Below are 248,790 nucleotides of genomic sequence, written 5' to 3'. Positions count from 1 at the left end.
ATTCTCACTTTGGCGCCCACTGGAAGGATATGGTTGTGGATGAGCTAATTGCTTGCACTATTGGAAATCAAAATGAAGTGGTCCAACATTGCACTGGAATTGCAGCGTTGGCAGTTGGACATCCAGCTAAACAAGAAGACAGTTTTGATGAGTAGTAGGGCCATCTCCGTTTGTTCATAAATCAGATTCTAAAGATGGTGGAACACCCAATTATATTCAGAGTTTTCTATAGAAACTTATAATTCGAGTACTGTTTCATCAAGATCAAGTGCCTACAAATGAAATTCCTCTGGAAACCAATGGACTATATGAAGATAATTTTTTCTAGAGAACTTAGTTAGACTATCCGCTGACTCCAAGTTGGATATAATTTGGAAAATGGAACTCTTCGACTGGACCTGAAGTAAGTCATGAAGCTTGAGGGTCCAGGTATATGAATGAACTGTGAATCTTAGACAGCAAATCTGATAAAACACCCGGCTACAGTGATTTGATTCATGATTCAAATACATCTATTCCGTAAACTTGGAAATTTAATAAATAGTTAAATTCGGAATTAAAAATTATGGAAAATAAGCTGTTCGATTTTCATACGGTCTAAGAAGAAAAATATCTAAATAAAAAGTCCAAATAAAATAAAATAAATAATAATTGAAATTAAGGTTAGAATAGAAAAAAGAATGATCCATATCAAATATAGTATTAAAAAAATCAAATATCTAAATAAAAAGTCCATGATAATAATAATAATAAACTAATTTTTTACTAAGATAATAAATTAAGAAGCAACATGTAGCTCAAGGTCATCGAAACAAGTAAGCAGTAGGCAAACATATTTTGATTTTGGTTGAAATACTTACACATGACATACGATTTTGTCAATTGATTAAAACGTATACGAATCAAATTAATACATGTATATGATTTGGGTACAAGTATAAAGCATAAACAATTTTCTCTTTCACAAACATAATTTTTATCTCTTTTTTTAATTTTTGAGTTTTGTAACTAAATGTCACTACCATTATAAAAAACTAAAAGACTAATTTTTAATCAAATATTATCATGATAAAATATTACAACGAGGCTAGACATGTTATTAGTGTGGGCCATTTACTAGTTAACCCTTATTTGCAATCCCACTGACTACTTAAACACTGGGGGGAAAAATCTAGTTGCTATTTCTGACTCGCCGCCTTGGTCGTGAGCCCGTACCCGAACGGGAACAGCTGGTCGTAGCGCTTGTCGCCATAGTTCATCGGCAGCTGGTCCATCGACTTGAACCACGTCCGCGGCAGCTTCCCGGTAAACCCGTAGTCGCCGAACAGCACACCAGCGACGCCCTGGCCCTCCGTGCCCGGCAGCCAAGCGGCGACGAGCGCGTCCATGTAGGGGTGCACCACGAGCGGCCGTCCCGACACGATGAGCACCACGCACTTGACGAGCCCGCACACGTCCTTGATCACCTTCGGCCCCGGGTCCGGGATGGTCAGGTTCTGGTTGTCGCCGGCCGTCTCGGCGTAGGGCGGCTCGCCGACCGCCACCACCGCGTAGTCGTACTCCCCGGCGTTCTTGGCGATGGAGTCCTTGTCCGGGTGCTCCGTGTAGTCCACCGTCGTGTTCTTGTCCACCGCCAACTTGGTGGCCTCGAGAACGTGGTGCCTGCGCGTCACTACCGCAAAACAGAGTGCTAGTACATTATAAAACGTGTGCTTTTCTATTGTTTTGCACGGCCCGCCCGCCATGCACGATGCACCGACGCGTCTGACAGTGGACGAAATCCCATGAAAACGAGAACCGGTGATGTTGTTGCCGCTCTCCCCTTGCCAGGTGCCGGCCCAGCCGCCGCACTGGTAGCCAAGGTTGTGGGAGTGGCTGCCAGCGACGAGGATCTTCGTGGCCTTCTTCTGCAGCGGCAGCATTGGCTTCTGCCCCTTCTTGCTGTTCTTGAGCAGCACGAGCGACTTGCGGACGGCCTCCCGCGCGACCACCCGATGCTCCTGCGCGCCGAGCTCCTTAGCGAGGCGTGGGTCGGGGAGCGGGTCCTCGAAGAGGCCCATGGCGAACTTGACCCGGAGGATGCGGCTGACGGCTTCCTTGATGCGGTCCAGCTTGATTTGGCCGCGCTTGACCTGCGACGTCAGGTCGGCGACGAACTCCGGGTAGTCGTACGGGACCATCACCATGTCGATGCCGGCGTGGATCGTCTCCTAGAGTTAGTGGTAGTAGTGCTGGTGCGGCGGCGTCGTGATCCGGTCCACAGCCTGCCAGTTGGTGATCACAAAGCCCTGTATAACAACAATGTACACACATGCAGGTCACAATCTGAAACTTTTTAACATGTCTAGTGAAAGAAGGCAGCACTACTTAAAAAAAAAATATCAGTACCGGTTAAAAAATAGTTTAATTACTGATTTTTTAATCGGCATTTCTTACTCGATACTGATACTCGACTAGTATTAGTACCGGTTGACCATCCAACACAATTGTTATTTTCACAGAATAAAAAAAAATTGGCGGTGGAGCGACATCCGAGCCGGCTTAGATGCCGCTCCCCGCCGCTAGTGCCGCCACCGCCAAGCTCCCTTTCTTCCTCACTACCCTCCTACGCGCCTCCCCGTCCCCCTTCTTCCTAGCCGATCGAGCTCAAACCCACCACACCAAGCACCACATACACAAGCAAGAGACATTGCAGCTCAAAAATCAAAATAAAACCCCCAAACCCCATAACTTCTCCTGCTCCTCCCCCTCCGGCTCCAAGCTTATCAGCATGTTGGCGATCACCTTCAGCGTGAACTGACGAACAAGAAACCAAAATTTCAATTAAAATCTGAAAAAAAAAATCTTGTACAAGATTTCAAGAAATGACATATGCTTACAGATGAGACCTCTTCTAGCACCAGGACTCTCCTACCGAGCCATGTGTCCAGCGTCTAGATGGCAAGCTTGTTGATGAAATCGAAGTACTCCTTGAGCATGCCAATGGAGAGCGGCTCCCCGATGAGCTGTCGTAGCTTCTCGTGCTCCTCTCCATTGGTAGTGAGCAGGCTTGTCGGCCCCAACACGTGCTTGCCAGTGTAGAATAGGTTCAGGCTCACTATACTGTCCTTCCTGGACAGCAGGATCTGGGCCACGACACTCACTCAGGCCAGGAGGCCAGAGACTCCAGGTTCAACTCGGAAAGTTAACAGGAGGCCAGAGACTCCAGGTTCAACTCGGATTCTTCGGATTTTGGAGTCTTTGGGTGAACCTCTGGGTGGATGTCCTCGGGTATTTTTGGTTAGGATCACCCGGAACCTTCAGGTTGAACTTGGACCCACCGGGTTCCAGAGTCTCTGGGTGAACCTCCGGGTGGGGTCATCGAGTATTTTTGGTTAGGATCACCCGGAACCTCCGGGTTGATCTCAGACTCTCTGGGTTCTGGAGTCTTCGGGTGAACCTCCGGGTTCCGACAAAATACATGCTTTGCGACGTCTTTTTGACTGATTCAACTTACATGTTAAATCTAATCTACATAAACATACATATACACTATACAAATGATTCTAGATTCAACTTGCATCATAAACCCTAACTATTTTTTAGCACAATTTATCAGTGTTTTCACTGGGACTATCCGGGTTCTACCCGGACTATTCGGGTTCTCCAGAGAGGTTGATTTGAGAGGAAAAACTCGGTCGATTTGATTTGTGAGCCTCTACAAACCAAAGAGAAATATGTTTGAGATAGTTTATGGAGTCTAGAACTCACTCACCAACCTAGCAACACGATTCCTAGCACAAAACTCATATGAATCATCTCTTTTTGCTCCAAAGCTCAATAACTTGATAACTTCGCAAACTTAGCTCTAAACTCGAAATCAACCCACCAAAATGTGCATCCTTGCCATGAGAGCCTAGTAGACTCACCCAAGATACTTTTTCCAAGATTGGTGATTGTCGATGGAAGGTGGAAAAGCTCGAAAAGAGGAAGAATACCAGTACTCCTTGTGCTTCAACCAAGAACACTAAAAGATATCAAAACCGGCTCGAATCTGCCGAGAAAACAAAAATAAATTGGATGGATGAGGAGCTTAGGATCTAAGGATCGCATTAGTAACATATGTATACCTCAATTTCTTCTCTTGTGGTGGGATTTTGGGGAGAAGGAGAGAGTGCTTGAGAGAGGGAGGGGCTCCTTTGGCTTGGCCGGTTCGAGAGGAGAGGGAGCTCGGGTCGGAGAGAGAGAGAGAGAGAGAGAGAGAGAGAGAGCAGGTGGGTTGCTGCCCAAGAGAGTGAGGGGTGGTTGGCCCACCGGGTGAGGCCCACGTATTAGAGAATAAGTCCGTTTCAACCGCAATTTTTTTTTTCTCTCCCGAATTTCCTTCTCTCATCCAATTGGCTTAAAAACAAGCAATCTAATGCTCCAAAACAAAATTACTTAAAATTAAACCTAATGCTTATAAGCATGATTATGCTTAATTACATAATTACGACTTTGAGACGTGACAACATTGTAGCCCTCTACACGAATCCCACCCTCTGCCCCATGTGCCGCTCGCGCCGAGGCTCTCCACATGAACCGCACCCTTTGCACCACGCGCCACTCGCGCTGAGGCCTTCCTCAACTCCTTGTTGTCACCACTCCCTCGCCGCCGCCATGCCCCCCGGGCCTTCTCAACTCCTTGTTGACGTCACGCCCCTGCCCATCCTCAACTCCTCGTCGCCTCGCTACCACACTCCCACCACTATTGCCGTTTAGTGTCTTGTTGCAACCACCGTCGAGTGCCTCGCCGCAACTGCTGCATGGAGATCATGGGCCTACCTATGTCTTCCTATATGCCACAACAACGGTCAATTTGTGCTCATTTTGCAAGTACAAAGAGATACATGCTCTCCTTGTTGTACTTCTTCTTTTTGCTTCCTTTGCTGCTGCTCTCAGCTCTCAAAACCTCTAATTGACATTGGAGCTACTTTGCCGGGAAATGGGAGGTCGACGAGCAGGAGGAGGGAGGGGTCGCCACTGAGCTGGAAGTATTCGTTCCTCCCTAGCTTACTGCCGTGCAACCCTCGCTCATTCTACTAAACGGTAGGTGGCACCATTTCCTCTCTACTTCTAACTTCCTTTGGATATGTCAATGCCAGTTGTGTTGGAGGATTCAAATATCAGTTGTACAAACGATTTTTTTGCCTTAAATAGGTTAGATCGAATCATTTCCAACGGTTCACAGATAAGAACTCATAGATTGATGTTAGATCATATTTAGCGCGAATATGATCTTTCTGAGTAATGATATTTATCAATGCAGCTTGCACAATTATCTAAGAAGAAGTAATACGTGGACACTAGGTAATCTAAAGCGAACTATTGTATTGGTGTTTATTTATCATTTATTATGACAATTTTATGCCAAATTAAGCAAATTAGGAGTAACCAATATTTTTTCTACAATAAAACCATAGTAATTTTAAATTTATCCGTGCAATTTGCACGGGTAATTTTGCTAGTCAGCAGAAAAGGTCGGGTTAGGGGCGGGCTGTGGAACTAGCATGCAGTTGCATGCCCGTTGGGTTTGGCACCGGTGCGGCGTGTTCGCCTGCTTGGGTTTGGCCGAGCAGCTCGCGTATTGTTTCACCTGAAATCCAGCAATCTCGTTCGTTTAACTGTTACCTTTTCTCATCGGACGAACGGCTCTTGGAAGCTGGACGGGATCGAGGCAGCGTTTGGTCTTCACGTACGTCGCTGGCCAGTCGAGAAAATCGCGTGATGGATTTGATTTGCACGGCGCATTAGGGCCGGAGCATTAGGGCAATATCCGGCCAGGATAGATGACCGTAATTTAGCACGTCTTCGTATCATGACCCTGCAATCGAATAGGCCGGCAATGGTGGATAGGGCTGGGCTGGGAGAAATTTGCGAAGTATCCATTTTGATACGCTTCGATTTTTGGAAAAAGTCAATTTGACTGACTACATGTGGTTTGATGCTTCGGCGACATAACCCTTGAAGGAGAAATGTTTATATTACCTGACAACTTTGCAAAACTAGGTTACATAACCCCAGAGGTTCAGAGTGGTGGTTTTGTTTATGTGATATTTTATATTGGTAGTTTTGTTGACGTGGCACTTTACCAGTGCGGGGCCAATCGAGTCAGGGATTCGAGTAGCTAGTGAGAAAGAGATGCAATGGTTTGGGTCTTTAGTCCCATCTCAGCATCCTAAAGTGGCAAACGACCGCTCTAAACCGCCTTAGGGGTTATTTAACCTGATTCTGCAAACTCATGGGGCTACACATGGCTCTAAACAAGGCTATGTGGTCCGAGCACCAAACCTCGAGGTGCCAAATGGACATTTTCCTTGATCTTTTCATATATGCTTTATGGCCTTGTTTATGTACTACTCCCATATCGTCGTTGAGACCAAGCCAGTAAAGATTGGAAGGTATATGGACTAATCACGTGTTTACTGTCTGGCCTTGTTTATGTACTACTCCTATATCGTTGTTGTGACTACTAGATTATTCCCTCCCGCCGCCATCTTCCACGTGCAATGTCTACATGATCCGTATCTCAATCCATCTTGTATGAACGACATTTGAGATCGATAAAGATTTAGAGGCTTCAGGGCACATCTTGTGTTTAGTTCTGTGTTCTTTTCCATATTACAACATCAAATAATGGGTTCATTCAATATTTCGCAGTCCCATTGCAACATTTTAGTTGCAAATGTACATTGTAAGTGTATATGTTACGTTGCTCACTTTTCATAGGCTTCAACAACCTGTTTTATCCCTTTTTCACGGTTGACGGCTCGCCTCTTCCCTTCGCTTTTCTGCCACCATTTTGAGTATTGGGGAGGTTTTTTTTTCTGGGCTCGGGGATGCCCAGGGCGGTAGGCAGCCGACGGTGGTGTGCGATGTAGCATGGTGGCGGAGACGCTGCCGGCTGCAGGAGACAGTACCCGGCTATGCAGGTGGCAAAGTGATGGTCCTGGGACACTTGGTTAGCGCGATGGCGGAAGCGGTCGTAGATCCAACGGCGGAAGCGCCCCCGAGACAAGAGGAGTGCCGGGAGGGGGGAGGAGCGCGACGGGCGTGGAGAAGAAAAAAGGGACACGACCTTATGTTTTCAGTCACCTCACATATAGAACGTCCCTAAGATGCTAGTACTTGGGAACGACGCAAGAGCAAAGCAAGATTGTCACCTGACTATTACTACTGAAAAGATCCTTTCATATGTTCTAGTTCTAGGCGAAATACAACTTAGAATCTGATATAGGTATTGAAATCTGACTTGAATTCTAGAAGTCTGAAAATTTAGACATAGGTGTCAGGTTACACTGACCCATACCGCTCAAACTATACAAACATTCGCATTGATCTAACATCCGGGGTTGTACACGCATAAGCAGACGCCACTACAACACTTCTGGCTTTACCAGGCGTTTCAAAACGCCTTCAAAAGCAAGAAAAACGCCACCGAAGCCTTTTGAAGGCATTTTAGAAAACGCTGGTCATAGTCTGGACGCAAAAGGTGTTTGGTGGCGTTTTAGAAAACGCCTTTAATATGCGTAACAAAGGCGTTGTCAGATTGCCTGCAAATATTATTGAAGGCTGCCTTGTAAGCTTTTCAAGGGCGTTTTCAGAACACCATCAAATATTTATGAAGGCACTTTTGAGAGAAGCCTTCAAACCTTAGTCATCAAGGGCAGAGCTAGCTAGCAATAACAAAATCACCCGAAATCAGTTATAGAATCAACCAAAATCACATCCGAAACATCCAAACATAATATTTCAAAATGCATAGTTCGATTTCAATATTAGTAGGTGAACACAATCAATAGACTAGAATCAATTAATGTCCATCTGCAAATAATGTTCCACGTCCATTGTTGACTCCTGAGAAATAGCATGCTGAATGCTTGCTTGGACAGACATTACCTCTCACGGAATCTGCTACACATATCCTAGTGCAGAAACTAAGCTTTGCACATCTAAACTTCAAAGAAAAGTGAAAACAGAGAGAGATGCTTGCAGCACAGAAACATGAGGCTATATCCTGCAAAATATAATTCAAGATCTATAAGAACGATGCAAAGTAGAAGAATACACTAAATACTATAGTATTTGGAAATAAAATACTGCATCTGATTAGAGCACTTGGAATCAACCCACTTGATCACCATAAGTACCTTAGCTCAGGTAGGTCATGAAATAATCAATCATAAAAATGTATTGCTTCGGCTAGGGTACAGTCCATGTGAAAGAATCTAAGCATTGACATCTGAAGGCCTGAAACAAAGTAGTACAAAATTAGAATGCGCTAATCTTTGGCTTTCTGTTAAAACCAGAGAGTTAAAACTAGTTCTGCTCGTTGTTTTTGACATTCACTTTAGTTATAATTAGAACTCTTGGTATTTACAGGCACTAATAGTTACAGGCTCAAAATTATAAATCTCACTCATTGGCAATAAGCATTGCCAAATTTTGATTATGAAGTGCAAAACTTTTAACTTCACTGAAGATCAATTTATCGAAGACACCAGTTTATATGGCAATCCACATGCAGACTACCCTAATAACAAATACAGGAACAGATTGGATAAGTGACGCATCAATCTACTAAGGGCGACATCAAACCTACATGCACCATGAACTTACTGCACAACACAGAATTTTGTGATTTCACTGAGAACACCTTTCGCATTGGTCTCTAACATAGTTGTTATGGCGGTAAGGTGAAGCGTCTTACCACCTTCACACCTTTAAGGCGAGTATGGCGTGTGGCGAGGCGACGCCATACTCACGTGAATGTAGAAGGACAACTTTTTAAACAAGAACATTGAATGGCGTACATTGATCAATATTCCAAAGAATACAGGGAAAATAAGAGACTTGCGCCACAGCTCCACTTGGCCCACTGCCCCTCTCAAGCCCAAAGCCCATCTATGCACCTCTCCCTCCCCTTTTGCACCCTAATCCTATGCAGCCGCCACTCCCTTCCTTGTTCACTCTCTCTAGTTTCCCTTCCTCTCTCCCGATCCCTTTCTCCGCGGCGGATGGTGGGGGCTGGGGAGGTGGCGGATGGTCCAGGAGCAGAGGAGGCAACGGCGGCGGACAGTCCTGGAGCAAAGGAGGTGAGGAGGTGACGGCGGTGGGGTTAGGTTTTCTTCAGCTCCTCGTGCGCTACAGAAGGCATTTGCAGCTAGGACACTACTGGATCCTTTAAAGGATGATCCAGGAAGAGTTTCATAAAAGAAAATTGTTAAGTATTTTAGCAGTCATCTAAGGAGGTAAACTGAATTAGCAGTCAACAGTACTCACAGCGCTTTAATTGGGTTATGAACCAACCTGACAATGAAACAGATAGCTGTTCAAATGCATCTGAGATTTAGCACCAGATAGACTGTACCAATTAGAGTTCAGCTTACAAGTGAATAGTAGCGAAATCTCACCCGGACAATCTAACAAACACCATGTGTGCACAATAAACTGAACCAAATTTAACCAGGCCACGCACAACAATTCTCGCAAACTAAGACATAAGGCATCCCGTACAGTTGCAGGTACTCATGTAACTCAACTAATGAAGCAATCGCACCATAGCACGGTCGCCACACGCACAAATCCAATCACAAGTGAGAGACAAAGGGTGCGAAAACGAGAACTACGACGACGAGCTGGTCCAGAGGAGGCAAGGTCAGCAGGGACAGGAGCCGCTGGATGGGATTACCTCGAGGTTATGAGACCTCTCGCCGCCGTGACCGGTCGCCGCGGCGCGCTCTACATTGGAGCCCTTGCGCTCGCTCGCAACCGTGGCACGCTCCACATCGGGGCCATCGCCCAGCTCACGGTTGGGGAGAGGAGCTCCGCGGTGGCGGCGCAGCGGAGGGTCTCGGTGGTAGCGCCGCGGCGGCGGAGCTCGGCGACAGCGGCGCCGTGGAGGAGTTCGGAGACGGCAGCGCGGGAGAGGAACTTGGCGGTGGCGCGGCGGAGGAGCTCGGCGACAGCTGCGCGGGAGAGGAAATCCGCGGCGGCACGGCGGAGGTGGAGCTCGCGAACCTAGCAGCCATCGAACTGCGTTTATCTTTTTTTGTTTCCTCCTGAGGTGGATCGGTGTTGTTTATTAACGGGAGAGGAAGACAGGTGGGAGGGTTATTTACGAAACAATAGAAAGAGCAGGGTCTTACTTGCATATGTAACTTAGATGTGAAGGCCTTTTTCCAGGAACGCCTACTTTAGAGTAGTTTCAAATAAGGTGTTTTTGCAAAACACCCCCATGTAATGCAAAACACCCCCATGTAATAGCATTATACGGCATTTTGCTTGTCGCCTTAGGAGCTATATTATTTTAAGGCGTTTTTTATAATACGCCATTATATATTTATTTATATAAGTGCGTCTCCAGTAATACATCGGTTAGCTATGAGACTGTATGCATCAGATTTTTTGTCTACCTGAGTACTGAGAAGAGATATAGACTTAGACTACTAACTAGTAGATCGATAGTTTACTTGCAGTATATTACATATGGGTATATATTAATTTTATAAACAATATTACATTTAAACTATTGGAGATGCTGTTTATAATATTATCTATTAGTGATATGTACTACATTTATAGATAACAACTATCTATATTGTTGTAGATGCTTTAAAGTGTTTTGCAAGAATTTCTTCAAATAAGAGGTAATTAAGGCGTTTCCTTAAAACGCCTTTGATTTCCTGTCATCCTGTAGTGCACGCTTGAACAATCATATCATCTCGTCGGCTTTGGACGCCACGGGATTGGACATCATGGGGTACCCATGGTTCCCATGCACCGACTGCTCGTAAGTCTCGCCGTCGCCCCACACCGCGTACGCGTCCTCCCCGTGTATCGCGTCGTCGCCGGCCGCCAGCTGCTCCTCGCTGAGCCGGAGCGGCACGAGCATCCCGACGACCAGGCACACCGCGCTCGTCGCGGCGACATTGAGCGCCACGACGAAGGCGATCCCGGCCAACTGCATGCCCACCTGCCGGAGCCCCGCGCCGGCGCGGCCGTCCTTGATCGCGTACACGAGGCCGACGTACCGGGGGTCGTCGCCGAAGAAGAGGCGGCTGAGCCGCGGCTCCGCCAGGACCCCCGTCAGGACGCCGCCGAGGCTGCCAGCCACGCCGTGCGTGTGGAGCACGGCGAGCGTGTCGTCGACGCGTTTCAGGAAGCGGCTCCGCTTGTGCAGCACCATCATGGTGCACCACGGCACGCTTCCGGAGATGGCGCCCATGAGCATGGCCGCCCAGACCTGCACCAGTCCCGCGGCGGGGGTGATGCACACGAGGCCGGTGATCATGCCCTGGACAGCGCCGATGACGGAGGGGCGGCCAAAGACGAAGCAGTCGAGGCAGAGCCAGACCAGGAGGCTGGTGGCCGTGCAGAGGTGCGTGTTCACGACGGCGACCGACGCGTCGATGTTGGCGGCGTACGGAGCACCGCCGTTGAACCCCGTCCACCCCATCCATAGCAGCCCCGCGCCGGCGAGCGTCAGTAGGATATTGTTCGGTGGGAACGCCTCCCTGTCCTTCGCCGTCCTCGGGCCGACCTGGCCATATATAACCGCGTCCGGCGGTCCGGCCTCAGATAAGCTTTGATCATCCCATGCATGTGCATGGCGTGCAGGTGTGAACATATACGCATGGTAAGTAGGGGAGGTACGTACCCAGTATGCGGCGGTGAAGCCGGCGACGCCGGAGGAGAGGTGGATGACGTATCCGCCGGCGAAGTCCATGACGCCGGCCTTGAAGAGGAACCCTTTGGGGCTCCAGATGCTGAACGCGCCGATCGTGTAGGAGAAGGTGAGCCAGAGCGGCACGAAGAGCATCCACGCCCGGAAGCTGACGCGGCCGAGGAGCGAGCCGGCAACGAGGATGAGCGTGATGGCGGCGAAGACGAACTGGAAGAAGAGGAGAGTGGCGGCCGGGTAAGCCCCGGCGAAGCCCTGCTCGGTGAGGAAGGCCTGGTCGAGCGCGGCGAGGTCGGGGCGGCCAACGCAGGGGAGGAGGCGGTCGCCGAAGGACATGCGGAAAGCCCATACGCACCAGCAAACGAAGGTGGCGGCGAAGGCGTAGAGCGCCATGAAGGCCGAGTTGACGGCCCACTTCTTCTTGACGATGCTGCCGTAGAGGATCACCAGCCCCGGCACGCTCTGCAGCCCCACCAGCGTCGCCGCCGCCAGCTGCCACGCGTTGTCGCCCGTGTCCAGCCACTCCGGCGCCGCCTCCGTCGCCATCTCGACGGCCGGCGAGGTAACGCGATCACGCGAGTTTAGTGCGCGCGCGTCGCGTCCACGAGGATGAAGAGAAATGAAGAGACGCCAGGTGGGAAGGGCGAGGGGTGTAGTATATAGGAATGGAGGGGAGAAAAGGTCTGCGTGGGAGAAGCGGGAGATGTGCAAATTCTTCAGATACTTTGAACGACGAGATTCTGATATGTGCCTGCTGAATCCGTCCGCGATTTCGGCTGGTTGTCACTGCTGCAGTGACACCACACCACAATTAGCGCCCGATCTGTTGTTCAAGGCCGGCGATTTTTGCTTCCCGGCTGTGCATGACCGTGTGTGAGATAACGAATTGGCAGATGGAATTGTGTCAAGTGTAACCTGAAGCCGGGATTTTATCATAAGAAATTATTTGTTTTTTAAAGGTTAAGCATGACTGAAGATGCAATTAACTTCGTCTGAACTCTCAAGGTTGTCCTGTATGCAGATGGCGGAGTGTCTTATGAAAGATCAGCAGAAAAATATTTTGTTCCCATTCCTTCCATAGTATCACAAAAGATTACCAGTTTGGCTTCATGGATGCCATCCAGTTCAGCAGTTATACTCACCAGGATTGAGTCAACAACATTTATAGGTACGTGCCATATGTAGACAACATGTAAGCTTCCATTACAAAGGTCACAAGGGCCGAATCTAGGTAACATCCTCTTTTTAAAGCTGGAGAGTTCGATGTAAATGCACAATTCAAACAAATATCAGCACATGGCACATAAAAAAACAAACATCAGAAACGATAAGCATCCCAAATTCCACTAGTTGAGTTTCCGATTTCTCAATTGGAGTAACAGTTTTGGAAGAAGCACAGGCATCAATGACGATTAAGAATCCACACCGAGGCAATAGAATGTCACTATCACATATAATCAATTTAACATCGATACTAAAAAGAATGGGGGCTCTACTAAAATCCCAAAATCTGAGCTCCAACTATACACCAAATCTCACATGACTCACTGAAAAGCCCCCCGCCCCAAGGAAAAAGGACAAGACAATGGTGAAACACACCATTAATTTCCACACTCTGTCCATACAAGCAAGGGAAGGTGCTTGCTCAAGGATTTCCAATAGAGGAAGGTCTTCCACAACCAGCTCAAGCAACAACAGCAGGACCCTATTTCAGAAAGAAGAAAAGTAAAAAATAAAGAGGAATTCGAATTGGAGTATGAAAAGGAAAGAACATTATAACTCGATAAGATTCATAAATGGAGCACACTGGTTGAATTCATATTTCTGAGGGATGCATATCAATTGGCAAAGGATGGGGACTTTGCAAAGAAGCTAATTTATTCTTGAAATCACATGACTTCTTTCTTGCTTCGTGGTAATACCCCTTAGGATTATCCAAAAGGTAGCGAAGGCAGCAGCTTCATAATTCACAAATCTGTCTCATATGACATATATGTATGTCATAGATAGCGTGGATATCTAAAACTCCATAGACAAACTGTTCCAGCACTCTCCATCCTGTTAGTTCCTCTTTGACCTTTCTTGTTTGTTATCAGGGTCACGATTTTATTAACCGAGGTTTGTTTTATTAGGAGCTTATGAAATGGCAATCCCTTTGTGATTGTGATCAAGGATCAGGACTGAGTCTACAGGTAAATATGCTATTTTGTTGACCATGTCCAGGCAAAGAGAACATCCACTAGTGGAAACAAACTGTGCTGTACACCATACGTGTAAATTAATGATTGCTTATCTATCAAAGTTATACATGTGCTATGGAATCTGAAGTTTTTGGGCATGCTTCAGTGCAATGTAACTAGAGCTCTTTTTGTCATACTTTGGGATTTGTTTGTCGTACTTTGGAATTTGGACTACAATTAAAAGGAAAAAAGTGCAGATTGCATCTCTCTAGATTTGTTGCATGACGTTAATAGCACCGCTTAACTTTCGATTATGAATTTACCAAGTAGGTAGCAACAGTAAAAAAATACCAGTTGTCACTTACTTTCGCTGTTAGATTTGACACGGCTACTTGGAATTTTTCTCTGGTTCTTGAGCCAGCTACATGACCAGCCTTGGCAACCTTGCTAAAAGCACCATTCAGCCAGCTTGTTCCAGCAGATACATACCTGCAGGTAGGGGGAATAATAGAAGAGGTTAGTAATACAAGACATAAGAAACCCATGTAGATGAAGGAGGCCATTAAGTACTTCAGAAGGTCTAAGTTGTAATGAAGGTACAGAATTTCACTGAGGTATTTTAGTTCATCGTAAGCCATATATCCAAATTAATTATTTGAGCATAACAGAAGCATGGATGAGAAGAGACCTGTTGGTTTTCACAGCAGAGCCTGTATCATTTAGCTTGCGCTCTGCAGCCAGCAAAGCAGCCATTGTTTTGTCAGAAACATGTAACCTTTGGTCCACAGATTTCACCTTTTCATTTACAACTGATACCCCATTGTTTATCTTCTCCGAAAGGCGAACACGCTTATCAAAGGAACTGATCCTTGCTGATGCATTAACCCTCAATTGATGTTTCTCGTCAAATGCTTTAGCCTTGTTCACAGCATCTTGTCTCATCGCTGAACCCCTTGCGATCACACTAGTAATGACATCATGGGCCTTGCTGACATAGACATGGCCATTGGGACTGGCATTGGCCTATGTGGAAGGACAAGAAACATTTTAGTTAGTGACAACAGCCAAACATAATCTACCTTGCACTGCAATAACATATATGCAGATAGGTTCCTATTGTTCTTGCCATGGGGGATGGGTATGGTGTAGGTGTTGCACGGCAATCACTATCAGTAGAAAAACAACAAGGTGTCGCACTTAGTCACTGTCTCATCTCTAACATCCACCTCTTACAAGGTGACCCCTACGTTAACTTTTGGTCACTCTGAGGCTCTTGATCTAACTACGCAGTGAGAAGAAAACTAAAAATGCACTGAGATTAAAAGGTACCTCTGTGGAGTGCTCCAAATCTGCAGTAGGAGCTGAACTTGTACTAGTCACCTCATTGACCACAAGCTGCTGCATGATTTTCAAAATGGATATCTCTATCAAAAAGAAGGATCAATATAGATCAATCTCATTTGTGTAACATAAATTAGCTTTAATGGTGTACCTGTTCGGTAACAGGGATGTAGATGTAATCTTCAGCAGGGGTTATATTTACGACTCGATCCACAATTGTTGCTCCCTGAAAAAGGCAAAATAGGGGATATTGTTTCATGGTAGCATTAACGAAAAACCTTATTCAATGTTTCTTCTTTTGCAATGCTGCAGATCTATCTGGGTCACATGGTGAGATGCAAAACAGAGTGAAGAAGACACAGAGCTGGACACAGATTCACTGGACCATCAGCCGCACAATGTATTTCGTTCTGAAAACATACAAACTGGAAGAGCCTTCTCTATTGCAGCAAGGGTTATTACAACTTATAGATAGTAATGTTACTACTGATGCACATTTTCTGACTTGTATGCATGCTGCACATAAAGAAATAACTGGCACGCATATTTCTTACATGGCAAGATAGAATCACAAAGTCAAAGAATCACAGTAGCAACCCTATAAGATACGCTGCTCACTTCTGTCAGTCAAAGCAGGAATCAAAATACTCAACATATATTTTTTTTTCTCTTTGTTAATTCCTCCATGGTCAATAGCCTCCTTAAGATTTTACAAACGACTCATGATGGTGCTGAGGGTCGTTCCATTATTTGATTGCCAGTGCAAGAAGCACATGACTTATGGTCAAAGAAGTTTAAACAGCCAAATTGTAGTATATATTTTAGTCAAAAAAACCATTCAAGAAAGAATTCAGCATGTGCAGGGATCCTCAGATTCTGTGACAAAAGTCCAACACAAACAAGGCCAGAGTGAATAACCTGCATGGAAAATTTTATATTTCTTCCTAATTGATATATATGCCAAAAGGCCGTGCCGATTTATATGCAATTTACCACATGAACCAAAACACCTTTAGATTTTATTTTTTTTCAGTCGCTACCAGGGTTCACAAATTCGTCGAAAACCGCTCGAATTCGCGGTTTTCGACGAATTCGGTCCGCACCGCATTCAGAATGCGACCGCATTTTGGTCTGATTCAGATTCAAAATTAAAAAAATCGAAAATTTGACAAAATTCGTCCGGTTTCTACCGAATTCGTACTGATATTCGCGAATTTCAGAGAATTCGCTGGCCACCGCATTTCGGTGGCCGAACGAATTCGTGAACCCTGGTCGCTACACGCTATGATATTGAATTAGTGATAGCAACCGATATGAAGTTTGGCTGACTGGGCCACCTGCATAACCCAAAACACAACAGAGACATACACCTACTTCACTATTCACAATGGCACATCATTCGCAATACCAATTTTAAAAATACCACAACCAAATAACAAAAGAAAGTCCCCTCTACGTATGAAACCAGTTGATGCATGAGGCCATACCGACAGGAGAAGCGCAATTTCGAGGGCCTTGGGATCTTTGAACGTCACGTAGGCCGTCCTCCCCGTTGCCACCCCGTCACTGCAACCAAAAACCAGAGCCCAAAATCACAATGCAGTCAAACCGGGCGAGAAAAAGAATATCGCAACAGCAGTTATCGAACGAGCAAGCAAAGAAATCAAGGAGCTCTCACAATCTGATGTCGACGTGCTCGATTTCGCCGGAGAAGGAGAAGAACTCGCGCACCTCCCGCTCCGTCGCCAGATCTGAGATGTTCCGCACCCGCACCGTCCTCACCGCCCTCTTCATGCGAAAGGAACCGCCACACCGTCAAAACCCGTCACCAACACCACCCCCCTCCAATCCCCAACACCAGCCGCCACCACCGCCAGCAAGAAAACCAAGAAACGCTCACCTCCATGGCGCGGCGCCGAGAAAGAACTCAGAAGAAGCGGTCAAAGAAACCAGCCGCGAATTCGGGCCGCGCTAGAGAATCCGCAGCGGGAGCAGAGAAACGCGGTGGCTGGGTGGCACAGGGCTCGGGGGCGCTCCGCGCTCGGGCGATCCGCAACGGCTTAGTCCGGTTGGTTGCCCGTCGCCGCCGCGGTTTGCTGCTGCTGCTACTTTTCTTGAGCCGTTCGCTGCCTCGGTGGCCGAGGAAAATTAATAATAATAACGAAAACGAACCAACTCTTCCTTCCTACTCACCAAAAATACCCCTTTTGCCCTCATCACCAGCCGTGCCATGGCTCAGGGCCAAAGGTTGGTTCGGAGGCTACCGAAGAGCATCGAGGGCCAGAATAGTAATTATGCGGTGGGGTCTTACTTGCGAGACATGCTGGCTGCTGAGTTTGCTTCACGACGGCGCCATCTCTACTGACCTGTAAAACTATTTTTTATTTTCTAAAGTATTAAAAATAATAATCAAGCTGCTAAAATATGTCTACGATATAAAACACGAATTAATTTACATGTCATCTTTCTTACTCTTCTTACATCTAATAAATCTCTAAAATTTAAATAATTTATCCACTTTTACTATCCAAATTCATCCTCGGTCCTTCTCATTTTATTATCGATATGTGAGTCGTTTTATAGATTTTTTCTTTTTTAATCTCACCTGAAATCAAATTTTGACATCTCTTGATATATTAATTTAACATGCTCTATGACGTATCTACAATTTTATACGTTAAATTTTTATTTAATATTATCATGTTTAATATTTAGGTTTTTATTGTAATTTATGGAATCCTAGCTAGCGCTAAGAAATGACACGGCAGCGACTGGTAGTCCAGCCAATCAGCGCAGGTGAAACCGCACCCTGACGAGCGCGTGGGGCCGTTGATTTGATTTGGTGCCGCGTCATGAGCGACGGGAATTAGGCGGTTAGGCCCACGGGCCAGCTCGGACGGGGATTAGGCGGCTAGGCATCGGTCGCTTTCTGCTCCCCACCAGTGACAAGAGGTTGCATGGATCATGGTGCATGTGGGGTGGGACCTCCCTTTGGCTCCACTCTCACTGGTAGGTGGTCCCAGGTACCAAGCGCCAACTACTACTACCTTTCGGCCTTTCCAACCAACCGGCCTCCGACCATATTTCATTCATTTTCTTCATCTTTAATAACCATATTTATTTTGTTCTTCTTATTATTCTCGTACTTTTTATTTTTCTTCATCTTTAACAATTATATTTCATTCATTTTTTTCTGATTCTTCTTTTTATTTTTATGTTTTTTATTTTTTTCTCATCTTTAACGTTTCCTTCAAAGAGATTTGTAAAAGTAAAAAAGAGATAATCTCAGGATATATGAAATAAGAGAGATAATTTTTCTGAAAGAAAATCATTATAACACTGAAATGAACGAAAATTCTTTCAAAGGACTTGCGAAAGAAAGTCAGATGGTCTAACCTTTTGCTTCTCGTATCTGACTTGCAGTAATGCTATGTTCTCTTATCACTCAACTACCCAATGCAAAGCTAAAAAACACCACACAGTATGCGTGTGGAATTTACATTAGTTGTCTTACAAAAATTAGAAATATTATTTATAAAACCGGGATGAGAAGTTTATGGTGCCTGAGAGGTACTTGGTACATCGCTTCTAAAACATGATATTAGCTCATAACTAAATCTTTTAATTGATACTGAATCCACTATTTTATGTATCGGTCCTAAGTACCTTTTAATAGATACTTTTCATTTCTGATAATTGGATTTGAACAAATAAATGGCTATTGTGACACATCTCAATTGGGATACATGTGTAAAATAGAGAAAATGTAGTTCGCATAGTTTAAATGTTCTCAACTTTTAATAAATACAAGGCCTTGTGAGGGCAAAAATCCAAAAATAAGTAATATATAGCATCGCATTTGTTAAAATAGATAACATATCGGCGTATTTACAAATTTAGCATTTGTATTCAGTACTTCGTTCACTGAAAACCAAATTACAATACGTGAGGCGTCGAAAAAGGTGGACTTGACTGCCGAAAATGACCTGTAGGTGCCAAATACGATGCATAGTATTATATTCGGCATCTTAGGTGCCGAAAATAGCATGTTCTTATCGTGTCTTGTGTCTTGTCACCGCTCCCGCGTGTTGTTGTTGTTGTTGTGCTTTGTAGCATAAGCGCTGTTGTCCCTGTGCATTTGTAGCCTACGGATGCTACCGTGTTTTGTTATATAATGACAGCGGGCTTCAGTTGAGGACAACAGCGCGAGAAGAGAGGAGAGAAACAGCAGCACGAGGAGAGGAGAAGCAGCGTAAGGTGAAGAGGAGTAGCAGCGTGAGGAGAGGAGAAGCAGCGCGAGGCGAGGAGCAGCAGCAGCGCCAGGCGAGGAGGAGCAGCAGCGTAAGTTAACGTAAGTACTTAGATTATATATTTAATTAATACTTAGATTAATAATAGTAATTAGATTAAGTAGATTGTTTAATCCGTTCAATTACATTTAATTATATTAATTTGATACATTAGAGTACTTAGATTATTTGCTTAATTTGATTATATAAATTAGAGTATCTATATAAATTACTCAGAGTTATTAGAGTTATATAATTAATTAGTTTATTCATTTAATTTGATTAATTCACTTAGTTTGATTAATTAGCTTAATCGTTTAGGTTTAGAGTAACCGTAGAAGATAGTGTGCAACAGCAGCAAAGATGCATGCTGGTGGGCCCCATATGGCTATGGGCGCCTCCCCTTCTGGTGGCACTTTGTGCAAGTGGTTGCATAGCGTGATGGCCTAGTGCATGCATGCTCTGTGTAATTAGGGTGTCGATGCAATAAGAGAGAAGAGAGGAAAAAAAGAAAAAGAATGAAGAAAAAAAAGAATTTTAAAAAGATTAAAAAAACTTTGTCTGGACAAAAAGATTTGATTAAAATAAATTGTCAAATTGAAATTTTGCAAAGTGAATTCTAAAAAAAACATTAATACTTATTAAATATTTAATCACAATAGTTGTATATTAATATTTAGCTAATATTTATTAAATATTAATAATTCATTTAATTCAATATTAATGATTTAATTAGCATTGTTAATTTACTAACATTTGAATAATTAGTTGTGTATTGTATATACATCTAAGTAGTTATTTTATTATATGTACGTTTGTTTAGCAGATACGGTATGACTTTTCATATTTATTGTGGAGAGCGTCCCGCAGTTTTGCACGGTATGCTCGTAACAATTCAGAACTATCAGCACATAGAGAATCCGGTTGAACTACCTACTGACCTAGATAGTCTGAAATCACATGGAGGAGAACTTTGAAATGATGGTGTACATAAATATAGTGTCACAATTGATGTAAGGTGATGCAGTGACTAGTATAGAAGGATCAGGGCAGCATGTGATGCATGAAGAGGAGAGAGGGCGTGTCGGTGAGGGCAGTTCTGGTAGAGAGAGAGCTAGAGTGAACCCTTCTGAGGTAGATGTAGGATGCATGGACAATGAAGCCGGTGGTAGCGGGGATGAAGAAGCTGCTAACAACGATGATCTGGTACCAACGATTCAGTAATTTCGTGGTGTTGGGTTGCTGGATTATACCGTCATTGAGTATAACACCTTATCTAACTGGGGATACCAAAATAGTGATATCCAGATCGGATAACATTTTTGTAACAGGGGGAGGTCATCCACTTTATTAGCAATTATACTGTAATGACAAGAAGATATCACAACTATGCCCGATCTAACCCTACGAAGAGTATGCTGATCAGTAGACACTCCTCACATACATGCACCAAAGAGGTTGTTAGGAATGTGAGTCACACCATTGATGCGAGGTTCATAGCTCAACTCCTCATCACCCTTGTTGGCACGAACATATGTTTGTCGCCAAAATCGATTCTGGGGGAGGTGCAAACTAAGACGAGTATGCTGATCAATTATCATACCATGTGGTGAGTAAAGCAGAAGGCGTTGAAGATGTTATTTGAAAGCTTCGAAGAGTCTTACAATCATGCTCCAAGGTTACTGCAGAAGATTACCATGACGAATGCAGGGACTCAGTGGGCCATGGTGGATGAGCCGATCAAGCTAGAGTATGAGTCATACAGCAACACTGACCGATACCTCATTAGGTTATTCTGGTTATTTGGACAACATCGAAACTTTCAAATATTACAGACCGGTTGTATGTGTGGATACCACATTTCTGAGTGACAAGTATCATGGTACCTGTCACGGCCCAGAGTTTCTAAACACGTAATTAAGTGCTAATGAGCATCATTAGCATCATTTGTTTTCGTTTTGAGCCATATAGACTTGCAGTGTAGATTAAACCGAGTTTAATTGAACTGGGTTTAACTGATGCGTTGTGAAGCATCTCCTAAAATTTCTATGGAACCTAGGGCTGGTGATAATTTTAGAAATTAGTAGATGCCAGGAGTAGAATATAAATGAATTTTCCCAAATTTTTGGGGATTGTTTTAAAGGCATAAAAATCAACACAAGTTAGAAAAGCTTGCCTCTTTGGAGAATTTTGATTTGAAATTGGTGCAAGCTTTTTGAGTCAGACAAGTTCAAATGGGTTCCTTATGAGTTTTAGTTTCAAGAGAAATTTGTTTTGCAAATTTTGGACTTTGGGAAGGCATTCAAATGGATGGCTAAAGTGGTGGGGATATTTTGCATTGACAGCACTGTTCACGGCCCCACCTATCATCCTTTTCGTCCAGACACCGCCTCTGCTCCCCCTTCTCCCGCTCTCATAGAGCAATGCGGCGCCGCCATCCTTGACTTCGGTGGCCATCTCCACGTTGCCGGCCAAAAGATCAGCCCCAGGCCTTATCCCCCTCCTTCGCCCTCTGCTTTATATCTCTCTCTCCCTCCCTTGCTCTTCCTGTCGCCCAGCACATCGCAGAGCAGAGCAGCGTTGCGCCGCGCCGCCGGCCAAATCCGACGCGCCAACAGCAAACTCCCTCGAGCTCGAGCCACGAGAAGCGCTAAGGAGGATCGTCGAAGCCTCTCCAACAAATTTCCGCGCGAATCCCCTCCCCTCTCGGTCGAATTTGGCGAGCTCATGCCGTCTTCCTCGGCGCCGGTGGCCTCCTTCCGCACCTCACCGTCGAGCTACCTCATTGCTGCTTCTTCGGCCAATTGAAGCGCTCGGTGAGCTTTCAGTTCCACTTTTGAGTCTTGTGCGCGCGCTGGATTCCGTTTGGCCCGTCGCTGGCGCGCCTTCCGCCGTGCAGCCGCGCGCCGCCGCCTCCCCGCGCGTGCCGTCGTCGAGCTCGTCGGCCGGCAAGCGCGCCGTTAGGTCCACGTGCTTGCGTAGATCGCGTAGGGTGCTCGGTCAGGATTATTGCGCCGCCGTTCGCCGTCGGCGAGTCAAAGCCGTGCTGCCGCCGTGAAGTTCCGCTGTCCGCCGCCGCTAACCATTCTCCGGCCGTCGCCGGTGACCGCGTATGCCTCAAATGGATCCGCGCGCACGTGCTGGAGCTGCAGCTGTCCCTCCCGGTCGCCTGGTCTGCGCCGTTCGCCGCCGGCGGGCACGACCCGAGCCCCGGCCGGCCGCGCTGCGCAGTGTCCCGGGCGCGAGTCAATTTTGATTCGGGTCAAAATACGCCGGCCCCACTGTCAGTCACAGCGGCTGGCCGAACCCGAGTGGAAAAAGGTTTAGGATATTTAAGTATTCGGAAAAATCGAAAAATGCGAAATTGGGTATTTGTTGAACTAATAAATCGGCTGAAACGTTGTAAAATGCATAAGAAATGGAATATGGCTCCAAAAATTGTAAAACAAATTTTGTTAGCTTTATATGCTCATATTCTACATGTTAAAATTGTTAGTGACTATGAAATATGTGCTGGAATTTCCTTAGTTAATGTAATGTGCTTAAAGCCTCATTAATTCATAACTAAATGTTGGTAACTCCAAAATTGATGAAATCAATTTTTTTTAAAATCTTGTTGATTTATTCCCTGTTTAATAAAAATAAGTACCTTCATTTTAGCACAGTTAACATTCTAGATTGATTTAAGCCTTGGTTATGCTTTAATTAATCCGAGGATAATTGAATGGTTAACCCTAATCTCAATTAGGAAATCCTTAAGGCTTTTAACTCATGGCATAAGTGCATTGCATCTCCACTGTTGTCTTACAGTGAAGCATCTTTCATTGTGTGTCATTCATATTCATTACATTGCACGCGTGATTCTTTTAGGGAACTTCGACCCGGCGAGCGAAGCGAACGAGTCTGTCCCCGGAGGTTCCCGCAGTGGTGATCGTGACTCGGGTAGCGGTGAGCAGCAGCTAGGCCAGCAAGGCAAGCATCTATCATATTGCACCATGTCAATTGGAAATCTAATATGTTATCTACGCTTATGTATACATTGCATGTGTCGGGTACCGAGTTGGGTAGAACCTATGCCGATGCATTCTCCCATTTCGGTCACGTGTCATGTGTTATTCCTTGGAGCCTAGTGGTGTCGACGCGGTCTAATTTTAGTTCGCTATGCTTAGTGGTACTTAGGCTTTCCGGTAGAAGTCGACGACGGCGTCCACCGTTGTCGCGAGCCTAGGGCTTGTTACTTGTTCACACTTGTGGTTGTGTTGATGATGAGTCGGTTGGTGAGTGGTGAGTTGAGACGAGGTGTGGGCGGTGTTAGGGGTGTCATCTGCTCACGAGGAGTCCTCAAGCAATTCGGGGAGGGAACCCGGACACCGTAGACCGCTTGTACTGGTTAAGCACCGACCGTCGGTGTAGTCGGCTTTAGCACTTACCTTACTCACCACATGCTGATATAATGGTAGGCGAGCTGATTACCTTCGCAGACGTGGTCATGTGGGCCTCGTCATAGACGGTGTGAGTCCGGTTGAGTCCGGACTTTTAGCGGTATTGGTTTGCTCGTGGAGTAGTTCTAATACCGCCGCTCCGAGCTATGGTTGATCCACATGGTTGGGCCTGGTTGGGAAAGGTTATCACGGGTACCCCCTTGTGTGCATCTTAGCGGGTGGCACAAGCCGTATGGTCCCTGTGTCGTGTGGGTCCAGGAGTATCCCCCTGCAGGGTGTATAATCAGTTCGAACTGCCGCGCTCTCAGTCATGAGCATTGCTATCGCTTATCTCCACCGAGCGACCACGTTTTGGTCGTAGAGTTTCGATGTGGGTTGTGGCATGGTTGGATTGGGGTTGTTTGGTCGGTATGTGGTTGGTGGTTTGGTGGGAGTGGTTTGCTTTTATACACTTGTTGTTCATATATCTGTTCTGATCAGTTGGTTGGCAGGGTTTGAGTCGGTGGTTGGTTAAGTCAGTTGTTTACACCTAGAGTCTAGGTTGCTTACCGCTTAATGAACTTAAACATGTCTTAATCCTTGCTACAGCTTTGAATGCATGATCCTTGGAGTCGAGAATATATATACTCATACTGTGTAAGACTTGCTAGTACCTTCGTACTAAGGGGTGCTGCCCTTAAGTTGCTTTCAGGTTCGCAGGTTGGCGAGGAAGAGGCAGTGTTCGGCTACTTTGTCCCTGCCGATCAGGGTGGTGGGCAGGAGTAGCACCTTCTACTCCGAACTCTGGCGCTTTTGGTATGGAGCCTAAGGGCATACGGCTCCATACTCTTTTGTTGTATAGATTTATCTTCCGTTGTATAGTTGTTGTTGTTCCTCTTTTGTTGTAAATTGTGGAAGCAGTTGCTTGTTTAAGTATTTTAATACAGCTTAATTACTTGCTCTCTATTAAACTGTGTTGTGATATTTGAGTTGGAAGGCATGTGTTCCGATCCTGGGCACAAAACACGTGCCGGGACTACCGGAATGGTATTCTGGTTAATCGTCGAGGTTGTGATTATGAATAATGATCCTCCTGATGATTAATTAGAATACTATTTGGGCGGTTCCTCACAGTACCCTTATGACAACGATAGTGACGGATGCAAATAATCAGATCATTTCTCTCACCTTTGCAATGGTTGAGAGTGAGAACAATGATAGCTGGTTGTGGTTTCTCACCTTGGTGAGGACACGTGTCGTGGGAAATAGAGAATGAGTTCGCATCATCTCAGACCGCAACAATGACCTTCTGCATGTGTTGGACTCTACATGATAGCACAAACAATTCCATTGCGTGACCTGATGTGGAGGGAAGATAGTGCATGCGACACTTGGTCACGAACCTATACATAAGGTACCGCAGCAAGTCTCTTGTAAAGATATTCAAAGGGTTGTGTCTTCAGAACCAGCAGATGAAATTCAATGAGATACAGAGAAAATTAAATGAGACCACTCATAAGATGATGGCAGAGCAGGAAGCATAAAAGGACCATCTACAGACGCAAATAGTTGGGGTTAAACTATCATTAGCCGTTTACGTGCTACATTTAACCAGTGGATAGCGGGAAAACCGGTGGAGCATTGGGCCCTAATCCACGACATTGACGGTGTCAGGTTTGCATATAGAATTTTAATGGTCGTATTTTACCCTTTCTTATGCAAATAGGCCTTTTAAAATTATTGTATCACATGTTAAGTACACCATCATAACAATGAACATAGCAGAGTCGTTCAACAATGCCCTAAAGAGAGTTCAGAGCCTCCCGTTGTGTGCCATCATTGAGCTCACATTCTATAGAACGGTAGACTACTTTCAAGATCATGGTAATGCTGCTATGAAGTGCAGCACGTGATTCCCACATAAGGTGGAGGCAATCATATCTAAAAAGAGGAACAATGCACACTTTCATCGAACGAGGATCTACGACCTGACCAACAATGAATTCGGGGTCATGTGTCACCGTATGTATGTTTCAGGGTATAACAGAGGGGACATCGTGCAACAATATCAACTTAGGCCTCACGAGGTAAAGTGCACATGCAATAAGCCAAAATTGCATCGTATCCCATGCTCGTATGTCTTAGCTACTTGCAAGGATATGGACGGCAACGGCGAATCATAGTACATATCACTGTACTTCACGATCGATGCATTAAGGAGCACATGGCTATCAAAGATGTGATCCTTCAACATCGGAAGGAGCCACAAAGCGTTCGAGGGGCCTAAGTGGATATCTTATTGCCGAGCACGAGCATGAATCCTGAAAGGCCTAGATCTGCGAGGCTGCAAAGTGACATGGATGAAACAGATGCTATTGACGGACTACGTAAGTGCAAACTTTGCAAACAACCTGACTATGACAGGAGGACTTGCCCGACCCGGTAGTAAACTATCATGCCACTATCAAATTGTACTGTATTAGAGTTTTGCAATTCAATTTGTTCTTTGAAATTATTCGCAGACATGGTTTGTATTCTATGTTGTTATTCACCTATTAGTTGTACTACAGCACATGAATGTCTTTCGTGAAATATATTGGCGGTAACATACTCAATGGTCTGCACTTGTTGAACCACCGTTCCCGCGAGACGACTTTTCTTTCTCTGCCTCCCACCTCGCAAAGTCCTCACCCATTTTCTTCAACCTCTCTGTAACATCTTGAGTTTAAACATGTTAATTAATTACAAATTTCACTCTAAATTAAATTTTTTATGATTAATTAGGCTAACTAAGATTAAGGAAATAAGTATATAAATATATATATACCAGTATATATACATTCATATATATTAAGTGTACTAAATTGAATAGGTGTTCCAAAGTGCACGAGAAACAATTTCAAAATAAAATTAGTTCATATGCATTGTTTGAGATCTTTATATTTCTTTCTATGGAGATTTAAAATCAAATGTCTCTCAATTTCAAATCTACTCTTAGATTCTATTCAGCTCAAATCCAATTCTAATTCAAATCCTTTGATTCAAATCATCTTCAGAATCTCAAGATCCAAGTCCAAATCATAGTTCAAATATGTTCAAATATTGATCCTATTCCAAGGTCAAAACTAAATTCAAATACTACATTTGAATTTATTCCAAACTTCCTCCTCATTTTTCCTTTTCTTTTCCTTCTTTTCTTCCATTTCTCCCCGGGCCGGATTTCCTCCTCTCCCTCTCTTTCCCAGCCCATCCAGCTGGCCAAGCCTTCTTCTTCTTTCCTTCCCCTCTCCTTCTTTCCCGCGTTGGGCCGCCATAGCGCCCCTCGGCCCAACTCGCCACATGTTGGTTAGTTGGCCCATGTGCGCGTCCGCACGAGCGTGGCCAACCACGTGTCGCCCATCCAGCCGCGCCCATCATGCCTCTCCTCTTTCTCCTCCCCCTCCACCTGACCGCGTCGCCTGCCGCCGTTTTCCCCTCTCTGGGAAATATCCCCACGCGCCCCGACCAGCCTCCGCTTCTCCTGCTCTCTCCTTTCCCTCTCACTCTCTCTCTGCCCATGCTCGCGCGACCATGCCGCCCTACTTTCACACCCCGCCCGCGCGTGGATGGCACAAAGTGCCCACGCCACGGGAAACACGGTAGGCGCCGCCCCACCGCCTCGCCGCTATGCTGTCCATCAACGTCCGCCTGATGTCACGTGCTCACTACCTCACTGCTCCCTCTTCCTCTATAAAAAATGCAGCTCAGCCCCTCTCCTTCCTTTTTCTTATTTTCATCGCCACCACCGCCATTGCATTCCACTGTAGCTCACCGTCGCCGATCCACCATCCACAAGCCATCGAGGAGCTCCAGGGCTGCGCCGCCGTCCTAGTGCCACTCTCCGTTGGCCGAAAGCCAATGGGAGACCGTTCGAGCTGGAGCCGAGCAGAACTGCCACCACCCCTTCGATGAGTTGTCATCCGCCGCCCTACCCATCGTCGTCTCCGAGCGTGGTGAGCACTTCGAACCCCTAGCGCTCCCTCCTAGGTAGCTGGTAGCCGCTCCAGTACCTCCTTTTCATGTAGCTATGCGCTGCCATCCTTAAGTCCTTCCTCCGCCATGTTGTGGTCGCCGCTGGAGTGTGCTGTGTGCTCTGTGTTGTGGCCGACCATCCTGCCGTGATGCTTAGAGGCCTCGGGCCCCATTTCTTTGCAGGTTGGCACTTCTTAGTGCAAAGGAGGTGCTGCCCATTTTGCCCACGTCGCTGCCCCCTCTTCGGCCATATAGTGTTGCTCCCGTCATCGGTCACCGTCGATAAGCCTCCCATTGTATCTGTCGTAGCGTGTAGAAGCCCAGGATCCGCTCGTCGTAGTGAAACCCTGGCAAAATCCCAACTCCGGCGAGTTCTCCAGCATTGCACTGCCGTAAATAGCTCACGGTCGCCTGTTTTTCCCTTCCTCCGCCGCTCTGCCCCAGCCGGAGGCGAAGGCAGGGATGAAGAGTGGTCATAGAAGTCACGTTCATACCCTAGATGCTTGTGGCTTGGGTCCTTGCTTTTTGCTATGTTTTTGTTGGCCGTTCGGTCAGGTTTGTAATATACAGTATGGGTTGTAACCTTGTGTCCTCTATAACCTTAATACTTACGTACTGAGTTTGTATGTGATACTACAACTGTTATATTATATGTATCAGCTACTTGATCTAGAGACTTATACGGGTGGCACAAGAGATCTTGGGTTGGGGTCTTACTAGAGTGATATCAGAACCATGTTTGGCTATAGGACGTGACCTTAGGATAGCATTGCTTGTGTTTGTTTATTTTTCCAAAAACTATGTTATCAAAATTGCTTTTGTACTTACCAAATGTCTTGTTACCTTTATAAACTTGTTATACTAGTTCTAAGCTATCCCTTTTTCCCCTCAGCAGATGGAAGACCAGGACTGAAACATAGTGCGATGTCTACAAGTGAAGGACTTTTCCAAGTTATTGTGGGAAGTTTGTTGTCACCTGGGATATACTTGACGCCCAAAGTACATCGAGCTTGAGTACGACGAGAATGGATCCCAGAAGTGCCAAGTTTTGCTGCAGATCTTCAACTGTCCGAGATACCCCAGCTGGCGATCGTGGCACGTCAGTACCATTGGAGTACAATACCCTGACACGTACCAGTTGGTAGCCTACGAAGCACTTCAGCACCTGTGCGGGAGACGTGTCAGGGAGGTGGCACACACTCCCATGAGGCACTTCCTAACTGCCGCTAGCCAGCGAGCTGCTTGGTGTGCACGCCTAACTGCCATGGAGGATGCAGAACAGAAGGAAGAGGAGGACAACACCACTGTGGTCATCATAGCTCAGTACCTCCATGCCTTGGAGCACATGCACAATGAGACCTATCAGCTATTCTAGGTTAGTCGCTAGAGGGCAGAGGAGAAAGACACAGGAGAGAGCTCTTTGTGTGATGCTGCATCAGATCAGGGTCCAGGCCGCAGTCGCCGAAAACACTACGGTAAGGAACCGTGAAGGATGGCAGAGGGTGGTAAGGGCACATTACAGGGATCTTAACAAACAGAATGCCATGAATGGCTCCCGAGTCGAACCCAGCACATCGTCCTTTCACGTGTACCCCTCCTACCAGTACATATACCCCTCGCCAGTTTCAGCAGCTAGTGGAGGATTAGTACCCACCGAGCCGATTCAGGATGGAGATATGGTGATACTCACCGACAACTCGAAGGAGGAGGACCCTAGCGAGCGCGAGCTCATTAGTGACCACGTAGTGATAACATCGTCAACGGGATCTTTGACCCCACTTCCAACCGACACCAGCAGGGACCCTCTCACCTACTGAGTTAGCCGCTGGCAACGCTACTGATAGGTCCGCAGATGATGTATGAGGATGACACATCGCGGCTAGTTAGCAGTAGGAGTAGATCCTTTTGTAGCTTTTGTTGTAGATAACCTTGTAGTCAGATGCTCTATAAGCATGCTTTGTCGTTGGTAGAACGAAAACTTTTATACTAGTGGCATAGCAAAGATAGTCTTAGGTTTGTTTAATACATGTTGTTGGTACTTGTGTTTGGTGTTAATTCTTGTTGCCTCTTGATTGCGTGATTGGAAAGGATTGTCCTTGCTTCTATCTTGCTTGTCCTCATCTTATAGCTGCATCTCAGCTCTTGCTTCCTCTCTTGTCTACATAGAACAAGTGGAATCATCTAGGCAATCGTGCATTCAGCAACGTGAGTGGGACCTCATCATCATGTCCCCCGAAGGTGGATCTGAAATGGGGAGTGCAATGAGATCCCGAGGAAGGGCCGCTACGGGCCAAGATAGAGGCAGAGGAAGAAACAAGGTCGTCAACTCTCAACCCAGTCAGGAAGTCCACCAAAGCCGTCGCAGTAGTCAAAGAACCCTATTGCCCCCACCACCGGAAAATGATCTGGTGGTGGTGATGGCCAACCAAACCCGTCTACTAGAGACCATAACACAAGCAGAAAACAATAACCGAGGTTATGGACCTCAGAACAAGATGTCAGAGTTCATGAGGATCAAACCTCCAACTTATGACAGTACCGAAGACCCCTTAGAGGCTGATGACTGGATAAGGGCCATCACCAGAAAGCTCAAAATCATCAACTGTTAGGGTCAAGAAATGGTGAATCTAGCAATCGATTAACTTACTGGATCAGCAGCAGAATGGTGGGAGAATTACTGTGAGGCATCAGTAGATGTCGATACCATCACTTGGGAGGAATTCTGTGAAGAGTTTTGGAAGTGCCATGTGTTGGAAAGGATCATAGAATAAAAGGCTGACGAATTCCGTAACCTAAAGTAAGGATCAATGATAGTAAACCAATACATCCAGAAATTCATCCGTCTTTCCCGCTATGCCCCGAAAGACGTGTCAACAGACAAGAAGAAGCATGATCGTCTGAAGAAAAGACTGCAACTCAACTTGTATGTCTAACTCGTACCTATCATCTACCCTGAATTCAACACTCTGATGAACAGGACCATCCTTCTAGAACAGGCATGTGCCACTATAGAGGCAGAAAGGAAAAGAAGGTTCTCTAATCAGAAGTAGCAGGACAGTAGGTCCCAGGGGACCAGTCTCAACCACCGGCAAAGATCCCAATATCAACAACAACAGACTATGCAATATCAGACTTCAGGATCCACATCCTGTATAGCAGCATCACCTCCCCGTAATTCCAATGCATGGCAATCCTAGTAGAGCAGCACCCTAATGCCAATAGTTACGCATAGAACATGCTACATCGGCAATCATCTAGGTCACTACATGAAAGATTGCCCCAGTGCCAACAAGAACAATGCCCCAGCTCATTTAGCCTCCAGAGCCCCAACAGCAGGAGCCTGATGAGGAGGGAATTAGTCGACCGGATAGTCACGGAACTATGGACAAGGCCGTGTGAACCACATTGACGTGCATGAAGCCCAGGAAGCACCGGAAGTCATACTTGGTGAGTTCTCCATCAACTCAACCCTTGCAACAGTCTTATTTGATTCTAGAACTTCACATTCGTTTATTTCTTCAAAGTTTGCTACATTTCATAAGTTGCCAATTTTGGTTCTTAAGAAAATCTTAAGCTAGTTTGATCCCCTGCGGGAAATATCTTATGTCGTCTAGGATGTCCCCGGGTTAAACTCCGTTTAAGTGGGGTAGAGTTCCTAGCAAATCTAGTTATCCTGAATTCAAATGGAATAGATGTCATCCTTGGAATGGATTTATTAACCAAGCATGAAGGCAATTTAGCTTGTGCTAGTAAAGAGTTACCCTGGTCAATCATAAAAGAATCAAAGTAAAATTTAAGCCTAAAGGACCCAAGTCTGACCCAATGGCATGCAACTTATCTACCCAGTCAATAGAGGGTGTGCCAGTGATATATGAATACTCAGATGTATTTCCAAAGGAATTATTTGGTATGCCACCAGACCGTGATATAGAGTTCATTATAGATCTCTTACCTGGAATAGCCCCGATTGCTAAGAGACCTTATATGATAGAAAACAATGAACTGGAGTTATTGAAGGAGCAGATTTGAGAATTGCAAGCCAGTGGTTTCATAAGACCTAGTTCTTCACCTTAAGGGATCACCAGTTCTGTTTGTAGAAAAGAAAGATGAAAGTCAAAAGATGTGTGTTGATTACCATTCCTTGAATGAGATAACCATCAAGAACAAATATTCACTACCAAGAATTGATGATCTGTTCGATCAGTTAAGAGGAGCCAAATACTTCTCTAAAATAGATTTGAGATCCGGATACTACCAGTTGAAGATTAGGACAAGTGACATCTAGAAGACCACCTTTGTAATAAGGTATGGATTGTATGAGTTTATAGTCATGTCATTTGGATTGAACAATGCCTCGGTATACTTTATGAATCTAAATCTGAATCTAATGAACAAGGTGTTCATGGAAGAACTGGAGGTGGTATTTCTTAGACATGTTCTAATAGCTGAATGTGTATTAGTGGACCCTTCAAAAGTTGAAGCAGTGATTGATTGGATTCAACCAATCAATATCACAAAAATCAGAAGTTTCCTTGGACTGGTGGGTTATTACTGCAAGTTTATTGAAGGATTTTTAAAATTGGCTAAGCCAATGACTAAGCTTCTCCAGAAAGATACCAAGTTTGAGTGGGATGAAGCCTGTGAAGAGAGTCTTTAAGAACTCAAGAAGAGACTGACTACAACTCCAATGTTGAAATTGACAGATATTCAGAATGACTTTATGAATTTGTGGTCTATTGTGATGCCTCACGCCAGGGTTTAGGCTGTGTACTGATGCAGGATAACAAGGTTGTGGCTTATGCATCTAGGCAACTGAAGCCATATGAAGAAAACTACCCAACTCGTGACTTGAAGTTAGCAGCAGTGGTACATGCACTTAAGATATGGAGAAACTATCTTCTTGGAAGCAAGTGTGAAATCTATATGGATCATAAGAGCCTGAAGTGTATTTTCACCCAGTCAGAGTTGAATCTTAGGCAATGAAGATTGATAGAATTGATAAAGGATTATAACCTAAGTATCCAGTATCACCCACGCAAGGCTAATGTTGCGACTGACGCTCTGAGCAGGAAAGTTTACAGCCATAACCTACGAGTATAGGAGTTAGGGCCAGAGCTCCTTGCAGAAATGCAATATTTGAATCTGTACATAACACAAGGGCAAGTTCACACTCTTGTGTTACATCCTACACTGGAGGATAAAATCCGTGAGACCTAGTTAGAAGATGAAGAGATTCTAGAGGTCTAGAAGAATCTCGGGTTAAATAAGGCACCCGGGTTTAGGATAGATCCGTAAGGAATTGTATGGTACAAGGATTAGTTATGTGTACCAGATCAGGAAGATCTTAGGGAGTTCATCATGGATAAAGCCCATAACTCCCCCTATTCCATTCATCCTGGATGTACCAAGACGTACACAGATTTGAGGATCAAATACTAGTGGACAGGAATGAAGGTTGACAGAGTAGGGTTTGTCGCTCGATGTGACACCTGTCAAATGGTCAAAGCAGAGCACCAAAGGCCAGCAGAATTGCTACAACCATTACAGGTCCCAACTTGGAAGTGAGATGAAATTAGTTTGGATTTCATAGTCTGGTTACCCAGAACTTAGAAGGGTAATAACTCTATATAGATTATAGTGGATCGTATGACTAAAGTAGTCCACTTCATACCTGTTAAAACAAGGTATAGTGGAGACAAGCTGGCAGACTTCTATATCAACCATATTCTGACACTATACAGAATTCCTAGCAGGATCGTCTCTGATCGAGGACCCCAGTTCACATCGAGGTTTTGAAAAAGTCTACACACTGCCTTACAAACTACACTGGATTTTAGTTCTGCTTACTACTCACAGACTGATGGTCAGACAAAAAGAGTAAACCAGATCTTGGAAGATCTTCTGAGAGCTTGTGTGATAACCTACAGAAAAGACTGAGAGAAAAGTCTATCATTTACAGAGTTCTTATAAAACAATGACTTACAAGCTAGTCTAAAGATATCGTCTTTTGAGACATTGTATGGAAGTAAATGTAGAACACTCTTACTATGGTTAGAAGTAGGAGAACGTATACTCTTTGGACCTACGTTAATAAAAGACATAGAAAAAAGAGTTGGTAAGGTCAAAGAAAATCTAGGAGCAGCTCAAAGCAGACATAAAGGTTATGTAAATAACCGGAGGAGAGACTTGACCTTCGAAGTTGAAGACTGTGTCTAAATGCGGAACTGTTCTCAAGTTATTTTGGAGGAGCACCAACTATCCACATTCCTGTGAGTTTCTGTGTTTACCGGAATCATCTCACATCTTGAATAAATTGTTCTTTTGCCACCTTCCATAACTGTGATACATCTGCACTGATCTTATATTTATCTTATTCTCTTGAATGTCAATTCAGGGAATCACACATCCGGTGAGAGCACATTTTATGGAAGATATATAGAGAGGTCAGGCTACAAGTTGACCTCAAGCAATCAACTTGATGATTACGGCCAAGATAAAGTCTGGAAAACTCAGAGGCAGCTATTGCCTCTAAAAAGGAAAAATCAAATCACCACACTTGTTGAGGTACTTTTTCTCTACAGAGGTCAACGATGTGTAATTCTTGCTCGACATTCTTCGGATATTGTTAATGTACTATGCAGGATGGCCAGGAAAATTCTAGCTTTGAGGAATATGGTTCTAGGACAAGCGATTCTCTGGCGAATTGGAGTCCTGATTGCATAGGGTTCAACCTTATAGAGGCTGTTCTATGCCACATATGTCGCAAAGAGGGGCCTGGTGCTGTTTTAGTTTTCATGACTGGATGGGACAATATTAGTTGCTTGAAGGATCAACTAAAAGCACATCCATTGTTAGGTTATCCAAATAGGGTTTTACTGCTTGCATGCCATGGTTCCATAGCTACTTCTGAACAGGTACTTGATCTAATCTGACATATCGCGGTGAGGTTGTTTATACAATTCCAATTATTTCACTAAATCCGACATCAGATGTATTGCCTAAATGCATCTCATACGCAGCATATTCATCTCGTTTATTAGTAGTTTGATCTTCATTTTCCTCAGCATCCCGTCTGTGTTTCACATCTATATTTGTATCTTGTTGGTCACAGGGACTAATTTTTGAGAAGGTACCTCCTAACATTCGGAAGGTCGTCCTTGCGACAAACATGACAAAAGCCAGTATTACAATAAATGATATCGTTTTTGTTGTGGATTGTGGTAAAGCAAAGGAAACCACGTATGATGCTCTAAACAATACTCCCTGCTTACTCCCCTCATGGATTTCAAAAGCTTCTGCCCGTCAGGTATATGCTTACCTTCAATTTGCTGCATCATCTTTCATCAGTAAATCTTTTCTTTGACACAAATCTTTGGTAAAATGGCATGTATTTAGGCTCACCCTCATCGACTAACTACTCTATTCTTTGACTTAATCTTTGCTTACATTCTGTATGTGGTATTGGTGGACTCTTGTCTCCTTTTGTATTGTTTTGCCTGTACGAGGGCATGCCTTCAATTTTAGGCTTCTGTTCAATTAAAATCTCAACTTAAGAACTTTGCCCCATTGGTTATCATCAAGACTGAACGACCTATTTACTCAGCTCTGGCGTCTGGGATTATTTTTGTTTTCTTAATTACAATAATCCTTATCAAGCACCCCCATGTGCCTCTTTCTTTCACAAACCTGTCTTGAGTCAAGGCATCCTTTTGTTCTGCTTCAGTAGCCAACATAAATTTGTCACTGGTTACAATTAAAAGGACTAACAAAGTAACAATTGAGAAAATTTCCAACAACAAATCAAATTTGGATATAACCTCTATATTCAGATATGATCACAGGCAATACTCATGTTTACGGTTTACCAATCATCCCTCGTTGCGAGTTGTGATGATTCTCAATTTCTCATAGTTTCCCCATTATCTTAATGCAGAGGAAGGGCAGAGCTGGTCGTGTGCAACCTGGAGAATGCTATCATCTCTACCCTAGATGTGTGTATGACACATTTGCAGATTATCAGCTTCCAGAGCTTCTTAGGACTCCTTTGAATTCACTATGGTTGCAGATAAAAAGTTTGCAAGTTGGCAGCATTGGGGAGTTCCTATCAGCTGCCCTACAGCCTCCAGAACCACTAGCTGTACGCGTTTAAATCGTACTTCGACATATCCATATGCCCTTTCCTCTTTGCCTTTGTGTCTGTTGGATTTAGTGGCACATTGATTGACTTTTATTTTGGGCATGTACACAGCATATAATGAATTATCGTTTTAAGTAGGTAGTAAAGGATCCTTCTTTCAACTTTCAATCTTTTCCACTTATGTGGCTGGCCACTTGATAAATATGTAGGTCCAAAATGCAGTGGAATTCCTGAAGATGATTGGAGCATTAGACGGAAATGAGAACCTTACTGATCTAGGTATGTCTTGTATGTTTCTTCCCTGCTAACACTGAAGAAACATTTTAGCACTAAGACTTATAAATATTATCTTAATTGAACTTTGTAGGACGATACCTTTCCATGCTTCCAGTTGATCCTAAATTGGGGAAGATGCTTATAATGGGCGCAGTTTTTTGCTGCATTGATCCTGTCCTTACTGTGGTCGCTGGATTGAGTGTTCGGGATCCTTTCCTGTTGCCACAAGACAAGAAGGATGTATGCCTTTAATCTCCACTGTTAGACTATATATATAGTTACTAATATTGATAGCAAATTGAATCTTTCTTCCGAAATAAACTTTTATGAGAAAAGTACGGAATATTTAATAGATCAATCCATGTGGTAGTTATAGGTTGTGCATTGACTGTTTTTCATTGTGCAAGAAGCTTATTTTCATGCAGATAAGAAGGCTTGGCTTGATATTTGTATTTTGTATATTAGTTGGCAGGGACTGCGAAATCAAGATTCTCAGCGAAGGATTATAGTGATCATATGGCCCTTGTTAGGGCTTATGAAGGATGGAAGGATGCAGAGAGAGAAAGGTCTGCTTATGAATACTGTTGGAGAAATTTTCTTTCTGCTCAAACACTACAAGCCATCCACTCTCTTCGGAAGCAATTCAGCTATATTTTGAAGGATGCTGGTTTGATAGACTCCGATGCAAATACAAGTAATAATTTGAGCCATAATCAATCATTGATCCGTGCTATCATATGCTCCAGGCTTTTTCCTGGCATAGCATCTGTTGTGGTAAACTGCTGCTGTACTCTGTAATTTCTATTGTACCAAGAAAAAGACTTGGTTGTTCAATTCAATTTTTTATCTTTCCTTTGCAGCATCGAGAAAACTCCATGTCCTTCAAGACCATGGATGATGGTCCAGTTCTTCTTTATGCTGTAAGTGCATACCAGAATGCTACCTGTAGTGCTTTATTTAGTAGCGCATTTTGAATGCATCGCAATCTCTGTTACTTTATGCTATTGTATTTAAGGGGGGCAGCATATCTACTTATCTAGGGTGCCACGTTCATATATTCATATATAACCAAAGTGGTACTGATTTCTGAGTATTCTGACATTACTCTTGATTCAGAATTCAGTGAATGCAACGTACCAGACCATCCCTTATCCATGGCTTGTCTTTGGTGAGAAGGTGAAGGTGAACGCTGTCTTCATCCGTGATTCAACTGGCGTATCAGACTCCATACTGATCTTATTTGGTGGTGCTGTCACAAAAGGAAGCATGTTGTATTGTCTTTTTTTAATCGATTATTTTCCATGTAGTTTTGTGTTTCTGTTACTATTCTGTATGCCTTTTAACTCGTATGTTATATGCTGGGCACTTGAAGATGCTCGATGGCTACGTTGATCTCTTTATGGATCCCAGCCTGTCTGAATGCTACCTGCAACTCAAAGAAGAACCTAATAAACTTATACAACAGAAGGTGAGTCATGCAGTCAATTAAGTTAACAATTCAAAGGAATTTTGGAGATTTTCATTAGACATTTCCATTGTTAGGTTAACAGATCGCAAGTAGAAAACTTGCCAGTAAGTAGCGAAACTGAAAGTAGTTGAACACGGTCTGTGCTTATTTTCTGCTAGCCTTGTACATGTATCTATTGTGTTTTTGATCCGATAATGTTTTGAGCTCCAGCTTGAAGACCCAAGCTTTGACATCCACAAGGAAGGCAAATACAATCCTATTCGCCGCGCAAGAGGTCGCCGGCGGCGACCTATGCGAAGGAAGGTTCGTGTTCGGCCGCGAGACAAGCAGGGCCAGGCTCCGCAGCAACGACGATGACGGCAAGAGCAACATCATCAAGGACGGGATGAACCCGAAGAGCCTGCTGCGGACGCTGCTGATGCGGGCCGGGCACACCCCGCCCAAGTACAAGACGAAGCGCCTCAAGACGAACGAGTTTAGGGCCATGGTGGAGTTCAAGGGGATGCAGTTCGTCGGGAAGCCGAAGCGGAACAAGCAGCTCGCAGAGCGGGACGCGGCGGTCGAGGCGCTCGGGTGGCTGACGCAGACGCCCGGCGTGAAGCCGCAGGACGAGGACGATGGCTCGCCGCTTGACCTGACTGATAACATGCTGAAGCTGCTCACGAGACCGAGGCGGCATTTGAAGAACAATTCTAGGAAACGATGATTTTTGGTAAAGATTTGGAGTAGATAGGTCACACAAATCCCTGATGGTTTAGTTGCTGGGCCATCATTTGTTGTGAAACAAAACCGTGAGGCTCGTGTCGAAGACAAAGGTGTGATTGGTTTGCTGCACGGGTTATTTGTCTTTCATGGTCGTATATGTAAGTTTATTTGTATCTGTGACTGAGTTGAGTTTTTTTTAATTTGAATTTGAGGTTGTATGAATGGATATAAAAGTTAAAATTATGATTAGTTATTCGTATAAAGGTGATTTTGTAATATTAATCTATGGATCTAACTATATAAGTCTATATTCATTGGATAAATGTGTGGAGGTAAATTTAGGTATAAGGGTACATTTGTATCTGTAATGATGCACAATCAAACTTTTCTTATTAAGATTATACCCATTCCCTAGTGTAGAATCCACCTATGACGGTAACCAATCAGCCTCGAAAGGGAACAAGAGAAAACAATCGCCTGAGTAGGCTTCGCGCAGCCGCAAGCTAGCCCAGAATGCGCGGTGCTCTCCTCTCGTCCCGTCACCGTGTGCCGCATGCCGGAACCGGAGCTGATCGCGGTCCGTTTTGCTGTCGTCGTGGTGTCGTCTCAGCTCTCAAAAGGGTCCATCCGAGACGCGTCATTCGTGTCGAGATTGATGGCTCGCAGCGGTCGCTTTCCCCCCCTCCAATTCGCAGGGAGGCGCCGGTTGGTGTGGTGTGGTTTAGTATTCTACTCTCAGCGTCATTGAACAGCATGGGCGAGTTGTTTGCATCGAGGAGGAATCGTAATACAACTTGTCAATCCACTCTTCATCCTATCCTAGCCACGTAGTCCTTCTAGAACCGAAGAGGCTACTGAGAATTGCGAGAAGGGCACTGGCCAGGCCGGTTGAACGACAAGGCATCAGCCATTGGCTTCTGCAAATTTTGTGCGATTTCATGCGAAATTTCTACATCCCAAACTTTGATCTTTTTTTTTTTACTATGTGTCAGTTTCTCTCATTCGCTATCGTAAATTTCAAAAATACAATTTTCTATATTCTTACCAGTGATGAAGAATCAAATACATTTTCTATGTTCCTGTCCCCTCAAAAAATAATTCTACGAAATCTAATCTCATGTATTCAAGATCTAAACCTAATTCAAAGCGTGATGTGTGATAATTTACTTTTTTTCTTGTTCATTACCTATGACTTCTTTTGTCTTCATTATAAGTTTTATAATACTTTATATCATATATTAGGCTATGAATTAAACACATACTCCAAACACATAAGACTAAGTTTGGCAAAAATCTAAAAGTAGACAGCATACACGATCGTATTTATCAAAATAGACAACACGCCATCGTATTTATAATTCTAGCATGCGTATTCGACATCTCATTTATCAAAAACTATTTTTGGTATATGAGGTGCCGAATATGAGCCGACCCCACTATTTTTGACACACGAGGTACCAAATATAATAATGTGGAGCTATATTCGGCATCTCATATGCTGAAAATCTAGTGTATTCAGCACACGAGGTGCCGGCATCTCGTGTGCCAAATATGTTCGGTATTGCAATGCGGTCGTATCATGTCGCCTCGTTGTCGCGTCACATCACGTCAGTGGGTCAGTTTGATACTGTCGGTGTTTTCGACATGATCGGTTTGGGTGGTGCTGGATTTTATGCTAATTGTATCGCGTGCTGCCCTCTATAAAGTGAGGAGTGAGGAGGAGTAGCAAATGCAAGGAGCAGCTGAGCTCAGGCGAGGAGCTCGGGAGAGGAAGAACTACAACACGAGAAGATGATGAGTAGCAGCGCGAGATCAATTATAGTAAATGTTTAGATTATATAGGTAATTAGTATTTAGATTAGTAATAGTAATTAGAATAAGTAGATTATTTAATCCATTTAATTATATTTGATAAATTATATCAAGTTGATAAATTAGAATATATATATATTATATATGTAATTAATACTTAGATTAGTAATAATTTTTAGAGTAAGTAGATATAATATATGGTACTAACGTCATATATATGTTTATGTAATATACTATATGATATTGATATCATTGTTATTTACATAATAGTTGTTATCTTACGTTATTTTTTATTGAACGTGAAGCTTGAAATCATTGCCATATATCACGGTCGTCTTCTCGAACTTTTTCAGTTGCAGTACAATGAGAACTATAGGGGAGAATGATTTTCACAAGGCAGCAAGTACAACGGTTATATGTGCTTTTGCATTGCCACAATAATTAGTTAGTTACTCAGTATATGTATTGGATGCCTTTACAGTTGGTTCCGTTGCGTGCCAAGAGTGTGCACACGATTAAGGAGTTAAACCATCGATTCTACAAGTCACCTGCACGGGTAGAACTACTATTGTTCGCTCTCATGATGGTCAGAGCTGCCATGGCGGGTGGTAGCAGGACACCTCTTCTGTCGATTAAGATGTCATTACTCATAGCTCTTATGGACCGGTGACATCTTGAGATGCACATGTTCCACTTTTCTTTTAGCTAGATGGTCGTAACATTGAGAGACGTGACCTCTACTATTCAACTAGAAAATGACGAGGTCGATGAGGACGATTATTTCATGTCACCAATGCCTTAACGTTCCAATAACAACACAGGAGAAAATTCAAGGGATACTGAAAGAAGACATTTACGCACCACATCAACATGGCGTATAGCCAATAAGAAAATAGGACATGTTCCTACCGTGATAGTTCGGGATAACAACGATGTCGGAGGATGAACTCCTGTCGCAGGGATCCCGAGAGACCCCTTTTTAGAGATTCGGCCGGAGGGATGATCCTGAGCGAGCTTGTTTGGGAAATAAGCGGGAAACGGAAATAAATGCGGTGGCTGGTGGGAGATGATCGTCCTAGTGCGAGAAAGATGGGTGCACCGGGGTTTAGACAGGTTCGGGCCGCACGGGGGCGTAACACCCTACTCCTGTGTGAGTGCTATATCTATCCTCGAAGGGAATTCTTCAAGGATGTATCTGGTTACAAGAGAGAGCAGCTTACAGAGAGCTTGAGGCTCTCGTGTTCTAGCTTGGCTTGAATTGGTTCGAGCGTCTACGTCCTCTTTCTTTTTCCACCCTTTTACGTGTTCTCCATCCTTTCCTTTTATAGGCGCGCCGACCTCGACATATCCTAAATGGGAAAGAGGGGGTGCGAGTGCCAAGGTGCCACGGAGAAAGGCGTCATCATTCCTTCTTGGCGAAGTGACAGGGGCGGTGGAAAAATGCGGCGCGCATCCGACCACCCGCCACTGTGGAAGCCCTCGGGCGCCAAAAGGGGGCCCACCGGGCAGCCTCAGAGGTGCCCGGTGCGCCCACCCTGTCTTGTCTTTCTGCCAGGGCAGGGTGGCAGGCGGAGCGCTTCGATTCTGGCAACGTTATCCCGAGGCACTCGAATGAAACGGGACGGGACCCGTGCATTTAATGGACCCACGCCCCCCTGCCAGTGCATGGCAGGGTCTGACACTGGGGCGTGGGCAGCTGAGAATGTCAGGATGTCAGGATGTCAGGCCGCGCGTGCCTATCAAATGCGGCATTGGGCCTTTGACTGGCTGACCCCCCGACGATGGGACCCTGCGGGTCGTCGGACGGTCTTGCGCGAACCTTCGGGGAACCGAGTCCTCGGGGGCTGCCACGTGCAGCCCCGAGCACTTCGGTGGGACCTTCGGGGAACCGAGTCCTCGGGGGTTGCCACGTGCAGCCCCGAGCACTCTCTCCCGAGTACTTGGGTGAGACCTTCGGGGCACCGAGTCCTCGGGGGCTGCCACGTGCATCCCCGAGCACTCTCTCCCGAGTACTTGGATGAGACCTTCGGGGCACCGAGTCCTCGGGGGCTGCCACGTGCAGCCCCGAGCACTCTCTCCCGAGTACTTGGGTGAGACCTTCGGGGAACCGAGTCCTCGGGGGCTGCCACGTGCAGCCCCGAGCACTCTCTCCCGAGCACTTCGGTGAGACCTTCGGGGAACCGAGTCCTCGGGGGCTGCCACGTGTAGCCCCGAGCACTTCCTTCCCGGTATTTGGACTCTACGGATCATCGGGGAACCGGGGTGCTCGGGAACCTAGAGGCTACGGCCCCGAGCACCTTCCCCCGGGACTTAGTTTCTTCTTATCCAGCAGGGTGGATCTCGCGGGATGGTGACATGTGGCGGATGGCCGGCCCGATCTCGGGATTCAGGGACCCCTGGTTCCCAATACACCGACAAACGAGGTCAATGATTTCATACCACAATGACCTCTCCCTCCGAGACCTCCATATCTAGAGGACACTGATGACCTGAAGATGATGGTGGATTTGCTTCTACCCATCCTCACAATTTTCAATCATCACCTCGAAGACGACAACTATCTTACATTGATAGCATGGACTAGAACAACCGGTATTCTTTTGCTAGTTTACGTCATCACTTTTCACCGTCATTTTGAGATGATATAGGTAATCAACAGCTATGCATTATAAATCTTGAGATCAATGATACAGTGGGGAATATTCCTACTACTACATTTTAAATTATGCATGTTTAAATATAGCTAAGTGTTAAGGCTGCTCATAGCCTTTGAGACTACATAATGAATTAGGAATTTTAAAATATATATTTAAATTAGTAAATAATTTCTAATTTTATCGAAAGTTGGTAATTGCTAACATTAATGTGCTTAGACTCAAACTATAACATATGTTCATATCCATGTTTTGACTCAGCCTTTAGACAAGACAAACACACGTATTGTAATAGCAATTATCATATAAGCACACGTGTTGTAAGAGCAGTTACCACAAAAGTACACGTGTTGTAAGAATTTGTAAGAGCAGTTACCATACAAGCACACGTGTTTTAGAATAATTACCACGTAAACACATGGGTTGTAAAAAATTGTAAAAGCAGTTACCACACAAACACGACCGTACAACAATCTCGGGCATATTCGGCACACGAGATACCGAATATGATACTATGTACTATATTTGGCACCTCATGTGTCGGATACACTTAATTTTCGGTATCTTATGTGTCAAAAATGGTGGGGCCAACTCATATTCGACAACTCGTGTATTGAAAAATAATTTTTGATAAATAAAATACCGAATACGTATATTAAAATTATAAATATAATAATATGTTATCTATTTTGATAAAAATAGTCGTGTATATTATCTATATTGAATTTTCGCCGACTAAGTTTTCGTAGGATTATTTTCACCTTACCATTCAAGGCCTGAACCGACGTTTCCATCTTGCCCCTTGCCCATTTTCCGGAGTCATGCAACAGTTTTGACCAGCTCGAAGCCTCGAACCAGAACAACACGAAGCCCTCTGTCCTCGAACCCAACCGTCCCGCCGCCGCACGTCACCGCCACGCCGGCAGCCACCTGCCCCGCCTGCCTCGCTTCCGCCCGCCGGCTACCGCGCCTCCGCCTCCGCCTCCGCCTCCGCCTCGCGTCGCCCCCGTCCCCCGAACTTTTCAGCGAGGGCAACCGCCGCAGCCGCCACGTCGCCGAGCTACACGGCGAGGCTGCCGTCCCCGCCGCCTGTCCCCAAGATACGCCACACGGATTGCTTTCGCTCATTCCAGAGGCGGAGAATACCACCCCGAACGCTCCGGGGGCTGATTGTGGGGCCGGCCGGCCGGCGATGTCGTCGAGCAGGTTTTCGCCGGTGCTGCAGGCATCGGATCTCAATGACTTCATCGCCCCCTCGCAGGATTGCATCATCTCCCTCAACAAGAACACCTCCTCCTCCCGCCGCCTCCAGGTACTGCCAATACGCACCGCTGCCACCGCCAGGTTTCGTTATTACCTAGTCTTCGTGTCCGGAGCGAGCCATCCGCCCGAGTACAGTTGGAGTTCGCGCAGCATACTTGTCTTAAACTCTGCGACGGTGATGTGTGCCATCAGTCTTCCCAGTAGGTTTCAGTAGTGCTGTCGAGCAGCAGCAGGGCGTGCGCTGCAGGCATGGTTAAAACGTAGGAGGGAAAAAAAAGGAGGAAAGGGAAATGAATTGATTTCCTCTTCTGATGTTTGGTTGTGTGCGATAAGAGCTGACGGACGAAAATAGTGTTAGCTCCAGTTGAGCTCTTAATCAATATTATTTTCTTTTCATTTTTTTTTTATTTTAGAGTGATAATTGTAGCATCAGGTTACTTCAGTGGAGAGGACCAACGTTGTCTGACTTGTTGTTGTTTCAGTGGAGAGGAAGCAAATTATGGTCTGTAACGAGTGAACATAGCATCTTCAGATGATCAGAAGTACTCATGCAAATTATGCTCGTATAGTCTTCTCCATCAACGAGAGCTCCTAATACTTCGATCCTAAAGTCACTGAAGGACCACCCTAACACCTTTTTTTTGGTCCCAAAACTCGTGTACAACCAACCAAGCTGAAAGATCAATATCTGCTATTAGGTGATCTGTATGATGCATAACATTGACGACATGGTCTCAGTTGATTAAGTCGTGGTTCTAAGAAATTTCCTTTTTTTTCTTTTTTACTTTTCCTCAGAATTAGTCAGTGAAAATGCTGTACCAGTGTTTAGTCTCTCAAATGAAGTAGACCTTCAGCTTTTTGCCATAGCCTGTGACTTTAAGTGCTAAGTACACTGCTGTGTATATTTTTACTAATATATTAGCTCCACATCGGCCATTGGAACTTCATAAATCAATTGTTATGTACTGCTTCTAATCCTCGTCTACTGCCCTTCTGCAAATGATTCTCTGTATTCCTTACACTATTGCTTTGCAGATCAAACAAAAGGAAACTGCAGTGAGCACAAAACCTCCAGAGGAAGCTGTCAAGATTTCACTAAAAGACTGTCTGGCATGCAGGTTTTTACTTTTTTTTACTCTTCAACTCAATCCTGAAATAAGTAACCTGCTCAAGTCCAAAGAATGCTTACTGTTACGTTTTTTCTTAGTGGCTGCATAACATCAGCAGAGACTGTTATGCTCGAGAAGCAAAGCTTGGGTGACTTCATTACTCGAATAAACTCCGATAAAGCTGTTATTGTATCTGTGTCTCCCCAGTCAAGAGCATCACTAGCTGCATTCTTCGGTCTTACTCAATCACAGGTAACACATGGGCTTCCCATATACATTCCTAGTCAGTAGCATCACCCTGGCAGATGTGTTCTTACAAATATTTCCCTAAGTCATTTTTTCCAAAACTATTGCACACAAGTCTTACCACTCGAGATGAATGAGAATGTTGCATTGGAATTACGATAACTAAAGCTGAATGTTACTCCTTTTACTCCAGGTTCTCAGAAAACTGACTGCTTTGTTCAAGTCAATGGGTGTAAAGGCCGTATACGACACAAGTTCTAGTCGAGATCTGGCCCTTGTTGAAGCATGCAATGAATTTGTTTCACGTTATCAGAAAAATCAATCATCCAGAGAAGCTGGATCCAATCTTCCCATGCTTTCATCTGCATGCCCTGGTAAAAATGTTGTTGGGGAATGTAACATATAAATACTAATACAATGTAGTTTGGGTATCAATAATGCTGACATGCTGTAGTGTATTATTTAAAAAAGTAATGCTCTAGTGTTGCATAATACTGATGGTTTGCTACTAATTTCTTCTACATTTCTTTTAGGAATAAGTGCAAGGATCAGTATGCAAAATATGTGAATCTCAACCTCTTCCGCTTGCAGGTTGGATATGCTATGCTGAAAAGACTCTTGGTTCATATATCCTACCTTATATATCATCTGTAAAGAGCCCTCAACAAGCGATTGGTGCAGCCATTAAGCACCATATGGCTGAAAAACTGAGTCTCAAGTGAGTGTTTTGCCTTAGCTATAGTCTTGATATTGAAGTATTATCTTCAAATCCTTTTTACAGCCACTTAGCTGTGACACTTTTTTAAGGCCAAAGGAGGGTGTATTAGGTTGGAACCTAATTTTCATTTCTTTTGTTTGAGTAATTCAACGTCCTCCGTTTGCTAAGATCAGTGATTATTTTGAAACAATAACCGGTCTCTATGTACTATTTCTTTCTAGTATTTCGACTTTCAATTGTAACTTTATTTTGATTATGTAGGCCATATGATGTCTATCATGTTACAGTCATGCCCTGTTATGATAAGAAGCTAGAAGCTGTCCGGGATGATTTCATATTCTCAGTGGATAATAACGAAGTTACAGAGGTGGATTCGGTACTGACAACTGGTGAATTGTTAGACTTGATACAGGTTGTTAATTTAGTTCTTATTCTTGCCTTGTAAGATGGAATTGAAAAACTATTGAGACACTCAGTATGACTTGCGTGTTTGTGCAGTCCAAATCTATCGAATTCAAGACACTAGAGGAATCTTCCTTGGACAGATTGTAAGTCCTTTCATATGCTTGGTGTTTCGTTCTGTGCCTATGCGCATCAAATGTCTAATCAAATGCAATATATCATTAAAAGTTAGCCATAATCTGTTTGTCTGCTACTTCTACCTAGGAATTTAATACTCTTAATTTTAGCCACTTGCTGAGAAAATAAATCCATGGAATAATCATATACTATCTGTATATTACCATAATATACAATAGGTGCTTTATCTGTTATTCTGTTCTGATATATTTGCTTCAATGTATCCCAGACTAACAAATGTTGATGAGGAAGGCCATCTATACGGGGTTTCTGGAGGCTCTGGAGGTTATGCAGAAACAGTCTTTCACCATGCAGCACGTGCACTCTACAAGAGAGAAATAGAAGGTCCTCTTGATTTCAGAATCTTGCGAAATTCAGATTTCCGTGAAATTACATTGGAGGTAAATTCATTCCCATGATGAGTTGCTGAAAGCCATTGTCTCGATTACCTACCTAGAGTGAACCTAGCCACCTGGGATAGATGTGTATATAACATTTAACAAATGCTGCTTGTGCTAGCAGGTGGAGGGCAAACCTGTTTTGAAGTTTGCACTTTGTTATGGATTCAGAAACCTGCAGAACATCGTTAGGAAGATTAAGATGGGAAAATGTGAATACCACTTTATTGAAGTTATGGCATGTCCTTCAGGTACTTCATTATGATATGTCCTTGCATGTTGCTTTTAAATTTCAATAACCGAATTCTGAAATGTAGGATCTAGATCTTCAATGATGCACTGTTTACCACTCTGCAGGTTGTCTGAATGGGGGAGGTCAAATAAAGCCTGTACAAGGCCAAACTGCCAAGGAACTTATCCAACTACTGGAGAGTGTGTACACGCAAGATGTAAGCTCCTAGCTGTAATGCTACATTTCATGTAGTTTATTAGGGAACTTGCTTGTCTATGTGGTGTGTCTTTGTCTTAACCTTAAACTCATCCAGATTCACGTTAGATACATTCAAACTTTTGAGTCGATGTACCTAGTTATCGCTTGAAACTTTAATATTCATATAAGAATACATGGTCTATTTGTGATTCTGTTGTATTCTCTTCTATACTTGTAGCTTAGAAATTGTACTTCTATTTGCTTTGAGTTTCTTCTGTGTTTGATGTTGCTACCAAGTGTGCTACTCATACTGTATTATTCCATGTTATTTATTGTCCTTCTCCAGTTTATTGTCAAGATTTTATCCTTGACTAGAAAATAGATTATAACTGCTGAATGTTTTCCTAGCTGTCATTTGACAAGAATCCTGCAAGAATAGTTGTTTTATGTTAATTATATGCATTTCCACTAATTGTAAATCTTGTGTACCAGGTATCAATATCGGACCCCTTTGATAACCCTATTGTGAAAAGACTATACGACGAATGGCTGGGGCAACCTGGTTCAGATAACGCAAAGAGGTATTTGCACACGGATTATCACCCAATGGTGAAAAGTGTGGCCTCGCAGTTACAGAACTGGTGATAGTGGCTCGTTGTTGCACTCGGAATACCTATGGCCTTCAAGAGCCAAGAGGGACTTGCACAAGTTATCATGGTGTCCTGTCCATGCTAAGGATATTGATCACCCAGAAAATACAAACATCGTCAACTTTTTTTTTTTTTTGCTTAAGAGCAAATGAATTTTGTTAGGCTATAGGTTTTCACCTGCTTTCTTGGTAATGCTGTCTGCTACCTCAGGGAAAGAACAGTTACTATTAAATTGTATTGTTTAAACATGCACAAAATAGGTCTCGACGACCTTTTTCTTGTTTGGTTCAATTCTTTTTTTTTTTTCAAGAGTTTTGTTGATAATAATGTTTTACATTCTTGAGCAACTGGACTATGCGCAAGTAGGGCGTCGCTTACATAATTGTTCTGTTTCTATTTACAATAGGATTCCTTCATATTGTTATATGTAGGTCAGTGGTTTATTTTGTTTTAGTCATATCGTGGAATCATTTCTGAAGACCAGGTCGTGTACATCAACAAAAGTTTTCAATGCCGTGGCTCGCGTTGACCTTTAGGAGCTAAGATTATCATACAGCTTGAGCTTGGTTGGGTTGCGCCGTTGACATATGATGGTGAAGACATCAAATTGAACTTCGCAAACAAGAGTAGAAAATAGAACACATGCGGAGGACAAAACGAGCTGTTCTTGTGCCAAATCTGTTAATTTTCCGGAAACTCAAATGCGCTAGGATATGAACTAGCATAAATGATGAAAGTGTGATGTCGAACTGAATTGAAAAAGTTTGGAATTGGGTACGGTACAAAGATCGCACACTATCAAGGAAAAAAGATGTCACTGATACATGTGTGATGCATTTTCGGTCAGCAGATTCTACAAAGATTCAGGAGTCGATGCAGACTGGATCATGTCGGGGAGCTTCTCGAGCAGGTACGTGAACAATCCGCCGAGCAAGAATAGGAACACGAACGCGAGCGCGATCTTGGCGACATAGACGGAAGTGCTCTTCAGGGTCTCCCTGTCGAGTGAATCCGTGGCAGTCTGGGCGTCACCCCGTTTCTGCAACAATCCACGCAAGGATTAATCTCTCTATGCATGCTCATCGGTTCTTGATTCTTAAGAAAAATCCAAACTTTTTGTCCGAGAGAGAAGAATGCAGTGGTGAAACATACCATGTCAGGGTGCGGCGTCTCATGGATCCCGGGCACGTCCTGCGCGGTTACGGTCTGCAGCCGCCAGCCGCGGCCGTAGTCGGCGAGGGGCGCGGCGGGGCCGAAGCTGATTGGCTCCTCTCCGTCCCTGACGGCCTCGACGTGCAGCGCCGGCGGGGCCCCGGGCTCGAGCTTGCGGTTGATGGCGTGCAGCGCGTAGCGGGCGGTCGTCCCCGCCGCGAACCGCCGGACCTTGCCGGAGCTCCTGCACGTCACCTCCAAGAACTGCCGACAAGCACAGGAACCGTCAATACTCTTCGCTCGCTGTCAATCGCTTGGTCGGAGAAAGAATCGTAAGCTGCTAGGCAGATGGAAGAGATTGGTGGGGCTAAGTAGCGCATAAAGAATGCGGATTTACCGGCGGCGGGGGAGGAGGGTCGCCGGCGCCGTCCTTGCCAGCCTGCTCCGCGCCGTCAGGCTGCTGACCCCGCTGCTCCATCTGTGCGCGCGCTCTCGTCCCGTCTCGGTAGCTGCCCCCCTCCTCGGATTTGTGACGGAGGCGGTGTCGTTCGGGCTCTGACTTCCATCCTTTTTGAGGGGTGGTGTTGTGAGGGGGCGCCTGCGACTGGGCGCGCGGCCGGCCCAAACGATGTTACACCTCCGCGCTGCCACGCGTGATTTTGGTCCGTCTCTTTCGCCTATTCAGCGGCGACACGGAGCCCACAACTCTACAAGCTCGCGTGATGGCATGAACATCTTCAATGATATTGTTGAGACTAAACAACATACGATCACTTTGGTGTTAACTATAAGACTTATTTCTATTAAAAAGTGATATCCCTTCATTAGATATGTCCTTTCATCCTGTCTATTCAATATATATAAATATGTAAACATCTTCATCAATCAATAACAAGAATTACTCTTTATTCTCTACTTCTTTGTCTCTTTACAATTACTCGTAATACATTATTAGCCACATTGATCCACACTGAACACAAGAACTTGGAGGCATTCGTGCCTCTCCATATGACACTTCGACTATGCAATCACTGATTATCAATAGAGAACATCGATTCATCCTTCTTCATCGGCGATGCTGGATACAATAGGAGAAGTATTACCACGGCAGTAGTGGCAGCCCTCTCCATTTCTAACACCGCTGACTCCGAAGTGGCATTACATCGACTAATAACACACTGATTCGGCGGACAAACAAATCAGACAGCCGCAACAGCAGAAGGAGCAAAAGTAAGTTGATGACATCCATGATCCATCTTACCTCTCTGTGATGCTCAACTTCAAGGTGATGGCCGAATGACCGCTCAGCCTTCGGCCATCCATGGAAACTGCCCGAACAACGACCGGCCGCACAACCACACAAGGTGGCGGCAACCCAGGAGGCGCCCCTTGGGGGCACAAAGCCGTGAAACCGACAGTGGTTTCTCCCACCGTGGCGACCCTTCAGGCTAGATGAGAGGCAGCGGTGGCGGCCGTGGGCATCCCCTCCGATGGCACCTAAGCGCACCCGTGCGCATGCATGCATGGGGAAATGGGCTTTCAGGCTTCTTCGTGCGCACACAAGAGGGAGGGGGTGGAGCACCCCCATGATCGGTGACCCCATTAGCAAAGGCTACAGACGCAGCTCATGGCGCAGCTTCATGGTGGTCCTTGGCGGCGGTGCTCAAAGTGGCATGGCGATGCACCCGCTTCGGCGCCGCACTCCCATGGTTGTGACACAAACTCGGCTGCATAGTGTGACGACTTCGGGACGACTTCTCGGTGGCCGCCACATCTAAGGCGACGACGACCGTCATCATGACGCGATGACGCACCCGTAAATGGTGCCACACTTCACGATGGCTCTCCGGCGATGGCTCTCCGGCGATGGCCCACATCGCGGCACAGCGACACTCCCGCATCGTAACCGCTCACCATGGCAGCGCGGCCTTCATTCCAGTGGACGCAGCTGCTCCGCGTGGCATCTGGCTGTGGCCACTGATGAATACAAGGTGGCGATGCACTACCTTCCTGGCAGTGGTGGCCCTATGCGCAGCGACTGCTCATACTCTTGCCAACCGGAGGCCTCCACGTGATGGCGCGTCAGCACGACGGCGCTCGAGCGCTCCATGACGGTGCAGTGCGCGGTGGCTGCACTGTGTGCGTACAGCAAACCCTAACCGCCGAACCTATTATACGACGTGGGGAGGAGCATGCCTGGCCGAGCCTTAGGCTGCTTGGCCTTGCGCGCAAAGAGAAAAAAAAATCCCCTCCCTGTCGTGGATTTGGGCTGAAACAATGAAAGGGCTTCAACCTAAATTTGTTTTAGGCCCAAACGAAAGAAAAAAATTTAGTGGTTGGCTATTTCCATTTAGGTCCCCTAGGTCCCAATAAATAGTCTATATAAATAGTATTATGCGTATTATTTATGTTATAGTCCATGTAATTATTTATAATTATACCCGTTTATGTACTTTTATGAATAAGCATTTCTATATCCAATGAATACTAGATTTGCAACATGTTCAATGTATTTGTGTCCACGTATTGCCAAAAATATGTCTTTACCTTTTCATACTTTTAAATTCTTGCAATTTGCTTAAATTTAATACTTTCTGCACTCCTATTTTGATTTAAGCCCACAAATTGCTTCATAAAAGCACAAAGCATTTAATTCAAAGAGTACTTTCATGCAAAATTTTAAGTGATTACTTAAATTTAATATTTGTAAAATACAAGATAATGAAACAATGACATCTACGGTAAATTTATAGATTATCCACCATTACTGTGAGGTCTATATTTTGTCATCTTAACTTAATGATTACCTTCAATGTATCCTTCCAAATATTTTACTTAACATAATACAAGATAATAGGAACATAGACATATACTGACAAATATCAGATTATGCCTCATACTATTGTAAGATCTACACCATATTTGGTGAATATCTTCGACATGTTAGCTGCATAATTTGAGATCTACACTTAGTAATTCAAGTCTCAACTTGATTTTACAAATATTTTGCATCATTATTACAATATTACTATGATGATTTTTAATTTACCAACAGTAAATTAATCAAATCTATTATCAAATTCATATAGAATAAAATGACCAGCAAGAGTTCGATGAACTCGCGCTTAATGGTCACAATTATCTACCATAGCCAAATGATATCAAGGTTAGTCTTACATCTCGCGGCATAGTAGCGGCACCCTAATCCTCCTCAAGAGAAAGATCCACCACTACCAGATCAAGTTAAATACAAAGCATTATACATAATAAGACATCATATACATTTGGATATCAAATCTGAGTATCTGATGAAAGATAATTCAAGCACTTTATGGCTTACTCTCGAAGCAAGATATGGACAACAGAAGACAGTCATTATGCCAGATGAAAGTTATGAATGGTCGTATTTCCAACTCAGGATTTCAAATCCATCAGAGATTATAACCATGTTGTTCATAAAATATGTTTAAAATTGTATTTTTTTCAAAAAAGAACCTACATATACTGAAAAGATAGAGAACACTTGTGCCTTGTGGAGTAGATTTCTACAAGAATCAATTCGATGGAGGAGAAAATATGCCTTATGGACAGTTGCATCACAAACTCTAAATTACAGGGAACCAAAATATTTTTAAACTTTTACTAAAAGATGAGGAAATATTTTGACAATCACTGGACATGATGCAGTGATTGTTGGCTCTGGTGAGGCCATAATTACCCTCCCTATAGGTACTAAACTCATAATTGATAGAGATATCTGTCAAAATGGTTTTCATATCGAAACTCATGATGACAACAAAAGAGAAATTTCTCCTCTTAGTCAACAGATATGGCAAGCTTTCATATACACCATCTATATTGTACTATACATATATTAAACCCATATTACATATAAAATAATTTTTCTATCTTGAATAAATTAAGACTTAGCATGATTGTCTTGGTCACTCTACCTTAGAGATGATGAGAAAAAATATTAACATATTGGTCACAATATCAATTCCCAAAATCTTCATATTTGTGTGCATCACATATATCACATAAAATTTAATTTTAAGATCTTCTTACCTTAAAATTCATAATACACGACCTATTTTCTTGAACGCATTCAAGAACATAAATGTGGCTCTATTTAGTAAATTTATGGACAATCTAGATACTTTATAATGCTAATTGATACATTTTAAAAATAGTCTTGCGCGTATCCCTTATACATAAGGCACTACACTTTTTTCAAACTCATTGCTTAAATAATTAAAATTAAAGCAAATTATCTTAGACGCAGCCATTCACATAGATAATATCGTTCTTTAACATGCATTCAATTATTGTTTAGTTTTGGACACTATTACATTAAGTACCATATGTGCACATTCATAATGGCCTATCTGAATCTTTCATAAAAGAATAAAATCATTTGCATGACTAACCATAGAATTATAATTTGTCAATATCTTATTGGTGACATGCGACTTTACATACTGTATTATTAAACCAAGTTCATCCAACTACAATCATGTGGCTCCCTCCGTTGCAGTTAGTACGTGGAAATTTGGTCTTAGCCAAGTATTTTTCATCTGCGAATCAGTTACATTCTGCACGTACTAATATCACCACCCTATAGCATACATCAAAGAGAATTAAGGATCTATATAAGGTATAATTATCCATCAATCATATAATACCTTGCATCCTTCACAGGGGATATATTCATCGCCGGTATGCTTATAACATTTTAAGGACAATTCCTAGCATTATGGGGAGATTAATACTACAAAAAATGTGAGAAATCATAAGAAAATATCATACACGTTCATATTCAATCTTCACATCCACGTAACAGAGATCTGAACTCTTATTTAGAATATCTTGTATTTGCAACATATTGTAAATAATGTCAGATGCATTTACTCATCATAAATGTGTCATTAAATCTAATTCCTGCTATTAATGTGCCAGAAAGAGTTGAGGTACTTAATAAAACCACTCAACTCCTAAATCAAAATAAGAGGGGGAGAAGTATGGTCACAAAAGGATACAACTTCGTACCAGCATTCTCAGAAATAGGGGAGAACATCCTCCAAGATAATAAATGCAAATTAACATCAAGTTGATAGAAAACTTATGGATATTAACTATCCAAACACCTATGGATGTTCAACATCCAAATACCCAGCACATATATGTACACAGATTCAGACGTTGGGTCATGAAAACACACTAACTATTGTTTTGGGAAATACATGGAGTTAAACAGGATAATATTTTCACAAACTATATTGATTCCATAAAATCAATCAATACCAAAGACTGCAAATTATCAACATATATTTCTCCTCGAAATGGTTGTACACATTCAATTGGATTTAGACCAAAAGTCCTAAGCAGAGTGCTTCGACACTCAACTTGGTCAAATCAAAGATGGTAATTTAAGGAGAATTATTTTCGCTCACTAACACAATATCTTCCCTACGGAAACAAAATGGATTATCATTTTCTAAGGTGGTGAAATAGCGAGATTTGTAGCACAAGGGTTCACACAGAGACCTGACATCAATTACGATGCTATATACATGGTATGTGTAGAAATTATGTTCTTATATTCAATATCATTGACATATAAAATGAACTAGAAAGATTTAGACACGTAAGTCCCTAATAGATTTCGTTTTCTGAATCTAAATATAAATCATAATATATATTATGTACAGCTTAAAGTCACTTTATGACCTCAAACAGTTAAATTGATTGTGGTACAACTGACTAAATGAGTTTCTTTCACATAAGGGTTACTTCAACTATAATGATTGCATATGTATGTTCATAATGAAATCCCAATTAGATTTTGTATTATTTCCAAACCACACACGATAAAATATGTAATCATCTTAAGATGTAATTTGAGATTAATGATTTGGGTAAAACCAAATTTCGCTTGAGTCTACAACTTAAAGCATATTCCTTCAGGAATATTTATCCATCAGTCTACCAATATCCAAATGACATTAGACAGTCATATCTATCAAAATACTTATAGTTATTCAATCCCTAAATATAAATCAAGATCCATTCATATCTTGGGTTGACAATGAAAAGATATTGAAACTAAAGTTCTATATCTTAGTGCCATCAAAGTGCTCATATATCTTGCAAATCGTAACAGGTCTGATATTGCATTTGCATATAACTTACTAGATTAAATAGCACAGCTCTAACAATACCATTAGGTGGGAGTCAAAGATAATATCTGCAGATATCTTTATGGCATCAAAGATCTGAATATGATCATAGTGGGATATTCTGACATTGGCTATATAATTGATCCCTATAACTCCATATCACAGACTGATTTCATAGTAATATAGCATTCTTATAGGAGTCATCAAAACAGATTCCAGAGGCTACTTCCACATATCATTTAGAAACATCGTATATATGTGTATCGCTTCGTAGAATGATCAACCACATAAAACTCATATGGTATTGGTTTCATTGAATCATCAACTATTATCTACAAAGATAATGCTATTTGTGTTGCTCAGATACAAACGAGTTACATAAAGAGCAATATCACTAAGTATATTACCCTTAAATTGTTTTATGCTCATAGGTTACAACAATGTGAAGAGATAAATATATTACAAATTAAATATTGTGATAGCCTCATAGATTTATTTACAAAGTCTTTACCAACTTTGGAATTCCAATATATTCATAGTATTGGCATGCGACGACTTCGATATTTGCAAGGTTCAGGGGAAGTCTTCTCTTGAATTTTAACCTATTCATACATCATATTGCACTCTTTTTCCTATATCACTTTTACCTACGAGGTTTCCTCATAAAAGGTTTTAATGATGCAATATATACACAAGAATATATGTCATATTACCTATTTTCCCTATCGGGGTTTTTTAAGGAATACATCGAAAACATATTGATCTATAGATCATACATATTGTTCTCTAAACTCACCTATAGGTTTTTACTTTTCAAGGTTTCCTCATATGAGTTTACAATGAGATAATAATCAATATATGATGTATCATTTTTCTCTTATTTTTTCATTGGGTTTTAAAGGAGTTTTAATGTCATATCAATATATTATTTTTTCCTCATATTTTTCCATAGGGTTTTAGAGGAGTTTTTAACTGGAATAATTGATCAAGGGGGAGTGTTGAGAATAAATAGCATGTGATCAATTAGATATCAACTACAAGAGTTGTGTCTATTGGGAAGATGTGTCTCCCTATTTGATATGTCCTCTCATCATATCTATTCAACTGGTATAAATATGTAAACATTCTCATCAATCAATAATAAGAATTACTCTCAATTCTCTACTTCTTTGTCTCTCAACAATTACTTGTAATAAATATTACCTATAAGAGCTATTCATGTCACGTATAGATAACACAATAGACTACCACTCCAATAAGCTAACTATAACTTAATCTTTAAATTTAATTAGAGTTCACATGTAATAGAGTGTATTAAAGTCTGCGTGAGTCTTAAAGAGCGTTATAAACTAACTATTAGTTAGTAGCTAGCTTATCTCTCTCTTCATTTATTCTCTTCTCCACTTAGGTAAAAATCTGACTCCACTTACACAAAAATCTAACGTTACCTACTTATAACAAGCTGACTTGGATTTTTAGAGAAAGCCTCGTGTTTGTGCCCATTGGATATGCGCTACCTCGGTAAGGAGATCTGAAGATGTTCAAGATGGATGAGGTTCGCCGTTCATGGCGGGCGGAGCCTTCTCACACTCACAGCACTAGGGCATCTAGCGAACTCTAGCTGGTGGTCACCCCAAGTACCACAACAAGCACATGGGCATACTTGCTTCGTTCTATGAACTCCTTACACTGCAGAGAACTGGTAACTGTTAGAGAGGAAAAAAGTTTATAAACTGTATTAGTATTGAATAGTTCAAAGGGGTACATATAGTATAAGAGAAGATTCTAGACACACCTTAAACCCTAGAAAATAGGAAATGACTATAATACCCTTAACACCCCCTCAAATGCAAGGCATATGCAATTGCGTTGCATTTGAAAAGTGTATTACACTAAACACCAGACTTAGACACATTAAAACACTAGATAAACATCCATAGGCCGAGGCTCCACCATTGCTGTAGCTTGCAAATCTTGAAAACGTTATCAAACTGAAGAGGTGTGCAGAGAAGCACAAAGGTAGAGAGTTGTGATGATAAATGACAAGGAAAAGCCTTTAATCAAGAGTTGCAACAGAGGTGACAAAGAGTAGCAACAGATTGGTCACGCATAAGTTTGGACGAGTGCCGCTCAAATTCGAACAGGTCTGGACCAAACAATCCGCGAAGCTACAAGCAACAGTTAGGGGTTGTAGAAGGACTGAGAAGGCAAAGCCGCATCAACAACGACGAGAAGTGATTAGCCGAAAGCATGGCCAACCATAAAAAGAAATGTGCAATCGACGATCGACAAAGATTTTATAGACTTACATGGCACGGACGACTCAAGGAGAGCGCAACAGACTTGGATGGACACAACATCAACGTGATTCTAATGCTAGGTAGAACACTAGCAGCAGCAAGATACTAGCAAGCAACAACAACAACGTCGACAAAAGATAGCTAGTAGATACTAGCAGACTGAACCGAAAGAAAAGGCCCAGCACCACAATGACAACAACACCGCCAGCAAGCATATGGCCCAATCAGAGGTGGATCAATGCCAATGGAACCATATCACAAACATGACTCATCCCCACTGCTCCACGTGAAGCAAAGGTCCAGCACCGACACAATCTGACAAGCAAGCACCGACGATGACGCAGATCGAGCACTGCGATGCCATGCCAAGTGAGAGAGCCCTAGAGCTTGTGGAGGCTCTCCCGTGTGAGAGTCTTCGTCATCGACTTGAGTCTTTTTCACCATACCATCCGTTGAGCCTATTGAGACCTGCCCTTAGTCGGACCTACACCTCATGTGCCACCGTTCTTGTGGATCTGGGCCGCCGTCGTGCGCCTCCCGAGTCATCACCTCAAGATCCAACTATCCTCCCCCCTCTTCCACAAGGAGTAAGACCTAGGGATGACAAATCTGGCGCTGGCAAAGGTGCGGCATCGCTCAGTGGTCTTTGGAGCAGAGGAAGACAAAGAAGATGGTGTTGACAGGGAACTAGGCCGATTTGGCCAGGTAGCGAGCAAATCCGCGCACTAAAGGTGAAGAGGCAGCTGATCTGGTCGAAAAGAGGCTTGCCAACCACGACACGAGGTGAAGAGGTGCTTGCGCGGGAGTGGGTTGACGTCGGCAAATTTGCTCGACAAAAGCTTGTGCTGGCTACTGATGCTTGATGAAGACACCATGAGTGACAAGACTAGCTGTTATAGATAATGCTTAACCGATGACAAGCTAGAATTGGGTTTAAGGTTCAGGTTCCCACCCCTGGAGTGGAGCTCACTCCTCCCAAGGGCAATGCAACAGAAGACGACGAGAGCTAACTTGGATAGAAGGCTTAAAGCCCTGTTACCGTGTTGAAGAGAAAGAGTCCATAAAATGTATTAGTATTGAACAGCCCCAAAAGGATATATGTAGTAAAAGAAGACTATAGATACACCGCAAACCCTAGAAATCAAGAAACGACTATAATACCCTTAACAGTAACAATACTGTACATGTACTGTGTGCAGAAACGCACGCACACGTTCAGGACGACAAAGAAATACATTACAGATGCAATTCTGTAAAATTCAACATGCTAAAACAGTATAGATATATCAGGCGCGCCCAAAAGGCATCCCTAGCTGTTTGTCAGATGGTGCCCACCAGAAAATTCCAGGCCAGGTCCACAGAGAACAAGGTAAAAATGATCTCGGTTCCCCGTTGTTCACTCCTAAATGACTTAAACAAAATTGCAGATTCTAATTTTACAAAAGAATATGTTCTCAGGAAAAAGGGCCATGGTCTCTGCAACCCCAACAAATCTAACCTTGTCCAACCAAGCCCGTACAACAAATATTTGGCCCAGTCTTCTTTTCCCTGGGTAGCTATCCTAACATATTTCAAACCTAAGAAGTAAGAAACACTCAATTCCCACTCATGGAACACATCTCAACCGGAAACAAGTCTTACAATTTAACTTGTGAAATTAAATGCATCTCACTTCTTAGAAGGGGTAGCATTTGCCTTATTTGTATTTGCTTGAGGATCGTCCACGATCTTGGATGAAGAAACACCATCTATGGCAATGTTCCCCAACACTACAGCCATCGCATCTCTTTCTTCATTCTCTTTCCTTTGCTTCTCCGAAACACCGTCAACTGAATTCTGTGCCGAGTCCGGCAGCGTTTTAGGCTGCCGTCGAAGGGGACCAGCATCAAGCCATGGATGTTGAAGCAATTGAGCAGCTGTAGGGCGCTTTTCAGGAACAAAATCAAGTATTGGAACAAGGAAATCCGCCATGTCATTTGCGTTTCTTTCAGTAAATTCGTACTTCTCCATAAGCACTTTGCCAAGAGGCCAGAACCGCAAGCGTCGGATGTGCCTCAAATCACCATACCGATTGAAGAACTCACGCGAGTACCGACCACCCAAGGCAATCTAGGAAAAAACATTGTTTTTGTGGTATATCAAAATTAAGAACATCAGCAACGTTAGCTTAAAAACTATGGGAACTGAAAGTTGAAACCTCCTTTACCTTTCGAGGCATCATTCCTAGTAGCTCCATCATCAGCGCAAGGTGATCCTGCATTAAGTAGAACTGCTCAGAATATACTTCCTTTGGGAAGGGAATAAGATCATTTCATCAGAAAAATGTAATACTGCAGTCTAGGGCTGCAAAAAATAACTGAAAACTATCATATTTCTTACTCTCCCATCTTTTTTCACACAATACCTCCTAAAAGGGTACATGCTTGGCATCTGGACAGAGTACCACGCGCACACACAAAATACTGTTCAAAAAAAGAAATCTTGCTATAGAGATTTTAAATAGCTCAAGAAAGTAGAGTAATTCATCAGTTGATCCCCAACAAATATGCAGAGACCAATCAACTAGAATAAACTACATAATAAAGGGTTCAAGCTCAACCCAAACAAATCAAAATTTCATCTTGCATCATTAGATGTGGTCCAATACCATATACCACATATAAGTCAAAACGATTTGTTATTTATGTAAGTCAAAATTCTTGTTACCAGGACACAAGCAATGCCAAAAAAAATCTCTTTCGACCCAGTCAAGGTCAGCAATAACAGAGTCAAGAGGTAGCAATAACACATTGCATTGTTGGCAGCAGTTGCAAAAAGGAAATAACAGTTTCTAGCTCTATCACCTTAGTATCTAGACTTAGCTTAATCTTCTTTTGTAGTCTGTTTTTCAGACTTCATTTTCTTGTACAAAAGTGATTTGGATATGGAAGTTATCACTTCCTCAAAAATATCTATCGCAAATGCATCCTTCATGATGGATAGAATCAGAATCAGATAAATCCAATGCTATAAAGTGGTTAACCCAAAAACAACAGTGCATCAATATAGTCTCGCATTTGCTTCTTCCATAAATGGGACATAAAGTAGCCACATTTTCAAAGACTAAGTAGTATGCACTGAAGGTAGACATCAACAGTTCAAAAGTGCAGTAGAATATTATGTAAAAGAAAACTTATGTGGGTGCGGGTGCCATCCCAATATTGACAAGCTGTGTAGACATCACAGTTGTCACTCCTGAATAAACAAATATAAGCTACTCCTTCCATTCTACTTTATTCGACGTTTTAGATTTGTGTGCACATTGTAGGGAAAAGCAAAAGATGACTATTACCCCCCCCCCCCCCCCAAAAAAACCCTTGAAGTATCCTTTGCTAACTCATTAAATTCATTGTCTCCTATTGTGACCAACTAACAAAGAGAGGATCTTTGTGTTGGGTAATCCACAGATTGAATTAGTGGTGGTGATGCGAAGTGACAAAAAACTGTGCCGTTACAAACATAACCAAGGAAAAGGATATGTACATGAAAGAGAATTGTCCAGGTGTCTCCAGATAAACATGGCAAATACAGGACAACATTGAAAACATCATGGGTTTACTATACAGGAAAAGAGCTATAGTAGAACCAATTGGTTTCATAATTAAAGACATCACAAAAAGACATTGCATTTCTTTTCCAGATTCAGATTTCATTATCGTAGTTTAAGCATGACACATAGATTAAATTCATTGTCTCCTATTGGTTTCATAGTTATGAGATTTCAGCATAAGTATATTACATGCAGTGCAAGCTTCATCATGGAAAGCTTTCTTGTGTTTATTGACAACCACCTTCCGTTTAAGTTAAAGCGGGGAGGGAGGGGGCTTGTTACCATGTGTAATTTTGTTCAAATACAACTCTATGAAAAGTATGAAAATAGTTCAAATCAGGGCAATGAAAACAAATAGATATACCTCATCTCTGTCAAAATTGTCACCACTATGCGGATCAAATAGCACATCCCCTGTGGCAAGCTCAAAGCAGATGCATGCAAAGGACCACAAGTCAGCAGATGTAGAATATTTGGAGCCAAGTATAACCTCAGGACATCTGTATTGCCTTGTTTGAATGTCGCTTGTGAACTGCTTATATGTCCAACACGCGTTTCCAAAGTCTACCAGCTTGCACTTTAGGTCAGCCTCCATTGCCATCTTCTTCTTAGCCCCTTTGCTACCTCGTCTATCTCCTCCTGCTGCCCGCTTCTTAGCTCCATCCTGGCCAGGACTGCCCTCATTTCTCGTACTCAGGTCTCCTCTGTCGTCTGACCCATCTGTATCAGCAGATGCCACTGCACCACTGCCTTCTGAAGTTGCAGCAGCTGCACGCTTGGCTTTCCTCCGGATCTTCTTCTTCTGGTTCCTGGTGATACCACCATTAGTTGATGGTGCAGGTGCCTTTGGAGTTGGCTCATCTGTCTTTGCAGCAGGAAGAACCAAGGGCACACCTGACTTCCAGGGGTCCTTTGAGGGGTCAATAGTGGACACAAGCAATATATTCTCAGGTTTAAGGTCAGTGTGAATAATCGAAAGTGTGCGGTGAAGATAGTCAAGGCCAATAAGCACATGGCGGCATATCTCTTTGACCATTGGAAGCGGGATTCCACGATAATTCGTGTACTTTATCAGGGTCAGCAAGTTATCACCAAGAAACTCAAAAACCATGCACACATGGCTCCCGTTAGGACCCGAGTGCTTGAAGTGGTCAAGAAGCTTAACAACACATCGGGAATCATCGGGGTCACCATCAGCAATCTGCTTCAAGATCTTGATCTCATCCATGGCTGCCTCTGTGTAGTGCTGTGCGCTCTTCTGCACCTTCAGTGCCACATATCGCTGCACATAGAAACAAGAAATTCAGAAACATTAAATAAATGCAGCCTGAATCTCTAGACAACAGCAGAGATTTAAAAAATCGATTATTTCGTCTAGGACAACTGGAATCGCGAATAGAGCAGTACTTGTTATTTAGTAACAACGAATTTATCCATTCTAGCATCATCTACGGCAAAAGAACGAACAGTAAGTTGGCAAAGGCAAAACCGCCTCGAGACGATAGATAAACCGGCAAACCACATCCAGATCGACCTTTCTCGCAAACTACCGCGAACCATGGAATTCATAAGAAATTTCGAGACATGGGGGTCAGGCACGCACGGAGTGGGCGGTGTCCCAGGCGAGCCAGACGGTGGAGAAGTGGCCCCATCCGAGCTTGGACTGCACGACGTAGGCGCCCTGCTTGAAGGAGTCCCCGACGCGGACGGCGTGGTACCCGCCGCGGCGGTAGTCCTCCGTGCCCTCGTCCTCCGACGTGTAGTCGCTGCTCTCCGTCCCCGCCTCCTCCTCCTCCTCCCCCCTCCCCCTTCCTCCCGCGCCCGCATCCATCGCCGCCGCGGACGCCTCCTCCTCCTCCATCCGCCGGCTCGACGCCGGCGCCTCCGCCATCGCGGGGGAGCCCCGGATCTGGGCGGTGGCGCGCGGAAGCTAGGGTTTTGGCGCTGCTTCGCGGTGGCGCTCACCCGTCTCGCGCTCCCCGCTGCCTTTGCCTCCACTGCGCCTCGAGCGCCGTTTTATTACTTTCCGCGGGGCGAACGCTGCGTAGAATACCAACATATTATTGTTAGCATTTTTAATCGACCAACTAATCCTTAGTTTTGATACGACAACCTACCTAATGTGTTCCGTGAATATGCACTGATTCTCAACATTACGCACCTACCTGTCGTGTTAATAAAAGGGCAATTATGTTATGGTTTTCGTGACTACGGATGTAGAGTAACTATTCTCTTTCCTTCCTACTTCTCATTCATTAAAAAAAATGTTGAGAAATTTTTATTGGCTATGAAACTGTAGGAGCCTTAGCCCTAGATTTATAAAAAAAAATTATGAGATATTTCATCGAAAGATCACTACGAGATTCTGATTCATATCGTTTTTACATAATCTAACGGTTGACATATACTATTAAGAAGAAAAAACACACGTGGTATATATAAGAATCGATCTTTCTGTGAAACAAGTCTAAGTAGAATTTCCTTTCTATATTCACGCTGCATGATTTTACTGTGACTACGGTTTGTTAGTCCAAGTGTGTAGCTGATAAGCTATTATCTAACTTGTGTAGTTCTTCTCAGGATTATCATGTCGAAACTTCCTCAGAATATCACGGCATGATTCACAGAAACCGGGGCTTAAGTGGTTGGAACCGAAAAGCGACCGAACCGGGGCTTAAGTGGTTGGAGGATGGCTGTTCTTGAAGCATTATTCGCTGTTTGTCCTATGCATGCCGGATTTTGTTTTTCTTTAAAGAAAAAGAGTGGATCTGTAAAACAAATGCTACGAGGGATAATGCGGTCTTAGTTCAAGTCTAGATTCATGCTCCGTTGTCCTGGACATGTATTCCGTTATGTCAGAGTAATATGGAATATGGGGTTACTCCCATTTTGAGAAACTAAAAGGATTGATACTCTAATTTAAATTAGCAACTACACATATATTTACACACTTGAAATCAATAATTAGGCATCTAGGTACATAAGTTAAATATTAGACGTCTAAATATAGAAGATAAATAATAAAAAATTAAATATATTTTTAAAATATATATAAATCAAATATTAGATATCTAAGTACGAAATACAAATAATGAGAGATTAAATATATTTTTAGAAATTAAAATGGAATCTAACTTTACATGATGACCGTTTGATCGATCAGACCTATTATAACACATATATTTTATAAAAATATAAATATAAATATGAATATATATTCTAGACCAAAGATATTGGTCTCGCTTTATAGAAAGCGCCAAATATGGATATATATTCGGTTTGAAGCATCAACTAATTCGGCAAAATAACAACTATGTTTTGCTAATAACGGAGAAAAACAAATCAACTGACGTACCGAAGTATAACTCACTGTGTAGTGTGCAATCGAGACACGCTATATACGAGGGCTGGGTGACTTGCATGACTACTTCACCACTACTTTGTACGTCTCAGATACTCGTTACTCTGCATCTGTATCACTTGTAGCCCTACGTATTTGTTCTGCGTATTTTCTTTTATTTTTTTAGACGTCAGTTTGTGGCCACAGAATGTTCTGGACAATAGAAAGAACGGAGCAGATAAAGAACAGTTAGCTAAAACCTTGAGTTTTGAGAGCATCATCTGTGTGTACGGCTCACACGAATCCTTTGTCGGCAAGCAAACTGCACGACAGACAAATATCATTGAGAGAAAGATCAACAAAACAATAACCTACCTCGCGAAAAAGACAATAACCTATTAATTCTTTGTTTTTTTAGAGATATATTCTTTGTCAACTAACCACTGCTCTCCTCAGAGACCTCATCCAGAATGGGATCTCATAGTAATCTACGGCAGCTGCAGTGTAACGCTATCCCAAAGTCCTAACCATAGTTGCTAGAAATCTAGGTGTCAGATGTGGGTAGATACCCGATAAAATTGGAAAAATGAAAGGGTATATCTTAGCGGGATGATAATCTGCGATATAGTATGAGACATCAAGTAATCCGAGTCGATGACCTCAAGATGAAGAATGGGTCCAATACATCACATGCTTAAAAGTAAAGAAGAAAATAGAGTAAATGATAAGTTTAACTGCTATTTGATAGCCCATCCAATTCACACCAACTTAACTTGCCATCCTATCCAGCTCTGGTGCCCATCGAGCCCACACTATCTTAACTTGACATCCATCCCACCCCATCCTACCCTGTTCATGTTCTCTCTCCTTCCACAACGCAGCGTCACCTTCTTAACCCTTGACTCGTGCCCTCCCAGATCAGAGTAGCCTGGGGCTGAACCCGGCGGTGGCGGACCAAGGGTGATCCCGACGGCGGCAACCCGAGGCGTGGATGGGGATCGTGTTCGGCTTTGGCTTCGCAAGAGATCATGACTGCCACCATTTTGTGAGTCGATCGGTCGGAGGCGGCTGGCAACAGACGACAGATTGATACGCGTAGTGGGAAAGGAGGCGACAAGCGGGTAGGCACAAGAGAGCATGCATCAGTTGGGTAGGTGCCCCGAGCTCATGACCCTATGACAACGAGGCAGTGACCTAGCTAGAAATGGGACATCGATCCTATCCGACCATGGCCCTCAAATTGGGAGGGCATCCGGGGTCACAGAATGCGCCACCGATCTCGACTCCTGTGATTATGGTTTTGACCAAGGCAGAAGTTAGGCTTGATCTGTTGTTGCCTGCAAGACTCAGCTTAGTCCTAACTGAAGGCAGGGTATATATCCTTTCTTTGTCGTTCTCTCGCTTAATTGAGCAAGCAAGAAAATGGAGACAGTTTTGCATTGGATAGGGGTACAATTATGACAACAAGTCAAGGATGTAACATGCTAGTAATTACTCTCTTCAGCCACAAATACCTGATGCTTTGGACGAACTTTTTCTCAAAATTTCGAAGGTTAGGCTATCAATATATTTCAAAATACAAACACGGAAAACATGAAAAATGAATGAATATTTGTTCTGAAATTCATTTTCATAGTATCGTAATTCTGATGGGTTTTACAAAAATATATCCCAAAAGAAGATAGTGGTCGAAGCTAGTTTTGCAGACCGTGTTGTTGTCTAAACCATCAATTATTTGTGGCCAAGAGGAGTATATGTTTGCAAAATTCTGGCTCTGGGACGAGCTGGACCTCCAGCACTGTTGCCTGATTAGTAGCACTGGGCCGAGATAATAATAACTCATCTAGGAACTTTTAGCTGCGCTTCGTGCCGGTGGCCGCGCCGTAGGGCGGCGTCGTCCTGGTCATGCAGGCGCTCGTCTCCGGCAACAACCTGGGCCTGCCGTTCGTCGACCCGCTGGCGCTCAGGAGCGAGTACCGCAGCCTGGAGAGCAGCATCAGCTGGCTGCTGCATGCCGACCCTCGCCGTGTTTGGAGCCGCGCAGCCATTGGTGATCTCCAGGAGCAGGAAACTACTCGGCCCACGACATGGCGGCGGACTTCCTCGACGCCGTCGGCCCACACAGGTACCGCGTGCTGCCTGATTCTCCGCAGGTGCCCGTCGCCTGCGTCGTCGGGGTCAGGGTGGACACGCCGGAGAGGATGGTGTACCGACGGCGACGGGCTGGTAAACCTGGCGAGCCTCGTCGCCGTCGACCCGGCGTCGAGGCGTCCTGGAGTTTACTCCAGGGTGGTGAAGGTGCGCAATGTGTCGCACACAGGCCTCCTAGTGGATGACCATGTTCTCGGCATTGTCACCACACACCAGTGCCATCCTACGCCCCGATTAATCCTTTTAACCCATGCAAATTGTTCTAGCCGGTGTATTGTCTCCTCGGAATAAACGGCAGTGCTCCTGCTCTTGTTTCTTGAAAAGGAAATATTGATATGAACCAAACAATATCTGTGGAATGGAGGTAGGCGATGGCGTCGAATCGACAAATATTTCTTTTTCTTTATTTCAAGCAAAAGAAAAGAGTTACTGTGCTGAATTACAGGCACAGCTGTTAAGAAACAAAGTACGAGTATCAAAGTTTGGTTAATTATGTTCCTTGAGTATCAACACCTATATGATATTGCACTATTTCTGCCTTGCATGAAGCAAAGATGCTTATAGCTCGTCCTCCTCTTTTCACAGCCTTTCGTTGAGCAAGCAGGAGGATCATTCAGTTTAAGTGTTGGGTACATCTGCTGCTGTTCGTCTACTTCCTGTCAAAGAGAAGAGACCAATGGCATATAGTGCTTCAGTTATTAAAACCTGAACGGAAGTTCACAAAGCGATTGCTTGGTGATGATATTTCAGGACCTAGAGGCGTCTGTTCTGCTCTAGCCTTGTTCAATGCCATAACCAATCTCTCAGGTATATTTTAACCATTTTAGAAACAAGTATGTTTTGTCCCTGGTATTTTCGCTGTGCTTCTTGATCATAGTGAAAGAACGAAAATTTGCCGTGACAGCCACTATTTTTGGAGAAATTTGAAAGGTGGAGCCATTAATGTGAAGAGGGATCAGAATGGAGGAAATGGCCGGTTGCTATCAGTGGTTGAAGATCAGCGAAGGGGACGACGAGGCCATGCAGAGGCAACGGTTGTCATTTCTCAATTTTTTAATATTATTTTTTACAGAAATTTAAAAAATATTGCATAAATTCGAAAAATTATAAAAATAACCCACTGCCGTGAGATAGTTTAGCAAAACCGATTTTCGCTATTTCAATGTGCGAAAACTAGATTTTTCACTTATTAGAATATAGAAAATATTTTTGGGGACCCTGGTGCGAAAACGGGACAAGATCGAAAATGAATTGGATGAACAATACCCATTAGGATCCTAAATTTTCTTCTTTCCGTTTTCTCTATTTGGACACTAGGGTTATTGTACTCTAGAATTCATGAAATTTTTCTATAAGTCATATAATTCATGATGAATCTATTTTAAAAAGATTCACTTCAATATCTCACGTAGGTTTCAAATAAAAAAACTCTAGAGAAGGCTACTTTTAGAAATTCTAGTAATTTTTAAGGCCTAAAAGAATTTTCCAAAAATCTAAGAAAATTCACTAATATTCCTCTCATGTGGCGTAATAATTTCTAAAATTATTTCTAACCCTAGGTTACTTGATCAAAAAGTGAGTTCCTTTGCAATGCTCCATTTATATGCATTTTTTTATCATTTCATGTGATATTCTCATTTTAATTCAATTTGGATTCAAATATGCATAAATTCATCCAAACTCTTATGGAATACATATAAATATGAATGTGCACAATTTGGGGTGTGACATCAAATAAAAAATGAAATGTCGGCAATCGGATAAGTACCTGCATAAAATTACATCGAACGAAAATATTGGCAATCAGACATCCTTTCTCAATTAAGCAGCACTACCATCATCATCATATTATCACGTAGCATTATCACATAGCAAATGATCAAATCCTCTGAGAGTCAGTGCCGCCAAATTAATCCGTGGAGCATTAAGCAACAATATAACCGCTCTTCTCTCGAGACATCTAGAGAGTCACATGCTACTATATAGATATAAGCTCATGTACGCAATTATCCTTGCAACATAAGAACCGATCGAGAATAAAGCTTGATCAGGTGCAAGTAGCTACCTATAGCAATTGTCGGGCAATACAAGACTTCCATGGCACCCGTCGTTGCGGCTCTCCTCCTCCTGCTCGTGCCTATGATGCTCCCCTCCACTGCGTCGATGGCGTGCCTACCCGCCGGAACTATTATCGATCGCCTTCTCTTGAATCCCATATTCATCTATCCCCCGCCACTGGCGACTGAGAGGGAAGCACCTCCTCCTCCACCCCAATCCTAGTAGATAGTTTTTTTTTATCTATAAACCTAAATGAACTTATTGAAAGGACATTGATCCCCAATCCTTTTAAAATAGATTCATCATGAATTATAGGAGCAATTAAAAAAGTCTCTTGAATTTTAGAGCACGACAAACCTACTCTCTAGATAGAGAAAGAGGTAAGGAAAAAAATTGGAATCCGACAAGTACTGTTCATCCGATGCGCTCAATGTTGTGTGTGAAAACTCACAAACGGTCCCGCAAAAATATTTTCTATATTTTAATAAGTGAAAAATCTAGTTTTTGCGCATTGAAATAGTGAAAATCATATTTTAGCTAGTTCATTGTGCGAAAACTAGATTTCACTAAACTATCTCGCGACAATGGGTTATTTTTGTAATTTTTGAATTTTTGAAATTTCTGTAAAAAAGATAATATTAAAAAATAGTCATTTCTCTGCACACCAAATGGACAATTCAAGATTTTTTTTATTTTGGTTTCATAGTATTGAAATTTTAGATTCCACAGGTTACAGACTTACAGGTACTAGCTGTGTAGCATTGTTCTGCACTGTATAAAGACTGTCGGATGCTTTGCATATCATTATTGCAACTATAAACTCAAGGGATTGTCTACTGAAATTCCTGCCGAAGTCACCTAACACTCATAAGCAGGAGCAAACTGACAAAAAAATCAGTTCATATCAAATTCTATTATGGAGTATCTTCTAGAATATTTTGTCATCGCACACAAGGCTACTACTTTCTTCTTTCTTGATTAACCAAATTTTGATTCTTATGACATGAAAAGTCCACGAACCTCAGGACATCAGTTGGCCTCGACACTGCAACAAACCCCAGGGCATGCAAGCTGCTGAAGCTTTTTTTCTTCGAAAGGATGGCATCAGTGGTGTCAATTTTATTAAAGAAAAAGAGAGTTAGTCTAGTTTACAAGGAAAATCGGACTCAAAAACCATATAACTCATGGTTAAATTGCAAGGGGACCGACATAATCCCAACAACAAGATGGCGACACATATCTACCACAACTGAACAAGCCAACAACGTCTCATGATTGAATACACCACTCATCACAACTCTATAACAATCGGATCCGGCGCAGGTCATCGTTGCCTAGCGTGTCGCATCGACACAACAACTTTAACTCCCCACCGTGGACCCCAACCACTGCCTCGAGTTGACATGTTCACGCCCACAAGCACCACTGACATTGCGAGATAGAGCTTTGCTTCATGTCATCATTTCCGAGCTCCGTCATACCTCATCAATGTAGCAACTCTGACTCCACTACAACATGCTCCACTCAACACGTGTCAGCCACCCACTCAAACGTGAACCAGAACTCCAACTGAGCCTCACCGAGGCCTAGTGTGAACAAAATGCCATCGCCGATCTGACCAAAGGAGCACCTTAGGCCAGAGCCACCCGCAAGTTGCGATGGGTCTTCAAAGTGACGCCTCCAAGGAGGACATGATGTTTTGCATCATCATCATCCGTCTGAAAACTCGAACCAGGTTTTCAACTGGAGAATCCCCTAGGGGTGGGATGGGGGAGAACTTCACGACCACACCTCCAAGGAGGAGAGTGATGCCCACGGGCGTCACCATGGTTGGCACCGACAAATTGCCGAGCAAGGCTTTCGCCCATGTTCCTAAAGTCCCATCCTGTCTCATTGTCTTAGCCGCACAACACTCCAACGCCTCACCCCGGCCCTGTCCTCGAACCACCACCACGCCCCTCGTACTCCCCATGGGCCAGATCCAAGAGAGGAGAGAGATCTGGTAAGGGGAGGAGCACCAGCGACGCCAAAAGCTCGGGACGGAGTGAGCATCGGGAGGCAGAGGGCCACGACACCCCGGATCGCCCCCCCCCCCCCCCCCCACGGAGCCCGCCACCTGCAAGGGCCACCGTCATGTTGAATGTACCTGATGTCGCATAGAGGGGGTGAATAGGATTTTTCTGAAAATTAAAACTTCACAGTAGATTACAGACTCTGGATACTCCGGGTCAATCCGGAGTATCCGAACTCAACCTGAATAGTCCGGATGAAACATGAAATAAAAAACTAAGAACACCTAAGTAAGTCTAATTGAATCTAAGAGTTACCATAGGTTTCAAAGGAAGCTTAAAGATATTTTCACCAACTACCTATAGCTACAAACTCGCAAACAAATAGATCGGACAAATTGCCCCAAAGATCAACTAAAACGAAAAAGTATGCAAGAAAGTAAATGAGACAAGAATTTATTTCTCGAAGTTCGGATTACACGATCCTACGTCTCCTTTAAGGTGCTCACAAAAAGCAGGGTTTCTTTCAACCCTTATCCCCACCAAACGACCACAAAGATCAAGCTTGTGCTTACTCAAAGCTTCATCTTCCCTTGCGGAGGTGAGGATGACCTTCACAAACTTCTTGGAGCACTCTCACAAGCTTGGATGCTCTCAGGGTGACATCTAGCCGTCTAGGAGCTCTAAGAGTAACGAATGCGAATCGATAGCTTGATGATGAACTCAAATGCTCAATGAATGAATTTATGCTCACATCACTCAATCTCACTTTCCCAACCCAACTCTCAAAATGTTACAAGATTTGATGCACTAGATGAGTTAGTAGGCTTATTGAATGGCTATGAATGTCTTTATCTTGAGTTGGTTCAGCAACAGCGGTATATCAAAGAAGAAGGTGAGGGGGTATATATACTATCCCTAAAAAAATTAGCCGTTATAGTGATTTTTATACTGACCCAAAGTATCCGGGTTATACGCAGAGACTCTAGATTGGCACTTAAATGCATAATTGAGAGTCATGTCCGGAACCCAACTCGGAGGGTCCAGATGACTGACAGAATCCGAAATACCCGGATACTCCGGGTCAACCCGGAGACTCCAAGTAAAATAATAAGAAACTAACAGAGCACCCCTGCCGGAGCTAACCTCGGAGACTTCGGCTGACACACCAGAATTCAAAGTATCCGGGTCAGCCCGGAGACTCCAGGTCCAAACTAAGATATTTAACTTCCCGGTGTTCATGGGGTGATTTGTGTTTATCTTCTTTGGTCTAGATGGGTACTTTGAGTACCAAGATATCTTCAAGTCAATCTATACGTATCCCTCTTAATAGAACGATATACCTATACTTAAATTCGAAAACAAAATCAATTTAAATCTATTGAGTGACTACATGCCACTTCTCTTTTCTTTTTATGGGACGCCAATATCATTTAACTTCTTCAATGAGACTAAAATATGTTTATAACTTTAATAAACTCATTAGCTCCTTAATCGTTTATCATCATTTATCCAAAACCCATATAGGGGCCTAGATGCACTTTCACATGTTGGTCACCGTAGCATCCTCTCATGCAACCCAGGGCCACAGCCACCGCGCGGGCTCCCCACAGGCCGAATCTAAGAGGGAGAGATCTGACAAGGGGAGGAGCACTGGCAACGCCGGGAGAGGGGTGCGCAAAAGTGAGACGAAGACCAGCAATGCACGTGTTGAAGCAGGTGACCGGCCACAGACCCAGTGTTGAGGGTCACCCCATGGCTGGCCACACATAAAGCCCGAATAGCGGGAAGTCGAGCCCCTACGAGAGGACAACCGACCTGCACGGCGAGCCTTGACGGAGGTCCAAACACCCTGGGCAAGCACCGTATGGAAGCAAGGCGACCATGCGCCTGCCCCGACACCGGAGAGCCACCATAGGCCACAACGCAGGAGCTGTACGGCTACCACATCGCACTCTGATGCTGGCAACCGCCGGATATAGCTGTTGTCACCCAGATCTGGCCCCTCACTCACATATCAGGTCAAATCACAACGCATCTAGCCGTACTACAGATGAAAGGAGCAGAGGAAGAGGGAGGTGAGGAAGGGAAAGGAAAAGGGAAGGGAGGGATGTAAGGCCTCCCTTTGGCGCCACCTGTCAGCCGCCGCCACCGCCCACCGTCGTCGCCGGCCGACGACCTCCGCAGCGGCTACGCCACCCTCTTTTTGGAAAGGTTCGACAGTGGATGGAGTTGCCCTCGTGTCACCTACGAGAGATGACACGTTGTGAAGGATAATTTATTAGAGATTTTGAAGGATAGAAAACACGCATGCTTAAGATGTGGGTATTTTACAAAATTTCTGTAGGAATCATGGCTTTTTGAATATGCCTAAATGAAAACCTTCTCCATGTAAACAAATTTACCTAAGAAAAGTATTGGACTAATGGCAAGGTCCAAAAGGGAAAATAACACCACCTTGGAAATATCACGCTGAAAAGTGCCAAAAGACACATTTAATCTATGAGCTTATTTGAATCGGATCATTTCTAGCTTAAAAAATTCTTAGAGTTAGAGCTACTAATATATCAAGAGTTTTTAGTTTAAACATCTTATTCTTATTTTAAATTAAAACCAAATATTTAAAGCATTTTATTTTATCCTACAAACTTTAAATACTACTTAAATCTTGGAGCTTTAGGTTTGCCAAGCAGATTACCAAACCTTTTTCTCTGTCATCTGCCTATCTTAAGCTCACTTCAGCGGGAAACTTGCAGTTGCAGATAAGGCGGGTGTCGGAGAGTGAACTCCTGTCGCAGGGATCCCAAGAGACCCCTTTTTAGAGATTCGGCCGGGGGGATGATCCTGGAAAAACTTGTTTGGGAAATAAGCGGGAACGGAAATAAATGTGATGCCCGGCGGGAGACGATCACCCTAATGCAAGAAAAAGTGGGTACGCCGGGTTTTAGACAGGTTCGGGCCGCACGGAGGCGTAACACCCTACTCCTGTATGAACACTATATTTATCCTTGAAGGGAATTCTTCAAGGAGGTATCTGGTTCTAAGGGGAGGGCTGTTTACAAAGAGCTTAAGGCTCTTATGTTCTAGCTTAACTTGAGCTGGTTCGAGTGTCTGTCGATCTATCTTTGGCCTGGTTCGTCGGAGATTGTTGGTCGTCTGGTGGTCGAAGGCCTTTTTCTCCTCGCTTTTAGTGTTCTCCATCCTTTCCTTTTATAGGCGCGCCGACCCCAACATATCCTGAATGGGAAAGAGGGGACGCGAATGCCAAGGTGCCACGGAGAAAGGCGTAATCATTTCATTTTGGCGAAGTGACAGGGGCGGTGGAGAAATGCGGCGCGCATTCGACCACCAGCCGCTGCGGAAGCCTCGGGGCGCCCTAAAAGGGGCCCACCGGTCAGCCTCAGAGGTGCCCAGTGCGCCCACCCTGTCTTGTTCTTCTGCCAGGGCAGGGTGGCAGGCGGAGTGCTTCGATTCTGGCAACGTTATCCCGAGGCACCTGGATGAAACGGGACGGGACCCGTGCATTTAATGGACCCACGGCCCCCTGCTAGTGCATGGCAGGGTCTGACACTGGGGCGTGGGCAGCTGAGAATGTCAGGATGTCAGGATGTCAGACCGCGCGTGCCTATTAAATGCGGCATTGGGCCTTTGACTGGATGACACCCTGACGACGGGACCCTTCGGGTCGTTGAATGATCTTGCGCGAACCTTCGGGGCACCGAGTCCTCGGGGGCTGCCACGTGCAGCCCCGAGCACTCTCTCCCGAGCACTGCGGTGGGACCTTCGGGGCACCGAGTCCTCGGGGGCTGCCACGTGCAGCCCCGAGCACTCTCTCCCGAGCACTTTGGTGGGGCCTTCGGGGCACCGGGTCCTCGGGGGCTGCCACGTGCAGCCCCGAGCACTCTCTCCCGAGCACTGCGGTGGGACCTTCGGGGCACCGAGTCCTCGGGGGCTGCCACGTGCAGCCCCGAGCACTCTCTCCCGAGCACTTTGGTGGGGCCTTCGGGGCACCGGGTCCTCGGGGGCTGCCACGTGCAGCCCCGAGCACTCTCTCCCGAGTACTGCGGTGGGACCTTCGGGGCACCGAGTCCTCGGGGGCTGCCACGTGCAGCCCCGAGCACTCTCTCCCGAGCACTTTGGTGGGGCCTTCGGGGCACCGGGTCCTCGGGGGCTGCCACGTGCAGCCCCGAGCACTCTCTCCCGAGTACTGCGGTGGGACCTTCGGGGCACCGAGTCCTCGGGGGCTGCCACGTGCAGCCCCGAGCACTCTCTCCCGAGCACTTTGGTGGGGCCTTCGGGGCACCGGGTCCTCGGGGGCTGCCACGTGCAGCCCCGAGCACTCTCTCCCGAGTACTGCGGTGGGACCTTCGGGGCACCGAGTCCTCGGGGGCTGCCACGTGCAGCCCCGAGCACTCTCTCCCGAGCACTTTGGTCTTAGTATTTAGACCCTGCAGATCATCGGGGAACTAGGGTGCTCGGGAACCAGAGGCGGCGGCCCCGAGCACCTTCTCCCGGGATTTAGCTTTTTCTTACCTCGCAGGGTGGTGACATGTGGTGGATAGCCGGCTTGGCCTCGGGACTTAGAGACCCCTGGTTCTGAATACACCGACAGCGGGCTACACTACCACTCACCTATTCCTGCAAGAACTGGCCATGGCGGCTTTCTGCACTCCTGCTACCACTGCAGCTCCCCATGCCACTCCAACTCCTCTCACCAGCTCACGGAAGCACAGCGCCGTGTGCCACTCTCCCCAAGCTAGGCGCCGGCGCACGGCTTACGAGTGCAACTCTTCAGGTGCGCGCAGTGGCGCCGACGCCGGCGGCGGAAGAAGCGGCGGGTCCCTCCCCTGTCAACGTGGAGTACCTGGCCGCCGAGTTCGCGGGCCACGGCGTCAGCTTCGGGGCCGTGGGCCGCAGCTGCGCCGGCAAGATGGCGCTGCGCAACGGCCGCGTGGCGCACCTACTGCTCCCGAGCGGTCTTGTCACGTCGTACAAGCCAGCCATGTGGCACGGTTCCGTCACGGAGGTGCTCCACACCGACGTCGCCGCGGGCCCCGGCGGCCGGGCCGTCATCCACGGCGGCGTGTCCGTGGACCTCCGCTGCGCCGGCGGTGACGGCGGGTGGTCGCCGAGCGGGGCTTGGTCGCTCTGCGACGTCCGGGGAAACCCCGCCATCACCATCGTCCCATGCAGCAAGGAGCCAAGGAGTTCCTAACACAGTGCCTTTCCTTCCAGATCGAGCTCGCGTCAGCGGCGCCGGGGGACGCGGCCGAGGAGAGGTGCGTCGTGGCGCTGCATCCGGAGGCGCTGGCCACGGAGCTCTCGGCGACAAACAACGCGGCCTCGTCCTCGCCAATGGCGCTGTCGCGCGCAGTGTCCAACCACCTGCGCGTGAGCACCCCGGACGCCACCTACGCCCTGGGGCTCCAGGGCTCCGACTACCGCAGCGTCGAGCCCGCGCTGTCGGAGTTCAGCATCACACCTCTGGACTACGGGGCCGCGCGGCAGACCGTCCGGCACCGCTGGGCCAACAAAGGCTTCGACATGGTCCTCCCCGGCAGCCGGGCACACGGCGAGGAGGACGACGACTACAAGCACTTGACGGAGGAGATGTGCCGGGTGTACAGCAACGGGCCCAGGGGAATTCACCATCATCGACAGGGTAAAAACTTTAGACCTTGGGCGTTCACCCAACTCTTAACCGAGAGCTCGAGAGACCGATGCGAATTCTTGTATGAAAATTGCAGGGCAGGAGGAACTCCATTTGCTTGCACAGGTGGGGGTTCGAGGAGCTGTACGTCTTCAGCCCAGGATCCCAGTACCAGTGGTACGGCAACTACGCTTACGTGGTCGTAGGGCCTACCATGTTGGAGCCTGCAGTGCTGGGGCCTGGAGACACGTGGCAGAGTGCTCAATGCCTTCGCAACCCGAATCTTTAGGCTCACCTCTGCTCACTGATGCTGGGAGAAACAAATGACCCTGGACCGTTACCGCTAGCGTATGCAGATGTGAAAGATAAGAAGGCCGCAGGCGTAGCAAACACAGTGGTTTACAGATGCTGGCAATCCTGCTCGTAGTAAAATGCTGATAACAATGTTCAATACTCAATAGTAGTCATATTTCGATGTCTAATGCGATAATGCTGATCTGCGATGTGGTCAACAGCACCAAGAAACAGCACAGCGTCACAGCTACAAGAATTTCTCAGTCTGACCAGGATAGAATCCGAACAAGGAACATCCCTGTTCCCGCCATGTCTATGCATTACCGAAAGAAATGTATAACCATTTCTAAGTGTTAAACTCACTGTTACGCAGCAACACCCTGGAATTGTGACAAGACCCTACCAACTTCGGATCGGACAGCCTCGCATTGAAAATCCTGCATGTTGGGCAAAACCATCTCCCCTTGAATCTCATTTCAGGTGTCCGACCAACACATGCATAAAGGAACCATTCGAGTCCTTGACGCTGTTGAGCAAACATTACTGGTTAAGAGAGAAAGATGACTTTCCTAAGTTAAAAACTGAGTTTATCACATTAGCATAACATGGTTCCATGCTTCAAACAAGGATATGCAACAATTGATTTCTTTATTGTCTTCCAATTGTGATATGTTAGTTGGATTGGAAAAGAATCCTGCAGAATGTTTCCCTGATAATTTTAAAGGCAATAATAGTAATATAGTACAGGGCTCTAGCTGTGAGTGCAATGGACGATATAACATGCATGCTAGTATATAATTGTGATTTGTTAACATGAAACTTCTGTAATCAAGTTTAATTCTGGCTTTAAGTTGCAGGTAGCTTTGTCTACTACATTTTGTTCTCTTATGGAGAGCAAAATGTCCTTTCAGTGCAGCGATAGTCTCCACATAGTATATGAAAACATAAATGGATAAAATGTGAAGAGCCAATGGATTTTGGAGTTAACTTGAGCAATTTAGTTTGTAAATAAATTCTTTTCTAGAGAGGTAAGACTGTACTAAAGGAACTGGGTTCTAATAATTTTATGCTGTACTCCCATATAGGAACACGAACTGTAATAAAGGTTTGTTTTATAGGTTTCCTGAAATCATTTGTTACTAGTATGCAGCTTACCAACTTTGGAGAATCTCTCATTGAAGATTCCTGCATGTCGGGCAAAACCATTTCCCCTTGAATCTTGTTTCTGGTGTCAGACCCACACATGAGTAATGGAACCATTCGCCTCCTTCACACTGTTGAGTGAACATAAGACAGTAAGCACTTAGCAAAGATAGATAGCTTTCACACGAGAAGGCAAATTAATATCATAACATAACAGGCTCTGGTGTTTTTAATGTGACAGTGAGGCACATTACTGTATAGGGTTTGAACCATAACATTTGGTCACTAAAAACCTGCTGAGTTTTAACACTTAGCAAAGATAGATATCTTTCACATGATAAAGCAAAATTTATATCATAACATAACAAGCTTTGGTGTTTCTAATGTGATAATGCGGCATGATAATGTATAGGGTTCTAACCATAACATTTGGTCGCCAAAAATCTGCTGAGTGTTTCTTTAATAGCAATGATGTGAAGAGTAATACACCATTCATGTTGGTATATGACTGTGAATTGTTGACAAAAAAGTTCAGAAAGTATGATCTTGGTTATACCCTGTAGGTGCCTTTATCTGGTTTACAAAAACTGATGCATTTATCTGTTACTTTCTGGGAGGCGTATAACAGCAGTTTAGCAAACATCATATACCGGTCGTGGATCGTGATAACTCAATGACACAAGATGACCTATGTGTCTAGGAAAGCAATTGAACAGGCTTGGGGGCTGGAGATAAAATGTTTTAAGAATAACTTGTAATTGACAAATTCCACAATATCTCACAATCGCTATAAGTTCTAGAATATACAAGCAAGAGGCAGCCCGATAGTATATCCTAGCCACAAGAGTAAATCAATAAGCACAATATCCTTAGTCTGGATGGCAACAAGTAGAGAAAACCACCAAATAAATATAAGATGATAGATGATCAATCCAGACACAACAAAATATATTGAATGCTACATTCTGTTGTTCGAAAAGGAAACAGAAGTCTTTAAATCAAAACAAGAATCACTTCTGGAAAAGTCTAAAGCTTATCTGATACCTGACAAGAGTAAAAATGTAAAGAAAACTATAATTTAGAGCACAAGAGTCGAAACTCCTATGAATAACTCAGAAGATGCGTTATGGTTATTTGGCACCAAAAGTCCAAAACGACTTACATTTTCATTGTCACAAGCAATCATATCACCATATGAAACCTGAAACAATAATAACACATAGGAATCTTATTCAGCGAACATTTGTGGAAAAAAAAAGTTTAATGTAGATAAGATGCAAATATAAATTACAGGAAATATTAAAACATATATTATTTTAAAACCTGACCTGGTGGCATATACAGTATGTCGGTTCATTTGGATCAATTGTTTGATCCATGTCCATAGATGTACCTGCTTTCTTGCTGCTACCTGGAGGGGGCATTAAATCGAAGTCCATACCCCTTTCCCTATCCCATTCCCTCTCTCTGAATTTCTTTGATGCTTGAGGTGTACTAAAACCAAGCCTCCTTTTGTCATCCCTGCTAACCACCGGAATCGGAGGAAGGACTGGTGGTTCGTCTGGAGGTATCTTCCCTTCTGCAAGTGAGACCAAAAATAAAAATAAAAAATCAATAACTTGTTTGATGAAGGATTAAGGATGGCATCCCACGATAATGTGCAAAAGCTGCCGTGATTTATTATACCGTGCTTTAAATCTTCTGCAAACTGGCCCAAGTCTTCATCAAGGCGTTTGATATGGCTCTCTATCTGTCCAATAATGCCCGAGGTACTTACAATTATATATCCACAAAGCAAGTGGCAACGAATAAAATGGAAAGACTACCAAAAGTGGAATTCACTTCTACATTGGTTTGGATTCCTCAAGTTGCTTTGCTTCGGCATGGAAGATAGATGAGTCGACAATGTCATTTGTATTCTAGAATTAGATTTTCTATAACTGCTGTTAGGCTTCTGAACATTTAATCTTAGATATTGGGTGGCATATCAAACAATATGAATCGTAGAAGGCTCTTCATATTTAAATTTAATTTCATCTTGCTGGTTGATTTGTTGCAGTTTTCAATTAGTACTCAGTAATCACTTTTAAATTTCTACAAGTTATAATTGTAACAAGTCAGAGCGTTTCTGTGACTACAAACACTTGAAACTGGAATTTGTTTTGATGTGTATAAATGCATACTCATGAACTACTTTTGGAGTTTGGCACAAACTGTTGGAGCTGATTGGGGGACAGAAATCAAACAGCAAATAAGATAACTACTAAACATGAAATAAATATATCGTGGCACTAGTTAAATGTTTAGCATAAAAAAAAAAGCTGATGTCATAAGCTTCTTAATCTACAGAACTGCAACGAAATGACAGGAAGGAAGCAGTACCAAGTCATAAGCTTGGCGTGCCAGCAACACTTTCTCGGTGCAGAGACTCAGTGCATTGTCCTGGCTAGCTTCAATATCCTTCTTCATCCTCTCTGTGGATGTCTCATCATCATCCATGTTTGACCTGTCATAACCATGGGATGACACTCCCAGGAGATACTTTATCTGCCCTTTGGTCTGACTCATAATGCCTGCATAACAACACCACATGATGAATAATTACAAACTTAGGGAAAATAATCATCCACGTACCATCACACCAAGCAACAATCAGTGCTTACATGCCATCTACAATTCATTGAAGTGAAATTAAGGAAACATAAGAAATGTGGCCGAATTTACTCTCTTTTAAACATTTTTTTTTGGGGGGGGGGGGGGGGGGTGGGGGGGTGGTCATCACCGTGAGCCCTATCATCGAGCTCGCGCATGGTGAAGAGGATCCTCTGCAGGTCACCGGACAGAGTGCTCGAGTCTGCACGATTCCAATAAAAAACCAATCAGTAAGGCCGAACAACCGGAGGCGGTAATAATCCGAGAAACGGAAGCGCGAAAAATCTCACACTCAAGGTAGTCGTCGACGTACACGCCGGTGCGAGCGATCGCCATGCCGTCCGGTGCGCGGGTGGATTCCGCGGCTCCGGGTCGGGTTCGTTGCCTGGATTTGGGGCCTAGGGTTTCGGAGGAGGAAGACGGCTACGGAAATTCGCAACAGGTTCGAGAAGGTCGGAGACGAATCAATTCGGGGCGGCGGACGGATTGGGTCCGGCGGACCGATTTGCCGGCGTCAGTGGGATTGGTGTGCGCCGGCGGCCGGAGATAATGGAGGCGGGTGGTTCTGCAGCGATAGAAAGCGATGGCCTCGCGATGATCGGGAGGGCGCGTTTATACGCACACCGATGCTTACCTTACCAAAATTGGACTGAGATCCTAGATAAAAAGGAGAGCTCAGATCATACGCTACGGTAACATATGAACAGTAGATTATGTCGCTACAGTTGACCGTTGACCGCATTTGGTTTGCTACCAAAGGTAAGATTCTTTCTCCTCTTGTCAATACTAGTACATTATCTTGCAAATGTTTGGCAAAACATGGATGGCCAAATTGATGGCCAAACATTGGTAATGCCAAATTTGCAGGGGAACTTTAGTGTCAAACGGGGTTCAAGAAAAAAGTGATTGCACGGATGAAAGAATTTTGAATGTGTGATGGTATGTATAAAAGGGGACTTTTTATGGTACTACTGGATAGCAATGCTAGTTCGATACTACTCTGATTGTAAATAGGTTTGCCCTAAGTCAATTCTTTTTAATTTGACTATCAATACTAAAAAAAATCTTATAGATTGATAATATAGGGTTTATGTTACTAAATTTATTATAGAAAACTAACTCTTTTTATCTAAAATAAATACTAGAGTATATTCTTAGTCAAAGTATTATATTAGAGATCACATCGATATTCTAATGAACTTATATTTGAGATCAGAGGAAATAGTATAGATGAAATTTCGTGATCACGTCATTAACTTGGTCTGATCCACGGGGCGGGCTGGTTACGTGGGCCTTATGCCCGCCGTTCAGTGGTTATTGGGCCCACTAGGTTCTATCGAGGCCGAATTGTTTATTGCAGTCGTTTTTATATCCGTCAGATGTAATATGTAAATACATTGTATCAATGCTGTCTTTTCTTAGTAGTTAAAGAACGAAACGTTGTTGGTTCTCTACAAGAATAATGGATTTGGATCTCAGTTACGTGACTAACCCTTGCTTGTTAAAGGCCCATCCATTGTCTGTAATATTGTTTTCTACCGCCCATTGGCATGGCGCTATTGCTGGTTCCATAGCTGGCTGACCACCGTTGCACAAAAGTGTGATCAACCAAACATGCCCTCAGCTTCAAACCGGCCCGGGCGCACAAAAGCTTCCAACACGCACAACACAATCTAGAGTTCCACTGACGGTCATGTAGCAACGCATTGAGGCCTTGCTGCACCACGCACACGCATGCAGTTCGTCCACGTACGGCGGTAGCCAAGTAAGCGCTCGCAGCAACAGGTGAACGACGATCTTGGCGCGAGCCGCGCGCCGACCCGACGCGCAGACGAGAGAGACGCACCCCGTGGTAGGTAGCCAAGCCAGATGGTGCCGGCCGGCGTCGCTGGTGAATGGCGATGGAGGAACAGCGCTCTCGGGGACGATCGAGACTTGCCGCTCCGTCTCCTCCTCCGACTCGCCGCTAGCTGCAGCCTTGCAGGACAAGGGCACGACCGTGGCGTGGATGCAAGCGCGCCACCGCGTTGGCCACGGTGCTCGTGCGCCGCCGTACCAGTGACGCCTCTACTACTGTGCCATGCGTTAGGATCGTACGACCCGCTCTTCGAGACAGTGCTATTAGTTTCAGAATTTAAGCACGGCGCTACGTTGTTTGAGTGGCTCACAATTTCTTTTAGCGATAGTTGTCTCCTTTTTCTTCTTGTAAGGCTTAGGTAGTACTAAACTCATGTAAATACTCTCTGTTCGCTCTCTCAATTCATTCTGGCAGAGTTTCTGCCGTTCGGTGAAAAGAATTCAATTACACCGAGACAGCCTTACTCACACGGGTCCCAAGTACAAATGCTCCTCCTGTACTGAGAACAACGGCAACACATTCGTCATGCCATCTGGAGACATGTTCCTCGGCAATAAAATCTGCAAACATTTTCCATAAACGAGAAACCTCGTCTAGACTCTAGACCAACCCACAAGTTTCCACTTCCTGCACTCATCTAGGATCGTACTAATTATCAACATGGCCGGCATTAAACGTACAAGATAAAGATATCTTCCCCCGGTGCTGCATGAACTTCCGACTGTCTCTTCCCAGATGAAGAGAGAAGGCATGCGTTCAAAGCACGACAGCATTTCTGATAAGCATTGAGGTTACACACCAATTTTAAGACATCCTCCAAGCACCGGACGCCGATCGCTATCAAGTGTACACGACCAAGAGTGTTCAAGCATGAGATTATTATACAATACTGTGGAATTAAATTCCATTTCTACTTAATTCATGAGAACCAAACGAGGTATAGAATGTTGTTCAGATGTATAGAAAATCGGTTACTTGGTTAACAATAATAAAGCTAAAACAAAATTTGCAAAAACAATAAGGGTTACATGAAACTCGATGTCACAAGGTATATAAAGAGATCATAGGGGCTGTTTATGTCTCATGCGAATTATAAGAATTTGGATTTTGAATTATGGATTATAGAAGCTACTCTAAGGTGGATTATGAATTGTGCCACAATTCAGATCTAGATTGCTACAATCTGCTTTCAGAATCTATTCATTTATTTACATAATTCGACTGTGAAGCACAACACGAATCCAAAACAAACAGATCCATAGAGAACTAAGTCCAGCCTTAGATGTTTAATGAAGGTAGTTTACTTACTGTTCATCAAGGATCACTTCAGTTTTGCCTCTTTCCTGTATCAAAGTATAAAATTATTTTAGTTGTAGGCGGCGTTCTCATCGACAGCGATGTATTTGTAGTGATTTTATTAATTTTCCTTTAGTGATAAGCTACATTCACTTTATCGATCTTTAAATTTTGCATCTCTATTCTTCAGCATATATTGTGTGAGTATGTACTGTGTCTACAAGTAAGAAGCAGTAGCAGCTGCAGCTCAGCGAAAAATATCCCACCGGCGGACGAGTCTCCTTTTTTAGATGGAAATGTCTCTATACGTGGAGATTCACGTGTTCCGCTCGACCCTTCCAGACGTGGAGACCTGCGCGGCGCGGGTCTGCACTGCGGTCCCGTTCCTAGCTGAGCTCGGCGAGGGGCCGCGGCAGGCAGGCAGATCCGTCATCCGTGTCCCAACGTCACCACCAATTCTCACTCTTCCAGATGGAAATCACGCGCGCCGCCGTTTCTCTCAGACCCTGGGCACGCGTGATCCGTCTGGTTTCCTCCGATGCCTACACCCAGCACGGCGCACCTGAATCCAATCAAACGTAGCGTCACGCGCGGGTTCAGCTCCACGGAGAAGAAAGGGATGGAAAGAACAGGTGGAAGTGGAATGGAGGAGATCCGCGGTTGGAATTGGAAGCCTGTCCGCGTCCGGGCCTTCAGCCGTCAGGTGACAGACACCGCCCTTACCTGGCTAGAGTAAATTTGATCAGGATGGTGGGTTCAGTTTGTTAGCGTTCCATCAGGTGAGGGAGTGATGTGCTGCCTTCTACGATAGTACATGTTCAAATCATCGCGTGGCCACTGGTCCATCGTGATGATTACCTTGAAGAAAAAAACATTTGCGTCGAGTTTGGTTGGGTACAAATATATATACTTTCAGTTATATGCTTTCCTCAAAAAGAATTACAATCTTGTCTCTTCCAAACAATCAATACAATGAAAAGAATAACATTGGGATATCCTATATTTCCCTTTCTTGTAAACATTACCTCCATAAGTATAAAAAAGGAAGAAAACCCACAGCTCAATCTTTGCACTCCTATAAAAAAATCTCCAGTGCTTAGTAACTTCACAAGTAGCTGTACCAGTTTTTTTTTCTTCTTTTTCTTTTGTAGAATCAGTCTGTGTGCTGTTGCAGAAGAAAGTGAAACTCAGAGTTCTGCCTTAGTAGTGGCGGCGGCTCCACGTTGGACGGGTCGACGTCGAGCATCAGTCGTGCTATATCATCCAATGATATAGGTATGCTGCATTTTCATTCATTTTGGGCGTTAGATCAGTACCTACTGTTGCAGTTTCAGTTATGTGATCGACTGCACATTCACATCTTAGTACTGAACTACTGAATATACCTTGAGTCGTCATCTAGCAAGAAAGAACTATTTGGAGTAGTTATCGAGTCATCTGTTGTCATTGTTCTCATCTTTCCAATGACCTGAAATAATGTCCACTCTTGTTAAGATGTTCTCTTTTGCAACACACAGATGTATTTCACGCATTCAGGAAGGCAAATGCACTTAGAATTGCATACATGTCTAATGATGTGAAGTTAGCAGACATGCACTTACCTCTTGAGATAGACCTTGTGCACCATATTTGTCGTCCCAGAACATTGTTGCTATGCGATATATTTGAGTTGTGCTCAAAACCTGTGAAAAGTACACAACATTTCTTACTCGACAGCTCACCAAGAATTCAAGCATTTACAAGATGCCTTGTTTACGACTTACAGGGCAAAGCTCATTCGTGATTTCCTCCAGGGTTTTGTGTGACTTCTGATGCAAAACCTGTAATACGAATTTATTTAATGAGTAGACATATCAAACTAGTATGGCTGTAAACAACTGCATGTTTTCAGGCATACCAGGAACCCAACTGCCTGCCTAATGTTTTGCAGTTCATCCCAAGATGTCCCTGCGTACTGCAGTGTGACGATACATTTCAGTTTAATGCTCTCTTGCTAATACAATTTTTGTCTTGTTCAAATTACCAAAAAAAGGAAAAACCTTAACCTCTTCAGTTGTTCTAGAGTACCACTGCTCCAGTTCTTGCAAGCCAGCCTTTAAGAATTCCCCATTGCTGAAGGAGCAGCATTCCCGACGTAGTAGCAAACTAAATAAAAAGATAGAGATTTGATACAGTCTAGACTCAACCAATGCAAACTATTTACAAATAATGTATTGATGTCCCATATGAGCTTGTGCAATCAAGGGGAGTTAAGGATGAGTTAGCTTGGTACAAGATATATACCTGTTGAAGAGTTGCACATTCAAAAATGCAAATACTTGACTAAATGTTTTCCTGATTATTATCGGAGGTACCTACAAAATTAAAATTGAATTCACCAATGTATTTCTGTAGTTCCCTAACTGTAAGACAGCTGAAAAATATTAAGATTGTACTCACATGGTTATTGTTCATTGTTTCCAGTGTATGATCCAGGCACTTAACAATGCTTTGCCAATGCACACTTGATGCTTGCCTTGATAGTGTGTTAGAGTGTATATTTTTTAGTGATCCCCGAGATGGTCTCACACGAATTGCTCTTGGAGCCTATGAAGATTGACAATTGTTAGAAAAATTGTATTGCCTCGTATCCTGGTGATGGAAATGGCTCAGTTGCTGTACCTGTATGCACATAATCAAGAATGAACTTATTTCCTTCTTCAGGTTATCTCTGATTATCCCATATATCTTCTCAACGTATGCTGTTAACTGTTGCTTGAAACGAAGTGCTGGATATTTTGCCTCTACCATTGATGCAGTGTCAGGCCTTCCTACCATTCCACTGTATCCACTAGTTATGCCTAATCCTGTTGATGATGTTCGGGCATTCTGACAATGAATTTTTTCGGATGTGAGCTCATATTTACAATGTGAATATCGCACTAAATGAATTTGTCCTGTGAAATCTTGATGTCCCAGAAAAAAATACATAGGAGAAACCACATATCATAACTTTAAAGGAGAATGGGGCCTTGAACCATGACTTTAGCCACCACAACCTTGTGCTGTACCACTAGCAAGCATGGAGCACCCCGAGGTCAAACTTCAAGTTGCAATCTCAGAAGTCTGGATGGAGAACTTACCTGCACCATTCTACTGAAAAGACTGCCTGCCATGGTCCGGCTGCGGTTTGATCCTTTACTTGCTGAACTGCTAGCTTTAAGGGTGTTTTGTAATAGGTAGAGGAGAGTTGATGTCGTCGACAACCAATAAGATAGCTCTCCAGAACTTTCAGCACCCTGTAAATGTACTCAGGTGATGAGTTTCTCAACAACTTGATTGCCAACATTCTTACATCACTGTAAAGGGAAAGTGGTATGCATATTCATGGAGTCAATTTATTCCATACTAGCGCATCAACCCGTGTGACTGCACAGGCTAGAAATTTAGTTTACGGTTGAATTGTAGATATTTGTATTAATAATGGTTGTATGCTAAGATACATTAACTATTTATATTTAAATATTAGAATGTAAAATATAAATATAATTTTTGTTCATAATATTGAATCATGTTTATTATTTGTGAATAGATCTAATTTATAATTTTTATTTTATGTGTTATGCAAATTGATTTTTATTTGTTTCTTGATTTTTTGAAATTATTATTATTTTTAATGTCTTCACCGTATCTCATATTATTTTTTTTGAAATACATTATAAATTCTTTGACATTATTTTTGTGTGATAATTCGTAATATGTTTGCGTTTTGTTGTTTTAATTTTGTAATGTTTGATTATAATTGATTTAAAAAAGCGTGTTGATTGCTAACGTAACTAAGTTGGAGTTTGCTAACGTAATCTTGTTGGACAAATAATATCTACAACAAAAAAGGAAGGAAAGGAAAGGCAAGGCAAGAAGTAGTCTTGGGGCTAGACTCTATGATTTATTTTTTAATCTTCTATGCTGTTTCGTCTTGTTATTGATCTATGGTTACAGTTAGTCAATCAATTAATTCAACGGTTAGATGTTTTGTTTTTTTATAGGAATTTATAGAATTTTCTTAGGATTAACGTGGAGGCATCAAAAGGAACCTCCAATTAGTAAATATAAGATTTATGGCTCATGGGAGTAACAACCTCAACTGATGACCTAATTGTTTGGATGATTCGGTCAAATATGTTAGTCCTCTCTGCTTCAAATGAATGCCAGTGTAGGAGTGATTTGTAGACAATGCATGCTGCAGCTGATTTTTTGTTGTCAAATCTCCTGTCTTCAGCCAGACTTTTGATCAGGGCATCATGATTTTCCTGTGAAAGTGTGAAGGAAGAACAATGGGTGAGAAATCAATCTTCAAGATATATAGAACTTATTCCTTGCATTAATATCTAAAACGTTAAAGCACTGAACGTACTTGCTGTCGATCCGTCAGCGACTTTTGTTTGCTTAGATTCTTTACAGGAGGAACAACCACCTGCTCCTGCATGCATAGGATAATTACTCCACATTAATGAGGTGTCTGACTGAGGTTTGCTATTATCTTATAATATGTTTGCCAGGTAAAACTTAGCACATACATTGACTATTTTAACTTCTTCAAGCTGACGTCCACTGTCAGTTCCCTGAATGAGGTTTTGACAGAAAATTTAATGCAACTCTTTTAGTTATTCAATATAGTCAATCTTACCAAACCCGAAGTAGTTGCTTTAAGGAAATTTACCTCCGTCGCTAATGTCTGATTCACTTCAGGAGTGACTACGGCTTGAACAGCTAGCGTAGAATTACTGCGGAGCAACTGGATCTCTGACTCCAAGACGGCAATCTTGCTTTCCAGTCTAAAGAGATCATTTTTTTTTAACTTGTCAGGCTTTCTCATAGGACGTGAATACAGTGCAGAGAAAAAAAATCATGCGAATGTAAGGTATGCATATTTTAGAATATACCTCTCTATCTGTTTTGATTTATCCTCATCTGCTGATGCTACCAGTGATTGTTGTCTTAGAACTTGGTTTTCAGATTCCACATCGGATAAACTTGTTTCAAGCCTGCACCATATAGTACAGTACCGTGTGTGTAGGGTTTGTGATCTTTACAAGTCAATTTGCACAAAGCAGAAAAAACATTAATACCTTTCGATCATCTCTTGAAGTTGATTAAGTTTGGATCCTCGTTCTTGTGTCTCCTGTGACAATTCATCAGACTGTTTTTGCAACTCAAGAAGCTTCTTTTCAAGATCTTCAGCCTTCCTTTTAAATGTACTGAGTTCATCCTGGATCCAAACACGGATGTGAGGATTTCTCTAAAGGATTAAATTATGAATTTATTTTTTAATAAACATGTGGAATTTATTGGGGATCGATTACCGCAAGTTCTTTATTTTGGCTTGTCAACTGCTCAACTTTTGCACTGTCCACAACTGGCACTTCTACTATCTTTGGTGGTGCTTGTTCGATTGCTAACTTTGCAGCTTCTTTCTCCTTAACTATTGCTGCATGGGCTTCCTCAAGTTTTTCATGCATTTCTTGCAATGCAGATTGCAGCTTTGCAATTTCTTGGCCCTTGGCTTCTTCAAGGTCAATCTACCAGCAAGAAATAGTTAATAAACTCATTTGGGACCAAGTAACAAATTACACGCTACAGAAACCGACATATGGATCCAAGTGAATTACCCTCAGACGCTTTTCAACATCTAACCGCCATGTGAGTTCTTCTACTCTCTTTTCGAGCTTGTCTTTTGCTTCTTTGAGTGCACCGGTCTCTCTTGCTTCCTGTTTACATGCTTATGCTTACTTTACGGTGCATTAACAATGAATGATGTACTTGTGTTACAGATGTGAAATCGGACAAACCATTCTCAGTTTCCGAAGTTCCTTTCTTGCAATGCGTGCCCTCCACAAGCACTGAAGAATCAACGAAGCTTTCTTTTGCTGCTTGTAAGCGACATAAGCTTTGTGTTGGCGCCATTGAGTCTGTGATTCATAGGGCAGTTAATGATTGTTTCTTATGAAAGCTATCTACAAATCACGATCAATGTAATAGTGTGAACCTGGATAATTATGGCAGCCTTGGTCTCTCTTCGGAATCTGTGTTCATCGCGAGCTGCCATTGCACGTAATCCTGCCTGTATTATTATAACTGATTCATATACTTGCAGGTACGCTTTCCTGGCGGAAAGGGTACGTGCATGCTTCTGTATCCTAATTGAAGCAGCATTTCTTCTCATGTGCTCAAAAAGCTTTCTAGCTAGTCGTGCTGCAGGATTTGATTACATTGCATGTCAGTTTCAAGTAAGAACTGTCTTGCTGATCTTGAGGGCACGAAGTGATTTAGGCAAAGCAGTGAAGAAATACCTCTCCAGAACTTCTGAGACTGAACCGAGGCTTTTCTTAAGTTGATGAATTCCTTTCGCATAAGATGTGTCTTTATACGCCTCTGGATTAGTCGTGTCGCATTGGCCAATACTTCTGCTCTTCGTGCATCCAGCTCTGCCATCTGACCAGCTCTTAGGAATACCTTTGTTTTCCCTATCTGATATAAATAAGGTTACATGTGAGGTCTTGCAAAATATATGCTGTATAAGATTGTTGTATCTCCCATATTCACCCATTGACATAGGCTACCTGATATCCTTTCAAACCCATTCTATCACATATCGCTGCACAGGCGGCTTTCTCATCAGAGCTGCGAAAGCATGAAGCTCACTTTAATCTTATTTCAGGAAAACCAGAGTATACTTTATTGACATATTTCACTTAAACTTTCATCTCTATTTACAATTTTACATCGCCTAATCAAATTTCACAACTAGAGTATCCATACCTATCCACGAGCTCTGGTGCAAGCATTCCAAACCGATCAATAAACTCATCGAATGTCCTCTTTGTTGGATAGCCAGCACAGCTGATCCGGATTGCTTCCAGAACACCCTGCACCATGACCATGTGAGTTTATTGAACTTGAGATACAGAACATGAAATCAAGGTTGCAGAGTAACATAGTAGAACAAATTGCACATACTTACCCCACATCTCAATTGATTCAAGACATTGAGGTTCTCAAAGATGCCTGGTTTCAGTACAGCATTAGGCTTCACACATCTAATGTAGTGAGGTTCTGTTGTACTCAGTGTTTCCATGAGGGATTGCAGTTGTTGCTGCATATATTATGGAATAAAGGGTTACTGACCATTCCCAGGCCAAACATAGAGATCTAGCTCCAATATGACACACCTTAAAACGAGTACCGATTGAAGAGAATTTGGACTGTTTAGAACTTTCCTCAGGTAGTGGAGGAAAGAGATTTGCAACAAAAGGGCACCTTGAAGAATTTAGTAGAGCTTGATGTTCAGCTACCACATAGTCTTTGTTCTTGTCAAGGAAATGATCCGCTTGATATGTGACCTTTCAGTTGAACAGTTTGTTAAAATTCCTTGCTGGTAAATCTTAAGTTTCATATTATAACTGATCGGTTGCTTACATCTCCTGCGTAGTGGTTGATTGTAAAGGCGGTCCGAGCAAGCTTGGGCTTGCTGAAGCGCTTATGTGCCTTGTATGTTTGATACATCTTTTGTGCAAATGTTTCATGTGTGGACTTTGGAAACATGCTGCATGAAAGCCATATATCATATCCTTATATTCGCATTCAAATTGCATTCTATGGAATGTTTTTGCTAGGGAAAACTATCCTATGTTACACTTAGTAACAAAAAAAAAAAACAAAACGGAAGAATGTTTTCAGCGCTGTGTCAGTTTGCACATAAAGCTAGAGAGTTTCCCAAAACAATCTTCTCTAGGTTCAAAAAGAACACAGGTCATACCATGCCTCGTCGAGGAGAGCAATTATTCCTCCAGGTTTCTGCATGCAATGCTCAAGAGTTATTGATCAATAAACACTTTATTCTTCTGTAAAAGTAGTCCATATACCACTTCTGATATGCTCCCAGACAATAGTACATTACCTTCTCGATCATGTCCAGAACATCTTGATTGTCCACAAATTCAACATAGCTCCAGTCTATCTCCTCCCTTGTGTATTCTTCTTGCTCCATCTTAAATACATGCTGCAAAAGGAACTCATGTGCTGTTAATCTTGAAACGTAGTCCGTATATATCGAATATTCGTTAATTATCTTCTCTTAGTATCTACAAATATTATCAAACCTGATTAAAGTGCTGCTGCAACTTCTCGTTTGTCAAATTGATACATAGTTGCTCAAAACTGTCAGATGAACAGAATTTGAGTAGTGTTTCAGCCTTTCAGGTATATTACTAGTAGGAAATGCTCAAAAGTTCATGCAGTATTACAAGAGTAGTACTAATGGCAAACCTGTTAATCTTGAAAGTCTCAAATCCATAAATATCAAGCACGCCTATTATATTGGTCGCATCTGGATCTTGACCAATTGAGTTATTGATCTTGTCTACAATCCTGTTAACACAAAGAAGAAAAACCCATTGTTGTTTAGATGGCATCTAGTACTAGTGGTGCTGGAAGATACAAGTCTGAAGTGGTAATTCACAACATTCAGAATGCATCTTTCAGTCTGTAGTCTTTACATATACCTGACAGCTAACACTACACCTGATATTTTTCTTTTATTTTTTATGCATTCATGAAAATGATAGTTCTTACCAGTCAAACAGTCGTGAATATACCGTCTTTGCTAAGGCATCACGACTCAGTGCAGCAGAATCTGGATCAAGGGGTTTCGTGATATTTCCATCAGGTGTTACAATAACACGCTGGCAAAGGGAGTCTTCAAGGGCCTTCTTGTCACACCTAAAAATAAATTTTACACTTGAGCATACCAGAAATATGCAGATCACCAAAAACTTTTGAAAGATATTAGACTTACATTAGCAGTTCTGCAACTGTTTTCAGGTGATAGACTGATTTATCATCTCTCAACTTGGATGAATCAATTTCCTGCCCTTTGGAGAAGTCAATGTTTCCTAGGTGAAGGATCGCTGCTACTACTCTGAAGATTGCATCCTTGAGCAGTGAAAAAGATGAATTAGTTCTTGCCTCAGGAATCTATATGCTATTCCATGCAAGTCTTTTTCTAATATGATGTACCTGTTCCTCTTGATCAATGCCAACGATATCCATAGCATTTCTGGTTTCTATGTATTCTCTTGCATCATCCACATTGGCTACTTCATAACAGTTTGTTTGATTCAAGTAATGGAATGATCTTGGGTCTCCCACCTTGAACCTTTTTACATCCTGAAATCAGTTGACCATTCTGAAGAAGTTGGTCTCTAGACACTTCAATCATGCAGAAACCAGAAGTTGTATTTAGGTTCTTCTTGAGAATCACCTCAGGGGGTGCGGAACAAAGCATGTAAAAGCAATGGTAGTTCCTCTCAGGATCAGAGACCTGACACACTCGTGATCGTTCAAGGAGGTACGTGCGAACAGCAGCCCCAGATATCTTCCCATACTTGTCGAATTGGATTTCAACAAACTTACCGAAGCGACTGAAAAAGTTGACATGTTAACTACGGTAAATTCAAAATATAAATCGTCGAAGCGTAGCTGCAGTTACTGATTCTAGAGTCCACCTTGAGTTATTGTTCTTTACTGTCTTTGCGTTACCAAATGCTTCCAGTACTGGGTTAGACTATGTGCATAGGACAAGAATAAAGAGAGTTAATGGGGACATTGAGGTCAAAGAGGAGAAAGAAAGGAAAAAAAATGGCAATCCACCTACCTCTAGAACCTGTTGCTCAACAGTCCGCCCCTCCGTACCGGACCTTCCTCCCATGAATGCAAGATACCTCATGAGCATCTTTGTCGTCTCCGTCTTACCAGCACCACTCTCGCCACTCACTAAGATTGATTGGCTCCCCTGATCATTGATCAGTGCCCTACAATTGTTGTCACCAACCAGGAAGAACGCCGATCAAACCTCGGTCGATCAACCATCCACAGACCACGACAACAAGAACAGAACACACAGACCTGTAACAAGCATCTGCAATCGCGAAGAGATGGGGGCTGAGCTCCCCAAAGGTGGCACCCTTGTACTGCTCCATCATGTGCAGATCATACAGATGAGGCAGCCTTTGGAAAGGGTTCACCGCAATCAAGATGTTCCCGGTGTAAGTCTATCAGATTAACTTGTTAGCTGACACAGTTCTCGACAGGAGGAAAACTGAGGTGGAGAATTCCGGATGGCAAGTACTCACGTATATCTCGTTAAGGCCGAACCGGCAAGAGAGGTTGTGCAGGACCCCCGGCTCGTGGAGGTACGCCAGCTTGGTCATGTCGTCCACTCCTGCAGGCGGTGCCTCCGTGTCCTTTGGGTATATGCTGCCAAGGCTTGCCACAATCTGAACCAAACCAAATGGCTCCAAACTTATATGCTGAGAAGTAGAACCCAATTATCACAGTGAACAATAACAGCATCTGGAATTAGCAGTTCCAGTTAGGCTATTTGACAAACTGCTGGTACGCATCCTACTGAGGCTATGATAAACTACAATTTGGCTTGAATTCTGCAAATTTTGCGTCGTTCTGGATGAGCACTAGTGACTAGTGAATGCCTGCTATGGAATTTTTTCGAGGCGAACCAACGCCTTTTTCTCTTCGTGATCCCATCTGGTTCACAATGAACAGTGTGAAATCTCACAAGTTTCTAGAGCTCAACTATTTTGATCTTGACCCCAAGCGATCATAGTGAACTCCAGAACACCGAGGAGTGGACACGTGAGGTTGTCAAGGATTGAAAGAATCAACGGAGAGTTGAATAAGGCAACGGAGTACGCACCGTTCTGCCGTTGGTGGTGGCGACGGTGGCGTCGCCGCCCCTGATCTCGGTGACCACGCCGTCGACCCAGGCTTCCCCGGGGTCCTCGAACCACACGTGCGAGCCGACGATGATGTTCACCGGCGTCCCCTGCACAGCCACAAAACAAGAAACTTATCACTCCAAGGCCAAGCACAAAGACGAAACCAACAAACTATAGCAAGCTGCCCGGCAAGCTGGAAGGACATGAACAGGCTGACCATTTGGCGGCCGATCGCCCGATCCAGCTGACGGACTCAGCTTGCCGTCGGCCAACGGCACGAACTGCGCACGGAAACTCGCGATCACTTGATCGATCGGAACCGCGAGAGGAGGTTATCAGCTGGTGGCTGCAAAGCGCAAATGCGCAGGCGAACAGGTGGAAAGGGACGCGCGGGGGCGGTCGGCCGCGGTGCGATGGAACGAACGGAAAGCGTAGGGAAGAAGGAATATACAAGCTGGTGCAGAGCGATGCGGAGTGGGGTGGCGGTCGCGAGGTGTGAGCTGGTCCGGCCGTCCGGCTCTCCCTTTTGCTGGGAAAAGAAGACGGAATCGCTATGGCCACCGGAGCGCCGCACCCTACCCCGCTGTAGACCAGCACGTGCAATATGGCGCAAAGTGGCATCACCATGTCCTCTAAAATGTTCTTACACTTCGGCTGTTGGTTTATAAAAAATTTAATGACATATTTATACAACGTAGAGAAAGTGATAGTACCATGACTATTTTTTAGGCAGATTACCATTTTCAATTTCAGTATTAAAAGATGCAAATAGCCAGAGAATGAATGGTTTGACTGTCAATTTTTTTGAAATAATATTATTTTATTAAAAATAGCAAAAATATAATTTAAAATGGGGAAATTGTATATTTAGGTGCCAGTAGTTACTCCAATTACCAACTAGTCACTTTGTCGGCAATCAGATAACTAATCCACATTTGGTGTGCCGACCAGGGATCTGTGTCCCGTAGACGATATTCAAAGAAAATATATTAATTTTTCATATGATCTTGGATGGAAATGATATTTGTATGAAAATTGTACATGTCGACAATATCTATAACTTTTTAGTTGAACATTTTTTTATTTGAATCCGTTAAATGTACAAAAAGTGTCTAGAAATTTCAGATATGAAAAACTAGATATGAAACTTCTAGCCATTTTTTAGGCATTTAAACAGGTTCAAATGAAAAATGCTCAAATGTAAAGTTGTAGACATAGTTGATAGGTACAAATTTCATTTAAAGATCATCTCCATTAGAGATCATGTGAAAAAGTTATGATTTTTTAAAGAAAATTTGTCTACAGGACATCTCACAAAGGTGATTTTGTCCGTAGCACACTGCAAAAGTCGATTTGGTCCAGTGGATTCCGGGAATACGTGGTTCTTACCATTATCATACCATGCCCAAAAAAATAATATTTCCAGCGGAAAAGAGGAGAGAGAGGCAGGGGAAATGACTTTGTTGCCATTTGGGCCCGGTGGTCGAACCAGAGTTCGTGTGGTCGAGTGAGACTACCCATCTATTCCGCCGTTGTCGCATCCCCTCTAGCTCTAGCGGTTTTAGCTCCGCCGCCGCCGCCGCATCTCACCCAAGTTTCTCCTCCTCCACATCCCACCAAAATGGCGTGCTAAGCTTGTGGAGAACCAAATGGATTCGCAAAGTTCCTTGACTCTCAAATGTGGTGTGGGACGGCTTCATAGCACTCACAGTCCAAAGAAGGGTGTGAACTTGTCCTGTGTTCCCGACGGGTAAGCTTCAAATCCTTGGCTAGATTTGTTTCTGTGTGCATGGCATTTTGCCGTAGATTTGAGGAATTTAGGGATCTAGGGTTTCACCTATTTTTTCTAGTGTGATTGCGATTTGACTCCGTTGCATTTGGGTTCGTGTGGTTAGGGTGGACCATAGCTCAGTGCGTAGAGTTACGATTAGGATAGTAGGCTATTGAGAACAAAGCGACGACGATAATGCCGAGTATCATGTTAGCAGAGATGTTAGATGGGTTAGAGACAAGGATAAAATTTGATGGATCATTTTGTTTGCTGAACTAGATGTTGAGATCAAATGTGACAAGAACCAAATCTTCCAGGTGAGCTACTGGGACAAGAATGAAGGTCACTATAAAGAGATTGATTCTAACTCTATCTTGCTTGACGCCTTTGCCATGTACTGGAAGTTGAGAAGACTCCAGCTGACTGTGGTAGTCATAGACCAGCCATGTTGCATAGCCGAGAGTAGTGCATTGACCCGGGTTGAGCAATCTAGCATTGAGGTTGAAGCAGCTTCACAGCTAGGGCCTCCTATTTTTACATAGCAGAGCACTACCTCACAACAACCACACCACCCTGACAATACACACCTAAGCACTGCACAACAACCTGGTCCTTCTAAGCATGTAGGTAACTCTGAGGTAGGTCCTTCTGAGCCTGGTGCTAAGGTTGATGTTTGGGGTGAGAATGGTGAAGTTGAGTACGTTGGTGTAGATGTTGAGCACAACTATGCTAATTTGGTGTTTGATGATGAATGTGACTTAGATTATATTCCTGATTCTAACGATGAGGATATAGATGACTTAGCAGTGGATGACGATGATGGTTGTCGTGTCAATGTTAGAGAACCCTAAGATTGTAGTTGGTGTGACTTTTGAGGATGAATATACATTCAAAAGGGCAATTAGACAATATGCAATTCTAAATAAGATTGAAATTGCAGCTCCTTACAGTGAAGCTACCAGGTATAGAGGCTACTGCAAGACTAAGAAGTGCAAGTGGAGGATACATGCATCTAGGCTGCAAGATGGAAGGACATGGATGGTATGCCCCGAACTGAAGCTGATGCATTTTAAATTTTCAATTGTGTCCCTTTTTCAATGTGAAGATGTTAAACTTTGTCTCTTGTTTTGCAGATTAAGAAGATACATTTCAACGATTACTGCAGAGGCATAAGTAAAGTTGAGAGCAATTGTATGGCTAACCAATTTTGGGTCAGAGACATGGTTATTCAATGACTCAGGGATGATCCTACTGTTGGTTCTACTGCTTTGCAAAAGAAGTTGGAGGAGATGTATATACTTAAACTATCATATTGGATAGTTTGGAATGGAAGGCAGCTGGCTCTTGATGAGGTAGTAGGGAAATGGGAGGACAATTTTGATTATGCCTTTGCTTTCAAGGCAGAAATGGAGAAGAAGTCACCTGGAAGTGTAGTAGAGGTCTATTATAAGAAGTTTGGTTCCAAGAATTCTCCAAGATGTTTGTTGCTTTGAAGCCATGTATAGATGGCTTCAACAATGGATGCATGCCATACTTGGGCATTGACTTTATTGTGTTAACTGAGTGGTGGAAGGGTTTGCTAGTATCTGTTGTAGGAGTTGATGACCACAACTGGATGTTCCCTGTGGCACATGGAGTGTCTGAGTTAGAGTCAAATGAAAATTAGGGATGGTTCATGGAGATGCTGGCAATGGCAATTAGGTCACCACTTAGACTAGTGATTTCAACTGATGCTAGGAAATGCATAGACTCGACAGTGACCAAAGTGTTCACCAATTGAGTTGAGCACAGGGAATGTATGAGACACCTTTTCAAGTACTTCCAGAAGAGATTCCATGGTGAGGTGTTTCAAAGGAACCTGTGGTCACCATCAAGGACTTACAGAAGGAAGGTGTTTGCCAAGCATTATAACATTATGAAAGCATCATCACCAAAGGCCATTACTTGGATTGAGGAGAATCATCAACATTTGTGGGCTAGATCTTTCTTCTCCACAACTAGCAAGTGTGATTATATGACCAACAACATTGTAGAAACATTTAACAACTAGATAAAGCATGAGAAGTCATTACCTGTCATGGAGCTCATAGATACAACTAGGTAGAAGATTATGGACAAGCTTTATGTTGGGAGAAGATTGACCAACAAGCTGACAGGGAGAATTCTACCACACATCACGAAGGATCTCCATGCACAGAGTAGGGGTCTGACTGGTTATGTAATACATAAAGGTCATGATCACACAGTAGAAGTTAGTGGTGTCCATATGGACTTGAGCCCTTGGAGGCATGTTGTGGATCTAAAGGCAAGAGAGCGCAGTTGCAAGAAATGGTAGCTCACTGGACTACCATGCACTCATGCAATTAGTGTTATATGCTCTTACAAAATCTATATCTTGAAGATTATATCCATTACTACTATTCAAGGACTAAGTTTCAGGCAGCATATGAAGGATGGATGGTGCTTATGATTGACAAGACTCAATGGCCTCCAGTTGACATGGGATTCAAGCTATGGCCTCTAGTGCTCAAGAGGGCAGCTGGTAGACCAAGGACAAGAAAGTTGAAAGGAGTTTAGGAAGGAGGTCCAAACATGAAGAGGCAGAGATGCAAGAGATGTCATTAGTTTTGGCATATGCAGAAAACTTGCAATGAGCATGTGTATAATTTAGATGCACCACCACCTGCACCTCCAAAGCCTAAAAGGAAGAGGGCCAAAAAGAAGCATGTTACACATGAAGAAACACCATAGGCTACAACTACTCCACTTAGGCTCCTACCAGAACCTTCAAGCTCATTGGACCTCAACAACAGCCCTGGAGCACTAACTAGGAGATAAACATATCTATACATTTTCCCTATATGCACTATTTGTTGTGCAACCCACTAACATCACTTTTGTGCAACAACCGAAAAAGAGCTACTGATGGAAGGCAGCCCTACTTCTGGAGGAAGCCAAGATGGAGACAAGTCCAAGAAGCAAAAGCTGGGCATGAGCAAGAAAAATTAGAAGAAAAAGGCTAAGTAGCTCTGCTCCATACTTTGCTAATTTTTTTTATGTCAGATTGTAACCTGTAACATGTTAATTTGGTTTGTTATCTATCATGTTATCAACAAAACTTGGTGTGTGCTGGTAAGCATATTCTGTCGTGTTATTAGTGAAATATATTAATGTTATCTGTGATACAAATGTATGTCCTTGGTGTGTGCTGGTTAAGCAAATTCTGTTATATTATCACAGTTTCTATGATGTTAAGTTTGTTTGATTTCTGTTGTGATATCTATAATATACAGATTCTCATCTGAGCTTGGTGTGTGCTTCATGGATTCTACCTTGAATATTGTACTAAAATTTCACTATTATCAAGAGAGAACTTGTTAATTTCCAACTGAATAATCAAGCTGAAATGTTTCATTCAACTTTTTAAACAAGCAAAATGCACATTCCCAGTTTATTCATGACATTAACAAATCCAGCATTCCTTACATCTCAGTTTATTACCTCACATACACTATATATTTCAATAAAGCTACAATCAGAACATCAACAACTAAAATGAAATTCATGCCAACTAGCAAGGTGATCATCTCACGGGTTCCACTTGAAACTTTGCTGCCAGCCTGATGCTTTAGTGCAGTAACCTCAGCTATCATCTCCCTCATCGTAGCATTCAGCTAACCAATGAGTCCCTTCATCTCTGCAACGGCTTGAAGAACATAACCGCTGGCAACACCAAGAACCTAAGTCTCAACAGCAGGAACCCAAGTCTCTATCTCCACTAGAAACCCACCCTCCACTAAATACTTCATGTACTCATCTTCCCACATGAAGAAATTGCAAGCACCGGCCGTCTACAAACAAAGGCAGAGAAAATAAATCCGCAATTATAAACCCTAGACCTCGAATTCAACTTAACCAAATCAACAAGTCATGGTAAGTATCATACCCTTGCACCCTTCAAGCATATGCAAAACTTCCTCCCATGATTTTGGGGAGTATTCGTAGTCAGCTTGACCACATTTCATTTCGGGTGATACAGGCACTCAATCAAGGGTCAAGAGCTCCTTCTGACCACATGGTTACCAAATCTAGATTGAGCTTCAGAACAAGACCATGAGGGCGATGCTGCTTCTTTGACACACCTCTTCTGCCTCCTCTCATCATCGATTTGGCAACAGCGGGCATGGATGTGGTCGGGCTAGGGTTAAAGGCTAGGGCGATGCAGTCGGGCTACGGTTAAAGGCTGGGGTGACTGGGTGAGATGCAGTGGTGGCGAGGCTGAAACCACCCGAGCTAGAGGGGATTCGGCGATAGTGGAATGGGTGGCTGGTCTCACTCGATCACACGAACTTTGGTTTGACCACCCAACCCAAAGGGCAACAAAGCCATTTTCACTGCCTCTCTCTCCTCTTTTCTGTCGGAAATATTATTTTATTGGTCACGGTGTGGTACAAGCAAGAACCACATATTCCCGGAGTCCATTGAATCAAATCGACTTCTACAATGTGCCACAAACAAAACCACATTTGTAGGATGATGTCCTACAGATAATTTTTTTTTAAATATCGGCAATTGGTATGCCGATAGACCCGTGCCGAATTACTTGTCGGCACACCGAATGCCGATAGGCTAGCCTATAAATTTGCAAAAAAAATTATGGTAGCTCCAGCATATTATAGGAATACGTCCATATAAAAAAAATAAAAAAGCATAAACGTTCATTGCTTGCTTGTACTAATCAATTGTGACAGGGAGAAAAACTCTTTCGAGGGAATAAAAAAAATATGTCTATTCTGAGCTGGAAGTAAATGTGGTGGGTGGTTTGGCCAGCTCACCGTGCCGGTCGTGCGGCCCCGCTCTCTGCGAATTCACTCAGCTTCTCGACAGGGACGGTGGCTTCCATCTTTCCTTTGGTCCGGTGGGGGAGGTAAAAGGGACGTCCCGCAAAAGCGGCCGCTGCTTCGTTGGACCGGCCATCGCCGCCGCCACCACCTCTCGATCGCTGCTCGCCCTCCCGGTTCCAGTTCCCACCTGCGTTTCCCGCGAAGACTCGACGCGAAACGCTGCCCGGCGCACGTCACATGCGGCGTTTGGAAACTCCCTTTCGGCAGATCGACAAAGTCATCATACTCCAACACACACAACGAGCAAACTACTGCTTTATTTACATCCAGCACATATCTGTTTCGCTTAACGACGCTTTCTCTGAAGTTTGGCAAGGACGGAAACCTGACGACAGCCCGGTTCGATGCTACTGTTACAACATTCATGATCAAGACCAAATAGCAACTGCCTAACAGTTGCCTAATCAACAACCGCCAAGTAGTTAACATACTCGTTAGCCAAAAAGTGATCGATCGGGAGGAATGCCTTTCCTACCGACATCAACATGTTCTTACACCATATATAAATATTGAACATGAATCAATGAGAATAATAAGTTCTTTTTTATATAATCTATTGTTTTTGTCTTGTCTCTATTTCTATTTTTAATATGTAATTAGACACGCTAGTTCTTCCTCTCAGTAACAAGCCACAACACAAAGGCACGAAGGCTTCTCCCAGAAGATGTCTACGGGGGACAATCTAATAGAAGAGCAAATGTGCTTAGTGGATAGTTGTACCACTAACTATATTTAGGGAAACTAAATATTTTCAAACTCTTAAAAAGAGTAAAGGAAATATTATAATAATTGATGGACGCGATGATATGATCGTTAGCTCTAGTCGCGTCATAATCACTCTCCATATGGGTACTCAAATCACAATCAATAATGCACTATTATATCTCGATTCGACTCGTATCCTACTAAGTTATAGAGATATTCATCAAAATAGTTTTCATATCAAAACCCATGACGACAACAAAGAGAAATACTAGAGAAAATTCTCTCTTTATCTTCAAGATTGTATTATATGTATATCAAACATGTACTACATATTGCGTATAAGGTAACTTTTTAGAATGTAGATACATTTCAAATATGACATGATCGTCTTGGTCATCCCGACGTTGGGATGATGCGAAAATTATCAGTAATTCAATTGATCATAGCATAAATACTATCAAATTCCCACAATCTTTGGATTTTGTGTATATTGTATGTGCCATAAGAAAATTGATTTTAAAGCTCTCTTACCTTAAAATCCGAGTTGAACCACTCAAATTACTTGAATGCATTGAGGATGATATATGTGGTCCAATCCAACAATTATATAGATCGTTCAGGTACTTCATGGTTCTTATCGATGCATCTACACGATGATCACATGTGTGTCTTTTGTCCTCACGAGCATGCATTTGCCAAAATAATTGCTCAAACTATTAAATTACGAGCACATTATCCTGAACATAGGATACAATCCATTCGAATGGACAATGCGACTGAATTCATCTCACATGCTTCAATGATTATTGTATGGCCATAAAAATTTAAGTCCAGCATTCAATACGATACGTCCATACTTAAAATGGTTTGGCTGAATCTCTTATCAAGAGAGTCAAGCTCATCGCACGACCATTATTACATAATTGTAATTTATCAACTTCATGTTAGGGTCATATAGTCTTATACGTTGCTAACTTAATTCAATTATGACCAACTGCATATCACACTACTTCTCCGCTATAGTTAGTACGTGAAAATTCACCTAGAATTTCCCATTTGCGATAGTTCAATTGCGTTATATACGTACCAATCTCACCAACGTAGCGTACATCAATAGGCCGACACAGGAAATTAAGGATCTACATAGGGTATAACTCTCTATCGATCATAGTACCTCTGTCGGTGTAATAGATAAGGGGATACCCCACGAGGCGGATCCCGCACCGCTGAATGTCAATCAACAGTCGGTATTGTCAAGACCGCAACCTTATCGCACGACCAGGGCGAGGCTCGTGCAACTAGCCTCTGGTTGCAAAGAAAAATTAGGGCATGTGCTCACCTAACATGTCAAGTTTCATTTAATGTTGTCTACTCGAGTATTTTCCTTCCCCAGATGCTCGCTTTCGGTGAGGCATTGTCGTGGGGCAGCGTGGTGTTGCAGTGACCCGTCCCGTAGAATTTAATGTTATGAGATAGTCTGATAGGTGAGCGTGAAGGTACAGGTGATGGTACAGGGCGTGCAGGATGACCAGAGCTGGGTGGGCATACTTACCCACTGTCATGATGAGCTAGAAATAGCTAGGCTTCATCAGACGTAGGTCTGTCACCTGTTTTGGTATGATTCATTTGTATGAACATTTTTTTCCCTAATATATGAAGGGGTGAAGACCCAGGTTGTAGGGACAAAGAACACACTTTGTAACAAGTTCACCCAATTCATAAGACAATACACAAGACATAGGGATATTATTTCACATGAGGCTTGAACTTGGATAAATCCTTGTATTCTTGGGTTGAGTTCGATATACACCCATAAGAAATGCGGATCAATGTGCCTATAGTCCGACATACCTCAGATTTATTGCTAGGGATCATTCCTCAATAGTTGACGCGCTAGGTAGGGACACATTTTTCATGTTTGTTGTAAGTTTGGAGGCTATGGTTGGGCTACCCACATCCAGATTTGTGACAGCTATGGAGTCCCATTTCAAGGACCCCGACCGTCGTGAGGATTTCGTCATGGGGTACGACCCAGACGAGTTCGATGTGCTCCAAGCGTGGAACACTGAGCCAGAGTCTGAGGACTCTAAGACCGAACATGAAGTTTGCATGACGGCCCATGCAACGGGGTGCAACAACAATGCTCGTGCTGTGGGATTGAGAGGTTAGCCTTAGGCCGTAGGCCGAGAGGGAAACCAGCTCGATGCCAGGCATGGAGATGGTCCTATATTTCCCCAGCAACAACAACAACATCAGAAGAACACGCACATGAGGTAGAGACCTTGTCTCCCCCTCACAATGTCTCACCGCTCCGCGGTCAGCAGCTCTACTACGAGGCCGTGACCCACGCGCAAAACTTGCATACTACCCGAGTACTTCTTAGCCACCTACCGGTGGTAGTACAGGAGGGATCACCATTAGCACCATGGCTACGCGATCTCTCCCTCTTGGCAAAGACCGCCCGATGCCCTACCGTGGCAGCCACCACCCCAACCACCATAAGGGACGGTCGAGATAGTGGCTGGTAGGGTCCACAGTGGGCTCCGTGGCAGAAGGAAAACCTTGGCTCCCTCCATGGCAGGGAATATGAGGAGACCCCCACCGCACAGGGACAGTCCACCTGCTGACCTGAGCAACTTGCTTCGCCGCCGCCACCTCCACGACGTAATACGAGGCTAGAGGGCCACTCAAAAATAGGAGGACCGCGCTCAATGAGAGCAAGAAAATGGCAAGCGGACCTGTCACTCACCTTCCCATCAGGGGAGGCATCAGACTCCTCCATCACCTCGCTAGTGCCACGAGACCATCGGCTCTCTCCCCGAGCACGTGCAGCAGCCCAACAGCGAGCGACTCCCTGCTACAGGACATGGTGCAATACTTTCTGTACTTAGCTGTGAGAGGTGCGTTGGCCGAAGAAGTTCCTGCCAATCCTAGCCGAAAAATACAATGGCTCGACTAGCCCGGAGGAGTTCCTGCAGATCTACACCACCATGGTGTAGGCTGCGGGAGGCGACGGGAAGGTCATGGCAAACTATTTCTCAACCGCCCTGGCGGGTTCAGCATAGTCTTAGCTGATGAATCTCCCCTGCGGGTTGGTTCAGTCTTTAGAAGACTTGTGCGACTAGTTCCTCATCAACTTCCAGTGGACCTACCCTTGACTAGGGGTCGAGAATGACCTGTATTAGGTTAGGCAGCGATAAGGTGAGCCGCTGTGAGACTACATCCGGTGTTTCACCAAATGCTGAAATATCATTCCAAGGATCATGAGCGAGTCTGTGGTCATAGCGTTCTAGAGGGGGTCAGAGACTAGAAGATCATCGAAAAGCAGGCCACTAAGGAAGTCTGGAGCGCAAGCTGCTAAGGCCTAAGAGCGCTAGATCAGTGTGAAGGTGTAGCTGTCCTCCAACCAGCCCACTTCTTCTAAAGGGGTCGGCCAAAAGGAGAAAAAGAAAAACAAACGCAAGGCTGGACCACCTGACATTATGGCTATCAAGCAAACCAGCCAACCATGTCGACGCTTTAAGAAGAAGGACGGGAAGAAGGGAAGAAGCTACTTCCCGATACATCATACCGACGCCCACAACTTGACCAAATGCAAGTTCGTGCGAGGTATCATTGACTATGAGCTTGGGGAACGCAAGTTCAGGCGCAACGATGATGGTGAGGATGGGAACAAGTCGTAGAGCACACATGAGTCAGCTGGTCAGGTATTACTTAGCTAGGCTAAGACTACACGTGGCTTTAGAGTGTGGCAAGACTAGCGCTCCTCAAAGATCGCTCTGCAAGTTCTCTCGCTTGACCACAAACCCAAGTTCACACTCGGCCATCGCCGGTCTCTTTTCCCCTTGAGTGGATGCTTGACGAGAAGTCTAGTCACCCCCGACTGGCTCAGGGCAAGACTAGTCGCTCCCCTATGGGCCAGCGCCATTCGCAAGACCTCCGCTCGGGGTCAATGCTGGACTACGAGTAGTTCGGTCATCCCGTGTTGACTCAGGGTGAGGCTGGTCGCTTCTGTGATGACCAGCACTGCTCGCGAGACCTCCGCCAGGGGTCAATGTTCCGTCTTGAGCAGTATAGGCATCGCCGTGACCAGACGGTTTGGAGGCATGACCAGATAGATTATGAGGAGGCGGGGCCATGCTCTGCTAGGTTCCAGGATGGAGGTCACCGTGAATTCCTCTCCCTAAGGCGACATGATCTTAGGCCTCCAGAACCTCTTCAATGATTAGGCGCAAAATGTCGGCCTCAAGGAGGTTCTGCAATGGTGCCAATTGTGAATATCTAACTCCTAAAAAGGCTCAGGGGGCATGAATTTTAGAAATACCAAACTTATCCTCCTAAGCTGCACTCTCTCTGATAGGGTGAGATCACATAGCGGAAGTGCACCGACTGGAGGATCGTCTTTCCGAGGTCGACATTAGGATTTGGACCCACGAGTCAACGACATCGTCAGTGAGATTTGAATAACAAAAGAGACGTGAGAGGTCACACACCTATACAAAAAAGTGATATCAAGGAAACAGTGGCGGGGTTACCTGTGCTACTCTCCCAAGTGACATCGTTCGAGTCAGAGTACAAAAACGCCGAATGTGCTCGCCTCTAGAGGGGGCACAACTTACCGGATGTCTGACCCCTTTAGCCTGGCTTCTCAAAGATGGCTAACCCACTTGGCCAGGGTCAGTAGCTCTGGGGTAGTCACAGGCGAATTCCCCAATTGTCTGTAACCTACGCTGGCGCACTCGGCGCGTGGAGGTTGTCCAAGAAACTATCAACTGCGAGGTATAACCGATCCTCCCTCCAGCCTGACCGTGAAGACTTGAGGCCCACCTCGATGTAGGAGTCCGTGGCGCCGTCGCGAAGCCATAACGCATAGCTTCTGGTGGCCAGCTCGGTCACCAACCGGCAAGTGTAGAAAAACAAAAGGAGGATGAGGCATGGCTCAACCCTGATGAAGTTCTCACATAGATGAGCGAAAATGCTCATCATGAGAATGGAGATTGGGTTGAGATGGAGGTTGCAGATGTCATGGAAGGAAATGACGGTGGTGAAGAACTTGGAGAAGGGCGGCATGAGACCTGCTAAGAAAAAGGAGACGAATATCACAATCTTCACCTGGCGGGGAGCGAGAGCGCTCTCCATGGAATGGTACCCTGATGAAAGGCGGCGGGTGAACAGGCCAAACTCGTATATCGCCTTCAGTCTCACCCCGTCACACTTGGATCTAGGGAAGGAGGGCTTGCTGCCGGTATGTGCCATTAGACAAAATGGAAGATGTTATGGGGCAAGAACGGAGACAGAGATGAAGCGCTCTGAGAGGAAAGGCTTGGAGACTAAGGGAGGCGACGAAAGGATTAGTTGGAACCATTGGCGCTCCAATTTAAAGGGCCATCGTAGCATCTCAACCACCATGGGGTCTGATCCGCGTGAAATACGAAAGGTGTCGCGTGGGGAACCGAAATTCCCTCGGGCCCAATGGCAATTAATGTTTCTCTCTCCCATATTTTCCTCTCACTCTCTCTCCAAATGTTTAACCTCCTCTCAGGATGTGGTTTCCTGAGTTGACCACTAATGTGGGCTACATCAACGACCACTCCCTAAGCAAACTTATGATCAGCTAGGACTCATGTGGTGCGACCAAACTCGATCACGACCACGTGGCATGCAGAAAGCATGGACCCCTATGGCAAACCACTGAGTCTACCATATCCACAAGAGAGCTTAGGGGCTACTGTCGATGTAATAGAGAAGAGGGTGCCCCACGAGATGAGTCTCGCACTGCCGAATGTCAGCCGACAATAGGTATTGTCAACACCGTGGCCTCATCGCACGACCAGGGCGAGGCTCGTGTGAACAACCCCTGATCGCAGAGCAAAATCCTGCGACTAGGGCTGGTCGCAAGGCAAGTACTCACCTAACCAGTCAAGTCTTATTTAATGCTATCCACTCAAGTAATTTCCTTCCCCAGGCGCTCACTTTCAGCGATGAATGGTCATGGGGCGGCGTGGTGCTGCAGTGACCCATCTTGTAGCACTTAATGTTGTTGGATAGTCTGACAAGTGAGCATGACGGCATTTGGTGATGGTACAGGGCGTGCATGACAACTAGAGCGAGGTGGGCATGCTTACCCACCGTCATGATGAGCTAGGAATAGCTAGGCTTCATCAGGCGTAGATCTGTCACCTGTTTTGGCACCATCCGTTTGTATGAACATCTTTTCCCCTAGTATATAAAGAGATGAAGACCCAGCTTGTAGGGACAGAGAACACACTTTTTAACAAGTTCATCCAATTCATAAAATAATACGCATGACGTAGAGCTATTATCCCACGGGAGATCTGAACCTGGATAAATCCTTGTATTCTTAAGTCCAGTTTGATATACACCCACAAGAAACTTATATCAACGCATCTATCATCTAGTATACCCCAGATTCATTATCAGGGATCATCCCCCGACAATTGGCACGCCATGTAGGGACGTGTTTTCGCGTTTGCTACAAGTTCGGAGACTATGGTTAGTCTACCCACATCCAGATCCATGACAGATGTAGAATCCCGTTGCGAGGACCCTGACCGTCGTGAGGTTTTTGTCATGGGGTATGACCCATGACGAGTCCAATGTGCTCCAAGCATAGGACACCGAGCCAGAGTCCAAGGACTCTAAGACCGAACATGAAGTTTGTATGGGGGCCCATGCGGTGGGGGGCAACAACGATGCTTATCGCATATACTAGAAAATATTAGAGAAATTCAATATGGACAAATCGTATCCATCCAAGACTCTTATGGTTATTCGATCTCTTGATATAGGGAAAGATCCATTTAGACTATGGAAGAAAGGAAAAAAGATACTGGGACCTAAGGTTCCTTATCTCAGTGTTATTGGAGCATTTATATATCTTGCAAATTGCATCAGGCCTGATATCGTATTTGCAGTGAACTTACTAGCTAGACATAGCGCTGCTCCAACTAAATGTCATTGGATAGGAGTCAAAAATATCTTTCGATATCTCAAGGTACCATATATCTTAGTCTTTTCTTTCAAAGATAACAAAATATTAATATGATTGGATACAATAACGTTGGTTATCTATCATATCCCCATAATACCAAGTGACAAACAAGCTCCGTATTCTTACACAGTGGAATAACTATTTCATGAAAATCTTCAAAACAAACCCTAATGGCTACATTCACAAATCATTCTAAAATAATTGCATTATATGAAGCATCACGTGAATATGTGTGGCTTCACAAAATGATAAACTACATATAACAATCATGTGGTATTGGTTCCATTGAATCACCAACTATTATCTACGAAGATAATTCTGCATGCATTGCTCAAATGCAAATATGTTACATAAAAAACAATATAATTAAATATATTGCCTCTAAATTATTCTATCCTCGTGAATTACAAAATAATATGGAATAGAAATCTTACAAACTAAATCATGTGATAATCTCGCTAATTTATTCACTAAGTCATTACCAACTTCCGTATTTCAAAAATATATTCACGGAATTGATATGTGACGACTACGAGATTTTAAAGGTTAAGGAGGTTAATCCCTGAATAATAACATGTTCATATTATATTACACTCTTTTCTTTTATGAGTTTTCTTATACGGTTTCTCATATAAAATTATTAATGAGACAATATCTATCTTATTCCTTCTATTTTCTCAAGAGAGTTTTCAGAGGTTTTAATATAATTCACAGATCATAATTATTATTCTCTAAATTCACAAAGAAATTTTTTCTATCTAGGTTTCTCTTATAAACTTACAATGAGACAATAACCAATATATACCGTATCAATTTCTCCTTATATTTTCTCATTGATTTTTTAAAGAAGTTTTAATGGTATATCAACATATTATTATTTTATCCTCATTTTTTTATAGGGTTTTTGAAAAATTACTCATTATGTTTAATAACATATAGCAGTATCAATCAAGAGAGAGTGTTACAACACAGATGATCAAGACTAAATGGCAACTATCTAATAGTTGCATGATCAACAACTGCCAAGTCAAAACTAGCCAAAGGGTGTCCGTTCGAAAAGGATATCTTCTTGATAGACACCAACATGTCCTTAGACCTTATATAAATATTGAACATGAATCAATGAGACAAATGAGTTCTTTTACTACAATTTATTGTCTTTAGTCTGTCTCCATTTCAACTTTTAATAGCTACAAAGTGCCTGAAGTTGCTAATGCCTATGTCCTGGATGATCCCGTGGTGTTCTGGATGTAAAACAACCGTGATATGGATATCGTACCATGATAATGCTAGACCAGTTTTTGCTCACCCCATTTTCTGCTCCCTTCCACACTTCTGTGCTCTCGGATCGGATGAGCCAGAGCTCATACGACTTTGCGAGCTGCTGTCCAATAAGCTTCAAATGAGTGCCTGTGTACTGTGTAGGAGTATTTTTTAGAGAATGCATGCTGCAGCTGATCCTTTGATGTCAAATCTCCTGTCTTCGAGAACCAAATCTTGACTTAAGTGGTTAGTAGAATTAGACGTATATGGTGATTTTATTAATGTTCAAGCTCTGTATCTCACGTTTTTATTACACATTTTTAGTACGAGTTGTGTGAGTGTATACGTATGGTGATATAAGTTTGTACATATGTCTGTGTATTGTACTGAAAAAAATCCCCTGTCTTCAGTTGAAAACTTGTGCTTGTCTATGATAATAATTCATGAATTATTAGTATTAACAAAAAAAACTGATAATAATCTCTCCTATTTAAAAAAGATGTAGGGCGTGTTCTATCCGCCCGCCAGATTCCTCTGCTCATCCGCTAACCTGCACGATCACCCGTTCGCCCGATCGGACACGCGTGTGCTTCATTCGCACGCCCACGCTTTCCTACCCTCGCCTAGCATCACCGCCACCGCAACCGTTCCCTCCAGCCCTCGCACAGCCGCGCCGCCGTGTACCCCTCCTCTGCCCCTCTCTCCTTCTGTCCCATGGCACGCCTCGGGGGCGGCCAGATCCGGCGTCCCCAAGCTCTAGGCGGCAAGATCCGTCGACTAGACGAGTGGAGGAGGAGCGGCGACTGGACGAGCAAAGGTGGAGGAGACGGAGGAGTGGCGGTTGGACAAGCGGTGCATGCACAAGGAGGGCAAGCTTCTTCCTCCTTCGGCAAGCGCATCCACTGTGTTCGCGAGAGCTAGCATTGGCCTTCCTCCTGAGATCGATTACTGGAGTCCGGAGGCCTGCCTCCCCCGTTCGATCTGCTGCCGGTGGATGACTCCCATTCCCTCGCACCCCATCCCTCGCAGCCACCGCCAGCACCAGCGCCCATGGTGGAGCTGTGGCACTCGACGGCGGCGCGCGCGTCCAACTCCCCCGCAAAGCTCGACTCTGAAGCCTCCGCCACATCGTCCCCTTTCCTCGCCTCTCCCTCCGCTCGCGGCAACCGCGGCGGTGACGACAACGACTGCAAGGACACGCACCGCTCATTTTGGTACTCATGCAGTTGTTCTTGCATCAAGTGATCTGAGGAATTCTTGCTTTGGGTGCAGACGAAGGAACCCCCCCCCCCCCTCGCTACGGGAGAATCCACGTGCTGCCACTACCTCCTGCAAGCCTTGCACAGAGCGATATAGCGATGAGCCCTCAGGCAGTCCACCATTCATGATGCTTGAAGACAGCATTGTACCATATATTGCATCATTTTTTCATATGGTACTTAATTAATGTTAGGTCAGTAACCTAGATTGTGCACTTTTGACATCATAGAGTGATTGTGATGTGTGGTACATAATTTGGTAGGCTTGCTAAAACCTGATTATCTAGTGTTCCTTGAGAACGCATCAAATTTGTTCCATGTTAGATGGCAGATTTATGAGACTTGCACACCTCGTTTTGTGTATCAAACTGTGCCTTCAAGGATCATATGCCATATGTTTTCTTTTGTGGTTGGGTCCTGATGAATGATGATAATATATATTTCTATGTCACGCATATGTCCATCCAGAGAATCAAACCTCTGGGTATATTTTTATTCATGCTGAGGGTGGACTAAACCAGCAACGCATAGCCGTATGTATGCACTTCTGTTTCTCTCAACTTTCCTCTCCTAGTTGTGAGTGAGCGCTAAATATTTGCTTTGATGGTGCAATGTCTTTTGCTATCTAACCTCAGATTTGTTGCTACCTGTTGAGGTCCACATTTTATTACTTGAGAATTCTTTTCCTATTAGCAACTTTGCTACACAAGTGTAATTGCAATATACTTCAATATAAGCTTGTAATTCCTTTTGATTGCTTGCGTTTGCCATGACCTACTAAAGATTGATTGTTTTTATAAAAAAATGTTGTTTAATACATATTAGGGTCTTTCCTAAGCAGGACATGTTGATTTCTTGAGCTGTGTTTATTAGCTTTCTAACATGGCATAGAATTTCAACTACTCCTCTCAAAAGAAAAGGAAACAAAAAGAAAGAAGCTCCAGTTACATCATAGACCCATCAGTTAATTCCCGTATTTGGTGTTCTGGCTTCTACAAATATGTGATGTTGTTGCTATTGCTAAGATAATGAGCGCAACACTTATTTTACCAATTCTGAAGCAGGACCAGATATAAAAAGACTAGCTGTAAGTGTCGTTTCTTGTTCTGATTCTATGTCTATTTCCTTGTTATTATTTACTAGATAGTTCATAAAATCTGACTCACTAAAACTCTAATTTTCTATAGACTCACTAGAATTCTAATTTTCTATAGATTTCTGGTCTCTTCCTGGCTCTCCCTGCGTGTATAAGCCTCTCCCCTCTTCTTTTGTCTCCTTTAATACAGTTCTTGTCTTTTTTGAGCCCTTATATGCATTGTGTTTTGTTTTCTACTATATTACCTTCATTGTGAGAACATTTATACACTCTATAGGAAATTTGAAAATATCTTTGATGTTGATCATTTTATAAACTATTTGAAGGATGATGTATGCATTGTGTGAGACATCCCTAGCTGGTTCACAGAGAAAGATGAGCTTTTCACCAGCATAAAGTGGGTGCTACATTTTGGCTTACTCAGTGTCATAATTACCTCAAACTTTCAGAAATTGATGTTACAGTATGCAAACACTGTCGACAATGAACTTTATATTACTAATTTACTATTAGACTATTTTCTATCATCAGTAGTACTTATTTATGATTTGGTTATATCATCTCGATAGGCATGGGAAAATTTAAGTCTATGTTGATGTTGTTATAGTGTTAGTCTCAATTGCTCGTGCATTCTTAGCTGATTTTTTTGGAGGTTAATTTATTTGATTTTAAAGATTTGAGACAACCTTTCCTTAGATGGTAATATATTTCTTTCACAACATAAAATATGTACGAAACGTGACATGCTCACATTAATTGTTCGATTGGATGGATAATATTTAAAATCACCATACAAACTATGTTTTCATGTGTAAGTAGAGGGAGTGAATTGTAGATGATCAGTTATATGAATCTTCAAACAATGTGCTTTTACATGGCTTGACCAACATGTAGATCAACACACCTATTTGTTGGTTTCCTTCTTGCGAAGTGAAAATGGAGACTCATATATTTTTTGTATTGTTTTTGTTTCTCGTTAGCATTTCCTTCTTGAGAAGTGAAAATGGAGAACATCCCAAAGTATGCATCTGCCCAATTTTATATTGATAATGTACTTCCGAGGATCAAAGAGAAAAGCATAATGCCTATTAAGCCATTTGTCGACAGGTTGGGGTAAGTAAACTTTTGAATGTAACTATTTTGACATTTTTTTGTTCATTTAATTTTGTAATTCATGATATCCTATCAGCTTCTATGATGTTATAAAGGGAGGATATACAATCTGTTATATCTTCCCCATAGGAATTGAACAAGCTAAACCTAACGTAAAGCTTCAATTTCAGGTATGATAATGTTCCAACGGAGTTTAACCGGCTCAGATGCAGAGTTAACTATCATGTGCTAATGGAGATATTGAAGAAATGGCTGATAAGCTTGCAGCTAGGATGAGGAACCGAACTGGCAGCGTAAATCCATACATGTAAGCTAATCTTTTATCAGACTTAGCTGAAGTTGACACTTGACAGTCATAAGTTCATTTAATAATCAAATATTGTCACTTCCTTTTAAAGGGCTCTTCATCGGGGATTTGAGAAAGGAATGGTGGGCCTTTCCTTTTGCGATTTTACTAGCACATGGGAGGAGAAGGCGATGATGGCCGCTTACAGGCAGAAAGAATGGCCAAGGCGCTACAAGGTCTCGCCAATCTTGAAGAAACTGTTGTGTTTGAGTTAAAAAGAAGACATGAAGCACACACATTATACCATTCTAACAAATATATTTTCTTTTGTGTTTGCAACTTCACATGCAGAATGGATCCCATCTATGGCCATTGGCACTGCAGAAGATAAAAGAAGGGTGTTGCCCTCTTGAGCCATGTGAGATAGTTGTGATCCTTAGAGCACTGGGATACACAAGTGGAACACAGATATATGTTGCGTCAGGGCAAGTGTATGGTGGCAAAAATCAGATGGCTCCCCTCAGGAACATGTTCCCCGACTTGGTAAGCACAAATCCACAGCTCAACCCTCCTCTTCTCGGTTCCTTGGCGGCAAGACAGATTCAAATGAGAAAAAAAAAAAGAAACCCCTCTTCTACATAACTTGGCAAGGCATATCATTACGAGTTTTTTTTTCTAGAAGACCATATCATTACGAGTTGTATACATGTCTCGCATGACATTTTGTTTGGTACTGATCATTCCATGTTGTGTTGCACAGGTAAAGGCAGCCACTCATGGTAGAACCTGCATGTATGTTTCATCTGAAGAAACCTCGAAGAATCCTTGGAATGCAAGTAAGCAAGATAACTCTAGAGGGCATTCAGCTCTAAATCTACAAGTTGGGTTGTGAATCAGTATACATTTTCTTGCAAGCTGTGAAAATCTCTGTGCATATTATACAAGTGTGAAAATTTAGGTGACCTAAAATACACATACATGAATTCAATGTTGTTCTTTGTGATGAATTGATTGGTTTCCAGTTCATTATTGTGTCATTGTTTTTTTTTTTGTTGATTATTGTCAGTTCTGTCCTCCAATGTGAGTTCCCTTTATGAAGAAATGGAAACAAAAAATGGACAGAGACGATGAACATGGAAGTGTTTGCAACGCATACCGAAAAAGGGTGTCTGTGACCGCATCGTAAACCAAGAGATTTGTAGGGATAGATATAACGAAAATGCTCGTTTAAACGACATACTTTGCCCTGAAGTGCTCGCTCGTCGTTTGTGCTTTATAAAACATGAATGTTGTGTGGTGCAAGATAGACTTCATTACAACTCGTCATGTGGTGCTCGGTAATTATATTACCTTGTGCAAAATTTCAGCTCCCATTGCAACGCATGGGTATTTAACTATATTGGCCTATAGATATTCGTTACCACCCCACTTTAGGTATGTTGTTTTGCATAATATTGTCATATCTCGTCCAAACTTTGTGTTCTCGTTGCAACACACGGGCAATAAGCTAGTTCTAGACAATTTTCTTAGGTGACATGCAATTGGAAAGGCAAAACAACAATCGATCTCAACGTAACAAGCTCTAGGCCTTCACTCGTTAGTCATTGGTTAGGTCATGGGGATCACATGTTGTCACATACTAAATCCGGAAGCATGTCATTAAGCATAATCATGCATCAAGAGCATCATATTTATTTGTTAAGCATTGTTGAGCGTTTGTCATTTCTAATGGTGCTTGATAATTGCTATATATTTTGAAAATATCTAACATAAAAAGTTCTTTAGTTTAACCTCTACTTATGCGTTGTGGGTGAATCCTTTTAGAAAGGTTTCCTCTCGTTTTGTAATCACGTCACAAAAATTCCAAGAATTTTTGGAGTTTAAGTCAGGTCGTTTGGACTAATAGAAAGGGGAGAAAAGGAATAGAATTTCTGCAAAATACTTGCCTCTCTTGTATGTGGGACCCACCTAGCTGGCTAGCCCCACCACCTTTGACTTCCTCTCTTTGGGCTGCAGCAGCCCCTCCCCTCCACCTCACTTTCTCCCTCGCGTTCACTCTCTCCCTTTCCAACAGCTAAGAGTAAAAGAGGCAGCACTCTTTCTCCTTTCCTCTCTCAAACTCTCTCACTTTCCACCCAAATCCCACCTAAGCACTAGGATTTGAGGTATGCATGTTATACTGCAGTTTTCCCCTCCTTCTTAGCTTTTTTTTCCATCCAAGAATCTCTTACATGCATGGAGTTTTAAAGGAATTGCAAGCAATTTCGTCGCCGCCTTTGTTCTAAAATTTTAGCAGCACTTTGGTTTTCTTTCTCCAAGTTCTTCCCTCTGATTCTTCCCCAAATTGATGGTCACAACCCTTGGCAAAGGACCTGGGGTAAGTCTCTAGTGTTCCTTACTAGCAATGCACATTTTAGTTTGGTTTTGGATGGATTTGTGGGCTGCAATCAAGGAATGGCAAATTAACGTTGTGTTCTTGAGGTGATAGAGCTAGAATAAAGGTTTTGATGAGTTAGAGCTAGTGATCGTGTTTGTGAAGTGAATAAAATAGGTCTAGAACCCTTGGTTTAGTGCTTATGCATGTTTAAGTGGTTGGGAATTCGACGTGCAAGTTAAATTGATCAAAAAAAAAACATCGCAAAATATGTCTTCTGTAGGAACTCGGAGGTTCTAGATGATCCTAACCAAAAATAACAGAGGACCCCCATCTGAAGATTCACCTAGAGACTCTGGAACCTAGAGGGTCTGAGTTTAACTCGGAGGTTCCGAGTGATCCTAACCAAAAATACCCGAGGACCTCCACCTTGATGTTCACCCAGAGACTCTGGAACCCGAAGGGTCCGAGTTCAATCCGAAGCATCCAGATTGTACTGTTCATCAGACATTTTTCTTTTTTATTTACTTTGTTGATAACTTATAAATTTCATAATTAATTCATACGAACTCCAAAAATCATGAAACTCATTGGGTTATCTTCGTATGAGCATAAATACATGTTAAAAATGTTAGAACCCAAGAAAATACTTTTTTATAATTAATTAATTAAATGTATTTTAGATTAATTAAATCTTGATTAATTAATATCATGTCCTAAAATTATGAAACCATGTGGATAATTTATGTTTTGATCAATGCTATCTAGAAAAAATATACTTTAGTATAAAAATGTTGTTTAAATTGTTGAAGTTCATTTAACCACATCCCCATTAAAATTTTGTAGCATTTTTATAGCATCTCTTTCATGCTTATCATTGCATGTGTTCTTCTTAGTGAATGAAGGACCTCAGGGTATCGCGGGCGTGATCGAGGACTATCCGGAAGTTATTTCCCTTGCTTGTGAAGCTGATCAACACGGCAAGCATCTAAGAATTTTCTTCCCATTACTTTGGATCATATATTGTGTCAATTGATAAGTTATACTTTATGTATGTTTGCATGTTAATGAGTCTTATGTCGGGTTTTGGGTTAGATCCTATTTGTTGCATTATCCTCCCTTGACATTGTTTATCGTTTGATCCTTTGTAATCTGGGTTGTTCATGTCATATAATGCTCTAACTTAAAAAAATTGTGTTATGCTTAGCATGGCATAGGTCCTCGGTAGAAGTCGAGCGGTGGTTCGACTATCGTTCACGAGCTTAGGGCTTACTTTATATCACAAAGATAATGATGATGGAGGATGGTGTAAGTTAGTGAGGATGAGCCGAGATTCAAGCGGGAAATAGGGATGGCTCTAGAATGTAGTCTTAGATGATATAGGCCTGCTTGAATCGATTAAGCATTGTTTATTGTTGTAGTTGGCTTTAACACTTGTCCGTACTTACCACGTATCCGTATATGAGACGGATGAGCCGAATACCTTATGTAGCTGTGATCTTTTGGCGTGCTCGTCTCGGGTGTTGTCGGTATAATAGGCTTGGAAGGGGTATCTAGTTTGCTCTGGGAGTAGTTCTAGATGACCCCTGCATACCGAGATGCATGTTCAAACGGTTGGATCTTATTTGGGAATGGTTGATATGAGTACCCCTTGTGTGGACCTGTGTGATCACGCAAGCCGTATGATCCTCAAGTCGTGTGGGTAATAAAGTACCCCCTGTAGGGTGTAAAACAATTCAAATTGTTGCGGTCTTGTTTATGAGCACACTTCTGTCCGTTTGCATCAATCGTAGAGTTCCGACTATGGCTGTGATGGTATGTTAGGAAATGTATGATGATATTGTTGAAGTTTTGATACGATTCAAGTTATAATTTTGGTATAGTAATGATCTCAGGATAGAAGTTTGGTTATAGTTAGGTGTAGATGCTTACACTTGAGTCGAAATTGCTCTTGCATATGAAATTCAATTAATCTTGTGGTTGAGTTCTTGTTAATTATTCAAATTGCATTTTCTTTGAGTTGGACTATTTATAAGTGTCCATTATGAATTAAGCCTTGTGAGTAACGTGCTTCGTTTGCTTTTCAGGTAAGGAATGTTTAATCTTTTGCTACATTACGCCTACCGATGTTAACGACAGGCAAGAGTAGTATCATTTTATTAGTATTGTTATCTTAGGATGGCACCTTAAGGCAATAACGCTACCCTCTTTTGTCGTTATGTAACTCTTTCTACTACGTAGTTACTCTAATAATATTCGGTTTATATTTTGGTCATAAAGTTAATCGATTTAAAGACTTGTAATTTAATTTAATTACTTGTTTTTTATTATGTCTTATGATGATGTGTTTGCTGTAAAAGCATGTATTTTGATCTTAAATATAAAACACACGGCGAAACTATCAAAATAATATTTTAATTAATCGTATAGTCGTAATTATATAAATGATAAAAATATTATGAACTGTTCTCGCACATGTGGCCCGTGGCATCCCGACCCAAGCCTAGAATCTGGATACGTACATCGGTACATGCGGATAAGGTTGTGGATGGACAGAAGAGCGAGAGCTCCGATCAAATCCTCGAGTTGAACCAAGAACAGGTACGAGCAATCCAAGCTACTCTCTCTACTCGCATTGATTGCCTCATCCATCCATCCATCCATCGCCACTAAGCATCTCATCCATTGCTGCTGCATTGCAGAAGTCGTAGCTAGGATCAACGATGCCTTCCCCTCCGCCTTCCATGTCCCCGTTCAACAAGTGCTGCCGCTGCTGCTCGTCGTCGTCGCCGCCGCCGCCGAGGCCGCAGCGAGCTGCGGAGATCAAGCAGCCTATATGTGCGTAGCTTATCATCACTCTCATCCTCCTCCTCCTCCTCGCTGTCGCGTGCTCTCGCGTTGGCGCGTCGCGTCGCGTTGAACCGTTGTGATTGATTCTTGCGTGCGGCCGCGCAACAGCGCAGGCGGAGGAGCGCGGGTGCTGATCACCACCAGGAGAGCGCACGCCGCCTCGCTCCTCCTTGGCCTCGTGGGGGCAGCAGTGTCTGCGCCGGCGGCTCGGGTCAGGGCGGAGGAGGAGAACGGCGGCGAGGAGGGCGTCCTCGGCGCCATCAAGTCGATCTTCGACCCGAACGAGAAGACCAAGGCGGGCAAGGTGCTGCCCAAGGCGTACCTGAAGGCGTCCAGGGAGGTGGTGCGCACGCTCCGGGAGTCCCTGGAGGAGGACGGCGGCGGCGACATTGCCAAGTTCCGGCGGAACGCCGACGCCGCCAAGGAGTCCATCAGGGAGTTCCTGGGCGGATGGAGAGGCCAGCAGGTCGTCGCCGCCGAGGTATGTTACTCAGTTCAAAACTGTTAGACATGGAAGTGAAAATTTTGTAGTGCCGTTTATTTATGTTGAATTCATAACGGAGGCGGGAGAGGCAATGAAAAAAAAACATTAGATATATGAGAGAATTAAAGATAAAAAAGATATCAAATAGTAGGGACGAACAATCAGATAATTTGTATCTATACTCCATGCGAAGTTATCTTTTTCCTGTTGACCTTAGGAAAATGTAAATGCGCATAGACTTGTGGACGTCTATCTATTCTACCTAATATATATTCATTCATTGATTTTCCTCTTCTAAAAATGTAAATTTCGCATTGTTTGTACTCCGCTACAACCATGCGTGGGCTCGTCCAGCGTGAGTTACCATCAAGTGATTCTCGAGCAATTTTACAGGTGATTGATCATTTGTTGCATGCATGTGACTCCAGGAGTCGTACGTTGCGTTGGAGAAGGCGATCAGATCACTGGCGGAGTTCTACTCCAAAGCAGGACCTCTCGCTTCGCTTCCACAGGATGTCAAGAATAAGATCCTGGAGGACCTCAACACCGCAGAGGCCTGCCTGTAGCATTTTGCCTTTTGCAGCATTGTACTGCATTGTAATATTGAGGGGAAAGTGATTCTACTCCAGTGCTTTTACCAGTCAAACGTCCTAGACACAAAGAATAGATACATTGCAGCATGATGCAAAAACATTTGAGTTGGCCCATGGAGGCTGGAGGCATGATGTATGCACACAAGCCTCGTTATTCTGCAGGAGCAGGGGTTTTCTACCCAAGTTGCAGACTAGGAACCAATTTTGATTCAGTTGCAGCATGACCGAACCGGTTGACAATTTTCTTCCTGCCCATACATTAATTGTCTTACAGAGATGAGAATTATCTTACAGAAATGAGATCTGACTGCAGGAATGAGCTTGCACAAACATAAAACTATTAATAAAATGCCAACTAAGAGCAAATACGACGATTTGGTGGCTCCATTGGCCCTTGGAGTTTAAGTTAACAGTTTAAATTAAAACCAAAACATAGCGGAATTATCATCCGCGTTCTACATGTGGACTTTGCAGTCGCACAAAGTTAGATGATCGGGGTCAACGCTTCTCAGTACTGCACAGGCTGATTCTGTAAGTCCAGGCCGATGAGTCAATTGAGTCATCAATTTCTGGGCAAAACAACAGGGCTACTGCTGCGAGGTATCTTCAAAAAACGCACCCTCTTCCCAGATTACTCATGGCTTCATGTCTAAAGCTTGGGGCCCTCTCTTGGTAAGCAGGTACACCATTTGATTGGCCCAAAAAATTGCAACCAAAGGTTACTCGTCTGCATTGAAGATTAAAAATCATGAGACCCATGTAAAGATTGAAAAATCATAGTACTCCTACATTTACTGTTATTTTCTAGGCATCAGACATAGGTATCTACATCTCATATCACCCTTACAGAATATATTTCACTCTTTTACTAACAAAATTATGTTGCTTATCTGAAGAAAGTTATCTTAAACAACTATATCAATATCTCAATCAACATGTAAGCTTTACATGCAATTAAGGATGGAGAGATAGTTGTGAAACATCACCGTCGCAAGTACCGTCAGCATTTTTGCTGCTGTTCACATACTCTGTGACCTCCGAACCTAGGGGGTCAGCATTTGCAACAGAGCAAAGAGTATGTTCATTGGCCACATCATATGGTTTCCCGGTCTTGTATGCAGAGGAAACAGCACCAGCTGTATAAATGGCTGCTCACCATTAAATAAAAGGACAACAAGAGAATTGGGATATCAATAAGGAATATGTCATCTGCTCTGACCTCCTTGGGAACATAGGTGTTCGTCAGGTAAAGCTTTCTTCAGCAATGGCTTTTGAAGAAGACCTGTACCTGGAAAAACTAGCATGCTAATAGACTTCACTTCTTGCTTGTGAGAAACTTCAAGTGGACTAAATCCAAATTTAGATGTCCAGGTGTCCACAAGTTCTGTGATAGCAGGAATGATCAACTTCTCAACATTGAGAGAGCTGAGGATCTGAAATGGAAAACAAAAGGACAACAATCACACCCATCAGAAAAGTTCAATTAAGCAAAATATCAAGTCAGTAAATCTATAATCTATTATGGTCATCATCAATATAAGGTGCATAGACAGGTTAACTATGCTAGATTAATAGCTGCACTCTTTTGAAAATGAAAATAGTAGTCCGCATTGGGTTCAACCATGCAATGTGTAAACTTGTACGGCACTACTAGGATCATACACATTAGAAAGCACACATTAGGGGAACTATCACTGAAGAAATTAGGTACTGTAAATGCATTTTCCTCAAATAACCACTATCCTACATTAGCGGTAGCATCATGAAGCATGCGTAAAAGGATCTGGATTCTGGGCTCAGATTAAGATACCATTTCGATTCCATCTAGAAGTCGACGGCACATCCCTTGGCGCCTATACATATTCCGGGTACCAATGAATGGCATCTCGGCTAACTTGGTTCCATGTATTCTGTTTCAGAATAAGAGATGATAACAATAAAATCGTATCAGAGTCCAGCAATTCAAGAAAAGAAACCTACCTAGGAGCCAGAGCCTGTTTGTTTATGTTTACTGTCTCATCCTATAATTCATGTAACAATAAGACAAAACAGCTATGTGCAGAAAAATAGAAGGTATATAACACGTCTTGACAGATGTGCATTAACAAGCTACACAAAGTTCATGCAAAGTCGTTATGAATTATGCAAACTATAAATTCGTCAGGCAGACATGAAATGCACTTCGCTAAAGGAAGCATTCAAAACTTCTTCATAAACCGAAGAAACTAAAATGTAAAGGGAGATTTGCCTCCATGGTACTGCAGATACCACAGATGGCTTTTCAGCAACATGAAGGTATTAATCATATAACAAAATACTGGTCACCTAAGTAAGGATATATGTTCCTTCAAAATTTGGAACATAAAATGGTTACACGAATTATATAAAGTAATTAAGTACATGGGGACGACCATTGTTAGCAATCAAGTAGTCAAGTTAGGCACTAAATTTAGATCAATACTATTGGAATATACCAAATCAAAAGTCATTGTGTTTGAAAATGAATTGATTCTATAGAACAGTGGCTCCTGGTATGGTCACTTGAAGGAACATCTTTTGCCTGGTACATTGAGACAAACTTTGGTTTGTTTAAGGGGGTTTTAGAGCCTATAGTATGATTCTTCTTATCCGCTGCACAGCACAGACATTCAACACTATATATAGCTTCGGCATTCATCTCTCTGGATACAACATTCAGTGCCACATAGATGCCTGGACAGTCACATAACATAGCAAGCGAAAGAAAGCAAGAGGAAACAACTCACCTGATAGATGCTGCAGCTATTATTTCGTCTCCCCGTTCCAAAATAAATATATAGAATCCACGGAAATCCAGTCGAACGAAATTTGATCTGCATTCAAGCAAAGACAAAAGGAGAGATAACAATCAATCATCTGAGAAAAGTTGGCACAGCAGCTTCTACTGTTCATAAAAAACTAGACCAATTTACACAGCAACGAAAAAATGTACCAAGCAATAATGTAGGCCTGTAAATCAACACAAGGTGAACTAGCGGACCATAACAGTGCATTAAATCAATCCCACTCAAGCCCCATATACGTCCGTGCAAGCATTAGTGATTGGTCCACCCGTCAGTTGCTTTTGATAGATTACATTAATAAATGGAATGTGGCAGTTACATTTTCCTGATGTAACTAATCGCATGCTGCGTTGGCCCCCTTTTTATTTGATGTATGTGTAGGTGAAGTTTTGGTGCTTACAGCATTTGCTTGCTGTTTCTTTTTATCCGTATATGGTGTATATTCGGCATATATCCCATCAATATATGAACAATGGTTCAATTTGTTTACGAGTTATATCGCAAAAAAGGCCACATACCATATAAGCGCGAAGTGATATGTACCCACTCATGACCTATTGCTACCTAAACTGCCACATACTACCATATTAGGGAACTTGTCAAAATTAGGCCTGAATCGAGCTAACACCCGGCCACACCTAACCCTGAAAGATAGCCAGAAGCCACAACAGATGATCAAACCGTGGATGGACTAGATCAGAACAAACCTCCCATTAAAAAATTGCAGGTCAACAGTGATTAACAGCACCGATGATACTATGTACACTGTATACAGTCACTAGGGTTTACTTCAATATGTACTTAGGTTCCAAATGTTTTGGTATGTGTTCAAGCAAGTTAGCTTAAATTATCCCACACATGCTGCTTCCTAGCCCTGTTTCATGCAGGTACGATCCAAGTTGTTCCAGATGAAAATAGAGAACATAATGAAGAATGTTATATCATTAGATAAACTCAAATAACTTAATGTCTAAAATTAAAGGGACCAAAATCTTTATTATCTCCAGAATATTAAAAAAAATAGCTAAATTTATGACTAGGTAACCAATTTAATGCTCTCAGGTCGATTTATGAAGAGCTATGCACCTCTGTGTTGTGCCTTACGCGAAGATGTTAACAATGAGCAGTGACTTCTGTAATACTGTCAGGTCAGCTCATCCCGATGGCCCCACCAACCAAAACACAAGGACCACATACACAGAGGGAGGGAGGGAGTGATGGATGTGTGCAAAGATAAAAGGCCAAAGCAGTATCGACAACTTGCATGTTTTACAAAGAATACTTGAAATTGCATGGACTACTGCGAGTTCGTAGAAAGATAGATGCATACCCACAGCCATACACAACATTGCGAATCAAGTTGATGCCAGTTCTCTGGTCAACAATTGGAAGAAAGCACTCATCCATTAAGGAAAGCGCAACAGCAATCTTGGAGTTACACTCAACCCTTTCATCCAAAGCAAGGACTGTTTTTGGTATATCTTCATGGATGTGTTGAACAACTCTGCATGAAAATTCTGGTTCAAGATCCTTCTTAACTGCAAGAAGATTCTGCAATTCCTCAAACAGCTGCATCACATGAATAGAGATTTCAGATATCAAATTCATGCAGTACCTTACTATATGAGATGGCTTATAATTACGAAATTCAGGAAAATAAAAAGTCTGCGACCTTTTGAGAATTACCATACATTTCTATGATATTGATATCGTGCCAAATACAGATACTTGGACATAAAAGGAAATAGCATAATGAAAAATGAAAGCCAACAGAACAGACCCTAACAGATGGTGCAGATATATAAGGACTGAGGTCTCAATACTAAGTAAAAATAGAAAATACCAACACGAGAATCATGCTCATGGAAAACTACAAGGTAATATGTGCAGAAAGAAGGTCATGGCAAAAAGAACAAAAGTCTGACAAGTATTACCAGTCTGCAACTTTGTTGGCAGAATAAATTGCCTGACTGACCGGAAACGCTGGTTATGGAATCAATCTCAGGAGAGCAGGCTTGGTGATCTGCAGACATCATCATTATGGAGTACTCAGAAACATGATTGACCATCAAAATAATATAGTAAGTAATAATGAAAATCAGGTATAAAAATTGTCAAAGACTTCAAAGTTTGAAAGAACTACGGAGAAAGTATAAACAGAGAGCACATACACTTCTCTTCGCACTGGGAACAAGTATGCAATGAAGAATCAACATCAGCAATGTCTTCAGCGTCATGACTAGAATGTTCATGACAAAATTTACATGAGCAGTTTGCACAACACCAGTCATCAGAGGGAAGCGCCTGCAAAATCAGAAGTTCATATCAATTAGAGAATGCTGCATTGAAAACATTTATCAAGCCTTATCGGTACAGAAAATTGGGAGTACTATTATTGGGCATTTCAAGTTTTGGACCATGTCCCCTAATCCAGAAACAGCCAACTAAATAAAACAGGGACATGAACTGACATACTGCCAAATTTGCTTCTTCAATCAAAAGAGATGTTACAGTTCATAAAAAATGATTAAGCTAACAGCCTGGCATAATACAGGTGCGAAAAGCATAAATATATACCTCCAGTCCTAGACAACTCATGTGGAATGTCGAGGGGCATCCATCACAGCAGATCAAATTGCCTCCATCGCCGCAAATACCACATGTGTCATCATTCGGGTCATCACCCTCGATGCTAATAGGAAAGAAAGCCTGCCTTTCAGAATCAGATTGCTTATTCCACGCATTAACGAGACAATGTAAAAGGTCAATGTCCAGCCCATCTACAAGTATATTTCTGTATGGCTTCTTCACTTCACCACCACCATGAGCCACAAATTCAAGTACTGAAAGGACCTTGTTACAGCAGCTGCAATTAATCCCATCCCTAGTGACTATACCCTCTAGTAAAACTTTTGAGCGGCTTTCATCCATACATTTAAGGTTAGTGTTGACTGATAGAACATCTAGATCAATCAACCAGGAGAAAATTGTGCGTTTCCATTCATATGGAACAAAACCATCAGTGCCGCTTCCAGACTCCTTGTTTGATCCACGAGCAAGTAGAGCACAGCCACCTCGCTTTTTTCTTTCATTGCCTAAATGCAGCCTTCTTGAATATGTAATCTTATTCTTCTTTTCCTTTGACTTGCCCTTAGATTTCTTAAACTTATTCAGCAAACCATGTTTCTTCTTTCTCAACTTCTGAAGCTCTACTTTGGTCGTCCGCCTGTGCACAACAACTCTTTTTAATTTGCTAAGGATATCCTCTGTTAAAGAACACCCTGAAGAACTAGAGGCATGCCTTTCGCGAATGCTACCAGCAGACTTTTTTGATACACTACTTTTAGAACGGTCCTTTTTTTCAGATTCCACACCTTCACGAAACGCATAATATGCTTTTGTGACTGACCAGTAAGATCCTTTGCCACTAGGAGGTATATACACGGAATCCTTGTAATCTCTGCCATTCCTGGGTCTTAAATCAATCGTCCAACCAGCATCCAGAAGTATTGCCTTTATCTGTTCACTTATTTTTTTCTTTTCTTCGCGAAGGCTTCCTGTATTTATCTGCTCACTTGGGCTTACAGCCCTGTCTACCTTTCCCTTACCTTCAGGCGCCTTCACTTTCCCGTTTCCTGCTTGCAGAGATAAGGAGCTAGATTCAGATTTAGTCAGAATAGGTCTGCCCAAACGACCTGCTTTGGAAGGACAAGAAGAATGCTTCAACTTAGATCCGGCCATTTGTTTATGCTCAGAATCTTTCCCTTTTTGCTGATTTTTCCTCACTATAACGACTTCTTGAGAATCACTAGAGTCCTCTAGTTTTTTCAGGACCAGAGGGTCAGCACCACGACTACGTCCACTACGAGTTCTCCTGTAGGAAGTATCGCTGCCAGTCTCATCATCATCAGATTCAGCGTGTGTCAGCTTAGATGCATTTTGATTAGAGTGGTTAGAAGATCTGCTTGAATTGGCTGTTTGTTTGCGATGCTGCCGCTCCCTCAAAACACGTTTATTGTCTGAACCACAGTTCTTCCCAACAAGTTTCTCTCCAGAAGACTTATTTGGTTGCTCTATCTCGGTATCAGAAGATGCATCTCTTGGCTTTTTCTTGGATGGCATGGCAACTGGTGACCTTCCAGCAAGTTTATCAAGCCCTGATTCCAATATTCTCTTCTTACTGGCAACAATCTTCGCACCAACTGACAATGCTGGTTTCTGCACAGGAGTCTTGTTTTCAGATTTAACTCCATCAGAATCCGTATGCTCTGTATCATTTCTTTCAGTGATGGCTGAACCAGAGATGTTCTGATCCACCGCAGGAGCAGCGACTTCAGCTGTTTTCTTAACAATGCTGATACTTCTTCTGAGTTGTTGCGACTTTAAATTGATCTTTATTTCATTTTCCGATTCCTCGTTTTCTGTGGTATTCGCATGATCAGCATGCCCAGTGACATCTGAGTCCCTCTGATCAACAACCTTTCCTTTTACTGTTTGCTTCTTCGCACTGGTATTAAGTTCTACCAGCTCAGTGTGCTGAGCTTTTGGGGATACCATACTGCTCACTTTCCTTGTATAGTGAGCAAGGGCATCTCCCTTCATCCCTTTGCTTCCTAACTTAGCCTCATTTGTGGTAGTTTTGCATGAGCTTCCAGAAGCTTCTTTCTGTCTAACTGTAGATGACCTTGTAACTCGCTTCTCAAATCGCATCTCCTCTTCACATTTCACCTGCTTCGCCTCACATGTTTGTCTAGTAATCGAGTTTCTCCTTGTAAAGACAATGTCACGTTGTGAAACATCCTTGGTTTCATTCACAAGGCTGCCCCTCCCCTCCTGCTTAGTGCACTCAGTTATATCAGTGCGGTTATCTACTGTGCATCTTTCATCCTCAATCAAAGAAACCTCAGTTTTCCGTACATCGTCATTGTGAGAATGCTTCCCAACTTTCTGATCACTGCTATGGAGTACCACTCCCTCAGTACAAAACACAGTATCCTCCTGTTCAACAGATTCTGATCCACTGGTAGGATTGATTCTGCTCAAACCCGTACTAGTTTTGTCATCATTTGCAACGGCTGATGGGTCTGTGACCTCACCCTGGCAAGGCCCATGGCCCACCTTGTCAGCTTGGGACTCATCAATACTCAAACTGCTTGTTCCAGCCATAGACTCATCCTGCTCGTCATGAGTTACAGCGGAGATCTTCTCATCAGTGGAGATTGTTTCATTTGATCTGACTCTCTTATCATCTAATTCTGCAATGCTGCCTTGAGTGCCTAAGCCATTCCCTTGAGAAGATTCCATCACAGCAACACCAGAAATTTCCACATTATTCTCAGAACACCTAGCTGACTCTTCAGAAACTTCACTCGCGTTCACATTACCCAGTTCCCTGTCTTCCTCGCCATTGTAAGTATTAACTGTCAGCACCCCGCTTGCATCAGCCTCCACAATAGCCTCACAGTGATTCCTCTCCAAACTGTCACTTTTGCTAAACTCCATGGCCACTCCACCCGCTGTCTCAGCATCCGCACGCAGCTTCATGGAGTCGGACCTCAAAACTCTCTTTGTCATGCTCCCATTCTCAACCACAGAACCCTTCGCACCACCCTTCCTTTTCTTCCCAGTCAGAGCGGGCCCTCCACCAAGATCCTCGTCACTGCCAACGGATGACTTGATCACCTCCAAGGGGGCAGGAACCTTCTCCAAATCCTTTGTCGTGCAGTCTTCCATTCCTGGCATTGGAGTTCCCTTAGAGCCTTTATGACCCATTCCAAGCCCCTGCAGAGATCAAAAACCTCATCAGATGATCAAACCCCGCCATCTCTCATCAAGAGTTCGCGAAATGGTAAACCAACTAAACAGCGCGATCTACCCTAAACCCTAGTTTAAACCTACTCCAGCCTGATTAAGAAATTCCCGGCCAATGCAACATCAAACGGGCAACAAAATGGACCGCAAAGGACTAGCTCGATTTTGTTTCCCAGAAAAACCCTAGCTTTTATTTAGAAAAATAAAGATCACGCACCAGCAACCCTACCGAGAAAGGAAGGTAGTAAAACATCACCTAAATAAAAGGCATAATTCCTGGAGAGACTTCGGAGAGGAAGTAACTCACAGTGGCGTCGGGCATGGGAGTTCAGTTGAACCCCTAAAATTTCTGGAGAATTCGGCGCCACAAAGTCCTTCGGCGTCACCTGCTGCCGATCTCGAGCGCCGAAGAAGAAGAAGAACCACCTAATCAAACCACCAAATGGAGGATTTTGGATCAGTACTGCACCACGCAGCACACAAATCAGCAGCAAAACGGATTCGATTGGGAGCAAAACCAGCTTGAAGTCAGAACAAGGGAATCCATCCACCCACCCAGAGCAAGTTAGGACGAATCGCTCACCAGAACAAGAGGAGGAACCAACCTAAGGGTAGATCTCCGCCCCACTGCACCGGGGGACGAGCGGCGGATTGGGGAGGAGCAGGCGGTGGAGGATCCAACGGGGAGCGGGGGAGGGAGGCTTGCGTTGTGCTCGGCTGCCGCTGCGTTTTTCCAGAGGGGGGGGGGGTTAATTTGTTTTTGCGATGATCTGCCGCTGCGTTGATAGTGTGCGCGTCGCGTCGGGTAGCAGTGGTAACTGACGCGCGGGGCCTGCGCGCAGGCGCTGCGGCCGGCCAAGGTGATGGGGTTGTGTGGGATCTGGGTTCGTGCCGTGGAGAGAGAGATGTTGCGAGATATGTGGTTTTTGGACTCGTATCCTCTGATTTTGCAGAAGCAAAGGCATAGGATAAACAGTACTATAATATTGGATTTTTTAACCGTTAGATTTGGAATGGGTGCACCAGATTAACTGCTACAGTAGCTCTCCAAACAGTAGAGTTGCTACAGTAGAATATGTCAGGGAACTGTTTATTCTGACTCATTTTACTGTGCGTTACGGTGACTCTAAGGAGCAATGGTAGAGGATGCGCGTCCATGGTTTTTGAATGTTCGAGGTGTGGAGTGAGATTTTCCTCCCGTTCGTTGCTACGATGGTGTGACCAGTGTAAGCAAACAGTGAGTGACGGAGCTTGAAAAGATGCATAGCAAGCAGTGAGTGACGGAGCTTGAAGAGATGCATAGGGAGGTGATGCGAAGAAAAAACATGCTTAATTTGGTGTTCATTCAGCGAAGCCAAGTAATGCATGGGAGCTCATCTTTTCTTCTTCCTCCTCAACATCGTCACCCTTTTCTTCTCTTGTAAAAATAGAGGAGGGCTAACGGATATAGAGAAGTAATAGTTGGTAGAGAGTATGATTTTTTAAAGATCCGCTACTAGTGATATGTGATTATGTGAATTTTGTAGAGAAAGAAGAGAGCATAGGTAGTTTTCTTTTAGTCTCGAAAAACTTCGCTTATGATTGTAAGCAGGTATAGATGAAAACACCACCTCCAAATTTGGAGGTTCTAATGGTATGAATTTTGTTGGTTTGTGAAGGTAGATTTTTATCTGCAAAGGTAAAGATATTCGGACTTTTTTTTAATTTAAGCGTGGCTTAGCAATGGAAGGTTCACTTGGATTTCTCAGATAGCTGGTAATACACAGTAGAATGTGTTAGCCAATTCCCTTGCATAAAACACACTCTTACGTAGGGACACGAGCACGCATGGATGAGTAAAGATGCAGCTATACGTTTCCAGAAAGAAAAAAACGCCTTTTCATTCCAAATTACTAAATAAATATCTAAAAACATATACTTACTCTATTTTACCACGTTTTCTATTTTTCGGATGCCTAAAATAGCACGAAATTTCAAGCGACCTTCAAATTTCATCGGCGATGAGAGGTTAGGTGTCAGGACCCTGATCTCGAATTTCTATGTGCCTCTTGTATCAGTCCAACCAGGTAAAACAGTATCAAAAACATATTTCAAATAAAATAATTATTTGAAAAGGGCGGAAGATTGTCTCGTGGATAAGAATTCAACAGACCAACCAGACATAAAAATCTACAGCGGAGCGAAACAAACAGTGCAGCACAATACTACAAGCAACTTGGATGCGGACATGACCTTAGACTTGTTCTCTTTAACTTCATCTTGATTGATGTTGATTTCCATCTCAACAGTCTGAAAAGCAACAAGACTAAATATGGAAGGTAGTAACAAGTCCTATACTACTTAAAGTGTTTAATAGATATATAAACGTAATTCAAAGATAAGGATTTACGGTTTAGTTTTAAGCGCAAAACAATTTATGCAAGGACTCTGTTGTATTTTCTATTGTTAACTTTAAAACAGTTTGCAGTAGTTCAAAACTAGGTAACATTTCTACGAGATTTACTCCCAAGTACTAGTGGTCTTGTACTGAATGTCAGGTTCCTTTTTTAAGTATTTGTCGGTCTCTACGCGTTCAAACAGAGGGCTACATAGTCATTTGACTGCTCACTGCTCTCAGCCTCCTAGTATGATGCCCAACTCAGTCCGGTGAAGAAAAGTCAAGTCCTGTCTGTTTAGGATAAATGGTTGCATGAGGATGGCTAAGAATGATGGCGCAAGACTCGATCTTTAAGCGGTCAGGGTAGGTATTTTCTAGCCATGAACATCACATAGATGACTCAAGCCCTCAGGAGCATCCTCATTCAGAGTACTACTCCATATGTCCCGTCAAACAATTTTCACTTATTTTTACACAACTCCTATCATATCTCACGTAACATCAAGAATTTCACAACCATCACAGAATTCATAACCATCAAGGATTATAGTATATGAGTTTAACATTGACAACAATAATTTTTATCTCTGGAAAGAAGTGTTTTAAAAGCGATGTCTTCAATTCTTATCTCCAATTCATCGCTCAATTGACGCCAATACGCTACTCTCTCACATACGATATAACCAAAATAAGTCATGAATCGCGCATCCTTACAGAGGAAAAGAGAAATTGTGTCCCCAAATACTAACAACTCTATCGCTCAATTGATGCCAATAAGCCACCCTCTCACGTACCATATAGCCAAAATAAGTCACGAATGATGCATCCTTATGAAGGAAAAGAGAAACCGTGTCTCCAAATACTGACAACTATATCTATTTAAGTTATTATCAAAGAGCAAATGGTGTGATCACGACAATAAAGAATAAAATACACCTAGCAAGCAACTTAGCAGACTTGCACTTAAGTTAGGACTAACGCCACATCAGAAACATGGAGTGGGCAAGGTTATTTAAGTTTAATGTTTTTAGGTTATGTATCTAGATAAAAGATATATGAGAGGAAAAGAGATTGATATCTTAATATATGTCAACAAATTAACAAATAACCTAGGTTATAAGATATATGGCAACAAATTAACAACTAACTTATGTTATAAGTTTTAGATATGGATTTACGAGGGCCTGGTTATTTTGAGATGTTAGTCTAACGAGAACAACTTGTGGATTATTTTATTTGTGATGTCATTAAGTTTTTAGGAAAATAAAATTTTGAAGCTAGATATTTTAGCATAAAATTTAAAGGATGGAATGTTCGTCGGCGGTAGTGGGGAAGTTCGTGACCCCGGCGCCAGTTGTGGCGACGGACCCGTCGGGCGCGCTCGACCATGACTCAATCACGATCGGCCACGCGCTGGAGGCCGTGGCCGCGACGGTCGGGGACAAGCCGGTGGACCAGAGCGACGCGGCGGCCGAGATGTGTGCCACGGGGTCCAACGTCACTGAACGTCCGCGCCGCGCGCGACGAGGACATGGTCAAGCTCCGGGACGTCCTCTCGGTGCGCTCTACTATGCTTTCTCGTTTCTTGGTTCGTAGCTATAGGACAAAGTGCGTGAACTGCCAGTTAGTGATGACCATGAATTGCGTGAGCACGCAGAACGCGAGGGAGAAGCTGCCGGCTGACAAGAGGGCGACGCGGGGAGGACGCCGAGAGGGTCGTGTCTGCGGAGATGCGGAACTAGCCGGACATGGTGGCCACAACGGGCAGCGTGGCGGATGCGGTGACTACCGCGGCACGGCTCAACCAGGCGCGCCCATAGCTCAACCAGGAGAGAAGAACTAAACTCATGAAGAGAGCAGCCAAAAAAGAATTTAGCAGAGTGCAAGTGCAGGACAATGTGAAACAGCTAAGCAATATGCATGGCGCCTACATAGGCGGAAATTAGATGTCTCAGTATGATACTTCACATTCACAAGATTGATGAGTACACAGCTACTCGAACCAGATCGGTACAATTATTAAAAACGCCGAGCAGCAGCTAGCGGAAGATATTAACGTACATTCACCATATGCTGTGCAACATGATTTTGCTCTTTTTACTCTTTACACGCTAACCAGGGCTCGATGCTGCAAACTATTACAAATTTTTTTATGAACTTTGACTATGGTTTCTACCAACAGTTTATGAAATTCCTTCTCTTACATCTACATGGAAGGTGGAGAATGCCTGTAAGTTGCAAGACCTTTCACTCTGCAAGAACTTGTCTAGGAATACACCAAAAGCTCGCTGAGAATCTAAATATCTGTCAGAATTATGGATGATACAATCATGACATAGGCGAGGAAGAAGAACATGACAATCTGGATGAAGAACTTCGGGTTGTCCCTCAAACTTGGGGCTGCCACTGATCTACTGCTTGAGAATACAAGAATAAACTTTAAGTTATCTACACAATGAGCAAGAACAGTCCAACGGATCTGTGACATCATCATACCTGGCAATCCGCTGTGAGAGTCGATGGAAGGGTAGACTCTGAATGAAAACAACACCTGGTCCTGTGAGAGATGCTGTTAGCTGGTTGTCACCCTGCATAAGATGATGCTTCTCAGTGCAAAGAAAAGAAGGAATTCTGAACATGAACAATTAATAAGGTAACATGAAGCATGGAGAGGGAGAAGAGGATCTACTCACCCCAAAGACTGTTCTTCTAAGTTGGTTAGGGCTCTTCAATTGAAAGGTAATGGTCATTGTCATAGCCACAATACAAGCAGCGTCAACAGTAATAACCTCACGGGGAGCAAGGATTTTCTGCATGACTAACAAAATTAAAGAGCAAAATCTGCCCAATTAATAGGAGGGGACCGCATGTAGATCTTACCAAAGTTAACAATAACTTGCTATCATCAAAATATACGATCTGAAATCACATGTATTGTGTGTAAAACAACCTGAAGTTTGCTATTTAGGCATTTACCAAATGATGCACGCATATACTATTGGCGCGGTAAGTATTTGCCTTGTTGACAACATCCATATCTGTTAATGTAAAACGTGTCAACCTAATGTTGCATGCAACTTTTACTACAGACAATATTATCTTTTAGCAATATATCCTAAACCTTTTACAGCATCATAGCTCCTCTTTTTAAAGTTCAATACCTAAAATTTCTTACATCTGCCCAATTTGCATTGCTAGAGAGCAGAATAACATTGCATTTTCAAATTGTACCTGATCCACCACCAACAAGGAAAGCCATCCCCTGGCCCCTAAGCTTTTGTTTAAGGACCATCTGGAGAAGAAATGTAGAGCTTTCATATTCCAACATGCAAGTTAACCACAAAGCATAGATAAAAGAACCGAAAAGGTGCAAACCCCAACACGGTCTCCAAGTCAATAATATAGCTCAATAGTTTAACCTACCTCTGCACCAATCTCGGCGTTCCGTGGTCTTGGCTCAACAGTCCTAGTGACTGACACATCATTGACTGAACACAGAAAAGCATCTGCCTGCAACAATGATTCAGTATATGAAGAAGCTCTCTTGGTATTCAAGCAAATAAAACTCAAATCAGAACTTACCTGGCAAAGAAGTTCTCCACCAAAGTTTGCTAGATCTACCTGTAACAAAAGCAAGCAGCTATAGTCAGACTAAGATAGCGATTTCGGTACTCATAGTACTCATATCAACGCGCAATTATAATGTATTGAAGTGGCTGGTCTAAATTGAACAAGAGAACTAACAAATCCTCGTCTGACAGTTACAATTCAAATTTTCAGAGCTGTACAGAAATCATGGAAATTTAAACAACTAGCGCATGCAATCTGGTATTAGTTCATGTAAGAGAACAATAGCGATGTATTCCGCATTACCAAACTATTGCTTTGTTAGGCAGGTCGAGCTAGGTCAGGGGAACAGCTCAGAGCTACATTACATGAGGAAAAAAGTGATACTAATATTCGAAGTGTATAACGACTGTACTGACAAGAGACATTACTAACCGGAAGTATCCTCCCAGGAAATAGTGCAGCAATCCCAACATATCCATCATCGGAACCAGGATTGAAGAAAACTGAGCTGCTTATGCTTTTCCCAAAAATCCACTGCCACACGCCTCCTTCATTTTCAGGCAAGTAAATATTGTCCATCTGCATGTTCCCAGACATGTAGCACATTGTACCTAAAGAAAACAGCAATGATGAGAAATCGCATGCTAACAATCTCTAGGCACGTTTCATTTTTCACAGAACATGTCATTCTCAGTAACTACCAACCACAACGCTAATACATTATGAATTACAGGCTGGGTTATGGTCGAAAAGAAGTACCAGACAAAACTGCAGTGAGATAACTAAAAAAATAGACACTAGAGTTTTTTGTTTTTTTTTTTGCATGGTTTTGTTCGAAGATATGCCGAAAACTTACAACTTCTGCCAAATTATGGCCAGTTTAGCACCTTACTTACTAAGTTAATTGAACTTCACATGCCAAGAATACTTGTTCAGCAGGCAAGCTGCAGAGCAGAAGGGATTCAATTCAGTTACCTGGTTTCGCAGTCAACTTCTCCTGAGACTTCAACATCACCTAAAAAATCATTCCCCTGAACAGTTACAAATGAGTACGATTTCAATTAAACTGAATGAAGGAAATCAGAGTAAACAGAACCGATTTGAGCACCAGAAACTACCTGCAGGACCTGCACATCTCCGCCGGATATCTGAAACGCCGTCACAGATCCTTGCAGGCTCTGAAACCAACCCACACAGTTCAAACCGAATCAGATCGGGAATAATAGAGTCGTAGCTCATGAGCGGCGGATCGGGTCGATCCACCCCCACGAGCTGGAATCCAACCCGAACATCTACGTGGAGGCGAGACCGCCGCGCGAAGAAAGAGGATCAGATCGCACAGGGGGTGAGCACGGACCTGGTAGACGTAGGGCTGGAAGGGCGTGGAGAAGAAGGGCGCGGCCATGGCGGGGGAACCTTGTGGAAGCTTCTCGAAGCGATCACTGGGCGCCGGCTCGCAGCGTCGTCGTCGTCGGGTTCGGGAGAGTTGCCATTCGGCGGAGACGGCGAGCTGTTCTTTTGGGCTCCGAGCTAATTACGAGGGGATTTATTTTGTTTTATTTTTGTTGCTTACTTGCTTGCACGGGGTTATCTCAGCCGTTGGTTGTGCGATGGATTCCGTTGATGCGCGCCGGGTGCCTGCGTGGCCTGCCCACATAGGACTCCTGTGCACGTGGCGACATGCTGTTGGTTTGAGTGGCTTGCCACGACGTGTCCATTGTGCGTAGGAGCTGCATTGTCATATCGATTTATTGATCACTTTTCTTTAACGAGCACTGTACATGTATTTACCAGCGTAATAAAAGAGAGATTTGCATAAAGATGAGTGAATTCAAATAGCTATGTGACGTGGAGATGGATTATGATAAGGAGATCATCTTTTATTATGTGATGATTATTTATTTTGATTTAAATTTTAAAAATAGAGTAATCGAAGAAAACATGCTATAATGAAGTAAGATGATCGTAAACGGCACGTGTGGAATATATTGGTTGTGAATAGGGGCGGAGCTTCTTGTAGACTAAGATGGGTTGTGGCCCCCTTTACCCTCCGACCTTCGTGTCTAGGAATAGTATCCTCTTTATAATTTTCTCTATGGACTAATTTTGCCTCACTATAATCTTCTTCCTTAGCTTAGCCCCGCTACAATATTCTTCCTTAGCTTACCTCCTGCATTCTTCTTCAAGCTCCACCACTAATTGTTAATAAGGTAATTGATTGTGATTTTACATATTACTAGTTATCTGCTCGTGCGTTGCAACGGGCGCTAAATTTTTTCACAAGGTAATATATTTGACCATGTGAAACATATTAAAAATAATATAACGCACGATTGTATTACCGCTATAAATACTTTGAATTCTAAAATAACATAAGACAAGAGAAAGATGATATGGCTATTAAATACCCATGTGCATTGGCAACAGATCCTAAATCTGGCACCTCTACATTGCAATGGTTTCTAAATCTCACATAATATTATTTTACTTTCCACATGAACAAAACATTGATACTAAAGGTAACATTTAATTCATTGAGAAATAGTGCTCTATGATGTCTAAGATTTAACGTTAGGACAATATCATGACTCTTGATTTTTTGTCTAACATGAATATAACAAAAATAATATCGCTAATAGATCAAGAACAAATTACGTATAAAAGCACATAAATATAATTGATTCATGGATTAGCAAAGCAAAGGTAGAGACTTGTAGAATAGTAAAGGCGGCATGTTTAGGCATTTGAATCACATACTCTACTTCGAAACTAAAACATGAAATCAATCTTATCTAATCCATCAATCAGCATCAGCTGCAATGACGCATCACTGATTTCAGCACACCAACAGAGAAACAAGCAAATCGCTCTCGCATCAAGTCATCAACAACACACCAATTGCCAAGAAACATCGTTAGTTCTTATCTCATTGCACAATGAATTGCCACATGACAAATAATAAAACCGCTTTCAGATAAAGCTTGCAACTTGGATTTCAAATACAACTATGACTCAACTTTGAGTACAAATAAATAAGTCCATAGAAATATATTTATTTTCACAACTATCTCTTTCAAATCGTATTGCCCACGATGCAGCTAAGATATTCTCGTACACATGCAGGTATTACATATCGATGTGAATTCCCGTCGTACGTCAATAGGCTGATAAAAAAATGCCTCCTCAGTGCTTAGCCATCCTGCACATGCATCACATATATGTAAATGTAAATATATCTCATGTTTAAAGTATAGTATTGTAACTTGAAATGTACATACGATGGTGCGACAAAGTAATATGCTCACCGTGCAGATTGGCATGTGTAGCCTTTTACCATTCCATGCGCACATGAATTGCAAAACGAAGTAACCAGATAAATACCTACGATAGAATGAATTGTAAACTCTGTGTTAAATAAACATACTTATTGCTTATTGCTTCTAATGATGTTCAAAACGAAGTTACCCGTATATGTTCATTGGAGTACCAGTTGGAAGTATATGGTGCCGAAAACCTCCTGAACACAAGCCCACAGAAATGTTGCTAAGTAGCAATGAAGGATAATATAATCTGCATCTTCAAGCTAACCATATAACACACTGTCTTTCATGGACCATTGCATTTTTGCACTTGCGCTACAGACTAAATTTTGCCATGATATGCCTGCCAAATGAAAATCCGCACCTTGAAAGGTGCCGTAATGTTCCAAGCCTGCTTCATCTGACTATTAATATGCCCTCCAAAATAATCCGCACCTTGAAAGGTGCCGTAATGTTCCAAGCCTGCTTCATCTGACTATTAATGTGCCCTCCAAAATCTGTAGAGCTATATGAGGATGGTGGATAGAGTAGAAAACTGCCCATTATTTTTGAAGGCCCAGATTACCATGTCCTCTTCTAAGGAAATGTTGACAGTAGCAAGCCTTGCCGTCAAACCTGCCCATTCTCTTAATTCCATATCACTAAAATATCTTTGGAGAGAAATATGCCAAGAACCCTTCAACCAGATATCACTCACTTGTGCTTCCGGGTTTGCACACATCTCAAATAGGAAGTAAACTTTGCTCTGCATATTCAGGGAAAACTTGGGAAGTAACTGCACAGTACTCCACAGTACTCACCATGAAGTCGTAGGCAAGATATCTGCAGCACAGAAGATGTCAAATGCTAACAATCATCAATCAGAATTGGACCTCTTCGATAAATCTCACAAGAGCATCATGCACGAGGACTACTATAGCGATCTTTTGAGCCATAAGGAAGAATAACAAACTCCTCCAAAATGGCATTGGTGCTCCTCTTGCTCCCATAATTCCTGCCGCAAACAGATGAAACTCTACCCACCTTCGGACAGGGGGTCAAAACTTGACCTATGTATTAACTTGATCCGTTAGTTGCAATAAAAGGAAATATCAATCATCTGCCACCTTAAAGATCGCTATGGTAACTACACAGTACTCACCATGAAGTCACACGGCAATATATCTGTAGCACAGAAGATGTCAATTGCTAACAACCGTCAATCATAATTGGACCTCTTCGATAAATCTCACAAGAGCAGCATGCACGAGGACTACCATAATGATCTTTTGAGCCATAAGGAAGAATAACAAACTCCTCCAAAATGGCATTGGTGCTCCTCTTGGCTCCCAGAATTCCTACCGCAAACAGATGAAACTCTACCCACCTTCGGACAGGGGATCAAAACTTGACCTACGTATTAACTTGATCTGTTAGTTGCAATAAAAGGAAATATCAATCATCTGCCACCTTAAAGATTGTCACATAAGAATTTGGCAACCTTAAAGAAAAACATAGCTAGGATTGCCAATCCTTGTGTATTTACTGTGTTTGTAATCTGAAAAAATAAGATATGAAAAGGCCCATTTTTTCCACAGCAGTTTTTGATCTTTTGGATTGGCTAACTCCTTGTCACCCTACACAGCCTACACTGGAGCCCTCCCTTTGCCACACTACAGCGAGTCAAGGATAGCTTAAACAGCGTTCTTCAGAGCGGGGGTGGCCTCCTGAGCAAGCACCGGTTACTGATCACATCAATATAATGCTGGTTGCAAGATCACGATGATGTCATCGAACTTCCATTCGCATTAGCTCCTAATGGCAGACATTCCTGTCGATGTACTTGTAACAGTAGGATTTCTTGCTAAAACCAATACAGTATCCTTAACTATGGAAATCATAAAAGCTAATCGGACAGACAAAACAGTCTGCAGGGTAGAGTGTACAGTTGCGCATACCATTGGCCTATGATGATGCCTGTTGGTAACATTGCACTGGTTATTCAGTAGAATCAAGATGCATATGTACTGTACATTGCACAAGAACCTTCGTTTGTCAATGATAGCTACGTTTGAGGTGGGCAATCAAGATATCTGACAAGCTCTCGAGCTGTGGACCAAATTACTGGATTAGCAAGGTCGAGAGGGTGGAAAATCATAAAGTGCAATCGCTAGCGTGGCAAAAAGGAAGCTATGTATGTGTGCGTGATATTCTTCGTCGAGGCATTTGATCAAGCACATGGCGGATGCGAACAGAACAGGTGGCAAACAGCAAAAGCAACTGGGATGAGTAGCTTTGCTGATGGATCATACCTGAGCAGGTCACAAGGAGGCCATTGGACGAGGGGAGCAGAGACGAAGATGCCAAATTCAGCGTTCTTTTTTTTGGGGGAGGGGAGAGGGGTCAATTTCAGCATACATCAAAGGGATTTTGACCCTTAACTACCATTAGCTAATCTATGGTAGATAATGTCACATGCCATGAAGAACACCAGAGAGCAGATAAAATATTTGGAAGAAAATACCAAGCTAATGAACTATTTTAGAGTAAAGTGATACTTTTCTTAGAACGGACAATAACAAGTCAGGTTAGCCAGATAATAAATAGCACCCAAGATTTCACCATAAATCGCGTCCTTGGCAATGGTAGCTAAATGTTGCAATGTGCGAGGTATACCTCTGTATGAGCTTGTCCCAATCATGGAAACACTCTTTGTTCAGGTTGTCCACCATGACGCCCTGGTGCGCCTCGCTTCGGCTGGTGAGCAGGAAGGTCTTGAATCCAAGATCACGAACCTCCTTGTACGGCTTCAAGCTAGAGGGGATCCCCGGCGCCTCCCCCCTCTCCACCCAATTGTCAAACGAGTGGTGGTCGAACAGTTCAAGCCTACCATTTTGAAATCAGGAACCACATGTGAGACCATTTCAATTAAGTAATTCATGCCTAACTTTTTTTTCCGTTTCCTGCCTAAAGTTTTGCCAATTTTTCGATAGCATGTACCAAACGAGGATTGATTGCACAATCAAACTGATGCCTAACAAATTGGAATTTTCTGCCATTTTTTTAGATGGGGATGCGCGAGGCAACAGGGGCGTTCACCCGTATCCGTGCTCGACGTAGTAGGGCAGGTTGGAGAGCATCGTCTCGTCGACGTCGAACACCCAGGTGTCACGGCCGTCATCCCCGATGGGCGTGGTGCACTCGCGGAGGACTCCCGCGCCACGAGCTCCAGGTCGGAGCGGTAGGCGACCCCCGTGATGTAGGCAACCCCCGTGACGTAGTCCCGCATGTGAATCGCGCACTCCACCGGAACGGCCTTCCACGACGCCAAGTAGTTGGCCTCTGCCGCCAGCCTCCAGCTCGCGCACCACACATCCGACGGCACCTCCTCCAACCCCTCGCCGTCCGCCTCCCACGTCGCCGATGACGTCGGGAGGTCAATGACGAGCGGGCGTGGCAGGAGGTGCTGCTGCGCCGCGTCCGCCTCCTCGGAGGTCCCTGCTCTGCCTCTTCCGGGTGCTGCTGCTTCTCCTCGAGGTCAAGCTTGGCGACGATGAGGTCCTCAATCTCAGTGCGGGTGGCAACAGCGATGTAGGACTTGGCGGTGGCGTGGGCACACGCGAGATCTGGGCGGATCTCGTCAAATCCAGCTGCGTAGGTAAAGCCAAGCCCAGCCCAAATCCACTATGCGGCCCTGCTCCGACTCACCGTCGCCTTCGACGTCGCCTAGTGCTACTCACCTCACGAGGTGGCCGCGGAGCTCGGACGGAGCGGAGAAGGCGCGGGTGCTGCGGAGAAGAACGGAGCGACTGTTGCGGAGAAGCCCGGAGTGGGTTTTCCCGGGGGGTCGCGGAGCTCGGAGGGAGCGGAGAAGGCGCGGGTGCTGCGGACGGAGCGAAGGAATATTCCTGGCGGACGGAACACGCCTTGCGTGTTTTTTAAGTAGGAGAGATATGAGAGATGATGATGTAGGAGATTGTCAGTGTATCAGGAACCGGGGGTCCCTGAGTCCCGAGGTCCGGCCAGCCATCCGCCACATGGCGCCATCCCACGAGGTCCCTCCTAAAGAATGAGAAAAGTTCAAGTCTCGGGAGAAGATGCTCGGGGCCACAGTCACTAGTCCCCGAGCACCCTAGTTCCCCGATGATCCACAGAGTCTAAGTACCGGGAAGAAAGTGCTCGGGGAGGTGCCCGGTCACCCCCGAGCACCCTAGTCCCCCGATGATCAGAAGAGCTAAGTTCCGGGAGAGAGTGCTCGGGGCTGCGTGCGGCAGCTCTCGAGCGCTCAGTTCCCCGAGGATCCGCGTAAGAGTGCTCGGGAGAGAGTGCTCGGGGCTGCACGTGGCAGCCCCCGAGCACTCGATCCCCCGAAGGATCGTGCGAGAGTGCTCGGGGAGGTGAACAGTACCCCCGAGCACCCGGTACTCCGAGGACAATGATAGGCATTCTCGGGAGAGAGTGCTCGGGGAGGTGAACAGCACCCCCGAGCACTCGGTGCCCCGACGACCCAGAAAGGCCCCCGAGGGGCCCACCGATGAGGTGTCCACCAGTAAGAGGTCCGAGACCGCATTTAATGAGCGTGCGTGGCTTGACATCTCCAACTGCTCCCGCCGTGGTGTCAGTCCCTGCCATATTTTGGCAAAGAGGCGTGGGGCTATTAATTGCACGAGTCCCGTCCCGTATCATCCGGTTTGTCTCGGGATAACATCGCAGGGATCAAGGCGTTCCGTCTGCCGCCCTGCTATGGCAGAGGAGCAAGACAGGGCGGGCACACCGGGTTGCTTTGCGGCTGCCCGGTGGGCCCTCTCCACGGCGCCCATTGCCAGGGCGTTTATGGTGACAGGTGACCGGGCGTGCGGCGTTTTTTCCACCCCCGTCACTTCACCCAGAAGAAATAATAACGTATTTCACAGTCATGGCGTCTCGGAACTTGTGCCCCCCTTCTTCCCGTTCTGGGCATGTCTCAGCCGGCGAGTACAAAAAGAGCCAGCACACAGAAGAGAAGATAGGTCCAAGGATCGACGAACATAGCAAGAACCGAACCATAGACGAACACAAAGCACAAGGCGCAGTCCCTACCGAAGAACAAGGAGCCTCAAGCTCTTAGTTAGGCCAATATTCTTGTAACCAGCAACATCCTTGAGGGACTTTCTCAGGACAGTTATCGCATCCATACAGGAGTAGGGTATTACGCCCCCGAGCGGCCCGAACCTATCTAAATTCCGGTGCATTCATTTCTCCTTGCACTAGGTCATCACCCCCCCCCCCCCCCACCGACCGTTGCATTTACTCTCATTCATTTCTCCGACGAACTTATTCAGGATCATCTCCCGACCGAATCTCTAAAAAGGGGTCTCTCGGGATCCCTGCGACAGGAGTTAATCCTTCGACAGGGATCAACTTTAATTATAAACTATTTGATCGTGTAAGATATACGGTGGAGATCGTTCAAATATGTTATAACTCGTTTATTTTTCAAGAGCTAGTAAGTATCCACGAACACATGTGTTATTAATAATGTTACAATAAAAACATGCATATCAAATCAATAACATAGCAACAAGAGTTAAAATTTTAAGCAAACTACGATGTAAATATTTACAATCACATATTACAATACTACATAACTAAAGTAAAATAACCAATATGATTATGTATTGTTTTAATCTAACATATGCTTAGATTATTTTAAAATATATAAAGTGGAAAAACGGTATAACAGTTCTAAGAAAAATAATAGTATTACTAATCTCTGGTTCCGAAACTCGTTTTTCTGAACACTGATATTATCTATTGCTAACACTGAAACTCGTTCCTCTCTGAAACTTCTGAACTTTTTTAACTCTGAAATTTTGATATGTACAGTAGCATACATGACGAAGCAAATTTAGAGTAGAATACGTAGAACCAAAATATTTCTATACCATCAGATCAAAAGGTGAAATTCAGAAACTGCTAATAATATTATCTATTGCTAACACTGAATCTCGTTTCTCTCCGGAATTTTGGAATTTTCTAAACTCTGAAATTTTGATATGTACAACAGAACATCTGACGAAGCAAATTCAGAGCAGGAACATGTCCCCTTCGTCATGTCTTACATTAATCAAACACCAAACAAATTGTCATCTCAATTTTGTTCTGATGTTCATCAAAAGAATATGGAGGAAAGCTCATATATCCCAAAGGGATAGGATCGGCCAGCTCTTAGTAGCTCTCCCTCAATGCAGCTACTGTTCCGGATGTGGGGATTGTACTGTGGCAGCACAGTGTATACTGTAGTTATTGTTGCCATCTATTTAACAAAAAATAAAATATTTATTTATTTTATTCTAAAAAATAATAACAAAATATCTTACTCATTTATTCCCTAACACACATGGGACCAGAGAAATCAAGCATGTCTCTAGAAACTCCAATCGCTGGACAAAAAATCCCATTTTCTACAAAAGAATTTTGGATAATGAATCTATATGTTGTGCTGCTATTCAATTACCTCTGCATGTAATTTTTCCTTTTGCACCTCTCTCATTTATTTCCTCGTACACGTGAGATCAGAGAAATCCAACGTTTCCCTCCAAAAACTCTAATCGCCGGCAAAAAAATCCTCGTGACCTTATTTTTTCAAATTAGTACTTATATTAATCCTTATTGTGCTATCTATTTTTCATAAAATAATAATTTTAGACAACAAACATATATATTATGCTACTATTCAATTACTTCTCTATGTAATTTTCTTATCTACACTTCTATTTGCACTGTAGTATGAACGGGTAAAGGGTAGCGAGCCAATCTACTCAGTTTTCTTTAAATTCACCACCATATTGTACCATGGCACTTGAATTTGTTTAGTGAATACTGGCACTAAATTGCATGTGTCATTACTAACTTGTACGTTAAGCAGCTGAGTGCTGTTGGAGTTGCAGGTGCACTCTCAAATGTAAACTCACGTGTAGAACATCTTCAGGAGATCAAGCAGGTTAGCAGACTACTCTGATCAGTGTACAATGAAGTAGTTGTGTAGAATTTTTTAAGTTCAAGAATGCGTATCTTCCTGACTTTACAGGTTACAGACAAACCTATGGCCGTTGGCTTTGGCGTATCAAAACCAGAGCATGTGAAGCCGGTGAATTAGACTCGGGCAACTTTCTTTGTTAAATTAAAAGCATGATTACAATATTATCTATGTTCAGCCTTTTGACAACTTCACTATTTACAAAACAGATTGCAGGCTGGGGAGCAGATGGTGTGATCATTGGAAGCGCAATTGTTACACAGTTGTGTGAAGCTGCTACTCCTGTAGGACTGAAAAGCCTAGAGGAGTCCACCCAGAATATCAAGGCCGCTATGCCATGAGATCACTCCCATCACGAGCAAGCTAATTAGAACATAACAGAATAGTGGTTTTAGCGGTAGTCTGGTCAAAGGTTTAGCATCTATGTATCATCTAGTGTTCTTTGGTATTTCTCCAGTGGTGAGAAGAACTCTATCAATGCCTAGAATGAAAAAATGAATAAAGGTGGTCATTCAGAAAATCCGAAGCTTGATCTTACGAGATAATGATTTTTTGGAGGAAAAGATTGTGAAATATGGTGTTCATAGTTCATATCAATACCCTTTTATCTGAAAGGTGCCGTACTCACCTTTGGACTCAACCTCCCTGTCGTCTCCTTCATCAGCAAGGTGTGCGGTAGCGGTAGGAGCGTCAATCTCCCGGCCGTGACTGCTTCGTTATTTGTCGAGATTGGAGGCGCCGTGCATCCGCTCAAAGTCTTAGTCGCAAAAAAATTGTGTGTCGATTGAAGTTGAAGGAGATGCATTATCGGATGAAAGAAGATATCTATTATAGAAGATAAATAAATGATGATTGATAACTATTATGGAAGACAAATAAATAATGACTGATAGTATTTTTTTAAGACAAATGGGATCTAACTTTATACGTTAACCTTTTGATTAACTCGAGTAGAAGTTATCCTCAGACCCTTCGCTTTATTAGCAATATTTTGGTATTACGGTAAAACATACGACAGCATGTAGTTGGCCTCACTTAGACATGTCTTACTGCGCCAGGTTTACGACAACATAGTCACATGTATTATATAGTTTCATGACAATGTTAGGGTGCTACTCTCAGGGTACCCACAAAGCTTCCAACATCATACTATTACTGATACACTTTTTTTTCTTTCTTTCAAACTACCCTAGTGCAATATACTTTCATCTCCTTGACGTACTTCCGTTGCAGTTCTAGATCATGTACTACCACCCTCTTAATTGTTAGATTTCAAAATTTCCCCAGCTAGCTAGCGGTTCAGGATGGCAGTATTTGTACAGAGCTGTACTAAGCCCACCTCTAACAGGTATTTTAAAAATTTATACTCTATAACTCTATTATAATATCTTTTAACACTATTACAATATCTTTATTTTTTTTCATCTCCAACGGTTACCTTATTCGCTACCTTTCATTACTCTTGTTCTACTTTTAGCCTCATAATCATCCTCTATAAACAGTAATACAGATATGAGAGAGAATCATGAAATCTGGAGTCCACTTCTCTCTCCTCGCAGCACTATATTGCTACTGTAGCAGTTGAAAAACGTCGGGGCTAATGAGTAGCCTATAAAACGGAGCTTTCCGCTCCATTTTCGAAAAAATGGATACGAATGGTCTTATCTGGATATGAATATGAATATTTAGAAGGACAATGATATCTTTTAAACGGAATGAATATGTGTTTTTTTTAAAAATTGTCCCCTTTTATCGTTGGTTTAAACTTGCAGCGAAAAATAAACTAACGGATTTTTTACAAGTGAAAATCATAAATATATTAGGCTCAACTAGTGCACAATCACCTTAAACAAGTGTAAAGTTACAATCCTAAAGTGATCAAGATTATTCAAAACTAACAAAAGATATACAAGAAAATCCTAATTAAAAATTTCCAGATTTAATCTTGAACCTCCGAGTTTAGATCTAATTATACAGAATCCGGACCTTACCGGTTAAATCCAAAATTTCAAGATTTAACAGAGAATGAACTTAAAATTGAAATTAAAGAGCGACTAAGAACTTCTAGCTCAAACTGAATGAAGTCGTGTGTTCCAAATTATGATTCCAAGTAGATTTACGGAGAATCTACAATTAATTTCACATAAGTAAATAGATCGAGTAATATACATAAATATTAAGCACGAACTCAAAAATAAGAATACAAGAGAGGAGACACAAAATTTGTTTTCCGAAGTTCGGACACCTCCTTTAGAGTTTCCTACGTCTTCGTTGAGGGACTCGGTCATACTTGAGCCAGGTCTCTCTCAACTATTTTCCTCTTCAAGCTCGGTTACACTTGAGTATGGGTTTTCACTCTTGATTTCTCTCTTTCGGAGGTGAAATCGAAGCCTTCATAAACTTTCTGCGGTACACCACAACCTTAGGTGCTCGCTGACGATATCTAGCCGCATAGGGGATTGAATCCATAAGAGTAACAAATGTTTCACGAACTTCTTGCCGATAAACCCGAGTGCTCAAGATAGGAGATACATTCACTTGCAATCAAACTTGCAATCTCTCAATTCAACTCACTTTTCTTCTCAAATCACACGCTACATTGGAGTGAGAGAGAGTTCTTTTAGCTCTAGAAGATTTTTCTTTCGTGCCCAAGCAGCAACAAACAAGGATGGGGGTGAGGAGTTACATATAACATTTTCAAAAAAACTAACCGTTACACAATTTTTTTACTGATCCGGAGTATCCGGGTTGGCACTTGAACGCGTAATCGAGAATCTTGACCTGAGTACAACTCGAAGGGTCCAAACAACTACTAGAACTCAGAGTCTCCGGGTCAACCCAGAGTATCCGGGTAAAACACTTAGGTTCTAATAGACCACTTGGCTAAGAGCTAAACCTGGAGACTCCGGCCAACCCAGAGTATCCGGGTCAACTCGGAATGTCTGAGTTCAGCAAAACTGATCCTCTGGAACGGTGATAACTTTTGATCCTGATATCCGATTTTGATGATTTTGGACTATACGAAAAGCTTATTCAGAGAGCTACACATCCCAACTGAAATCATGATCTTAAACATATAGGATCAAACTAGTAACACTCTAAAACCTAATTTAGACACTCCCACACTTTCCGCACCGGATTCCTAAAGCGAACTCTCACTTTGGGTTGATTAGAAACTCTTGAGCACTGAGACACGATAATAGCTCTATGTTGTATCCCTCTTAATAGTGCGGCATACCTATTCTCAGTTTCAAAGATAAAACGCGTTTGAATCACATTGAGCCTTTGAATACCTTCAAGTACCACTCATTTCCTTCAAACTTAGAGAGTTGACAACTTTATATCATCGTCACTTATTTCTTCTTGATTCTTTATTTGATTCATGCAAATCACCCATAGCTTCCTATGGCCTCTCATAGTATTGGCGCAAAAGCCTTCACTTGCTCTTCACCACCGACTTGGTCCTTCGGCGCTAAGCTATTTGCTTACTCTTCATCACGGATGGTCCATCACAGCCGAGTCTTGCTTGCTCTTCACTGTCTTACCATAGAAAAATCATTTTGTATTCAATATCTTTAAGAAATTCACTTTATTACATATAGAGTTCACTCTTGTTCTTCACTCTTGTTATATATGATTTCAATTCAACTTATGTCTTCTTATAGATCCTAACCTCAACTCTCTCTCAAACACAAATCACATGTGTTAATCTAAAAAACTCTATTGACAATGACATACCCTGAGCTACTTGATCTCCATAAGTAACTTAGCATTCACGCATATCGCCAATCTTTCTATGAGTTTGTATTTCCTCTTATGAGCATCACTAAGATCTCAATGATTTTGATGCAATTCTTTGAACTCGTGGCAATTCTTAACGAATCCACACTTAATCATTTATGCATCTTCTATGGAATAACCTAATAACAATTCTCAACATAATTATTAGTTCATAGGTATTGTCATTAACTTACCCGAACATTACTAAAGCTCATTCATCACATATCTCTCCTCCACGCATCACATATGGAACAACCTACTAATAAACTAAACACAATTGTTAGTCCATAAGTATTATCATTAATTACCAAAGTCACACATAGAGGCTAGATGCACTTTCAATATTCTTTATCCAGATAAGGATACGAAAGCAAAAACGCTTTTTGGACCGGATACGGATACAAAATGGATATATGATCAATTCAAAACGGATAATATCTGTTTTTAGTTTTTCGATTTAGAACTTAGAGATAACAAGATTCAAATAACTATATTTTTTAAACTATAAATTTGACTTATAATCTTACTATACCATTATTATCATATAATTAAATCTACAAAACAAGACCCTGCCTGACTATATTTTGATAGGAAAAATTTTATATGACAAGTGGATCCCACATGTTATACTCTCAATTGTCTCAAATTTTGATATGGTTGTAATCCAAATTTATGTGTAATTTAAAGGGTCTTTATCATTTGACAGATATCTAGATCTATATTTATATTTGATTTATATTCGCACCATATTTGTTTTCGATACTATCCATATTCATTTTCGTATTTGGGATTTCCGTATTCGTTTTCATTTCCAATAAAAGATAAGGATAAAGATATGGAATAATCATTATTCATCCGTATCCGATCCGTTTTCACCCCTACACATGAGATCGTATTGAGTACTGTAGCACTCGATACCGTTGTCACTTGAGCTGGCCTAACTACTTAAAGAAATCAAAAGATTGTTCACGATAGTTACATTGGTACAATTTAAACAAGCCGTGATAGGCAGTACATAATGATAGAAATGATCACAGTCAAATATATTTGTGAATCATGCCTTCAATTCTCAATAAATAATGCGTAAATTTAGATGAGTTATGCCTTTTCTTTGTGAGACTGGGAGCTTGCTCAGCAAACTTTGTTAATCCCAACTATTCTCTACCTAGATATATCACATCTTTCAACGCACAGCAAGGAGATGCAGATTTTCTATGGTTTAGATGCTGAACTCTGTGTTATTGTACAAATGATCGTTTAAAATTAATGAAAATACAACAAAGATCGCTATAATATCATTCATATTTGGTAATGGACTAAGCTATACAATTCAAGAATGAAATTTTCTAATCGTAAAGTCATCGCACTCATTTATCAAGAACGCATATCTTGCACCCGTTACTACTCTAGCATGTAGCCTTCTGGCACTTTAGGATAGTGCCTCGGAAAGTGCTTGATGGTGAGGCTGTCGTCGTCGAACAGCTCGTCACCCAGACCGTCGGCGTCGAGGTCGAAGAACAGATCAACAGTATCACCATTCCGAGGGCCCCGTCCGGGTGGTCGTTCGCGGACCGCCTACCCCTGCTCAGTGCCGGCGCGCGGAACGCCCAGACCCCCATGAACAGCTCCTTGCCCAGCTCCGCGACGTCGCGGACCACGTTGTTGTCGACCATGAGGGCATGAACCGCTCGTATACCGCGGCCCCGACCAGGCTGTAGAAGCCTGTGTCCTCCGCGTACACGCACCTGAAGTCATACTGCCTCCCATCACGGTCGAACACCGGCACGTCCAGCCTGCGGGTGCGATCGTCGTCGATGATGGTGTCGAGCTCGCTGTCCGTGAGGGCCGCCGTGATGCGCCTGCCGAGGTGCTTACCGCCGATGGACAGGCGCCCGTGCCTCAGGGCGGCCTGGATCTTGGGGAGCTTCTTGCTGTACACGCACGACGGGGTCGTCGCTCGAACTTGAGATTGACGTATAGTTGGCCGGCGGGTGGTTTCTGCCGAACGCCCTCAGCCCGGCCTTCCACACGGCTACGGTGTTTTCCCACTTGGCTGCTCGTGCTCGGCAGCGGCGACCGGCTCGTCGTCGTCGGAGAGTAGGATTGGATCCCATGAGCTTATACCAGCCATCACCGTCAACCTCTCTCGCTCTCTGCGCTCGAATCAGCGGGCTCAGGACAAGCAGAGCAGAGGAGAGAGAGAGGAGCCAAATGGAATGGTAGTATGTTAGATAAATAAATGGTGATTGATAGTATTTTTAAAAGTAGAATGGATTTTAATTTTGTATGATGATATTTTATCAATTTAGATAGACAGTAAAGATCATTTGGATCAGTTATAACTGATCAATTATATATGAGTGTAGATATAGATATTTATTTATCTCGATGTCTCAGCAAGAAGAAATATATGAAAGTACAATATCCTTTTTATACTCGATGGTGTTGGATAAAAAATCATAATATCAGATAGGACTGCTTTGTGTCCTTGTAAAAATTGGCATCACTATTTTTTTGTCCATCACCTTAATCATTTTGGCCATCAGATTGAAGCAGTGTTCAACATGTCTCTAGTCTCCTCTATTCGGTTCGAGGGCCAACCTAAGTCAGCACCAGGATACAACAGTGCCAGCATCAAGAGCTAGTCTTCGTTGTCCTCCTCCCCGAGCCTGCCCTCCTCGACCAACGCCACCACCACCCACGCCTTGTCCTCAAGCTCGGTCTCGGTGATTATGGTGTGGTGGTGCCTCGGTTTGGAGAGAGAGACGGATGGGTGGGAGACAGGCGATGTGAGAGAGAAGAAACGTCAAGGGGGTAGGGCATTTCGGCCATTTTTTCATAAAACTGACAGGGCAGCTAGCGTTAATGGTGACTTGAGTAAAATAGAGATGAAGAAAATAACATGAAAGGGAAGGCAAAACTAAAGTGGTGGCACATAAGTAAACTCTATATTTTCGATGGCATATTAGGGTAAGTGTAATATTCTATGGCATGCAAGGAATTTTTTCTGGAATGTATGCTCGATAACGAGGACTATTAAGAAATATGTTTGTATGATTTTGGTTAGAAAACAAACAAGTTATTATGAAATTTGGTACTTTGAGCGAACAATTCTTTTTTTCAAAATGGGTCTTCTCCCTTCTATTCTTTTAAAAATGGTTTATCTTTAGTCGATGATGTGTTAGTAACACGATAATGTCTTTTTAAGTATCTTCGGTGGTTACCTCTATCTACTATTTCTTATTTTTCTCAGCATACTTCTTAAAAGATTTCGTTTTCAATTTTTCATATCTCACAATACATAGTGCTATCTCTTTTTTTTTTTCCTTAAACGCTATCTCTAAGATTCCTCTCCATGTGAGTAAGATTTCCCTCTAGTTAGGTTCATCTTCATCTCATTCATTTTTCTTCTTTCTACATACTATAGTAATAAGAGCTATCTACTGTCTATAATTCCTAGAGTTGCTCTTAGTTTGAAAATAGACTAATTTAATGCATCTTATACAGTCCATTGCGAGGTGAAAAGTCGGGTTGCAGTTCGCACTCTACATGACGCCAATTAGTTTACCAACTTTCGTCACGACAATACAAAAATGCAACAAAACAATTGAATACGATGACTGAGACGTGAGCAAGAGTAACGTCGCAATAGCATCATGGTCTAGACGCTTGCAAGATGCAAGCACAACAAATGAAATAGAGCACTTTTGACTTTGCATGGGGGTCAAGTTTTTCTTTTCTGAGGCACCTCCCCCTCCAAAACTAAGAGTCTCATGTTTTCTCACCGCTCCTTGTAACCCCTAGATGGGTGTTGTACAAGTAGGTTAGCAGTTTCAATGTTTCTCCATGTTTCTTGTTTACCTCAGGTGTTTTTTTTTCATGATTTGGTTAGTTGGTTATCTCTTTGCTACGTCATTCTTGCCATCTCAATCCAAGTTGTGGTAGCTTTGCTACTCTCTTCCTGTCTTCAAAGATGTACTATAAAATCAATGGCATATGGATGGCTCATAAGACGCATTCAAGTTGAATTGCACACACGCTTTTTCTCCATCGTAGGTTATTGTCATCAACCGATGATCTAAGAATGAGATGAGAATATCATGACAAATCCAACACGACGAAATGAGTCGAGCATTGTATTACCAGGCTAGGCCTGGGCAAAAGTTCCGGCCCAACCCAACCTAACTTGGAGATCTAACTTTTTTAACACTTCAACATTCATTCTCCATCTGAGAGTATCAATATCATGTAATATTAAAAGCCACGATGACTTTATTACTAATACGTGAATTCGTTAATTTTATTTATAAGTTATAAAATTAGAGTGACGTTAAAATCGTAAGACCATGCCCAAAGGATTCTCCTCGCAGGGGAAATTTCCGTCATGAAGGGATTTTTGTTCCTTTCTGCGCTCCAACGGTTTCTCTTATGATAGGATTCCCAGAGTCATTCCCTTCAAGACAAGATTCTTTTTTATTTCATTTTGCAATTTCGTTTGAAAGAAAATTGTTGGAGATGAGAGAAAATAGAGTGAATAAAAATAGAGAAAAAAAAAGAATATAGTTGAAGATGGTCCAACCATTTCCCTACATCTTCGTTTCCCACTGTGTTCCTTCCACCATTTACATCCAGCCCCGACCGAACAACCAACGCTCTCCCGAGTCCCCAGACTCTCGACTCAGCTCTGCCGAGCACCGCGGGTCCCTCCCCCTCTCCCCGGCTGATCCTCCGCCGGCCGCTCCTCAGGCGCTGCCGCCAGAGCGCGGCTCCTCCCTCGGCCCCGTGGAGTGGAATGGAGCTCCATCCGGCAGTGGATTGATTTCTTCTTTAGCTGGTGAGTAATCCTAGCTTGCTTGGGCGGACTGTTCCGGGGACGAGTTGGTTTTTGTTGGAATCTTTCCATCCAGTTAGTCGTAGAATTGCGTGATGCATGGTGCCCTACTAATCAATCCATCTATCCGTGGTTCGATTAGGTTCTTCCTCCCAGCGCGCAGGATCAACTGATCAAGCTTAGCAAGGACGGTGAAGTGTTTTTTTTTTTTCCAGGATTTTTGGGGGGTTCTGCTGAATCCACATGTCCCCCATTAAGCCCGGCCATGCTCCGGCCCGGGACGCGGTGTTCTGGTCTGAGAAGATGAATGAGTACCTCATCGACTCGCTGCTCCACCAGCAGGCCATCGGGAACAGGGGTGAGAGCAAGTTCCTCTCGGTGGCATATGATAACATCATCGACGGGGTTGGTGACAGGTTTGGGGTGGCGATCGACCGTAACAACATCAAGAACCGCCTCAAGTATATCAAGGACTCTTTCCATGAGTGCAAAAACCTCTTGGGCGAAGATAGTAGAATTAAGTGGAATGCAGAGAGCAAGAGGTTCCATGCCGACCCGCACGTTTGGAGAGAGTTAGTTGAGGTCTGTGTGCTATCAATCAGTCAAGAGTAGATGCTGACAGACAACTCTTGTAAATGTTTAAACTTGTTTGAGAAAAAAAGATGTTGAGAATCCCTGACCCGACATAAATCCTTTGCTTTGATCTTGTAGAGAAAACCAGAAGCGAAAAAATGGATGACGAAGACCATTGACCATCATGATAGGTTAATGGAGCTATTTGGTAAGGATAAGGAGAAACGTCCAGCTGCCGAGAATTCAAGAAGTGCTCCAAACAAAAAGGCGCGTAAAAAACCGCCAAAGGAGAGGCTTCAACGTACTGCACCAAATGGTTTGGAATATAACGTTGCCGAAAATTCAAATCATATGGTGAATGAAAGTGAGGTATTGATCTTTGGACCTTAATAATTATTAACCAAGCATAAATTTATTTTGTTGACGTTACTGCTTGTTCTCATCGATTGACCGAGGAAGTGGCTTTGGTAATATTGACGCTGGATGCTTAGCTTTGCCACCTGTAACTTTAGTTGTGCCATTCTTTCCTATGAAAGCGTTTGGTTCATCATCAATATCAGAATGGCTGACATGTCTCCTTAGCCCCATGATTCACTTGTCACGGACTGAGCCCTTTTACTAACTCTGCTACAATCGTGTGGTGGGTGATTTGGTCGCGGCGTTTAACAACACTATACCTAATGTAAATAGTTTGTGCCTTTTATATCTAAAAAAATAGTTCGACAACAATTGGTATTTTAGATACTCTTTTATGGTGCTTGCTATCTGCTGATGAACTTAATTTCTCTAGTTTTCTGTTTCCTTATAAATAATAGTTCTATTCAAACAACCATAACATTAATTTAACCTCTAGCTATATGCCACCTATTGTTATCTTGCGGAAATGTCTTAAACTCTTTGACTGTTTTGCATTGAAATATTCCATCTTGTTATTTTTCTTTTGGTTTCTTTTGCCAAACCAATGAGGGATTAATGCAATTTGTTCTTTGACCAGGAAGAAAATTCTTAGGAAAATTTTGGTGCTGCTCAATCATGTCTCAGTGTATACTAACTGTTGACGTGACTACTTAGTCATGTCTTTTTTAATATGTTGGGTTGCAGATGTCAATGTGCGTAAATGTGCATAACTTTTTGTTCCTAGAAAACTAAATTTCATCTTGCTCACCATCTTCGGAGATTAGTACTGTTGCTCATCAGGAATATATTGCTTGCATAACTTGGAGGCCTTGAAATCAGTTTTATTATTAATGGGTTATAGTTTTATTTAATTGCATATGGTGAAAAGGCTAGTAGGAACCATTGTAATTTGGGTTCACTTGGTGAGTGAAAGAAAAATTCCCTTTTCTCCAGACCAGTGTATGAAAATTTCTAGTATTTCCTCCTCCCTTTCCCAATTATCATGGGAATTTATAGGGAATTGGGATATACAACGGGGGCAAGTTTGTTTCTGCATTTGCTGCATTTTGTGCAATTTTAGCTATGCTCTCATGAGATTCTTCTTTGCTTTCAGGTCCCTGATGAGGCGGTATCTGGGGAACTTGATTTATCAGAATTGTGCAGAACTGAGGCTGGCATTGTTGCCATACCTGTTCATGCCAATGCATTTGGTAAAGGTCTGCCCTATGCTCCTGAAAATTGGCCATGTCCTGGAGATCAATGGTACTGGAAAGTGGGATACAGGGCTGCTGTAGGGGGCCACTGGGCTGACAGGTGATGCTCCTATCAAGGCCCATTAGGTTGGATCCGAATTTTAGTAGTTTTGCACTGCGTAGAGAGAAGAAAATGAATAGTGGGCATCAATTCTGTATTTTGCATTGGACCAACCAAGGTCTGCAGTTAAATTATTCATTCTATATATGGTTGTGCCAAGAAAGTGAAGTTTATATGTGCTGTTGATTTCTGTTACGCATCCAACTGTGAACAGGTATCTTATGCCGCCCTCACGTTTTCGTGATGCTACTGGTAAAAAGACAGCATTTGCAAGTAGATTACGAGTTGAAGAATTTATTAAGGGAGAGTTCCCAGATGTTGATCCTAGCACATTCTTTTCTATGTTTATCTGGAGGATCCCTGCTAAAGGACACAGGATACAAAAAGGTTATACTTTTCTTTTACATTTTATGTTGTTTTAGTGGTCATGTAACTAGTGTTTAAATATTACTTCATTGAGGCACTATGCCACTATTGGGCCAGATTATGGGTTGTGAAAGCTGTTATAAGTGTCTGTTGTGTTGAGCATGTGCAGTTGCGGGGCTTATAGCGGAACCATAACAGCTCTTATAGTAATAAGCAGCACGTGCTTGTGCACAAAGGAGATTCACTGTATACCTATAGAGCACCACAACAACTGATATAGTGGATAGCATGTAGTGGCATATGGGTGCCTCCGCAGATAGAAATCTACCCATCCTTTGGAAGTCATTTGTTTCATATTTATTCTCTATACATTTGCACAATAGCAGCTATAGATAATGATGTGTAGCTAAGGAAAGCAGCCGGGTCGGGCAAGGAAAAGAAGACGTGGAATAGATCTAGATAGGACGAGTTGTTGCGTCAAAAAAAAAACCCCTAGCTCTAATACCATGTTAGAAATAACAACTTGTATTCCCTGGAGGCCCTGAACCAGTATATATACATGTACAAATTACAATATGCAAAGAACCCCTTATACTCTGGGGATATTACACAGAGCAATATATAGATCTAACACTTCCGTTGGATCTCGTATCAATTTTTTTTTAGAAGCAGCTAATATGTACCACTACTTTCTGAATATGCCTGATGATCTTCTATTCCTTTCATCTACCTACTGATAACTTCTTCTGTAATCATCTCAATTTCATATTGCCGTACCTTTGTCATTGCTATAGCGGCTTTTGTACTTAAGACCTTCTTATGTTTTAGGTGCTTATTTTGTAAGTGAACTTCACCTTGTTCGTGCAAATGTAGCTGACTGTGTTGCACCTAATATATTGCCACAACTCCACCCTATGCATCTGCAGTTCACAATTCAAAATACCCTTTTAACTGTACAACACAACCTGTTCCTTTTTATTCCTTGGTGTAGTAGACCCTCCCCCTTCCCTCCCCCCCCCCCCCTTCCCTTTTGTACCTTGTTGGATGATGGATGTTGGTCACAAACTTAGTTCACCCCTATCGCTCGATTCCTTGTATGAAAGATGACCCATTTAGAAAAGGTGAGCATTTGAGTGTATAAGGTAGAAAGTACGAGTTGCATTTGCAATTGGGTGGTAAATAATAAAGTCAATGAGCAACAGGCCACATGGACATGTTGTCTAACTTCTCAGGATGTTGATCTCACTTTCCAATCCCGCTATTCTCTTACACCTTCCACATTTGCAGTTGTTATCATGCATTGAATCTCCTTTTACACTTACCTCTATTGTGAAGCCAATGTAGCTGTCCTTGCAATGTAATTTAGCAAAAATCATTTCTGATTTCAGTCTGTTCACAAAGTTTTATTTGTTAACATCTAATATGGGAAGTATTTCGATATTTAAATAGGTTTTAGCTGCGGGCATGTTTGAGCAGTGTCAATTTTTGTACACGTATAAGTTTTAGGCCCATACTATATTTTCCATGTCTAGCATGTTTTGAACACTACTAATTTTTGTACATGTATAAGTTTGGGCCCATACTATATTTTCCATGTTGTATACATATATATAGTGGTGTACAGAGCTCATTCCTAACTTCCCCCAATCCTCAAACCCTAGCCGCCAACCCATTCCACCTCCGCTTCCGGCCAACTGTTGCTGCCGATGAATCCCTCTTCCTTTGAGCGAAGCTGCGAAATGAAGCGGCGGTGCTATCTCCTTCCCCGTCCGCTCCCGCCCCAGAGCATCATCAGCTCCAACTCCATCTTCCTTATTGCCCCCAACCTTGGTAACAATCAGATCTCTTCTCCTTTATTCAGTGATTTTCCCTAAATCCTAGTGCATACAGGACATCAGTCACCTTTCCACATTCAAAAGAAGGATCTGAACTGATTTTCTGTCTTATTTTTTCTTCATATCTAATCTGGAAATTGCTCGGGGTTATATCTAGTGATGTAGTGGTACTACAAAACCAAAGGGGGGAAATATTTGATCATTTGAGATGCTGATTATTCTGGCTTTTGTATGCTAACGCATTATAAGATGCATCATGCTGTCTTTGCATATTTGCTGCTATTTTTTTTCCCAGATTGCTTGCCTTGTGCTGCTCTTTAATACCTAAATATTTCCAGGTACCCAACAAGTGAGGCTTCCTGAACCTGAACCTGTGGTGGCTGATCCAGCTGGCCCATGTAAGGCTAGGAATACCTTGTGCAACCTTGAGAGAGAAGGCTTTATTGAATCATCACCAGCACAGGCTTGTGATATCTGCTGCAAAGAGCCTGGTTTCTGTCGTGAGTGCTGCTGCATCTTATGTCACAGGACTATTGACTATTCTTTTGGAGGTTACAGCTACATAAAATGTGAGGCGGATGTGGAAGAGAACTACATCTGTGGTCATGTTGCACACCTTGATTGTGCTCTTCGATGTTACATGGCTGGAACTGTTGGAGGAAGTATTGGCTTGGATGTGCAATATTACTGCAGGCGCTGTGATAACAAAACTAACTTGATGATGCATGTGGAAAAGCTCATGGAAACATGTAAATCTCTCGAATCAACGGATGAAATCGAACCTATCCTGAATACGGGCTTATGCATCTTGCGTGGCTCAAGACAAACAAGAGCAAAAAGCTTGGAGAACTATATGGGATCAGCAATGGCGAAGGTATAATGTGATGTATTTGATTATCTCTTAATAGCACAGTGCCCTAGTTGTTATGGTTCAGTACTCCTATGATTGGTGCTGAACTGGGGATGCTACACACTGTCAGTAACCCATTTTTGTCTTCGTTTATCATACTTTATGGGCCCTATTTTCAGTAATTTGAGTATCTGACGCTATGGATTGGCAATCTATTGCTTAATGCAGCTGAAATGTGGTGTTGAGATTGTTGAGGTTTGGAAAATGGAAGATGATGAGGGCAGGGCAACACTCAGTGCAGGTAACCTTATCTTTTGCAACTATTTTTTTGGTTGCAACTAATCATAGAAGGATAGAACAATATTAAGACCAAATACTGTTCTAGGACTATGAATGTCAGTCGAAAAAATCTCAGCCTAGTTGCAATGCCTTGGACATTTGGTGTTCTATATAGTTCTGAGAAACATCCGTAGATTATGATGAATCTTGGGATCATATAAATCAAATCTATCTGAGATGTGTCCTGCACAAACGTTAGTTTAGAAAATACAAAGTGTAGCCTGAGTGATGTAATACCTATGCTTGCCTCAGTGATGTAAAAATGACTAATCCTCATGTTATTTGCGATCCAGCATTCCAATATAATTTGAATAATGGGCACTTAATGAAACCTTGGAGGACTGTCATAACAATTGGATAACTAGTGTATTGGCATTGTTGCTCCATTTACTTCTTGTGCATAATTTGTCTATTTTCTTTATATGTAATGTAGGAGAGAATTCCTCACCTACCAGTGGTGTGACTGTGCTTGGGGCTCAGCAAATTCCAGAAGAGGGTACACTGCCGGGGCATCCTGATATAATAGATCCACTGCTTGATGATTTACAAATGGCTGTTGAAAATCTTCCAGTGTACATTACTGGTGATCACAATGTCATGTCTGCCAAGTTTGAGGATGAGATAGATCTTGCCCTTCAAGAACTAAAGAAATCTCAGGAAGCAGAATATAGGCTGGCAGAGCAGAAGCTTTATTCCCAGAAAGATTACATCCTCAGCCTATATAGGCAGCTTGAATCTGAAAGAGCTGAGCTTGCAGATCCCAGCCCCTTATCTGATACTTCAAATTACAGTGTGATTCTCTCCAATGTTCTAAACCACGTGGACCAAGTAAAGCGCGAGGAGGTAAAGTTTAAGGCCATGCTGAAAGTCAGTGGTGGATTTGGGAAAACACCGAAAAGCGTCACCCAGGGTTTCTTTGGGTTACCTGCTGATAAGTAGTTTGAATATCGACTAGCTTAGACATATCTACTGGTAGTTTACCATTAAATTGAACTTTGCTGTACTGTTGCACTGTTGTATGGGTCCTATATATCCTCCCAAGGGGTTGCTCTCTTGGGGTACCCCCATCAGTCTGGTTTGGACTAAACCAGTAGCGTTGTGCGCCGGTTATCTATGGACAAGCCTTCAGGAACAGTCGTTAAATGAAATATTCTGGGTGATCCAAATTTGAGCTCCCGTATTTTTTCGTATAATTTTAGCTAGCATTAAGTGATAATTATGTCAGTATTGTTTAGCCTGCGTTTTTTGAGCAACTACTGTATGTCAACAGATCGCTGCCGCTGCGCTCCCCAGAGCAAATGTTTGAATTCTTTAATTGCAAAATTGACAGAAAAGGTCGCTGCTGTTGCGCTCCCCAGACCGTGTTTCAGCGGTATATTTGCAAAATTGTCAAAGGGAGCGGAATGGATGCAGTTTTCCTTTTTTGCAGCTGGTGATTGTGTGCTCTGAGATTTGGTGATGTTTGGTTTGGAACTGTGACGATAAAGAATGTTATGGAGCTGGAGGTGGAATGTGAGTAGAACACGTCACACCTTGGAATCCGTTGGAGTGTAAAGGCTTGTTTGGGTGTGGGGGGGGGGGGTGCCCCAGCGCCAGGCACACGAGACCGTTTCATTTTCATGCCCATGTGGGCGAAACGGTGGTGGCCAAATGCTCTCGTGTAACATCTTAAATTTTACAAAATAAAAACTTCTCAACAAAAGTATTGAATAATGTCCTAAGGTCCCTTTTTAATAAACTAAAAGAATAGATTTGAGGCTTTGGGAAATAAGAAAAAGAAAGGAAAAAAGAAAAAAAAGCAAAAGAAAACCTTTCACTAATAATTCACCAAAAATTACATAAGGGAATCGAGTTGTTTATTGTGTTTTTAGCTCTTCCACCGTTTTCAAGTGTCAGTAAATTGAGTTGTTTGTTGTATTTTTAGCTTCTTTTCTTGTATTTTGGTGTTTATTGTCTTATTTTCTTTTGTGATTAGATGTCGCCGTCCCGGAGGAAGATTTTAGGTTTTCAGGACTAGGAATTCAAAGCCCCGGTGAAGCCCCGGTGATCACACCGGGGTGAAAGCAAGTTAGCCTTGATGCATTTTAATCATATGTTTGTAAATGTTTTCGTTTATAAAAGTGCATGCTTATAGTTGTCGGTGGAAAACCTATGATAGGTAATAACTTAGCTTTCTCATATCTACCTTATCGTCTTGGTTTTTTTTGGGATCAAGAGTATTACTGCTTAGTCATGGTTGGAAAAAACTTTGTTTGATAACTTGATAAAGGTTTTATGCAACAAGACAAAATTGTGTTTTTATCAACATGGACTAGGCAATTGTGCAAGGGGTTGTGTTGGTTGCAAAGGGCATGTGGACAATAGTCTTGCTTAAGTCAATTAAGAATTAGTTCATGGTGCGATCAGACTGAGCTTTATAATATAATCACAAGCTTTGTATGAGATAGATCTGACTGAATAATTAGTTTTCTCACAATATAGTGTAGATCAGGTGGTGGAACGGGGAATGAATTCTCTTCCATGGAACTGTAAGGCACAAGAGCGGGCTTCCGTTATTGAGGATATTTGTGTCACTTCGGCAATTAAACCTCAACAGGTAGACACTTCTTGGAAGAAATTTTGTAAAGGCCTTGCAGTGAGAATCCTGATTGCACACCTTGGAAGTGTGTAAGTATCTAGCTAATATGAGCATAACAAATAATCACATCTTACGGGTAAAATATACAACTTCTATAGAGTGTAAAACTGACATATCAGTTGTGCTTACTATCATGAGCGGTAAGGAATGACACACATGATTATAATATTTTGGAAAACCTTGTGTTTGGATGGGTCATTCATGGTTGTAGGAATCATGTTTGAGATGGTCAACTTCGATTGAGACATTCAACTTCGTTTGAGGTCAAGAATGTTAAATTCTCGAGGTTATTTACTTTTAGTCATTTACTATTGTTTTTATTTCAATGTTTTACTTAAATTATGCATTTATGTAAATAAATTCATGTAAGTCTTATTATTATTATTGCTTTCATATTATTACTTAACCATAATTTGTGGAGTACGGGACATACTGACACTTGCTATAACCATAATGTTTAGTCGGAAAAAATGCTGAAGATTACTCCGAGGATGAAGGAATCTAAGGTGATGCTCTATATTGATTGCCTGTGGGAGATGCGGATGAGAAGACTGTGACAGCTGCAGTGTTTATTCTTTTTTATCCTTGGATGTCCTCTTTGTATGAACGACTTTTTACGTTAAATTAATAGCATTATGTTTTGTTATCATCTGTAAAGTTTTTGTATAATGAGATTCCTAGTTCAATATATAGCAAATGTAAAGTCTGTTTTTAGACCGTACTGATACTTTCCCCTTTTTTTGGCAAGCCAACGGTTTGGCGTGGCTAGCTTGGGCACCATCCAAATGCGCCCTAAATCAGTAGAGCTACTGTGGTCTTGGAGTACTCGAATGGAATGGCAGGTAACATCATATTCTGATACTAGTACTCTTTTACATGTAATCACATTCTGTAGGGGTGAAAAACTTAGACAAGGATATATGTTCAGAACACTGAACTTTGTAGAAATTCAACCAGAAACGATTTAATTCTCAACCCTGCTATATGTATGATCGTAACGTCCGGCTGCGTTATGATCCACTTACTGCACAGGATACTGTAGCACTATTTGGTCGTAACTACGGATCGTAAGACCACGTCGTACGTATAGCATTTTCCTTTCATTCTAAGCTACCAAAAGGGGCTGTGCCAGTGCCACAACTTCGTGGCTCAACGCCGAATCACAGGTACTAATTAATCATGGTTTATGATCCGAAGAATAATTAGAAAAAAGATTAGCGGCTTTCTGATCCGGCTGTCTGCCTACACATCACTGCAACCAACCAAAAGAACACAAACATTCTGATCAAATCTCCTCGCAGGAGATGAGATTAACCTACTAGAGCTAATCCTAGACGGCAAATTGCCAGCCCAAGTCAGGTTGGGTTCGCCTGTGCGCCACAACCAAACCGCCGGCTTGCCAGCCACCGCCGCGCCCGCCGTGCCATCGTCGAGCACCTGGACACGAGCAGCTCCGCGGCAGCCGGTATCAGCCGTGTGCCCTCGAACAGCGCGCTCCTCTGGTACTCCAGCACCCACGTCTCCGGCTCCAGCCGAACCGCTGCCGCGCTGTGCCTCCGGTAGCCCCAGGAGCTGCTGTTGCTCGTCCTCACCGTCGGCCACACCCTCCCGTCGGACCACTGAAAGCAAAAGCCACGCAGGGTTTCAGCGAGCTGATGGTACTTGGTCTGGACAAAGAAGTGACAGGTTCTTGGCGGTTTAGTTACCTCGGTGATCTTGCCGGCGATGAGGGTGAGGTGCCGCGTCGAGAGCGTGGCCGGGAGGAGTCCGGAGCTGCGGAGAGGGCTCCCCCAGACGCTGACCTCCTCCGCAGCCGACTTGTACATCGCTCGGCGCCAGTGGAACACATGCTGATCATCCTGTGTAAGAAAAATACGAATTTTACTCAGTGAATCGTCTCTACGATCAAGATCAAGAACGAATATGATGTTGAAGAATGGCAAACCTGGTGGAGCCGCCAGACGGAGTCATGCAAGCTGCAGTTGGCGACCCTCTCGTCGCCGACGAGCTGCCCGACCGTCCGCTCCAGGACGCGCAGTTTATTGTCCAGGCCTCCAGGCGCTAGGCGCGCTTCGGCCCCCACCCGTGCCACGGCCTCCGGCGACAGCCTCGGCCCGAACCCCCTCGCCGCGGCCTCCGGAACGAGCCCCGTGTCCACCCACAGAAGAATCAAGAACCCAAGAACCGTCGCCGCGTAGAGCGCCCAGTCGTGCGACCCGCCTCTCTTTCCGCGGCTCCCACGGGCTGCCGCCTCCGCTGCCCGCCCGTGCCGCCTGGACTTGGCCGTGGACCGCATCGGCGGCGTCCACGGCTCGGTCACGGCGGACCCTGGCGTCGCCGCGTCGCGGTCGCGGCAGAAGAGCGCGCGCCTCCGGTCCCTGGCGGCGGCGCCAGCGAAGAACCTGCGCGCGGAGGCCGCCTCGGGCGCGAGGATGAGGTCCCGCGTGGCGTTGATGCTGGCGAGGCACATCTCGCAGGCGCAGTTGGCGTCCTTGCGACACCCCGGGTAGTAGTGGCTGTCCCCCGCACCCCCCGCCCACGGCACTATGGTGGGCGGCGGCGTCCCCGTGGAGGCAGAGGTGGGGTTGGAGTTGGAGGAGCAGGAGGAGACCGTGCTGGAGCCGCGCGTCGCGGTGGGTGTGCCGCTGGTGGTGGGCGCCCTCCTTGCCGCCGGATCCATCTCCCTCCGCTCGTCCATGGACTCGTCTTGGGTTTGGATCTGTGTCGTGCCAGTGGGAAAAGGGGAGGAGATGGGAAGGGGGGGAAAGGACGGGGCTTCGAAATTTGAAACGGCGTAGTGGCGGCCCAACCAACGGCATCCGCGAGCAACGGTCGACCTGACCATTGGTTGCCCGAATTAGGCAACCTATAATCTTATAGGAAAATGTATTTAATTATTTATATTTATTATTTTAGTCTGATTTAAGAAATATAAATATATGTTTTTAGTTTATTCAGAAATATATCCTAGCCCAACAGATACAAACTCATCCACTCATACAAACAGATTCACTTATCAGTATCATAAAATAATCTTCATATGAGTAACTAATTACAATATTAACTTTTATATCGTTCAAACGATCTTAAATTCAAACAAACAAACAGAAATTTAATTCAATTTATCTAAACAATATAACTAAATAAATACTCTTATTTTTATTTAATATAATATAATTTTACACAACTGAGAAGAAACCAGCTCGACTCGAAGTTAGCTTCTATTCAGCTTGACTGTACCATGCAGTCAGTACGAACCCATCGCGAAGATCTGGTATCGGAACTGAACTCTCGTTAAACTGAATGAATCCGATGGGGCCGGCTCGACTCGAGGTTGTGACACGGCTTCCTACTGGGCTGGGCCTTGGTCGGATCGAGAGCAACCAGGTCCAAATCCATCAGGTATGTTGCTCAAGGAAGCGTGTAGAGCGAGAGACGAATATATATATACTCATTTGAAAAAAATTGTACGTGGAGCCTATTGTCACCTGTTCAACGAACGAGAACAAGATCTTATCTGTTGAACGGGCGAAAACTTATGAGCTCCATCGCTCAATGAGCGAGACATTCGTCTTGCTCGGTGAATGTGCGATATCTTTATTAATGTATAGCAGATAGACATGTATAATTGTTTTTTTAATATAATCTTTGTATATGACAATTTGAAAATGTTCCATATTCGTTCGATGAAAAATACTTGTTATGTAAATAGTTATCCAATAGCATTACAGAGTAGTTCATTGTATCTTTAATTTTGATTCGATGTCACTTTGTCAATATTTTTTTATATAGTTGATGTATAAATGCTTAAGTTAATTTTTTAGTGAAGTAATCATGGGAGGGTGTAAAATATAAATTTTCAAATAATAGTAGTGTGAAGCATAATTATCGTAAAACCTAGATAGATGTTACATACGCTAATGAATATTACATGAGACGTAGGGTTTTTTCGTAGCACGAATAGACACTAACTATATAGAGAATATTGTAACCTCTACACTTATTTTGGTGATTATGCACTAGTTAAGTTTAACATATTTAAGATTTTAACTTATAAAAAATTCGCTAGTTTATTTTTCGCTATAAGTTTAGACTAACAAGAAAAAGGAACAAATTTTATAAAAACGACTATTCACCTCTCCTCTAGATGATATTATTATCCTTTCACATACCACAAACATAATTAACACGTTCATTGATCGATACATTGAAATTATTATTAGGCACCGACCCTCGATAATACCCGTAAAGTTTTATTGTAATGGAAAGGATCATAGCACTGCAGTTGGAGTTGTGACGTCCTGCTGGTATACACGTATACAGGTCGAAAGTTGCAGTTGAAATTCAGTTTGCTCATGTAACACAGCAAGTCGCTCTTTGGTGGTCGAACGGAGCAAAGGTCGTAATCAATTTCTCATAATACTCCATCAAGGCATCAACTATTTTATTCAAAAAGTTACTCTATCAAACCATCAACTAATCTGTACAGATGCTCTGTACAGATGTTCCCGTGAACATCAGCCAGAGTATTCTGTTGACAACACCTGGTTATCTTTCTCTGTCTAGCCCATAGCTAGCCAGGTGTAGGAAAGCAATTGCTAATCATAGGCACAGCAATGTCTTGTTGCTATTTTTTTTCAAACACGGGGGAGATAGATGAGGTGTCATGGTGGACTGGTGGCGGGTGAGAAACGAGACGAGGATAAACTATGCAATTTTCGATTCATGAAAAAGTTTCGTGAACAACAACAGGATGAATCGTGTGCATTTCAGCTCTCCTCTCTGTGTGTTGTTTCTCTATTCAGTTCCAAGAACGATGGCATCATATATGATTATATGTTTCTCCATGTGCGTTGAGAGTGAGGTTTACTGAAAACAACGGATGAAAATGTCATTTTTGTTGGTTTGGAGAGAGATTGCGATGTGTCCTTTCTGAAAACTTGGATGAACATTTTATACGATCAATTTCAGAAAGATTCTCAAGTAAAGACGAGTGAGAAAGAGATTCTACTCAAGTCAACAGAAACGATAGCAAAGTACAAAATTTCGATGAAGAAAGTCCGCAACGTTGCATTCGACAAACAGAAAGGCAAGAACCGGCCATACGGTGACAGAGACGGCACCAGAGCAGAAACCCAACCATCCAAGGATCGATCTGGGCCGGTAGAACGTGATCCAACGGTCAGTTCAGAAACCAGGTGCCGACTTGCGGATTATTGGTGCCACGAACCAACTGGGGTGTAAATGCCAGTAATGAATTGTTAAAGGATAATTTCTCATAGGAAAAAAATGCCTAGATCGAGAGTGATCGAACAGTTCTAAGAAAGGCTGAGCCGAGAACAGACGTGCTCGCACGCCATGGCCGGAGGCATGGAGAACGCCGGAGCGGACCGGCTCCGCTGCGGCCGCGGCATCTAATGCTCGGCGCCTCCGTATCAAGAAATAAGTCCGACGGTAAATTATGCACGTACGAAGCAGGCCACTCGACGGTGGAAGCTGCCGCCGGACAAGACAGAGATGCTCGAGTTTAATTAACCAGAGGATCGAAGCCAGGAACGACCACCTCGTGTGAAATAACCGACGCGCATATTTGATTTCTTTTCGAAATACCCATATTTGATTTCTTGATCAAAACCATCATCTCAAAGGCTTGATTAACCCTTATATATATGTACACCTCGTTGACCATAATCAACTCTACATAGAAGTTGCGATTAAACACCCATGGCGATCTAATGAAGAACGCTAATTAACACCAGTGCCTAGCTAGCGAGGCGGGACGAAGACGAAGCTAGCGTGCACCTCAAAAGAACCGAGAACACGACGCCTCCCTTGCGATCAGAGCCCGACGGACACCGGCGAGGCGCGGTGGTGCTCCCGCGGCGACGGAGATGGCGACGGCGACGGCGTGGACGAGGAGGAGGCCTTCTTCCAGGACGCGGTGCGCAGCATCTGGCACATGCCCTCGGCGACGCGCCCCGCGGGGCCGCCCCTCTTCAGCATGCGGCAGATGGCCATGTGCGCGCGCACGGCCTCCTCCACGTCCGGCGCCGCGGCGCCCGCGCACTTGCCGGCCTCGTACTTGACGGCCTCCGAGCACAGCCCGCAGAGCCACCTCCCCCCGAAGTAGGCCCTCACGCCGCCAATATATTCGCCGGTGCACTCCTCCTCCAGCCCGCAGCACTCGCAGCTCACCGCCTCCACCTCCATGCCTACACACCTCGATCCACTGATCAATTCTTGATCACGCAGCAACACAACCGGCCTTCAAAGAAAGGTTTTTTTATCAGTTCCTGGACTGCAAGAACTATGTATATATGTGTGTGATCAAAGATGCTAATCTGAGCTTGGCCGTAGCTTAATGTGCTTGCTTGTGAAGTAGAGCTTTGCGCTGTGTTCTCCTGGCTGCTTAGTTTGGCGTGTTTATATGGTTTTCGGGAGGAACGAGAGGACGACTCTGCTACAGTACCCGGCGCCGATGCTTGCATGGCACCTGCCTCTGTCCGAGGACCGGCACAATTAATCGCATTGTTTTCAAGGGAAAAGACCGCCTTTTTGCACATGGAGAGCACCATCGGATGATCGGATGCATGCTAGATTGCTTTTCTGTTTGGGCTTTGCTTTAGGTTTCTAGTCCAAAGATTAATTTTGGTTTTTTTAAAAGCTATTTTTGAATTTTAACAGTTGATTTTTATAATAAATTTTTAACTTCTCAACACACCAAAATTTATAAAAACTTCTCTTAACTAACTTCTCAGCTTCTATTTTATTTCCTCATAAGTAAGTTTTTGTTTCTCCAGAAACCACTTTTTTAACCATATTTATTTAGGTTTTTAGGTTTTGATAAGGAAAAACCTAGTAAAAACCCAAACAAACATGTCCTTACTCCTCTCGCTACTATTCTCATGTAGGAGAGTAAACACGTCGCACTATCAATAGTACGCACAGTACAGACAGGTGTCCTGCACCCTGTTGCTCTCAACAAAAGGAAATAGAGAAACATCAAGACAATTTCGTGCAGAAGTCTATTGCATCAGTTGCGTTCTTAAGCTCCATTGTCCACATGGATGACACTTTGTCAAAAAGTTGGGTCAAAGTGTGAGGAAATATTTGGTCTCTGCCCTTGTTCACAAGAAAGGGCTAGGTTGCCGATATCTTCTGTGCCTAAGATTTTGAGGGTCCCACGCGAGACAAAGAGAGGGACTCTTTTGCTAATGTAGATATGTAAAAACACACTTTATTCAAAAGTTCTCATACTAATCAATCAGATGAAAACACGTCTTATTATACTCGATGAAACAACAGCTTGGTTATTGTCGGGATTTAGGGTCTGGAAAGCGTGGTTTTGGCATCCTTGAGTTTAGAGGGGTGGACGCAGGGCAGGTCGACACAGCAATGGTGGCGAATGGGGTACTCATGATTTTGTGCAATACTTAGACCTTCTTATATATTGATGCACCTCTTGGTAAAGAAGAAGTGGAAAATGGCTCATACACACATGCTTTCAGGGACCAACTTTAAAAAGTTCTTGAAGATAACATTGATGACAACACTGAGGATCAGGAGATTGATGAAGTTGTTGGCGCATTAGTCGCACCTAGATTTGAGATAAACCCTGCCCCAAAAAATATACAAGATCCAAGAGAAGCTAACACCGAAAGTGGAGCAAAGGCCGCTGCCAAAGGGGCTGCAATATGAGTATCTTGGGCCAAATAAGACTTACCCAATGATTGTTAGTGACGAGCACAGTGAAGAAGAAACAACATGTATACTCCAGCTTCTCAGAAAATACAAGAAGATAATTGGCTACACTATTGATGATTTGAAAATAAAAGGAACTAGCCTTGCTTTCTGCACACATCGGATACATATGGAGGATGAGTTCAAGCTCACTATAGAGCATCATGCCACTATAGAGCATCAGAGAAGACTTAATAACGCAATGAGGGATGTTGTGAAGAAAGATGTCATGTGATTGTTAAAGGCAGGAATCATCTATCCAATCTCTAACGGTGAACAAGTGAGTCCAATGCATTGTGTGCCAAACAAAGGAGGATTAACTGTGGTCAAGAATGAGAAGAATGTGTGTTGACTACAGGAAATTGAATAAAGCCACAAAGAAGGATCAATTCCCATTGCCCTTCATTGACGAGTTGCTTGAGAGGTTAATTAAGCACTCATATTTTTGTTACTTGGATAGATACTCAAGATTTTTCTAGATCCCTATTCACCTGAATGATCAACACAATATTACATTCACATGTCCTTACGGTACATTTGCTTATAGATGGATGCCTTTCGGACTATGCAATGCCCCAACTTATTACCGAATGTCCTTATAAGCCAGGTCCTCCCCTTCATATAACAGAGGAAAATGAGTACATACGAATGGATTGTGCCAAACTCTGTGACAGACCTACACCTGATGAAGCTAACTACTCCTAGCTCATCATGACGGGGGGTAGGCACACTTGTCTTGCTTTGGTAGTTATACAAGCCTTGTTCCATCCACTGAACGCTGTCATGCATGTCTGTGAGGCCATCCTATAGCATTAAATGCTATGAGAAGGGTCACTACACATCACGCCTTCCCACGACCTAGCTCGCCGAAAGGGAGTGTCCGAGGAAGAAAAATACTAGAGTGGATGACATTAAACGTGATTCAACTGGTTAGGTGGGTACCTGCCTTGCGACCAACAGAGGCTGGTCACAAGGTTTTGTCCACCATCAAGGTGCTGGTCGATGAAGTCTTATCCTGGTCGGAAGGTAAGGCCATGGTCTTGAGGGTATTCGCTCACGAGTTGACACGTGGTAGCGTGGGCCTGCCGGATGGGGCAACCTCCTTACCTATTACACTGATACTATAAAAATATCACTCAAGTCCATATGGCGGGCACTACGAATTCTTCAGAACTCAAGCCAATGCGCATGCTAGTGGATTTTATTGGCCAATTATGCATGAAGTTGCAAGAAAGTTAGTAGCGTCATGTTCCGAGTGCCAGCCATCAGGTAACATTTCAGTTCATTCATCCATGCCATTGAATTGCAATATTCAAATCGATGTGTTTGACATATACATATGGGCCCATTCAAAAATTCCCATGGATATACATCCTAGTTGAAGTGGAATATGTTTGTAAATGGGTGGAAGCTATGCCTCTTAAGAAAGCTACTTCAGATGGCACTTTGAGAATGTTTAATGATGTCATTTTCACAAGATTTTAATTACTAAGAGCTATGATAAGTAATGGAGGGTCACATTTTATTGAAAAGGTTTTGGAAAGATTCCTCTCAAAGGTTGGTATTGACCACATAGTTGCTACTGCATATCATCCACAGACTAACAGCCAAGTTAAATCTTTAAACAAGGAAATCAAGGATATATTAAAAAAAGATTGTGACTAAAGGAGGAAATGGCTGATCTAATAAATTGAACTCTTATTAGCATGACTCCTTATCAGGTGGTCTATAGAAAATCTTGTAGATTGCCACTGGAATTAGAACACAAGTCATATTGGGCTATAAAGGAAATGAATCTTAATCTGGGCACTACATGAATAGAAAGGAGGATTCAAATCAAAGAGTTAGAAGAGTTAAGATTAAAGGCGTACATCAATGAGAGCATCTATAAATACAGGGTGAAAATGAGGTTTGATAGACGACCAGAGAAAAAGGAATTCAAAGAAAGAGATAAGGTCATATTATTCAATTCATGGTTCAAATTCTTTCGCAAAGGCAAATTGAAAAGTAAATGGGATGGACCGTATGTTGTACACAAAGTGCTACAATATGGAGCTATTGTTATTATGGGTGAAAAAGGTGAAACATATACAGTGAATGGGCAACTATTGAAGGTATATATCGAATCAGATATAGTTGAACTCAAAGCATTCGATGTCTATAAATTTAAAAAGAGCTTGTCGATTTAGCGACGTAAAACATAGCATGTTGTGTGTGTGTGTGTGTGTGTGTGTGTGTGTGTGTGTGTGTGTGTGTGTGTGTATATATTACTATATTTTTTTAGAAAAAAGAAGATAAAAAAATGATGATGTCATGCTTATGTATGCTGTGCAGCACAAACCAAACTATCTCGGTTTTGTCTGATTTTTAGCAGCTGTCCTCTTCAGGAAGTTTCCTACAGGTATTTGGTATGAAGCAGACTCAAAAGGCGATGGAAGGACTCCAAAATCAAAATAAAAAAATGCAAATTTACAATCTACTCTATCCAATAGGGAAAGTTGACATGAGGAAGATGGTGAACAATCTTGATGAGATGAAGGCGACCAACGACGAGATCTCGCTAGGTGCTATGCAGCACACCCTCAGATGCCACACAACACCACCATTGGCTGGCTCTCTCCTGGCTACCTAGATAGTAGAGTGTGTAGTCCGACCTTCTATAGGTTTTCTTGCACCTTAATGTTCTGCTAGATTTGATATGCATCATGTTGAAGAGTCTGAAGTGAAGAAGACAATGAATTCCAACCCACAACAAAGCTCTATGGCTGTGTCAACTTCTCCAAGACAACGTCAACAACCTGGCAACCAAAGCCTCATCCAAAAATATTCTAAGAAAGGAAAAGCACCGATGTGTGCTTCTTCCTTCTCCTGGTCACCACATACAATGGATCATTAGCATGATCTAGAGGCCCTCACGACGTCCAGTCACTGGCATTAAATTGTGCCTCCCCAACCACTCCAAATATGAACATTGATGACAATGAGTGCACCAAAGCATACCAAACAATAATGGAGGTTATCGTGATCTAAAGTGACGAAGAAGATGAAGCTCTATTGTGCATCAAACGTGGCAAGGCTACCCCAAAGTCACCTCTACGCTGTTCTGATTGACTGTGTGCCACTGTTGTTTGAACGCTATGGCCCAAAGTCTGATGATGTAGTGGATGTCTTGGATCACACCATCACTAAACCTACATGTCATCATCACAATCATACTGCTGGTGTTGGTGGCTACATTGATAATGAAGATGAAGAAGTCTCAGAAGGGCACGGAGAGTAAGATATAGAGGAATGTGAAGAGGAAGATCCATAAGAGCGAAATGACAAATACATGATAGACTGGGCGAAGCATCTTGAAGGTGCCAAAAAAATTGTTGTCCACATTGCCATAATAATATTGCATACAATAATATTATCATACAGGAAACTGATGAGAACTTGGAGAGAGTGAGGCAAGATATGGCATCCATACGCCATTAGGAGGACAAATACTTCCACTTCATTCAAATCAATGTAAGAAAGATTATGGTGATCCTTCGCTGTAACAAGATGATGCCTTGAAGACACGAGCAGCTCAAGTAACAACATATTTTCATCTTTTTTTTATATATAACAAGGTTGTTGTACGGTTTGAATGTGATGACGTTAGTTATGTACATCTTTTATATTAATTATAGTGAATATATTATCATTATTTCATCATAAATGCCACCTGGCATTTAAATGTTATCTCTGTTTTGTGACATATTATGTTTTATGTTCGATTGTATAAAATTAGAAAAATTCAGGAGAAATCAACATAATGAAGAGAACATAGAAGATTCACATCAGAAAAAGGAAATTTCAGAGGACCAACAACAAAAAAAAAAAACATTATCAAGACCTACTTTTAAATGTCTCGTGATCTCGTCTCATCCTCACGCCAGGCCACGAGCATCTCCTGTTGACGATCTTCGCTTGTCTCGGACACGTAGCGGTGCAATACATTGTCGTTCCCTCGGCGAGTGTTCCCGTCAATATGGGCTCAGCATACGCTATACTGTGTCTGTACGTGGCCAGTTGAGATTTGAGAGCATTCAGCTGTGCACTGTGCGCTAGCTGAGACTGCCAACACGCAGCAAACGAGATGTCCTCGTCGAGGAGACACCTGATCAACCACTTGAGGCCAAACTGCATGGCAGACAACGCCTTCCCCGGAGGCCACCTCATGTCCTCTGTCACTTCCTATCTGTTCGTACAGTTGCAGGAACTTGTATTTATATGGACCGATTTCATAGGGCAAATTGTGCATGGTTGCCCTTTCGTTTTGGTCCGGCTTCCCATTATGGATAAGCAACATTTTCTGTAGTGGGTTCTATTTGGTTTGTGTTAAAAAAAGAGCGCTTCTAGCGCCCGGACATCTGATGCATCGAACGTTCTAATGATCTGTTGCAACATTGAAAAATAATATCTGCAACATCGGAATGATTGTTTGCAACATAAAAAATATGCATCAAAATAGCACATCGCATACATCCGATCCAGGAGAAAAATTCACACCGCAACATTATGACTTGTTTCATGAAAATACCGTAACATTACGACTTGTTTTATGCAATATTTTCATGCAAAACCTATGTGGTCACTTGACTTTGAGCTCATCGCATGAGATCTTGAATGAGTTTCACTTTTTGATCAATCCTACTGTAAAAATGGCATAGAAGATGTCCTGGAAATCAAGTTTCCTAGCCCTAAATCACAACATCAGCCACACAAACAATTGCAATATCCAACAATTGCTATTGCAACATCTCAAAATACACAATGCAACATCCCAAAATCCAGCAACATTTAAAACTAACTATGGAAACACTCAATCAAACAATTTTACAACAACCATAAGCCTGTAACGTTCAAAGAGCGTAACTGTAATATTCTTGAAGTATGAATGCAACATCTAAAAACTAGAATAAGAAAGTACAAAAGGTTGCAACAACCTGATAACAAGCTTGCAACAAATGAAGAGAGCGGTTTCAACAAATGGAGAGACCAGTTGCAACACCGCCTTGTTGGGTCTCCATCTAGTAAAATATGGCAAGCTCGGGCTACGATGGTGACAAATCGAGGCTGCTACGACCTCTTCATGCAAGTAACCATCACTCTCTTGAGTTTCCTGCCGCACCATAGCCTTCATCGGGCGTGCACAGGGGGAGGAAGGGGCCTGGACTAGAGCGCAAGAGCAAGCTGCACTAGACTGGAGATGATGGCCACGACACTGCCTTATTGTGGTCTCGATCTCACTAAATCCAGCGAGCTCTAGCCACGATGATGCCAAATCGAGGGAGCTCCGACCTCTTCACCGCAAGGTCTTGCGGACCCACAACCTTCCTCGAGCATGTGCAGGGGGGGGGGGAGAGAGGTGAGGTTAGGGGAGACACGGAAGTGGAGGCCATGGGCCATGGCATGTTGTGGTCTGGTGCTCTTGATGGAGAATTGGAGACATAGAGTTGAGAGCAGGGTGGGAGACAACTAATGAGGATGAGAACTACTAGTTGATGCCTGGGCGGACGTGACTTGTTTATTGTTTTTGGTTGTCAGAAACTTCGGGTCCGGTCTTAGCAAAGCATGGGGAACACGTGTGCACCGGGTCCAAAAACGAAGATTGCCGGTGCACCGGGGCCGCCCGTTTCATCAAACTGCAGTAGATGGCAGATGATGCGCCCGGGAGCGAATAGCTCGTATCAGATGTAAGTGTTTGAGCATTTTCGGTTAAAAAAAACATATGAAAGAACCAACAGAGCTAGTGTTCACGGAGGTCCAAGCCCAGCAAAACCATGGCCTTTATGCTACAACTTGGGCCGGGCCGCGCTACAACACTTGAACCAAGCACTCCTTCACGAGAACTGGCCTCTGGGTCCCACGTGCGAGCTGCCCATAAACCCTAATCCCTGAATCGCTCCCCACCCGCTCCATCTCGCGCTCGATTCGAATCGAAGCCCCCTCGCTTGCTGGTTGCTGCTGCTGCTGCAATGGAGGACACAGCGGTGGAGGAGGCGGAGGTGAGCGGCGCGGCGGAGTTCGCGCCGGCGCTCGTCGCCGCCCACCCGCAAGGCCACTCCGTCGCCGTCGCCGTCGGGCCCGAGCTCCGCGTGTTCGATCTCAAGTAAGGAATGCCCTCTTCGCTTCTATCGCGGCTTCCCGATTAACCCTGGATCTCGTGTGTAGAAATAGTCCGTATTTTGACTAAATTATTGATAGATTTTAGTGGAGGTTGGGTGGTACTGCGTTTTTGAGCTGAGTCTAACTGCTTATCTTAGTTTTGTGTAGAGAAGAACTGAAAGTTGTTCCTTTTAAGGGAATAAAAATGGAGTTCTTGTGATGCAGCTTGTGTAAATTGTTATTAGTGAGATTGATTCGCTCTCGTATGCTTAGTTTTGTACTGTCCAATTCACATGTCTCAGTGAGAAGTGTGAAACTTCTCTTTGCATTTCACTTGGTGGAATGTGCGAATAAATATTTATTTTGTGCATCCAGGGCTGGTTGTGCAGTTTCATTGTCAGATGACTGTGGCGGCGGTTCTCATTCGGATGCTATTAGAGCTATTTGCTTTAGTGTGAATGGTGTTTTGTTTGCGTCTGGTGGTGATGACAAGCTTGTGAAGGTGTGGAAGACTGATTCGTGGCGTTGCATCCGGACTCTGTAAGTGCCTCACAATGTTGTTCTGTTCTTTATGTAACTAACACAATTGACACCAGATCAATGGGCCTTTATGTTTGCAGTATCTGTAGTCTATGAACTTTGTTCCGGTGCAGTAATTATATTGTGAAATGTAACTTGATTTAACCAAACAACGCCCTACAGCAGCTTGTTATGTTTAATTCTTTTATAAAATTTCATTGTTTTCATGTTATGTTTCCTGCATGGATATGAATGTGTTGCGATATTTTCACTTGCAGAACTTCAGAGAAGAGGGTCAGCGCAGTTGCTATTAGCAACGATGATCTGTATGTTACTTTTTCTGATAAATTTGGCGTTGTTTGGTTAGTCACTATGGGGGATGATGGTGGAGAGCAGGTTTCAGTTGATAACAAACCTGTGTCAATTCTTGGTCACTATTGTAGTATCATCACTAGCATGGTACGGACAAGTTTTAAAATTATGTTACCTATGGTATATATTTTGTCTCTTATATTTAATATAGTAAACGAATGGGCAATCCTATTGACAAACCAACAAAGTGTGCTACACTGCACTGTTGTGAGTTGCTCCTTTCATGTCCTATATGATTAACCATGCTTATGTCATTTGCGTGGGATTGCAGAAGTTTTCACCAGACGGACGGTTTATTGCTACTGCTGATAGGGACTTTAAAATCCGAGTATGACTTCTGTTCTTTGCACTGGTTGCATTAAGGAGCATAATTTTAAACTAGTTCTCTTATTGTGTTGCAATTAATTTTGTAGGTCACATTATTCCCAAATAATCCTCTAAAAGGGGCCCACGAAATACAGAGCTTTTGCCTTGGACATACAGAGTATGTTTAGTGTACAATGCCATCGTTATTCGTTATGACAGTTTTATTCTGTTTTCAAGTTCTTGTAATATATAGAGGAATTGAATTTATTGATCACGATTCCAACTGTAGAAGTTTCAGAGATAAGAGTCACAGCACATTTTTGTTTGATGTATTTGATAATGGCTATGACTCGTCTTCCAGCTTTGTCTCGTGCATCGCCTTCGCACGCATATCAGAAAGTCAGAGCTTTCTTATATCAGGAGGCGGCGATTCAACTGTGGGTACATAAGCATTTTAGTATACAGACATGTACTTTTCTCTCGACAAGCTTCTCCTAACATTTTTTCACTTGTTAAGGTTCGCCTATGGGACTACATAAATGGATATCTCCTTGATACATGTCAAGTCAGAGACAAGGTAGCAGCTGGAAGTTATCTCTTTGCATCTTTCGTGAAAAGAACATTAATATACAATCTGTCTGTTCTCAGTTTTCGACATTTTCAAGTTATTTTTGAATATAACAGTTTTTAAAACTACTTGCAGGTGGGAGAATTCATAGAGACAAACGAAACTGATGACAGCAATCTAGCCATTGCAGATATATGTCTGAGTAATGACGGCTCACTGGTCGCCGTAGCAATTCAAAGGTAAGCTTGACTCATGTGGTGGTTCTTCTACAAGAAAGTGAAGGAATTTAGTGTGCTCAGTAACATGATGTTCTTTTTTCACACTGCAGTTTCAATGGCGTAATGCTTTTAACATGTGATCTAATAGGAAAGAAGTTATCTTTTCTAAAGGTACGTCTATTTGGTAGACAATGTTCATGGCCTTCAAGATAACTGACATGGAAACAAAACCATGGCCTAGGTCTTGTTTCTGAACAAGATTTACTGACCATGAACACCGTTGATACTGCTCAGTAGCTGGGTGATATTTTTTCATGGATCAGTGCTGATGCTCGCTACTTGCTAGTTGCTAGCTCTTGATCCCAGAACCTTTTTTTCACGTCAGCTCCAGGCTTCTAGCAATGACATTAGTTTCTAGCTGGTTTTATTGTACTTGGTTTTCTAGCCAAGAAGCCCAGCCATGTGCCCTACTTCGCTGTTGGACTTGTTTGTTAATACGTCAGTCTTACTAGCTAGTTGAGATTTATTATGAATGGTCTTACTGGATCTGGAAACTAATCGTAAGATTTCAAGCTCAGATAGAAATTTGAATAATCTTGTGGGGCTCAATTGTGATAGAAGCCTTGTGTCTCAGCTGTTCTACAGTATTTTTTACCTTTGTATCTCATTGATGAGCCGATGCATCTAATACAATTGCAGGTGATTACAATGGAAAAGAGCTATATTCCCACTAGCTTAGCTTCCAGCTTATCAGCAGAACTCCTGTGGACTGTCATGGGCGCATCAAACGTGCCTAACCAGGCTGCCTCCCAGTTATTTACCCGTTTAAGGATCATTCCCCACTTCCAAAATGATCTATTATCGTCTTCTAATAATGGTCCTGTAATCCTCGAAGACAGTGAAGTACCACACGGTGAGAAGCTTCTTTTGGCGCTGCAAGGGAGCCTTGACATTGCAAAGCAAGAGGAAGTGTTAGCCTCAGTGCTGGCTTCGCTGAAAGTTTCGATGCATAAGATGCTGGTGAAGAAGCACTACTCGGAAGAGAGAAGAGAGCAGAGGAAAAGAGGCAGAAACGATAAGAAAATCAAGAGCTAGCTCAACCTGTGGTTTCAACTTTCAACGAAACAATAGAACAGGTCTTTGTTGCTGTGTTGTACCATCACTAATTTGAAACACAGGGATTGTATTAACAACTGTAAGAGTAAATTTATACTAAATTATTTGCTTATGATCCGTTAGCATAACAACAATTCAGCTGATTACTTCAGTAAAAATTGATGCAGTTTTCGTGTCTCCTTGTCTGCATCTGTCGTGAGCTGTGACTTTAAACGTTAACCAAGCCAATAGTTGCATGTGTTATCGTGTAATTGGAGGAGATCGTTTTTGCGAGGCATCAATTTGCGGCTGATTGAACTGCACCCTGATCCGCCTCATGGCCGGGACGCAAAGATCAATCCGAGAAAAGAGCGTGAGGATTCGGATCAGGCCCCGTTCTCTCTTTCCGGAGTACTGGCGCACGGCAGGACCGCCGGCGTGACGCCGGTGAGGACAAGGCTTCTGTTTCTTTCGCTTTTGCGAAAGCTTCCGTGTCCTGCTGCAGTGCGACGTGTCCGATGGTTCTGCCGAGCTGGAACGAACGGCCACCGCACATGCAATGTTTGCTACGGTATGCCAGGAAGAATATTTCCAGCCCCTCCAATGGCCTGTTTGTCGCCTAGTCTTGATCAGCCGAAATATTTCGTATATTTCAGGGGAATTTTGCATCAGACAACGCAATTATTTAGGTTCCGGATGTTCCGGTATGGTTACTGTGAAATCCCTGTGTTCCAAACTAGACGCTAGTATTCCTTACCTTCCGAAATATTGTTCATCGACGAAATATGGCTAAAGAAAGGGAGTTTAGGAATCCATTCCAGCTCGGATGAAAAGGGCTAAACAAGGGAAGTGTGGGAATTTATTCTGACCTAAAAACCTTATCCATTGAGTAGAGATGCAAAGGCAAGCACGGTTGGTAAGAAAGATTAGAGTTCTCTACAAGAAAGTTAAATCCCTTGGTCAACAGCATGATGGCTGCCTGGCTGCTGTTCTGTTCTTCCAGATGCAATCTTCTTCTGAAATATGGAACTCACTCGATTACTCATTGTTCAAAGATCTAAACAATGCTATCTTGTTTGATAGCGCAGTTGAAAGTTGATGCTCATGGAGTTATTGCCGTAGTGATCAGAGAAGCTAGGTCCCAAGTTTTCCCTGGCTGCATGCCCTCTGATTGGTTTTCCAACCATGCAACTGCAGCTTAGATGTGAGTAACTTGTGTTGTGTCACCTCTCGTCCAACCAAAAAAAAGTTTTTTTAAAAAACGACGCTTGAGACAAGGGAGAAAATTTTGGAACTCCTCTGTAATTGGATGACAAGAGAAACTCAAATCAGTCCAAACCAGATCAGAACAAACATGAAATATCTAACGAACAGTGGCTGTCCATCCACGAGAAGGCATAAGACAAAACTGATTCACCCTCATCATTTTGACAACCCGATGACTTGAGATTAAACGCCGCCACAGCAGCAACGCCGCCAGAGTCACTAGACTGACGGATTGGGAGACGCTTATTGGCTTCTTCACCTGAAAGCTCCGTATGAAGCTTCCATGGCGCAGGCCCAAGCAAGCACTGTCTGTAACCAACTGTGGTTGGCTTGTTGTTTTCTCCGCATTGAGCTGATGCTTCTTTTTTCTTTTGTTCTTTTCTCATTAAGCTGATGCTTCTCTCTCTTTTTTTGTGCTTTTCTTCGCATTGGGCTTATGCTTCTTACTGAAGGCGAAAGGGGGACAAGCACTCATGCTAGATTCATTTCACGGACCCAGTGACAGCTACTGCCTAGTTTTACTTTCTACCACTGCATAATGCTCTGAGCACACAGAAAGTCAGAAACAGCAGGCTTTGGGAGCATGGGGTTAATCAGGGTTCGCCTAATTGCTTTGTTCATGACTTTGTTTAGTACAAAAGGCCTGTCCAATCACTGCACTGTTGGTGCATGTGCAAGTGCAACAGCTTCCCAAGTGTTAGTATTATGTAGTGTCTGGCGTTTCTGGTTTCCATCACCCTGTTCGGAGATGCATCTATTTTCAGAGAAAAACAATCCAGAAATGCACCAGTCAGGAGGGCAGCAGGTTAGGCACCGCTCCCTTTCAATCTTTAGGCAATGTCAAGGAGAAGAAAGAATGGAAAGGCACATAACTGGATTACCCTCTCAGCAGATTAGAGAGAGAGAGAGAGAGAGAGAGAGAGAGAGATGGTTAACTGTTTCTTTTCTACTATGATGAGAGAGGTTTATGTCCGATGATGGCATGGGATTGGTTGCTTTGTTAATTTGGACCAAATACCTAAGGAATTGGCAGGCCGTTCTTTCCACCAGCCATTCTCCCCCTTCCAATGTGCCATGCCATCGTCGCCCACAAGCTCATGCCTAGCTGACATCCGTTCAGCTGAAAATTCAGTCAGGAGAAGGCGTGGCTGAAAAATTCGGTGCCATTGACCAAGGACAGTAAACAAGTAGTTCAGTAGCAGTTTCTTGACGGATGCTAGTACAAGGCATCAGATAAGTTGCCTATTAACGAATGTTTACGCATCAGAAATCTTGAACTAGCCCTCGCAAAAAAAATCATGAACTAGTATCAGCTGGTAGCACTCCTGAATCCTGATACGAAATCAACTGCAGGCCAATCCCTTTCTGCTCGGTCACGAACTTGTCACCATACGAAACAAATACTCCAAAAAAAATGCAGTACAATCACAGCTGATGCTTCAAGGCGTTCCATCTCTCACTTGTCAGCCTGCAGAACAATTGCTCCAACAGAAAATGTACTGATAATCACGGCTTGATGATTCAAGTGTCAGCTCCAATAATTTGGATGGCCAAGCTACGGCCAGGCCATCGGGCAGCAGAGGCATGGGCGTGACCGGCGTGTTGGTAACAATCATAGTGGCGTGGAGCAGATTTCGCCGTTGTTCACTCGTCGCAGCGTTTGCGAAGTCTGTTTTTTTTTTTGGCGAAAAACGGGAAAGGGACAGGAACCGGTTTTTCCGTATTGTTCGGTATGCGGATTTTATTTTCAATCTTTTCAAAATTCGAAATTTGGAATAGATATGGAAATGATCAACAAACCGAAAACTTTTTTTTTTCGCGTCATGAACGGATATCCATGCAAAAAAAAAAAAACTGTAATTCAATTCACAGACACATATTGCAAAGATTTTTTTATGTGGTTTTCAACAGTTTAGTTATCAGAGTAACGGCCCCATCAGAGTATTGAATTGGACCTTCAAAGGTAGAGTTATCCACACAGAACAAGATGCCGTCACAAAAATATTCCTCAGATTTATTTAGTCTACCTTGATTAGGTACTCCTCCCAGCTACTGTCTTATCTCTTATGCCTCTGACCCACACTCTTTGCAGCGCCATTAGCCCCCAAATCGGGTGGGTCAAATGGCTCATGATGCTGCCATTTCTGTCCTTGTAATGGGAGACGTGGCGGGAGAGCAATGTCGAAGCCTACTGCAGCACGCATTGTGTGGGGGCTGGCCAGTGCAGAGAGGAGAAGCAAACAAACGCAAGGCACACGTATCAATACTATTACTATATACTATACGGGGTGGATTTGAAAAAAATACAAAATTACATAACATACGTGACCGTATTTACCAAAATAGACAACATATTATCGTATTTACAATTTTAATATTCGTATTCGACATCTCGTTTACCGAAAATTGATTTTCGATACACCATATACCGAAAATACCATATTCGACACACAGTGTCAAATAGGCCCCGGTTATGAACAGTGTCATGTATGAACAGTAACAGTAGTGCGTTTGAATTTCGATTTCCATCTTCTTTAAAATGGTGGTCTTTTGTTACTCCAAAAATTTTAAAACTTTTTTTACGTGTTCTATAATCCATGTGCAACCCATTTTAATTGGATTCACCAAAAAAATCCTTTGTATATTTAAAACTAAAATTCTCAAAAAAGACTACTTTTATAAATTGTAACAATTGTTAGTGTCTCACATAAATTCCTAAAAATCTAGAAAAAATCACTAATATTCTTCTTATGTGATGGACTAATTTCTAAAATTATTCCTAGCCCTAGGTTATATGATGAAAAAGTGAGTTTCTTTGTAATGCTCCATTTATATGTATTTTTATCATTTCATGTCATATTCTTGTTTTAATTCAATTTGAATTCGAACAAAATTCAACTATCAGGAGGATGCGAGCGACCGAGGAAAAATAGTCAGCGGGTGAAAACCCGAGAATTGAAGATGGAGTCGATAAAATTTAGAGAAGAGACTCTAATGCCATATTGGGAAGCGTTATCACCTCTCTCGAGGCTGTGTTGATGTATATATATATAGGCTACCGAACCATAACTAGAGTTACAAATGGATTGCACCTCATACAGATGATTTCGATCACATGAAATAATGCATGGATACAAAACCGAGTTTATCTCTGAGTTCTATCTCTAAACCTATCCAAACACAAAAAAAATAATATGGCCGTCACGGAGTACGTCAGAAAGATGCTGAGTTGGTTACGATGATTTTTTGGTAAACTTACCCCTTGATTGTAGGTTTTGTGCATGTTTAAATTTATTTTTATTCAAATTGAATTAAAAAGAGAATATCACATGAAATGATAAAAATGCATATAAATGAAGTATTACAAAGGAACTCACTTTTTCATCATATAAACTAGGGCTGGAAATAATTTTATAAATTAGTCCATCACATAAGAAGAATATTAGTGAATTTTTCTAGATTTTTGGGAATTTATTTGAGACACTAACAATTGTTACAATTTATAAAAGTAGTCTTTTTTTTTGAGAATTTTAGTTTTAAACATACAAAGGATTTTTCGGTGAATCAAATTAAAATGGGTTGCACATGGATTATAGAATACGCAAAAAAAGTTCTAAATTTTTTGGAGTAACAGAAGACCACTGTTTTGAAAAAGAGGGAAAGCGAAATTCAAATGTATTGCTGTTACTGTTTATGACCGGAACCTATTCGGTACACCGTGTGCCGAATACAGTGCTATAATACCATATTTGGCACACCGTGTGCCAAATATGGTATTTTCGGGGTATGGTGTACCGAAAGTCATTTTTTGGTAAACGAGGTACCGAATACGAATGCTAAAATTATAAATACGACGATATGTTGTCTATTTCGGTAAATACGGTCACGTATATTATCTAATTTTGTATTTTTCTGTGGGTTCCAGCACCCCCGACCCCAGCTACTGTAGCAGTGGGGTCCACCACTATTTGCTTCAGCTATAGTAGTATGTGGGTCCATCACTGTGTATATATATGTATACCTGCATATGTATATTTTCTTTTTGGGAAATTTCAGAAAAATGTGAAAGAAAAATTAGTTATATAGATAAATCGATTGAAAGAATTTGTATATATATATATACTCATATGTAGATACATAATTTATTGATGGACAGTAGCTACGACAGTAATACGAATCTAACAAAAAAAATCATATTTTTTTGAGTTTTTATTTTTTTCCTATATATATTACATACATGAGTCCGTAGGAAACCAATATCCTCCATTTTATAACATATAATAACGGTGGAAAAATCGACACTCTCTCAGGCCACCTGCTAATTATTACTGTAGCTCAGCATAAAAATCTAAAATACAAAGATTTAATGTTATCAATGTTAAAATGCATCTCTTCAGAGGTAACGATTTAATGTTATCAATGTTAACTTATATAATATGGATTCTTGATGGTTGTGAAATCTTTGATGGCGTGTGGGATATGGAGGTTGGTGTGTAAAAATGGATGAAAACTGTTTGGCGGGGACAGGTGGAGTAGTACTCTGGATGAGGATGTCCTGGGGGCTTGAGTCACCTCTATAGTGTTTATTGTTGGAAGATACCTACCTCAGTCACTTAAGAACCGAGTCAATTGTCTCGACATGCTTAGCCACCCCCGTGCAACCATGCGTCCTAAATGGGCAAGATTTGACTTTCTTTCATCGAATTGAGTTGGGCATAATTCTAGGAGGCTAAGAGTAGGGAGAGGTCAAATGCCCATCTGTCCCTCTATCTGAAGGTTTCTAGAACTGGCCTAAGCTTAAAAAGGTGGCTAGCCTTTAGTGCATAGCCTTTGGGGCTTGGGATGTCTCGTAAAAAAGTCTGATAGGAAAGGTATTTGGGGGGTCTCGGTATGATTAGCGCCTCCACTTGCAATGGTTGGAGGATGAGCATATTGCTTGGGAAAAGTTGTACAACCTCTGCAGAGCGTAAATCTATTCAAATAGCCGTATCCACGGTCATGGACATGCGAAGCATAACCCCATTTGACTAGACTCTGGGTGCATGTATCTTGATGAGTGTGTGTAGACTAGATATCCATGTGGTGAAGTTCCTGGCTCAATTCGCCAGAAGCCATGTGGTACTAGAGGTATACTAGATGTGATAATAGCGACTACAGAGTAAGGTGTAGCCCATCCTAGGACCGAACCCCCCCCCCCCAGATACAGCTTGTTACCTTGTTTTGAACTATTCAAACTATTTTGAAGTCTTTAGTAGATGACACAATTGAATACCTGCATAAAACTACTTTACGCTAAAAGCAAAACCATAAAGCCTTGCCCTTATTATGCATCTATCAACACTTTGAAGTAGTATAGGGCTTGCTGAGTATCTTCTGTACTCACTTTTGTTGTCATCTAGATGAAGAAGCCGATGCCGACTTCGCCGGAGGTGAACCTAGGGATGAAGAGTAGTCTAAAGAGTCACGTTCGCACCCTCGCTGCTTGTGGCTTGGGCTTTTGCTTTCCGCTGTGTTTTGTTGGCTGTTAGGCCAGGTTTGTAATATACAGTATGGTTTGTAACCTTTTATACTCAGAATCTTAATATTTATGTATAAAGTTTAACTGTGATACTATAATTATTATACTATATGTATCAATTACTTAATCCAGAAACTGATATAGGAGACACAGGAGATCCCGAGAGCAGGAGTCTTACAGTGCTGTAGGTAGCCTCCGCGTAAATAAGGATAATGCATGCATCAAATCTGAACTAATAGTATTGGTAAAACTTCCACCATCAATATTAATTTACATACTTTATCTTGTACTTTGCACAATGATTGAAACACATTATAGCGTTGTCTTGTCGCCTCAACAAGTGCACCATCACACTGAATTTCATGGGCTAACAAAGATAAATCCGTCTTTGGAGCATCATCAATATATTTATCATTATCTGTTGCATATAAATTAGGGTAGTTATGACAAGTATAAGCATCATAAACATACCCTTCTTCGGATTCTTCAGAAAGACTATTAGAAACATAACCTTCTTTGGTCATCAACACCTTCTTTTCATTAGGACAATCCCGTATAAAATACCCTCTTCCTCCATAAGTATAACACAACTTTCCGGAATGAGAAGAAGTGCTGCAGGAGATTCAACTTTGGATTATGCTTTACTCATCGAACCAATGACTGATTTAGACGCCGCTTTTGACGGAGTTCTCAGTTTGAAGGAAACTGACTTACTAGCAGCACCCCAATCATCGCATCGCTAAAAATAACGAGAGCGACCAGCAGCACAACGAGCCTTCAGTTGTTGCTCCACCCTCTGAGCAACATGCACCAAACTTTACATATCATAATAATGTGCAGTTTCAACACGTTCCTCCACATCCAAATTCAAGCCAGTAATAAACCGAGATATAGTGACATTCTCATCCTCTTGCACACCTGTACGAATCATCAAAAGTTCCATCTCCCTTATAATAAGCATACATACTAAGATTACCTTGCTCAAGTCACTGCAAACGAATATACATGGTCATAGTAAAATTTTCAGGCACAAAGCGATGATGCATAATATCCTTCATATATGTCCAAGTGTGTGGACGACCTCTAGCACAGCACAAAGAATTCCACCAAGTCAAAACATACCTAGTGAACTCAATAGATGCAATGCGTACCTTTTTCTCCTTAGAATAATCATGGCTATCAAAAATCTAATCACAGCGCATCTCCCACCCCAAATAGTCCTCCGGCTCACTTGATCCCAAAAAAGAAGGCATGCAAATTTTTAACTTACCAAGCCCTTCATCTAGCGGAACACGAACAACTCAACCAACCGTATTGTTATCACGGTTAACATGTCAAATATTAGTAGCAAGTCGCTCCATATGAGCATCACGCCGATGCAGAGGATGTTGTGGTTGACGATGATAATCATTACCATCATATAGTAGTCTCGGACTCTCATCTTTAGCATCATAAACACGACAATCAAAAGCACGGAAATGCCTTCCAATATGTGCATCACGTCGTGGAAGTAGACGTGCATAAATCTCAGTAATAAAAGTCTTCATCATTTTAGCAAAACCACGATCCATACGATTCTCCAAATACCGACATGTGTCTTCCAATCCACTCATAACTTTAGTAGGTATTTTAGGATAAAAAAAACAGGATGTGTTACGTCAGGCAATTTATCAACAACACCATGAGTGGAAACTTTAGCATCAACAACTTTATAATTCTCATAATTATCCATCTTACAGTTTCTGTATAAATTCAGAAGTACCATGAGTAACCCGAAGTCTGATACCACTTGATGAGCACACGCTTGCGATGCCTGGCTTTTTGCCCAACCTTTCATGGTATAATCTCAGCAACAAATACTTCTCGGATTTTTTAATCAAGTAACAGCAAAACAATCCACAAACAATAGCAATCTCGCTCCAAACGATCCAAATATTAGTAGGAACAACAAATAAAGAACAACGGCAATTCTGAAGGTAAAATGTTTTTGGCTTACACAAAGATGTAATCCAAACCCTAACAAAGTCTTCCACCAGCGACACGGATGCACCCCTATCAAAAGGATGGATCTCTAATGAAATCAAGAACACACTCAAATCAAACAAATCTGATCACATTCTTCTCCAAGCCCTAAAGTGGTGGCAATAGATAATCATCACGAGAATGTGATCGCCATCTCTCTTCTTCTCGAGGAAACCCTCCAAGAAATGCACAATAAACCAGTCTGAGGATACAAGGATGCCTACCCTATGCTTTATGGCATGCAGGCTAGCCAAAACACATAATTGGACTCGAACTAGACTAGAGACTCTGATTCGGACTCAACACAAACCAACACTTGTTTCGACCATTATTATGCACACATGATGAATCTGACTATGAGGTCGGATCCAATGAAAAGATAATGAAATAAGTTTTACATTAAGCACTCACATGCCCCAATCGGACTTCGTAGGAGAGAGTTATATTAATTTTACTTCGGGCCTATCTGGCGGTGATGGATCAAATCCAAGATGATTTAAAACTTTATTATCTTTAATATCTGAGATTGGGTCAACTTGATCTTGTGGAGGATAATAAAAGAAAGTCTCCTATATCCCTGAAGGTCATAGAAAATATGACTATGATAAATAGATGTCTTGTATTTCACTAACATTGACCTAATCTGAATATATATTTCTTGTTCTTGTAATTTCTCTTCTTTACGTAAATTAATACTCACGAATATTTTCTTGTATCAAGAACCAGTAGCTAAATTATTCTCACCCTTCCTATATTGCTTCTTAAAACTAAGAAAAGAATCAAACTGAATAGTTGAACATTTTAGAGCGTTAACAACGTGACTCAGTGAAAAACTGATAGTCACATCAACCACACCTAGTATGACCAATGACCCGGCTAGCAAACCGTTGAGTATCTTCTCTCCATGTGAGCTCCATCTTGCATGTAAAGTCCCGTTTCTTAGCATGAACATTTTTACTATTTCTAAAGGAATTGAACTATCTTATGTAAAGTATTTTTTTAGATTTGTGAAATTCATGTATTTTAAACACGGTTAGATAAATCATGATATTTTTACCAAGTGCATGATCTATCTGTGTTTCTGTTTCTGCTGTTGCTCTTGCAAGAAAAATGTGAAGCAGAGCAACATTTGGATCATCTGCCCAGAAGGATGACAAGATTTTGCTGCACCTTCCATTCACAGGTCGACAGCAAATCTACCTGGCGTAGTGCTGTGCACCAATGAAATTGGAACCTACCATTGTTTGCATGGGCTCGAATGGGAACGAACGGCAACACACAGCACAAGGAGCTAGCAAGGGCAGAGAGAAAAGATGGGCAGTGATGAAGATATGGACCTGCCCTTTGGAAGCGCGCACACACAAACCAACAATGACATCACAGGCACAGGCACAGGCACAGGCACAGTGAGGAGAGGAGAGGAGAGAGAGAGAGCCTTCTTTAAGATCACCACACTCTCCCAAGTCCCAGCCTCCTCCTCATTGCTCTCTCTCTCTGCATTGTGTCACTCTAGACTAGGTCGTAGGTAACTAGCAATTGAGCTCTTTTAATTCCTGCTTGATGCTTGAAGTGCAGTAAGGCACACTGCTACAAGCAAGCTGGTGCATGAGCTTGTAAGGTACCTTGGATCTTGCCAAGGCTTGCAAGGTCCCATTTTGCTTCTCCCCCTGAACTTGCAGTTGCGTTTGTTTTTTTAAAGACACTTGCAGTTGTGTTTGAGTGCACCTCTAAAGTTTTGATTGGCCCTCGAGCTCCGTACTTAAGCTCACCGCCACGTCCATGCCGTTGAAGCCTGCAAGACTTGCTGGTTCTTGCTAGCTGCTGCTTCTTGTCCACCTACCTGAAGGTAGAATCAAGACCAGGCTGTGAATTCATTAAAAATCACTTTTTTTGCTGATCAGTTCTCGACATGAACATCGCAAATCGACCTTTCTTTTGTGATAACGTCTGTGGATGCAGAGTGCTGTTCAGGCTGTCCAGTGTTCTTGGCATGTTCTTGAGATCAAAGATCCAGGAGATGATCCCGAGGAGGAGGTCGAGGTCGATGAACGGCGCCAGCGCGCAGCGGAGCCACATCTCCGATCAGCTCGCGAGCTCGTCGGCAATTCCATGCGACAGCGACAGCCGTGGTGGGGGCGGCGCTGGCGGCAGTAAGAGCGCTACAGCTCGTGTGCTGTTCGCATCTCCGAGGCTGTTGCACTCTTCCTCCCTGCCCACCGGCAGCGTCTTCGCCAAGGACCCAGCGCCGGACGCCGACTCCGAGACGGCCTTCTCCTTGAGCCCGACCTCCGTGCTCGACGCGGCGGCGGCCTTCGCGTCCGGCTCCGATGTCGTCGGCAAGCGCCGGCCGTGGCTCGAGGGGCTGCACGGCCTCACCGACGCGCTGGACTCCGACCAGCAGGAAAGGGGCGTCCTTGCGGCGACGTCGCCGGCTGTCAGGGCGCAAGCGCCGCCCCTGGTCAGATCGTGTTCCCTCGACCGCCGTGTCGAGTTCGGCGTCAAGAACAAGAGCTCGTGGCTGCCCCTGCGCTGCGGTGGCCGCGAGTCTCCGACGCGGGCACCGGCCGATCCAGGGGAGATGGAACCGTCGTCGGAGGACTACACGTGCGTCATCTCCCGCGGTCCAAACCCGAGGACGGTGCACATCTTCGGCGACCGCGTCGTGGAGGGCGCCGGGCTCGCCGATGCGAGCGGCACGGAGAGCTCGCCGCGGCCGATAAATTTGCCGGCGCGCGGCGACAGGGGCTTCTTGAGCTTGTGATCGATGCCCGTGTAGCCAGTAGCCTGATGCATAGGTAAATTGAGTTTGCTGAGTGCTATTAAGTTCAGCCTTAATGCTGTTATGTTGTATTGGTTGTTCAATCTGATCAGATGATCATAGATGTTCTTTTGATCAGATGATCTACTAGGTGTTTTGTTCAGGTTGAGCTGAAGCTGTGATATAAACTTGAGTAAATTCCAGCATGTTATTATTAGAGAAAACTGCAAAATCTCAACCTGTAAATTAGCTGCCGATTGCTGAACCACTATGTGATGGATTTAATCTCAAGACAAGCCTAGCTCTTCTTAATTCCTAAACTACTTGAGTCCTGATTCCTGAATTGAGTTTGTGACTGCAAACGACATAGACAGATCAATTTCTAAATAGAACTTCAGAACACTTCCAAATTCTAACAATAATTTCAGAACCTTTCTCCAACACTGATAATAATTTCAGACTATTTCCCGATGAAAAAACTAGATTTGACATGAAGCGAGTCCCAGTCATTGATGGTTTCTCGAGGCATAACCCGAAAGAAAAGAACCCAATGATTGGTGTCTCTTGTGGCAAGCCCTGCACATCCAAAGTTGCAGACGATATGATCAGCTAGGCCCGTGGGAGCGTGTGCGCCCACTTGAACGGTGCCTTGTCCCTGTCGGGGCCCCGCCCGGGGTTCAGCAAGCGGTTGCAGCTAACCTACACTGTGGCCGTGTGACTGTCCTGTGGGGCCACCCGCTGCTCACGCTTCCTTTGCTTCGCTTCACTGCTGCGGCCGTTTGATCTCATCTGATCTCTAGTGTTTCGGTTCCTCTGTCAAGCTTCCTTTCCATGAAGCTGACTGGATTGAATTTGACGCCCATTTTTATTTATTTTCTTGTGACTGTTATGTGTCAGCTGATGATCCAATGTGATGGGCATTGCCTGAGTATTTAAAGTTTGAAACCTCTCTTTCTTGCAGAGGGGCAAAGAGGATTATGAACATATTCATGGTGATGATGATGAGTTTGAGCGCCAAGGCATTTCTTGATGAGCTTAGCTTCAGTGGTGCCACAGAAACTCCTGCATTTTTACCGAGAAACTTTGGGGAGTTCCCCATAGCGCGAGCCATTATATAATTTTTTTGAAGGAGTGTATGAACAAGCAAAAATTAAAAATATATATAAAAAAAGAAGGCCGAGCCATTTTTTTGCAATGTGGCTTAGGCCGTGTTTTCCGTGCTTCTGGTTTTGATTCTGCTGTTATCAGAAATTAGAACAAACAGGTTATGGAGAAGTGGTTTCTGAAGAAGACAGAAGTTTGTTTTTGAGAAAAATAAACTAAAACTGAGAAACGCTTTTCTAATAAGTTATGTGTTAAAAAGCTAAAAATTTATTATACAAGTCAATAATCTATTTTCAAAAACAGCTTTTCAGACAAATTAAAAACACAACTTTTCAATAAAACCTAAAAACAGAAACCCAAATAAATATACCGTTAGATAGCTTAGTACCTTTTGAAGGGGTGATGGCTGGGGGCAATTAGTCGTGCCAATATTTATCATAATATTTGTCATTGTCTAACACTGTTGTAATTAAATTTGAAGTACGTACCTCACAAGTTGCAGTTGTTTACTTACTCTATATAACTTTTGTCCTTGTTATCAATAGACCATAGCTCATGTGCTACGAAATTAATGTGCTATACGCATGTCCAGTGCATGAACTCACACAACAAATGATGTAAAAATTGTCTGACTTCATGGTTTCATAAGAAGATTGGGTAACATTCAGGAACATATGGCCTCCTGTATCAACAACACAATCCTCTATTAAGACAGTTGGAAAGGAACAAGTACAGGTGTCCGAATTGATCTCTCCTGCATCAAATGCAGGTGTAAGACCTTTTTTTTATTCTGAGGAAAACAGGTGCAAGACTCTTAGACTCAAGACTATACTTAGCTTCTTTGAACAAAACCACAAGTAAATACTTATTTACACCTGATCACACCCAAAGGAAGTCATGCGCAAGTGGAAATGCCACACAATTTTACGAGTCCATAACGTCTCAACTGTACCGAACACAGAAGGATCGTGGAGTATTTACTAATTTAATTGAAGCAACAACAATATCAATATGCAATTTGAAAGGAGAAAGCACTCCTCAATAAATTCAATGTCATTTTCCATAATGATGGAAAACGTTTGCTGAGCTGGCTGGTGATTCACAAATTTACCCTTAAAGTAACACCAAAATGAATCAGCAATAGCAGGAAATTCCTGCCTTCAAAACCTTGCAAACCATGCATCCGCGCAACAGGTGGCAAAGTGAATTAGTCGCTGTGTGTACTGTCAATTTTGATATTTACAACGTTCAGAAACTAAACCATTCACATGAAAACTAGTGTTCTCAAGAAGAGAACAAATATTGACCTACTGAAGCGAAACTCTCCAGATCTTGGATTGGATGAGTTAATGAATCGTGGATCTCAAGTCCAGATATAAATATGATTCCTGTCTGAGGTCGCGAGGGGTCCTAGCCCACACCACGCACTTGCGAGAACTGGTGAAGAATGACCCTCTATGATGGTCGGCATCTCATTCTTCAGTCTCGACCATATATAAACAGACCCATCAGAAGAACCAGCAGCAATGCAATTATCATCAGGGCTTATACAAGGTCTGCCCCAGCTGCTCACCATTCTGTTACCCGTGGCCCTGAATGTTCCACAAACCTCCAAAGTTCTGACATCAAAAAGGTTGTGCACATTATCCCTCCCACTTGTAAGAACAAAATTTTTGCTCCGTGACACACAGACCGAGGTGACATCAAGATGAGCAGCTATCTGTGTAGTGCATTTCCCACTACGGATGTCCCATAACCGAAGGTTTCCATCCCTATGACCTGAACAAATGATGTCACCATCAATGAAAGCTAGTGAGTTGGGGTTGCTTGCTGACATTATGGTGCTTTTGCAGAAACCTGTCTGGAGATCCCAAATCTTGATAGTACGATCATTGGATGAACTAGCAACAACAAAGCTTTTCACCCAGCTTGCATCGACAGAAGAAACATTTTTTGTGTGACCAGTGAGAGTGTGACGAGGACGCCCCCCATTAACTTCCCACACAAACAGTTTGTTGGAGCTACAGGCAGCGACCACAAACTTGTTATCATTGGTCACAGCAAGGTCGTTAACAGACCCCAAGCAACCATGTAGAATAGAGGTCAAAGCACCAGTATATGCACACCATATCTTAACAGTTTGATCCTGACCGCCACTAATTAGCTTGTCTGAGTTATTCTGGAACACTAAAGATCCACACCCACCATCATGAGCACGAATGGTGATTGTGCATGTTGATGGGATTGGTGTTTCCATGTACCCAGCTTCAGAACGACGTATGATGCCATCAGCTTCTTGTTGTGCATTGTGTTGTATACCACCAACTCCAGCTGTCTTTAGCTTTAGAACCATCTCCTCATACATCGCATTGGCCTAAACAATTTTTTTAGACCAGTTACAGCAATAATTTGTTGATACATGCTAGTGATATGGGTACAGTTGACAATGTAAACCAGGCAGCAAAATAAAACATGTATCTCCATTTAAACAACATATTTAGTCGCTTCTTCTGTGTCCACTCTTGTTAGGGAAGCAAAAGAGTTGAAATGCTATGTATGGTTCAGAAAGGATTGAACTGATGTGGACAATATGTTCAGTTTTGTACACATAAGGGGCACATATTTCAAGACTGCTGGAAAAAAAGGTCATTTACAAGGATGACACTTCAGCAGTCATGCAAAATTATAGAACAAAATATTCTACCAAGAGTAATAATGTACCATGCTTGCTGTGCTATGTTATGGCAAGTATTCTTGTATTTGACGTATCTCCATTGGTTATTACAGGATCATTGCAACTATGGTAAAGGAATGTATATTGCTAACAGGTATGAAGTTTTTCTTTATCATATTGGTGCCAGTTGCTCAATAGGAAAGACACAAGCATAATGCTTGAACAATCCCCAATTTCAGATACCGCATACCAGAAACGTGCATTTTTAGCAACAAAGAGACAATAAGGTACCTCATTGAGCCTCTCTGCATCCTTCATCTTCTCTAGCATCCATCGATCAATCAGATTCTTGGTTTCATCCTCTGCAGCTTTTAGTTTCGTTAATGCCTGTTCAAGTTCAGCTTTAACCGTCTGGTGCTCTTGAATGAGGAGATCTAATGCTTTTGTTTTTTCGTCAAGCGACTGCTTTAGCTGCACATTCTCTTCGCTGCAATTGTTTTGCGCAAATGTCAATTGAACATGTCTCCACAACAATGTCCAAGCAAACTAAGAACCACATTTAATACCTAGTATGCTTCAGTTCATTCTGCAAAGTGGTAATCAATGCTTCTTTCTCCTTGAGCAGCGCTTTTGATGCTTTCCCCTCTTCTATCTCGGTAACAAGCTGCCCAGACAAACGGGATTGTGCCTTGTAGCACTGCTGCAGCTCCAACTCGTGCTTCTCATCCTTCTCCTTCCACTGCAAAGCCTGCAAGGAGTCCAGAAACGATCCCTCGTTCACTAAATGCCGAAGACATAATGGAAAATTCACGTTCTTGAAAAGAAGCTTGGATTTTCGGCGAGATAGGAGAGTCAATTTCAGAAGGCTCGAGTGATATCATTAGTAACACACATTCAATTACAGGCCTCAAAGTTCTATCAAGCAAGCATGAAGCAAGCTGCAAAATTGGAAAAGGAGGGGGGGGGGGGGGGGATCGTCCTTACGTGGGCGGCGAAGGGCCGGGTAAGCGCCTCGATAGCCGGGCTGTGCGCTCCTTCCTCGACGAGGTGCCTCCGCCGCAATGACTTCAGGGCGCGCCGGATAGCCGTCCTGCCGGCCTCGGCCTCCGACATCGTCCTGCACGGCAACATCAAACCGCTCCCCCGTTGGTAAGGTAAGCAAACAGCAAAGGGGACACTGGGCTAGCTGCTGAGTTGAAGGATTCCTCACATCCTCGCGTGGATTACGGCAGCGGCCACGGAGGAGGAGGCCGTGCGGCCGGTGGCGTCGGTTCTTGGCAAGGGTGGCTCGGTTTCGGCCTTCGTTGGAGACTAGAGAGCGGAAGACGAAGAGGGGGGATTAGGACTTTGCAAGATTGATTTTATTGGAGTATAACGTTTCTCGATTAGTTACACAATATTTTTCCGCAACGTTCTCTAATTAATTATATAATATTATTATACAATATTTTTTGGTTTATATTGGAGTCACGGTGCTTTCAAAGGTGAAGTCAGAATTGAAGTCAGAATCCTAATCGGGGGAGAGAGAGGAAAGAGAAAGCGCGCCCGGGCTGCGAGTTGGACTCGGATGATAGGGTGGGCTCAGCCCGAAACGAGTTGGGCTTGGTCGCAACGACTATGGGCCTTGGGCCCAAGCCCAAGAAATAAACTGAGCCGAGGAGAATGGAATATTCCGGGCTTGGCGGCCACGTGAGGCTTTCGTCTCCGGTTCGTCCGCCGCCTCGTCCTCCTCCTCCACCCCCACCCTGCGAGCGCATTGGTGGTTGGTTTCCTCCTCTCCCTGCGCTGCCGAGCCGGGACTGGTGCCTCGCCGTTGCCGCGCTCCGAGCCGTGTCAGCGGGGGAAGCGAGGGAGAGGATACAGTGCAATTGCGGTCGCCGCTCTCCTGCGCCGGAGGGAGCTCTCTTCGTCCCTTCGGCCTCCTCGTGCTTTCCTGGTTCGTGCAACCGTGCTACGTTCGCGGTTGGATTCCTGGGCGTTGCGTGTGGTGACTGTCGGTTGTTTGATCTCGTGCTTGAGGTTGGGGGCGCGCGCTCTACTTGTTCGGTGGAATGCCAGAACCAGGCACGCTGTGCGTCCATTCCTGATCACAGCTATAGTTGTATCAGTGGTAATGTCTATTTGTAGGTCATCGAGTAGCTTAATGTTGCATGTTTGATTGGAGAAGTGAGCGAGCAGTAAATTGGATATGGGTTGTTTGGAGTTCTTTGGTTAAAGGAAAAAAGGAGATATTTTTTCCTGTTGGTTGCTATTGGTGGTTGTTCTGATTAACAGAGCTCAGCTTTGGAGAAATTTACCTTGTGGAGGGGAGCATAACCTTGTGGTCTTTAATGTTGAACACAGTGAGAAGAATTTATTTGGGAATGAACGTGGCATACTCGCATATATGGTAAATGTATAGTACCTTATCATAATTGCGGTTTTATACAGTCTGCCATATGCTTTTGTAATTGTTTTGGTACATCGCATTGTTTTAGTGTAAAAAACTCCGGTGCGCTTGTCCATTGTACTATCGTTTACATAATGAGATTTGCTAAGAACATTTTTCTAACAAACTCAGTACTATGAACAGCTGTTCATGTTCGCTGCCTTCTCTCCAATTCTGATTTATATCATAGCCTCGCCAAGTTTTATTAGAAGGATATTTTTAATAGCTACAGGAAGTAGTAACGTTATTATTATATGGTAATTATGGGATTTTATTATGGTAAAATTTATTTCAGCTCTTTTACTGAAATAAGTCTTGCAATATTGGACAAGTAACCAGAGAGAATTTTCATACTGTGCAAGAACTCGTAGAATTTTTTTTTCTCCTTTTTAAGAGAGTGATAGCTGCTGGGTAGGTGTTTTTCTTTATCAGTGTCATGTGTATGGAGCTCCGATCTTAAACCCATTTTTCAAGATCAGCTTGTGCGATCTCATGATTCTTTCTTTTTTCTCTTTATTTGGAGTAATGTACTAATCAGACTCTCGTAGATATTCTTCTTTACGTGCATATTGTCGATAGAGTGACGAACATCTAATTTTTTTCAATGCTCTAGCTTGAATAATATTGATTTCTTTTTTCACATTTCTAACTATTCATCATTCTTGGAGGATTGTTTTCGTTTGCTAAGGACAATATTGATATTCTTAACCTGATTGTGGACATCTTCTCTGCTAAAATACCTCGAACGTAACGCTTTCTCCCTAGTGCTATCGAACTGTTTGTTCATGTTTTGGTACGTATGCTTCCTGGGAAGGAAACGTCGATGCCGTATGTACATTATTTTCTTTGAGTTGTTCAACATCAAACTGCATGTGTCATTTAAGCAATGTGGGCAAGCTTCACCTTTTCTATTGCTTTGACCTGACAAGTTACGAAGTGCTGGCAGATCAATGATGATGACAAACAACATGGCGTGCAAGGTAAAGTACTCTTACTTGTACTGATCCCAAATCGCGACGCGTTTCGATCAGAGTTTCTTAAGATCATCGACTAAAGCCCTGAGGTACACATCAATATCGTTATCAAGTTGTTTCGGTCTTGATATCAAGATCGACAATATAATGTATTTCTGTTTGTTACAAAGTCAGGGTGAAAAGTTGTAGATCGATAAGACAACAGACCAGGTGCTATGTGAGGTACTCATGTTACCAAATGAATTCATGCCATCTGTGCTCATAGCAAACATAATATTTCTTAATTCTTGAGTGAACCAACAAAATATGGAATCAACGATTCGCCACCGAGCGGAATCCGCTGGGTGCCATATCATTGCATCATTTTTTACGACCCTCCTTATGCCAACGCACCAATTGTGCCTCATTTCTGTTGGCAAACAGACGCTTCAGGCGGGGAATTACAGGAAAATACCACATCACCTTTCTAAAACCACCTTTACTTTTCTTGCCTCCATCCCGGTCACCACCATCGTTTCTACGCTTATATCAATAGGTTCCACAAACGGGGTATTGATCCAGCTCCGCGTACTCTCCACGAAACAAGATACAATCATGCTTACATATATGTATTTTTTCTATTTTCAGCCCTAAAGAACAAATTATCTTCTTCGCATCGTAGACGCCCTCGGGCACCAAGTTTCCCTCCGGTAATATGTCCTTTAGCAGATCCAGCAATGCTGAAACTCTTGTCAGTCCAACCATGGGTTGCCTTCAGCTGTAGAAGCTTTAGGTTCTCAGATATCTGTGTGTATTTTTTCTTACAGTTGGGATAAATGGGTGTCTTGGAATCCCGCACAGAGTCCTGAAATTTAGTAAACTCACCGTTGTTATACTCGTTATACCGCTCGACATCCCGCACCATTTGGTCCATATTCTCTACAAAATTCTCGAGATCATTATAATTGAAACCTAATATGTCCTCATCCCTGATATCATGATCCATTTCATCAGGTGTAAGTCCTTTATCAACACTGTCAGTATGGAGGGCCCGATCCAACTCTCCCCCGTTAAGACCTTCCTCGATATGTTTGTTCCAACATGTATAATTCTCTTTAAATTCACGTATGACCAAGTGTGCATGGATATTGTCTGGTTTTAGGAACTTCTTATCATTCTTATAGTTGCGACATGGACAATACATTGCCGTTTTACCACGATCTTTCATATCTACCAAGGCAGCAATCATGAAATACTTCACCCCGCTCAGTTACTCTGGACAAGTTCGGGTCTTAAGGTACATCTAACTTATATCCGTCATCTACAATTAATATAAAAAATTCATTCTTCATTAACAATTACCTTAATTTCATGATTAAGCATGTAATTAAAAATTTCATACAAATACACTAGATATGTGGCATCTCGTGGTAGATCGGACAAATCTAGTATCAAATCTAACATAAATACAACTCACTTGTACTAAGATTTTGAATAAAGATGCAAAATAGCCGATTACAACTCAAAGCACAACAAATTTAACAAATAGGGATTAGAGGAGAAGGAAATGAGGAGAAAAGGGGAGATGCAAACCTTGAAAGACCTAGCACAAATTCAAACTTTAAATCAACAAGACATTAGAAAATCTCTACCGAATTCGGTGAAAATGGTCAACACTATGCAAGCGGAACTGTTGAGTAATTGTTCGCCCGCACAATGACTGGCTAGGTGTTAAAACAGATCTAAGTAATAAGTGACGGGTGATAATATTATCCGACACTTATTAATTATTATAAATGACAGATCATATTATGACTCGTCACATTTGCAAGTCATAAGTGACGGTTTATAACATGACCTGTCACTTATGACTGGTACAGGAAGGCCTGTCATTTATGACTAAGTTATAAATGATGAGCTAGTTTAGTTATTATCTGTCACTCATGTTATAGGTGATGGTTAATATTATGATCTATCATCTACTATCTGTTATCTATGACGAATAAATACCTGATCTTTATATATATCTTTTTTATTTGTTTTTCACGTAGTGGATCTTGTCAACTAGACGCACTGACACTTTGACGGGGCAGCAGTCCATGGCTATCACGGTGACCTCAGGAGACGCGAACCGGGAGCTCAGTATCCGGCTGACCTCGTTGACATCGGCCTCAAACTCGGCGTCCTCATGCGAGGCAGGTGCAGGGTAGCCGGCGCGGGTCAACAGCAATTTGGATCCTCCGCCGGCAGCGGCGCTGCTTCATTCTTCCAAGAAGTCTGATTTGGTAGGGGGCACAAAGTCGTCGTCTTGGTCGCCGTCCAAGCCGGTGCAACGACTATGGTCCTTCGGGTTCTTGAACCAGTCTAGAAGGGCCAACCCCACTTTAGAGAAGCACGATGCGACGCGCTTGCTGGTGTCCAGCACGAACCCCTGCTGCCGATTCACTTTGGTTTCCGCATCTCCATGTCCTGACCCAGCGGATAAGCAGTTTAATTTAACGATACAAATAAATATTTTTTTTAATTAATGTAATTTCACTTAACTTGTTTCGTCTCAATCTGCTCATATAATACAGCAACCTCATACACACCTAGAACACACATACACCGGCACATGCTTCAGTCGTCCAAATTCAAAAGTTTTGGCCAACTTTGATTCAAAAATGAAAGGGAGTGCCGAACTATGTTTCTTCGTTTTACTAAAATTTTAGAGTCTAATAAAACAATGCCCAAATCTAATTAAAAAACGCCAATTTTTGTTACAGACAGTCAGAAAGCATTGGTTGGAGCTAGCTGAGTTATTTGCGTGCACCTCGAGAACTTGAGATGGATAGACACAAAAAAAAAACCTCCAAAACGGAGGTGCCACTCTACTACATGCATGCATGCCAAAGTGCCGCACTTGCAGATAACCAGATCGAGTCTCAAGCGAGCATGGATTTCAGACCACACACAGAGCGAACGAGCAATGCCGCCGGTAATACGATTCCACGGGGATGCAGACGAGTCCGCACCAATGGAGAAGACAACAAGCAAGCAGGTCACAGAGTTGCATGAGCGCGAGGCATGCATGGCCGCTTGGTGGTTGCTGCTTTATTAGCTTTTGATTAGCTGACGAGCTAGGCGCTACGGGGGAAGCCGAAGCAGGAGCAGCCCTGCGCGACTTCGTCGACGGGCGTCATGCCGCCCTTGCCGCTGGCGGTGTCGATCCTCTCCAGCAGCGACACCACCTCCGACATCTCCGGCCGGCTGTCCGGGTTCCCGTCCCAGCACCGCGTCATGATGTCCGCCAGCGCCCGAGGGCAGCACCGCGGGATGTCCGGCCGGATCCCCTGCACGAAACGCATCGTCCAGTGATCAGAAGTGTGACGACGCCGACCGAGGAAAAATAAAAAAAGAAACACGGAACTTAACGCACCAGCTTGACGACGTGGTAGGAAATGTCGGCGAGGCTGTAGTTGGGGTACGCCATGGCGCAGCAGTAGGTCTCCCACAGCAGGATGCCGAAGCTGTAGACGTCGCACTTGTGGTCGTACGACCGGCCCTCCAGCACCTCCGGCGCCATGTAGCCCAGCGTGCCCGTCTGCCCCGTCATCTCGCTCCCCGCCTCCACGCGCGCCACCCCGAAGTCGGCGATCTTCAGCGTCCGCTTCCGGTCCAGCAGCATGTTCTCCGCCTTCACGTCGCGGTGCACGATCTTCTTCGAGTGCAGGTAGCTCAGCCTGCATGCATGGCAGCGCACCCGTCGTGGATCAATCAGCAATGATGTATGCATGCATGGTGCGCGCATCGATGGTAATGATGTATGCAGCACAACTGGGCACTCACCCTCTAGCGAGGTCGAGGGCGAGCTGGACGACCTTCTTGTACGGCAGCTTCTTGTCGCGGTGGTTGTACAGCAGCGTCTTCAGCGTGCCGCCGTGCTGGAACTCGACGACGACGACGCAGCACTCGTTCGGCACGGCGCGGCCGCCAGAGGACGAGCCCTTCTTGGGGATCTTCAGCTGCGACGTCCCCATGGACGCGCCCACGAACTGCAGCCAAGTTCAGAAACATTTCAAGATACATTTCACCGCAACGTACCGGATTCAGACGTGCACGGCGGATTCGAAGACGATGGTGACTTCCGCTTACGTACCTTCGTGACATTGGGATGGTCAAGCTTCTGCCAGACGGCGACCTCCTTCTCGAAGGCCTCGCGGTGCTTCGCCGTCGTGTCATGGCCCTCCTGCCCCCAGTCCAGCACCTTCACTGCATCCAAATGCAATGTGTTAGTGAGAAAGTTGGGCAAAATCAATATGTCAACGTCGCATTTGCACCTGATTCGCATTTTTTTCTTCTGAAAAAGGTGATCACATAGCACTTTAATTTGAAGAGAAAAAAAAGTCAGGAAAAAATATATGGAACATGCTGGATTATGCGCATTTGCAAAAGTTGCGTGCAGCAATAGGCTATATGCGCCCTATGAGAAAATGAACTTAAATCTGAAATATATATATAGTGCGTATTTTTTACAGTGCACAACTGAGCACATTTTACATATATATTACAAGTGCACACATTATTCCAGCAATCCATTTATAAGTTTTTTAGGCCTAGCGTGAAATGCACAAATATAAATAGGTATAAATACGACCGTATGCACAAGATTTTACATGATTACCCCACCTAATGTAAAATGTTGTTTAATTTGTTTCGTCAGTAATATCATTTTGAATAATATGTGTACTAAATTAAATCGAATAAAGATAATATGCAGATCATTCACAAGAAAAATATATAGTTTCATATACAATAGTCAATATATATTTTCTCTTAAGGAGACTGGAAAAGGTAAATACCTCAGGATCTTGTGGCTAGGTAAAGTATCATCGGTGATTAGTGTAAAACCATGCTTCTACATGAATCACATTTTCTTTATTAGAACTATATATACTATAATAAGTCAAATTGTAGAATTTTACCAAATCCAACCAACAATTGCTATTCCTATAGATTACCACATCATTTGCAGCCATCGATTATATATGTTCTACTATTGCCACCCTCAATGAAAGTAGTACTCCCTCTGTTCAAAAATACAAGACTTATTTTATTTTGAAAAAATCAACTTTATATATTTTGACTAACAACTAGTCAAATTATAAATATGTTTAGTGTAAAAAATATATAACTAGATTCATATTTTAAAATTCTTTCACACTATATTAGTTTAGTAGCTATAAACTATATATTTTGTGAGGAAAAATAGTCAAAGTCCAACTTTAAAGACCGAGCTAAAACAAAAAATGTCTTGTATTTTTCAACGGAGGGAGTACTTAGGGCCTATTTGGATAATTTGTGGCTATAGAACTTCTAGCTAGTTGAGGATACTGTTGTGGTTGTTGAAATTTGGTTGTTGGTTTTTATAATAAAATTTTAGCTTCTCAGCATACCCAAAAGCTAGAAAAGCTAGCCAAAACCTGCTTCTTAGCTTTTAGTTTATTTCAGCTACAAACACTTCCTCAACCAACTAAAAGCCACTAGAAATTGGGGCCAAAAGCCATCCGTTTAGATAATTCTGGTTTTTTCAGGAAAAAGCTGAAAAGATGTTAATAACATCCTCGGCCCCACGCCGGGGTGCAACAAAAATATTGTATTATATTTTTGTTTCCAACAAAAAACAACCTCTTGTTTCTTCCACCCTGCTGTTTCTAGCGAATGACGACAAGCTTCTAGTAAAGACTCCTTCCCTCCTCCCTCACCATCAACATACGTTGACTGTGATGTCTCTTGCGGCCATCAATTGTGTCATACTATTGCTACTCTCAACAGAAACAATACTTCATCGTGGCCAGCGACATCATCATCGTCGACCATATTTCATAGTTGGCCGATTGTCGCCCACCAAAAACTTCTGTTGAGAATGCCCCATGGACCCTAAAAGACTAACATCGGTGCAACCCGTCCACATCCTCATCAAGAGTGCTCCTCAATGGTTCCCCAGGACAATACCTCCTCCACCGTTGGGGACTTCGACAAGGGGACCCATTCTCCCCCTTCCTGTTCATCATCGCAATTGATCCGCTGCAACACCTCTTCGAGCTAGCAACCAACGAAGGCCACCTATCACAGCTCAATCATAGAGCTGCACGCATGAGGCTCTCCTTATACGCCGATGACACGGTTATCTTCCTGGCGCCCATTAAGGATGAGCTACAGACCACTAGACAAATTCTGGACACCTTTAGACAAGCTTTGGGGCTGCATGCAAACCTTGCAAAGAGCTTGGTGGCCGCAATCCGATGCGATGATATTGACATGACAGACATCCTTCAACATCTGCAAATCCCACTTGTATCACTACCTTTCAAGTATCTGGGAATGCCTTTGTCCCTACGAAAGCTGTGACATGTTGAGCTCCAACCACTGATTGACAGTGCAACTGGAAGCCTAGTAGGATGGAAAGGAAGATTATTCACCCCTACCGGATGAGTAGTGCTTCTGAAAAGCGCCCTCATAGCACTACCCGTATACATCATGAAAACACACATGCTTCCGGTGTCCATCCGCAAGCGCCTTGATAAAATCATGCGCTCATGGTTATGGGCAAGCATCAAGGAGGCCAGTGGAGCAAAATGTAAAATTGCATGGGCCAGAGTCTACCGGCGAAAGGAACTTGGGGGTCTAAGCATCCTAAACCTCAAGAAATTTGGTCGGGCACTTAGACTATGTTGGCTATGGTTCTCTTGGAAGACATCAAATAAGTCATGGGTGGGACTGGAACTACCATGTGATAGCATGGATCTGCAATTGTTCTATACCCTCACAATGGTGACTGTCGGCAATGGGAACACAACAGACTTCCGGAGCAGCCCTTGGCTACACGGTTCGGCACCCAGGAATGTAGCACTGCAACTATTCTTGACTTTATGACCACGTCACCAAATTATCCGTGCGGCACTCATAGGAAACAAATGGATTGATGGCATCCGGGACATCATCACGCTAGACATACTACCGGACTATGTTCGATGGTGGTAGGCTCTGCAAGGAATTGTTCTATCTAACATGCCAGACAACATCACATGGAGAGAGGCAGCCTCGGGCGAATACACATCTAGGTCAGCCTACATTGCATAGTTCACTGGTAGCATCTCTGTCAACTATGCACCGCTCGTCTGGGATCCTTAGGAGACACCTAGGATCAAAATCTTTGCCTAGCTACTTGCCCAGAAGAGAGTCTACACCGCAGATCGCCTATGGCGCAAGGGTGGCCAAATTCCTACTTTTGCCCCCTATGCATGCGAAACCTAGAGACCATTGATCACCTCTTCCTCGAATGTCTTTTTTCCACAACAATCTGGACAATGGTAGCTATAGCGAAAATAGTTCTATTAGGTCATGATTGTGATTTTGGTGATTAATGATAACATAGTTATTGAGACTAAATGTTTGTCAATAATATATATTAGTAGGTCTCATGGATGAAATATATTAAGAAGCCAACACAGTCGGGACAAAGTTTGATTGAATTGGAAAAGTCTCATGAAGATTTGCCATATCGAAAGGTTCGGTGCAGAGGGGTTGAATTCACCGAAATATTTTATCCAGAGGCAAAGTGAATGCTGATGACTTCACCGGATAGTCCGGTGCTCTATATGTACAGGGATGCGGAGATACTTGCCTTGGTGGCTCAAGCTTCAAAGTGATCACGACAGCAAATGACCGGAAGATATGCTAGTGGTGAGATTTTATCTTGGTGGCTTGGTAGCTCATTCGGCTTGAGATTTTTCTTTGGTGGCTTGATGGCTCAAGAGTCATGATTGGGTGCCGACCGAGAGTATATTTTTGATGGAGCTCTAATATGGATTAAGGTTGACATTCATGCCATTGATATTACGAGATAAAAATATCTTGTGCCAAATTTATCTATCTATCTTATTTACGTTTCCGTATTTACATATTTGTAATTTACTTTGCTAGATTATGTTGTAATCCTCTTGACCGATAAATTAGACACACTAAATAAATCTAAGGTATATTTAGATAGAAATTGAGATAGATTTATCTTGTAAAATTTTAAAGCCAATCTAATTTAAATTTTTAAGTGTCATAATTCATCTTCTCTTATAACGTCACTATTCCTCACAATAGCCTCCTGATCTAGCCTATCAAATATGGGCAACCAACTCCATCTGCCCTTCTTAGGATGGTAGAGACAATATATAACTATCGCACCACAAGTGTAAAAAAAAAACTTCCAACATCCTACTTCTTACAATCTGATATATGTGGAAGGAGCAGAACCGGTACATCTTTCGAGTACAAGCGACCTGAGCTTTACTATATCTGAATCCTTATTAGCGGGAAAGTCACCTAGGTTCTCCCATCCATGTATAAATCTTATTTGTTTTGGTTAGTTAGATAGCTTCCTTTCCTATTTTATCGTGTACCTCTTTATTCCTTCTAATAAAATGAAAAGCAGATCTTCTGCTTTTTCGAAAAAAAAAGACGTCGGCGCAATCTCGCTAGCCGAGACGAGGCGCCGCCGGCAAGGATCTGCGCCGCGCGACCTTTTCACATCTAGCAAGTAACGAGACGGCAGATGCGCGCGCATAAACGTACGTACCGGCGACGTCGTGGCCGTCGTAGGTGCCGCGGTAGACGACGCCGAACGTGCCGTGCGCGATCTGGTTCTGGATGTCGAGCTTGGCGAGGTCGACCTCCCACTCGAGCAGCGGCCGCGGCCGCGGCGACGCGCTCCGCTGGTTCTCCAGCCACACCTTGGACCGCGTCCTGTCCAGCTGCACGTCCAGGTTCTTCAGGTCGATCTTGTCCGCCCGCACGTACATCTCGTTGCCCGCCCCCGCCCTCACGAACACATCAGCGTCGTCGGCGCCGGCGCTGCCGCCGCCGAAGCTTGGGTTGCGGCCGCGGGTGGGGCTCGTGATGGAGTCCATCCCGTTCTCCGGCCGACCGGAAGGGAATCGAAGCTGCTGTGTTGTGCCTTTTTCGCCCTTGCCAGCTACGAGGCCTCTTCTTGCATGCCTCGACCAGTTTCGTCCCTTTTATTAAATTGAAGATGCATGGAGACAAATCTTTGGCTGCGCCTGGTTTAAATGAGGGCCAAATCTTCGACGAAAACTGGTGCGATGCACTCAGCAGCGCCAAATCTTGCGAGAGGATATACGCAATTTATCCATGTAGCAAGAGGAAATTAGCGTGCATATCTCCGGTTGACAATTGCATTGTGCAGTTTTATGTATGCAAACCAGATGCAAAAAAAAAAAAAAAAAAAAAAAAATCCAAAAAAAGATTCAACCGAACACACAAAAAATCAACCACACAAGCGCATAAAGAAAAGGTTAAACAAAAGGATATCGATTGGGAAAAAGGAATCAAGAACTGCCCTAAACTAGCAGAAACAAACCAAGGAGAAGGCTAATGGGATATAAAGCTAAAACAGACGAGCTTATACGAAATCAATATTTGTTTTGGAAGAACGCGCCTGAGATCTAAAGCGATTAAAACGTGCTGGAATTTGGGCGGCGTGAGAGGGGTTCGTTGCAGAATGGATGGAAGTTACTCAAGTTAGCGATCGACCGAGCGGCGAGAGGGAGCGGAAAACAGGAGGTTGTTGGCGAGGATCAAGGAATGAGACTCGTTCCTGGCCTCGCTGGTAAACAAACGGAAAAAGGGCTTTTGGATTGAACGAATTTCGTAGGACTTTTGTAAGGAAATCCATTATTATAGGATTTGATCTGATCATACCATTAGAGCATAGGAAGTCATTGCTGCTGTGTCGACCTTCTCTATTTTGTTGGAATATTTGGAAGGAAATAAATAGAAATGTCAAACTCCAACCAAATCTGGTTCTCTTTAGACGAGAGAGGAAGTTATTGTAAGCCAAATTTCGTGGAAGCTATACATGGCATAAATTGATTTAACCAAATAAAATAAAGTAGCTTTTAGGTGTGCATCGCACAACTTAATCGATCATGTGCTACACTGCACAAACTTTTCTACTTGCGTATTAGCTCTTTGCATCTTAAAAGTTTTTATCATCTCTCTTCTATCTAGTTTTCTTGTTCTCTTGATGATTAGATAACTACTCTCATGTGCATTCTTTGGTTTCTCTCACCTCTGGAATGCTCTCTTTTCTTGCTCCAAATATTCTCACGGTGAGACATATATATATAGCAGCACCAAAGCACCCAATGGACTTAGCTTAACGCATGAGTTCACGAAACTGCAGCCTTAATGCATGGTGAAACAACCATGCAACTTAATGTCAACATTAGTGATCAATGCAGTGCAGTCCACCGAAGCACTTTAGAGTGTGTCCAATAATCTATATCAGCTAGCTATAAGTGAGATCATATCAGATTTTTGCTGATATGGAGTGAAAAATAAATGAAAAGAGAGAAATACTAGCTATTGATCAGTAGAGCTGGACAAATGGATTGGCACACGGCCTGGAACTATGGGCACAACTTAAGCACGATATGGCCCGTTTATAATTAGGTCATGCTGACATGACACGACAGGCTAGGCCGTGCTTGGACTGAAACCATGTCACACCGAGCCAGCACGACATGGCCTATCACGGCTTGGCCCATTGGCAATAGTCGACACGGATTCGGGCCTCGGCATTCACACTTTGCAAGCTAGCAATATCAACAGTGTCAACATAGGGTGGCCGTGCACATGCTTGCCGTCTCTTACTCCCTCTCTCACATGTAAGTTGCAACACGCACAGTCTCACGCATATATGATAAGTCACATATTTTTTTATTTACCAGCGCACTGTGACTCATGACCGTGAGCTAACCTCCGCTGACATGGGAGCTCAAAGCAGATGCATGCATGTGGTGAGTAGCCCCCCCCCCCCCACACACACATATTTATTTTTTTCGATTTTTTCATGTGCTAACGGGTTAACAACCAAAAAATGCCCATCAGGCCTACCGTACCCCAGCTCGGCACGACCTAGCCTTACGTGGGATGTGCCTAGACTGAATGCTCGACACGCGGGCCAGCACGGCACGACCCACTTGGCCTACCGTGCCGGGCTGCCCATTTGGCCAACACTACTAATCATTAGATAGTCTACTCATTAAATATAATAATATTGTAGTCTATTGCATGTGAGCTAATATTAATTTTATAGACAATGCTATTATACTATTGGAAGAGTTGACTATTGTATTATCTATTAGTGACATGTATATCTGTTATAGGTAGCAACTATCGGTATTATTGGAGATGCTTTTATTAGCTCTATTCGCACTGTGCGTTACACAGGATGCAAACCTGCTCGTAAGTGCATGCAAGCTGACATGTTTGCCGCACATATATTTTATTTACACACTATCACTACTATAGAAAGTGTCATCTCTGTCCCTCTTTCACTACCGGCTCATTAGTTAAACTGGCAGATCTAACATTGAGTCGTTAAGAATCGATAGTGATACATCACTGTTGGTTCGCATTACTAACCGATAATGATAAAAAATATCACTGTCAGTTCATAATCTTAACCAACTAATCAATACATGAGTCGTTACAAACCGACAGTAATAAGGCGCATTCTATAAATATCTCGACAACTCCGCTCCCTATCTCACTCACCTATAGAATATCAATCTCGACAGGTAGTGGCGATCGAAGTGATACCATGGTTACCATCGCCGACCTCACCGCCATCCCTGTCCCCTACCGTGGCCACCCCACCCCACTTTCCCTCTTCCCATCTCACTCCCCTCGGGCCATTCCACAGCTGACCTTTCCCCATCTCACTCCCCACTCCCGTCGCTGACCTTGTCGTTGTTGCTGTCTCCTACCACGGCTATGTTGCCTTGCTCCCCATCTTGGTATCTCACTCCCCTCGGGCCCGTCTTCTCCCATCGCTGACCTCACTATCGTCCCTGTTTGTGTTTTCTAAATGAGTGGCAGGAAACACATTCACTTCAAGATGATTGTGTTTTCTCCATTTATTTAGATTTACTATTTTCATTGCGGTTTCAAGTTGTATTTTCTCCATTCATTTAGATTTAAAATAGAATCTTTTTTAAAATAATATTATTTTATTAGAAAATTACAAACATATTATTTAAATAGAAAATTTACAAAAATAGGTATTAATAGGCATCCAATTGTTAACTAGCCACCTACCGATAATTGGAGTGCCGACATACCATTTGGCACATTCTCAGGGACTAGGTCTTGTGTCTCGCAGACGATATTCAAAGAAAAAAATCTATAACTATTTCATATGAGCTCGCATGAAGATAATATTTATACAAAAATTTTACATATCGACGATATCTATAACTTTGTAGTTGAACACTTTTTCATTTGAATCTGTTTATAGACTTAAAAAGTGGCTAGAAATTCTAGATCTAGTCTGTAGCTTCGTAGTTGAACAATTTTCCATTTGAATCCGTTTAGAATGCTGATAGGTAGCTAGTCGGTAATTGGAGTGTCGACTAGCACCTATTTCTGCAAATTTTCTATTTTAAATATTATTTTTATAATTTCCTAATAAAATAATATTATTTCTAATTCTTTAAAATTCTCTACCAGAAATATTTCAATATGAGGTATCTATCTCAAGTTTGAGATCAAATTTGAGATAGATTATAATGCTAAAGAGTTACTTGTAGAATATTTTTGCATATATGGTTGGGTTAACAGTGTCTTGGAGATATCGAAAGATATTTTTGACTCTCGCCTAATGGCATTTAGTTGGGGCAGCACTATGGCTAGTTAGTAAGTTAACTGCAAATGCGATATCATGCCTGCTACAATTTGCAAGATAAATAAGCGCTCTAATGACATTGAGATAAGGAATCTCGAGTCCTAGTTCTCTTCTACTTCCTTCCGTGGTCTAAATGGATCTTTCAACATATCAAGAGATCAAACAACCATGGGAGTCTTGGATGAATATGATTTATCTATATTGATTTTCTCCAATATTTTTTGGTTATATGCGGCTTGGTATACTACAATTCCTAAAGGAAGATATTCGAGTTGTATACCCAAGCAAAATTTGGTTTTACCCAAATCCTTCATTTTAAATTCTATGTTTAGATGATTACGTGCTTCATTTATATTTTATGTATTTCCAATGATATTTAGATCATCAACATATACATAGATGATGCAAAATCTTGTTGATGATTTCTTTATGAAAACACATAGGCAATCATCATTGTTGGGGTACCCTTTTTGTAGAAGGAACTATTTTAATCGGTTGTATCACATTCTTTCCGACTACTTTGAACCACACAGTGACTTTCTAAACTTTACACAATACATATTGCAATTTGTGTTTTGATTCAGAATATCTAATTTTACACAATATATATATATATATGAATCAAGTGACCCATATAGGTATGCAGTCACTACATCTAGCAACTATATAGTTAGATGATTTTGAACTGCCAATTAAATTAGATATCAGAATATGATTCCATTTATTATTGGGGAATAAGTTGTGAGGAACCGTCCAAATAGTATTCTAATTAATCATCAGGAGGATCATTATTCATAATCACAACCTCGACGATTAACCAGAATACCATTCCGGTAGTCCCGGCACGTGTTTTGTGCCCAGGATCGGAACACATGCCTTCCAACTCAAATATCACAACACAGTTTAATAGAGAGCAAATAATTAAACTGGATTACCATTGTTAAACAAGCAACTGCTTCCACAATTTACAACAAAATAGGAACAACAACAACTACTACGCAGCGGAAGAAAAACCTATACAACAAAAGAGTATGGAGCCGTATGCCCTTAGGCTCCATACCAAAAGCGCCGGAGTTCGGAGTAGAAGGTGCTACTCCTGCCCGCCACCCTGATCGGCAGGCACAAAGTAGCCGAACACTGCCCCATCTTCGCCGACCTGCGAACCTGAAAGCAACTTAAGGGCAGCACCCTTAGTACGAAGGTACTAGCAAGTCTTACACAGTATGAGTATATATATTCTCGACTCCAAGGATCATGCATTTAAAGCTGTAGCAAGGATTAAGACATGTTTAAGTTCATTAAGCGGTAAGCAACCTAGACTCTAGGTGTAAGCAACTGACTTAACCAACCACCGACTCAAACCCTGCCAACCAACTGATCAAAACAGATATATAACAACAAGTGTATAAAAACAAACCATTCCCACCAAACCACCAACCACATACCGACCAAACCACCCCAATCCAACCATGCCACAACCCACATCGAAACTCTACGACCAAAATATGGTCGCTCGGTGGAGATAAGCGATAGCGGTGCTCATGACCGAGAGCGCGGCAGCTCGAACTGATTATACACCCTGCAGGGGGATACTCCTGGGCCCACACGACACAGGGACCATACGGCTTGTGCCACCCGCTAAGATGCGCACAAGGGGGTACCCGTGACAACCTTTCCCAACCAGGCCCAACCATGTGGATCAACCATAGCTCGGCACGGCGGTATTAGAACTACTCCCCGAGCAAACTAATACCGCTAAAAGCCCGGACTCAAACCGGACTCACACCGTCTATGACGAGGCCCACATGACCACGTCTGCGAAGGTAATCGGCTCGCCTACCATTATATCAGCATGTGGTGAGTAAGGTATGTGCTAAAGCCGACTACACCGATGATCGGTGCTTAACCGGTGCAAGCGGTCTACGGTGTCCGGGTTCCCTCCCCGAACTGCCTGAGGACTCCTCGTGAGCAGATGACACCCCTAACACCGCCCACACCTCGTCTCAACTCACCACTCACCAAACCGACTCATCATCAACACAACCATAAGTGCGAACAAATAATAAGTCCTAGGCTCGCGACAACGGTGGACGCCGTCGCCGACTTCTACCGGAAAGCCTAAGTACCACTAAGCATAGCGAACTAAAATTAGACCTCGATGACACCACTAGGCTCCTAGGAACAACACATGATACGTGACCGAAATGGGATAATGCATTGGCATAGGTTCTACCCAACTCAGTACCCGACACATGCAATGTATACATAAGCGTAGATAACATATTAAAATTTCAAGTAGACACGGTGCAATATGAACGATGCTTGCCTTGCTGCCCTGAAAGGTGGGACGCCTCACGATCGCCCACGGCCTCCGGGATCGACGGATCGGCGTTCACTACAGAGAGCAACGCGTGCAATGTAATGAGCATGTATGAAATGCGATCACGTAAGAAAAATATGCTCCACAATACATGACAATATTATTCCAAGATCGTACTGACCAAACCAGAATTTTCCAAGTGGTCTCAAAAAGTTTGGAGTTCCTACGAATTAACTACGAATTTTACAAGCTATCAGCTATCAGGAAAGCCTGATAAACCGTGCTCGGGGTGCCCGGGATGAACAGTACTCACGGGGTACCCGGGGTGAACAGTACCGGGGGTGCTCGGGTGAACAGTACCCGGGGGTCCTCGGGATCGACCGTGCTCGGGTGCTCGGGGTGAACAGTACAGGGGGTGCTCGGGGTGCTCGGGTGAACAGTACCAGGGGTCGTCGGGTGAATAGTACCCGGGGGTCATCGGGAGTGCTCGGGGTGACTGATCTCGTGCTCGGGTGAACAGTACCGGGGGGTCGTCGGGTGAACAGTACCAGGGGTGCTCGGGAGTGCTCGCGGTGACTGAGCTCGTGGTCGGGTGAACAGTACCCGGGGTGCTCGCGGTGACTGAGCTCGTGCTCGGGTGAACAGTACCCGGTGAACAGTACCCGGGGTGCTCGGGAGTGCTCGCGGTGACTGAGCTCGTGCTCGGGTGAACAGTACCCGGGGGTCGTCGGGTGAACAGTACCCGGGGTGCTCGGGAGTGCTCGCGGTGACTGCGCCCGTGCTCGGGTGAACAGTACCCGGGGGTCGTCGGTGAACAGTATCAGGGGGTGCTCGGTGAACAGTATCCGGGGTGCTCGGGTGAACAGTACTCGCGCTACAGTAAAATCAGCCTCGCGCAGCTCCAGAACAGCAGCCATTACGAAGGGAAAAAAAACTGAGCTAAACTAACCTGGGAGTCTCTCTAAATCAAAAGTAAAAATGCCTAGAAGGGTGTACAGGGTCTAGACTTTGTTCAACCGCCTAGCAACATGATTCCTAACTCAAATCCACATAAATCCTCATTTGTTCCCAGACTGTAGAACTTTAAGAACTTTGCAACCCTAGTTCCAGATCCAAGATCTATCCAACCAAAAATGAGCATACTTGCCATGGGAGCCTAGCAGACTCACCTAAGGTCCTTTGCTGAGGTTGGCGACCGCCAGTTGAAGGAGGAAACGACGGAAAATGGCTTGGAGAAGAGAGGAAAAACTGCTGCTTCTTTGCTTCTCCCAAAGAACACCAAACAAGTTCAGAACCAGCTCGAATTCCTTCGGGGAAACTGAAAATGAATTGGATGGACGAGTAGTCCTTGAGCTGGTAGTCACATGAGTACCACATACGTACCTTGATCTTGCTCCCAGAGGTAGGGATCCAAAAGGGGAAAAAGGGAGCCTAAGAGAGAGTGAGAGAGACAGCCAACTCCAACTTGCTTCCTCAAAAAGCCTTATGTGGTGGAGTGGGTGAGGAGTACGTATGGGCAGGTTTGAGGGAGAGAGAGCTGTTGCCCACTTATAGAGAGATATTTTCCACCCAAGTGGGCCCCATTTACCTAGAGGAAAGTCCAGACTTGCTTCCAGCTCCTTTATTTCTCTTAGTTTTTCCTTCTCCCACCTCATTGACTCAAAGTGAAGTGCTCCAGTGATCCCAAACTGGAACATGAAGCTGAAATTGCATGTTTTAGGATTAAAACACACAATTATGGATTTCGGGACGTGACAAACCTCCCCCCCTAAAAAGAATCTCGTCCCGAGATTCAGTACGAGTCGTGGAGAGAACGATGAGCACACTCATGTGAGAGATTCCAAATATGCCATATTACGACATCTTTCACAAGTCCTCAAAGAACTCAGGATACTCGGAGCGGAGCTTATCTTCCCGCTCCCATGTCGCTTCGGCTTCTGTATGGTGGCTCCATTGGACTTTCAGGAATTTGGTAGAGTGGCGTCGTGTCTTGCGCTCGGCTTCATCCAAGATACAAATTGGTCGCTCACAATATGTCAAATCCGGTTGCAACTCTTGGGGTGCAATATCAACGACTTCCGTCGAGACTCGGAGACACTTCTTCAATTGTGACACATGGAACACATTGTGTACGGCGGAGAGAGACGGAGGCAAGTCCAACTGGTACGCGACCTCTCCACGCCGAGCAAGAATCTGAAATGGACCAACATACCGAGGCGCCAATTTGCCTCGGACTTGGAATCGACGAACGCCTTTGAGAGGTGAGACCTTCAGGTACACGTGATCCCCCACCTCAAAGGTGAGCTCTCGGCGACGTCGATCTGCATAGCTCTTCTGCCTAGACTGGGCCGTGAGAATACTCCTGCGGATATTCTGGACATGGTCTTCTGCCTCCTTGACCAAATCCGGACCCAGAAAAGCCCGCTCACCGGATTCAGACCAATTCAGCGGCGTACGGCACCTCCGACCATAAAGGGCCTCGAATGGCGCCATCCCAATACTAGCCTGGAAACTGTTGTTATACGAAAATTCCGCGAACGGCAGGCATATGTCCCACTTCTTCCCATAAGTGAGCACACAAGCACGGAGCATATCTTCGAGAATCTGATTTACCCTCTCCGTCTGACCATCCGTCTGCGGGTGATACGCCGTGCTGTGGAACAATTCGGTTTCCATAGCCTCCTGGAAACTTCTCCAGAAATGAGAAGTAAACTGTGTACCCCGATCAGAAACGATCTTCTTCGGCACTCCATGGAGACAAACAATTCTAGTGAGGTACAACTCCGCATACTGCTTAGCAGAAAAAGTGGTCCTGACAGGAAGGAAATGCGCGGATTTTGTCAACCGGTCCACGATGACCCAAATAGAGTCATACCCACTCGAAGTCTTCGGTAAGCCAGTAATGAAATCCATCCCAACTTCTTCCCACTTCCAAGATGGAATGGGCAAAGGCTGGAGTGTGCCGGCAGGCTTGATGTGTTCAGCCTTCACCCTTCGGCAGACGTCGCACTCAGACACATACCTAGCAATCTCCCGCTTCATGCGAGTCCACCAGAAACGGGGTTTCAAATCCTGATACATCTTCGTACTGCCAGGGTGAATGGCCAGCAACGAATCATGAGCCTCGCCAAGGATCTTCTTCCTCAGCGCCTCGACCCTCGGAACCACTAGACGGTTCCCAAACCAGATAACGCCTTGATCATCCTCAGTAAAGCACAAGGCCTGCCCGATCTTCCTCTTCTCTCGAATTCGGGCCATACCCTTATCATCCCTCTGTGCAGCCTTAATCTCATCAATGAGCGTGGACTTGATTTCGAGATTGGCAATAAAACCATCCGGCACCATATCAAGCCCAAGACGCCGGAAATCATCACATAACGTGGAATCCATCGGCGAGGCTATAAGACAGTGACAATGAGCCCTTCGACTCAAAGCATCGGCGACCACATTCGCCTTGCCAGGATGGTAGTGAACCTCCAGCTCATAGTCTTTGATCAACTCAAGCCACCTGCGCTGCCTCATGTTCAAATCTGACTGCGTGAAGATGTACTTCAGGCTCTTGTGATCCGTGTAGATACGGCACAAGTTGCCCATCAAGTAGTGGCGCCACATCTTCAGAGCGTGCACGACAGCTGCAAGTTCAAGATCATGTGTCGGATAGTTCTCCTCGTGACGCTTCAGCTGTCGGGATGCATATGCAATGACTCGGTCCTCCTGCATCAAAACACAGCCGAGACCGATGCCGGACGCGTCGCAATACACATCAAATCCTCTGGTCACATCAGGCTGAGCAAGCACTGGAGCGGTCGTGAGCAGCTTCTTCAATGTCTGGAAGGCAGACTCACAGGCATCTGACCACTCAAACACGCTGCCTTGCTTCAACAACTGAGTCATCGGCTTCGCAACCTTGGAGAAGTTCTCGATGAAACGACGGTAATAGCCTGCAAGTCCAAGAAAACTCCGGATCTCACTGACATTCTGGGGCTGAACCCAGTCGAGCACATCCTGCACCTTGCTCGGGTCAACTGCCACTCCGTTCTCTGATAGAACATGTCCCAGAAAAGCCACCTCCCTGAGCCAGAACTCACACTTGCTGAACTTGGCATACAACTGATGCTCTCGGAGCCTGCCCAGAACAATACGGAGGTGCCCAATGTGCTCTTGTACAGTCTTGGAGTATATCAGAATGTCGTCAATGAAAACAATGACAAACTTGTCCAACTCCTCCATGAATACCGAGTTCATGAGGTACATAAAGAAAGCCGGCGCATTAGTCAAGCCAAACGACATAACGGTGAACTCATACAAGCCGTATCTAGTAGAGAATGCTGTCTTTGGAATATCCTCTGGTCGGACCTTGATCTGGTGATAGCCCAGCCTCAAGTCAATCTTTGAGAAGACTCGGGCTCCAGTCAACTGATCAAACAAGATGTCAATCCTAGGAAGCGGATACACATTCTTGAAATGTAAAATAACAGGGGGAAACGTCAAATTCCGACTCAGCACAATGCGTTCGCCGGATATATTGTTAGAATCCCGTAATACATGTACAAACATGAATGCATGCATGAATGCCATGAAATGATGCATGCTCGAACCTAGCTACCGCTTCTTTCTCAAAATAAGAATCGCACCTGCAAGCATCAAAATCACAGGCAGTTTATAATATCCAGAACGTACCCTTCGCGCTAGAAAGAGTAAGAGCGCGAACGGCCCTTGTACCACATGCCGTACAAGCGACAATCCATACGTCGACAACGACGTATTCACTTCCCGTAGACCCTACGGGACATCTCGTGTAAACGCCACACGAGTAGACGACCATGTCTCCCATCGCATGGTGGATGTTCATACGCTATTGCTAGCGTATTCACTTCCCGTACGGATCACCGTACGGAACATGCCGGGCCTCTGCCTCGCATCCGGCTGAGCCCTCGGTGATTAACCGCCACCGAGCGTCGTACCTTACCTTCCGACGATGCAAAGCCGAAGATGCAATGCTCAACATGAATCAATGCAGGGTCGAAAGCAAAACAACGTGGTATAAGACATATAAACGTCCCTCATAATACGCATTTTAACTTAGGGGCATAAACGATAGCAGTTTAATACATATTAAACATGAAGAGGCATAAACATAAATTATGGGTTGTTTAGGTGAAGTTGTCGACTTACTAAACAACGCACTAATTATGTTTAGGCTACTAAATTAAACCAGGCTCTGATACCAAGCTGTGAGGAACCGTCCAAATAGTATTCTAATTAATCATCAGGAGGATCATTATTCATAATCACAACCTCGACGATTAACCAGAATACCATTCCGGTAGTCCCGGCACGTGTTTTGTGCCCAGGATCGGAACACATGCCTTCCAACTCAAATATCACAACACAGTTTAATAGAGAGCAAATAATTAAACTGGATTACCATTGTTAAACAAGCAACTGCTTCCACAATTTACAACAAAATAGGAACAACAACAACTACTACGCAGCGGAAGAAAAACCTATACAACAAAAGAGTATGGAGCCGTATGCCCTTAGGCTCCATACCAAAAGCGCCGGAGTTCGGAGTAGAAGGTGCTACTCCTGCCCGCCACCCTGATCGGCAGGCACAAAGTAGCCGAACACTGCCCCATCTTCGCCGACCTGCGAACCTGAAAGCAACTTAAGGGCAGCACCCTTAGTACGAAGGTACTAGCAAGTCTTACACAGTATGAGTATATATATTCTCGACTCCAAGGATCATGCATTTAAAGCTGTAGCAAGGATTAAGACATGTTTAAGTTCATTAAGCGGTAAGCAACCTAGACTCTAGGTGTAAGCAACTGACTTAACCAACCACCGACTCAAACCCTGCCAACCAACTGATCAAAACAGATATATAACAACAAGTGTATAAAAACAAACCATTCCCACCAAACCACCAACCACATACCGACCAAACCACCCCAATCCAACCATGCCACAACCCACATCGAAACTCTACGACCAAAATATGGTCGCTCGGTGGAGATAAGCGATAGCGGTGCTCATGACCGAGAGCGCGGCAGCTCGAACTGATTATACACCCTGCAGGGGGATACTCCTGGGCCCACACGACACAGGGACCATACGGCTTGTGCCACCCGCTAAGATGCGCACAAGGGGGTACCCGTGACAACCTTTCCCAACCAGGCCCAACCATGTGGATCAACCATAGCTCGGCACGGCGGTATTAGAACTACTCCCCGAGCAAACTAATACCGCTAAAAGCCCGGACTCAAACCGGACTCACACCGTCTATGACGAGGCCCACATGACCACGTCTGCGAAGGTAATCGGCTCGCCTACCATTATATCAGCATGTGGTGAGTAAGGTATGTGCTAAAGCCGACTACACCGATGATCGGTGCTTAACCGGTGCAAGCGGTCTACGGTGTCCGGGTTCCCTCCCCGAACTGCCTGAGGACTCCTCGTGAGCAGATGACACCCCTAACACCGCCCACACCTCGTCTCAACTCACCACTCACCAAACCGACTCATCATCAACACAACCATAAGTGCGAACAAATAATAAGTCCTAGGCTCGCGACAACGGTGGACGCCGTCGCCGACTTCTACCGGAAAGCCTAAGTACCACTAAGCATAGCGAACTAAAATTAGACCTCGATGACACCACTAGGCTCCTAGGAACAACACATGATACGTGACCGAAATGGGATAATGCATTGGCATAGGTTCTACCCAACTCAGTACCCGACACATGCAATGTATACATAAGCGTAGATAACATATTAAAATTTCAAGTAGACACGGTGCAATATGAACGATGCTTGCCTTGCTGCCCTGAAAGGTGGGACGCCTCACGATCGCCCACGGCCTCCGGGATCGACGGATCGGCGTTCACTACAGAGAGCAACGCGTGCAATGTAATGAGCATGTATGAAATGCGATCACGTAAGAAAAATATGCTCCACAATACATGACAATATTATTCCAAGATCGTACTGACCAAACCAGAATTTTCCAAGTGGTCTCAAAAAGTTTGGAGTTCCTACGAATTAACTACGAATTTTACAAGCTATCAGCTATCAGGAAAGCCTGATAAACCGTGCTCGGGGTGCCCGGGATGAACAGTACTCACGGGGTACCCGGGGTGAACAGTACCGGGGGTGCTCGGGTGAACAGTACCCGGGGGTCCTCGGGATCGACCGTGCTCGGGTGCTCGGGGTGAACAGTACAGGGGGTGCTCGGGGTGCTCGGGTGAACAGTACCAGGGGTCGTCGGGTGAATAGTACCCGGGGGTCGTCGGGAGTGCTCGGGGTGACTGATCTCGTGCTCGGGTGAACAGTACCGGGGGTCGTCGGGTGAACAGTACCAGGGGTGCTCGGGAGTGCTCGCGGTGACTGAGCTCGTGGTCGGGTGAACAGTACCCGGGGTGCTCGCGGTGACTGAGCTCGTGCTCGGGTGAACAGTACCCGGGGATCGTCGGGTGAACAGTACCCGGGGTGCTCGGGAGTGCTCGCGGTGACTGAGCTCGTGCTCGGGTGAACAGTACCCGGGGGGTCGTCGGGTGAACAGTACCCGGGGTGCTCGGGAGTGCTCGCGGTGACTGCGCCCGTGCTCGGGTGAACAGTACCCGGGGGTCGTCGGTGAACAGTATCAGGGGGTGCTCGGTGAACAGTATCCGGGGTGCTCGGGTGAACAGTACTCGCGCTACAGTAAAATCAGCCTCGCGCAGCTCCAGAACAGCAGCCATTACGAAGGGAAAAAAAACTGAGCTAAACTAACCTGGGAGTCTCTCTAAATCAAAAGTAAAAATGCCTAGAAGGGTGTACAGGGTCTAGACTTTGTTCAACCGCCTAGCAACATGATTCCTAACTCAAATCCACATAAATCCTCATTTGTTCCCAGACTGTAGAACTTTAAGAACTTTGCAACCCTAGTTCCAGATCCAAGATCTATCCAACCAAAAATGAGCATACTTGCCATGGGAGCCTAGCAGACTCACCTAAGGTCCTTTGCTGAGGTTGGCGACCGCCAGTTGAAGGAGGAAACGACGGAAAATGGCTTGGAGAAGAGAGGAAAAACTGCTGCTTCTTTGCTTCTCCCAAAGAACACCAAACAAGTTCAGAACCAGCTCGAATTCCTTCGGGGAAACTGAAAATGAATTGGATGGACGAGTAGTCCTTGAGCTGGTGGTCACATGAGTACCACATACGTACCTTGATCTTGCTCCCAGAGGTAGGGATCCAAAAGGGGAAAAAGGGAGCCTAAGAGAGAGTGAGAGAGACAGCCAACTCCAACTTGCTTCCTCAAAAAAGCCTTATGTGGTGGAGTGGGTGAGGAGTACGTATGGGCAGGTTTGAGGGAGAGAGAGCTGTTGCCCACTTATAGAGAGATATTTTCCACCCAAGTGGGCCCCATTTACCTAGAGGAAAGTCCAGACTTGCTTCCAGCTCCTTTATTTCTCTTAGTTTTTCCTTCTCCCACCTCATTGACTCAAAGTGAAGTGCTCCAGTGATCCCAAACTGGAACATGAAGCTGAAATTGCATGTTTTAGGATTAAAACACACAATTATGGATTTCGGGACGTGACATAAGTCTCATTGAAATCAATGCCGAATCTCTACGTGAACCCTTGTGCTACAAGCCTCATTTTATATCTCATCACCTCATTGTTTTCGTTCCGTTTGCAAATGACCCATTTGTATCCCATAGGGAAGATGTTATGAGGAGTAGGTATTAGTGATGTGAATACATCACTTTTGGAGAGTGAGCGCAATTCTGCATGTATTGCATCTTTCTATTGTGTCCAGTTCGAGCGCTTGCAATACTCTACCATGGTCTTGGGATCTAAGTCATTGTGAAGGTCATTTGCAATCTTTGAGGAGAAGTAATTGTTGACAATTGTAATCTTTCGGTCAAATGATTCTCCAGAATTAATATAATTGATGAAAAATTCATCTACCCTTTCTGACCCATCATGATTTCCTATTACCATAGAGTCGGGGTGTCTCGATGTCCCATCATCAATATTTATGTGCATGATTGAGTTAGGATGTGGATGTTGATTATCCACTCGATGTATAGTATCCAAAGGCCTTGGGTGTTATTCAATTTGATGTTGATTTGTATTTACTATTTTAGAGGAGAGATTCCTCTGTTTCCACAGTACCTTACAAGAAGCTTTATCCTTTGTGACCGTGCTTGTCTTCCTCTTATTTTGATTTGGGAGTTAAGTGATTTTATTTGGTACATCTACTCTTTCTGGAACATTTTTAGCTAGAATGTAGGTTTTGGTGACACCTTTATTGTCAGTAAATGTATTTGGCAGATTGTTTATAATAAGTTACAAATTTATGATTCTCTGAACTTGGAGTTCAGATTCTTGAGTACGTGGATCTAAGGAGAAAATATATGTGGCATTCCAATTGATTTCCTAGCATTCTTTCTGGTACTTGAAATCTCCCGCTAATGCTGGAAAATACTTCTCATCAAATATGCAGTCAGCATACTGTGCTGTAAATAAGTCACATGTAAGGGGCTCGAGCTATTTTATGATTGAAGGAGAGTTATACCCCACGTAGATCTCCAATTTTATGTGTGGGCCTATTGATGTACGCTGTGATGGTGAGATCGGTACATATATAGCGCAACCAAACTTCCACATATGGGAGATGCTAGGAGGATTTTCACGTACTAACTATAGCAGGGAAGCTATATGATATGCAGTTGGTTGCAATTGAATTAAGTCAGCAGCGTGTAAGACTGCATGACTCTAATATGAAGTTGGTAAGTTGAAATTATATAATAATAATCGTACGATGAGCTTGACTATCTTGATGAGAGATTCAGGCAAACCATTTTAAGTATAGATGTATGGTACTGAATGCTGGACTTGAATTCCTAAGGTCATACAATAATCATTGAAAGCTCATGACGAGAATTCAACTGCATTGTCCATTTGAATGTATTGTATCATATGTTTAGGATAATGTGCTCGTAATTTAATAATTTGAGTAATTATTTTGACAAAATATGGTTTCATATTGACAAAAGATACACATGTGACCATCGTGTAGATGCATTAATGAGAACCATGAAGTACATGAACGGTACAGATAATGGTTGGATTGAACCATATATATCGCCTTGAATATGTTCAAGGAATTTGAGTGGTTCAGTTCAGATTTTAAGATAAGAGGAGCTTAAAATTAATTTCCCTATAGCACATGCGGTGCACACAAAATCCGAGGATTGTAGGAATTTGGCAGTATTCATGTCATGACCAATTAAATTGCTGATAATTTTTTACATCATCCTAACGCTGGGAACCAAGGCGATCATGCCATATTTGGAATGTGTCAACATTCTAAAAAATTACCTTATATGTAACATGTGGTACGGATTTGATGTATGTGCAGTACAATCGTGAAGATAAAGAGAAAATTTTCTCTAGTATTTGTTTAGCATATCTGTTATTTTTTGTAATGAGGAGATATTCCTCTTTGTTATCATCATGAGTTTCAATATGGAAACTAATTTTGATAGATATCTCTATAACGTAGTAGAGTACGAGTTAAATTGTGATACAATAGTGCATCATTGATTGTGATTTGAGTACCCATAGGGAGAGTGATTATAGCGTGATAAGAGCCAACAATCATCACATCATGTCCAATGATTATCATAATATTTCCTTCACTCTTTTTAAGAGATTGAAAATATTTAGTTTTTCTAAATATATAGTTAGTGGTACAGCTATCCACTAAGCATATTTGCACTTCCATCGGATTGTCCCTGTAGACATCTATATATAGAAATAGAGAATTTAAAGTGAAATTCTTCATAGATATATATAATACATACAACTTTAGTAAGTATCAATGTGCTGATACATTTTTGAAATATACAATATAGTATAAGATTGCAATAAACTATTACAATACTATGTAGGACATAAATATAGTAATATCTAATTAATTGGGAGACTAATTGAGATCTCCAAACATGTCGTTAGAAGCAAATTCCATGATCATGTTGTCGGTGCTCTCAAGGTCCTCATGCTACAGCATAGTTATGTTGTTGTCCGGTTCTGTAGGAATGCTTTAGGAACAACTGGCCTTCCTGGTGGTGTCAGGCTGAAGATTGAAATGCGTTTCAAATATGTCACCTTGAGCTGGTCGGTTTCGTCCAATGGACTTGAGGTAGACATCAATCAAGTGTCTTGGGGTGCGGAATTTCTTAATTGTGTGGCTATATCAACCACATTTACAACAAATTTCATATGTTTATTTATTGTTCCTGGAAATGCCATTTCCCTTGTTGCGTCTATGGAATTTCTGCTTCTTGTTGCCTTTGAAGTTCTTTGGGCGGCATTTGTTGCTATAGAACTTTGTGGTATTCTAAATATTAGAATTTACTTCAATTAAAGGAGCAGCGCCTGAAGGGCGTTGGTGATGATTTTTCAACAGAAGTTCATCATGCTTTTGGGAATAGTGCTGGTAATTTCTAGCACAATATTGTTGTTGCAATACCCTATAGGCAGGAAGCATTGTAGACAAAGTTTTTTTTTCATTTTTCTACGTATCTATGGGAGCTTTGTTACAAATTAGAAATTTAGAGCAGATCTTGTGAACAACATGGTTGTATTCTCCAATGTACTTAAATTCCTAGAGACGAATGTTGGACCACTTGCGTTGTGCTTCAGGCAGAATAACTGCATTTTGCTATTCATAATGCTCTTTGAGCGACTTCCATAGATTAGATGGATTCTCATCCATCAAGTATTCAGATTTTAAATCTGGATTAAGATGGTGCCTTATGAAGTATAGAGTCCTATATTTGATTTGATCTATAAGTGACGGATCTTCTTTTTGAGGAGGATTAATTTTCGTTATGAGTTACGGGACAATAGACTTATTTTCATGTCCATTGCCCAAGTTAGATAGTTACGACCATCTAACTTGAGTCTCTCAAACTCCACGTTGGACATTTGGTCCTACAAAAATGACCAATGATTGAATGAATTTACACTTTGATTAAATTGAAAAATCATGGTAATGTTGTAATAATAATAAAATTGTCAAGTCAAGTTAAGATTTGAATTACATAGTGTAGATCTTAAATTATGGAGCTAACATATTGAAGATAATGACAAAAAATTGTGTAGATCTTGCAGTAATATGATGCATAATATGACATTTTTCAATAGATGCCTATATTCCTATTACCTTGTATTATGCAAAATTGAATATTTGGAGGGACACTTTGAAGGTAGTCATAGACCTCTCAGTGATGGAGCATAATCTGTAAAGGGACAGTAGATGCTTAATTCGATTAGCTTGTGTTTTACAAATATTAAATTGAGGTAATTACTTAAAATTTTGCATTAAATTCTGCTTTGAATTAAGCATTTTGTGCTTATATAAAACAATTTTGGACTTAAATAAGATATAAGTGCAGAAAGTATTAAATGGCAATATAAAAGGAAATTGCAAGAATTTTGATAGTGTGGAAAGGTAAAAACATGCTGATGGGAATGCGGGGACGCAAACACATTAAACATGTTGCAAATCTAGTACTTATTGGGTGTAGAAATGCTTATTTATAAAAGTACATAAATTGGTACAATTATAAACAATTAGAAGGGCTATAATAGAAATAATATACGTAATACTATTTATATGGGCTATTTATTAGGATCCTAGGGGTCTGAATGGAAATAGCTAACCAATGGAATTTTCTTTTTTTATACAAACATATAAATATACAAGAAGTCGAGGGCTATTCTGCAAAATGGCCGAAGGCCTGCAGTATTTTGGCCTAGCCGAGTGGGCTAAACCAACCTGTGCTACGACCCAAGCGGCCTTTTCATCGCAAGCCCATTCAGAGCTTCCCCCACCCCATGCCCGATATAAGGGGAAGAAGGCGGCGGATTAGGGTCCCAACCCTAACCGCTTGACCCTCCCCTCACTGTGCGCCGCCACTAGGGCGGTTCGTGCCACCAGGTTGCCGCTGGGTCACCGTGTGCTGGAGAGCTGATGCGGGCATGTCACCACGCCGCCTTGGAGTGCTCGAGTGCCATCAGATCCGGGAGGTGCCCGCATCGGTGACGTTGAGAAGTCGGGAGGCAAAACGTGGATACCGGGAGTTGACTGTCGCCGCCTTCTTCATGTTGTCGGTGGGATTGTCGGCGTTGGGGGTGCACCGCCTCCTCCCCCTCACATGTGTGCATGAAGGGGCCCAAAGGACCCCTTCCCCAAGCATGTGTGCATACCGAGGCACGCTTAGGCACCATCGGAGAGGAAGCCAAGGGCCGCAGGTGCCCACAACCTCAGCCGACGGTTGGCTGTCGCTGTCATAGTGTGACCAAGGCGATGGTACGGAGTTGCAACGTAGGAAGAGGTCGTGGCCACCGTGTTCAAGTCTAGGACAACAGGTGGAGGAGGAGTGGTGAGGGAGGGCGTCCGTGGGACATACTCCTTTGTGTCCTCCTCCAATGAGTTATCCACCATCTCCGCCGATGGTGTGATGTTGAAGAAGGGAACATCGCCTATGTGCGCCGCCATTGAGGGTGGTGGATCGGAGCCAACCATTGTTGTGGTGGTAGCCCCTGCCGTTAAGGACCTCACGCTGGTGGTCGGTGCTGTAGGCATCCTAACACCAAAAGAAACGAGCGACAAGGGCAACGATGCTGGTGGCGGTGAGGGCGATGGCCAGACGGTAGAAGCGGCACTTGTAGGGCCGCTGTGGCGGCCAAACCGGTGACAAGCAGTACCACGATGTGAAAGATGGTGGGTGTAGTGAGGGTGTGGACAGTGTGGCAGTTACCCTAAGAGATCGAGATCTTGGTGCCTTAGTGTTGTGGCCCATCAGTGGTAGAAACTCGAGTTAGTGATAACATATTAAAAGTAAAATTGCAAAGATAAAGAAAATAGAGAGTAAATAATAACTTATATTCTAAACAGAACTGTGTGAATATTTACATAGATAATAAATGATTAATTGCATACTGTAGTTATTTTCTAATTGATCACATTTTTATCCTTTGAATGTCGGTTTGTAACAGAATCGACTCCAGGGCGTACGGTGTTAGCGTTCAACGACCAGTCATTCAACAAAACGCTCGACCGCTAGGGCCCGCGGCGGCTGCTCTAAGAACGCCGGCAACATGGCTAAGACGGCCTGCTCGCTCGCTCGCCGCCACGGCAGATCAGGCAGCCGGCGCCGCTCCCGCTCACAACAGGGAAGGAGATCGGGCGGCGAACGTGTCAAGCGGGGGGAGTTGGTTGACCATTCGGTCCAGAAACTTCCACGTGTTTCACGATCCATCCCAGGCGTTCTCGATTATGTGAGTTTTCCTGTGATTTCTCATGGTCTGCTGCACGAACATTCAGATTCATCACTGCGTGCACGCCATATCAAATACGACGTAATAAAGAGGAAAAAAGAGAGGGCAAAGTGAAGGAAAATTGTCACTCGCGGATACACACGTATAATTTATCACAACCACTCTTTTACATTGATATGAAATAGACGAGATTATATATATATATATATATATATATATATATATATATATATAGGACACCTATTCTATACTCCTAGGAGTATGTACTCCCACATGCAATATACCACCTAAACAAACACTTTATACTCTTTTATCATTTTTAGTATACTCTAATACTAATTCTAAGATACTCTAATATGAGTTGTATGAAAAAAAATTCAATGTTAGCCTTTCATTTTTGCTATATACTCTTTTTTATACATAAAAGAAGTATATACGCAAATTAAGATAAAAATCATGGAATTTCATAAAAATTTTCGTGGGATTTGTATTGTAGTATCTTATAATTACTAATGAAGTATATTTAAAGTGATAAAGAAGTATAACACATGTGTAAAAGTGGTATATGAGAGGTGGGAGTACATACACCCAGGAGTACATACACCCAGGAGTATATATATATATATATATATATATATAGGAAAACTAGTATAAAGTGTTTGTTTAGATGGTATATTGTATGTGGGAGTACATACTAGTTTTCCTATATATATATATATATATATATATATATATATATATATATATATATATATATATATATATATATATATATATATAGGACACCTATTCTATACTCCTAGGAGTATGTACTCCCACATGCAATATACCATCTAAACAAACACTTTATACTCTTTTATCATTTTTAGTATACTCTAATACTAATTCTAAGATACTCCAATATGAGTTGTAAGAAAAAAATTCAATGTTAGCCTTTCATTTTTGCTATATACTCTTTTTTATACATAAAAGAAGTATATACGCAAATTATGATAAAAATCATGGAATTTCATAAAAAATTTCGTGGGATTTGTATTGTAGTATCTTATAATTACTAATGAAATATATTTAAAGTGATAAAGAAGTATAACACACGTGTAAAAGTGGTATATGAGAGGTGAGAGTATATACACCCAGGAGTACATACTAGTTTTCCTATATATATATATATATATATACACACACACGAGTGAACATAGAGTTGCATTCCACGAGGGCAAAGTTATGCGCCAGTTAGGATAGGACTACTGCATTCCATTAAACAATCTTGGCAAGCAAAGATCAAAGGGAAGCACATAACCAAAACAACTATTTTACTTTACAGACGAATTCAAGCAGTACTCAAGAGCCAAGCCAAGGCAAAGCACATTCCAAATCGCCGGCTCTGCTCACGAATCGGCCGCACGGAAGAGCGTGAGGAGGGAGAGGAAAAGGTTGATGACGTCGAGGTAGAGCGCGACGGCAGCCCAGACGTACTCGTCGTACGAGTAGCGCTTGATGAGGTTGTCGGTGTCGTAGATGATGTACCCGCAGAACACCAGCGCCGCCAGCCCGCCGTAGATCATCAGCGAGATGCGGCCCAACGGGAAGAAGAGCTGGATGAGCGCGAACACCATGAGGATCATGACGGCCGCGAACAGGAACGGGCCCAGGAAGCTGAAGTCATGCCCGCGCTTCGCCGCCCAGAACGTGTACGCCGTCAGGCTCAGCACCACCACCGACGTCAAGATCGCCGACTCCAGGATCACCTCACCTGTCAGAAGCAGACATTACATGGTGAGGCGAGCACGGTTCAGCTGCAGTGGCGCAATCTTCAGAGCAGAGCAAGTTTGCAGCTTTTAACTTTACCTTTGGTGAAGGCGCAGGTGAGGCCCACGGCGAAGCTGATGGCGACGGTGAAGAGGCCGAGAAGCAGCAGGTTCACCGGGTGATGCTGGTAGTAGTAGTACAGAGGACACAGCACTGCAAAGATCGATGAGAGCAGACAAATCGAATCAATCGGATTGCTCGCATCGTATGCCATCCAAGAAACCAAAACAAGGAGCAGCGCGCGCACCGATGAACGGGAGGATGATGATGAAGATGTAGAGCCCGAACCCCCCGGGCGTGGAGACGAAGAAGAGCGCGATGGGGCGGACGTAGACGACGACGGCTGCCACGGCGACGGTGAGCAGCATCTGGATGGAGAGGATGCTGTACACCTTCCGGATGAATGCCCACCGCAGCCGCGGGTCCTCCAGCATCATCGGGTACAGCGGCCGCGCCGCCTGCCCCGCCTCCGCATCCCCCGCGTACCACTCGGGCCCCTTGGGCGGTGGCCGTAAGTACATCGTTTCCTCCTCTGTTCCTCTCCCACAGACCCCTCTCCTCTCACACCGGTGTACGGACACGCGGGTCGCTGCGCTCGGAGCTCGCGGCTTCTTGGTCGCTGTCGTTGTGCCGTGGTGGTTGCGACGAAGAGCTCGCGGGGCGCGGGTTCTTAACGAGGAGGGGAATGGGCCAATGGAGGAGAGGAGAGGATGGCGCGAGAGAGGAAGTGAAGTTTCGCGAGGATTCGTCTTCCATCTCCGGCGGTGCGGGTGGTCCGACGTGGCGGGACCCGGAGGCTAACGCGTGGGGCCCAGGTGTGCGAGCCGCGTTCTTTTTTTGACGGCACCGTTCGGTCTGGTGACGTCTGGAAGGGGGGCGAGATGCGTTGCTTTTGCATAGCGGCGGAGGTATCGCACTGAACTGGAATCGTGATGGTTTTCTTCGAGTTCTCCGGCCGAAGCAAAGCATGATCACCATTTGGTAGATGCATGAGCCGAATGCACTGGTGTGCTGGCATCACTTGTACTTAAATTTTCCGTGAAGGTTCTACTTATATTTGTATAGTATAATCTGAAAACTAGCCGTTTAAAATGGGTTTGTAATAACGAGACTTGTCACAAATGGCTTTACTCGGAAATTTATTAGAGTTTTTCGTAGGGCGTGTGTTGGTTAGGGTAAGTTTTTCCTAAATTTTTTTTGAAAGTTATTGTTAAAAAGTTGTTTATAGAAAATCTGTTTTTAAATTAGATTTTAATACGAATAAAATATATAATATATATAATACTGTTTAGAATATTATTCAGAAGCTACAAAAGCTTCTCCAAACAACTATACTAGCACGTAATTTTTAGTAATAATGACTATGTTTGTTTCTCAAAAATCATTTTAAAAAAATTGATTATTTGATTTAGTTTTTTACTTCTAAGTAGCAGAAGCTCAAACAAATAATTTAGAGAAACTTTTCTTTGAGAGGCTAGAGCTGCTACGAGCGAAAACTTCTATTTGGAGTTTACCTCGTAGCAAAAGCTTTATAATAGCGGCTGGGATTCGTTATTAATAAAAAAAACCTACTACGAGCAGTTGCAGACTGGCTCTCATGCTCCACAAGTTGAGTCGGCCTGTCTTGGGCCAGTGACCTGCTCTCACGCAGGCCAGCCAAAAAAAGCAAATAGCACGATCTCTCTCAGCTGGTACCCCAAAGAAAGGTGAACGCGGGAGTAGACGGTTATCGTATATCTGTTTTAGCTTCGTTATAGTGCATTTAGACTTGGAAAAAATCTGTCTCTTTACTGGTACGTGGTGCCATTGGGAGCGCCAGAGGTGGCTACGAAAACATGAGTAGTGATGGAAATGATGGGCTCTGAGCACAAGGGCTTGAAGGCTGTGGGGGTGGTGAAAGGATTCATAAGAAAGCTTTGGTTTTTCAATTTATAGGGTCAGCGTGATATCCCAACAGTCGCACGGAGCTTAGCCGTCTCGAAATTCGAAAGGTCACACTTTGGGGGCCGAAATTCCCTCAAGTACGGCGAAAATCAATGTCTCTCTCCTAAGATGTTTCTCTCTCTCTCTCTTTGGAAGTTTAAAACCTCCCATGGGGATGCAATTTTGTAGACCGACCACAGAAGTGGACTACGTTGATGGCCACTCCTAGGGTGAACTTGTGTTGACCTAGGGCCCAGGTGGCACAACCAAGTCTATCCGCGACCACGTGGCGAACCATTCAGACCACCACATCCGCGAGGGAGCTTCGGAGCTACTGTCAGTGTATAGAATAGGGGAGTCACCTGTTCTGAGGGCCCACACCAACCAATATCTAGTTGGTAGAAGATTCTTTTCTGGACCAGGGTCCCACCATGCGACAAGGATCCTTACCATATAAGGATTCCCACGACCAGCCTTCGCTAATAACGGGACATGTACTCATCAAACAAGTCTATTCTCATTAAATGCATTACACTCAAGTGTTTTCCTTCCCTAGGAACTCCTCCCCAGTGGACAGGTTGTGATCGACGCAGTGGTGCCATGCCCCGTCCCATAGCATTCAACGTTACGAGACGGGCTCGCAGGCGTGTCAACTGTTTCACAGACGTGCGTGCGAGACCGCTGATGGGACAAGGCATACTGGCTAACAGGGGTGGCGTAGGTGTGGAGGTGTCTAGTAGATGGGATGGACTCTATTGCTTCATCAGAACAAAAAGGGGCACATGCGTCGTCCATTTTAATTGTCAAGGAGTGGGAGGTTTAGCTAAGGTATGGTTTATTAGAAAATGACCCATTTGTAAGTTTACCTTTTCTCTAGTATATAAAGAGAGGAGGACCCAGTTTATAGAGGAGGGAAAGGATAACTAGTTCAAAAACTCTGATAACAAAATACACAGGACATAGGGTTGTTACCCTAAGAGAGGCCTGAACCCAGATAATCCATGTGTTCTTGAGTTCATCACCAACACAAACACCACAAGCGATGTTTACGTACCCATCGATCGGTACACCCCAGAATCATTGTCAGGAACTAACCCTCGACACAGCTCAACCTACATACCGCTCCCTTCTTCCTCCTCACGCATGCACACACGCACAAGCTCGAGCGGCAACCGTACCACTGATCTCCACACCTATGTCGCCCCTCTGCCACACGCCGTGCAACCCTTACTACCTAGTCTCCTCAGCCCCCCTACTCTGCCAGTAACCGCGTGCTACACCGCCGACGATCGCGTAGGGTAAGGTCCACCACCGGTCACCTCCCAACCGCCATCGTGTCTTCCTCTCTCTCCACCCTTCTCTCTCTCACCCCCTCCGTACTTGCACACCTGCACGAAGCCACTGTGGTGTGTAAATGCCGGCAGCCCGCATTCAAGCCACCTGAGCCTAGCCATGCCTCACTGCACGTCATTGTCCCCATCGCTACACTGGCGATGTCTGCCCTCCTTCGCCTATAAAAGCCAACACCCAAGCTCCACCGCACTCCACCTGTCACACCTGGTTTTAAAGGATAAAATCAGATGCAGTTTATATGTGCTCATAATGTTCAACACACATAAGGATATCACAAGTGAAGTAACAAAAGTAATATTTTTATAGAATAAACATTTATCTCTTATAGCAATAGACATATATTGTCTTCTATGTAGATATCTGCAGCAGAACAGAAGCACTGGTGCCCAACAACACCACAGGCAATCAACCAGAAGACACGCGCCTAGAACATCACAACCTCATCTTGATAGTGTTCAACGACTTCACATACTAAGCAATACCACACATGTCGTGTGACATAGGGAAAATAGCAATTGTGAGCACATGACACGCTCAGCAAGTGTATAGGAGAATAATGATATACAAGCTTATACCAATGATAGATTGGCATAAGGGTTTATTTGCATAAATGCGAGTAAAGAAAAGATATTTAAACTCAAAAGTATTAAACATTTGTTAAGTGAATATAACCCAAATAACCCAACAATTAAACATCTCCCAAGGCTAACCACCTAGCAAACCATAACTATCTCGTACCACCAGTACCACGAAACCATAACCAAAACAATATACACCACCATTCCATAACCAACTAATCAAGTGAGGATCCAAATCTCTAAGGACCGTGAGCACGACTGATATATCAAATTTTACATTCTGCAAAGGTTGTCCAGCTTTTCCTATGAGACATGATTTTATCACCTGCAAGCAAGTGACTAAATTCTTCATTTTGCCCGTGTTCGTGCAAAACACTTACACACTTCTGAGGTGTGTATCCAAGAGATCACTACAAGGCTGTTACAAAGTTTCTTCCAATATGTGCATGCCCGCTAAGGTTTCACCACTAGGTTTTACGAAACAGATGCATATGTCCTACCCAGAAGCCCCCTCTTGCGTCAGATAGTTCTCAGGATCTTAGATCAGTTCCCCACATGTCTACTACCACTAGCCAAATGGTTATGTCTTAAAAGCCTTCCCCATGCGTCCACTCCTCCCGTTTGGCACACACAAATTAGAATCCACTAATTAATAAGCCAGACCCCTCCATAAAAGCTCGTGGTTGGTACGTTACTTTTTGGGTTGTCGCTCCATGAACCAGTTCTTATTTAGGTTACTTGAGCATTTATAAACTAACAACATAACCATGACCACTGTCACCAACATCACTATTCTCAAGACCTAAGGTTACATGTTGCTAGACCATTAACAAATTAACCATCACCGTTCCTTATATTCATTAGTCAAGTATAAGACACTTCCTAACATCCTGACAGCATGGCTAAACACTTCTACCCAAAAGACTCATACCAACTACCTCTTAGGCTTCAAGGGATGTGACTACCCATCAAGTTGATATTGCATGTAATTTTGTAAAACAAAATATTTAAAAATGTAGGTTCAAGATGATCAAGAAGTAAACTTGTCTTTTATCCAATGCTCTAAGTGTTGTTAAAATCTTGGTCTTGAAATCCATCGAACAAATCCGAAGCGTTATCGATTAATCGTGAATTATATCAACAGACAAAAGCAACATCAAATAAACATCAAATAAACTCCAAATTGCAAAAACAATAGAAACATAACAATGGACTCGAATTTTGGCTGAACTAGGCAAAGAGAACGACTGGACTTCTTTCGAAGAAAGATTAGGCGAAAGGAACTAAAGCTTCACATGAAATGATAGAAAAGATTGGCTGAAGCATTAACATGTATGACCCACAGATTAATATATTATTTTAATATCATAAACTCATGTTTGCGATACAATGATATGTAATTCTAGCAAGGACTTATATGTTATTGTGACAACTATAAATTTATTAATCAAAATAATATCTTCATATTATAGGGATATAAATGTTAATAAGGAATAACTATCATAGATATGTAATAATTGATACCTAAAACTAGCATGGTTGGATAGATCATGTTTCTAGAAAAATTTGAGCACGAGAATCACTCAAATCGGAGTTAAAACGAGGAAGATATGAAAGTCTAAAGATCTAGGGGTTTTTCTGCAAAAGGCTATTTTCTGAAATTATTTTTGTACTGGAAAAGAGGAATCGTTGACTGGACAGTTGACGGTGCAACTTTAGCTAATGTGGCAGACATGTTATCTGTTATGCTGACATGACAGGCTGAGGTGGCAAGGCTAAGCTGATTGGGATTATGTGGACACATGGCAGTATCTAATTGGTGGCCGAAGGGGTAAGTTGATGATCTAATCTGAGCAATTGGCAATAGATTGGATGGACGGTGAGATGGGAGTGGTACTCAGCTGTGGTGGCAGAGAGAAGACGGCGGCGATGGAGGCTAGTACGGCGGTGGACTCGCCAGAAGACGGCCGGAACGACACTCCGATGAGCGGTTTGCGACGACAAGTGGCGAAATAGAATCAGAGGAGGATGGTGATCTCACCTCAGGCTTCGATGACATCGAAGAGGCGGTGGGACGGTCCGACGATTAGAGAAGGTGGTGGCGGCTTTGAGTTTTCATCGAGATGTGGTCTCCAACGGCCGAGAAGCAAAGGAGAGGGACATGAGAGCTCAACAATCGATGACGATGCTTTCATGTAGCTTGGCGGTGGCAATGCGTGTCATGAAGTGGCGAATCGGCGAGCTCGATCGAGGGGCTCCTATGGCAACGGCGGTAGCTACGGATTCGACAACTAAGCGAAATAGGGCATGGGGAGTGGTGGCCTGCGGTGAAAAGAGATGAAGGCACGTCGGGTGTTATATATAGGCTGTGGGACCGAGGAATCCGTGGCATGCACACCAAGAAAGAGGGTGGCGGCACAACTCAGCTCGGATATGAGGGCGGAAAATTTAGAAATTTGAGAAATCTGAAAATCACCTCTGCCACACTCGTTCCGGTCGTCTTTCGGCAAGTCCGCCATCGTGGCAGCCTTGGTCGCCACTGTCTTCTCTCTGCCACCACCGCCGAGCACCTCTCCCATCTCCCAGTCCATCCAATCTATTTCCAATGGCTCAGATTAGATCATCAACTTACCCCTTTGGTGTGAGAAACCGTCCAAATAATATTCTAATTAATCACCAGGAAGATCATTATTCATAATCACAACCTTGGTGATGAACCAGAATATCATCTCGGAAGTCCTGGCATGTGTTTTGTGCCCAAGATCGGAACACATATCTTTCTAACATGTACATCACAACAAAGTTTAAGAAAGAGTGAGTAATTAACATTATATTACAAGTTATTAAGCATGCAACAAGTTATCATAATTTACAGCAAAAGAGAGCTAGGAGGAGACTAAAACATGTTCAACTCCTAACCAGCAAAAGAACTAAGCAGCGGAAGAATAAAGCTATACAACAAAAGGGGGATGGAGTCATATGCCCTTAGGCTCCATCACAAAAGCACGACCACCCAGAGTAAGATGCACTACTCTTGCCCACCACCTGCATCGGCGGGCACGAAGTAGCCAAACACCACCTCTTCCTCAGCGACAGGAGTACCTGGAAGAGCAGGAATGAGTATGAAGGTACTCGCAAGATTTAAACCATATAGAGCACATATACATAGCTCGGCTCTAAGGATTATGCATTGATCATTAACAAGGATGAACCACAGGTTAAGTAAAACATAAGCACTAAACATCTTAGACATATGTGTGAGCGACTGAAACTTAACCAAAACATATGAAAACTACCCTGCAACTAACAACTGAACAAGAGCAACTGTAAACAACATGTATATCAACAAGTAACAAGTACCCACAATCACCATCTCCCACAAACAATACTCAAAACTCTACGACCGGGTGTAAATAAAACAATAGCATGCTCATGACCGAGAGCGCGGCAGTTCGAATTGTTTATACACCCTACAGGAGGATACTCCTGGACCCATACGACACGAAGACCATACAGCTTGTGCCACTCGCTAAAGTGCACACAAGTGGGTACTCATGACGACCTTTCCCAACTAGCCCCAACCGTGTGGGGCATGCATCGCTTAGCGTGGTGATACTAGAACTACTCCCGAAGCAAATTAGTACTGCTTACAAGCCCGCATGCTCACACCGTCAATGTTCACACCCAAAAAGTCACAGTTGCGAAGGTATTCAGCTTGCCTTACCATTATATTAGCATGTGGTGAGTAAGGAAAGTGTAAAGCCAACTACCTCAACAATCGGCCTTAAACGATGCAAGCGGTCTACGGTGTCCGGTTTTCCTCTACCGGCCTACCCAGGGGAACTCCACATCCGGGCAAGACAAAACACCATCCTAGCACCGCACACAGCTCGTCTCATTCTCACCACTCATACAACCATCTCAACCTTAACAAGAGTATGTAATCATAAGAAGGTCCTATGCTCGTGAACAACGGAATGTGCCGTCGTTCGACTTCTACCGAATGACCTAAGCATGGCTAAGCATATAAGTTGAACTCATACCTAGACATTGACAACCTTTCAAGGCTACAAGGAAAGTAAATACACAAGTATTCACTGTAGAAGAATGCAATCGGCATAGATTCTACCCATTGGTACCCGACACTGACTCACTAAACATGCATACATACTGTCGGAGGGTTAACTCCTATCGCAGGGATCCTGAGGGACCCCTTTTTAGAGATTCAGCCGGGGGGATGATCCTGAATATGTTTGTTGGAGAAATAAATGGGTATTAATGCGATGGCTGGCGGGGTGGAATGATCTAGTGCGGAATGAAGTAAATGCACTGGGGTTTAGACAGGTTCGGACCGCATAGAGGCGTAACACCCTACTCTTGTATGGATACTAAAAATGCCCTGAGAATGTCCTTTAAGGATGTTGCTGGTTACAAGAATGTTTGTCTATCCTAGAGCCTGGGGCTCCTTGTTCTTCGATCTGTGTGTATCTGTTGGCTTTTGGGTGCTCTTGGGCTTCTTGATCTTCTCTACTTCCTTAACTGCTTCAGCCTTTCCTGAGCCAGAACCCCCCTCCTTTTCTATCCGTGCTGCCGGTTGCCTTAAATACCCGCCGGCAGTAGCGTGCAAAGGGCTTCATCATAGCCTCTGTGCGAAGTGACCGGGGGTGGAAAATGCGCCCCGCGCCCGGTTATCCGTCACTATAAATGCACTGGCAACGGACGCCGTGGAGAGGGCCCACCGGGTAGCCGCAGAGCAGCCCGGCGTGCCCGTCCTGTCTTGTTCTCCTGCCACAGCAGCGCGGCAGACGGAACGCATCGGCCCTCACGACGTTATCCCGAGACGTGCCGGATGGCACGGGATGGTACCCGTGCATTTAATGTCCCCACACCCTTCTGCCAGAATGGCAGGAACTGACACCGAGTGTGGCGGGAGCAGTTGGAGGTGATAGGCCACGCGCGCTCTTAAATGCGGCCTCGGTCTTTTGACTGGCTGACACCTCATCGTCGGGGAACCGAGTGCTCGGGGGTCACTGTTCACCTCCCCGAGCACTCTCTCCCGAGAACGCCCTTCCTCGGTCCTCGGGGAACTGAGTGCTCGGGGGCTACTGTTCACCTCCCCGAGCACTCTCTCCCAGGCATGCTTGTACGGATCCTCGGGGGACCGAGTGCTCGGGGGCCGCTGCACGCAGCCCCGAGCACTCTCTCCCGGAACTTACTTCAGTGGGTCCTCAGGATACTTGGGTGCCCAGGGGGCCACCGCTCGTGGCCCCGGGCACACGTCTCCCGGTACTTAGCTTTCCTGATCGTCGGGGGACTCGGGTGGTCGGGGGTCACCTTATACCTCCCCGAGCACTTTCTTCCCGGCACTTAGACTTCGCAGATCATCGGGGAACCTGGGTACTCGGGGACCACTGACTGTGGCCCCGAGCGCCCTCTCCCGGGACTTAGTCTTTTTTGCCTTGCGGAGGAGACCCCATGGGATGACGCCACGTGGCGGATTGCTATCCTGGCCTCAGAATTCGGGGACCCCCGGTTCCTGATTCACCGACAGCAGCCCCCGGGCCCATTGGCAGGCGATGGCCCAGAGACTGCGGATGAGCCCTTCATCATCAACGAGGCTGAAACCAGCATCGACGCCACGTGGCGCGCTCTTAGACACTGGTCCTACCGGTCCGGGCTTCTGGTACTGCCCAACGGGGAGCCGAACGGACGAGCGTCCAGCCGACTCCCGAGGCGCGTGATAACGAGGCAGGCGGCGCGCGTGGCAACCGTGTAAATCGAGGAAAGTACGCCTGGCAACTGCTGACAACCGCGCTGCAGAGCAAATGGGAGGACTAGCGGCGCAACTGGTTCTACGTCGACGTCAGCCCCCATGACCTTCTGGCGCTACCGGAGAGGGCGGCGGAGCCCCAGAAGGCGACCTGGGAGGCGCCACCGCAGGCGGACGCGCGGATGGAGCCGGTCCTGGAGCGCATCGACTTCCTAAAAAGGAAGTACTAGTGGAATGGAATGAAGGAAAATATAGCCAAGTTTGTTGCCCAGTGTGACACCGCCAGAGAGTTAAGGTAGAGCACCATAAATTTGCCAATTTACATCAACCCTTACCTATTCCTGTGTGAAAATAGGACGAAGTAGGCATGGACTTTATAGTTGGATTCACAAAGACAAAGAAGGGAAATAAGTTGGTTTGGGTAATAGTGGACCGCCTCAGCAAGGTGGCTCACTTCATACCTGTGCGAACCAACTATGGTGGAGATAAGTTAGCTTAGTTGTACATCGACAACATAATGAAGCTATATGGAGTCCCCAGCAGAATCGTCTCTGACAGAGGTACCTAGTTTACCTTAAGATTTTGAAAGAGTCTGCATACAGCCTTGGGAACTAAACTGGACTTCAACATTGCTTATCATCATCAAACAGATGGCCAAACTGAAAGAGTTAATTAGATTCTTGAAGACATGTTGGGAGCTTGTACCCTAACCTATGGAAAGGATTGGGAGGCAAACTTAGCATATGCAAAGTTCTCATACAACAATAGTTATCAAGCTAGTTTGAAGATATCTCCTTTTGAAGCTCTTTATGGCAGAAAGTGCAGAACACCATTAATATGGGTCATAAGTTGGAGAACGTACCTCGCTTGGACCTGCCCTCATAAACGAAGTAGAAGGCCGTGTTGCAGAAATGAGAGAGAAATTAAGGAAGCTCAATCCCACCAGAAAAGCTATACAGACAAAAGAAGAAGAGATCTGAACTTCAAAGTTGGAGAGTTTGTATATCTTAAGGTCTCACCAATACGGGGAACCTGGAGGTTTCAAATCCATCGAAAGTTGGCTCCCTGGTATATTGGACCATACAAGGTTGTGGGAAAAGTTGGTGCAGTAGCCTATAGGATACAACTACCACAAGAGTTGGCAGATGTTCACAATGTTTTCCATGTCTCCCAGCTGAACAAGTTCTTGAGAATGCCAAAAGAGTGTGTTTTCGTGGAAGCCCTGGACCTACAGGATGATCTTCAGTATCAAGAAGTCCCAGTAAGATTTTAGATGTTGTCTCCCATCAAACCAAAGGTTTGATAGTTCGTCTATGCCGTGTGCAGTGGAGCAGGCATACTGAAGGGGAAGCTATGTGGGAACAAGAAGACACCTTGAGAAAAGAGTTTCCTTTCTGTTCAAGGAGATTCCTGAATCTCGAGGGTGACATTCTTTTTAATTGGGGTAGGTTTGTAACATTCTAGTTTTTAACAAATAAATCAAACTTCAAAATCCATTCAAAATTCAGTTCAAAATTATCTCAAATGTATTTCAAAATCAAATTTCAAAAGTCTAAAATCTTTTTTCCTTCTTGGGCTCAATCTTCTTTTTCCTCCTTCCGGTTTGGCCCTCTCTTCTCCTTTTCTCTAGCCTGATTCTTTTCTCTCTCTCTCTCTCTCTCTCTAGGCCACTCCCTCCCCATCCCACTCTCCCTTCCTCTCTTCCTCTCCCATGCCACGCGTCAGCCTAACCCATATCTCGCTCCCCTTCTTCCTCCTCGCGCACGAGCGCATGCCTGAGCTCACGCGACAACTGTACCACCGAACCTCACACCTCTATCGCCCCTCTACCATGTGATATGCAACCCTCACCGCCCGGTCTCCTCTATCCCCTTCCTCTAACGATCACCGCATGCTACACCAGCAATGACCGTGCAGGGTAAGGTCGACTGCAATCACCCCCAAACCGTCATTGTGTCTTCCTCTCTCTCCGCCCTTCTCTCTCCCACCCCCTCCGTACCTACACACCTGCACGAAGCCATTGTGGTGCGTAAATGCCGATAACCCCCATTCAAGCCACCTGAGTCGAGCCATGCCTTGCCGCACGTTGTCATCCCCACCACTACACCGGCGATGTCTACCCTCCTTCACCTATAAAAGCCAACACTTAAGCTCTGCCGCACTCCACCGTAGCCCAATCGAGCTTGAGGTACTCTTCTCCTTCTCTCTTCCTCACTCTCCCCGCTACCTCACTCCTTCCGCCGATGGCGCTCGCTGTCGATCCATAGGTCAAAGCCGCCATCGGTCAAATTGACCTGACGGCAAGCTCCACCTAACCATACTCTATCTCCTTAGCCCATCGGACTAGCCTTTCCCTCTCTAGCCCAAGCTCTCATTGAGCTTCCATGTTAGCCGAAGCTCCGCCTCCGTCGCTAACTGCCGTCGGTGCCCCACCAGCCAAACTGAGCACAAGGAAAGTTTCCCTGTACCACATATAAGCCTCCAGTGCCCCTAAACCCGAGCCAACTAGCGCCCCCACACGTAACCCATGTTGATCGCCGCCCTCTTCAACGCTTGTGTACGATTAGCACTGCTCCGGCCACCACCGTTGACAACATGCCCCCATGACCTTCACCGAGTCGTGAGGATCACCGAGAGCCCTTTTTCGGTGGTGAGCTTTCCGGTGAGCTTCCGCCACGGAGCCCCTCGGTGCCGCCATCTTGCACCACGCCAGCGATCCTGCCACCTCGTGTCATCAGCCTGAGCTATCGCCATCATCTATGTCTCTCTATGTGTGTAAACCTGACACGTGGATTCAGCCACTAACATTGTCACCTTGCTGTTACCGCCCTCGCTCGGCCCGAACTGGGCCATATCGGCCCATAGGCCAGTCCAATAGCCGAAGCCCGTTTCCTCCATAGCTAGCCCACATGCACAGTAGCATTTCTCTTTTTCCCGAAAACCGGAATTTCCAAAGAATATTTTGGGAATATTCTCCCATTTTCTTTTTCTTGATTTAATTTTATGGCCAACTTCAAAAGCTCGTATTTCCTCTATTTCAACTCCAATTACGACGATTCTTCCACCGATATTCATCTAAATTCAAACTATATCTTTTAATACCAATTTATTATTTATTTCAAATTTATTTATATTTTATTTGAATTTAATTGTGTGTTTTCCTTGTTATGTGACGCGTTTAAATACCGGAGAGTTCGTCGAGGAGGAGGAAGAGGAGCCGGGAACATAGGAGTTCGAGCAGGACCTTCTCGAGGACTTCAATTAAGGCAAGTCTTAATCCGTTTTCCCTTTGACCATACTGAACCTAATTTTATCACCACAACCCGTAGCGGTCATTTTACACCAAATGTTTGCATGACATAGTACTAGTTGGCGTATTTTAAACTGTTGATCTAGTTATAACCTAATGTAGATTAGCCAGCCTTTTGGTGATCAACTTGTATACCCTCTTGGTAAACCTAGGACCTTCGTCTCAGCGAATTTACTTATGCTTAGATGATTACCTTGCCACTAGTATGCTTAGGTTGGTAACTATTATCGATACGTCATGCTTAATCATGTTTAGCTTTTCAAAATGTGTCAAACTTGGTGCTTGGTGTGTGTGAGTTGTGAGATGGGAAAGAACTTGTCAGATAATGATAACAACCGAAATCGGGTTAGAGCTGGGGCAAATCAGGATGCCTTGGGAGCCTAAGTGCTGCCTGTGTGACAGGCTCAGTGTTTGGAGTGTAACCTGTGTGGCAGGTTTCGTGTGGAGATATTTGTCTTGGCCAATTAAGGACCGAGTTGATGTGACATCCTACCTAATCTTTACAGTACAACCACTCGACCTTGTATGCACAGGACTTAGTCTAAACCCCGCCAACTAGACTATTGATCACCCGAAGGCCGGTGGGCAACGGGAGGCTATGGAGCAGGTGCAATCTTGGCGACCCGGTTGAAGGCTTAGTTAAAGGTCAGGAACCTCTGGTTAGATCCCGTGGGTGGTCAGTGAGAGGATGTTGTGATGGGTAATGACTTTGTTGAGTCGCACTGCCACGGTCATGGTATGCTGTCGAACTCAACTTATGAGTAAAGTGTACCACTTTGTAGAGGTTAAAACTATTCGAATAGTCATGACCACGGTCATGGATGAACTACGGTTCGATCACAGAAACTAGCATGGGATATGTGTGTTTCCTTGGTGTGAATGGGTAAGGTGTTTCTATTTTTGGGAAAGTTAGGTTCAGTCGTGTGCCGTGGGTAGCCGTAGACGGGGTATTCGGCAACAATAAAATTTGGGCCCTGATGACTTTCCATCGCGGCCGAAAACCCCCTTCATATAACGATGCAGATATAAAGTTTTTATAAAGACTGCCTTATAAAAAATGAATCTTGCATGAATAAAATTAGCTTTTCTACAAAGATAACCTTACAGCTTCTTCCGTGTCTATCCATATGCATGTATTTATACCTTTACCATAGAACAAGGGTTGAGGCTTACTGAGTACTCTTATACTCTCTCTTCCTTGTGCTTTTAGAGGATGATCTGGATTTTACCAGGGCAGACGATGAGACAGACGAGTAGACTTGATCACGTCCACACCTGAGTTACTTGTGAGTCACGTGTCTCTTATGCTATCTATTCACCGTGACTGTGATAAGAACGCTCAAAGTGCAGCCTTAGAAACTGTACCGTGTCAAACTGCATCTTACATTTGAAATTGAGGGAGTACTAGTTGACTCTAGTACGTGGTGAATTAAAGCATCACAGGATCAGAGTAGATCGATTGTAGATTTATAGTTTGAAGATAATCTGAAGATGACATGGCTTTAGATAAGAGACAAGTAATATTGCAGCAACCTGCAACTGGATGCAGACTGCATATGTATTATATTGTTGATTCGAGCTTTATTCTGTAGTTTGTCCTAGCGAATGTAAATTTTGTTTGTATATGCGAATTCACTTAATTACAATCTCAATTCTTACATCCATTTATATAGTTTCAAATTTAATCAACTAAATAGAAAATCAACTCTACTTATCTAATTAAACAGATACAACCAACTAAAAAATCTTTTTTTCAACAAATATAAATCTATTTAGTATGTTTCTTTTCAGCCTGTTTATACAATATAGTTCTACCACACTCATCCGAGAACCTACACTCTAGTACGTGGTGAATTTAAGCTTCATTGTCACTGGGTCAGAGTAGATCGATTGTAGTTTGGAAATGATCAGAAGATGACATGGCTTTAGATAAGAGACAAGTAATATTTTAGTATACCGGAACTAGGGGTGAAAATGGATCAAATATGGATAGATAATTGTTATTTCATATTTGTATTTTTTTAATTGAAAATAGGAACAAATACAGATAGTATTGAAAATAAATACATATAGTATCGGAAACAAATACTATACAAATACGAATCGATTATAAATACGGATATGGATATTTGTCAAATGATAAAAACCTCTTAAATTATGCATATAAAAAACAAAAAATAACAATATGCATATACAAATTGTGTTGTATAGGTCTAGATAAGGTTAGTATTAAGATCTAAGTAGTTAGAGTTGTATGGGTCATGGTGGGCGGTAGGTGGTGGTGGATTGATGGATTTGTAGCTTGTTCTTCAATAGGTTATATGAAAATAGATATTATCTGTTTTGAATCTAATTGCCTATTCGTTTCGTTTCATATCTAACTATAAATCATTTCCATATTCGTTTTTCATATCAAATAAAAATATCTATATCTGTTCTAAAAATATTCATATCCATATTCAGAAGAAACCATCTATATACGTTTTTCTAGATACAGAGCGAAAAATTTGCGCTCCATTTTCATCCTTATGTACTAGACTACTGCTAATCCCCTCTGGCCACATCAATCCTTCCACAGCCGCGTGGCCCAATAGACAGTTAGAGACACCTACCTTCTGTGCAAACGCAACTAGATTATTATCTTTTATTTTCGAGGAAACTAGACTATTATCTGTGACTGTGATGTTCCAAAAAAGTGATATGATTTCTCACGAAGGACATGAATGTTCTCCATGACGCGAGAAAAATTCTATGACTATATTTTGTGCTAGGAGATCTCGAAGTACTATTTTTTTATCTTAAAATAGATGATGTTTTAGAGTTAAAATAACTATTAAGTAAAGAAGGTGGCTAACATATGCACGTGTATACTAAAGGCCATCCAGTCGTACATCCTAATTAAAAAATAATTAATTAGCAGCCTTTCTAATCAAGTCACCTACCAGATTAGGCAACCCCACAGTATTTGACGCAGATGGTGGAAGCAATGATGGGTTTGGAGATCACCATTGCTGCTACAGGAAGAAGTTAATGCTTGACTTAGAAAAAAACATGTATGCATTCAGAACTTGCATCCCCTATTCATCTCTAATATGCATTTTGTTGATTTTTTTTTTTTTGCAAAAAAGAGTAGCACGTGTTTATAAATTGCATATATCGAACATAAATTTGCTCAAAAAGGCTACAGATCTGATATAGAAAATTGCTATAAAAAAAGAACATGATATATCATCTCTATTACTATGGAAATAACAAAATGTTGCAAGTGTTGATCCACAGTGCTATGTATCACACATGAACATGATAATTTGTTCTCCCTAGGAACACAGCACATGGATTGGACATGAAATTCAAAGCAGTTGCCCCACAATTTTGTTATCAGATAGATTCTGCAGTAAAAAACACACATATAGTACACGAGCATATAGGTGCACAGATCACATAAACATGAACACATATTGTAGCTAATAAAATTCCGCACAATTGCTTCATCCCATATGAGCAGACTCTTCTTCCTCCCAGAATGTATGCACATTAGGTAATGAACTAATCATTTGAGTACCTCGAGTGCAAAACATAAAAAAAAAGAGTATTAACATTTAAGTTGCAATATTCTAATAATATTATATTTTTCTGTACATTTTTATGCAAACTTATGTTTATAGTTTACAAATATTTGCTTCTTTGAATAGGTAAGTTGACTGGTTGGATCTTTACATTTGCCTGACATATAGCATATTAAGGATTTTAAACACTAAAATTTGTACTTATCAGTTTACAAAGTTTTTCTTCTTTGAATAGTTTAGTTGCGTGATTAGATCACTAGATTTTCATGAATATAAAAAAGGATTTCAAACACTAAAATTTGTGCTTATCAGTTTACAATTTTTTCCTTCTTCAGATAGTTAAGTTGCCTGATTGGATTACTTGATTTGCCTGGCAGATAGCATATAAGAAAGGATATCAAATACTGAAATTTGTGCTTATCAGTTTACCAAAGTTTGCTTCTCTGAAATAGTTAAATAGTCCATTTGAATCTCTAAATTTGTCTGACAGATAACATATAAAACGCATTCAACACTAAAATCACTTTATAGTTCGCTATTACCTTGCATTTAGAAAGCACAAGCTGGGATCATGAAAAAAGTACCAAGCAATGTTTTGCTGTTGCATACTCTCCGTTCAACTGAATTTTCTTTTCGAAAGAAAAACAAAACTTAGTGTGCAAGGAGAAGAAAAAACTTGAACAGTTGATTAGTAACTGCACTTTTCATTTTTTCCAAAAACTCCATGTTTTCTGTCTAGCATGATATCGTTGCCTATCACTATTTGACCCTATGCGTTAACCCTTGGGTGACAATATGATATAGGTATATTATCTACCACAAGGAAGTCCAAGTAAAGAACCTATTTCTAAAACAAATTTAGAGATATTAAATAAATTAGTTGGTAGTAAAATATTATTAAAAAGTAGTTTGCAATAAAACTTTATATAACGGGAGTATACTATACACTCCATAACGTAAAAAAAACGACTACTAGCAATTTACAGGCTTAGCTTCAGGGTACAAACTCTCTAATTTAATATTTGGTATTTACATAACTTATGTGGTAAATGCATGAAACATGAGTTGGATTGCTTGTGCAAGGAAGAATTTTGATTAACAACCATCATTTGCATTGCTGACAGTACTAGTGTAGCGAACATGGTCCTCTTACAACATGTGTGTGATTTTGGTGATTAATGAAAACATAGTCAATGAGACTAACAAGTTGGTCAAGTATATGCTTAAGTAGGTCTCATGGATAAAATACATGAAGAAGCCACTGAAGGTAGGAAAAATATTGATTGAATTAGAGAAGTCCCAGAAAAGTTGTACACGTCGAATGGTCCAGCGATCAGCAAGGTATACACGCCGGAGTGTTCTTGACAAAAAGAATAAAGATCAACGCACCGGATGGTCCAGCGCTCAGGAGTGTGTACACGCTGAAGAATTCCAGAGGAAGGAGTTGAAGAAGCTACACGCCAGAAGATCCGGCGCCCTTAAGTTCTACACGCCAAAGTATTTGTTGCAGAGAAGGTTGCATGTGTTGAATAATGAAGATCAACACACCAAAAGGTCTGGTTTCAGTGGCTCGGTCGGGGCGATAGAGCTGGTGAACACGCCGGAACATCCGGTGTTCACAGAAGGTTTGAGTGGGGTTCCAACGGCTAGTTTGTGGATGATGTACACGTTGGATGGTCTGATGAGTACAATCTGTTTACACCGGATCATCCAGTGTTTACAGAAAAATTGAGCCGTTGGCGCAACGGCTAGTTCGCGGGGTTAAGACTATAAATACACCTCCACTCGGTCATTTGAAGTAGCTAGAGTCTAGAGAAGCTCACATAGACTTGTGAAGACATCCAAGTCACCGAAGTACTTAAAGTTATCATCCAAGGCAATTAAGCACAAGATTAGATAAAGATTAGTTCTAATAGGTCTAGAGAGAGTTATTACTATGTGTTTTTGCATAGAGAGTAGATCAAGGAGTAATCCTAATGTGTACCTAGAGGTACACCGACAACTTGGAGTGCTGTTTGTGAGGAATGGTGACGTCCTAAGAGGTGGTGAATTAGGATATTTAGAAACCTAAACCAAATTGGCTCCAAAAACTTCACAAAATAAAACTATCTCAATTTCTATCTAAATGTGCTCTAGGTTTATCTAGTATGTCTATTCTACCACTTAAGAGGATTGTAACCTACTCTAGTAAGGTAAATTGCAAGTATATACATTCGGAAACGTAAATAAGATAGAGAGGCAAACTCGACACAAGATATTTTTATCCTGTGGTATCGATGACATTAATACCACCCCTAGTTCACGTTAGAGCTTCACAAAGGATATGCTGCCGGTCAGCACAACTCTTCCAGTCACGGCTCTTGAGCTACCAAGTCACCAATACAAAGTCTCAAGCAGATTGAGCCACCAAGTCAGTAAGGCAAAATCTCACCACTAGTCTCTCTTCCGGTCATTTGCCGCCATGATCACTATAGAGCTTGAGCCACCAAGGAAAGGGTCTCTACGTCCCCGTACACATGTCTTGCCGCTGCTCCACACCAAGTCGAAGGGTCAACAAGCTTGATCCACCAAGGTCCAAGATGCTGGCGAGTCACCAAGACTCCAAGGTGTCGACGTACCACTCGGTACAAGCTATGATCACTTCTTGATCCCTTCTTTAAGATGCAGCACTTAACTACAACTCGCTCTACACCTATAAGCACTAAACACACTCTAATCTTGTGCTTAATTGTCTTGGATAATCACTTTAAGCACTTTAGTGGCTTGAATGTCTTCTCAAGTGTGTATGAGCTTCCTCTAGACTCCAACAATATGTTATACATTCAAATGACTGAGTGGAGGGGTATTTATAGCCTCAAGCCCACCAACTAGCCGTTTTCCTAAGAGCTCAGAAAAGCATCCATAAGACCTACTAACATATATTCTTGATAAACATATTAGTCTCAATGACTATGTTGTCATTAATCACCAAAATCACAATCATGACCTAATAGGGTTATTTTCGCTACAATCTCCCTATTTTTAGTTATTGATGACTACACA

General features: G+C 43.3%; 18 protein-coding genes, 1 long non-coding RNA gene and 6 pseudogenes across 29 annotated transcripts; 10 read left to right on the top strand and 15 right to left on the bottom strand.

Moving 5' to 3' along the window:
* Positions 1-1,085: 1,085 nt before the first annotated feature.
* Positions 1,086-10,049, bottom strand: LOC133910768 (uncharacterized; annotated as a pseudogene).
* Positions 10,050-10,621: 572 nt separating this feature from the next.
* On the bottom strand, positions 10,622-12,894 carry LOC133913309 (putative ammonium transporter 4 member 1). 2 transcript variants are annotated; one of them, XM_062356432.1, is made up of 2 exons: positions 11,654-12,894; positions 10,622-11,560 (listed from the first exon to the last, which is right to left on the bottom strand). In XM_062356432.1, exons 1-2 carry the CDS (start codon positions 12,245-12,247, stop codon positions 10,733-10,735), a joined length of 1,422 nt encoding a protein of 473 aa, XP_062212416.1. In that variant the 5' UTR covers positions 12,248-12,894; the 3' UTR covers positions 10,622-10,732. The 2 variants fall into 2 exon arrangements, with proteins under 2 accessions (XP_062212416.1, XP_062212415.1); XM_062356431.1 differs by having other exon boundaries at positions 10,622-11,593; positions 11,678-12,894.
* Positions 12,895-13,083: 189 nt separating this feature from the next.
* Positions 13,084-17,368, bottom strand: LOC133913308 (binding partner of ACD11 1). 2 transcript variants are annotated; one of them, XM_062356427.1, is made up of 8 exons: positions 17,123-17,368; positions 16,901-17,010; positions 16,710-16,788; positions 15,374-15,448; positions 15,211-15,279; positions 14,570-14,904; positions 14,247-14,370; positions 13,084-13,406 (listed from the first exon to the last, which is right to left on the bottom strand). In XM_062356427.1, exons 1-8 carry the CDS (start codon positions 17,126-17,128, stop codon positions 13,386-13,388), a joined length of 819 nt encoding a protein of 272 aa, XP_062212411.1. In that variant the 5' UTR covers positions 17,129-17,368; the 3' UTR covers positions 13,084-13,385. The 2 variants fall into 2 exon arrangements, with proteins under 2 accessions (XP_062212411.1, XP_062212412.1); XM_062356428.1 differs by having other exon boundaries at positions 15,211-15,276.
* Positions 17,127-38,663, top strand: LOC133910767 (DExH-box ATP-dependent RNA helicase DExH3-like; annotated as a pseudogene).
* A 5,124-nt stretch (positions 38,664-43,787) lies between these two features.
* On the top strand, positions 43,788-48,688 carry LOC133913306 (protein NAR1-like). Its single transcript, XM_062356424.1, has 11 exons — positions 43,788-44,307; positions 45,294-45,376; positions 45,466-45,619; positions 45,807-45,987; positions 46,205-46,331; positions 46,593-46,743; positions 46,830-46,879; positions 47,140-47,311; positions 47,433-47,559; positions 47,666-47,757; positions 48,231-48,688. Exons 1-11 carry the CDS (start codon positions 44,188-44,190, stop codon positions 48,381-48,383), a joined length of 1,410 nt encoding a protein of 469 aa, XP_062212408.1. The 5' UTR covers positions 43,788-44,187; the 3' UTR covers positions 48,384-48,688.
* Positions 48,689-49,035: 347 nt separating this feature from the next.
* LOC133913307 (uncharacterized) lies at positions 49,036-50,097 on the bottom strand. 2 transcript variants are annotated; one of them, XM_062356425.1, is made up of 3 exons: positions 49,938-50,097; positions 49,541-49,843; positions 49,036-49,427 (listed from the first exon to the last, which is right to left on the bottom strand). In XM_062356425.1, exons 1-3 carry the CDS (start codon positions 50,016-50,018, stop codon positions 49,242-49,244), a joined length of 570 nt encoding a protein of 189 aa, XP_062212409.1. In that variant the 5' UTR covers positions 50,019-50,097; the 3' UTR covers positions 49,036-49,241. The 2 variants fall into 2 exon arrangements, with proteins under 2 accessions (XP_062212409.1, XP_062212410.1); XM_062356426.1 differs by having other exon boundaries at positions 49,541-49,804; positions 49,938-50,095.
* A 9,289-nt stretch (positions 50,098-59,386) lies between these two features.
* LOC133913305 (uncharacterized) lies at positions 59,387-63,637 on the bottom strand. The gene is made up of 4 exons (XM_062356423.1): positions 63,212-63,637; positions 61,973-62,890; positions 60,226-60,273; positions 59,387-60,128 (listed from the first exon to the last, which is right to left on the bottom strand). Exons 1-4 carry the CDS (start codon positions 63,497-63,499, stop codon positions 59,688-59,690), a joined length of 1,695 nt encoding a protein of 564 aa, XP_062212407.1. The 5' UTR covers positions 63,500-63,637; the 3' UTR covers positions 59,387-59,687.
* A 12,146-nt stretch (positions 63,638-75,783) lies between these two features.
* Positions 75,784-77,162, top strand: LOC133913304 (protein NDH-DEPENDENT CYCLIC ELECTRON FLOW 5-like; annotated as a pseudogene).
* A 123-nt stretch (positions 77,163-77,285) lies between these two features.
* LOC133913303 (PHD finger protein ING2-like) lies at positions 77,286-81,549 on the bottom strand. Of its 2 annotated transcripts, XM_062356420.1 has the most exons (8): positions 81,196-81,549; positions 81,036-81,107; positions 80,636-80,826; positions 79,940-80,003; positions 79,582-79,832; positions 79,416-79,454; positions 78,266-78,384; positions 77,286-77,636 (listed from the first exon to the last, which is right to left on the bottom strand). In XM_062356420.1, exons 1-7 carry the CDS (start codon positions 81,239-81,241, stop codon positions 78,283-78,285), a joined length of 765 nt encoding a protein of 254 aa, XP_062212404.1. In that variant the 5' UTR covers positions 81,242-81,549; the 3' UTR covers positions 77,286-77,636; positions 78,266-78,282. The 2 variants fall into 2 exon arrangements, with proteins under 2 accessions (XP_062212404.1, XP_062212405.1); XM_062356421.1 differs by lacking the exons at positions 81,036-81,107; positions 81,196-81,549 and adding an exon at positions 80,978-80,996.
* Positions 81,550-84,851: 3,302 nt separating this feature from the next.
* Positions 84,852-95,344, bottom strand: LOC133913301 (myosin-12-like). Its single transcript, XM_062356419.1, has 40 exons — positions 95,049-95,344; positions 94,810-94,938; positions 94,229-94,372; positions 94,002-94,147; positions 93,751-93,907; positions 93,602-93,660; positions 93,358-93,517; positions 93,114-93,263; positions 92,893-93,029; positions 92,670-92,816; positions 92,364-92,465; positions 92,198-92,255; positions 91,996-92,097; positions 91,855-91,892; positions 91,515-91,641; positions 91,268-91,438; positions 91,060-91,191; positions 90,858-90,964; positions 90,659-90,719; positions 90,389-90,566; positions 90,085-90,290; positions 89,888-90,007; positions 89,708-89,806; positions 89,402-89,617; positions 89,168-89,307; positions 88,982-89,083; positions 88,759-88,873; positions 88,616-88,660; positions 88,453-88,518; positions 88,178-88,348; positions 87,182-87,337; positions 86,721-86,927; positions 86,499-86,645; positions 86,343-86,413; positions 86,105-86,204; positions 85,957-86,013; positions 85,823-85,879; positions 85,661-85,741; positions 85,445-85,527; positions 84,852-85,339 (listed from the first exon to the last, which is right to left on the bottom strand). The coding sequence occupies exons 1-40, from the start codon at positions 95,049-95,051 to the stop codon at positions 85,213-85,215; spliced, it is 4,674 nt and encodes a 1,557-aa protein (XP_062212403.1). The 5' UTR covers positions 95,052-95,344; the 3' UTR covers positions 84,852-85,212.
* LOC133913302 (uncharacterized) lies at positions 88,816-90,010 on the top strand. The gene is made up of 3 exons (XR_009909015.1): positions 88,816-88,959; positions 89,572-89,738; positions 89,870-90,010. It is a non-coding gene; the product is annotated as an uncharacterized LOC133913302 (long non-coding RNA).
* Positions 95,345-111,536: 16,192 nt separating the features above from the next.
* LOC133910766 (protein PECTIC ARABINOGALACTAN SYNTHESIS-RELATED-like) lies at positions 111,537-115,132 on the top strand (annotated as a pseudogene).
* A 1,163-nt stretch (positions 115,133-116,295) lies between these two features.
* On the top strand, positions 116,296-120,796 carry LOC133913300 (photosystem II D1 precursor processing protein PSB27-H2, chloroplastic-like). 2 transcript variants are annotated; one of them, XM_062356417.1, is made up of 5 exons: positions 116,296-116,405; positions 119,117-119,215; positions 119,317-119,452; positions 119,578-119,945; positions 120,342-120,796. In XM_062356417.1, the coding sequence occupies exons 3-5, from the start codon at positions 119,338-119,340 to the stop codon at positions 120,564-120,566; spliced, it is 708 nt and encodes a 235-aa protein (XP_062212401.1). In that variant the 5' UTR covers positions 116,296-116,405; positions 119,117-119,215; positions 119,317-119,337; the 3' UTR covers positions 120,567-120,796. The 2 variants fall into 2 exon arrangements, with proteins under 2 accessions (XP_062212401.1, XP_062212402.1); XM_062356418.1 differs by lacking the exon at positions 116,296-116,405 and having other exon boundaries at positions 119,063-119,215; positions 120,377-120,796.
* Positions 120,775-129,932, bottom strand: LOC133913299 (uncharacterized). Of its 4 annotated transcripts, none has more exons than XM_062356412.1 (11): positions 129,780-129,932; positions 129,482-129,600; positions 125,941-129,144; positions 125,535-125,667; positions 125,298-125,386; positions 124,694-124,932; positions 123,307-123,393; positions 122,352-122,451; positions 121,761-121,974; positions 121,528-121,689; positions 120,775-121,268 (listed from the first exon to the last, which is right to left on the bottom strand). In XM_062356412.1, the coding sequence occupies exons 2-11, from the start codon at positions 129,494-129,496 to the stop codon at positions 121,261-121,263; spliced, it is 4,251 nt and encodes a 1,416-aa protein (XP_062212396.1). In that variant the 5' UTR covers positions 129,497-129,600; positions 129,780-129,932; the 3' UTR covers positions 120,775-121,260. The 4 variants fall into 4 exon arrangements, with proteins under 4 accessions (XP_062212396.1, XP_062212400.1, XP_062212399.1 ...); XM_062356416.1 differs by having other exon boundaries at positions 121,540-121,689; XM_062356415.1 differs by having other exon boundaries at positions 121,528-121,677.
* Positions 129,933-132,856: 2,924 nt separating this feature from the next.
* LOC133910765 (late embryogenesis abundant protein D-34-like) lies at positions 132,857-133,418 on the top strand (annotated as a pseudogene).
* A 181-nt stretch (positions 133,419-133,599) lies between these two features.
* LOC133913298 (uncharacterized) lies at positions 133,600-136,680 on the bottom strand. Of its 2 annotated transcripts, none has more exons than XM_062356410.1 (10): positions 136,479-136,680; positions 136,240-136,299; positions 136,097-136,136; positions 135,554-135,732; positions 135,134-135,172; positions 134,975-135,061; positions 134,783-134,843; positions 134,245-134,369; positions 134,048-134,139; positions 133,600-133,965 (listed from the first exon to the last, which is right to left on the bottom strand). In XM_062356410.1, exons 1-10 carry the CDS (start codon positions 136,524-136,526, stop codon positions 133,848-133,850), a joined length of 849 nt encoding a protein of 282 aa, XP_062212394.1. In that variant the 5' UTR covers positions 136,527-136,680; the 3' UTR covers positions 133,600-133,847. The 2 variants fall into 2 exon arrangements, with proteins under 2 accessions (XP_062212394.1, XP_062212395.1); XM_062356411.1 differs by having other exon boundaries at positions 136,097-136,152; positions 136,479-136,559.
* A 1,410-nt stretch (positions 136,681-138,090) lies between these two features.
* LOC133910764 (uncharacterized) lies at positions 138,091-151,349 on the bottom strand (annotated as a pseudogene).
* Positions 151,350-153,816: 2,467 nt separating this feature from the next.
* On the top strand, positions 153,817-160,888 carry LOC133913297 (uncharacterized). Its single transcript, XM_062356409.1, has 8 exons — positions 153,817-154,052; positions 154,192-154,631; positions 154,761-154,991; positions 156,133-156,332; positions 156,547-156,719; positions 158,872-159,407; positions 159,612-159,684; positions 160,156-160,888. Exons 2-8 carry the CDS (start codon positions 154,293-154,295, stop codon positions 160,659-160,661), a joined length of 2,058 nt encoding a protein of 685 aa, XP_062212393.1. The 5' UTR covers positions 153,817-154,052; positions 154,192-154,292; the 3' UTR covers positions 160,662-160,888.
* A 2,634-nt stretch (positions 160,889-163,522) lies between these two features.
* LOC133911243 (uncharacterized) lies at positions 163,523-165,192 on the bottom strand. Its single transcript, XM_062353444.1, has 3 exons — positions 164,306-165,192; positions 164,067-164,219; positions 163,523-163,979 (listed from the first exon to the last, which is right to left on the bottom strand). The coding sequence occupies exons 1-3, from the start codon at positions 165,056-165,058 to the stop codon at positions 163,716-163,718; spliced, it is 1,170 nt and encodes a 389-aa protein (XP_062209428.1). The 5' UTR covers positions 165,059-165,192; the 3' UTR covers positions 163,523-163,715.
* Positions 165,193-167,981: 2,789 nt separating this feature from the next.
* Positions 167,982-168,800, bottom strand: LOC133911242 (uncharacterized). Its single transcript, XM_062353443.1, has one exon. It carries the CDS (start codon positions 168,568-168,570, stop codon positions 168,199-168,201), a length of 372 nt encoding a protein of 123 aa, XP_062209427.1. The 5' UTR covers positions 168,571-168,800; the 3' UTR covers positions 167,982-168,198.
* Positions 168,801-175,987: 7,187 nt separating this feature from the next.
* On the top strand, positions 175,988-179,518 carry LOC133913296 (uncharacterized). The gene is made up of 10 exons (XM_062356408.1): positions 175,988-176,242; positions 176,614-176,778; positions 177,036-177,216; positions 177,401-177,457; positions 177,543-177,613; positions 177,797-177,872; positions 177,953-178,012; positions 178,139-178,242; positions 178,332-178,392; positions 178,921-179,518. Exons 1-10 carry the CDS (start codon positions 176,109-176,111, stop codon positions 179,314-179,316), a joined length of 1,305 nt encoding a protein of 434 aa, XP_062212392.1. The 5' UTR covers positions 175,988-176,108; the 3' UTR covers positions 179,317-179,518.
* A 9,954-nt stretch (positions 179,519-189,472) lies between these two features.
* Positions 189,473-191,086, top strand: LOC133913295 (FCS-Like Zinc finger 8-like). 2 transcript variants are annotated; one of them, XM_062356407.1, is made up of 2 exons: positions 189,474-189,968; positions 190,082-191,086. In XM_062356407.1, the coding sequence occupies exon 2, from the start codon at positions 190,113-190,115 to the stop codon at positions 190,881-190,883; it is 771 nt and encodes a 256-aa protein (XP_062212391.1). In that variant the 5' UTR covers positions 189,474-189,968; positions 190,082-190,112; the 3' UTR covers positions 190,884-191,086. The 2 variants fall into 2 exon arrangements, with proteins under 2 accessions (XP_062212390.1, XP_062212391.1); XM_062356406.1 differs by having other exon boundaries at positions 189,473-191,086.
* Positions 191,087-193,114: 2,028 nt separating this feature from the next.
* On the bottom strand, positions 193,115-196,023 carry LOC133913294 (autophagy-related protein 16-like). The gene is made up of 5 exons (XM_062356404.1): positions 195,869-196,023; positions 195,643-195,775; positions 195,225-195,406; positions 194,950-195,145; positions 193,115-194,358 (listed from the first exon to the last, which is right to left on the bottom strand). Coding segments are annotated over exons 1-5 (1,524 nt in total). The 5' UTR covers positions 195,871-196,023; the 3' UTR covers positions 193,115-193,347.
* Positions 196,024-200,793: 4,770 nt separating this feature from the next.
* Positions 200,794-206,981, bottom strand: LOC133910763 (serine/threonine-protein kinase STY13-like). Its single transcript, XM_062353042.1, has 5 exons — positions 206,651-206,981; positions 202,178-202,290; positions 201,868-202,073; positions 201,458-201,761; positions 200,794-201,371 (listed from the first exon to the last, which is right to left on the bottom strand). The coding sequence occupies exons 1-5, from the start codon at positions 206,979-206,981 to the stop codon at positions 201,159-201,161; spliced, it is 1,167 nt and encodes a 388-aa protein (XP_062209026.1). The 3' UTR covers positions 200,794-201,158.
* Positions 206,982-228,631: 21,650 nt separating this feature from the next.
* On the bottom strand, positions 228,632-229,969 carry LOC133913293 (protein LIFEGUARD 2-like). The gene is made up of 3 exons (XM_062356403.1): positions 229,496-229,969; positions 229,288-229,401; positions 228,632-229,192 (listed from the first exon to the last, which is right to left on the bottom strand). The coding sequence occupies exons 1-3, from the start codon at positions 229,767-229,769 to the stop codon at positions 228,828-228,830; spliced, it is 753 nt and encodes a 250-aa protein (XP_062212387.1). The 5' UTR covers positions 229,770-229,969; the 3' UTR covers positions 228,632-228,827.
* Positions 229,970-248,790: the final 18,821 nt, after the last annotated feature.

Source organism: Phragmites australis, chromosome 3, assembly GCF_958298935.1.
Source record: "Phragmites australis chromosome 3, lpPhrAust1.1, whole genome shotgun sequence".
NCBI lineage: Eukaryota > Viridiplantae > Streptophyta > Magnoliopsida > Poales > Poaceae > Phragmites > Phragmites australis.
The sequence above is the reverse complement of the archived record's forward strand: the minus strand, read 5'-3'. Positions and strand labels throughout refer to the sequence as shown.

Bases quoted from the DNA above. Each gene is read 5' to 3' on its own strand.
- LOC133913309 (XM_062356431.1), bottom strand. From the start codon at position 12,247: ATGGCGACGGAGGCGGCGCCGGAGTGGCTGGACACGGGCGACAACGCG. The intron at 11,594-11,677 runs GTACGTACCTCC...AGCTTATCTGAG, and splicing joins GCTTCACCGCCGCATACTGG to GCCGGACCGCCGGACGCGGT.
- LOC133913308 (XM_062356427.1), bottom strand. The intron at 14,905-15,210 runs GTACCTTTTAAT...CCTTCCACATAG, and splicing joins ATTTGGAGCACTCCACAGAG to GCCAATGCCAGTCCCAATGG. The intron at 14,371-14,569 runs GTCTCTTCTCAT...CCCTACCTGCAG, and splicing joins TCTGCTGTGAAAACCAACAG to GTATGTATCTGCTGGAACAA.
- LOC133913306 (XM_062356424.1), top strand. From the start codon at position 44,188: ATGTCGTCGAGCAGGTTTTCGCCGGTGCTGCAGGCATCGGATCTCAAT. The intron at 45,620-45,806 runs GTAACACATGGG...CTTTTACTCCAG, and splicing joins TCGGTCTTACTCAATCACAG to GTTCTCAGAAAACTGACTGC. The intron at 47,758-48,230 runs GTAAGCTCCTAG...CTTGTGTACCAG, and splicing joins AGAGTGTGTACACGCAAGAT to GTATCAATATCGGACCCCTT.
- LOC133913307 (XM_062356425.1), bottom strand. From the start codon at position 50,018: ATGGAGCAGCGGGGTCAGCAGCCTGACGGCGCGGAGCAGGCTGGCAAG. The intron at 49,844-49,937 runs GTAAATCCGCAT...AGCGATTGACAG, and splicing joins ACCCTCCTCCCCCGCCGCCG to CGAGCGAAGAGTATTGACGG. The intron at 49,428-49,540 runs GTATGTTTCACC...GGATTGTTGCAG, and splicing joins AGACGCCGCACCCTGACATG to AAACGGGGTGACGCCCAGAC.
- LOC133913305 (XM_062356423.1), bottom strand. From the start codon at position 63,499: ATGGCGGAGGCGCCGGCGTCGAGCCGGCGGATGGAGGAGGAGGAGGCG. The intron at 60,274-61,972 runs GTATATCTATTT...TACTTAATGCAG, and splicing joins ACAATTTTGACAGAGATGAG to GATCACCTTGCGCTGATGAT. The intron at 60,129-60,225 runs GTAAAGGAGGTT...GTTTTTTCCTAG, and splicing joins TAGGAATGATGCCTCGAAAG to ATTGCCTTGGGTGGTCGGTA.
- LOC133913303 (XM_062356420.1), bottom strand. From the start codon at position 81,241: ATGGCGATCGCTCGCACCGGCGTGTACGTCGACGACTACCTTGAGT. The intron at 79,833-79,939 runs GTATAATAAATC...TCTCACTTGCAG, and splicing joins TGCAGAAGATTTAAAGCACG to AAGGGAAGATACCTCCAGAC. The intron at 78,385-79,415 runs GTAAGTCGTTTT...TTCACTCAACAG, and splicing joins TTGCTTGTGACAATGAAAAT to TGTGAAGGAGGCGAATGGTT.
- LOC133913301 (XM_062356419.1), bottom strand. The intron at 89,308-89,401 runs GTAATCGATCCC...GTTTGGATCCAG, and splicing joins GCCAAAATAAAGAACTTGCG to GATGAACTCAGTACATTTAA. The intron at 88,874-88,981 runs GTATATTCTAAA...TGATCTCTTTAG, and splicing joins AAATCAAAACAGATAGAGAG to ACTGGAAAGCAAGATTGCCG.
- LOC133913300 (XM_062356417.1), top strand. From the start codon at position 119,338: ATGCCTTCCCCTCCGCCTTCCATGTCCCCGTTCAACAAGTGCTGCCGC. The intron at 119,453-119,577 runs GTGCGTAGCTTA...GCAACAGCGCAG, and splicing joins GGAGATCAAGCAGCCTATAT to GCGGAGGAGCGCGGGTGCTG. The intron at 119,946-120,341 runs GTATGTTACTCA...GCAATTTTACAG, and splicing joins AGCAGGTCGTCGCCGCCGAG to GTGATTGATCATTTGTTGCA.
- LOC133913299 (XM_062356412.1), bottom strand. The intron at 124,933-125,297 runs GTAATACTTGTC...CATGTGATGCAG, and splicing joins GCCAACAAAGTTGCAGACTG to CTGTTTGAGGAATTGCAGAA. The intron at 123,394-124,693 runs GTATGCATCTAT...GCTTGAATGCAG, and splicing joins AATGTTGTGTATGGCTGTGG to ATCAAATTTCGTTCGACTGG.
- LOC133913298 (XM_062356410.1), bottom strand. From the start codon at position 136,526: ATGGCCGCGCCCTTCTTCTCCACGCCCTTCCAGCCCTACGTCTACCAG. The intron at 134,140-134,244 runs GTGAGTAGATCC...CATCTTATGCAG, and splicing joins TTAGAAGAACAGTCTTTGGG to GGTGACAACCAGCTAACAGC. The intron at 133,966-134,047 runs GTATGATGATGT...ATTCTCAAGCAG, and splicing joins CTCTCACAGCGGATTGCCAG to TAGATCAGTGGCAGCCCCAA.
- LOC133913297 (XM_062356409.1), top strand. From the start codon at position 154,293: ATGTCCCCCATTAAGCCCGGCCATGCTCCGGCCCGGGACGCGGTGTTC. The intron at 154,632-154,760 runs GTCTGTGTGCTA...TTGATCTTGTAG, and splicing joins TTTGGAGAGAGTTAGTTGAG to AGAAAACCAGAAGCGAAAAA. The intron at 156,720-158,871 runs GTTATACTTTTC...AAATATTTCCAG, and splicing joins AGGACACAGGATACAAAAAG to GTACCCAACAAGTGAGGCTT.
- LOC133911243 (XM_062353444.1), bottom strand. From the start codon at position 165,058: ATGGACGAGCGGAGGGAGATGGATCCGGCGGCAAGGAGGGCGCCCACC. The intron at 164,220-164,305 runs GTTTGCCATTCT...TTTCTTACACAG, and splicing joins CCGTCTGGCGGCTCCACCAG to GATGATCAGCATGTGTTCCA. The intron at 163,980-164,066 runs GTAACTAAACCG...TTTTGCTTTCAG, and splicing joins TCGCCGGCAAGATCACCGAG to TGGTCCGACGGGAGGGTGTG.
- LOC133911242 (XM_062353443.1), bottom strand. From the start codon at position 168,570: ATGGAGGTGGAGGCGGTGAGCTGCGAGTGCTGCGGGCTGGAGGAGGAG.
- LOC133913296 (XM_062356408.1), top strand. From the start codon at position 176,109: ATGGAGGACACAGCGGTGGAGGAGGCGGAGGTGAGCGGCGCGGCGGAG. The intron at 176,779-177,035 runs GTAAGTGCCTCA...TTTCACTTGCAG, and splicing joins TGGCGTTGCATCCGGACTCT to AACTTCAGAGAAGAGGGTCA. The intron at 178,243-178,331 runs GTAAGCTTGACT...TTCACACTGCAG, and splicing joins GTCGCCGTAGCAATTCAAAG to TTTCAATGGCGTAATGCTTT.
- LOC133913295 (XM_062356406.1), top strand. From the start codon at position 190,032: ATGAACATCGCAAATCGACCTTTCTTTTGTGATAACGTCTGTGGATGC.
- LOC133913294 (XM_062356404.1), bottom strand. The intron at 195,407-195,642 runs GTAAGGACGATC...GACTCCTTGCAG, and splicing joins CCCGGCCCTTCGCCGCCCAC to GCTTTGCAGTGGAAGGAGAA. The intron at 195,146-195,224 runs GTATTAAATGTG...AAACAATTGCAG, and splicing joins AATGAACTGAAGCATACTAG to CGAAGAGAATGTGCAGCTAA.
- LOC133910763 (XM_062353042.1), bottom strand. From the start codon at position 206,981: ATGGACTCCATCACGAGCCCCACCCGCGGCCGCAACCCAAGCTTCGGC. The intron at 202,074-202,177 runs GTACGTAAGCGG...ACTTGGCTGCAG, and splicing joins ACCATCCCAATGTCACGAAG to TTCGTGGGCGCGTCCATGGG. The intron at 201,762-201,867 runs GTGAGTGCCCAG...CCATGCATGCAG, and splicing joins GCCCTCGACCTCGCTAGAGG to GCTGAGCTACCTGCACTCGA.
- LOC133913293 (XM_062356403.1), bottom strand. From the start codon at position 229,769: ATGTACTTACGGCCACCGCCCAAGGGGCCCGAGTGGTACGCGGGGGAT. The intron at 229,402-229,495 runs GTGCGCGCGCTG...CGATCTTTGCAG, and splicing joins CATCATCCTCCCGTTCATCG to TGCTGTGTCCTCTGTACTAC. The intron at 229,193-229,287 runs GTAAAGTTAAAA...TGCTTCTGACAG, and splicing joins CACCTGCGCCTTCACCAAAG to GTGAGGTGATCCTGGAGTCG.